This window comes from Eublepharis macularius, chromosome 17, assembly GCF_028583425.1.
Source record: "Eublepharis macularius isolate TG4126 chromosome 17, MPM_Emac_v1.0, whole genome shotgun sequence".
Classification (NCBI taxonomy): Eukaryota; Metazoa; Chordata; class Lepidosauria; order Squamata; family Eublepharidae; genus Eublepharis; species Eublepharis macularius.
In genome coordinates this window covers 3,330,588-3,617,299 of record NC_072806.1, presented here as the reverse complement: position 1 = coordinate 3,617,299, position 286,712 = coordinate 3,330,588, and the positions used below count along the sequence as shown (strand labels likewise).

Genomic DNA, 286,712 nt, shown 5'->3' with positions numbered 1-286,712 from the left:
TCTCCAGGGAAGCCTCCCACCCCACATCCTCCTACCTCCTTTCCAAACATTACTTTGCATCTCTTTCTCCCATCCTTCCAGCGTGAGGAAACAACACCATGGCAACGTCTCCATGGCCACTGTCTCCACGGCAACTGCCTCCATCACCGGATCCAGAGATCGCTTGTGCCATCCGCTCCGAGGGCTTGAAGTGGGCTCTGGGTTTCGTGCAGCCTTTCAAACATGGCGCTTGGCCAGCTGCGTTGGGCTTGGCAACTGTCAGGAAGAGGTGCAGGAAACCACGGCAATCGTCTTGGGAGAATCAAAAAGAGTCCAGTAGCACCTTTAAGACTAATCAATTTTATTGTAGCATAAGCTTGCTACAATAAAATTGGTTAGTCTTAAAGGTGCTACTGGACTCTTTTTGATTTTGCTACTACAGACTAACACGGCTAACTCCTCTGCGTCTTGGGAGAAGACAACGTTGCAAAGGGCTTCTGTGGCCAAGGAGGAAAGAGTTGGTTCATCTTGCTACAACCTCCACACTGAGCTAGTATTGCTTTTCATGGGGCCACGGAATTTTGGTCAGCAAAGGAACAAATCACACAGATCACTGGAGTTCTGTAACTGATGTTCTAGATGTATTAATTTGGCCCTTTAAAAACAGCCCCAGGGAAGTTGATGTAACAACAACAACAATTTTGTGCTTATATACCACCCTTCAGGACAATTTAACCCCCACTCAGAGCAGTTTACAAAATGTGTCATTATTATCCCCACAACAACAATCACCCTGTGAGGTGGGTGGGGCTGAGAGAGCTCTGAGAGCAGAACCACAAGTGACAAAAGGCACAGATTGGACACTTGTCAGCTTCCCTCAAGTTTTGATGGGAAATGTAGGCAGCCTGGCAGAATGTTGGGCAAGTGACAGTTGAAAAGTCCACTGGACAGCAGTCAGAGAGCGAAGCTGCAAGACCAGGACGCCTACATTTCCCATCAAAACTTGAGGGAAGCTGACAAGTGTCCAATCTGTGCCTTTTGTCACTTGTGGTTCTGCTCTGAGGGAGCTGTGACGGACCCAAGGTCACCCAGCTGGCTTCAAGCCGAGGAGGAATGGGGAATCAAACCCAGTTCTCCAGATTAGAGTCCTACTGTTCTTAACCACTATACCAATATGGACTGGGCCATGGCTCTGGGAAAGAGAGGTATGTTTAACTCTTCGCCACCCACCTTTGCTCCAATTTGTAATCCCTTCCAGTTGTATGAAAAACTTCCCACAAACATAAAATTTGTGCCACAAGCAAACAGAGAGGGTGCAGCATTTCTCTCTGTTGGAGTAGTTTTCTGCATGCAGGGACTTTGGGATGCAAACGAACATTCAACGTCAGAATCAACCCCTCCCCGCACATTGCTCTGGAGAGACGGTCCGTTCTATCATGCACAGTCAGTTGTCAGACAGTGGCTGGCACTCAGGAGAAAACTGGGGGGCAGGGACATGGGGGTACTGCCACATTGATGGTGTGAGGTCATTTCCAGGAGGAACTGAAAAGTGACATCACAATCTAGGATTTGCACCAACGGTGTGAAGCCACTTCCGGGTTTGCACAGAAATGACATCACGGCAATTTTTTGCCCCCCACCCCCACCCCATCCTCAAGCAATAGGAGAGGGTTTTCTAGGGCCATTCTGTCACCTCATTCTCTTGAAAGTACAGAACATGACTTAGACTGCAATACTTATTAACACAGTGGGACGTACTTCTGAGAAAAACATGCATGGGGCTGGAAAATGAACCGCAATATGCGATTTAACCGAATTTCATAACTTTTTCATGTTTGAAGCATGTTTTAGATTTCCCTCATTGACCGGGCAGATTTTGTCAGAACTGACCTATAAAGAACACTGAAACATCTGTCTGAGGAAAGAGAAAATGGTGCAAAAATTAAGATCCACAAGTTTGTTTCTTACAAAGAAGCAAAATTAAAATGGGGATATTCATACTGAACAAGCAAGCTGGCAAAATCTGATCTCATCTCAAACCCAGACACATGCAGGAAGCACGGAAGCAGTGTGTGAATGCTGCACTCTGCTTCTCAAAAATTCCTCTAGGAAACTAAAAATTTTCCAGTCACAAGAAAAGGTAGTCTGTACCCCATCACAGCCAACCCAGTCCTTCTGGGAGCTGAGAAGCTGGAGAGCCTTCGCATCTTGTCTTGTACTCCAAGATAAACTGCCTCTAAACAAGGAGATTCCATTGAGCTAGCACAACCAGTAGCCACTGATAGTATCACAGGGCATATCTAACTGTTGCATTTTTTTTAAAAAAATCCTGCCCTTCCTTTAAGATGCTCAGAGCAGCTTACTTGGTTTCCTCCTCCTCCAATTTGTCTTCACAACGACCTTCTGAGGTAGGTTGGGCAGAGCGACTGGCACATTGAATTTCATAGTAATGTGCAGATTTGAACATGAGTCGCCTCAGCCCTAATACAACCCTCTAACCACTATACAATACTGCCACTTGTGAGAACATTCCGTGCTATTTTCCCCTTTCCCAACATAAAATGCAGGAATCTCATGTCAGCTAATGCTGACCCAGTTTGCCCTCTGTTTCTCATGTTTAACATTCACAAATGTGCAGTGTTTCTAAGCAACAGGCTGTCTTTCATTGTTGCTTTGCATAGCACACACAGGCAAACCCAAATTTGCCCTCGAGCCTCCCGCAGCCTCCTCTGCTGGCTCAGCTCTTGCTCTTCCTCCCCTTCTGGTTCCGTGACCCACTTGCACAAGAATCTCGACCCACTGGTTGAGAACCAACAACCTACAAGGTAGGCCACCGTTCCTTTGCAGAGCGGGCTGCAGGATGACGGACTGTGGACTCAGCTAAGGCCGCTTAGTGAGTCCGTGGCAGAGACAGCAGACTCGAAACCAGGTGCTTCCTGATCCCTCGGCGACTCCTAAACTAAAGCAGCTTTGAGCTCCTTATCTGATCCTATTTTTAAAGACATTTAAAGCTGGCAGCCGTCTCTGCATCTTGCGGAAGCGAATTCCATACGCCCATGAGGCGTTGTGTGAAGAAGCACTTCCTTTTGTCTGTCTCGAAACGTCGGGGACATCTGGGTAACGTGTGGATCTTTTCTCCCACAAACGCCTCGGCACGGCGGGGCATCACAAACCTTGCCTTTCAGGCAGCCTGCCAGCTCTCTTGAACTTTTGCCTGTCTGGTCTCAGTTTCCTTCTGGGCTGCTCTCTCCAGGCCCATCTGTCCTCTGGGGGGGAGGCGTTGCTGACGGTGCAGTGGAATCAGTTCACAGAATGTTCTGTCTCTCCCTTCTTGTGGCTGATTCACACATGCATGAGGTGTGTAGAACCCCACAGTGGGAGAATGAATAGATTGCACCATTTCAGGCAAGCAGGTGCAGAATTCCAGCTCTGGACAGTCCAGTGCATCCAAGAAAAGCTCCTTGCAAACTGATACCTAGCACCACAGGGAGAAATGTCTATCACCTCTCTCTTCACTTGTTTTTCCAGTGGCAGGGAGTTTGTAACATAGAGAAGCGCTCCACAATGCAATCTTCCACCTCTAGTCTGAAGTGCCTTTTTTCAGCGAGAACGCTGAACGCCAGTCAGGGCCTTTTTTCAGCAGGAACGCGGTGGAATGGAGTTCTGGCACCTCTTAAAAATGGCCACATGGCCGGTGGCCCCACCCCCTGATCTCCAGACAGAGGGGAGTTTAGATTGCCCGAGCCGTGCAGAGGGCGATCTAAACTCCCCTTTGTCTGGAGATCAGGGGGGTGGGACCACCGGCCATGTGACCATTTTCGCCAAGGGCATTTAAACTTTAAAAAACTCCCCCCTTGTTCCAGCTGACCCAAAGTGACATCGTTGTGTGGTCTTGAGTTCCACCACTGAGTTCCACCACCTCTTTCCCCAGAAAAAAAGCCCTGGGCACGGTCCATTCTGCCACTCATTCATTACCAATGTGTTCTCTTGCATGGGGCTACTAGCCCACACCAATCTATTTTGGGATTGCATTGTGCTTTCTGAAAACTCAGCAATATGCTCAGGAAAAATCTTAAGAAGAGGTCTGCTGGGTCAGACCAAATAAATCAAGCGCGCCCAGCATCCTGTCTCCATCTGTGGTCAGCCTTCAGGAAGTCTATAAGCAGGGCCTGAAGACTACAGCTCTCTCCTCTTGCTTGAACTCCACCATCTGGTTTTCAGAGATATACTGCCTCTCTGCCTGGAGGTTCCACTGCTAACTAGGATGGATAGTAAGACTAGTCCAACATCCTATTTCTTGCATGGAGCATAAAGTTGCCAGCCTCCAGGTGATGGTTGGAGATCTCCAGAGTGACAACTGATCTCCAGGCAACAGAGATTTGTTCTCCTGGAGAAAATGGCTGCTTTGGAGAGCAGGTGATCTCTGTAGCATCATACTCTGCTGAGGTCCCTCCCTTCCCCAAACCCTGCCCTCTCTGGGCTGCATCCTCAAAATCTCCAGAAATTTCATCAGCTGTAGCTGGCTACCCTAAGCCACCCAGATGCTCCTCTGTGGGGGTTACGTGCCGTCAAGTCGCCTCTGACCTATGGCGACCCTATGAAGGAAAGACTTCCAAAACATCCTATCATTAACAGACTTGCTCAGATCCTGCAAACTGGAGGACGTGGCTTCTTGGATTGAGTCCAGCCATCTCATTTGAGGTCTTCCTCTTTTCCTGCTGCCTTCCACTTTTCCTAGTATTATTGACTTTTCCAGAGAATCTTGTCTTCTCATGATGTGACCAAAGTACGATAGTCTCCGTTTTGTCAATTTGGCTTCTAGGGAGAATTCAGGCTTGGTTTGATCTAGAACCCACTTATTTGTCTTTTTGGCCATCCGTGGTATCTGCAAAACTCTCCTCCAGCACCACATTTCAAATGAATCAGTTTTCTTCTTGTCAGCTTTCTTCACTGCCCAGCTTTCACACCCGTACATAGTAATGGGGAACACCCACATTTGGATTATCTTGATCTTGAAGCCCAAAAGCTAGGGTATGAATGCAAAAGCCCCTCACTGGCTATTCCCCCACCTTCGTTGCATGACCCCTTCCTGCCTCTCTTCGGTGAGGGAGGGGGAGGCTCTCTTTTGGGTCAGCATTGACAGAGGGTTGCATGCAAAGGAAACGGGGATGTTTATACAGAGCCTAGGCCACGGACGTGACGTCCTCTGAATACACACTCATCTCAGACTACACAAATGGAGTCCGGTTGTAAGAGGGAGGGGGTGAAGTCTGCTGCAGATGAGAGCTGCCACTCTTCAGCCACCCGATCGGGGCTGGAGGAGCAACCAAGGTCTGTTTTTAGCAGTCCTTTAACCAGTCATGACGTATCATGGAATCTTTGCCATCTGGTTGTGTTGTGTGTATGTGTGTGTTTTCACTACTGATTGTATTCTTGTGGGACCCCCTCAATTGTAGTGATATGTTTTTTAGCTTTAATATATAATATTAAAGAGTCCAGTAGTAGCACCTTTAAGACTAATCAGCTTTATTGTAGCATAAGCTTTCGAGAACCACAGCTCTCTTCATCAGATGCATCAGATGTGTCAGACAGCTGTAGTTCTTGAAAGCTTCTGCTACAATAAAGTTGGTTAGTCTTAAAGGTGCTACTGGACTCTACTATTTTGCAACTACGGACTAATATGGCTAACTCCTCTGGATATATAATATTGTTATTTTTAATGCTGTAAACTGCTTTGTGCTTCGTTCGAGGCAGTATAAAAGTCTAAAAAATAAATAAAAATGAAGGGTCTAGCAGCTCAGCCTCTGCAGGGTTTATTTCATTTCCCCCGCCCCCAGAAACTCCTGTGTATTTTTTTAAAAAACCCTTCCTGCAAGCTGAAAAAGTCGTGCAAGAGGCAAACAGCTGTGCTCTCATCTTTCTTTGCTATTTATTTTTTTAAAACAATGTCGGAACATCCAGGGGGGAAACAGATTTCAGGGCTAACCATGCTGTGCTTAATTATTTCTGGAAAAGTGAGAGCCAAGAATTCAAATGAGCCTTTTGTTTGAGAAGCATATATATATATATTGTCCCAGAGAGCTTAAGACAGCATACATGGTTCCCCGCTGCTTCATTTTTTCTCTAGAACAACCCAACGAGGCAGGTTAGGTGAAGAAAGAATGACTGCCCCAAAGTCACTCATGATATCCACGGGTGAGTAAGGATTTGAACCCAGGTTTTCCCATCCCCATCCCAATACTCTAAAAATACCGTATCACGTTTAACCCTGGTTCCCATCATGTGCAAATTGGTTGTGGAACATGCTGTCAACAGACGGAAGAATGTTTAATTGTGTAATTCCCTTTTAGCTAAATATTTGATGGATGACACATTTTTTAAAAACGTGCATACCACCGAAACCTTAATAGACATGACTTTGGGAGATAATTAAGAAAATGTTACGGCAATTTACAATTTAACATACCAAAGCTACTGTTCATTGCTGGCGAGACTTTATATATATAATGTTCTTCGTCAGTCTCTAGTACAGGAACAGAGCTCAACAAACTACCTCCAAAAATAATCTCAAATAATAAAGTTCCTGTGCCATAGGCTGGATTTTGTCCTCGCCCACTTAAAACGGCCACCACCTATTAAAACCATGGTGGGTGGCAGTGTCCAGTGGACTCCTTCTCTGCTGAAGGTCCCCCCCTCCCCACCACTAGAAGAGTGGAGTTCAATCCATGACGGGTTGGGAAGGAACAGAAAGGCGGGAGCGGAGCACGCAAGGGACTTGTGGAGGGTTGCTCCAGCTGGCCAGTGCCTTGAAACTGGAAAGTGGCCCCTGTGTGACTCAGCTTGCTTATGAGTAAAGGCCAGCTTGTGAGTAAGGATCCACTCATGAGCAGGACAAGAGCATGACAGTAGAGTCACACAGAAAGCCAAAACTGCAGGTGGAAGGGGATTGTAAAACAGAAATTCCGGCACAGCTAGCATTGCAAACAGCCTGCCTCTTTGCTTTTAATTCCTTTATTTGCACAGAGGCGATTAACACAGCTCTGTATATTCATTACATTTGCATCCCACTATTCTTCCAGTGTGGAGCTCTGAAGTAGAGATGGGCACGAACCGGGAAAACGACAGTTCGTTGCGGCTCGTGGTTCGTCATGTTTCATAAACCACAAACCGGCATGAAATCGCCCGGTTTGCGAACCAGTTCATTTGGTTCATGAATACACTTCCTGGGCAGCAGCAGGTCTGCAGAACCCCCACCCCATTGCCTAGGAAACCGATTGATCAGTGCCAGGCTATCTGCAGCAGTGCCGGATCTAGGGGCGCGGGCGCCCGGTGCAAACCTTGCCTGGGCACTCTGTGCGTGTGCCAGCACTACATGATGACATCACTTTCATGACATCATCACGCATGGCGGGAGGCATGCCCACGTGGAAAGCCGGCCATCCCAGTGGCTGGTGAGCCGTGGAGCTGGCAGCATCGTGGTGTGCGCTGGGGTGGCCGTCTGGCTTGCCACGTGCGCAGGAACTCCCAGCCCTGCACTCAGCCACCCACGCAGCAAGCCAGCTGCCCCAGCGCACGCCCTTGCCGCCGCCAGCTCTGCGGCTTACTGTGCACTGGGGTGGGCGGCTTGCCGCGTGGCCGGCTGTGCAGGGCTAGGAGGCCCTCCACGCCATTCACATGCCCTTCTGCCCTGTGCCGCCTGCGCGGCAAGCCAGCCACCCCAGTGCACAGTGAGCTGTGCAGCTGGCGGTGGCGGCGAGGGCGTGCGCTGGGGCAGCTGGCTTGCTGCGTGGGTGGCTGAGCGCAGGGCTGGGAGGTCCTGCGCACACGGCAATCCAGCCGCCCCATCGGCAGGGCTGGTGAGGGTCTCCTAACCCTGCACTCAGCGTCACGGCAAGCCGCGGCACACTCCTGGGCAGCTGGCAGCCGTGCCCAGCACCTTCTGTTTGGTGGTGCCGGGGGCAGGCTACCCCCCCTGCCCCCCTCGATCCGGCCCTCATCTGCAGTAAGGAACCGAAAAATGAAACAAACGAACCGGCCTAAAAATTGTTGGGTTCGTCAGAAATGCCCTCCGATGAACCGCCAGTTCATGAACCCAAAAAACCGACCCAGTTCATGACAAACTTGGTTTGTATTTCAGTTCATGCCCACCTCTACTCAGAAGTCATTTCCCAAGGATTCCCAAGACACCTCCCATCTGGTGACCAGACCCCATCCTTGCATAAGTTCCGCAAGGTGGCTGCTCTATGTGGCTACCTGTCCTTCTCAAGGACCTTCGTTTTTTGCACAAGCATGTTTAAAGTTGCCATTCTGTTTTTGGCATAGGCACGCTTAAAACTGGTTTCTGGTTTGCACCTGTGCAAGTGCATTTAAAATGGCCTTTTCCATTTTTTCTGCACACGCACATTTAAAACTGCTTTTTGGTGTCGAATTCATGTGCCCCAACAGTGGGAGAACAGTCAGAAAGCATTTATTTATTTAAGATATTTTGATACCATTTTCCCTAAGAGTTCCATGCAGTTTACAAATAAAATCAAGTGAACAGCGTACAATAACACTTTAAAACCTCGGCGATGATAAAGCAGACACATCAAAAGGAAATGCCCCTGGCTTCTAAAGGACCCTGTCTCGTTAAGCACATGTACAAATGTGGCCAGGTAAAAGGAACTCCATGTGTCCAAGAAGCTTTGAGAAGATACTAGTAACCCCTTTCCTGCCAGATGAGGTAAAAGTGGATTATGAGTGCAATTCTAAAGAGATCTGCTTAGATCTAAGTCCCATTTGATTTGAAGAGGCTTACACCCCAGAAAGGGTTCTGGGGCTTGCAACCCAATACTTACACCACCTCCTTCCCCCCAGCAAATTCATTTACCAATGACAGCTCAGAGTTTTGACTGTGGGGTGTATGGTTGCCAGCAGGGCTATTTTTCAGCTGGAATGCAGTGGAACGGAGTACCGGAACCGCTTGAAAATGGTCACATGGCTGGTGGCCCCGCCCCCTGATCTCCAGATAGAGGGGAGTTTAGATTGTCCTCCGTGCCGCTTGAAAATGCTTTCTGGCGGCACGGAGGGCAATCTCAACTCCCCTCTGTCTGGAGATCAGGGGCCACCAGCCATGTGACCGTTTTCTCCTAGGGCAACCCACTGAGTTCCACCACCTCTTTTCCCAGAAAAAAGGCCCTGGTTGCCAGCAACCTGGAGAGAAACATCCTTCTTCTTGAATAGAGTTTTAGTATGTGGAAACAGGCAGGTGAGGTGAAACACATAACCTGACAAATAACATCCTATTAAGTCTCTTTTAAAGGATAGGACATGTTTGCTCCAGGTTGCTGGCAACCTTAGCAGTGCAGAGAAGGGCTCTCTGCACATGCTCCGGGCATGAATCTTTATGATGTTGCATGCTCCAGGCCTAAAAACCATCAAAAAGCAAGCCTCACAAATCCCCCCCAAGTGAAATTCAAACTCATCCATTTCTCAAAGCAATCCAAACCGGCTAGTTGCTTTCCCCCCCACCCTGCCCTGCCACAGCCCCACCCCATCTTCATGCCTGTTATTAAATAAGTATTATTTTCCACCTTCTGCCTCTAAACCGAGCAAGCCCGGAGGGATTTCCAGATCCTTAAGGGTGTCTAATACAAAAGACAGGGAGAAGCAGACACAACAGACCAACAGAGAACTAATTATATGGGTTCCTTCGGCAAGCCAAAATACACAGAGTCACACAAGCCTCTCTCTCTCTCTCAGCAAATCTCACGCAAATAAATGGGACTAATGCCTGGAGCACAATGGAGGTGAAGGGAGGGGGGACGCTGGGGTGGGCGGGCGGTTGATTATGAAGCACATTCCAAGATTGCTTCCCAAAAAGTTGCATTGAGCAGGCAGGGGGAATAAAACAACACAGATTTAAATATTTAAAGAAAGGTCGAGACAAATATTTAAACTGGATGTCAGAAGCGGCGTGTTTGGCCAAGATGAAATATCAGATATTTCAGAGGGCTTTGCGTTTGACTGGAACAACAAAGAAAGTACAAACTGTATTTCGGCTTTAAGAAAAAGAGAAGAGTTGACTAGGGAGGGGGGCTTGGAAGCTCATGCTCTGTTGGGAGGCAACCCTCTAAGTACTTAGCATATAAGGCCTCAGCCATCATCGCAAGAACCCTGAATCCTAGAGCGGCATGCAGACAATGATGACATCACTTCCTAGTTCGCTCTGGAAGTGATGTCACAACGTTTCCGTAATGCCAATTTTTACACCATTTCCCTCCTCCTTCCCTAATGAGCAGCAGTGGGGGGGGGGGGTCAGCGGTTGCTGGTAGGGTTGCCAGGTCCCTGGGTAGGAGCAGGAGATCCCCCACCCCCAGCCTCTGCCCCCTGTCACCACTCACCTGGCTGGCAGGGGTGGGGGGGGAATGGCCTCAAGGAACAGGCCCGGGAGGTAAGAATCCTCCTGGGCCGGTGCATAATGGGCACACTCCATGGATGAAATGATGTCACTTCTGGAAGTGATGTCATGCTTCCTGGGAGCACGCATGCGAGACGACCACCAAGGTAAGTGCCACGGGTTCCCATGCCACCAGGGGGTCAACGGGAAATGGCACCCCTAGCTGCTGGTGGGAGGTTTCTTTACTATAGCAGAAGATTTAGCAGCCTTATTTCCAATTTCTTCACATCCATGGGGCCTATGAGGTAAGTTAGGCAGAACAAGAGCAACTGTCCCACGGCCACCTTTTTAAGCCTCACAGCTGAGGGCCTGCATTCTCATTACAAAGTACACTAGTCATGTTCAGATCTGCTTGAGAGGACTTTCAATCGGATGTTCGTTGTGAGTTCTCAGTTCCCAGGTATGAGGTGGCCCGATTCATATTGGGGTTGTATGGTGCATGGAAAAGGAGTCCTTGTTCCTTTCCTCAAGTCCAGTTTCCTCACCTGAAATAGTCCAGAGAGGTGCAATTTGCCACACTGAGGAAACCTATGCTTATATAGTTTGTATTATATAGGGATGCCAGCCCCAAGTTGGGAAATTCCTGGGGATTTGGGGGGTGGAGCCTGGGGAAAACAGGGTTTGGGGAGAGGAGGGACCTCAGTGGTATATAAAGCCATACTTTCCAAAACAGCCATTTTCTCCAGGGGAACTGATTGTTGTGACCCAGAGATCAGCTGTTATTCTGGGAGATCTCCAGCCACCACCTGGAGGTTGGCAACCATAAGCATATAGCATGCACATGCACACGCATGCACACACACGGTATCGTTTCAGATTAGGAAAACAGCACAGGGGGGACAGCTTCAGCTCCAACTCCCTGCACACCACAGTTGCAACCTAAGTGGGAATTAGAACTCAGGCCTCATTGGTCTTACACTGTCCCCTTGAAGAACGCTGGCTTATAATATTTACTTTATTCTGAACTGCCACGCTTTAAAGGATGTCATTAAATAACCCTGCTGGAGTTTAAACACAACCGACTCCTAAAATAATACCCTCTTTCCCTTCCTCCCTCCATCGCTGGCATGATGGTTATTTACACAGAAACGAGTGGCCTTCCGGAAGTTTCCTTTCCTCTCGAGAGCAGGGACCTTGCCCCCTGATGTGGTGACGCCAAGGGGAGCCGAAAAAGCTGGAGAAGAACGGGGAGTGCTGAAAAATGTCTCCCTCGAGGGAAGTGCGAGAAGACTTTCTGGAATGAACTTTCACCATCTTCATTTATCACAATCAGCTTCAAAAAATGGAGGGTTCTGTGAAAGAATTTAAAAGCTAAACCATATGGTGGTGATGCAACGAGCATCGAGGTTGCCAGATTCAAAGTGGACCGATGCTCTTGCGCCCTCTGGAGCGTTCAGTATCTGCTCTAGAGGCACATTTTTATACCTTGGACTACAGGACCCCTTTCCTGAACTTGTAAGAACGTACAAGCCCTGGTGGCTCAGAGCAACAGTCCATCTAGCCTAACATGCCGCTTCCCAAGGTAGCCAACCAGATGCCCTGAAAAGTCACGGCAGGGAAGTGGTAGTCTAAGTAGGGTTGCCAACTCCAGGCTGGGAAATTCCTGGAGATCTGGAAGAGGTGCGTGTGGCAGGGAGAATTTAGCAAGTGATCTCACCTAGAAACTATAGTATACCATAGAGTCTGCTCTCTGATGCCGCCATTTTTTCCAGGGGAACTGATATCTGAAGTCAGGAGATCGGCTGTAATTCCAGGAGAACTCCAGGGCCCACCTGGAGGCTGGCAACCCTAGGTCTAAGCCTTCCTGTGTTGCTGCCCTGTAAGTTGGTCTACCGAAATATATTGCCTCTGAAGACAGGACCCATTCAGCCATCATGGTTAGCTATTGACAGACATGTCCTCCAGGAATGTGTCCAATATCCTTTGGAAGCTAGTGGCCATCAGTTTGGCGCAGTGGTTAAGAGCGCGGGACTTTAATTTGGAGAACCGGGTTTGATTCCCCACTTCTCCACTGGGGTCAATCACAGCTCTCTGGAGCTCTCTCAGCCCCACCCACCTCACAGGGTGTATTGTTGTAGGGATAATAATGACATACTTTGTAAACCGCTCTGAGTGGGCCTTAAGTCATCCTGAAGGGTAGTATATAAATCGAATGTTATTATTATATATTATAATAGGAATTTCCCAACAGAGCTGGTGACCTGAACTGCAGGCCTGACTTTATGACTGCCTGTGGGTCCTATGGCTTCTTGTGCAGACAATAATAATAATAATAACAATAGCAAAAATAATAATAGTAATAATCTCACCACATCCTGTGGCAGTGAGTCCCACAAGGCAATTACGCACTGTGTGACCAAGGGCTTTCTTTTATGTATCTTGCCAAAAGTGCAACTTGGACACATGCAATGTATTTGACGGCTTAAATTATCTGAGCGTGTCTTTCCTTTAAAGGGGGATTTGACACATTCACAGAGGGCAGCCGTTAGCGATGTTAGCCACAATGGATATGCAGAACTTGCATGTTCAGAGGCAGTGTATCTCGGCTGGGGGGAACGGCAGGCAATTATGTTGACCTCCTCCTCTGCTTTTAGGTTTCCTGGAGGCAACTGTGAGAAACAGCGGGTGTGCTGCTGTTCTGATCCAGCAGGGATCTTCTTATATAGTCAGTCCAGAATCAATACACACGTCTTCAAGATGACAGAGGAAAGGTTAGATTGCAGCGCTGTCAAGACTAACTGGCCGTGGTAGAACGGCAGCTTCGCTCATCTGAACAGGGTCTCCTGCAGGTGCCAGGCTGCACACAGGTGAAGTCGGCAGCAGCCCGTACACGGGCTTTCTCTGTGGTGGCCCCTACCCTGTGGAATGACCTGCCTGAGGAAGTCAGAAGAGCCCCCACTCTCCTGGCTTTCCGTAAACAATGCAAAATTGAACTATTCAAAAAGGCTTTTTACTCAAATGGGAGGACTGTATTGTAGGGAAGATGCTTCGCTAATGAGTTAGGGACCACAGACTTCATCACTATTTTTGCCTTATATATTATCTGCTGCTTTAAATATGGACTCCTATGTACAACCAGCACTCCATGTTGTCTAATGTTAGTCCAAGAATTGATTATGTTTTGCTCCAGTATTTTTTCTACTCTGTCTTGGATCCTTGCTAATGCTATGTCTTTTTAAAACTTGTATCTGTTTACCTTATGGTATTGTATTGAAATGTACTTGATACCGATTGTATTACCCACATACTGTGTAATCTGCCTTGAGTCTCAGTGAGAAAGGCGGACTATAAATGACGTAAAATAAATAAATAGTTGTGGCTTTTAATTGGCCTTCAGCTTCCAACCTTACACTGGAAAGCACGTTAAGCTTTCAAAAGCTGGTGGAAGAAAGAAGGAGAAAACTGGAGATTGGTTACACTGGACAGCTGCTCCCAGGGTTTGTTGGGGATGTGCATGAAATTGTACAAATCCTCCTGAGCAGAAGCAGTCTATCTGAGGAGTGTGAACTTGGCATTTCAGCAGCAGTACCTTTAAAGGCCCAGGACTATACATAGCTCACCCTGGTGGCTGGTTTCCATAGAAATGGGTTCATGTTCCAAAGTGAGGGCCGATGCTGCCCTGCTGACGTATCACTTGATGACTGCAACCCGTTTCCAACTTTGTTTGTACAAAAGCACCATCACAGATCCGAAACCAGAGGTAAAGATTTCCGCTCGGACATCATAGGTTTTCAGTGGCGACACCTCACACATTCATTTTCAAGTCTTCTTCCAAAGCTCTTAGTTATATAAACAAGAGCTTCAGCAAAAAAACCTGCCGGATTGAATCCTGTATCTCAGTGTATCTCAAACATTATATCACTCAGAGCTCGATGCATCCTACCACACACATTTGAAGTCCTAGCAGTACAAGAAAGTTAAAACTAGTTCAGGGAGCAGGTATTGCAAACATTTTGGTTGACACTTCCCCTCTTTGGCAATTTTGGTATTTATCACAAAATGCTTCTTTACGGGCTTAAATTACCTTTATTTTCCTTCATTACCTGTGGGCCTCACTTGCCCTCAATGGCATCATCACGTTTCCCAATATGATTTGCCATATCAAGCGACATGTGGGCAACACCACCGCAACAGATACAGAACTGTGATATTTTCCCTTCCACTATGTGATCCCTGATTGGTTGGGATCTCCCTCAGGACTAATTCAGGAATGAGAAACAAGCAGCCGCCAAAGGAATTAACATCCTCAAACAGGACGGAAAAAGACAAATCTTCACACAATCTTTCCGGAAGAAAATTAATCTTCACCGAAATCATTCGTTTTAATCTGGAAACGGAAACTGTCTTGATACGAACAAGTCTGAACTAACGAGACAAAGGTCGGGATGAGAAAATTATTTCTATCTATCTAGAAATAATTTGCCCTTTCCTATCCCTTGTCCAAGCCCGTTTGCAGCTGGCATCTGCTTCAACAGCAACAACTTTTGCCAAACTCTCTCTGGATGCGTTCCCGCATCCTCCGAAAAAGGGAGCCAGCAAAGGGGGTAGGAGGAGCCCTGCCATTGATTTCGACAGCTGCAATGACAGGGCCTTTCATTTGGACTTCCTTCTCTTTTGCAACTTCTGACGACCCGCCCAGCCTCATTCATAAACCAAGCTGGCAGCTGGCACTGTCTGCCGGGCTCAGAAGCGTGAAATGCAGAGAGGCTGTGTCGGAAACATGTTAACTCTTCCCAGTCCAGTGCTTCTGGGCCAAAGCGCATGCCGCAGGTGTGCCCCCTTGGCAGTGCCGAGCGCCATCCATCTACATCATAAACCCAGGGCCATACACTTCTTTGCTTGTTTTCGCATCGAGTCTGTGACAATTGACTACATACACAACTCCATCAGTCTGTACCGAGCGCTCATTTTGCAGCTGATAGCTACTCAGCCGTCGTGATTTTCTGAGGGGATGCTAATGGACTTGGCTTTGTTTAGGATGAATACTGGCGTATTCTGAGGCCCAGTAAATGATAATCTTCCTCTCTTCTGGCCTCTGTGACAGGAACTCAATTGTGCGCTCTAAGAGTAACAGCTGTGTTCTCTGCACAACAAATCTCAGTGTGCGCTGTTTCCTCACAGACGTGCATCTCCCCAAGCTATGTGGCCCCAGAGTCCAGGGCCGAGCATTGGAGGGGAAACAAGTCCAGAGGGGCCAGTGTGGGGTTGCCAACTCTAGCCTGGAAAATTCCTGGAGATTTGGGGATGGTGCCTGTAGAGGGGGGAATTGGGGAGGGGTTTTGCCTAGGATTGATGGTGTACCCTAAAGTTTGCCCTCCGAAGCGGCCATTTTCTCCAGGCAAATGGATCTATGTAGCCTGATGGCCAAGCTACAAGTGACGAATGACACAGGTTGGACACTTGTCAGCTTCCCTCAAGTTTTGATGGGAAATGTAGGCATCCTGGTCTTGCAGCTTGGCTCTCCAACTACTGTGCAATGGACTTTTCAACTGTCACTTGTCCAACATTCTGCCAAGCTGCCTACATTTCTCATCAAAACTTGAGGGAAGCTGACAAGTGTCCAACCTGTGTCAGGCGTCACTTGTAGTTTGGCCCTGGGATCAATTGTAATTCCAGGAGAACTCCGGACCCCACCTGGAGGTTGACACTAGACCGCTAGTTTAGGATGAACTTGGCCAGGTTTGCAACCTATTACCATGATATAATCTATTTGTGTCCTTTTAGAAATAAAATAGAAATTTATCTTTTCTGACTTATCATCAAACCGACCCTACCCCCTTTTCTCCAAGGCAGCATGCAACATTCTCTCCCTGCCTCCGTTTTGATCTTCATGACACAACAACCCTGTGTAGTAGGTCAGGCTGAGCGAGTGACTGGCCTGAGGTCACCCAATGAACTTCTGGCTAATTGGAAGTGTGAGCCCAAGTTTCTACACGCCAACATTTCAAACAGCACATGCGCATTCTAACAATCTGCAGATTATATTTAGGATAGAGTGGGAGGGGGCGTCTTTGTGAAGCAGGCCCAGAGAAATGATGCACGGGTCTTGCTAACTCTGTGGCAAGGGTGGCCTGTGACCAATTTCAGCCTTACCCCCCCCCAGTTATCAAATCACGTGGGTTATATTAGAGATTATATAGATATTAGATTTTATAGTATTAAATATCATTAAAATCGACTGGACTAATACTGCATAATCTGCCTTGAGTCTCAGTGAGAAAGCTGGACTACAAATAACGTGGAAAGGAAGGAAGGAAGGAAGGAAGGAAGGAAGGAAGGAAGGAAGGAAGTTTGTTGAGACAGTGAACAAAAACAAATGTTTACCCTTCTTTAATAATCCTAGAACTGAGGGGCTATCCCGGTAGGGTCAGATTGTACAAGGGGAAATACTTCTTGCCACCAAGTTATGGAATTTGTCACCACAAGATGTTGGGGGGGGGGAATTAAATGGATTTCATAAAGGACAGGATAACTTCATGATGGAGAAGAGGCCCGTCTCCCAAGATACCTAATGGAACCTCCATGCATAGAAGCACTTTACCTTTAAACACCAAATTGGGGGGGGGGAGCAACAGGGAAGGGAGGCTGCCTTTTCGCCCTGTTTGTGGGCACCCTGAAGGCATCTGATTGGCCACTCCTAAAGACAGAATGCTGGATTGGGTAGAGTTTAGAACTGATCCAGCAAGCTAGTTCTTACGCTCCAAATTGTAATCAAGGCAAGGTAAGTTGCCTGCCATATTTGGAAAATTTAAAAAAGAAAGAAGAATCTCTGACACAGCAGTTCTGCGTTGGAAACAAGACTAGGCGATTAGGAACTCCACCTTCTGGAATGAGGAGAAATGAGAAGTCAATTTAGTCTGATTCATGAAATTCCAAATGGTTAAATCCGGTCCTAAGAGGCAGGGGAGCTCACCCGTTAGGATCCAATCTGGTGTTTGCCTTGAACTTCATCGCTTTGATGCCATTCACTGCCTTCAGCTTCCTCAGCAGGATAGCCATTGAATACCAGATTCCAGAACACAGTTGACATTTTTGGTCTCTCAAGAACATTCATTCCTTTCACAGATTCTTCAACAAATTCTTTCCAGAATCCCAGTTGTCTACCCCTCTCCCGTTGATGTCCCATTGTCAAAAGTAATATGATGGTCTATCATGCAGGCTGCTCTTCTAATAACCTCAAATAACCCTGATTTCCCGAAGTTTATACCGCAGCACGTTGGTTTGGAAAGATGCTCCAATACAAACAGCTAGAGGATGGGTCTGCCATATTTCCATCCTGTCTTATTTGAGTACTTTACAGCGTAACGAAAGCAGACAAATAAAAAGCAAAGATGTCCCCTAAGCAGTTTACAGCTGAAATGTTGACAGCGATGGAGAGAGAGAAGGAAGGAAGCCAGGAGATGAATATATGCAAATAAAATATGGACAACTCAAACATTTCTATTATTCGTGTGATTGTCTGAATGCAGGCTGCTCCGCTAACAGCGGTTACTGCCCATCTGAAGTTGGTTTATTAACTATGGTTTCACGTGATGTCTGAATTCAGACATCCAGATCCAATCCTGATTCAATCCTAGCCTGTTCTCTAGAAATGCCCTCCCAAGCTACAGAGAGAAGGCACTGAAATCAGTATTTGTCGCGGCAAATTAACCAAGATTTGAGGGATTATCTGTGAAGAGGTTAACTGAGGCACAGTGGATTGCCCAAGGGCCGCTTCTGAGTTCCCAGCTGAGGTGAAGTTTGAACGAGGAGCTTCTCCATTTGCGCTTATCACCACAACACCACAGCAGCTCTTTCATTATCTCTGTGCTGTTGGTAGGGTTGCTAGCTCCAAGTTGGGAATTTCCTAGAAATTTGTGAGATACACCCTGGGGACAGCCGGGTTTGGGGAGGGAAGAGACCTCAGCTGGGTATAATGCCATAGAGTCCACCTTCCAAGGCAGCCATTTTCTCCAGGGGAACTGATCTCTGCCGCCTGGAGATCCGCTGTCATTCCTGGATATCTCCAGCCACCTCCTGGAGGTTTGCAATCCTATCTGTTGGTCTGGTGTTCAAAATGGCCACCATGTTCATTTCCAGTCAGCAGCCATCTTGACTACATACACACACAAGCACAACTAGGCTGTTTTTCTGGACCGTTTTCCACATGCATTAGAACATGCAACAAGCACTTAAAAAAAAAGAAAGGTTGGGATGAAAAGACTCCAGAACCACATGTTCTGCCAGGGGTTTTTTTTTGTGATGTGGAATAGCAATGGGATGCCGTCTGAGAAGGATGCAGCCTTCTGCCAGGAAAAACAAGCCTCTTTCACTCAGAGCTCTCCGAGGGGGGATACAGTTAGCTCAAGGTCTAACTATCCTTTCTCTTTTTCCCTCTCCCGGCTTCCTCCACCCTCCTCTGATTCATAAGCAGAAACCACAAATGCAAATATGGGACTGTATTAGATTATGCCTGAGCAAGAGCACCAGTTTCCGTTTAAGTTCTGAACTCCTGACCCGGTAGGGCTCTTGAGGTGGCTCTGCATATTACAAGGTCATAGGCTCCAAAGGCCCCTATTTCTGCTTCGGCATAAATCAAAAAACGAGATGAGAGAGCAGGCAGAACTGGGTCTACTTCACAATTCTTACAAAGCATCAAGGCAGAGATGTTTGAAGTACAGCTAAACCCTTCCGTTCCACCCCCTTTTCCTTCTCGTTTTAGCTATTTTTCTGCCAGCAGATCAGCAAATGAGAGAACCGCAGCTGAGAGAAAAACAGCTTTTAAAAGCAGCTTGGGGTAGGAAAAGTGCGGATAAGTGTGAAAATGGTCATTATCTTGGAGTCTCTTTACACGATACAACTTACAAGGGGATGCTCAAGTGTAGGGAGATGCAGTGTTAGCCAGGAAGTAACCTCTTTACACGAGGGTAGTTTAAAAAGACAGCCCCTGAAGATCGCTCCTCGGGGGGGGGTTGTTAATTTCATCTTCCCCTCCCTGAAGATTCTGTCAAAAATCACTTCCAGTTCTGGGTGAAGATTAAATTAACAACCCTCCCGAGGAGGGATCTCCACAGCTCTGTCTTTTTAAAACGACCCTGGTGTGGAGAGGTGAACTTGACACTGAATTAAAACTAATGAATTAAAACTATGCTTCCCAGCTAACATTGTGTCTCCCGACACTTCACTGCCCCCATGTAACATGTCTCATGTAGAGAGATTCGAGGTTTCCCAGCTTTGTATCGGCAAATGCTGGGATATTCCAGAGGCGGTACATGGGGAGGAAGGCGTTTCAGGAGGATGCGATGTCACTTCTGAGTGACGCTCAAGGAATTAATAAATTAATTCTATTAGGACTCGAAACAATGGGTTTAAAACTACAGAAGAACTTCTGGATAGTTAGGAAGAACTTCTTCATGTTGGATATTAGGAAGAACTGGATATTAGGAAGAACTTCTTCATGTTGGATATTAGGAAGAACTTCTTCATGTTAAGAGAGCCAGTTTGGTGTAGTGGTTAAGAGCGCGGGACTCTAATCTGGAGAGCCGGGTTTGATTCCCCACTCCTCCACTTGAAGCCAGCTGGGTGACCTTGGGTCAGTCGCAGCTCTCTCAGAGCTCTCTCAGCCCCACCCACCTCACAGGGTGTTTTGTTATGGGGATAATAATGACATACTTTGTAAACCGCTCTGAGTGGGCATTAAGTTATCCTGAAGGGCAGTATATAAATCGAATGTTGTTATTATTATAATTCAGCAGCGGAATCGGCTGCCTAGAAATGTAGTGGGTTCCCCCTCATTGGCAGTCTTCAAAGAGAGGCCGGGCAGATACTTGTCGGGGACGCTTTAGGCTGTTCCTACATTGGGCAGGGGGTTGGACTAGATAGACCATAAGGTCCCTTCCAACTCTGTGATACTATGATTCTAATTTGATTCATTTGCTTCATTTATATCTCACTTTTCTCCCCCGTGGAGAACCAAAGCAACTTGCCTCATTCTCACCCCCTCCACAGCAACACATTGAGGTAGGTGAGGCTAACAGTTTGTGACTGGCCCAAGGTCACCCAACAAGCTTCCATGGCAGAGGGGGGATCTGAATCTGGGCCTCCCAGATCCTACTCCAGCACCTTAAGCACGGCACCACAGTGGCTTTAATCTCTATGACAAAAGACCATAGAGACTAAGGGAAATTCCTAGGGTGTCCTCCTTGATGCCATTTCCCCCTTTGGTTCTCCTACACCTCAAATGATTGAGGGCAGGAGATGGAGAGAAGGGGATTGCCTACTCGCAGGAAAATGGCAAGCCGAGAACACAAAAGCATTCCACTTTTCATCTCTGAAATTTGGGGGTGGATCAAGAAGATGTATTAGGTGAGTCATGTCCAGCACTGCCACCTGGGCCGATTCCAGACAGCCCTCCCCATCCCGAAACGTCACGCATCGTCACGCGGAAAACACGATATTTCACGTTTTCCACACAACGACGCGCGACGTTTCGGGATGGGGAGGGCCGTCTGTCACGGCTCCACCATCTTGCTTGTTGCCGTCACATATGAAAAGTTCTCTTGGGTGGCTTCCTAGACCACTCTTCTACAGAGAGCCGTACTTTTTGCTTCAGTGGCCAGTGGGAACAGACGTTCTTTTCTTGTAGGTAGCCATGTTGGTCTGCAGTAGAACAGCAGGATTTGAGTCCATTGGCACCTTAGAAACCAACCAGATTTTCAGAGTCTAAGCTCAAAGCTCCCTTCTTCGATACCAAAGAAGTATCCAGTACCAAAGTATCTGAAGAAAGGAGCTTTGACTCTCAAAGCCTTATACCTTGAAAATCTGGTTGGTCTCTAAGGTGCCAATGGACTCAAATTCTGCTGTTCCTTTTCTTCATATCACATCGGAAGCAAAGAGCCCTTCTAGGCCATCCTTGGCAAGCCTCCGAGGATGGGAGTCAGACAACAGGGTCCTTCATGGGCCTTTGAAAAGCTTTCTATATTACGATTATATAATTCCTCCTGTGGACATAACGATGAGAGGAACGGGAAGGAAAGGCCCTGGGAAAGACTATCCAGCTATTATCAGGTTAAAACAGGAGCTCTCTGGAAAAACATGGCAAAAGAAACTCCCCAGAGGAAGGGGGCAACTCTTCTCTTGACAGATGGGGCTCAGAACCAGTAAACCACCCCTCCCAGGAGACGTTCCTTCCTGCCTCCTGTAATCTAATCAGATTTATATCCTGAGAAATGTAGGAAATAGTCTCTGAGAAGGAGGAAAGGGTGGGAGAGGAGGGCACAGCCACGGAGGTGCAAGAAAGAGGTCAACTAAATATCAATACGCCTCAGCAAGGAGAGGCCCAATCCAGTTTGTTGTTAAACCTATCAATATGATAAGGACAAACAGAACTTTCACATAGCGGAGCAAGATTCGGGTCCAGGAGCACCTTAAAGACCAACTAGATTTCCAGAGTATGAAATTTTGAGAGCCAGTTTAGTGTAGTGGTTAAGAGCGTGGGACTCTAACCTGGAGAAGCTGGTTTGATTCCTCACACCTTGAAGCCAGCTGGGTGACCTTGGGTCAGTCACAGCTCTCTCAGAGCTCTCTCAGCCCCACCCACCTCACAGGGTGTTTTGTTGTGGGGATAATAATAACACACTTTGTAAACCGCTCTGAGAGGGTGTTAAGTCATCCTGAAGGACGATATATAAATTGAATGTTATTATTATTATTAGAGCACCCTTTCTCAGATACATGGAGCCTCTTCCCACATTTGACTCTCTAAAGCTCATGTCCCCAGGAAATCGAGTTGGTCTTTAAGATGCTACTGGACCCAAATCTTGCTCTTCTGCTACAGACCAACATGGCTACCCACCAGAAACTATCTTCACATAGGGGAGTGCTCAGTGCCAACAACATGAACAGAATATATCATATTGGTTATTGACTCAGTGTTGGCCTAAGATGAGCTAAGAAGCTGCTGAACAGTATAGTGGTTAGCGCTCCATCCCGAAGACTGTAAAGAAACTATTATTCTATCCCTGAGAGGGATCCTTTACCAGAAGACTGGAGGTGTTCTGTCTGTGAAAATAAGACAGTCATGCAGCATCTTATAAGATTAACAAATTAATCTGACAGACTTTTTGTAGGGAGGAATCTACTTTATCCGATGCAGGAAGTGTGTCTGTGTATATGTGGTTATAAAGGAAAAAAGAAATTAGATCAAAAACAGGGTTTATTTCGAATTGCTGATTTGAACCCAAACTTCCTGTTTCTATTTTGCTTCTCTCTTGTATGAATCAAACCTGCTGGTCTCTATTTTCTATTTCTTCGCTCCAAGCGAACACGTTTTGCCATCTTATTTATACATCGGCGTTATACATACAAACAGCATGTGTTGTACACATAAACACCGCATAAATGGCATCTCAAAATGGTCCGGGGTACATAGTACTAATTAATCTACAAAACCAATAGAGAAAAGCAGAACCCCCCCCAAAAAAGAATGGGCCGAAACAACAGACCCCAAAAAGAACAAATGGAAAAAGAAAAGAAATAGGGAACATTCACTCATTCCACCTCTAAAATTGCACATTCTACCTTGGCGTTTATCGGCATAACATGAGATTCATTAGTCTGAATTAGAGGTTCAAAGTCCAACCCAGAATTCAGTCGCATATGATCAGTACGAAGGGACTGCAAGATGGAAGCGTGGCAGCTCAGACCCTTCCCTGGAACCTTTTCTGAACTTCCTCTCCTGTGAGCACATCTTTCTTCAGGCCTTTCTGAGCTCGCCGTCAAAAGCTATCATTACAACCTCTGTAGCCAGCTTCCTGGCTTTGAACACAAAGGTCTGGATTATTAAACCTGATTCCAAGCCAGGCTTTGGAGAACAGATTCCTTTAAAGAACGGCCAAGAACTGTCAAGACTGGGAAACCCATGTTTCGCTTGCGCCACAGTGCCAAATTGTGTGGTCAGCTCTTCTAGAAAGGGGACGCTAAACAACTCCATTAGCCTCACACCATTTAGATGGGGGCCGGGGGGGTGCAGGGGCCAGCTACGAGGAGACCCTCTGCTAAAGGCTTTGGAAGGGGCATCTAAAACTATTGGGGGGGAGAGACGGTGAAGGAATCTCTCCCACCGAGGCTTTTTTCTCTGCTTGCTTTTGGAGTGACTGCCCTTACTGATGCGGCTTGAAACCCTCAAGCTGTGAATTCTATCCCAAAGAATGAAGAAGAGAGAAAGAAATTAACATTGGAGTAGATGGACTTGTATGTGGCTGTACAGGGACATAAGAAGGCCTGTATCAGACAACAGAGCTCTCTAGCTTAGTATCCTTTTCCCACAAAGAGGTAAACCTGGAAGCCAACAAGCAGGCCATGGAGAAGAGCCCTCTCCTGCTGTTGTTCTCCGGCAACTGGCACTCCAGGGTATACTGCCACTGAATTTGGAGGTTCCACTTAGCCGTCAACAGACCTTGACAAAGCTCATTCCCCTTGATGAATTGGTCCAGTCCCCTTTTAAAGCCATGAATTTAATGGCCTATTGCCACATCTAATGGCAGTGACGTCCACCCATTAATTCCATTTTGTGTGTAATTCCACGGGATTTCCCAAAATGAACCAGATGTGGTAGCGAGCTTCTGGGCTTCTGGGATTTCCATTTTTTAAAAAAAGTTTCTAGCCCCTATGAACGTAAAAAAAATGCTTGAAAGTTTATGGGTCAATGGCTGTTCAAATCTCAGGTGAGAGGTGACAAAGGAGATTACTGATGGTTAGATCAAGATGGGTAGCCATGTTAGTCTGTCTGTAGCAGTGGAAAAGAGCAAGAGTCCAGTAGCACCTATAAGACTAACAAAATTACTGGTAGGGTATGAGCTTTTGTGAGCCACAGTTCACTAAGAAAGTGAGCTGTGGCTCACAAAAGCTCATACCTTACCACTAATTTTGTTAGTCTTATAGGTGCTACTGGACTCTTGCTCTTTTCCACAGTTAGAAGTGAGGCTCCGATGCCCTGCACAGTCAACTGCTTCCATCACCACCACAACCACCCTCCACTACAATGTGCTGAGCCTCAATAATGCAAATGCATCAATAGCGCTTGCCATTCCACACGGGAGAGGCTTATGGTGCAATTGCATGCCAAGGGTTTTTTTTCTTTTAATTGCCCCAAACCAAGCCTTTATAAAGATGGGAGGACCACATGGGAAAACACTGGACTGCAACAGTTGCCATCTGGATTCTCTACAATGACAGTGGAAATAAATGAGAACATTTACAGGCCAAATAGTTCACTAGGGCTTGTTTTCAATTTCTTTGCAGAACTGCAGAATCAAGATTTTTCTTGTGCAGAATTTAAATTGACTTATCATTATTATTTCAGGCATGTCGGTCGGCAGAAGAACAGCAAGATACAAGTTCGGTAGCACCTTAGAGACCGACAAGATTTTCAAGGTATAAACTTTCGAGAGTCAAAGCTCCCTTCGTCAGATACAAGCAGGAATGGAGATCCCTGAGGCTTTATATCCCAGCCAAAGGTGGGAGGGGTGTTGTAAGGAAGATAATCAGCATAAAAAAGGTACAATGCAGCTTGATTAAGTGGGGCGGGTGTTGCAAAGAAGAGTCAGGGTGCAAATGTACAACGGTAGCTGGGATATAAAGGCTCAAGGATCTCTGTTCCACGTTATCTGATGAAGGAGCTTTGACTCTCAAAAGCTTATACCCTGGAAATCTCATTGGTCTTCAAGGTGCTACTGGACTAGAATCTCGCCATCATTATTATTATATACTACTATGAAGGTACACAGAACTTAAGAGAGTATAAGTTACTAGCCCTCATGATTGCAAGCACTGAATCTCCACCAACGGACTTCTACACCACCCTTCTGGTCTTTGAAGTTTCAGCAATCTTTTCCTCCAGCCTTTTGGGTATCTTGCAAACATAAGGGCTAGTAACTTGACTGGGTGCAGAATTTTAATTAATCGTTTTAGTTGTTTTTAGTGTGCATGCCGCTTGGAGTATGGAGTAGGTTTAGATCAACCGGCAGCTCTCTTAGCCTTACAAGAAGGAAAAACGAAAGAGAAGCTCCAGGAGAGAAGTGATGCTTATCAGCAGAAGTGTGTAGGAGTTCTAGGACTGGCTCAACCGGATGTGCTTCAGGTCAGAGCCGATCTGGCTTTGCCTAGCTGGATGTTCACAAGGAACTGGTTCTTTTCTCTACTTCGGATTCCTCACGCAAAACTACGAAGTGCTCTTGGTCATCTGCCTCTTTCGTTTCTTTCAACCGGGCAAAGAGCGTCTAAGGTGAGTGAAGAGTTCATTGCCGGGCCAGCCCTACCCCTAGACAGGTGAGTCAACGTACCGCAAGAAGACAATTTTGAAGAAACTGTGCAAAGCATCTTGGAGATCCTTTTCGGGAATCACCAGCATCAATTCAGAGAGATGCTTCCAAAATTCTTCTGGGCTGAATTTCTCCATGGGGTCCCAAATCAGGTGGATTTATTTCTAAAGCAGAACCACTACCTCCATTCCTGGGTTTTAATTTCCAGACTCTGTTCAGCATATTCAGGATGTGCCAGAGCTTTTAGTCTCTTCGCTTGGGTTGTATCTTCCTTCCTTCCTCTGCATCAGCGATCTACAAATGAGCACTGATAAACTGTCGCAAGCTCGACTGATACGGATGTATGAAGATTCTTTTGGAGCAATGTTTTTCCAGGTATGCACACGTGTACATTGGCAAAACACAGCAAGCTATCTCAAATATCACCTGAACCTATTAAGGTGGAACTCCAGCGCCCAGAATGTCTTGTGAGTATGTCTCCTTCCGTAATGGTGTGAGGCAATTGGGCCCACTTGTGGAAATGAATGTTTTCTCTTTCTTGCCACAAGGAAGGGCGTGTGCTTCTCGGATTAAATGTCTGGAGCAAGCCAGTTATCTATTTTTGCCATCTCGTGCTTCCTTTTTGGACAACTAAAAATGGCATTTTGAATTGCTTGTGGCAAAGGCTGAGAAGAAAAAATCTATTGACTATCATTGGAGTCCTCCTGGATTTCTCTCCACAGCACAAACAACACTTCGATCCTTGCACTGCAACGTTTGTGTAGCCCCTTACAAGGAATGAGGTTTGGATAAACTGCACCAATGACGATTACGTCTCAGTGAATTTTTTTCAAGCGCCACGAGTGTGCACCCATAAAAGTGGTGGAGCAAAGGAAGGAAGGATTCGCGATCACGAGTTGCAATTCACTTGGCCTTATATCAGCAGCCTGGGAATCTTTCACACTGCTTACCGGCTCCCAGAACGACAGGGTCTTTCTGGTGTGAATTCCCGTTACATTATAACTCCAATTCTCACGCAAAATCACACCTGGAAGATGCTGTTGTTCCGGGAGCTTTGCGTGATGTTCCGCAGCCAATAAGCAGTGTGAAAATGGCCCTAATTGGCTTTAGATAAGAACTGCTTCCTGGTCAGCTAAATATCCCAACCAAAGCATTTGCATACACATTAATCCTGCAGCAATGAATTCCAAAGGATAACAATATTTATGAATGGTGGGGGACATAGACAACAGAATGGAAACACGAATTGGTGCGCCTTGATGTCAGTGGAGTGGACTTGCATACGGCAGGCAGAGGAGTTCTGCTTTGATTACCAAGTATGAACAGAAGGGAAGGCCCTGGCTATTTATATGTGTCATTGTGAAAATCTCATAAGGCAGCGTGGTGTAGTGGTTTGAGTGTTAGAGTAAGAGTTGGGAGACCCAGGTTCAAATCCCAACACAGCCATGAAGCTTTGGGCCAATTGTTCTCTCTCAGCCCAGCCTAACTTATTGGGAGGATAAAACAGAGCGGGGAAAATACGTATGTCCCCTCTGAGTTTCTTGCAGTAAGGGAAGGATAAAAATGGGGAAAGCAGCAAATGTTGGAGGGAGAGGCATTCGAGATCAAGGCCGTTTCCAGATGGCTTACCTGAAGCCGCTCCATGCCACAATGTTGTGGATCGTGCCGGGGAAAACGCAAAATATCGTGTTTTCTCGCGCGAGTTTTACGCGACATCGTGCAAAACTCGAGCGAGAAAACACGATATTTCGTGTTTTCCCCGGCACGATCCACAACATTGCGGCATGGAGCGGCTTCAGGTAAGCCATCTGGAAACGGCCCAGGAAAAAATGTGGTGAACGAAAGAGTTAAAACTCCTTTCCTCCCACTTACTGGGACCCTGATCCAATTCAGAGGGGGTGTGACTGCTATTAACCAATAACAATCACTCCGGAAATCAATTCATGGATCTCCCAGCATCTTGTCTCAGTCAGGAAAACCAATCCTTCAGCCAACTCAACCTTCCACATCCTCAACCATGACCAAGGACTTCCAGGACTGCAGCGATATACATCTTGCAGAACAGCTGGTTTAGTGAAGCAGGTTGGCCAACTGGTTTGCCTTTCTCTTTTGTGTCAGGCTACTTGGCTGGGGAACAAAAAGAGTTTCCAGGCTGAAATCCCTGGAGATGCATCCATCCCTTCTAGGTCACAACGACCAGCAACAAGGAACTGGCCATCTCAGCCAGCAACATTACACGCAACAGGAAGAGAGTCTGCAGAGCATCTTAGAAGAACAGATGTTCTAGATCTAGAGCGGACCCGCATTCTGCATCTAGCTTGTAGCATTTCTGAAGTTGTTACAAAAGGATTCAGGTAAAGATGTGAGCCGCAACTGGATTTGTCTGGGGTGTGCATCTTGTATTTATTTAACTGATTTCGAGGCCACACTCTCGGCCCGAAGACTTCCAAAGAGTCTCCTCCACACACAAATAAAAAATCAGAAAAACATCCAACTTAAAAAAAAAAAGCATTAAACAAGAGTAGCTAAAAAAAAAATAACAGTACGATAGGAATATACTGGATGTTTCATGTTAATCATGAAAGCACCAAACCAGGTCACGTACAAATATGGTAGGGTACTCTGAGAGCCAGTTTGGTGTAGTGGTTAGGAGTGGCAGGACTCTAATCTGGAGAGCCAGGTTTGATTCCCCACTCCTCCACTTGGAGCCAGCTGGGTGACCTGAGGTCAGTCACAGCTTCAAGCTCTCTCAGCCCCATCCGCATCACAGGATAATTGTCATGAGGATAATAACAATACCGCTCTGAGTGGGCATTTTGTCCTGAAAGGCGGTATATAAATCTATTATCAATATCATTATTATTATCTGTCCACTCAGGGGACTCTCCAAAGTAAGATGGTTTTGTAATTTAGCTAAAAGACGGGGAAAATTGAGAGTGATGAAGGCCGAGCATATTCCAAGAGGCCAACAATATTGACAACAGTTCAGAGTGAGTTAAAGGGGAAAGAAAAGGAAAGGGAATTCAAACTCTTAAGGCCTCTTAAAACCCTGAAGAAGATGGAGAGATTTCTAATTTTTTCCCCTTCCTCAACTGCCTCCATCTTGTTCTTTATGGGACCCTCAGCTTTCAAAGATAAGAACAGCAGCGTCAAATCCCCACATTTAAAAGGGGAAGATATAAAAGAAAGCAAGACTTAGAAAATTAGAAGAACAAGTTATTAAAAGTGGACCCAGCTAATCATCTACTCAGAAAACAAGACGTTTAAATAAAGAGCAGCTGGCAAAACTAACAGGAAACAAAAACAGCAATTTAAAAATCACAACAGTTCAGAATGGTTGAACTTCAGTAAAATAAAGGAAAAAGTCTTATGCTGGAACCAAAAAATTAACAAGCTCAGTGCCATCCAAAGCACTGCAGGGTGAATATTAATCCCTCGACTGAGGCACCACCACAAAGAAGACCCTGTCACATGGCAGCGGCACATAGATTTGGTCTTAGAAAGATAAACACAACATCGGGCTGGGTTTGTAGGGAGGTATGTGTCACTTTGTAAAGTTTTCAGGGGCAGTCTACCTCTGAAAACCAAACACTGGGGCAGGGAAGAGACCCACTTGGTAGACATCCTACTAATGAAAATGTCCCAAACCATTTAATCCAACCCTTGCATCTCTCGACAAAATCACTGCTGTGCGGGTTTTCACGATTACCAAGCGCAACGGCACTTCTCTCCATTAGGACGCTGCCTCTACAGCCCATTTATAACCATCAGAGCAGCAAGCGCCTTCTATTCGTCTCCTTCCAATCTTGCTCTCATTCTGCCTTCAATTAGCATTAAATTGTCCTTCTGCTAGCTGGCCAAGAAGAGCTCTTACAATGATGAATTTTCAACCCCGCTGGCCCAGTGAACACACCAGTGCCCACAGATCCTGGTGGCTCTCGAAGAACATGACGAAGTCTGACAAGGGAGAATAACACAATAACCAGTGACCTTGGCAGCAAGTTAGGGAGAGAGATTATTTTTGTGGCAGATTGTTGCTTAAATTCAAAAACAGCAAGTTGCATCAGGCCGTTATGTCACAGGTTGGTAAGGGCAGAGCCCCACGCCGAAATTTTGGTTATGGCTTTTCTCTACACCCCCCCCCCTGCCCTCCCCACATTAAGTGGGACCAGAAGAACATATGTTCTTTGGCTGGTGGGCAGCGCGGATCCTTCTGCATGCCAAGCAGACATTTGATGACTGAGCCACAGTTTATCCCATATTCTCTGCAGTGGTCAAAGATCAAGGACGTCTGTCTTTCCTGGCCTCCAATCAGACTTCTCTTTCTGTCTTTCTTCTTCTCTTTAAAGGGAAACCCAGACCCCCCCCCCCCAAAAAAAGTCGTACTGCCGTCATGAACCAACTTTGGTCTCGTTGTGACCAACTCACTGAAACCCACTCTTCAAGACAGCTGAATGCAGAGGTAAAGGGCCACTACTAGAAACTCCCAGGTCATCTTCAAACGGCACAGCTCTTGTCTGGGGAGAGGCTGTGGCTCAGTGATAGATAATCTGCTTAGCATGCAGAAGGTCCCAAGTTCAATCCTTGGCATCTCCAGTTAAAAGGACCAGGCAGTAAGTGATATGAAAGATCTCTAGCTGAATGACTCCTCTCTGGATATAACTGAGAAAGATGGCTATATTTCTGGAACGTGCTATTAAGCTCCACTCTGATAAGATAGAGTATGAGCTTTCATGAGTCACGGATCACTTCTTCAAATACTGAAAGTTCAGGAAAGCTCCTACCCTACCACAAATTTTGTTAGTCTTATAGGTGCTACTGGACTTTTGCTCTTTTCCACTGCTACAGACAGACTAACATGGCTACCCATCTTGATCTATCTGATAAGATATAAAGAGATATTCTGATTGTGTGTTTATTTAATTGTAACCCTAATGCAGTCTGTGTATCATGCTACATTTTATGTATTCTTATGCCAATAAAGGATTGATTGATCTCTAGCTGAGGCCCTGAAGAGCTGCTGCCGATCTGAGTAGACAATACTGACTTCAAGGGACCAGTGACCTGATTCGATATAAGGCTGCTTCATGTGTCTAAGTCCTAAACTGACTGTACAACTGTGGTCTAATGTCACCACAGCTTCTCTGGCTTTTGAGGCCAGGAAAATATTTTCAAGGAGCCCTTGCCTGTCTGGCTCCCATGGTCCATGCTCCTTCCCCCATTGTCAGCTGCTGAGACAGCCCCCTCACACACATACATTGGTACCTTCAGTTGAGAGAATCTCAGGATGCAGGAAAAAACGTTTTCAGCCTGAGTTCTGAGACCAGCCTGTACCACTTGGAGACCTACCTCTACCACTTGGAGCAGCAATACAGAGAGAATCACGAAAGTCAACAACCCAGCAATATATCGTGACAGACTAACTAAAGATGATAAATAATTCCACAGCTCTAGTGTCTATTGCTTATTATTAAGTCTTTCTTGCATATGCAGATTGCCTTCAATATACTCTGTTACACGCAATCCCTCCTCAAGACCTGAACATAAAGTGCTAGCGCAACCATTAACAAGTGCCTATGAACAATCAGTAAACATCATTTAAAGTGCAATACAAAGCAAGATGCGGCATATTCAGCGACAAATAAAAAAACTAAGTTCATAGGATATAACTTTCAATTTCAGATCGAAGAGGGTGGGGTGGAAAAACCATCTGACGGGCAGACCAGTTCACTTTCTTGGTCCCGTTTCTGTTCTTTATCAAAGATGGTAGAAGAGCTGACGTCAATTTCACAATTATGCAGTCATCCTATTCACGTAATAATAACACAGATGTCAGGTAATGCTCCAAAGGAAGGCTGCAATGACTTCCCTGTATCTCTAAATTACAAGCCAACCCAACATGGTCTTCTGTGTGGTTTGAGAAACAGAACAGCCTGTCCCATTCACAGAGAACATGCCTCATCTCACGAGCTCCCTGGTCTGGCCAAATAATAACCAGCCTGCTAAGGGAATCACGGGATTAAAAAGAAGGAAGAGAGACAAAAAAAATTAAAGGAGAGAAAACATGGGATCGAGGCTGATTGGAGAGGAAATGAATGGGAGTGTTGAATGCCAGGCCTTGGTGGTTCGGACCCTTCCCAGGCAAGGAAGGAAACAAGGAACGCTTTATTAGTGGGTTAAGCCACAGTATGCGGAGAGAAACTTGAGGGGTCATCACAACAAAGCCGAACCCCCGGGGCATCACTGCTAGTCCTCCTCAAATGGTTTCCGTCTCCATTGAGGGTGTGTCTGGCCTGCTGCCCTTCCGAGGCATTTCTTAATATCATAATTCAGCCTTCCCCCTACTCCCTGTCTCGTGTTGTGAATTAACTCTTTCTCTACCTTTTCCTGGTTTTGGAATTAGGCTTCGAATCTTTAGTATGGGCTTGTGTGGTTTCAGCTGTGGTGGAAACCAATGGGAGCATTTCAGCAAGGCCTGGATGTGGTTGACTTGGAATATGGGTTGGCCACCCACAGAAAGAAAGTTGCGGCTGATGTTTTTCAGCACCAAGGAGAGCTCCCAGAATACACAGGCGTTGCTCCCCAAAGGTCCAAAGCTCAGCTCAACTCAATCAGCCCATCAATTTTATTTGTTAAGTACCAGTGGTCATCACAAATCCTGATCATTCACGAATCCAAGAGGATTACAGGAAAGGGCAAAAGTTGGGAGTTTATGGACAGCTGAAAATTGAGGATAACCAGATTTCCCCCATTCCATTCACTATATTACCTATATATTTGTATCCTATCATTCCTCCAAGAAAAGCAGGAACACAATTTTCAGTCCTTTCAATTCATTGGCGTTTTTTGTTCTCTACACTTCTAAAGTGCACAAGCAGACAGATAAAACACTGCAAAAAGACAATTCCGATGGGCTCATACTTACACATGCATTTTAAGTGGCATTGTATTCATGCCTGAATGTGCTCACGCAAAAAGAAGCTTGATAGAGTCACACATATAATCACATTCACATTGCCCATCTCTAGTGATTTATCAATGCGCATGTGCACACCAGTTGAGTGGAAGAAGCAAACGAACCCAAAGGACTGAGAGCTGTGAATAAGGCCCTACGTGGAGCTCACACAAAATCTGGAAATAAAAAAGATGGAAGGTTTCTAATGAAAATAAGTCCATGTAATACAGTTAGAGGCAGTGCCGTATAGTGGTTAGAGTGCTAGATTAGGGTTTAGGGGATGCGGATCGAAATCCCCATTCTGCCAAGCAGCTCAGTGAGCAACATTGGGCCACTCTCTCTCTATGTCAGCCTAACCTACCTCATAGGGTTCTTGTGAGGATAAGATAGAGGAAGAACGAACCACAAAGGCTGCCCTAACCCTTCAAAGGAAGAGCAGGAACAAAGGAGGCCCAGACAGAGGACTCCAAAGTCAGAAGAGAAATTTGGAGGAGGAGAATTTTGAAAGCACTTCTTTTCAAAGGACAGACCAAAGGGAATCCACCTGTGCTAGCTGTTTGATTTAAAGAATACATGTACTTAAAACTGATCTCTTTGAATGCAGACCGAAGAGTCCATACCATGCAAAGTAAGTCACTACGCTAAAAGAAATGGCTATCCTTCCTGAGCTATATATACACACCTCGATGATTTCCGGATGTTGGGAGCTGCTTTGTCTAAGAGCAAAGGAGAAACAGGGAAGCCAGACCCCAAGCAAGCCCCTCCCGGGGAGGAAAGGAAGGGCAGGCCTGGCCCTCTGCACTGTGTTTTCTCTGGGCCTATCTCTGGAAGGCCATGCAGAAGCTGACATCTCATCACGGTTTCCCCAGTTTATTTTCTTAGCCCAAGCTCTGCTTCCCATCCAATCTTCCCATCACCACAACCGTTTTTTCCTCTGCCTCGGTGAGCCCTTCCCTTCTACAGACAGCAAGAGGCTTTTTTTTGCACACGTACCCCCCCAAACTATAATAATAGCATTCTATTTATATACCACTTTTCAGGACAACTTAATGCCCACTCAGAGCGGTTTACAAAGTATGTCATTATTATCCTCACAACAAAACACCCTGTGAGGTGGGTGGGGCTGAGAGAGCTTTGAGGGAGTGTGACTGACCCAAGGTCACCCAGCTGGCTTCAAGTGGAGCAGTGGAGAATCAAACTTGGTTTTCCAGATTAGAGTCCCACACTCTTAACCACTACACCAAACTGGCTCATGTACAGCAGTTGTTTTGTTGCCGTTTCCAAGCCTACATTACGGAGAACTGCAGAAGTCATCTGCAGCACACTCCAAGCAGGGCAGCCCTTGAAGACTGTTCAAAAGCCACGGTTGGTCCAGAAGACAGTCGCCAGATTGAGTTCTGGTTTTCGCCACAGGGAGCATATCTCGTATATGAGCTGGTGTTTAAAGACACTGATGCTTACACCTTTCTGATCCGGGCAGGGTGTTAAGCCTCAGTGCCTGAGCTCCTGCAACTCCAGTCCCGTAGCTGGCAGCTTCTGTCCACCAGCAAAATTGGGAATGAACCTTTCTTAGCTGCTGAGCTGTTATCAGCTACAGAGGAGAATTTGGGACTAGATAAACCAATGGCCCATCAACGCAAGGCAGCTTTGTGGGGTTTTTCTCCCATTACAGGCACAGCTGGGGCCAGAGGTAGGGAAAAGAGGAGGTTTCTTCCTTGCAATGTGCCCCCCTTACAAAAGACCATTTCATATATCCTCGGGGCAGGTCAGGATGCAGGGGCAAGATCCGTCCTTCCTGCCAACTTGGCGTTTCTCAGGGAGGACAAAAGAGTACTATATTGTCAAGCGGATCCCAAGCAGTGAGAAAAATTCCTCAGGGATGGCTGGAACGAGGCAGGAAAGATCCCAGATCAAAAGTGGGAAGTCCCTTTGAAAGATATTCATCCGCTACGAAACCCATCCATGTGCCCAGGGGGCAAAATCAACAGGCAAATTCTCCACCAGAAGCACCATTGAAACGAGTCCTGTTTATTATTTCAGTGGGGGGCCAGCTTGATTCTTCCTGTCCCCCCCCCAAGTGAAGGGAGCATGACATGGGAGGAAGAATGCCCCCTCCCACTCATGCTACTGGGTGAAAGGGGCACAAGGGGAAGACCTTCTCCCAGGCTGCCCCACAGCCCCCAAGCAGGGTACTTCCCAAGCTCTTCCCATGGTGCTGCAAGGCAGATCCTGCAGCCTGCATTGGACCCAAAGTGGGAGGTGACAGCAGGCACAAGCTATGCCTGCCTGTCACCTCCTCCCAGACAGCATGCTCCCCAGAGGGTTTGTCAATTTCACCTCTCTATAGAGCCAGCACTGATAGCTCCTCAGAGGGTTTGTTAATTTCACCTCTCTACAGAGCCAGCAAAGATCTCTCCTCAGAAGGTTTGTCAATTTCACCTCTCTACAGAGCCAGCAAAGATCGCTCCTCAGAAGGTTTGTCAATTTCACCTCTCTACAGAGCCAGCAAAGATCACTTCTCAGAGGGTTTGTTAATTTCACCTCTCTACAGAGCCAGCAAAGATCTCTCCTCAGAAGGTTTGTCAATTTCACCTCTCTACAGAGCCAGCAAAGATCACTCCTTAGAGGGTTTGTTAATTTCACCTCTCTACAGAGCCAGCACAGATCGCTCCTCAGAGGATTTGTTAATTTCACCTCTCTACAGAGCCAGCAAAGATGTTCCTCAGAGGGCTTGTCAATTATTGACAGAACCTTCCTGAAGACAAAGAGGAAATTAACAAATCCTTTGTTGGCTAATTAGAGAGCTGAAATTAAACCCTCTGAGGAGCGATCTAGCCGGCTCTGTAGAGAGATGAAATTCAAACTACGCTTCCCAGCTAACATTGCATCTCCCTTCGCTTGAGCATCCTTGTGTAATTCATCTCGTGTCGTTTAGCTCTGATTTGCAGCCTCAAGCAACTGCCTTAATTTCAATGAATCCCATGCTGAACTGGCCTTCATTTCAATGAATCCCGGTGTACTGGTGGGGAAAACAAAACAGCATGGGCTGCTTTGGGTCTTTAACAACGGCTGCTAGTATGGGTACACTTGTTGAGGATCGAGATAAGCTGGATAACACTGCATGGGGGATAAGCAGTGGATCAACAGCAGTCACAGCCCGTGTCCGCATGGCAGGTTCCATGCTAGGCAAAAGAACATAGCTGGATTGTGCCCGGAGCATTTGATGATAAGCCCTGTCAGCCCTGAACCTGAATAAGGCTGCCTTCCATAGAGTCCAACCATCGGCCTCTTAAAGTCAGTCCTGTCTTCTACTCTGTCTTCTACTCTGACTGGCGGAAGCTCTCCAGGTGCCCAGGCAGAGGTCTTTGACATCATCTGCTTCCCGGTCCTTTAAACTAGAGATGCCGGCGGTTGAACCTGGAACCTCGTGCGTGCCAAGCAAATACTTTGCCAGTCTGACACTCAGCCACAGTCCTCCCTGGTATTAACAGCTCTGAGATATGGAAGAACTCGTGTTTCATGCAGCTTCATGGAGAAAAAGGTGGAAAGGTGGCTGTTGGGAAAAGAGAACATAATTCTTCCTCCCGTTCTCCATCTATGTTTCCTCTTGAAGGATTTCCCAGTTTAACATGGAGCCCCTGGAATTCTGCCACCAACTGCCCATTGAGCTGAGCCCAATCATGACATTTTGTCTCATGCCTCAAGCAAAATGTTACCAGGGAGCTCCACAAAGCAGAGTCAAATATCAGACATGCATAGGATTGCTTCCCCTCCACTGTTTCAGAAGAAAACAGGCAAATGCTCGTTAACTCCTCTGTTCTCGCATCAAAAGCGCTGCCTGAACTCTGCACGCACGGGGTTGGCTGTCGCTAAAAGCTCTTCTCCGCCTGCCGTATTTGAGTATCCTGCAAATCGCTACGTTTTCGTGGTTTCATAAGCCGAGAAGGGGATTGCTCATTAGAGTAAAGATATGCTAGGAAAAGACAGATTGTCCTTCCCTGCTGATCAACAGTTCAAAAATATCCCTCGGCAGTTGAAAAATTCCAAACTGCACTCTTCATGACATGGCTGTACTTATTTATTATTTCATTTCTTTTAAACCTACCTAGGCTGCCTTTCCACTCAAATGGGATCTCCCGAAGTGGTGAACATCCAAACGTTAAAAAAAATTAAAATAAAGTGTATATAAAATAATCCAATCAAAACATATAAAGACATAACACCAAAAGAAGGGAGGAAGGCCAATAACAGTTATTGGGGGGCTATGCCAACCAGTGGCGTAGCGTGGGTTTGGAGTGCCCAGGGCAATTCCCAGGCTCCACACGCACACCCGCACACCCGCGTAGGGCCAAGTCTGATAATGTCACTTCCGGAAATGATGTCATCACATGCTGGGCCAGGAGTGAACGCACCCATTTGCCCAGGCTGCCTGCTGGTGGCAGGTGATCATCACATGGCCTGCCTCCTTCCATCGCTCACCAGCAATCAGTGGTCAGACGGACAAGCCACTGGGAGTTTGCCCGCCACCGATGGGCACCTGGCAACTCTAGCCTCACTCCTCACTCTTTTCTAGAGACTTTGGGGAGAGGCTAAGCTCCCGATAAATGACAATACCAGTAACTAGGAAAGGAGAGTGTCATCAAGTCAAAGCTAATTTATGGCGACCCCTGGTAGGGTTTTTGTAGCAGGAGACTAACAGAGGTGGTTTGCTTTTCTGCCATTGCAACCATGGTCTTCATTGGTGGTCTCCCATCCAATTACTAACCAAGGCCAACTCTGCATAGCTTCCAAGATCTGACAAGATCTGGGATATCCAGGTCAGGGCACCAGTAACTTACACTTTCAGAAATTAACAAGGCATACTGCAAATGCAAAAATAAAGACAGTGAATTGCCAGAGAAAGGGCCCAGAAAATCAGGATTTCCTCTGGGTACCTAGGACAAGTTGGAGCGCACAGGATTGCAAACTTTCCGGCTACTCTCTACAGCTGTACCTTATCTGATCTTCAGCTCTTAGTAGGGGGTCATGTTTCTCATTATGTCCCCCCCCCCCCAACTTCACCTGCTGATTTCTGCACCCTATGCAGCCAGTTTGGTGTAGTGGTTAAGAGCGGCAGGACTCTAAGGTGGAGAGCCAGGTTTGATTCCCCACTTCTCCACTTGAAGCCAGCTGGGTGACCTTGGGCTAGTCACAGTTCTCTGGAGCTCTCTCAGCCCCACCCACCCCACAGGGTGTTTTGTTGTGGAGATAATAATGACATACTTTGTAAACCGCTCTGAGTGGGCATTAAGTTGTCCTGAAGGGTGTATATACTTTGAATGTTGTTGTTGTTGTTAAAGACTCAATAGCAATCCATCTGGCATCCTACACATCTCCCTTGCGTCTTAGCTGTATTTGTGGCATTTTCTTTTTAATGTCGCCCTCCGTATGACAACCAGGAATGCAATGTGTCAGCCACACACAAAGCAGGGATTACCACATTCCTACGCATCCTTAAAGTTGGAGGCGGGGGTTATTTCTCGTACTCCCACACCAACCGGGCCTCTCCCACTCATGCGCCGGCTTTTGCTAATAAATACGACGGCAATTATCAAGGCGCAGGGACTGTGATGGTACAGATTCTGTCTGGGGGGGGGGGGGGAGAAGAGGATTAACTTGCACGCCAAAATTACATAAGTCTGTTTAGACTGAGCTAACTTTGTGTTTATTTAGGGACTGCGTGAGCATTTCCGCTCCAGTCGCACTACCCTGAATCATGACATCATGCCTTAATCCTTTCTAATAAATATTTTCAGTTATCCCTGCTTGACTGTTTAGCTTTTTGCCTCCTTACAGTCAGGCTATTAAAATGTATTTATTCTGGGAAGCTGGTATGTGTTTCAGAGGGGATATATTTATATACATGCCCGCTCACAGACTTGGTGTGTATGGACCTTCCAGGTTTTAAGTCCATCCAGTTGCTTCCTAGACTTCCTTTTGGGGCTTAAAGTTTGAGCTGGGATTGACCCAGGCTTAGCACCAAGGAACTGTTGGCATCGCCAATGCTCTGAGTTTGAAGAGCAGAAGAAACAGAGAAGAAGAAACTCTGTGCATGGACAGAGGGCTTCTCTCTCATGGCTGAGCAGTTAGCGCATAAATGTTTCAAACCCATCAGCACTGAGTTTTTTCAAGATGTATACCTCACTTTTCTATATGAAATCTATCAAACAAAAAGTAAAATCTAAACATCAGGAAAGTAAAAGGATCAGTGAACGTTTTCATTTAGGGGGTTAAAAGGAATTTTTGCTAGTTTTGTCACTGAATCTTGACGGAGAAAAGGGGGCTACAAATATTGCAAGTCAATTATGCTAATAATTGTAGTCTCTACAGTTTGCTGCTGGTATTGAACGTTCCTTTTATCGCATTCAAAGTTTATGATGTTTTTATATGCAATGAATGCATTATTTATATGTATAATATGCAACTTCACAGAATGGGCTACCGGGAGAGGTGAAAAGGATTTTCTCTTTACAGATGTTTAGGAAAATATGCAAGTCTGCTTCGGCTCTGAAGTCTTTTTGTAATTATGTTTTCTCTTTGATTTATGTTACTGGGAGGATTATTACTTTGGAGTGTAGTTTTTAAAAAAAAATAGTATTTCAGGGTGCATATTTTTCAGAGGGAGTCACAGTGTTTGTTGTTGTTGTTGTTGTTGTTGTTGTTGTTGTTGTTGTTGTTTCTGATTGGAAGTCACCATTTTGGAGAGGAAAAGGCAGGAGAGAAACACTGAAATAAATAAATACTGTACCGGTGCCAACTGACCAATGCACAATTAAAGTTGGAAAAGGCATACATTTTTTCAGGAAAATTTTAGTGTGAAGAAACGGAAAATGGCATTAATCAAGGGTTCAGTTTTCACAAAGCAGACTGAACTGAAATGGGGTTATTCAAATCAAAACAGGATGAAAGAATTCCTAAAACTCAGCACCTTGAATTGTGCACAGAAATAAGCAGGTAGTTCTTTAACATACCATTAAAGGCACAAGATGTTCACATCAGGGTGTTCCAATCTAATCGCTATATTCTGAACAGACTTCAGGGGCAGACCCATAGATAACAGTAATCTAGGTTGGCTGTTATAATAGTTGCTAGGCTGCTTAGGAGGTCAGGTCTCTACCATCTTTCATTTCATGCACAAAAACAGGCACACTCTTGGGTTCACCCTTTTTTTCACTGCAAGGATCTGTACTGAGATCTTCCCCCCTCTGCCCCTCGTCGCCATTACACATTGCTGAAGTTTGTTCTCCTTCCTTCTCTACGCTGCATTGATTTGTTCTGCCATAGCCAGCACAGCACAGCTTTGAAAGCAAAAAGGGTGCGCTTGGCTAAAGATGTACTAGGGAGAAAGAATGCAATTATCCAAGAACATGTTATCAACTGTCCAAGAAGAAGCTTGCCAGCCATAACGGGCATGAAACGGCAAGATGTCTTCAGGCCGAGCTAGATGGGACAGTGGCAGTGATATGACTGCCTCATCCCAATACAAAAACAGGCACTTGAACTGTCTCTATTTAGCAGGGAGAGTATCTACTTTCTACTTCTTCAGGGCCAATCACTGTTCTATTATGGTGTGTGGTAAGGAACTGCTTCTCTAAAATGTTCTGACGGTAATTTTCCAATATTCCCATGATTCAGGAGTCAGCTCCCACCCCATGGTCTCCAGAAATGAAAGACTTCGGGCTTGGCCAGAAGACAGGGGATAAACACTTTGATGATCAATAAAGCCCTATGAGGATGCTTCTGGTCTCCAAGGCAAAGACACGACAGGTGAACGCTGAGAAAAGATTGCCGGACAAATTATTTCCTTCTCAAGTGAAGCTTTAAGCTAAAGAACAAACAACTTCTTGGGTTTTGAGATTAGATGGTGGTGGAGAATGCCCTCAAGTTATAGCTGACTTATGGTGACCCCTGGTGGGGTTTTCATAGCAAGACACTAACAGAGGTGGTTTGCCATTGGCTGTATCTGCAACCCTGGTCTTTGCTGGAGGTCTCCCAGCCAAGTACTAACCCAGGCTGACCCTGCTTAGCTTCTCAGATCTGACAAGACCAAGCTCTCCTGAGCTATCCAGGTCAGTATTGCACAATAAACTAACAGAAGAAGGTGTAGATGGAGCTGAGGTTTAACATGAGAAACTCAGTAAGTTATCCTTGATACAAGAATGGGTGTGTGTGTGTGTGCTAAAACACTTCCCTATTTTCATCTCTAAACGGTCACCAGGCTGTGGAAAAAGGACAGTCTGATTTTCATATTGTGAGTAATGTGCAAATGTGTGTTTGGGGGGGGGGAGCCGAACACATCCGGTGCCCAGCCGTCTTCTCTACTCACCGTTTAGCATCCCAAATTTTGTCTTTCTTCCTGCAGCCTGGCCACACCAATTGAAGTAAGCCAGGCTGGGAGAAAAAGGCCTGGGGCAACCTGCTTGGGGAAGTAACATAGGGAAAGATCAGCTCCCTGGTCTGATAGCAGCAGATGTGTGAAACCACCACTCTGGTGCTGATACCAGGTTCTGCTCTCAGGTTCTCTACAGTCCAAATGCATCCACCCCTCCCCTTTAGGCAGCGGTTCTCTGCCTCGTTTCCATGGATTAAGATGTCCCGAACTCTGCAGAGTACCAGGTTGCAAGAGATTTAACTTCTAGTAGCCTGGGGGAGAGATTCAGACCTGAACATCAGCAATTCTAAAAACTTGTGTTAAGAATATTTTGGAGATCTCCAAAAACCTCCCCCAAAGAAGGACGGTGATTTACCAGGGGCATTTGCCAGAAAATGAGTGCTGTTCCTGGTAAATATGGATTGCAGAACATGTAATTTGGTCTGGGGTGGAGGCTTTCTAACTCAGAGGGTGCAATTTGCTCCCAGAATTCAGCTTATACTTGTCAAGTCTCCCAAACCTCATATGATGATGTGCAGTGGGTGGAGCCTGGGAGCAAAGGGGCAGGGCCTGCCACATCAGAGGGCGGAGCCTCTGAACACAGCATTCTGCCTTCACAGCTAATCGCCATTCATCAACCTCTCCTCTGTGAATTTGCTTCATCCCCTTTTCCTGCTCAGGGCCGTTGCCCCATCATGTAGCAGTGAGTTCCATGAGCGAATGATGCATTATGAGAAATAGCACTCCCTTTTGTCTGCACTGCTCTGGGCAATTCTAAGCTCCAGCATGCCTCTCATTCTCTCCCCTCCATTCCTAATTTTGTGAACCTCTTTCATGTCTCCCCATCCGTTTTCACCATTTTCTTTTAAAAAATAACCCCTGCCGCGTCAGCCTTTTCTCATAGGGAAACTGCTCGTCACAGCCCCATGTGGGAACAGCGACAGAAGCATCTTGAGGGTCTCCAGGTGATCCACTGGGAACATAATTCAGCTGACACATAGACCTGCAGAGCGGTTTAACACTCTCCATTAGCGAAGGCTCCCGGGGTGCGCTTGTCACAATTAGTGCGCATCGCTTCGCATGAAGAAGCGAGCTGCCATGTGCACAGAGAAATGGCTTACTCCACAAAGCCCTGGATGATTTCTCTTCTAATGTCATTGTTGCATTAGCGCCCCAATCCACGGCTGCAAATGAGCATTCCAACATATCTGGTTCAGCCAGCCCTGCCTTTATGTACGAAACACAAGCATCTCTATACCTTTACCATAAGAACAGGCGCAGGGTGTGTGTGTGTGTGTCACGGCGCAGAGGTAGACTGCATGCTCTTCATTTAGGAAGTCCCAACTTTAACCTCTTAAGGCACAGGCAGGGCTTTCTTTCTGGGCAAAGAGGTGGTGGAACTCAGTGGTAAACTCAGGACCCCACAATGACGTCACTTGGGGTCAGCTGGAACAAGGAGGGAGTTTTTTAAAGTTTCAATTGCCCTGGGCGAAAATGGTCACATGGCTGGTGGCCCCGCCCCCTGCTCTCCAGACAGCTCCCCTCTGTCTGGAGAGCAGGGGGCGGGGCCACCGGCCATGTGACCATTTTCAAGAGGTGCTGGAACACCATTCCACCGTGTTCCAGCCGAAAAAAAGCCCTGAGCACAGGGGAAGATAACCCCTCAACTCAAGATCCAGAGAACCACCCACCCACCCGCTCAAGCAGGCAGCACCAAACCAGATGGACTGATGATTCAACCCAGCTTAAGGCAGCCTCGCATGATCCAGAAAGCAAAGCTCAAAAGGGGAATGGATGCACTTACCAGATTTCACATTTTCAACCTGAAAGGAGTCTTTGCATATAAGAAATTAGCATGTTGGGGAAATGAGGCTAAAACCACAACATGCCACTTTTTGACAATCTTGTGAGTCCTCTCCTGGAGTCCGAAGTGTTCAGACAGACCGCTGCAGGGAGAATCAGGTCCTAAGAAGAGGTCTGAAATGCGTCAAAAGGGACCCCAGAAACAGGGATGAAAAAGATTTTGAAAAGACACCTTTCTAAATGCAAAAGGTAAAATTTCCCAGGGACAGGAACTCACAAATGCAAACCATCCCTGTTCAATAGAGGCCTCGGAAAGGTATGTGGGGATTTTCACTCTCATAGTTCAGGTTTCCCGACGAGTCAGCAGTCCCTTTCAGAGACTGACAAGCGGCTGGATGGCAAAGGAGAGTCTGCGTGCCGATCGACTGAGAGCATCGCAGAGCCCGGGTGCAACATTCACTCCGAACAGGTCTTTCAAGGTAATTAGCTGGCTTTGTTTACCTGGGCACAAACGAGACAAGCCTTTGCAAGGTGTACGTCAGAGAAACAAGGCTGTTCCACCGAGGATCACAGTTTCCAGTCTTCAGATTTCTTCAGATTACTTTTGGAGTATCCAAGAGTAAGAATAACCCTTTTCGAAATACCCACTTTCTGATTCTGCATGCCTCTGATTTGAGCTTGTTTCCCTAGCTGAAGAGGACGAGACAAGAGCAGTGATTCATACAGAGACACAACAGGCTGCTTCCTCTGAGATCAGGTGATTCTGTCAGTCCTTTAGAAAATGTATCGTGGTGTGTGTGTTTGTGTGTCAGACACACTGCTAGATACATGCAAAGAGCTGGTGAGATGTAGTACAATCTCATATCAGGAGACCCGAGTTCAAATCCCTGCTCACTGGGTAACCTTGGGCCAGTCACTCCTTCTCAGATTGGAGGAGGGGTTGCCACTGAACTCAGGGGAAGGGGTAGGGTGAAGTTTAATTGTTATATACTATGTAATATACATAGGGGCCATTTTCACACGTCTCGGTATAGCACTAAACTCACGGAACGAGAGTGTCTTCGTGAAGCAATTTCTGATGTCACCACGCCACAAAAACGGAATCGTGATGCGATGATGTCAGAAATCGCGCCATGAAGATGCCTTTGTTCTGTGAGTTTAGCGCTAAACCAACAAGATTTTTCAACTGTATACACTTTCGAGAGTCAGAGCTCGAGAAGGTATCTGAAGAAGAGAGCTTTGATTCTCAAAAGCTTACATCCTTGAAAAATCTTGTTGATCTATAAGATGCCCCTGGACTCAAACACTGCTGATGTACATAGTCGTATTCAGGGCTTTTTTTCAGCTGGAACATGTTGGAACGGAGTTCCGGAACCTCTTGGAAATGGTCACATGGCTGGTGGCCCCGCCCCCTGATCTCCAGACAGAGGGGAGTTGAGATTGCCCTCTGCACCGTGGTGCGGAGGGCAATCTCAACTCCCCTCTGTCTGGAGATCAGGGGGCGGGGCCACCAGCCATGTGACCATTTTCTCCTAGGGCAACCCACTGAGTTCCACCACCTCTTTTCCCAGAAAAAAAGCCCTGGTCGTATTCTTTTTAAACATAAAGCAAGGCCAAAATCCAAGCAAAGTAAGAGGCTCGGTGCCTACATGACTGCGCAAAGCACAAAACGCAGATGAGACCCAGCCAGAAAAAAGTTTACGAGATCCAGTCCAAACTGGTAGAACCCACTCCGAAACTATGGTGAATCAACCGAGCAAGACGAATTCTGGACCCAGGTCCTTTAAAAGAGGGAAACAAATATTTTGCAGCAAGCAGGGCTGCACTCAGTCACTACTGAGCCCAGATCTCTTCCAGTCACATTTACAAAGGCAATGTCAGCTCAGTAGCATCGACCTGGAAATCCCAACCTGGAGAAAATATTCCGAGGGACACACCCCAGTGGCACTGCATAAACGAGGAAACAGCCTTCCTGCCCTGCCCTGCCCTGCCCTGGATACATGTAGATGGTAGATTGCACAGGGGGGCTGTCTCTACATTTCTGTCTTCGTTTGCTCATTAATTTTTCCAGCACATTTTGTTTTCTTTTGGCAGAAGTATGGAAATGTCTGTCAAAAGATGGAAACGAGGCTCCCCCTCTGGAATCCGCATGAGCAGGAATTGAATGAGCCAATCACACCCAATGCAGAGACAGAATTTAATTAACAAACCCCCACCAGGACCATCAGTAAACCAGAAAGAGGCCGGGATGAGAATACAGAAATTCATGCAGAGATGTGCAAGGCAGACTCCTTTGAGGGCAAGTAATTCTGTTGCACCTTTGCATTAGGCATGATTGAACAATCTGTTCATACCTGATGCAGCGGCAAGGTAGAAAAATACCCCCATCAGAGGCGTTTGGGGAAGGAGGCAGTAAATCATACAGAGTTGCAACGGGCAGCCTCCTCTAAGGGCTGGTAATTCTGCTGCGTTTTTGCATTTGACATGACTGAGTGATATGATTGCACCAGAAATAGAGCCACAGGACAGTTGCCTGCTCCTACTATCTATCTATCTATCTATCTATCTATCTATCTATCTATCTATCTATCTATCTATCTATCTATCTATCTATCTATCTATCTATCTATCTATCTATCTATCTATCTATCTATCTATCTATCATCTCAATTTATACCCCTCCCTCCCCACAAATGGGCTCAGGATGACTTACAATATAAAATATACATTAAAACATCATAAAAATAATAAAGCCATAAAACTACCATAAAGACTGTGGGCACAGCCATAATACAGGACTCAGGGCAGTCGCAGGTGAGGCATGGCAGTCAGGGAAGGGGACAATTCGCTGGCTTTCAGCAAAAAGCCCAGTGGAACATCTCTGTTTTGCCGGCCCTGCGGCTCTCCAATGGGAGTGCGTTTCACCATGCCAGAGAAAAGGCCCTGGCCCCGGTCAAGGCGAGGTAAATGTCCCTTTGGCCGGGGACTACCAAGAGCTGCTTTTCCGCACAACACAAGGCCCTGCAGGGGACATAATGGGAAAGGCGATCCCGCAGGTATGCAGGTCCCAGTCCGTAAAGGCCTTTAAACACTAAAACCAGCCCCTTGAACTGGATCCGGAAGTAGACTGGGAGCCAGTGCAGCTGGCCTAGCACAGGATGGATATGTGCACTTGAAGCTGTTTGGACAGGAGGCTCAGCCAGTGCATAGTTTTAGGTGGGTAGCAATAGAACAGCAGGATTTGAGTCCCCTGGCGCCTTAAGAGACCAGCAAGATTTTCAGGGTGTAGACTTTGAAGAGTCAGACTGACTCTCGAAAGCTTACACCCTGAAAATGTTGTTGGTCTCTTAAGGTGACACCGGACTCAAATACAACCAGAGCAGTAGATCATGGAGAGATGTGGCAGGCATCCTCCTCCAAAGGAAGGTAATGATTACATCAGCTAGGCACCCAGTGCAGAGAAACAGCAAAATTAACCATTCTAGCAGAACAAAGAGGAAGCAGGCCCTAGCGGTTAATCAAGCAGAGAAGCAGCGAGCACCCTCCTATGAAGATGAATGTTTGGAGCTCGCACAAGGCTTTTAATATAATTAATTACACTTGACATATATTTTGGGAATTACTAATGTGTATCATTACACATCTGAAAGGTAAAAAAAGGGGGGGGGGGAATCGCAGCTGTTTTGTTTCCACGGGCCAAACACAAGGCAGATCTACCAGGGCACAATCTTAGCCTAAACTGCTGATACAGCATGCGGCGATGAGTGTCTTTTTATTGCAAAAAGTTATTACAGGGTGTCTCACCCTTTGAAATATGTTGGGCATCCACAAAGCTGGGAGGCATTTACTTCCAGCCACAGTTCACCAAGGGACTCAAACCGGAACGCGTTTCCAAGGCCTTGGGCTCTATGACATAATCCTAAAGATCCAGAGGAGTTAGCCGTGTTAGTCTGTAGTAGCAAAATCAAAGAGTCCCGTAGCACCTTTAAGACTAACCAATTTTATTGTAGCATAAGCTTTCGAGAATCAAGTACTCGAACTTGATTCTCGAAAGCTTATGCTACAATAAAATTGGTTAGTCTTAAAGGTGCTACTGGACTCTTTTTGATAATCCTAAAGGAGACAGTGCCTCAGTGCAAACACAGAGCGCTTCTGCACTACCTCTGAGCAGCTATAAGGAGTCTAGTTTGATGATGGCTGAATGGAACCTCCATATTCAGAGGCAGTTCATCTCAGAATACCAGTTGCTGGCTTTGTCCTCTGTGCCCTTTTCAGGCATCTGGTTGGCCACTTTGGGAAACAGGATGCCAAAAAACAAGATGTTCTATCAAACCTGAGAGGTCTTGCCCACCACCAGAAAGCTCAAGAGGAATTTATTATCAAAAGCCCCATTGCACTTAGACGCTCCATGTTTTCATTTTTTTAAGGACCCAGGACATCTCTTGGCAAGCCAAGAGACTCGGTACCAAGTTCCCACCCACTCTGGACTTTTAAGTAAACAAATACACCTATACAAACCATCATGACATCACACTGTAAAGGTTCATGCCCCCAGGGAATGAGACATCTGGCCGGTGAACTCATTGTTCTAGACGATACATTTGCCAGAATAGTGCCAGGGGCAAACCATCATTAATAGCCTGCTAATATAGGCAGATCTGGAAGAATGGAAAAGGTGAGCAGAAGCTAGGCTTGCTGTCGTCCTTATCCAATTCCTTAGGTTTATGCATTGCTATAGAATTTTACCTCTCAAAACCATGGAGTTTTAAAGGGGTGTCAATCTGTGCCACGGAGGTACGCTGCTCAGAATGTTGACAGAGATCTACTGCCTCTGAACATGGAGGAACCCTTATTAGTTATCGGGGCTAATTCCTGCTGATGGACCTTTTAAAGAAGACATGTGGTTCGGTCCCAAGTTCGCTAAGAGCTATGTCTAACATGATTCTTGTGGCACTTTTAGAGACTAGCAACATCTTTTCTCTAGCATCAGCTTTGCAGGACCTGAGCCCATTTCTTCAGATGCTGCTCAGAGACTGGCACGTCGCATAGGCTCTGAGGCAGATCCCGGGAGTACATAGTCCTCACCGGCATGTTCTAACAACATGCCCCAAGAATGCACAAGGCTTGTTTTTCTTCCACTACAAACCAGAACTTATTCTGTCAATCCCAGCATCCCCATAGTCTACGTGAGGACAAAGCAAAATGATTAACGGACTCCTCTTTGCAATGTCCATTCCTCCGGAAAACCAAAATTTACACCCACAAACACCTTCTGTCTTTCCCCTTCCACTGTTTCTGCTCTGAAGCCAAAAGGACAGGTTACAAGGACAAGATATCGATGACGGAAACATGTTTTACTGTCTGGTTCTTAGAATTAAACCCCGCAGAGCTCAGTAGGGCCTACTCCCAAGTAAGTACACATCAGATTGCAACTTCAGCTGATTAACTATTTGCAACAAATCTAATTTAAATCACTTTGCGTGTTAGCAAAATGCTCGATTAAGCAACGGAATTCAGAGCCACGGGATGTGGCACCAGTCGCCGGCTTAGATGGCTTTAATAGACTAGACACAGTCAAGAAGGAGGTCCATTGATGGTAACTAACCATGCTAGCTAAATAGAACCTCCATGCACAGAAGCAGTGTACCACACTGGAGGGGGGTAACTAGCAGAAGTTTTGGCATCTTGCTTATGCAGGCATTGGGTTAGTTACTGTGGGACATGAGGTCCTGGACTAGATCGATGTTTGGCCTGATGCAGCTAGGCTCTTTTTACATTCTTCCCAAAACTTCATATAAATTTCTCTTTGAGATAGCAAAGACACCTTCCCCCTTTGATAACCAAAAGCTATCACTCGCCTTGGAAAAAAGATCCTCTTTTATAATGCTACAGTAATACCCCAGGACCTTGAAACAGGAACATTACTGGTTACTGCAGATGAAATCTGCCTTCACCAAATAACACCGGCACCCCGCAACAAATCCACTGGTTGACCGACTACAAATTGTCTGTTACAGCCCTCACGTTGCAGTTTTGAAAATGTGAAAACCGAATAGCCCTGGATCCCCCAGCATTAAACATTTGAACCCGGGACAGCAACTGCACCCACCATCAGATGGCGTGAGCCATCTTGTTCGCCCATTCACTCCACTTTTGTATCTCTTAACAATCAAGAGATCTTGTCTGCCATCCAGGTATTAGCTAGGTGACACCTGTGTGCTTTTAGACCGTTTTTTAATTTGGCAGGATTGTGGCACGCAGCTGATGTTAAACTAAGACAGAGTAGGGGAGAACGCCACTTGATGCTGGAATTGATCATGGCGGCAAATAAACAAATAGTGAACTGGGAAGTTTTCCATTCAAACCTGTCATGAGCTCACAGTAACTACGGCCTTACTAGAGGATACGGCCTTACTTTCAAGCCCATCTGCAGAAAGACTGGATCGAAGGCCTTTCCCTCTCACATGGAGTCAAGCAGGCAATTATACTGGGTGGGTAATAATACCGGCCTACCTTAGAGGGCTGTTGCAATGATTACAGAGTGAATGTATGCAACTCTTCAAAAAGGTAACATATTATTACTGAACCATCTTGCCCAAAACAACCTATAGTGTCTGGCAGCTGCTCACAGTTAGAAAAAAGTCTCTCCCAACAGTAGAGATTCTTTAACAGGTTTAATAGGAGAGTGACCCTGGGGTCTTTTGCATGCAAGGCAAGAGCTCTGCCACCGAGAAGGGCCCCTATCCTACCTTGTTTGGGGGTCTCTCTCTCTATATATGCCTTGTTTTGGCATATATATACACGCACCTTACTCAGACGCTATCATAAACAACACCTGTATGTGCAGTCTCTCTTTTTCCCCATTCCCCATCAGTGTCTTGATCTAATCTAAGTAATTGACAGGGGAGCAACTGCACACTTCCAGTAAATCAGGGGAGAAGCAGTTAAAGCTCTCCACTCTGCGTCATTTATAAATATCTGGACGGCAGCCATCGGTATACAGTTATAGCCATCAAATCCTGGGGCGGGGGGGGGGAGTACTGCTGTATATCCTGCCCCTCCCCAACATCCACATGCACACAGCTGCAGATGACCTTGGGGTGTCAAAAAAGGCCCCTGTTGATCTCACTCTGGGCTCTTCAGTCATTTGGCATTTCTTCTCGGGGAGGAACCTGCGCTCTGCTCTTGGGCACTCTCAGGGGGCTCCATTCTCATGACCGAAAGGGAGATTTAAGGGAGTCTTTCCGACACCACCCCTCTTTCCTGGCAGCCCTGAGTTCGCTGGACGGATTGACGGAGGGATGGACGGACGCGTGTGCGTGCACGCCCGTGCATGTGCGCCCCTTTGTACATCACCAGGCGGTCGGTCTGCGCGACCAGACGGCGAGACAAAAGCCCCTCCAAACCCAACCCAGGCCGGCCCGATGCAGCTGGAAGGGGCCGGCGTCGGGCCGTCTCTGCAGAGGGCCTGAAGCCCGGGCTGGCCCGGCAGAGCCTTTCCAAAGCGCGCCCTCCCAAGCCACCAGATCTCATGGGGCTCGGCGCCCACCCGGCTCCGGTGCCCGCCGCCTCTCCAGAGCTCCGTGCGTAATGCGCAGCGAGCGCGCTGCCTCCTTCCCGGATTCCTCCCTCCCTCGCTGGCTCTTTTCCCCACCTCCCTTCCTGCGCTTGGGAATAGAGGCTCCAGCCTTTGTAGAGAACGGGGGAGCCCTCTTTCCATCTCCCTCCTTCCTGCGGGCGGCCGGGTTGGGCTGCAGCAGAAGGGCCAGATTCGGGTCCGGGACCAGCTAGACTTCCAGGGGATGGACTGACTCTCGAAAGCTCCCGCCCGGGGAATCTCGTAGGTCTTGGAGGGGCTACTGGACCCGACTCTTGCTCTCCCTCCTCCCTGGGACTTGTTCCACATCCTTATCTGGCACGCGAGCGCACTCCTCTTCTCCCCCAAACCTGCCGAAGCCAAAGCAAGCCCTTTGTGAAGCTGCGAGGCGGCGGGCGTTGGAAATGGCTCGGCCGAGCCGGCCAGAGTCGGAACTCCCTGGAAGATTGCAAGCGTGCGAACGAGCCCCCGGATGCCAGAGAGGCGCGCCGTTCCCGCAAGGGGCCAGCAGCCAGCTTGGCCGGCTCCCTCCCTGGCAAAAATCCAGCCTGGCCATTCGTTTCGCCTGCAAAACCCCACCGGGGCCATTCGTTTCCCTTGCACAAATCCAGCCGGGCCACCCGCCCACCTTGCGAGGATCCACCGGGGCCGCCCGCCCCGGGGTCTCCTTGCCTTTCCAACGCCGAGCCCTTTGCAGGCAGCCCGGCCACCCCAGCCGCCTCCTTTCTCCCGGCCCTTCCGAGCGCAGCAGCCCCGGCCAAGCGCGCTCCCTCCCCGGCCCGGGCTGCCCTGCTGGGCTGCCCAGAGCCGAGGGGCGAGGTTCGGGCAGGGGCTGCCTTACCGGAACCGGGGCGAGTCCTTGATGCACTCCTCGAATTCCACCGTCATCTTGGCTGGCTCAGAAGGCTCCGGCGCGGAGGCGCATCTCCCGCGGCGCAGCCCCGCGCAGCTCCACGCCCCTGGTGCCGGCGGAGCGCAGCCCGGCGCGCAGCCTCGCCCGCATGCACAGCTCCCTCCTCCGGCTGTCAGCGCGCGGGGAACGCGCGGGGACGGCCCGGCTGTCAGCCTGTAGGGAGTGTCCGCCAATTACGCCGGCCGCCGCTGCACCGCCCCGCGCGCAAGCGGAGAGGAGGGCTGCTCTCGAACCCAGAGCCCTGGCGGGGCACCCTCCTTTCCGGGGCCTGGAATGGCTCTTTTTTTTTTTTTTTAAAGAAAAGGCTTTCTGTTTTCATGGGCACCTTTAAGACTAAGATGCATCTGACGAAGAGAGCTGTGGCTCTCGAAAGCTTACGCTACAGAAAAGTGGGTTAGTCTTAAAGGTGCTACTGGACTCTTTGTTGTTTGCAACTACAGACTAACACGGCTAACTCCTCTGGATCTGTTTTCGTGGGCTCTTCCACGTTATGGTCACCAAGCTCCAAGTGGGAGCTGGAGACGCCCAGGACGGGGTTGCCAACCTCCAGGTGGCGCCTGGAGCTCTCCAGGGAATGGGTTGCTAACGTCCGCTTGGTGGCTGGAGAGCTCCAGGCCATAGATATCAGCTTCCCTGGAGAAAAGGGCTGCTTTGGAGGGTGGACTGTATAGCATTATACCCTGCTGAGGTCCCTCCCCATCCTAATTCCCACCCTCCCCAATCTCCACCCCCAAATCTCCAGGGATTTCCCTACCCAGAGCTGGCAACCCAATTACAGCTGATCTCCATATTACAGAGATTTATTTGTTTGCTTTATTTTACCCCACCTTTCTCCCCAGTGCCTTATGTCATTCTCCTCTCTGTTTTATCCCCCACAACAACCCTGTGAAGTGGGTGCTTTCCCATCCTGTATGCAGTTCCCAGAAGAAAGTACTCTTGTTTTCTTTCTAAAGCTTAATCAAGGCTGCGAGTGTAAGTTTGTTTCTCTCTCCCACGTACACTCTGTAATCCATGTTTCTTTGTTTACTAGGCATCTTTGCTATCAGTAGATTAGGCTGAGAGTGTGTGTGGCTGGCCCAAGGCCACCCAGCAAGCTTCCATGGTCAAGTGGGGATTCGAACCTGGTTCTCTCAGATCCTAGTCCAGTACTCGAACTACTACATGAGTTCTCCTGAAGAAATTAGCTGGTTTGGAGGGTGGACTCTATCGCTGCACCCCGCTACTGCATTATTTCCCTCCCTGAACCCTACCTTCCCCAGCCTCCACCCTCAAATCTCCAGAAATTTCCCAACCTGGAGTTGGCAACCCTACAAATAATCCTGTGTGGTTAGGGCTGGTTGAATGATGGCCAAGTAGCAGGCATGTGCTTGCCTTGTTCTTGGGAGCAACCCACATTTCACAACATAGCAAGCTTTGGAGTGTCACAAAATTCGTCGTCAGCACAAAAAGCAGGGGGAGAGGTGTTTCAGGGATGTGTTGGAGAAGCCCCCGGTGGACTGAAGAGTCTGGAGATGTGTTGTAGACTGAACTGGAGCGGGTGAGATTGGGGGCAAAGCTGGTTTCCAAGTGTACCAAGGAGAAAGAAATGCAAAACAGGCAGTCTCCCCGGTGAATATAAAAGCCCGCCGTTCCATCAGTTCCCTTCTGCAGCCCTTGTTGGAATATGAAGGTCCCTTTGAAGGCAGATAGCAGGAGAAAAGCAGGGTCACCCTTATTGGGATAAATTAGGAGAAGAATGTTATGGGATGCACCAGATAAAAGAGTCGACAGATGTCACATCGGATAATAGTTTCAGGTGGGTGGCTGTGTTGGTCTGCAGCAGAACAGCAGGACTGGAGTCAAGTGGCACCTTAGAGACCAACAAGATTTTCAGGGTATACGCATTTGTGCGTCACAGCTCCCTTCTTAGAAAGCTTTGACTTTCAAAAGCTTACACCCCAATAATCTTGTTGGTCCTTAAGGTGCCACTGGACTCCAATCCTGCTGTTACATTGGATAATGTTACCTAGTGGTTGGAAGCTAAACCTCAAAAGGAAAGTGAAGAAAATGTTTGGAAGGGTGTTGGGCAGAGCCTAGATCTGATCTAGAAGGCACAATCAGTGGTTTGGCTGCTTGGCTGGGGTCTGGCCCACTTGTTTAGGGCTAGACACTGATTTAGCTACGTAGGCCTACTTTGTGTGTGTGTGTGTGTGTGTTGTCGCATGCTCCAATTTTAATTCAGGAAAAAAAGCACGTTGTCTGAAGTTTGGGAAACAGCAGCCTGTCCTGGCAGCGACAGTATAGTGGCCTAGAAGATACAATTGGGACACTTCCATCCCTGAACTCTGCAACTCTGTGAATGGTGTGGCTCATACACAGCATCAGATTAAATTAATCTGTTGTGGCCAAAGAGCAATAAACGGCGCACGGGTGCATGCGCACGCGCGTGTTTAATCCTGATCAGTCAGCAAAAGCTGTGGGAACATTTTCTCCCCGGCAGAAGCGACGCAAAAGAATACATTGCGTAAGTCCTCTGGCAGGTTACAGCAGACACATCTGTTTAAACGTTGAAGTGCTGGAACATTTGGGGGAAGTATAGATCTCAACAGATGCCTATATCACAGACCTTGGGGGGAAATCAGCCTCAAAGGCTGCCACGAAACAAGGTTGCTTGGACAGTCTTAACTGGAAAGGACTCCACCGCTGGCTGTTCAGGTTCAAGCTTATCAGGGTTACCACAGCAGGATCCATTCCATACCAAAGTTATATATTCTCTGCACCAAACAGTTTCATAAGAAGAGCTGTGCTGCGTCCAAATAGCCCAGCACCCTCTTCCTACCAAGACCAGAGAAGCCTACAAACCAGGCATGCAATCAATAGTCCCCCCTGCATGTTGTTTGTCCCCCAGATAGACTGCCTCTGGAAGTGGAGGTTCCTTTGAGCGATCAGCTCAAACTCCTTGTCAAGGGAAGCTCAACTCTGCAACTTGTATAAACTCCACCAATTTGCATTTTCTTTAGTTTTGCACAATCGATTCTCGATTTCGCTAGCAAGAATAAGAAGCTGGATTCGCACTCTAGGCTGACCAAATAGTTATCAAATCACTCGTCTGGTTCCGGAGATTTCAGCACGGCTTATCCGCACACTTGGAAATTTGGCTTTTAAAAATGAAGTTCTGCTTCCAGTCACTGCAACTTTTATTCAGCTTTGAATTATCAGTTCTTATTCACTTTCTAGAGTTGAAAATTTCAGTTAATATTGCCCCCTCATTTACAACCAAATTGTGGGCACTTCCCTTGCAGTCATAAAGGCGAGAAACTTTAAATGAAAGCGGGGATTTTGTAGGATGCTGATACCCCAGATTGTGAGTTTTCTCTGCCAGCATTGCCAGGGCCGGCGCCAGAGGTTTCAGCGCCTGCGGCGGCGGTCGCGCACGCGCCCCACGGGAGGCGTGATGACGTCATCGCAGACGTCATCACGCACCACAGGGGGGCTGGGCTGCGCGCGGACCGCCGAGCGCAGAAGCTGCGGGCTGCTGCTGGAGCAGCGCGTGGAGGCTGATCCGTGCGCTGCCCCAGCAGCAGCTCACAGCTTCTGCGTTCGCCGCATCGCCGCAATGCTGCATTGCAGCGGATACACAGCCCTGTCTATATATTCCAGCTTGCATTCTCCTTTTTAATTCCTCAAATGCATTAGTTGCATTCCCACTGCAATTTTAAGCTGTAAAAAACAACCCTATAAAAGCACCATAAAATATAACAAGAAGGATGTAGGAAGCAGAATTTTACAGGCCCGACCAGGAGTTTACTTGTCTGGCCTATTGCCAGAATGGAGGATGCAAAGGGGAAAAAAAAATTTCATCTGAGCCATTCTCAAGCACGCGAGCATTCGATAATGCAGGCATGCGCATCAAGGGGCCACTGGGCCGCATTTGGAGCGCACCACACTCTCATGTGCTCTCAGTGTTCATTCTGCTGCCATGTGGAAATCGTCATCTGAACTGGAGGCTTTTTAAAAAAAGGATTAAACAAACTCACGGAGGATGAAGGCTCTGTCAAACACCAGACAACGGGACCTCCAGGCAGTGAGGCAGTATCTTTCTAAATGATAGAAGCTGGGGACTCACACAGTGCCCGACAATCCACAAGACAAGTATGTGGCATTATTCTGCAGGACACAACATATCAAAACAAGACCCAAAACAAGTACGCAATCTTGCCAAGACCCCGCCCAAATATTTATGTATGTATGCATGTATGTCATTTATAGTTCACCTTTCTCACCGAGACTCAAGGTGGATTACACAGTGTGAGATTTGTACAGTCAATTTCAAGGACATTTCCATAAACGATGCCATAGGGTTAATAAACAAGTTTACAGAGACATAGCATTAGTAAGAATCCAATACAGAGTTGAAGAAATGCTGAAACAGAACATAAGCTATTGTAGGGCTGACATTAGACCACATGAAGCACAGGTAGATTGTAGGAGCACATATTTAAGACATCAGGTAGTACGTAAGGCAACATACTGGGGAAATCTATGGTCCTTAACTCATTAGCGAAGCATCTGAGAACCCCTACAGTACAAAAGCCTTTTTGAAAAATTCGGTTTTGCATCGTTTGTGGAAAGTGAATTCCAAGTAGCAACCTCATTGAAGGACAGCAGGGTTGCCAACTCTGGATTAAGACATTCCTGGAGATTTTGGAGTGGCGCTTGGGTACAGCATGATTTCGGGAGGGGGAGAGACCTCAGCAGGGTATAATGCTACACAGTCCACATTCCAAAATAGCCATTTTCTCAAGGGGAAATTATCTCTGCTGCCTGGAGATGATAATTTTGAGAGACCTCCAGACCTCACCTGGAGGTTGGCATTTAGCAATCCTAAACAGTGATTAGCTATAGGGCATTATCGATCCATAGTCTGTTGAGTCCAAGCTTGATAAGTGTCAAGTTTGCATCAGAGGGTGAACCACGCCCAATTCCCCGAAAAAGGAATTACTTTCCAACAGAAAAGGTGCAGAGGAGTTGGCCGTGTTAGTCTGTAGTAGCAAAATCAAAAAGAGTCCAGTAGCACCTTTAAGACTCACCAACTTTATTGTAGCCTAAGCTTTCGAGCATCACAGTTCTCTTCGTCAGATGCATGGAGGGCAAGAAGAAACTGGTCAGATATATAGGTGGAGAGGGGAGGGGGGAGTAGATGCAAACAGTAGCTTCTGATATGGAGATCAGTAAAAGGCACTCTGCACATGCTCAGTGATGTTTTAGTCATAGCCCCTTATACAATTAAAAAAACCCTTCCCTCCCCTTGAAAGAAAGGAACTGGCTATCCACACCAAGGCAGATCATTTTTTGAAACCCAAAAAGGGGCAATTCCAGACTTTTAAAAATTCCACCTTTATCATTTATTATTTTATTAACCATTTGAATTATTAATGGTTAATTCTTTTAATTATTAATTCTTTTAATTGTTATTGCTTTCATTACTTATTTTTTGCTCTTTCCTGCAGACACTAAACGTGGATTGCAACGTTTAGCACAAAGGAGAGTGGACGCTTTTGTTCCAGGTTGAGAGTTTGCTCCCGATCCCTACCAAGCATCGAGGTTGCACATGAGCCCCTCCTACCTCTTGCCTTCTCTCCATTTGCGGACGAAGAATGTCATCAGAATGCGACAGCAATCTTTTTAGGTCCCCGTGCAAGTGCTCTATTCCTTCCATTGCAGCAGTTTTGCTGGCTAAGAATTGCCTGAAAATAGGGAAAAAAAGAGGGAGAAAATAATTGCAAGCCAGGGAATTGGATTTTAATCGTCCAAAGCAGCGAGGAAATGATTCAAGAACAATATCGATGCAATGATGCAAAACAACACGAAGCAAAGCAATATTGTGAAAAACAGAGGCATTTAAATGTCTTTAATAAAAAAAAACAGTCACTTTAATTTGAAAGGCAAGAACAAGGCAGTCATGGGGGGCCTTTAGAAAAAAACGTTGGCTGGGAATTCGAACAGAGAGAGCAATGCTGGACCGTGCATGTGTGCATTGAATATGATCAAGGACGTGCAATTGTTTTTAGGTAGCAGTTTTAAAGGCAAGGTCGTTTTTTGCATGGCAATAAATGGTGATCACTTGCAGAGCCCAGGGAGACTTAGCAAGAGCCTACATATTCTGTAGCCTTAATGAAGCTGATCAACGTGAGATTTTCTTGGGATTGCAGCAGAAATTGCACCCGCAGGCTTTCTGGAAAAGCAACGATGGCATCCCCCAGGAGTCGTTATCTAATATTCTTTCAATACTTTGGGACTAAATATTGGTAGGTATTGTGTGTTCATGTGTTATGGTCCGGGATCTGGGAAAAACCCGGTCTGCTGGGTGACCTTGAGCCAGTCACACTCTCGCAGCCTAACCTACCTTACAGGGTTGTTGTGAGGATATAAAAGGAGGAGAGGGGAATGATATAAGCTGCTTTGGTTCCCCATTGGGGAGAATGGGTATACATTTATTTTATTTATGTCATTTATAGTCCACCTTTCTTACTGAGACTCAGGTCGGATTACACACAGTGTGAAATATCTTTCAAGGATATTTCTATAAACAATGCCATAGGGGAAATAAACACGTTTACAAAGACATAAATAAAGTAAATAAATAAAATAATGAGAATTGGCGGTGGGGGGAGAGTGATGGTCATGAAAGATACAATTAAATCTCCAAGATGTTTGGGAAATGTATAGAAGCAAGAAAACTCTAATGTTAGTTTTAAATTGACAAACTTTTGCTGGTTTGTCCCAGACATCGGAAAGATCATGTGTGGTTTAGCACAACCTGCCAGAACAATTGGTTAAAGACCAGTTTTTAGGATATGGCTGCCATAGATACCTATCAAGATAGGTAGCCGCGTTTGTCTGTAGCAGTAGAAAAGAGCAAGAGTCCAGTAACACCTAAAAGACTAACAAAATTTGTGGTAGGGTATGAGCTTTTGTGAGTCACAGTATCTGAACAAGTGAGCTGTGACTCACGAAGCTCATACCCTACCACAAATTTTGTTAGTCTTATAGGTGCTACTGGATTCTTGCTCTGCTCGGTACATTGGACAAACCAGCCAACCTCTACGCAAAAGAATAAATGGACACAAATCTGACATTAGAAATGGAAACGTCCAGAAACCAGTGGGAGAACACTTCAATCTACCAGGACATTCCATCAAAGACTTAAAGGTCACTGTAGTTCAACAGAAACCTTTCAAAAACAAAATCCAACGGGAAGCTGCTGAATTGGAATTCATATGTATATTTGACTCTGTCAAGCTGGGACTGAATAGGGACTATGAATGGTTATCTCATTATCAGAGGTAACTGATTTCCTCAACAGAAGCAAACTGATCTCCATATCAGAAGGAGCTGTTTGCATCTACTCCGCCCTCCCCTCTCCTCCTCTATATCTGCCCAGTTTCTTTTTGCCCTCCATGCATCTGACGAAGAGAACTGTGATTCTCGAAAGCTTATGCTACAATAAAATTGGTTAGTCTTAAAGGTGCTACTGGACTCTTTTCTATAGATATCTGTGTGTGCCACAGATATCACAGTTTCAGGTAGGTGACCATGTTGGTCTGCAATTTAAAAGGAAAATCCAGGTCTAATAGCACTTTAAAGACCAACCGTATTTCCAAAGCATGAGCTTTTTGAGAATCAAAGCTCCATCATATATGAGCAGCGGAAAAAGGAAAGAGTTTGACACTATAGTTTACAATACCTCTTCCACCCTCTGCATGGATTGTAAAGACTGCTTCCTTTTTCCACTCCTTGTATCTGACGAAGGGAGCTTTGACTCTTGAAAGCTTATACTTCAGGAATCTAGTTGGTCTTTAAGGTGCTATTGTACCCCGATCTTGCTCGTCAATATTACACTGATTTTCAGCGTTAAAATATTTCAAATGAAGTATACCTTATTCCAGCAATGGGCCCGGAAGTCAAAACAGTGGCTCGACTGAGTTTCTCTTCCTACCTCCTCTCCCCTCTAAGTTGGCAATCCTAGGAAAGCTGAGAGAGGCTTTTAAAACCTGTCATAGCTAGGCTTGCTGTAAAGCTGTGTCAAAATGACATTTGCGCATTGTACAGCTAGTAGCAAACCCCACAGACTGTGGTAGGTGCAGAGTTTGTGGCAGTGCTCTCTCTCCGCACATTATAGTAAGGTTGGGAACATTTTAAAAGGGCTTTGAGTTACCAGTTCCCCTCTCCTTTTGCACCTTGAGCTTGGCATGGGAAAACGGAGCCAATGTTGGGTAGATCTTGTGCGGAAATTCATTCCTCAAAAGGGCAGACAGTATGGGGAGGAGAGTTTGAATGCTGTTTTGTGCCACACAATCCAAGGCTGGGACATTTCCTTCTCTTCTACGTAGTTCCCCTTTTTTCTCTTGCAAAATGAGACTCTAGCCAGACACTGATGGAGGGGAGGCAAGAATGGAGATAATTGGAATTAAATATGCAAATGACATCTGTTGTTAATCTGCTAAGACGCTCCTTTCTGCACCTGCTGCTTAAATATTTTCTTTTGTGTTTAACCACATCACGTTCTTTTATTATTAATAGGGAGATTATTTCACCCGTAGCTTGCTGGTTCATTCCTAAATTTGTTTTTTCTTAAAGTGACTTTGAAACATTTTTTTTATCTGTTCTTGTTTGGCTGAAAAAAAATCCTAGTTCTTGGTCACATATGCATCTGGGACTTGACGAGATTCCGGTGCAGTATAGAGGCTGTGCTGGGAATTCCAAAGTTCCTGATGGAAATCTTATTCGGGTATTCGGTGGCTTTAAGCAAGTCACCCTCTCTGGGCCTCAGCTCTCCCAACTGAAATATAGGAATGATAATACTGGTCTGCCGTACAGGGTTATTGTGAGCCTGTGAACAAGACAATAGCTGACTATTGAGCATAAGAGTTGCATAAGAGTTTCTGGGGAAAGGGTATTCGAACCCCCCCCCCCAGCCCAATAGCCAGAGTAGCACTGGCAAGAACAAACTGGGAACTGGGCAAAAAACTCTGAAACCTTTGTCTACCAGCTCTATCTGTGTTGCAGATGTGTTGTAGTTTTGATTAATTTTATAAGCTAACTCAAGTGTCTTCATAGGGTGGCACGGTGGGATAATATCTAAATTTTTTATTAATTGGTGCACATGAAGTGCTTTGATTGGATGTTTGCACCAATCGTTAAGGATGCTTGATTTTTAAAAATTCTGTCTTAAAATGTTTGTTATGCATTGTTATACATTGGCCATCATTGATTTTGTGTATGTATACAAAAAACGGATCCTCCAGGGACAAAGGATGTGTACCTATGAATAGCATGCTGGGGAAAAGGAGGGGAAAGCGGCCTCCTTCATGCCCTCCTTAGCTCTCTGGCGGCAGTCAGCTGTCCTCTGCCGGAAACAGAATACAGGAGCAGAGGGCCTCTCGTCTGATGTCAAAGGAGTGCTGATCTCGCCTCCAGCGTATACGTCAACCAGAACGGCTGTCGTTTTCAAATGACCCTTTCTTTGTTTTGTTTGCAGTGGTGTGATGGCGGCGCCACCTCGCCAGGCTGTGCTTGGAGTGCAGAATTATCTAGAGGTATATGCTTTGAACTGTTGTTGTTGTTGTTGCTGTTGTTGTTGTTATTTTATAGTCCGCCTTTCCCACTGAGATCCAAGGCGGATTACATAGTGCAAGTGAAAATAAAATTTAATCGACAGCTAGGATATTCACTGAGCAAAGTCCAGTACTGGAGAACGGTTAGGACATTTGGTGGGAAGAGACACAATAGGGTGCGACAGCAGAAAAACTGAAAAACAAGCCACTCTCCTGGTTTTTGGCAAACAGTGCAAAACTGAATGATTCAAAGGGTTTTTTTTTCTCAGATAGGAGGGCTGTATTGTACGGGAAGGATCCCAAAGAGATGTTTCACCAATGAGCTAGGGACCATAGACTTCACCACTATGTTGCCTTATGTCCTCTCTGTTGCTTTAAGTCGGCCCTTCTATGTACTACCTGTTTTATGACCCTACTGGGTAGTTCTGTGTTATCTAATGTCAGTCCTAGAATTGCTTATGCTCTCTTTCAGCATTTCTTCAACATTTTTAATTGGATTTTTGCTAATGCTGTGACTTTGTAAACTTGCATTTATTTGCCCTATGCCATCGTTTATGGAAATGCCCTTGATATTGACTGTCCTGATCTCACACTGTGTAATTTGCCTGGAGTCTCAGTGAGAAAGGCGGACTAGAGATGAGATAAATAAAGATAAAATCTTTATGAAACGAAGCATAACTAATTTTCATGGCATGTTTAGCAACGTGGAAACTCCCTAGTAGGCGCATGGGTTTCAAAGTGTGGGGTGGGACCACAAGACGCGCAGAGGGAGTTTTCAAATGATGCAACTTGCTTGTGATTTAGAAGGCCAGCCACACTGGGAGAAGGGAGACATGTATGCTGTCTCTGTCTTAGAGATTGATGGACCAACCCCCAGAGGCCAGGCTCACACTTTCTGGTCTGCATCACTTTGGACTTGGGGGTGAAAGTTGCACAGCTGAATGCTTCTTCCAATGCTGCCCCACCATAGAGAAAAGAAGCATGTCCAGGAAGAAGAGTCGCAATCTCGGCTTTTCCATGACATGCTCATTTTCCCCACGCACAGAAGTTTTAGATCCTGCAAGCACTCGCCTGCAGCCTGAAGCTACATAGTGCAGACGGCTTCAGTGAGATCAGAGCCAAGTGTCAGCTGGAAGCAGTAGCATTCCTGCCCTCCAAGTATGTGCCTAGAGCAACCAGGCAGGACCCTAGAGCACAGCCAAATAGCAGGCATGAGAGCAATTATATTTTGGAGAGATGGGGACCCTGAGATGACAGTCTGGATTTCCCGGGGCATACGGTGCGGGGGCTTAGCCGGGGACTCAGTTTTTAGGAGACACACTGTTTGCTTTTGAGAGCATCCGTGGCAAAGTTCCCAACTCGAGCTTGCAAAGGCCGCTGGCCTGATGGAAGGCGGTATAATCCTTCTCTTTTCTAGAGGGGATGACTCACTTTGGCTACGCTTCCCTCCCTGGGAGCCAGGCACACGCAACATAAGGAAGAAGGCGGGTGCAGCACCCCCGAGTGACCCTCCCCATATGTTCGCTTATCGACTGTGTTTTGGACTGGCATGGGACAATTTTGGTACTTGAAGTGGAAAATCTAAATAGCGATTTTCTCCCGTTGTTTCAAAGTGGTTGCAGTTGATGTCCAGCCCTCTTTGACATTTCAGGAAGGACTGGACAAGGGGAAACTTGGCTGACTTGATTCCCCTAGGCTTCATACTGTCTTGTCAGTCACAGAGGTTGGTGTGGGACGTCTCTCCTTCCATCTGTCCCAATAGGGCTCTGAATTCTAAACATGACCAGTTCCTGGTAACTCAGGAGGCTGATCTCTGCCTCGGCTTGTATGATTCCTGGTTAATGCCAAACAACTAAAAACCAAATGGCCTGCTCTCATGGCTTTTGTGTGCATATGTATATTTGGGTCAGTTGCTAGAAGAGGCTGTTCCTTCCCTTCTGGTCAGCTATTTTTTTAAACAAAAATGTGTTCACTTAGGTTGGATTGGTAAAAACAAAAGGTTTGGTCAGTTTGACCGGTCAGGTGTTGGTTGAGTATATTTCCAGCATTTGTTTTATTATTCTAATAACCAGGTTTGGTACTTGAGCAAATTTGTAAAAACAAATCAGTCACCTGCTACTGTTCTGTGAAACAAGGCAATTATTATGTTTAATGTCATAATTCCTCATTACGATGTATGGCTGTGAAAGTTGGACAGTGAAGAAAGCTGAGAGGAAGAAAATCGATTCATTTGAAATGTGGTGGCTGGAGGAGAGTTTTGCCTGGACGGCCAAAAAGACAAATAAGTGGGTTCTAGATCAAATCAAGCCTGAATCCTCCCTAGAAGCCAAATTGACAAAACGGAGGTTATCGTACTTTGGTCACATCATGAGAAGACAAGATTCTCTGGAAAAGTCAATAATGGTAGGGAAAGTGGAAGGCGGTAGGAAAAGAGGAAGACCTAAAATGAGATGGCTGGACTCAATCAAAGAAGCCACGTCCTCCATTTTGCAGGATCTGAGCAAGTCTGTTAACGATAGGATGTTTGGGAGGTCCTTCATTCACAGGGTCGCCATAGGTCAGACATGACTTGATGGCACATAACACACACACACGATTTTTATTTTTTAGCAACGTTGGGTCAGATTTTGTGTATGTATAGACAGTGATGGTAGAATTGGTGTCCTTGAGTGCTCAAGACAAGGGGAGTGGACCCATGCTTGGAGGACAGGTCTGTCAACGGCTGTTGTGTTGAAAGGCTAATAGAACCTCCATGATCAGCAAGATTTGAGTCCAGTGTCACCTTAGAGGCCAACAAAATTTCCAGGGTATGAGCTTTCAAATGTCAAAGCTCCAGGCTCCCTTCTTCTGATACAAGTAAGCATGGACTCAGGTCTCTCCGCTCCTCCCTGTATCTGAGGAAGGGAGCTCTGACTCTCGGAAGCTTCTATCCTGAAAATCTTGTTGTTCTCTAAGGTTCCACTAGACTCAGATCCTCAGAGATCTCCATTCCTCCTTTCATCTGTAGAAGGAAGCTTTGAATCTCGAAAACTCATGCCCTGAAAATCTTGTTGGTCTGTGAGATGCCACTGGACTCAGATCTTGCTGTCCCCTCCTTTGGGGCTTCTTTGATGTTCCTGCGTGATTCGAATCTAGTTGCACCTGAGAGACCAACATGATTTTCAGGGTATGAGCTTTTGAGAGTCAAAGCTCCCTTCTTCAGATCCAACTGGGAATGAACTCAGGGATCTCCATTCCTACTTGCATCTGAAGAAGGGAGCGTTGACTCTCGAAAGCTCATACCCTGAAAATCTGGTTGGTCTCTCAGGTGCCACTGGACTCAAATCCTACTGTTTTACTGCAGACCAACACAGCTACCTACCTGAAACTATCTTCATTATCAGTTGCTGTGGGGCAGTAATGGGGTCTCTGTGCCCCTGCTTCTAGGCCTCGGGGGGGGGCATATCTTGTTGACCATTGTGGCAAACAAGATGGCCAACTGACTGAACCATTTGGCCATTCCCTAGGGCTCGTCTTAATAATAATAACAATAACAACAACAACATTCGATTTATATACTGCTCTTCAGGACTAGTTAACACACACACACACAGAGCAGTTTACAAAGTGTGTTATTATTATCCTCACAACGACAAACACCCTGTGAGGTGGGTGGGGCTGAGAGAGCTCCGAGAAGCTGTGACTGACCCAGGGTCACCCAGATGGCCTCAAGCAGAGGTGTGGGAAATCAAACCTGGTTCTCCAGATTAGAGTCTCGCCGCTCTTAACTAGAGATGGGCATGAACCAATTTACGAACCAAAGTTCATCACGAACCAGGCCAGTTCATGGTTTGCGAACCAGCGGTTCTTGGGCTCTCATTTCTCACAAACCGCAATGAATTTTAGCCCAGTTCGTTTGGTTTGTATTTCGGTTCGTTACTGCAGACAGCCTGGTGCTGATCAATCAGTTTCCTAGGCAACGGGGAGGGGGAAATGGACTCTCTGCAGTCCTTCTGCTGATCCAGAAGTGGCGTTTTTACGAACCAAACAAATCGGTTCGCAAACCGGGGCAAGTTTGTGAAAGTTCATCGTTCGTGATTCGTGAAACGCGATGAACCACACGGTTTGGAATTTTCCCAGTTCATGCCCATCTCTACTCTTAACCATTACACCAAACTGGCTCTCTTCCGGTCTTACGGAGTGTGGATCCTTGTGTATTTTGGAAAGAGGCATTTACAGGGCAGCTGTCTGGCGTACGTCAGCCCTGTGTGATGCCTCCCAGAGGCAGGGCGTGAGAATCTCCCCAGAGAAGGCAAGCAGAGTTCAGGGAGCATCGAGAGGAAGGCGTTTCATGCATTGCTGTATCAGTATTGGAGGCTTGAATACTTGCATCTGCAGGCTGCAGCCCAGTTCCTTGTGGCTGTGCCGATGTTGATGGGGCTGAATTGGGGCCCCTTGATTCAAACCAGCTGGATCGCCTTGGAGGAATGCAACTCGGGACTCGCCTGAAGTTTGCCAGGAACTGCTTAGCCCTTCAAGTGTCTCCCCACCGCTCCCTTCTTTTGGAGGTCTTCGCATTTCTATAATTGCAAAGCTCCTGGCGTGCGAAAGCAGGGAACGGAGGGAGACGGAGTTAGAATTGTAGATGCTGAATTTATTCTTTGCCTTGTTGCAGGAGTTTAGCCTTCGGTGGGAAGTTTCTCAGTCTTTTGATAACTGCTGCACAGGGAGGGGTTTTTTTTCCTTCTTGGATCAAACTTGGGCATACATCTCATTTTTAGACTCCAAAGGAGAGATGGGTGCCTGGTTCTCGGCCAGCCCTCAGATCAGCAAGCAGCAATTCCCCTTGCAAACTGTGGGACATCCCAATTAATCCTGCCAGCGTCACACCCACCCCTTTGCCTGGTCAGCCAAGACTCACGGACGGACCGGCGCTTTCTGAGCTCAGGGGATGTTGCTGAGTTTCCTCTGCAGCCATTGGCCGAGCTGCCTCAGGGGATCCCAGGGCGATTCTCCCTTTCTTGCGAAGATGCCGTTGCCCACATTTTGAAAGAAGTTGTCGGTGATTTCTCTTCCATCTAGTCCAGGCTTTGCTTTTGGGATCTTAGGGGGAATCTGGTGATGAAAGGGACAACTTGGGAGCTCCTGCCAGAGATTGGCCGTTGGATGGAAACGGGCTCTGAGTCTAGTGGAACCTTAGAGAACAACAAGATTTTCAGGATAGAAGCTTCCAAGAGTCAGAGCTCCCTTCTTCAGATACAGGGAGGAGTAGATGCAGAGGAGTTAGCCGTGTTAGTCTGTGGTCGCAAAATCAGACATAGCAAGGGGGGGGGGTCTTCTCCTGAAAATCATGGGGGGGGCAAGGAGCCAGAGGTGTAATGGGGAACATAGGGGGCTCCCCTTTCTTCATGCAGGTCACTTTGGGTGGAGCAGAGAAGAGACGGGGAAGGGGCTGTTCCATCCTTTCCTTGCCTGCCATTTCTTCACTCCGTTCAGTGGCCCAGCTGACTTTTCTCCCATTGGGGAAAAAGCTACAGAAACGCGACTTCCCTCATAGGTGGAACAGCCAGATGTCTTGGAAAGGCCCCCAAGAAGGGCGCCTTAGTCAAGGCCTCCCATCACTTTTGCCTCCTCTCTCTGCAACTGGTCTTCTGAGGTAGACTGCTTCTGAGCACGGAGGTTCAATTCAGCAAGGCTAACGGCCGTGGATAGAGTACTCCTTCGTAAATTTGACAGCTGTCTAAGTTTGCCATCTTCCCGCCATCTAGTGGCTGTGAGTTCCACATCTCGTGGCTGAAAATTTGAAGTGTGGCAATTCAAGCAGATCACGCTAACAGTTTTCAATAAGCATGACCTAGAATATTCACCAGGGAGATATCCCTGGAAACTGGTACTGTCCCAGAAGAATAGGGGACCGCTTTTACCTCCACTGAGTTTTGCTCCCGAGTCTGAGCGCTGTTGCTTTTGTTCAAAACTCTTCCCTTCACCATTTCTGTGTCCCATTATTTTTTATTGTTGTATTTCGCAATGGGTGTTTCCCAGAACAATTCTATACAAAAGTCTTTTTCCTTGGCTCCCAAATGTTTGTGTAAGTTCCAACAATTTTTTCCCATGCACGAATAAACAGCAACGGGAGTGAAATGGGACAAGAGCCTGGGAGGGCCTGTGTTTATTTCTCCAAAGTAAAAACAGTGGACACAGAGAGGAGCTTGACAACTTGGAAAGCATTCTTGGAAACGTACAAGGACAAGATCTCTTTCTTCCCTGTTCTAATGTAAGCATACCAAAGACACGCTTGACTGTACCTCTCTCCTTTTATTTATTTGCATTATGTTGTTTATAGTCCGCCTTTCTCACTGGGACTCAATTCAGTGAGTAAGTCAATACAGTCAACAGGTTTGGACATCCAATAAACAAAGCCACAGAGGTTTGGACTGCAGAAATCTGGAATCGGCCTGAAATCTGAAAACAGAAACTGAAGGAAACCATAAGCAGGGCTTTTTTTCAGCGGGAACACAGTGGAATGGAGTTCCGGAACCTCTTGAAAATGGTCACATGGCTGGTGGCCCCGCCCCCTGATCTCCAGACAGAGGGGAGTTTAGATTGCCCTCCACACCGCCGAGCGGTGCGGAGGGCAATCTCAACTCCCCTCTGTCTGGAGATCAGGGGGCAGGGCCACCGGCCATGTGACCATTTTCTCCGAGGGCAACCCACTGAGTTCCACCACCTCTTTCCCCAGAAAAAAAGCCCTGACCATAAGTATTAACATGACACTTTAAAACAATGAAAACATTCTTACATCAACAGGCAGTACAAGCAATTAGTGGTGTATCTGGGATATTTGGATCTGGGTTTAGGGATATCAAAAAAATCCAGGATTCCTGAAACCCGAGAAAGAGTCTCTCATCCATTTAAGACAGATCAGAGAATCTCATGTTTATTTGGCCCATTATTCCCTATGGGGAAACTACCAGGTTGCTATCCAGGGAGCTGGTGTGTGTGTGTGGGGGGGGGTCATTTTTCAAGCAAACCCTACCAAATGTGCAGGGAACCTACTTCTGACTGTCTTCGAAAGACCCCCCCCACACACACACACATTTCAGGAAGATTGGACCTTGGGATCTAATTCTATGCAACCCTGAAGAATGGGTCCCAAGCCACTCTCCATTGTTTCCTATGGGGGAAACATTTCCAAGCAGGCTTTCAGGATTTACCCAAATTTATCCAGGGGTCTGGATCCTGGTTACTGGATCAGATCCCAGATTCTCTGATTTGGTTTTCGGAAAGCCTGATTTAGCCAGAGCAGCTTTCGAAATCATTCCACGTAGTACAACCCAATTACCTGTGTAGAAAAACCCTCTGAAATAATTCAAGAATTCAAAGGGAATAATTCAAGAATTCAAAGACAGAGAGATCTCTGTCTTTTGGTGCTACACCTCTGAAGATGCCAGCCACAGCTGCTGGCGAAACGTCAGGAACTACAATGCCAAGACCACGGCAATACAGCCCGGAAAACCCCCAACAACCATCGTTCTCCGGCCGTGAAAGCCTTCGACAATACATGGAATTCCCTTCCCTTTGGCACAATGTGCCACCAATTGGAATTGTTGTTGTTTATTTATAGTCCACCTTTCTCACTGTGATCCAAGGCGGATTATGTAATGCAAGTGAATACAATATAATCCATAGCTAGGACATTCACAGAGCAAAAAAACAATATGATCAACAGTTAGGACGTTGAATGAAATATGCAATAGGGTACAGTAGCCACAAATTTGAAAAACTAGCAGAAAGCTAAGCACACAGATGAAACCTTTCTGAATTAAAGTGTATAATTAATGTCATAGATCCAGAGGAGTTAGCCCTGTTAGTCTTTAGTAGCAAAATAGTAGAGAGTTCAGTAGCACTTTTAAGACTATCCAACTTTATTGTAGCATAAGCTTTCAAGAGCCACAGGTCTCTTCGTCAGATGCATCGTCAAATGAAGAGAGCTGTGGTTCTCGAAAGCTTATGCTTCAATAAAGTTGGATAGTCTTAAAGGTGCTACTGGACTCTTTAGTAATTAATATGACATCTTTAGCAACGTCAAACTACCCAGTAGGAGTGTATCTGCATCAGTAAACAGTACCCAATAGACTAGTCTGTAGTCCCTGTTTTTTACCAAGGTATCCTTTAAGCTATTTCTTATGATGCAGCCCTATAATATGGGGGTGGGTGGGTTGCTGTCCTGAATACTGATGCACAAACAGTTACTGATGAATAAATAATGTAATCTTATCTCAGCACGAGCAATATTAGCAGATTACAGAGAGGGGCAGGGGAGAGCGGAGAGAGAAATAAAGGCAACAGATGTATCTGGGGGAGGGGATGTACTCCGAGGGCATCCGAAGGGCACCGGAGAGGACAAGAGAGGTCATGTGCGAACGTGCTTAGACATGGCATTCCCCTAGTATACAAGGTGCTTCCTGTCGTATTGCTGCTGGATAAACTTTGTACATGTCTCCTGTGATTCTGCAAAAGGACAGCAAAAAGTGCCGGTTGCAGAATTCAACTTCCTGAAATTGCGTTTTCATTTGAAAGTGCAGGGGGGAAGCAGGTTTCCAGTCCTTATGAAATGCTTTTCGGTTTGCAAGTCTGTGGGCAGAGCCTGTGAAATCTTAGAAGTCGGAGGAGCCACCAAAGTCGGGTTTCTATTTCTTTGCTCCTTGTTCGTCTAGCAACAATGAAAATAAAGGGCACAAAATAGCAAACGGATAATGCAGAACATATGGTGCGAGGCAGTCCCGCAGGTATGCTGGTCCCAGTACGCTAAGGGCTTTGAAGACCAGAACCTTGAACCTGATCCGGAATTCCAATGGGAGCCAGTGCAGCTGGCGCCAAACGGGTGTTGTGTGTGACCGGAATGAAATCCTGGTCAAGATACACGCTGCGGCATTCTGGATCAGTTGTAGCTTCCGGAGCAGATGCAAGGGTAGCCCAGCATAAAGCAAGTTGCAGTAGTCCAACCTGCAGGTGACTTTTGCATGGAGCACCGTAGCTAGGTCGTGGGTTGAGAGGTAGGCAACAAGTTGATGAAGATGAAAATACGCAGATTTGGCCACTGTCGTGATCTGGGCCTCCCTTGACAAGGAGACATCCAGGTAGACCAGTGTTCACTTCATATTGCAGATGGGGGTGAAGTGGGTGGAATCTGAAAGCAAGCGGCTTGCTTAAGGCTATCTTAGTTGGTTTGTGCCAGGGCAAGAGTTGACTAGGGGATTTTGCAATGCATAGCCTTAATAGGAAAAGTGGAAGGCAGGAAAAGAGGAAGACCTAAAACGAGATGGCTGAACTCAATAAAAGAAGCCACGTCCTCCAGTTTGCAAGATCTGAGCAAGTCTGTTAATGATGGGACGTTTTGGAGGTCTTTCATTCATAGGGTCGCCAGAGGTTGGAGGCGACTTGATGGCACATAACACACACACAAGCGTGGTCTCTTAGCTGCTCTGCCGCTGGTATTGCGTGTGATCTTGATGAAGAGGCTTTCGCAAGGAGGTGCTTGACTGTGGGAGCTGTGTGGTCGTCTGCTGCATGATGCAAATCCAGAATGCTTGCTTGGTCCACGCAGGCAAGTCCGGCATTGGGGTCACCATTGTAGGAGACTGCCCAGGCCCACACCCCATCAAGGGGTTGCCACTGACAACTCCCGGAGCCCTTTAGGTTTACAGTGGCCGGTTGCTGGCACTTTGAGCACGTGAAAAGGGACGGGAGCAAGAAGAAGAGGCAGCTCAGGATCGGACCCGAAGGGAGAGACCAAACGCGTAGGGTGCATATTACACCAATATTGCGCGAGCTGCATTGGTTGTCAGTGGAGTATCGGATCAGGTTCAAGGTTTTGTTATTGACCTATAAGGCCCTGTGCGGACTGGGGCCAGCGTACCTGAGGGACCGTCTCTCCCCGTATATTCCCCAGAGGACCCTCCGATCAGGAGAAAAGAAATTACTATCAGTCCCTGGCTCCAAGGAGGCCCGCCTGGCCTCGACTAGAGCAAGAGCTTTCTCAGTCCTGTCTCCTACCTGGTGGAACACTCTGTCTACTGAGACCAGGGCCCGGCAGGATTTACTATCTTTCCGCCAGGCCTGTAAGACAGAGTTGTTCCGCCAGGCTTATGGCTGAGGCTGGGCCTCCGCTGGCTGGAGGATACAACATCTACTCCCCTCCCTATGAGAGCTGAGTGCCCACCACTGATCTGAAGCTGCTGCCATGTTTCAGTTGCACTGCTGCACTTTCTGTAATCGCCACTAAAAAAAAAAAAAGAGTGCTGCTATTTTTAATATCTTTATACAATGCTTTTAATGTTTTATGATAATGTTTAATGAAATGTTTTTAATGTTTTTAATGCTGTTATCCTCCCTGAGCCTGCTTGCGGGGAGGGCGGAATATAAATATGATAAAATAAATAAAAATAAATAAATCTTGGTCCCCCCCCCAAAGTCTGCACTGAACACAGGCTGAGCAGAAGGGTGTCATTAGCCAAGCGGGCTAGAATTGGTGTCCTTGGCATCGGTCAAGCCCAGGTGGTCCTTGACGGACTTGACTTTCTCCAACTCTTCCAATCCTGTTTCTGCCGGAAACCTTCTGTCTATGCAATCGTCCATTTTAATTTGATTTTTAGGCCCTCACAATCACACACACACACACAACACAACACAACACACACACACACACACAGTGTCTTTCTGTTCTGAAAACCAGAGTCTTGGCCTTGTCTAGCGGAATTGGCCTGCCACAACCTGCTCTGAAATGGTTTTCTGTCCCCTTCTCTCTGCATAAGGATAATAAATACAGGGGGTTTTTTTGTTTGCTAAGTGGAACCATATGTGTACAGCTGTGGAGGATGCTTGCTGCGTTCATAGCGCTGGGCTAGAAGAGAGGGCCTTGCTCTGTCTGCTCTCATGCTCTGCTTCAGTCCCCTGTAGGGGCAGGGAAGATTGCATGGGAATGGGTGCCAACGCGGCTGCTGAGATTGTGGCCCATCTCCCAACATTTTCCATTCTCCTTCTTCAGTAGCTCTGCCAGGAGGAAGCAGCCCACAATTTACTAAGCCAAACAGAGGCAAAACTGGTGTCTAACCTGTCCCATTTCAGACCATGTGATTCACACGGGTAAAAGTTCTCCCATACAAGAGAATTCCCTGCATGTAGAAAACAAGTGTATCAAGGAGTAAAATAGGCCAGAACTGTTTTCCTTGACAAGCTAGTTTTCTCCATGAAGGGAACGTCTTTTTTTTTAAGGAGTATTTTGGTCATGTGAGCCCCCACGTGCAGGTTAAAATGGTACATCCAGGATCCAGAAGGAGCGCTTCTGTGAGATTTCAAAGCTAGGTTTGCAACTGTTTTGCTCCCTGTTTATACAGTTTGGTTTGTGCAACATCTGAATTTGCAAACCACAGTTTGATGAATAGTGTCGCCCTTTGTGGACACCTGACTGCAGGGGTGGCACGTAGAGAGAATTGTTCTCCTGGCTAGGCACCAAGGGAAAGAAGATATACAGAAAACAGGGATTTTGACACAAACAGGGCTCTGTTGCTTGCCCCAGAAGACCAACCAATGTTTCTGGCACAAACCACTGTTTAATGCCACCTTCCACTACCCTTCTAACTCCATTGACTCCAGGGGACATAGAATGCAATCCTAAGCAGAATGATGCCCGTCTGAGTTGCCACTCTCTTTGAAGGCCCTGCTTACTGCTGTGGGAAAAGGCAAGAGTCCAATAGCTCCTACCCTACCACTAATTTTGTTAGTCTCATAGGTGCTACTGGACTCTTGCTCTTTTCCACTGCTACAGACAGACTAACCCATCTTGATCGGTTTTCTGCAGGCGCTGAAATGGCAGGTGGTGAATTTATCCATCTGATTCCCCCCCTCCCCTTTTTTTTTCTGGTTTCCAGCTGCAAGACAGGAGCAGGGACATAAATAGCTTCTGCGGAGGGGAGTTTGCATCCCGAAAAGGGGACCGTTTGGCTGCTTACGTCAAGCGAGCCGACAGCCTCTCGTTGTTTATGATATTAATTTCTGTTTCTGGCATTATTTACCACCCACTTGAAGCTCTCCAAATGGCTTTTTTTGTTTGTTTACTTCGATCGGAAATTCTTTTAATAGTTTCATCAGTTTAAATGTTACTTTCTGTATTCTAAGAACGTAGGAATTTCCCTGCTAGGTCAGACCAAAGGCCTGGCTGTTCTAGCGTTCTGTTTCCAGCAGGGGCCTTGCACAAAGGCAATAGACCTCCCTTGTGAATAGGAAAAAAAATTGGTTCTGAGGTCCACACCTCTTTACCTACAGTGTTTTACCAGGTGGTTGCTAAGTCGGGGGTTTTTAGATCCTCAGTGACTTGCCTGTGTAGTACGTTCCCCCATTCATCCAACATTCGCGACTGCTATCAGGAGCAAGCAGGAGTATGAACATCACCCCCATTCTACAGTCTCCTTGGCTACCTATCAGCTACTGTGCTCACTTCAAGGTACTGGTTATCACATACAAAGCTTTTCACAGCCTTGGCACAACATACCTACAGGACTGCTCCCCTCCCTATGTTCCTCCACGGCAGCTTTGCTCATCTGAACAGGGTCTCCTGCAGGTGCCACCCTACACATGGGCGAAATCAACAGCAGCCCATACAGGGGCTTTCTCTGTGGTGGCCCCTACCCTGTGGAACGGCCTGCCTGAGAAGGTCAGGAGAGCCCCCAATCTCCTAGCTTTCCGCCAACGATGTAAAACCGAATTATTCAAAAAGGCTTTTGTATTGTAGGGAGGGGCTTCTCAGATGTTTCACTAATGAGTTAGGGACCATAGACTTCAACACTAGGTTGCCTTACATACTGCCTGTTGTCTTAAATATGTACTCCTTTGTACCACCTGTGCTCATGTGGTCTAATGTCAGCCCTAGAATTGCTTATGCTCTGTTTCAGCATTTCTTCAACTCTGTATTGGATTCTTGCTAATGCTGTGTCTTTATAAACTTGTGTTTATTTTACCCTATGGCATTATTTATGGAAATGTCCTTGAAATTGACTGTACTAATCTCACACTGTGTACTCCATCTTGAGTGTCAGTGAGAAAGGCGGACTATAAATGATATAAATAAACTGAACCCCCCCCCCCCGCCGCCTTACAGCAAACCCTTTAAGCATAGGTATTGAGACATTGCAGGGGAAAAAACCCAACCTTTTTAATTATTGGAGAATATATATGCTAGACAGTTCATAGCTTTGAGTGGAGGTTGTACCGTAGTGGTTTAGCAGTTCCTTTGTATGCAAAGGGCCTCAGGTTCAATCTTTGGTGTCTCTCACTAAAAGAGTCTTAGGGAGCCACATTGGGAAAGACCGTTCTCTGAGACCAAAGAAGATGGAGCTCGATGGACCTTTCAGATAAGGATTTTTATATGTTCGCAGTTTGGGGGAGAATGTTTTGCACTACCTCGCAGTCCTGGGAAAGATTTCGAAAAATTTTCAAGATACTGACTTCCATGTGCGGCGTCAAATTCCAGAAACTGCATCGCCTGTGGTGTGCGTGTAAAGCTTAGCCTGAGTCTTACTAACACTATTGCTTTTATTTGAGACACTGTGAGGTGAGTGATAGCGTCCTCTTCCCTGTATTTTGTATTTTGCCCCCTTTCCGACTCCTTTTGAATCCACCCACCATTTCCCCCTTTTTCTATAATAAACCTAAGCAGCTCTGTTCAGAATTAAGCCCCATTTTATCCAACGGGGCTTACTCCCAGGAAAGTGACAGGCAGCTGCCAACAATAGAAAGGCTCTCTTCATTGGCTCCCTGCAGTCCTTTAACTGGAGATGCCGGGAACGGAACCGGGGACGTTCTGCATGCAAACCAGATGCTCCCACTGAATTCCATATTGTGTGAAGCTGCTTTCTATCAGCTTAGGCCATTGGTTCATCTTGCACCGCATGCCTTCAAAGGAGGTGGTAACTCAGGCGGGTATAATTCTGTTTAGGGTTGCATTCTGTGCCCCCTGGAGTCACCTTGCACAATGTGATTACCAGCGGCTCCCTCTGGGGTCTCAGGCAGGGAAAGGTGTTTCCCAACATCTATTCCCTATATTAATTCTATTCTATTAATTCTATTCTATTAATTCATTCTATTCTCCTATATTAATTGGAGACACTGGAATTGATCTTGGGACCTCCCACGTAACAAACAGGGGCTCAGCGATTGAGCCACAGGGGAGGGGGGGAGCCCCCGGTTGTCTCTGTCCCTTTGAGAAGCTGATTGCTGCAGCTTCGAACCGAATGACCTCACTGCTCGGGGCACCGCTAGCCCGGCCCCTGCGGTTTTAATAATTGATGGGCTCTCGCTTCTCTTTTATAGCCCTTTTCCTGTCAGGAACGTCATAAACCGTGGCACCGTAATGGATTGTCTGTCGGTGACAAAGGCCAGTTTACTGCCCCTGAGCCGGTGGCCGTCGGGAGCGAAGTGCGTGCTTTGGCCCCGCTGAAGCTGAATCCGTCCCTGGGCTGGATTCTCCATGGGGATTTGACCTTTTGCGTCGTCTGCGGACTCCCGAGAATAGTCTGTGTAGATTGAGATTATAATCCTTTGTCTAACGATGTTCCTCGTTTTGGCAAATCTCTCTGTGTCTCCCTGCCTCCTCCTACACCGCTCCCCCAGTAGCTAACTTTGGTCTAGAGAGGGACAAGATAATATCTAGAGTGTCAGTACGGATGAGGAGAGCTGGCCTCAGATCCTTATTTTGTTGTAAAGCACTCTATTTATTTATTTATTTGCTTTCTTCATAGCCTGCCTTTCTCTCCAATGGAGACCCAAAGCAACTCACATCCTTCTCCTCTCCTCCTCACAACAACCCTGTGAGGTAGGTTAGGTTGCGCATGTGTGACTGGCCCAAGAAAACCCAGCAAGTTTCCATGACAGAGTGGGGATTCGAACCCGGGCCTCCCAGATCCTACTCTGACACTCGAACCGCTACACAATTCTGACTTACAGCCTTGGGGGTATAAAATGGAGGACAGGGGCAGCTTTGAACTCATTGGGTATGATTTTTTTAAAAATTCATATCATAGGCAATTTTAAAAGGAAACGACGACCTCTAGTCCCTTGACCTCCAGTCGCCTGACTTCCACTCAAGTATCCTGTCTCTTCTCAGGCCTATTTGCATGCCAAGCAACTAACTGATAGGAGGAAGGTAAAAGCCTGCCACGTTTAACAAGCCTGGAAGTGAGCAACGACTGGCTCAGCTTCTGTAAACACATGCCTGTCGTTTGATGGGCATTTTGCCAGAATGGATTAAAATTTCACAGTGTATGTTTGAAGGTGCAGCTTTGAAGAAATCAGTATTTTACATCTTTATGGGCTGGTTGTTGATACTGCTTGATGTGCCCGTTGTGGGGGCTTCCCCAGGGGTCGACGCCTTAACATTTTCAGCTTGGGCCTCGATCCTAAAAGACTCATTAGCAAACACACTATCGCTTCATTTGTACAACAGCTAGCAAATGAGAAAGAGGCAAAGAGCTGGAAAAGCAACTGAAGGATCTCGTAAACTGGCAACCATAGCCTGGCTTCTGAGATTTCAGCAGCCGTTTCCCTCATATTTCCAGTCATATCTTTGCAATCTTAATGGCTAGAAGCTTGGGTCCCTTTTTGTCTCAACTGCCTGTCCAAGTTACTGCCTCGTGTTGGTTTTTCAGAAAGCGGCAGAGAAACTCCGACCCTCCACGCCAATCAAATTCGTAATCTCCAGCCGGACAGACTCGGGGGTGCATGCCCTATGTAACGCTGCCCACATTGATGTAGAGAAGAAACCCGGGTGCCCTCCTTTCCTTGAAAGTGTCCTTGTCCAGTCTCTTAACTGCTACCTCAAGCCTGAGCTGATCCGGTGAGTTTCCAAAAAATATAAAGCCCTGCATTTAATGGGTGAGATAGGACAGGCTGAAGTCCCTGTGACTCTGCTCAGAACTGGCTTTATCATTCTGAGCTTTTTCTGCACGTTCTCTTCCACTTTGTCGAGCTAATGTGAGTGCACGGATGGTGCCGTGTGCATGCTTCTTGCCACAGAGGACCCTGGGAATTACAGTTCCCAGGACCAGAAGAGGGCTGCTTAGAAACCTAACTGCATATCAGTGAACAAGAGAGGGTTTCTGTTCTAGGTGGGAGACAGCAACTGCATAAAAGTACCAAGGATGCCTTGTTTGGTTGGCTGGCTTGGTCGCGGGGTCTGCAGCAATCGGTGCAAATAAGAATAAGATACTAGCAATAAAGGTCTTTTGTGCACAAGTCCATAAAGTAGCAGGGCCGCGGTGCTCAGAATTGCCCTTGATTCTGAGCCTGTGCAGAAATGCTGTAGCTGCCGTCGGGCCGCAGGGAAGGTGAATTGGGTTGCACCCCAACTGGTGGCCCAACATCTTGTCTAGCTCAGGCCTTAGAAGGGTGCAACTCTACTCAGTGCAGCTGCCTCCTGTTCTCTCCCTTACCCCTGGCTGCAAGTGCTGGCAAACGGCAGATCGCTTAGAATGGGGCTGAAATTCCAGCATGTCGCTGTGGTTTCTGGGAACTGGGTCCCTTTGCCCTGCTGAGGACGTCGGCCTCCTAGCCCCGAATGTGGTGCGATAGTTTGTGTGGAGCCGAGTCAGGTAACAGGAGGGGGGCATTGGACCCTCCAACACCCCACAGTTTTCCTCGCCTCTGGGCTAGAGTGATGGGTGGATCAGCCTGATGTTTCTTTTCCGTTACGATTTTGAGCCGTTGTCATGGAACCCGTTCCACCGTGGGCACAATCCAAGTCTCAACACCTACTCCCAAAAGACATTACTGCTGGGGAGGAGGGGGGGGAAGAGGATGGCTTTTATCACTCCTTGTTAAGATGTTACATAAGCCAACTTTTGCAGAAAGTTGGGGAAATGGTTCACCTTGCCAACAACTCTGGGAGGGAGTATTATCTCATTCTCCGCCTACTGCTGCCAGAGCTGCATGTATACTGCAGTCGCTCTTCACAAACTGTGTCTGCCACTCGTTGCTGACAGGGCCGTGATTTTAACATACAAAGCTACCTTCTTCCGAATCAAACAGTTGGTCTGTTGAGCCAGGTATCGCCTACTCTAAATTAACAGTGGCTCACCAGGGTCCTGCATCGAGAAAAGCCTTTCCCTTTAACTGCAGATTAACTGGGATCTTTTTCATGCAAAAGGAGTGTTTTGCTACAGTGGTGGCAGCATTGCTTCTTTTCAGACACTGGGATACAGGTAATGTCGCACCTCTGCGTTGAGCATGGTCGAATGCTCCAGTTGCACCTGCCGTGGAGATGGGGCAGCATTTCCTGCCCCTTTCCAAGAGTCTGCCTGTTAAATCTCTGCAGGAGTCACTGCTCTGGTCTTGCTTACTCCCTTCCAGTCAGGAGACACATTCAGAATAGTAGCACACATGAAAACATACAGGTATGTGCTCCTCTGGGGGCAGGTGATGCTCAGCATTTGCATTTTGGGAGGGTTTAAGACTGAAGTGTGCACCTCCGATTTTAATCTGGTAAGTAAAGATGGGATGCAAATTGTTTGGTAACGGCTGTCCTAGACATTCAGCAGGGAGGGGGAGAATCCAACCCAGGGTGCTTTTTAATTATACCTCGGGTGTGCTAATGTGGTACGGTCTGATTCTGCACCACACTCACCCACCAATAAAAGCTTCCAATTCGGGCTTGGAATAACAGGGGGGAGCCTGCTGCTGTGTTATACCGGATCAGGAAAAAGGGGAGGCACCAATAGAGGAGGCTACAAACCGTAAAAGGTAAAGGTAAGCCCTGTGCAAGCACTGAGTCATTACTGACCCATGGGGGGACGTTGCATCCCGACATTTTCTTGGCAATACCCCTCCAATAAATCTGTGATGTGTCCCAAGGCGTTTTCAGTACATGTAGACCTAACCAAAGATGACTCTCGAGGATATATGCTGCCAACCGAGTCTAAGAAAATGTGAAAGGAACTAACAACAATCTTTGCAGCTTGATTTTTTTTTAAAAAAAGATTATTTTTATTAAACTGGAGGATGTGTAGAAGGCTTTTTTCCTGAAAATATTATATATTCAAAACACTTTGGATTTAATTGTGCCGTGGTTTAGAGAGGAAGAAAGTGAGTGATCTTGAAAAGTGGTTATTAAACATTTATTGTCGGTGTTTCTGGCAATAAATGGCTTTTCTGGTCTCTGGCGCCCCTTCCCTCCGACCTTGAAAGGGTCTGGGGTCAAGCTGGTAATCTGTCTGGCTATTATATTTGTATCCTTCCCTCCCTCTAAGGAATCTAGGATATGGTTCTCTCTCCTCCGTTTTATCTTCACAACGACCCTGCGAGGTGGATCAGGCTGCGCCAGGGTGACTGGTCCAGAACCCAGTGCTGATACAATACTTTCTCCATTCCAGCGGCACGGGTACCGTTCATTTCCAGCTGGAGGTAGTCTCTTCTAGAAACCCGGGGTCACTGCCTGTGTATTCTAAGCATTTGGCACCATTTATTCATCTGCTGTCCTGCAGGATCAAGTTTTGAAACAAAAAACGGATCAGGGAGACTCCCCATCCCAGCATTCAGGGATGAAAACATTCTGGGATCAAAAGAGGCCCCCCTCTCATCCACACATGGGTCTGGATTTTGCTTTGCAAAGAGAATAGTAAAAGTTTATGTCTGTCAGCCTTGCTGGCTATTCACTGTATCCCCTAATCTCTGTTTTGTTTGGTGCATCCCAGCTCGGACGCCAACACAGCAAGTTTCTGATGGGCAGAGCTGACAGCAACTTTTGTTTTTGCGTCCTACTTTCAAGGTGTAGAAATTTCTCTCACGCAGCACCGGGGTCACGTCCACCCCACATCCGGGATCGTAGTCGTGGTTCAATTGGACTGTGCAGAAGTTGGGATCGCAACTCTTTCATGCTTCGCTGGGGTCAAATAGACTCCCCCACATTTACGCTCAGTCTGAAAGCTTTGACAGCAAGTCCAATTTAATTTTTTAAAAACATGTAATGGCATTGTGGATTATTACAGCCAGATAGGTATGGTACCTGGGGTTCCTCCTGTTGCATCCCCAACAACAGCCTTATGAGGTAGAATAAGCGACGAGATGGTGGCAGGCTCCAAAATCAGCCAGTGAGTTTGAAGTCTGATTCGAACCTGGGTCTTTCTGCTCTGAGTCTAGCTCTGTAGCTGCTGCCCACCCCTGCTGGCGCTGCATATTAACTGGTTATATGAAAACTCTCTCCACTGAAAGGGAACTCTACGGGAGCCTCGTGCTTTTAACTCGCAACTGGCTCCTTTCCCTTTAGGACTAGGGATTGCAAAAAGAACAACTTCTATCCAAATCCAAGCCCCTTTGCTCCTTGCTGCAGAAGTACTGGTTCCTCAGCCAGTGTTTCTTTAACTTATTGAACTCTGGCCCCCTTCCAAGCTTACTCTAACCCCCCACCCCACTCCAGCTCTCTGGCAGCCTTCTCTTTGGCACACGTGCACACAACCTCTTTGCCAATAGTTGCATGTACGCAACCCATTGCCATGTGAACAAGGTTTTGGAAATGGGGTACTGCCTCCAGACTTTAAATAAAAACCCTAAATTTGTCCCAGTCTAGCAGTGAAATTTGAGGTCTGGCTTGGGGGCCCCAACATGTTGCATTTTCTCCCTCTTCGTGTTCTCCTGACTTAGTGTGACTGTTGTTTTTTTAAAAAAAATCAAATTGAAGAAAGAAACCTTGGCAGCTTTGCATTTAAAGCAACTGATTGACATGTGGCCCGCCGAGAGTCACCCAGCGATGATATTGCAGCTCCAAGAACCCTCCCTTGACACTGAATTTAAAAATGTCAGTGCTTTCAAGTGGCTTGGCACGCAACATTTGGGAGACTTGGCGAGAGAGCTCTTATTGTCGACCGAGCCTGGAGAGGAAACGGGATTCCTGGCTTGGCTATTCCGTCTCCATTTCACCTGGGGAGGGGGAGGCTGTTCAGTAATTTAATATTTTCCTGCCCCGAAATTGGCTGCGGCGGCAGCCAGCGGAACCACGCCAAAGCCCCTTGCATTTTGGAAGCGTCGAGTCGCAAAGTTGTGTGCCGGGAATTGCTGAGCTGTCTGAAGCGGGGCTTGCAATCTGCTTTCTCTGAAATTAAGGCATTAAAGCATTCTGAGCTGTCAAATGAGAGGCCTCGGGGCTCTTGTCAGGCCCCAGTTTGCGTGGTGTGATCACAGGTACACACAGCCAAAAAAGACTCTCAAAGAATAAACTCTCAAAGAATAAGCAATAAGTCTTCGGCATTGCCGAATAGTTCTATCTTTTGAAGAAAAAAAAACTGCTTATGCAACATGTTTAAAAAGTGACAGTAATGTCTTTTGGGAGTAGGTGTTGAGCCTTGGATTGTGCCCACGTCGAACGGATTCCATGACAACAGCTCAAAGCCGAAACGGAAAATAAATGTCAGGCCGATCCACCCATCATTCTAGCTCAGGGGGGTGGACAGTGAAACGGCAGGACATTTCAGGACGGAACGGCAGCCCGCGGTACCCCACCGTGCTCTGCGGAAACGATTGCACCCTTTTCAGGGCTCAGATGCTGAGGCCTTTAGCGGGGCAGAAGGTCTAGCTTGCCAATGGCTGTTACTCGGTGTTCCTGGTGTAAAATTTGGGGCGTGGCCTCCAGGAAAGAAACTTGGACCCACAACCTGCTTGAAATCTACCCCGCCCTTGCCCTGGCTTATTTCTTGGTGTCCAACTTGCACGCATGAACCCGCCTTACACTGAAGTCAGACCCTTGAACTATCAAGGTCAGTATTATCTGCTCTGCTAAAAGGTCTTTCATATTACCAGTCCCTGATCCCTTTAACTGGAGGGGATTGAACTTAGGACTTTAGGCAAGCAAAGTAGGGGCTCTTCCACTGTACCATAGCCCCTTCCTAGATGCCAGTAATGGCCCAGGCTGGAGTTATTACAAGTTAGGCCACCGGAGTTACTGTCCTGCCAGGGCTTTTTAAAGGGTAGAGGTTGGGCAGGAAGCCTTAATATGCCACCCTGAACTCTGTGGAGTAAGGCTGGGATAAAAATGTTGTCCTCTGTAGCCAACTCGCCTCTATGGCTTTCTTTTAGTCATGTATCTTTTAGCTGTATATCAGACGAAGGGAGCTCTGACTCATCCAGGGTATGAGCTTTTCAGAATCAAAGCTCCCTTCGTCAGACACAAGGAGTGGGAAAAGATGGGAGTCTTTATAGTCCAGGTGAAGCCATCATACCCTTTCCCACTCATTGTATTTAACGAAGGGAGCTTTGATGCTCAAAACCTCATATCCTGGAAATCTAGTTGGTCTCTAAGGTGCTACTGGACCCAAATTGTCCTCTGCTTCTACAGACTAACATGGCTGCCCAGTGAAACTATCTTTTAGTCATGCGTGGTTGTGGGAACAGCCAGTTTGTAGCAAACGCCCCTGCCTGGTCACCCAGAGGAAACCCTTGGAGATCACAAGTGGCAGTCTCCAAGGCTATCCCTTTGACCTTCGCTTGCCGCCTCCCTTTCTTCACTGCTGGCATCTCTCTCGGTGTCCCTTGTGCGACAGATTGACGGTCTAGAGGCCATTATCTCACTGTCTCGATGGCTCTTCTTCCTCCAGGCAGCTTTAACTCACTGCTTTATCTGCTGTAAAAGGATTTTACACGGCCAGTGATCCTCTTATTCCCCAGAAGCTAATCTGGCTGCCGGGACTTAGCAACCACCTCATCTCCTTCAAATGTCCCGTCTCCCACTGCCTGGAGGGGCCGCAATGCAGATTTTTTCAAGGCCCGGGGCCTACATGGAGCCACGTTGTTGTCATGGCGATCGAAGGCAAGAGGGAACAGTAAAACTTCCCCACCTGTTTGGCCTTGACGGAGAGATTTGCTGGCACCTTTGGTAGGCTAGCCGCCTAAACAGCTGTTTGGATTCTTCTGTGTTGGAGACCGTCTTGTCTATTACTAGCCCTTCTGGATTAGAGCTGGGTCATAGACACGGGGTGGGATGGAAGACCTGGCCTGGCAGCTTCAGGAAAGCCCCTTCACTGAATTTTCTTCTTTCACCTATGGGGGGAGAAAAACTCCGGCACCTCTTCAGATATTCTAAGTACATACGGTCAGCGCTCACGGAGATCGCATTGGCAACTCTGCCCCGATTTGCTTTCGCTGTACACTCTTTAGAATGTCTGGAAAAGGGTCTTTGAAAAGATTATTTATTATTAGATATTTACATGACGTGGCTCTTAACTGGAATTGGTTCTGGAGGCAGGTTACAGGGCGGTTAAAGTAAAATATACAGAACATGTTTGGTTTATCTTGGAGAACATCTTCTCCACTGTAGATCTACAACTTCCCCCAGCTCCATGGCTTGAAATGAGTTGGAAGGTCCTGCTTTGCCTCCACTCATGGCAGGGCCTTGTTGGTAGCTGCCTCAGAGCTTGGAACTCTGTGGGGACTGGTTACAACATCCTTCGAAGGGTGAAAACTACTGCAGTTTGCTTGGGCTTTTTAATCAATTTCTGCCTCCTCTGCTCTCTGTTGCCATTTACCTGATTTTGAACGTTCATACTTATTTCAACATTTAAGGCTTAAGGCTCATGGCTGGGTGTTTTGATTTGGGGGTATTTGCTTTTATGCTCGGATGTCTGGTTTACCACATTGTGCACCACTTTGATTTTTTTTTAAAAGCAACTGATGCATTTTGCAAATGAAACTTCAAATTATCACTAACTAGCAACAAAACCTGTTGTGGGAAAAAATACAATGGGCTCTAGAAAGGGCAGGGCTGGGGGGCTGGGCATTGCCCCCTCTGCAGCATCCGGATTGGGCTGGGGGAGGACAGGGTGGAGGGCCAGGCATTGCCCCCTCCGCAGCGCCCCATCTGGGCAGGAGGAGGGCAGGGTGCCTGGGCCGGGCATGGTCCCTTCCCCCACGCCCTGGGCCGGTCCAGGCTTTCCTACCTCTGCTGCCATCTCGGCCCAATGGGGCTGGGAAGGGCCGTGCAGGCGCTCATGGCCTTCTTGCCATCTGCGCCTGCGCCAATGTAAAAGTTGAGTTGTTGGGAGCATGGCTCACCTTTTATACAGTAAGATAAAATAGCATCAAATAGTTTTTAAAAGCCATAAAGCATGACAGATAAACAGTAAAATCAGGCGCCATCAGTGATTGCTTACGAATGTTCAAAGAAGCCAGCAGATGGGGGGGGGGGGGTTAAAGAAAGCTGAAATCTGTAAACCTGCATCTAGATGGCTGAAGAATTCCATTTGGCTTTGCTGCCAATCTCAAAACAAGAGAAATGTATAGAAAGAAGGGGGTGATTGGGGCTGCCGGGGTTTGCTAGCTCGCACAGGCGTACCAAGGAAAGTGTAATCTGACCTGAGGCCTGTCCGATTTATGGTCTGTTTGTAGGCTTTCTCAGAAGCAAGCAGCTGACCATCATTGGAAACAGAATTCTGGGTTAGAGGGACCCTTGGATTGATCCAGCAGGGCTCTTCCGTTCTTATGGCAAGTGGAAATGCAGGGTCCAATTTCCACTAGGAGAACTTCTCTATGGTTCCGAGTGCAAAGTAAAAGCTTCTGTCCTGTTCAGAAACAGTTGGTTTTGCCTGGGGAGGCAAAACCAAAAGGCGGATTACTCAAAAAGGGAACGTGAGCCAATGGGGAACGAAACTTCTGCCGTTTGCAAAAGTTCGGTTCAAATGCACTCTTCGGTTTGATGGGGAATATAAAGACCCCCAGGCACGGCTGAGCCATCCCAACCACGGTTACACCTGGCAGCCGCCTCTGCTCAAAATCTCGTCTATGACGGATCTTTTCAAGCGGCTGGTAATCAGCTTGCTACGGCAGATGGATAGAGCAAGGAGGAAACTGGGTCATCTTTTCCAGCCCGGCCGTCTTTATGATGCGACTTCTCTGCCGCTGGCTGGGAGTGGGCCTTTCTGAGACTGAACCCATTCGGGGCTAGTCCGGTGAGGTTGGCATCTCCAGCTGCATTGGGAGGGGCTTTGAGGAGGCCACGGGCTTTGTTTTTCTTTCACTCAGGTGGCCTAGCCATGTCAGGGCTATACCACTTCAGATTGTGCTGGGTTCTAATGATTTGAACACCCCTCTAATTTTTTAAAAAAAGAATAGCATGTTGGGAGAAGAGTTCTACTGTGATAGTCTAGTTTTCTTTGTTTGGCTCCCCCTTCCATGCATTCCATCACAGGAGACTACCCCACATTCTAAAGTGGTACAGTCCTGGTATGGGTTGATGGCCCTGAACCAGGCTGCAGATCTTCCTGTATCCAGAGGAGAGCAGGAGCCAAGGTGTGACTGCATAACAGTTCAGGGGTTCTTTTATTTCACTGTTTGAGGTTCCCCGATGCCGTGCTTCATCTGAGCCAGTGTCAGATGTCAGGAAACCTCTGAGGGTACTTTCTTCCGTATTCTCTCCCCCGGGTGAGAAGTAGATGTTATCCCATAGCTTGATCTTCCCATAGTGCATGCTTGCACGTCTTAAGAAACTAAGGGAAGATTTCCCAGTCCATTTGGTATACAAAACACTTGCTCTTTTAGTGCTCTTCCAGTGATCCTCCATGGTGATGAGTCTCCCTGCTGTATCTCTGTGTCAGGCAAGTGATTGGATCTCTAGTCGCACAGCAGAAGTGCTTGCCCTCAGAGGGGGTCGCCAGTTGTTTGTCTGCATGAGCCACTGCTGTGAACTTCATTTCTTGCAGTCTTCTCCATGTAATGCATAATTAACTTGTGGAACTCACTGCCTCAGGATGACCTGACGGCCACTACCTTAGATAGCTTTGACAGCCAATTATTAGATCAAGCTGTGGATTGGTCGGTCGGTGGTAGTCAGTCATAAATGTAACTTCCATGCTCAGAAACAATTTACTTCTGAGTAGTGTTTCCTGGGTTCAGGGGAGGCTTTGACCTCGGTGCTCTGTGTTTCGGCATCTGGTTAGCAACTGTGTCAAACAAGATACAGGGCAAAGTAGACTTTTGGTCTGATCTGGCAGGGCTGCTTTTATGGCAATGTAGAAATCCATATGGCTGACCTTGGGGCAGTCATACTCTCTTACTGTAACCTCTCTCTCAGGATGGTTGTGCAAATAACATAGAAAGATGAAGCTTACGTGATGTCCCAAACTCCTGGGTAAGAACCCAACAGAGAGGTTGCTAACTCAGAGCCAAACACTTCTCATTTGAACCCTGAACGTCAAACATTGTTCATATAACATCAGCATTTTGTTCAAGGGGGAATCTTTCTTTTGTCTTTCTCAAAAGCATCCTAGGTGCCTGTCGCGTTCCCGACACCTTCCACGCCCGCTTCTCGGCCCTGTCGAGGACCTACGTCTATCGGGTGGCAACAGGCTGTTCCTACACATACAAGATGCCGGTCTTCGAACGGGACCTGTGTTGGGCAACATGTAAAGGGTGAGTTTTTGAAATGAAATGGATTTTTTTTTTAAAAAAAACCCACTCCCTGTTCTCTTATCTGCTAACTGAGGCCTACATAGGGTTATGGGCCACAGTGGCTAAATGGAACTGCCATATGCAGGGGTGGTGTACCTTTGAATGCCAGTTAGGAGAGGACAACAGGAGGCAGGGGCTTTGACCTCCGTGCCCTACTTGCAGACTTTCCAGGGGTCGACCCTGTGGAAAATGGGATTGGATCTGGATGGACCAGGGGTCATTTCGTAGAAAAAGAGAGGATCTCATTAGCATAACTCATTAGCATATGCCGCACCCTCTGGCATCACCTATCCTGGCTGTTTTGGACCCAATCCTGGCCATTCAGGGCCGAAATTGGGCCCAAAATGGCAAAAAGGGGCTGAAAATGGCCAAAAAGGGGCTCAAAATGGTCAGGATCAGGCCGCTGCTGAGTGGAAGAGTGATCCACCACCCGTCAGAGGCCCGATCCGGGCCATTTCGGCCCCAATCCAGGATGAAACGGGCCCAAAATGGCCGAGAGTCAGGTGGGTGGGGCCACCTGACATGTGACCTCTTTGGGGAACTGCCGGAACTGTGTTCTGGCGCGTTCCCCCTCGAAATGAGCCCTGTGATGGACCATAGGCTTATAACTGGGAAGAGGTCATTTGACTTACAAACTAGCACCACCAGTTAAAAGACCCCAAAGTGTTGGGGAAGATTCTGAATGAAAAGTTTTTGAGACAGTTTGCGTTGTTAAAACCCATACACAAGAAGTCGCCATCTTTTAAAAAAACAATTCAGTATAGAAGGAGTAATACCGTAAAACAGACAGAAAAACTAGCATTAAATAAGCAATTAAAGTATCGATTTAAATGAGTTAGCACTGTTTAAACGAAATCCAATAAAGCAGCAGCAGCCAGTTAAGGAATAGCAGCAAAACAACCATCAGAAGCCCGTGGGGCTGATTGTGAGATGTATAAAAATTGTTACTTAAAAAAAGCTTTTAAAAGTAACAGCAGCAGTAAAACAAATGCCAGTTTCGGCAACAAGAAAGGATCCAAATCTATGATTGGAAAATGTCTGAGTAAACACAGATGACTTGGTTCACACACGCAAGATAATGGGATGGGATCGCTGGGAGATACTCTTATCTCAGAGGGGTCCTGAGGTGGGAGAATGGACTGTACTACTTCAGACTGCTGGTGAGGGATACCAGCTTTGAATGCCCCTTTACATATAGAAAGCCCTGCAAGCAGAAAATTAGCTCATCAAGGAAAATGTGCTCTCCCCGCCCATGGCTTGCTGTATTGATTTTTTTGCAGCAAAGATAACCCTCCGTAATCCTCCGCTCTGCCATCCTTGAATTCCGTCACCTCTTTCTCCCACATGTGAGAATCAGGCCCACGTCCAGATCATGTGCTATGCCAAAGGGGGCTGTGGGGGGGGCATCTAATGCACACGAGGGGTGCCACAACCAGGAAGTCCCTGCCTTGAGGGGCCTTCCACCTCATCTTGGAAGGTGGGGCCACACAGGCTGGTTAATTTTAACACTGCTCTGGTAATGTTTACACAGGTAGGGTGAGTTAGGTCCTTCCTGGGAGAAATTGTTCAACAACCCACCTGGACCAGGGATTGGTGGATAGCAGGCACAGCCTACATTCAAACACTATTCTTTAAGAAATGGGAGGCAAATGACTGGAGCATTCATGTCATGGCAAGGGACAAAAATTCAGCAGTGGCAGAGTCTTCTAAGAATGAAAGAAACCCAGGGAGTTTATGTCATGTAACCACGGTCCAGAAAGACCTCTTCTTCCACAGAACTCAGAGTGGTGCGCTTGGAGGTGAATGCCTGCGTTGTTCATTGACTGACCCCCATCTCTATATGGGGTTATTCGAAATTTCCTTTTAAGTAATAAATACGTAACAATGAACATTTTCTATTTTCCCTTTGTTATGATTTGAGGGTTTCTTTTCTTTCCTTCATTATCCTCTTTGGTGATCTCAGATATAAACAGAAGTTCTTTTTTCCTAGTACTTGGCTATTAATAATTAATCTGACTTATATATTGGATATAGTGATTGTTAAGTTCCCCATCTCTTTTTTCTTTTTGAAATAATACTTTTGTCTATTACGTTTTTACTTTTGCGTAATATGTTTTTATTATCCCTTACTACCTTTGTGTTTTATGTTTATGTTCATAGATTTATCTTTCCAGGCTCTTTAGTAATAGGTGAAAAACATAATATCATTTTAGATTTTTAGTTTGGAATTGGGGGAGAGGGGTAATAGTATCTATTATATTCTAATCATATCTACGTACTCTATTTTATTACTATTATTCAATTTATTGTATTATGTATAATCTCTTAGATATACTTAATATTTCTTCATAAGGTTCTATGTATTCTTAATTGTTCTTCTCTGTTCTTTGTTCTTAAATAAATAAAATTTATTTTTTAAAAAGATTTTTCCTTTTATGCTATATATTTTGAGTCTCTTTTTCATTTTTTTTTTAAAAATCTTGGTTTCCTTCAGGCAGGATTTTTTTTTCAGCAGGAACCCGGTGGAACGGAGTTCCAGAACTTCTTGAAAATGGTCACATGGCTGGTGGCCCCGCCCCCTGATCTCCAGACAGAGGGGAGATTAGATTGCCCTCTGTGCCACTGAGCGGTGCAGAGGGCAATCTAAACTCCCCTCTGTCTGGAGATCAGGGGGCGGGGCCACCAGCCATGTAACCCTTTTCTCCTAGGGCAACCCACTGAGTTCCACCACCTCTTTCCCCAGAAAAAAAGCCCTGCCTTCAGGTGCTGCTTTGGAGGCTTTATTAGATGGGAAAACATCTCATGCAGTTTTGTGGATGAGACCAGTTTTCCGCCTTACTGTCCTCCTCACTTTCCTTCCCCCCCCCCCCGCTTTTCTTCCTCTTTTTCAAACATCTCATTATTTGCCATCACGTTTCAGCCACTTGAACCACTCGGCCATGCAGGATGCGGCAACGTTCCTGCTGGGCACCCATGACTTCAGTACCTTCCGCTCAGCCAACGCAGAAATGCCCGTGAAAAGCCCAGTCAAGACCCTGATCCGGGCAGAGGTGAGACCCTCTTCTGGCTTCCTGTTGCATCCCAGCCAGGACAGGTGAGAACTGTTTCGGCCTCGACAGTGTGCTTGGCATTCTGTGCACAAAGAGGCTATATTTGCAACTGGCATGTATTATGCAAAATATATGGTGTGCTTTTCCTTTGGTGTAGTTAGGTGTCATTTTGACTGTTTTGCCTAATTTTCCTAAATTGTAGGGAAGAGTGAGAGGCTTAGCTGATGCCCTCCCCTTTCTCAATTTTTACTATGATTGCAGACATTACCTTTCTTATGGGTCGGTGAAAACAAAATAGAGTAAAGTTGGATTTTATCCCATTACTTTGCTCATGGTTTTCCTCTCTTCTGCACTCCTCTTTACTTTTTTCTTTGCTGCTGCCTTGGGGCTGATCCATCGTAAAAGAATGTAGCTCCCCACTAGCGGCATATCCAGTCTGTGTTGTTATGATTCCTCTTAAGAGCCAGTTTGGTGTAGCGGTTAAGAGCGGCAGGACTCTAATCTAGAGAGGCAGGTTGGATTCCCCACTCCTCCGCTTGAAGCCAGCTTGGGTGACCGTGGGTCAGTCACAGCTCTCTCAGAGCTCTCTCAGCCCCAGGGGGATTGTCGTGAGGATAATAGTAAGATACTTTGTAAACCACTCTGAGTGGGCATTAAGTTGTCCTGAGGGGCAATATATAAATCGAATGTTTTTGTTGTTATTATTAATAATAATAATCTAATTGGGTTTATTAGGTGCTGCATCATAAATGTGGTATGCGTAAGTGTCCCCTTCCTAATGAAAAAATTGTCCGTCAAGCCATAGATGCTCTCATCAGGTGGGGGGGGGGTGGCACTTCAGTACCAAGGACAGTTCTTCTGTCCCTTGTGGCTCCTATTGCAAGCGTTGGGCTTCCGCTTTCATTGCCTCTCCCCTTTCATTCTATCGTCTTTGCCAAATAATGGACAAATATTCCTTGCCAGCCTCAGTCCTGAAGCGAACATTAAATACTGTCGAATATTTAGGGAGCTCTTCTTGTTTGCCCTCCTGTGCGTTATGAGTTAATTTTCGTTTCCTTTTTGACTGGCGTGCTTCCAAGAATCACAAGATAATTTCATTCTTGTTTAAATCAACCTCCTGTTTTCTTTCCGGCTTCCCCTCCCAGACCATAACCATGGCTTCTGAATTTGGCTTTCTGGCTTTCATTTTAAAGTCAAATCCAGCCTTTCTGTTGAGCTAAAGAGTTTTCAGCTCGGCCGAGCGGGCTCTTGGGTACTGGGTCTGTTGCGGAGTTCTGTTCGGCAGGGGCAGAATTGGCATCTGTTGCTTTGTGGAAGATTTTCTTTTCTCGCAAGCAGCGAAGGGGAACCTGGGAAATGAGAAGGAAAGGCAGATCTAAAGGCACGCAACACAATTCCCTTGCTCAAGATAAGCAGGGCTAGGGCTGGTCTATGTCAGCATGGGAGACCTCTTGGGAATCCGATGGATACAGCCATGACAGAAGAAAGCCAGGGCAGACTTGCAATAAATAAAGTTTTAGTTCGGGAAAGAAAACACCTAAGAAAGATGTAGTCGATGGCTTTCTTCTTCTTTTTTTTAATACAGTGGGGACAAATTCATGGAGGTTAGGTCTTTCAGTGGTAATTAGGCATGAAAACCGACCTCTGGTCCGCTCCAGGGTTTATATAAAGTTCAGTCTTTCCAAACCTGCAACCTGCTTTGAATCCCAGACAAAAGTGGGCAAGCGCTGAGCGGCAACCGCGTGACCATCGGTCATGTGACAGGAAGAGGAGGAGCCAAAGGCTCTTGACTGTCTCTTGTGAAAAAAAGACTCCTTTCCACCACGGAGTGACCTCACCTTGCCGTCCTGCTGTTCTCAATGGATGCTCCTTAGCAAGAGATCCCTCTGCAAAGCGCTCCCAAATGGTGGCGCTACATGGGCTTGCCGTCAGCTCCATGACGCACCTGTTGGTCGAAGACCACTGTTACAAAAGCCTTTAATAATTCCATGATGGAGTCTATTAGCAGTTGTTAACTGTGATAGCAAAGAATGGGGACTCCATACGGAGAAGCAATATACCTCTGAATATAGCCAGGAAGCTTGGAAGAAGTGGCTGACCCAAGGCCACCTGTGGAGCTCGTGGCAGTTATGGGATTCGAACCAACAGAGTGCTGATTTGCAGCCCAACCACTTGACCTCTATGCTATGGCAGCTGTATTCAGTGACTTCCGCCCCCACCTACGTTGTGAAGTGGTACAGCCCAGACGCAGGCTTACCATTGGACTGAGGACAAAGCCTTTTTCTTAAGGGGCTGCCTTGATACTTCCATCTGGCCAGCCAAATCCACCACTCCAAAGAAAAGAAGATGCTCTCTTCTTCAGAATGCCTGATGTTTTTTAAAAAATATGTATGTTGCATTTTCAGGATTTTGACCATCTGAAGCAGGGTCGGGTGGGGATCGAAGAGGAAGAATTTTCATTTTTCAAAACCCACTCAATTCCTATTGTTTCTTTCTCTCTTAACCGCTCGGGGTTGCCAGGCTGTGGGAGAAGCACCAACTGTTGGAGAGAGTGATGAGTTTCCATGTGATCAGAAAGGGGTTGGGGGGCTGACGTCATTCGGGGGGAACACGTGGGAGATTTTGGAGCTGGCCTGGTGGTGGTGGCGGAGAGATTGCTAAGTGGCTGACTCGAGTCATTTTAATTATATTAAAAGCCACTTTAGTGAGCAAGAAAACACTGACAACTGTTTCCTCATGTGTGTTGTTCAGCGTCCCCCAAAGAAGACTATGAGGAAGTGAAAGTCCCAAGTTCGAATTCTAGTTCGGAAGAGGCGGGCCAAGGCCAACAACTCTCCATCTCAGATCTCCCGTTCCGTACCAGCTTATGAGGATAATAATGACGACTTGGGAATGAGCGAGCGTAGGGTTGTCTTGGATACTCCGGACCTCAAGAGACTTAGAGCCTTGCTACAAGTGACATTTTACACATGAAGGATAAAGGATCATTTTCGCAAGTCTTTCTGGGAACTGAAGTTCCTCTCCCCCACCGCTTTTCCTTCTGTTCCTTCCCCTTGCTGCCTGAAGAGACAGAGAGAGCCTTCGGCAACATCAGCTTTTGCAAATCGTCTTGCTGGGGGGGGGAATGCTCCGGAGAAAGCTGAGAAAGTTGCAGCTGCCTGCCCCAAAGATCATTGAGAGCAGGCTTGTGACTGGAGGAACGATTTACAAAAGTTGCTGTTGCCGCAGGCTTTCTCTGTCTCTTCAGGCAGCGAGGGGAAGGAACAGAAGGAAAAGGGGTGGGGGAGAGGAACTTCAGTTCCCAGAAAGACTTGCGAAAATGATCCTTTATCCTTCACGTGTAAAATGTCACTTGTAGCAAGGCTCTGAGATTCCCGTTTCCGCTCTGCCACAAATAGGGAACAGCCTCAGCTCTGTGGCCTCACATCTGCTTTGCATGCAGAAGGGCCCTGGCTCTGTTCCAGGGATCGCTGGGTTAAAAGGAAGAGGCAGGGCCAGCAAGCACCTTTCTGTTCCTTCCTGCACCCTTGGAGAGCCGCTGCCTGTCCGAGTCAATGCCCTAGTCCAGTGTTCCGTCTCACCCAGTGGCTAAACAGTCTCTTTGGAGGGCCAGCAACAGGGCATAGAGATTCCATCAAATACTTAGATCAAGATGGGCAACCGTGTTTGTCTGTATCAGTAGAAAAGAGCAAGAGTCATGGAGCTGCCATGAGACAGTTGCAACTGGACAGCATGTTCATGGCATTCTTAGGCTTGAATGGGGCCAAAACAAGTCAGGAACTGGGTGCAGCTGTTGATGATATGCCCGCTGCCACAGACCTAGGGGCCTTCACCCTTAGAGGTATCCTGACACCCGTGCAGTCAGTCAGGGGATTCAGAATAACCGTGCCTGTGCTCTCGGAAGGCACGCTGCCAAACGCCGATCGAGGCCCACGCGATCTTCCTCCAGCCTTTAAGAAGCTTTTGGCAGAGCTGTGTGCACCGTAATCCCATCTCCCCTCAGGAGGGGGTGCTCTGCCGAGCGCTTTTTGTTCCAGCTTCACGTTTAACGTTAAATTGCTTATATTTTAGGTCATGGAGAGATTTAGGAAGGAGGGGTGGGAGCGTGGGCACTTTGCAAATCACAAAAAGCAGGCCTGCTCTGGGCAGCCCCTCCTTCTAATCTTGTCCCCCCCCCATGCCAACTCTCTCAGCACAGGGACCCCCCGGGGTGCTTCCAATCCAGCCGCGCCGCTCCCTCGCATGAACGACAGGAATGCCTGGACAAAATGGTGCTCTTTTTTGAAATAACTCAGGCTTCTGCACAAAGCAGATTCTCAGCGATGGAGAGAAAAGCCACGGTAGCCGCACACTTGCGTCTGTGGTCCAAGGAAGCCCCTGGGTTGTTCATAAGCTTGTTGTAAGAGTGCCAGAAGCCCTTCTGCATCAGGTTGCGGGTTTGTCTATAATTCAGCATCCTTTCCCCAAGAGAGACCAGCCAAATATCTGCAGAAAGCCCTCAAACTATCGCATGCAGGCTTTTCCTTTCCATTTCCCTGCAAAGTCTGGTCTTTAGAGGAAGACTGCCACTGTCCATGGAAGCTCCCCTTAGGCTGAATAGATAACAGGTTCATCCTATGCTCTAAGAATGTGCTTGTTCCTTTTTTGAAAATTTGCCTTTTAAAAAAAAAAAATGCAAACTGGTATATCAGTCTCTGTCCTCTTCTAAGCAAACTGCAAACTGTTTCCCCTTCTTGTCGATGAAAGCCGCGGTTTCTCTCCCTGCTCAAGGGATTCCTCTTGCTCACTCTGGATTTTCATTTCCCCTTTTTTTTTAACAATCTCCTAGGTCGCTTTGAGTCCAAACAGGCCTCCCAAGAAACTTGGGCAACAATCCTTCTCTTCCCCAGTGCTTTATAGGTCAAAAGCAGGGGGAGTCTTGGATACATCACCTCTCTTCTCACACCAAGATTCGGTACCTGGACCTCCCCCAGCTCCTGGCGGTGCACTGCTGAAGCATGTTTATTAGTTGTATTCCTTCCCTTTGCAAGGCAACCTGTGAAATTCCCTGCTAGATCAGACTGGGAGCCAGATTGGTGCAGTGGTTAAGAGCAGCAGGACTCTAATCTGGAGAGCCGGGCTTGATTCCCCACTCCTCTGCTTGAAGCCAGCTGGGTGACCTTGGGTCAGTCACAGCTTCTAGGAGCCTTCTCAGCCACACCCACCTCACAGGGTGATTATTGTTGTGGGGATAATAATGACACACTTTGTAGACTGCTCTGAGTGTTGCATTAAGTCCTCCGGAAGGGAGGTATATAAATCGAATGTTATTATTACATAAGGAGGAACGTGTCTTGAACAGTTGTGCAGAGGGTTAAGTTTCCCTTGTATAGACTGGGACAGAAGTCCTCAAAACACTTACGTGTTCATGGTTCATGGGAGGAAGGTGTGGGAGAGCCAGTTTGATGTAGTGGTTAAGAGCGGCAGGACTGTAATCTGGAGAGCCAGGTTTCATTCCCCATTCTTTTGCTTGAAGCCAGCTGGGTGACCTTGGGTCAGTCACAGCTCTCTCAGAGCTCTCTCAGCCCCACCAACCTCACAGGGGGATTGTTGTGAGGATGATAATAACACATTTTGTAAACCGCTCTGAGTGGGCATTAAGTTGTCCTGAAGGGCGGTATATAAATCGAATGTTATTATTATTATTCTAGTCCAGCGTATTAAGTGTGGCCAGAAGGATGTTTCTGGGAAGCCCGCCAGGAAGACATGAAGGCCTTCTCCCCGTTGCTTGTCCCTAGAGTCATCTGGTACATAGAGGTACACTGCCTCTGAATCTGTAGGTTCCATTTCTTAACCTTGATGGATCAGACCACAGGGACCAGGCTTTGCAGAAAGGACACAGCTTTCCTCCCTGCTGATGTCGAGCCCAGATGCACGCTGGGAAGCTCTTTACCGATCACACCTCGCTATGGTTTTAATGCCGCTCTTTTTCTTTCTCCTTCCAGTGACCTGAAGTTTTGGGAGATGGAGTTCCAGGGCCCGTCATTCCTCTACAAGCAGGTACCGTGAAAGAGAACATTTGTGAGATTTAATTTCTGGCTCCCCTTCCCCACCAATTACCAGGTTAGCTTGAACAACACAGAGATCCTCAACAGCTTCCTGTTCGGAAGAGACTTCCAGTCTCTTTGCAGTCCTCCTTTTATCAGGAAACGTACAGGTTGAGCAGGCATTGCAAGGATGCAGGAGCAAGCACACAGGCAGGGAAGGTGAGGTCCAGAACAACTGGTTCACCCTTCCATAATAAACCTAGCTCCTGAACCCAGTCTGTGTAAAGTCCAGAGAAGCCTATTTTAACACAAATCGTTAGAGAAGTCCACAGTCAGAGCATGTGCTTGAAATATTGGGATACCTCCACATTAAATCAAACCAGTTGGCAGGCAGAAAACAAGGAAACTAACCCATAATAATATGCCCCTTAGTAGTTTGTGGGGGCATCCTTGAAAGATGGTGAGGTGGGAGATGGACAGTTCTCTGCTACTGAGGGGCACAATCCCTCTCTCTCTCTCTCTCTCTCTCTCATACACACACACACACAGCTTCTGCAGAGCTCCTAATTATTTCAGTGATGCTCGCGTGGGAGAATTGGGGGAAGGTCATGATTATGAAGGTAAGAACGAAAGTGTGTGGGCAAACTCAGACACCAGCGTGGTGGTGGAATAAAGTTTCCAATAGTTGGAGGCTAAGGTTTCTGTGAGACAGAAAATATTATACAAATTTGCTGTATTCACAGAATGTATGGCATTTGTAGGATCTGGTTTGTGAAACTCCACTTTGCTTTACAATACACGGGGACAGAATTTTGTCAAGTAGCAAGTACACACAGGAGCAAGATTCAAGGCCAGCAGCACTTGGAAGATCGACAAGATTTCCAGGGTATAAGCTTTCGAGTGTCAAGTTCTCTTCCTCAGATACAAGAGCTTGATTTTTGAAAGCTTGTGTCCTGATAATCTTGTTGGTCTTTTAAGGTGCTACTAGACCTGAATCTGGCCTGTCTACTGAAGACCAACACAGCTGCCCACCTGAATAGATTCAGTGCTGTCTGCTGCTTCCCCCACTGACTTGGCAGGAAGAATTTTTTCTACTGCACTCCTGCACCAGGTTAGAAATCAGAGGAAACCAGAAGTGATATTCTCTGTACTATATTGGCAGACCCTGTGGAATCAGTGTGATGTTGCGGCTTAAATTAGGACCCGAATTCAAATCCCCACTGAGCCCATCAGCATCTCAAACTTACCTGCCTTGCAGGGCCAGAGAACAAAGCAGGTTGCCGTATGCTCCCCGAAGGACGAGATAAAAAAGTGAGAAAGCTGACCTTGGTGCATGGTCGTCTGTCTGCCCTCGATTGCCAGAGGGATAAAGAAGCAAGGTTGTGTCAAAGTATGGGACCTTCCCTCCCCCTGGGATTGGCAGCTTTACCAGGGGCACAGAAACACTTAGTCTCTTCAGCATGGCAAAAGAGGCAGTCCTTAGTCCAGTGTACAGTGCGGACATTCTCCTCCTTTGGTGAATGTTTTGACAACAAAAAAGGAGATGGAGACTTTGCAACACACACACAAACTCACATGGAAGCGTTGCTGTTTTGGAAAAAAATGCATAGCTACCCTGGAATGGCACTTTTCACTGCGGAAAAACGAACTTGTCCAAAAATTCGATCCTGGAGAGATTTAAATGGGAAAGCCCAAAACAGAATATCAAAGCTTAGGTGTGTAGTGCCCTCTGGTGGTGAATCCTGGAAGAGCTGTGTCAATTATCTTTATTAATGAATGTTTTAAATACTTCGTGCTGATCTGTTGATCAAGGCACTTTATACAAAAAAAAAAGAGGTAAAAGTCCCTAAGGGGGAAAAAATCATAAAACGGTAGCATAAAAACATCATATCAAAAAGGCATCACCTAAAATTTAACAAGTTACTCATACCAAAAAAATCTCTGCATTACAGGATTGCTGTTCGTTAATAATTTGTTGCAGCCATGAAGCGAGTGGGAAGCCAGTTCAGTTATAGACCAGAAGTGCTGATGAGGATTGTGTTGAGTTTAAAGACCTCGGTGGGGGATAAAACATAATCTCCTTTGTTTTGGGGTGGGGTGTGACCAGCCTGAATCCTGGTTCAAAGCTACACTGTTCTGCAATGGGACCCCTTTTCAATGTTTTCTTTTTCAGCTCTGCAGCAGGTAAAGGTTCTATCAGGTTGTTGGTGATATTAATGGAGGGAATTTGCACCAGTCACATTTCTCCTGTCGTAGGTCTTCGGGAGGGAACAGGTTATCGGTGCAATCCCACCACTGATTTGAGGAGCAGGTTAAGCACCTAGGACAACAGCAGGGAGAGGAAGGGACATCTGGAAGTAGCAGGAATGCATGAGTAGGAGGAAAGGACAAGTGGACAGAGCGGTCAGTGGCCTTGTGTTTTGTAGCAATGAAGGATTCTTGGCAGGGCTGATGTATGTGTCCACTGCCAGCCAACCAATACATGGTTGTTTTTAAAAGAGTATTTGGTGACTTGGTGGAGGGGAGAGCTATCAGCCCATGATGGCTAAATGGCTCGTCCTTGGTCAGAAGCAGAGGTGCACTTCTGGATACCATTGGCAGGAGGCAACAACAGAGAAGGGGCTGTTGCCTTCACGCCCTGCTTGTGGGCATCTCGATTTAACAGGATGCTGGACTAGATGACCGTCTGGTCTAATCCAGCAGGGTGCTGCTTGCGTTCTCGTGTTGCTGTCCGATCAGGGTCCAATCCTTGGTCCCCCCCTTGCTGTGATCATTAGCCACTGTCCAAGGGTCTCTTCAAGGCCTGCTGCTTGGCATCTGACAATGGTAGAGACGGAAGCTGGTCTCTTTGGCATGTCACAGAGCTGCCCCTCTGGTGAGCTGTGGACCCCCCCCCCCAAGGAACTGCCCGTTTATCCCTCTAGCTCACAATTGTCTCCTACATCTATCACCGGCTCACCAGGATCCCAAACGAAAAAAAGTCTTTCCCAGCATCTACAATCTGGGATCTTGACCGTGCCCGGGATTGAATCTCAGCCCTGCTCCGCACAAAGCAGGCGAGCAATAGGCCCTCTCCAGAGTTTAAAAGGATGGGGAGCTTTGTGGGTCTGCATTAACAGAGCAACACATTCGAAACTCTGAAATGCCACAACAGGTTTGTTGTGCTTCTCCGAGTATGGTTTGACTTGGGCGGGGGGGGGGGGCTCACTTCCTCCCCCACTTTGTTCCAAGTTGACATTTTGCCCTTTATAAGGGGATGTGGTTGGTAGATGTTTGTGGTTTGGGTTGTGTGTGTTTTTTAAGCGAGAAACACTTTCATTTGCACACCCTCCCCGTCTTTCTTGCCTTGCTCCCCCCTAGAAACAGCAACCAAGCTGTTGCATAACCGCTTTGAAACCCTCCCCCCCCCCTTGCCTCTGTGTATTCTTGCATGCAAAACCTCTCATTCGGAGAGTGATGTGGGTGGGTGGCAACACAGTTTCGGCTGCCGTTGCTTGACTTCAGGTCACGATCCGCCCACCAGAGCTTCACGCCTGCAGGAGCCGAGTTCCTCTGGCAGGTTGAGGCAACACATGCAGGTGGGGGGGGGCATCGTGACTCCAGGCAAAAGGAAAGACTGTGACAAGTTTCCTTCTATAAAACCGACAGGTGGTTGCTGTCTAGGTGGGCGGAAGGTGTCTGTGCTCACAAGCCGCCCTTAACGTATTTTTGTTGTGTTTTGAAGTTAATTTAATTGTCTTGCTGGGTCAGACCCAAAAATTTTACCTAGCTCAGCTTCCAGGGCCCAACTTGTCCCAAGATCACCTTGGAAGCATGCAAGCAAAGCCAGGGGGCTTTTCCTTATTTTCTGCGTGTGACCCTGGCATTCAGAAGAACTGCCTCTAACCCTGGAGGCTCCATTTAGTTACCATGAGTAACAGCGGCTGCTAGACCTCCCTCCCTTCCTTTTCATCCTGCTCCAAGAAAGCACTATGAAACTTTAAGGAATTTTGTTGCCTCCTTTCAAATCTTTCTTGGGGAGAAAATCCATTCGAATTTTCAGTTCCCCGTGGCTTTTCTGTATGGGTTGCTCTGATCAGCGTCCACTAGCGCTCCTCCGTTACATCCGATTTGGCCTCGGGACAAAACCACAAGATAATAAAATAGGATCACAGGTAGTCTAGAACAGAGATGGGTACGTGCAGAAATTTAGAACCCACGTTGGGTCCGAGGTGCTTGGGAGAAAGGCGAGGGATACAAATGTGTTAAATAAACAAATAACCAGCGCCTGTACTTTCAGATCTTAAGGACTGGAGATGGCAAATAGTTGTTTAGTGACATTTAGGCCTTGTGTGATAACTGAGCAGCTCAGGCGGTGGGGGGGGATTCTTAGCTGTGGAGGTGAGATTCTGCCTCCTGCAAACATCTCTCATTATGCCAATTCATCTGATATTTGCAAACGTTCACTCTCCACCCAAATTTTATTTACTTCATTTATACCCCACCCCTCCTCTCTTCCCAATGACAACCCAAAGCAACGTACATTATTCTCTCCTGTGTTTGAGCCTCACCTGTGAAGTTGTTTAGGCGGAGTGTATGTGATTGGCCCAAGGCCATCCAGAGAGCTTCAGTGGCAGAGTGGGGATTTGAACCCAGAACTTCCAGATTGTAGTCCAACACTCTAACCACTACACAACGCTGCCAGTCTGCAAGCTGGGGGGGGGGTCTCTGCTTACAGCTGATCAACTTTGAGCTGTCCCCATTCTCCCCCTGCCCCGTCTCATTCTAGGTGCGGCGAATGGTCGGCGTGCTGGTGGCCGTGGGCCAGAACCGGCTGCAGCCTCACCATGTGAAGAGTCTCCTAGAGTCCAGGGACCTGATGGCTTACCCCCAGAACACCATCGCGCCAGCACACGGGCTCTTTCTCAAGGAGGTGGAGTACTGCGAAGCAGGTGAGCAATTCCCCGCTCTCTTCTCATCAGCGCTTCGGGAGTTCTGTTTTGCCTATTCCTCTCCAAGCCGCAGACATCAGCTACCAGTTAAATCCCCAGGGCCTGCAGATCTCCCTGCTTTGCACCCATTCTCCCCTCTGCGCGTTTGGGCTCTGCATTTGAGGGACAAGAAAACAGAAGGGCTGTGCCAGGCAAAGGGCTCTGCTGGGCAAAGGGCTCTTTCACCCCTTCTTTCCCAGTGTGAACAGTAACCCATGGTTTCAGGGTGTTGTAGCCGCTCACAGTCATTTGTGGGTGGACGGGAGCAGCCGAAGGGTGTCCTAAGGGGCTCTGCCCAAGCCTCCGTCACTGCTCAGCTGCTGGTGTGGATTCAGAGCCCTTTGCCCTTGTCTCGGCTTGGGGGGAAAGCAGCTGGGGTTGCATCAGGATGAAATGTCCGAGATCCCCAGGCTCGGTCTGGGGGAGGACTGTGGCAGGCCTCCGGTTGCCTAGCCGTCGGTACCTGCTGAAGCAAGCAGCCAGCTGCCTGCAGCTTTTAAAATTTGTAAAGCTGCATTAGGGAGATGTAAAATATTTTACTGCTGAAGTTCTAACTGGAGTGAGCGGCTGCTTGCATGGAGAGAGAGCTTGCAGCGTGGACAGAGCAATAATAATGGTATGAAATGGCTATTAGCCGTGATAGCTAAATGGAACCTCAACATTCAAAGGGAGTGTATAGTCAGGGGTGAGAGGGGAAGATGGGGGAAGCTTTGGACCTTGCCTGTGGGAGCATCTGGTTGGCTATCATGGGAAGCAAGATGCAGAATTAGAGAAGAGGACTGGGCCACTCCAGCTGGGTGGGTCTTACATTCTTATGAAGTCCTCTTGACCAAGCATGCTCAAAAACCACCGTGAGCAGTTCCAGGCACTGAACTGCAAAGGCTCCCTCCGAGCGCCGGCTCTGTTAAACATTCTCAAGGGTGCAAAATTGTGAATGGTCTATTGACTAGCATCCCTTCTTCTGCACTCCAGAGTAAATAAATACCTCGTACCCTTAGCAGAGAAAAGCCCTCCAGAACATGTCCTATGGAATGGGACCGGGGAGTGCGTGTGCATCTTTGTGCAATGAGGGCTAGTGGGAGAACATGGCAGCATGCAGGATTCTACCATTTTGCTGTGCTGAGGGGGTAGTACAGGCCTTGGAATCGCAGGAACCCCGTGGCCAAATTCTGCGCTAAACTTGCAGCTTACAGAATCCCCCTCCGTGCATGAACTCCCCTCTGCCTCCCATCTCTCCAAACCACTCCAGAAAGGGCTTCCCCAAACGTTCGTTGCCAGACTGACACTCCTTGGATGGGGTTGGCTGAGATTAGAGAACACAACTTGAGGGGTTGGAAGGGAAAGGGGAGGTGGCGTTCCCAGGGACAGCCAGGCCCCTGGGCAGCCATCGGCCGTTGCACCTGAATGCAGGGTTGCCGTGGTGCCACCGGCCTCAGTGCTACTGCCCTGGCCGGCTTGGGGCTCACCAGCCCGCCGATGCAGCAAGAGGAAGCGGAGAGGGAAAATAGTTTCAGAACCCAGCAGCGAACCCCCCAAATCTACGGTCTTTCCCAGGGATTCCTACAGCAATGCCCGTAAATGACGTTACTTCCAGGTACTCCCCTGCCCCATTCTTTTGCTGTATTGGCAGGCGAGTTCCAGGCTGGCTGGTGGGAGGTGTTTGGGCCAGCCAGTCCTGAGTGGCCCAATACAGGACAGAATATGCAAGAACGGGAGCAGTGCAGAAACATTTACGGGGTCCAGATTGGGGTTAGAATCCCTGCTCTTTATTTTTTTAACATATTGCAATTTCCCTCTTTTTTTCCCATAGATTTGGAGATGGGAAGGACCGAGAGAGAAGAACCGTCTTCTTGGATGCATTGTGGAGCCCCAGAAGACTGACGGTGCAGTTGGGGGTGGGGGACAGTGTAGAAGTGCATTCGTCTTTTTTGCCGCGTGGGCACGTCACTCTCCCCCCATCACATCTACAGACCCTTGTCGATACAGATGTGAGCACCTCTGTGCGAAATGCAGAGCTGCTTGAAGGGAACGCAGCCCCCCCAAATGACTGCAGAATGAGATTTGGACTCCAGCCATAATACGCCTGGCCCGTCTACTTGGGGGCTGCCCGACAGAATTAGCGAGGTGGGGCGGACTGCATCATACCAAGGATTTGAGACCAAGTTTGTAAAAAGCCTGCTCCTCTTCCTCTTGGCTGCAGCAATGGGTTTGAAAACACGAGCAGGTCAGGGAAAGCTCGGCTCCTTGCTGCCTCTCGGGGACAGCTGGAGAGCGGGTGATGGACAGTGGCGAAGCGGGTAAGCCAAGGTCCCCAAATGGATTCTCGCCTCTGCCTTCAGTGCACTAGCTGGCCTCAGGCGATCCAATCCCATAGCCATTATCTGCATTAGCAAGATCGAAGTACTGATCCACCTTCTAAGGGTTTGGGGGCCGGGGGGACGATTATGGAGATTGTGTACGTCAAATGCTTTGAATACCCTGAAGCACCACCGGAATGCTAAAGGTTATTAAAAAAAATAGCTTGCATAAAACGTTGAGAGTGGTATTATCTTAAAGGAATCTGATTTTTGACTTTTGCTCGCTTTTTCAACTTGGACCATGCCTGCTCATATTTGTAAAAAAGAATTTCAATTCCGAACAGAGTGTCTCCAAATCGCTCTACAGCAGTCCTGTGTGTCTTGCACCTGGCTTGCCTACATGCAGGTGAGCCCTGTGGGATAGCAGCTAGCAGGGCCAGGACGAAGTCTGGCCTTCCCAGGGCTATAAAAGAGGGGGTGCTGCTCACTCCTTCACCTGGCCGCACCTAGCCTGGCAGGTCTGCAGTGAATCGAATGGGAGCCATCAGGTGCTCGGAGGTACTGTCAAGGTAGCCGCAGCTTGCCTGCACCGCCCTCCCACCTCCGTTTCGACTGTAAACCTCAGCGCTGGGGCTCCGCTCGTCACTTCCTGTGGCTTCTTGCAGTGGAACAACAGAAGGCTTTTTCCCCCTTGCCAAAGTGTACAGTGACAACTCACTCAAGAGAGGGGAGAAAGAGGCAGCGTGAAGTCCTGGCGACCCTGTCACGGAGCAGCTAGCCTGGCAGCAGAACACCAAAGATCACGGAAGCTGGCAAGTCCCTCCATGATCCAGTAGGGAAGGTCAGCGGTGAGTGGCCGTCTCTCTCTCCTTTGTAAAATGGGAAGGCTGTTCTGGCCAGAACCACACTTCCCACCAGAGCCAGCCAGCTGCCTCCAGGGAGCTCAGTCTGGGGCAGGAAGGCAAAGTGGCTGTCCTGCCCCATGGCTCTCTACGAGTCCATCCCAAGCTGTCATGCTGCATAGCTGAAAAAAGGGCCCCATTTGAGCCAAGACACCTGAGAAAGCTCAAGAGCAGGGCAGGAAAGCAACCGCGTCTCCCCACTACATACAGGCCTGTGGTGGAGAGTGCACACGAGTCCTAGCTGACTTATGGCGACCCCTGGTGGGGTTTTCATGGCAAGAGAGGTGGCTTGCCATTGCCTGCCTCTGCAACCCGGGTCTTCATTGGAGGTCTCCCATCCAAGTACTAACCAAGGCCGACCCTCCTTAGCTTCTGAGATCTGACGAGATCAGGCTCACCTGGGCTATCCAGGTCAGGGCACACCTGGTATTTGGAGGTAGCCTGCAAGAAAGATGGAAGCTCCATCGAAACACCTTACCAGACTTCTCCGTGCCTTTGTCAAGCTTTTCTCAGAAGTCCTCTAAGTGCGTGTTGCTGTGTCTTGTACCAATGACTTTGATTTCACATGGCACGCCAGTTGTTCTTTTGTCTTTCCTGGCCTTGCTTCTGATCAGCTCCCTTTGCTTCTGGAATCCCCCTTCCGAACACAGCCAGCTAGCCAGCTACCTCGCTCCAGGAAGCTCAAACAGGCCAGGAAGGCACCAGCCATTCCGTAGCACGAGGAAGAACAATCTCCCCACGCAAAAGGAGGATTTTGTAACCCTTTGCGAAGGTCTCCCCCCAGTCATCCTTCTTTCCTGAACACCCCGTGTGCCCCACTGAGAAGGGACTCCAGTGCTTGGAGTATTTCTGTCTCTCGGTTCACCTGCTTGGGTTTAAGCTGAGTAGAAACAACTTACAGTCTAAGGCAAAGGTCGTTCCCAACTTGGCCACCCCAGAGTCCTCACAAAGGAGACGTTATCAGGACCCCCAGCGTGTTTTTTCGAAGGTCAGGGCTGGGGTGTGGTTCCTTTTCTGCCCCTCCCCTTTTCCACAATCTAAACCTGCCAGTTTAACATTTTTCTCTTTGCTTTGCAGCTGCGTTTTGCACTAGAACTCCGGCTTGCCTGAATGTGAAAACGGGGCCTCTCTGGGAACCCAGAAGAACAAGATCAAAAGAAGGCCCGAACCCCTCCGCAGGGCGAAGCTTCGAGTTTGCCAGGATGGCCTATTAAATGCCTTGTGGATGCGAAAGAAAGCCTCTCCAGGCACGATGGAGGGGAGAGGCCCATCGAACGGGACGTCCGCCAACGAGAGTTCAGTGTGCCTCCTTCAAGCAGACTTCCAGTATTCCTTCTTCACTGCTGTCTACAGTACAGTCTTTGTTTTGGGCCTCTTGGAAAACACGGGGGCTTTGTACCTCCTGACCTGCAGGGCGGCCAGCATGCCCCGCTCCTTCGTCTACCTCGTCAACTTGGCCGTGGTGGACACCTTGTTTGTCTGCGTCCTGCCATTCAAGATCCACTATCACCTCAACGGCAACGACTGGATCTTCGGCGACGTGGCCTGCAGCCTCACCGGCAGCATGTACTTCGTCAACATCTACCTCAGCATCGCCTTCTTCACGTGCATTTGTGTCGACCGGTACGTGGCGGTCCTCCACCCTTTTGCGTACATCAGGATCAAGAGCGGCCACTACGGGATGGTGGCGGTTGTCCTCTGGGGGGTGGCAGCGAGCATCACGATTCCGCTCATCCTGGGAGGGCCTCTGACCTTCCGCGAGAGCAACAGGGTTGCCTGTTTCGAAAGCTTTGGAGCAGGAATTTGGAGAGGCCGGATGGTTCCTTACAACGTCTGTGCCCTGGTGTTTGGGTTCGCCATTCCCTTTGTGGTCATCTTGATCAGCTACCCTCTGATTGTTCGGCGCATCTCGCGCATCCCCCGCAGCGCCCGCAAGAAGAAAGCCCTGGGGACCATCTATCTCATCCTCCTCATCTGTACGACCTGCTTCCTTCCTTACCACCTCACCCACTTGTTCCACTTCCTGATGCGGGCCGGCCTCATCCGCAACTGCCGCTTTGCAGCGTTCATCTACAAAATGCGCCGGGTCACCTTGGCCCTGGTCAGCTTCAACTGCTGCTTGAACCCTGTTCTGTACTATTTCACTTCGGCCGGCCAGCGGTGGCGCTGGAGGTGGCGTTTCAAAACCCCGGCCACAAACATCTACACCATCAGTGGGAGACACAACTGCAAGCACCTGTGCGCTCGAGAAGTGCGGCTACGGGATGGTATGGAGGGGGCGACGTTGTCAAGAGCGCCCAAACAGCATGGCGGACTTTAAACAGATGATGCGCAGCGTGCACGTTCTCAATGCAGAGTAGAAGACGGCGCAGAATGTCACGCTTGATCGGGAGGGGGATCACGGCTGAGCGGCAGAGGAGATGCCTTCTCTGCAGAAGGGCCCGAGTATCTTCCTCCTAGGTACGATGAAAAACCTTTCGCTGCCAGACAGGGTAGACAGTTCTGAACCTGACTGACTGGCAGTTATGTCACGTACCCAGAATACAAAGGAGTCCCTATTCACAAAATATTGGGTGTGACATACAATTCCATGGCTTTTTTTAAAGCAAGTAAGAAAGTCATGGGCATTAATTGCCAATAGATTTGCAGACGGATCCAAGTTCCCGGGGAACCAACTGTGTTTGCGATTGGCGCTGTGCCTGCAACTGTAAAGGACTCTCCCCAGAATGGTACCTTTATCTCAGTCAGCCGCTCTGTATTTATCAGCAAAGCTACTTTCATTAAAATTTATTTTAAAAGATAAATCAAAACCTACAGTATTTACAATGTGTCTGCAGCACCTACTGCCTACGGGGGGAGGGGGCTTCCCAAAAATGCGGGGGGGGGGGGAGGGAGGGAGGGGTTCATGCTGTAATTTGAGGCAGGGCCTTCTTCAGCAAGGAAGTCACATAGCTTCCCATTTCTTCTTCCTGGATGCAGAAACCAAAAAGAAAAAAGCATTGTTTGAAAATACTTCAAGCGTTCTGTCTTAGTTGGCTTTCGAATTCAGTACTGCAAGACTGGCAGTAGCCTAAAAGCTCAGCTTGGGTCCCCCCCCCCACCTCCCAAAAAGCATCGTAACTTGAATGCCAAGAGATTTATTGTGGTGCAAAACTTAATAAATCAATTCCCCAAAAGTGCTGCAGGGTCTCTCTTTACTGTCATAGGCTTCACACAGCGAACCCTTAGAACTTTTTAAAAAAGGATTGTGCATCTTATGGGAGAGGAGAGCAGGTCTCATGAGTGCAGGAAGGTGCTGCCTCCTCCGCAGTCCAGAGGGCCCTTCGCACAGGAGGAGGAGGAGCTGCAACATGGACTGATATAAATGAGACCGTTCCAGCTCTGCCGCCGTATTCAGGTCCCTTTCCCTGCAGTCCTACTTGCAACCGTTTTTGAAGAAGTCAAACCTCATTTACACCTGAGCAACAGCTAGCCCAGAGCACAGAGGCACTGAGAAATCAAGAGGGGATTAGCTTTTCATGGTCACGCATTCACCCACTGATGGTTACACAAGCTCAGTATTGTGAATTGTAAAGTATATGTTCTAAAAAAACATAAAGCACTTTAGGGAATCCATGCAGAGAATTCGGTATTCAGTGCCTTGCTGTTTCTTTTTTTAATTAACCCAAGTTCCTAGCGCTTATGACTGCAAAGATACACTTTGAACCTGCTGTGGTTGGGGCAAACTCCAGAAAGATGGACAGGATTTGCAGGGGTGAAGGGATGGGGTGGCCATATTGTGCATAGCTTCTATCCAAAGGAAAGAGACTGGGTCAGGCACACAACAGCATTGTGCAAAATTGCTTGGCTGGTATTGCTTGCCGGTTTTTCTGTCTACATACAGCAGGCATAGGTTTGCCAGTCCCCTGCTGGGGGTGGGGGATCCCCTGCTCCCACCCTCCACCCCCATCCCTGCTTACCTGGCTGGGGGGTGGGGGACGTGCCTTGGACTGAGTCAGGCCCAATTTGGGTCACTGCGGCACGCAGGAGCGCTCCCATGCTCCGCAGCAGCCCAATTCAGTCAGATTCGGGCCAGATTGGGCTGCTGCAGAGCGCAACGGCATGGGAGCACTCCCAAGGTGGCACGTGGCTTGCGCGATGATGCCTCTTCCCAGGATTGACATTACTGCGCAGGCTGGGAGCACGTGCGCACCATGCATGTGAGTAGGGCCCCCCAAGGGTAGGTGCTGGGCCTCCAACCTCCCGCCCAGGGGTTGGGGGACCAGGCAACACTAAGCAGACAGCTTGGGCCAGAGACTACCAGCAGCCACCTCTGACGGAGACAGACATTGCACCAAACAATGGTTACGGAGGAGGCCTGAACTGAAAATCTCCGTTCTTGTCATCTCGCTGCCTTCCAAATCTGCCACAGGGAAGATGCAGCAGTGAATTTGCAAAGCTGAATGGCAGAGGTGGGGGAGAAGGGAAGCCAAAGTGCTGGAAGAGGCTCCCCTGCCAAGATTTGCCTGTGGCATGCTTGGGAACTCAAAACCATGCTTTGGTTTCTAGATTGTGGCTCATGCAGAGCTTGAGTTTGATGCATTGTCTGAATTCAGCCCCGAGTCTATCACAGCGGCCCAAATCCGGATCCAACAGCTCCTTAAAGACCAACTAGATCTCCACGGTACGAGCTTTTGAGAGTCAGAGCTCCTTTGACTCTCGAAAGCTCCTACCTTGGAAATTTAGGTGGTCTTTAAAGCGCTGCCGGACACAGCTCTTGCTCTTCGGCTGCACACCAAAACGGCTACCCACCTGAAATGATCAACGAAGAGCAAAGTTAACCTCACCTGGTACGTCCACGACACCAGCAGGAGTTTGGTACCAGGATCCTCTGACTGCACCGTGACCTGGATCAAGATGGACTCCACCATTATTGACGTGTCAGAGAGATGCTGAACAGAATACTCCTTCAGGGCGCTACAAAACACAAGCAGCGAGGAGGGAGGTACATTTTCAACCCTGCCAGATTCTGCTGCTCAGAAACCCGAAACTTATTTCTGTGAAATTTAATTTTCCAACAATTGGCTATCTCGTTTTTTAAAAATCTGAATATGCATATTTCTTTGGTGCAAAATAGGAAAGAGGGATAATGAGTTCAGGGATGGGCAGTGGAATAAAGCAATTGGAAAACTATTACGTATAGTTTCAGGCATAGGGCAGAGGTACTTAAAACTGTGGGTTGTTTTTGAAGAGACAGTGGGAGGTGGAGGTGTAAAGTCCTGCATCTTTCCCTCTCCACAATTAGCAAAACTGAGAAGGTAAAGCGATTTGTTTAATTTATACAACAGCATTCTGCTCTTCTGGGAGTAGAATGTTTCATTGTGGGGGGGACAGCATGCATACATTCCAGGCTATGGATCCTCCCCAACTACTGGCCTTTCTGGGGCCTCTCCACCCTGCAAGGCAAACATACACACAGTAGCTTTTAGTTATCAAGGCTGCAACCAAAACATCTCTCCCTGCCCCTGTCATTCACCACCAGATAAAGATGAGAAGGAGGGTGATAGTTAAACCATACCAACAACATCGTATATTGGAGCGAGATTTCCTAAGGTATCACAAAAATATATCAGCAATCAAAGCAGTTAACCTGGGAGGCCATCTGGGCAAGGCTGAAAAGTGTCTGTCTCCCCAAGTGGCAAAGGACAAACACAAAAGAGTGTAGACAAACACCTGTTCCTATCACCCATGTTAGAAGTGGGGCATCAAAATGCTGCTCCTCCACCTAGGGCAACAGCTAGGTGCCATTAGAAAAGGTCTCACAACCCATTCCCTTATTTTAGATAGGTTCCACATGGGATATTATGGAATACTGGAGATGCAGAGTCCCAGCACCGACGACTGTGGTTTTGTTTTCCTGTCTGCGCCCTGAAGCCCCCTCCAACGTGTGCCCTGGAGACGTCATCTAAAATCTCACAGGCTTCAGCCCACAAAGAACAACTTCCGTCTTGCTTTCCTTTCTCTCCAACGATGAATTCTCTCATAAGGCGGCTCCTTGCCCCAGAATCATTTGTTTAAAAACAAGCTGACCTTGGAGTACTGATACCCAAAGCCCAAGTACCCACCTCTTGAGGTGGTTGTAGACCCGAAGCCCCGTCTCGTGCTCCTTGCGGGGGTCCTGGAAGTGAATGCGGCAGGTGAACCGCAACTGGTGTTCCCCCAGCCCCAGTTCCTTCAGCGCTTGCTCAGGAGAGACCAGCCGGAAGCTCTGTCCAGAGAGAGCAGCAGGAAGACTTGCGTTAAATATTACACTGCACACACACACCACTGCAAAAAGAAACACTGCTCATAGTGTTGGGAGCCAGGGATTCAAGTTCTCTCTCATCATCAGGTGGCCTTGAGCCAACTGCAGTCTTGGCCTAACCTATCTCACAGTGGCCAATCAGCTCCCAAATCCAGGTGCTCTTTAAGATGAGACAAGGGGATCTAGATTTTTTTCCCCCAGTCCGGATTCAGACCTGGTTATGGCACAGAAACTGCCTCGGTTGCCCCGTTACGTGATCTTTATCAAGAGAAGATAAAGAGGGGTAGCTGTGTTTGTCTGTGGCAGCAGAAAAGAGCAAGAGTTCAGTAGCACCTATAAGACTAACAAAATTTGTGGTAGGGTATGAACTTTCGTGAGTCACAGCTTCTGCAGAAGTGAGCTGTGGCTCATGAAAGCTTACACCCTACCACAAATTTTGTTATTTCTTATAGGTACTACTACTCTCACGCTTTTATCAAGAGAAGAGCGAGTCCCAGGACTTCTCAGCAGCTTTCAGTACCATCAACCACAGCATCCTTCCGGTTCACGTGGCTAACCTGGGACTGGAAGATTCACTGTTGCCACATATGTCACCTCGAGCTACTTGGAGGAAGGGAGAGCAGCATATACAAAAGGGTCAGATATGGGGGATAAAATTTTACAACATACAAGCCCTCTAACTGCCCAGTCACACAAGTGAACTTTGAAAAGCAAGAGGAGACATGGTCCTTGACCTACTTCAACAAACGGGCCCGTTGAGAAAAAAAATTAATTTCTCATGCAGCTGTGTAGGCTCCGGTCTATAAAAACGCTTTCTCTCTGCACGCTGTTTTGGACAGATTAATAGGCCAGAGAGATTTCTAAGGCCCGAGGCAGAAAAAGATCCATTATACCACTGCACTCAAACTTTTATTGCATTTTTGATTGAATATACTGCAAATTGTTACACTGTGTAATTCACCTTGCGCCTCAGTGGGAAATGCAGACTATCAAAAGGAGAGAGTAAATATAATAAATAAATGGAAGCACCTTCCCTGCTACCTCACCGCCACCCTCAAATATTTTTTGGTTAGGCGCTATTTAGCTGTGCATTTTAAATCGCTGCAAACCACTTTGAGTGCTGAAAAGCTGTGGCTGAAAAGCTGGGTTAAAAAAAAATCAATAAAAAGGTCCTACACAGGAGGGGGGAATGAAATGTGGCAAATCTTGCTCTCTGAACAAGGAGTGGCGCCAGGGTTTCTGGTGCCCGCAGCCAGCCAGCCAGCCAGCCGGGCGCGCGAGCATGCACGCGCGTGCGCACACCAGCCTGCATGTGACATCACGGGCGTGCGCACGAGCCGGCCCAATTGCTGCAGCGGGCGGCTGGGACGGTGCGCAGGTGGCCTCCCAGCTCTCCCGCTCAGTTGCCCTATGCCGCCCCAAACGCCTGCCCGTGGCTGCTGTGCCCGGCTGGGGGCGTGTATTGGTGGCGGCGGCAGCGCGGGGCGGGAGGGCTGGGAGGCTGCAGCTCCATGGCGTGTGCTCCTGCCCCCAGCGCCTCCTCCGGTGCCCCCTTCCGCACCCTGAGGCAACCGCCTACCTGGCCTCAATGGGCGCAGCGGCCCTGTTCACAAGATACTTGCTAATGGGGGACAACTGGTTGTCTGAACGCCAGCCAAAGAAAGCGTGTTAGCGCAGAGTTAAAGAGAGGTCACTCTCTCCTCGCTCCTTTTGCTTACGTTGTCCTTTATGATCAGGGTGCCGTGCATGAGTTTGGGCTTCTTCAAATCCGGCAAGGGACCTGGAGGCAAAGGGAAGAAGGCCAAAGCAGTCAGACGACCACCTTGCAGGTACTCTGCCGCCAGACTTAAAAGACTTCAAAGTTCACATTCCACCTTCCAAGGCCTCTGCCAGTGGTGCTCAAGACACGCCACTGCAGTCTCTCCTTTCTGCGATGAGGTTTGCTATTCTCCAGCCCGGGTTCTTACATCAGCAGGGCTGGTAAGACTTCAGGATGAGTTCTCAGAGCAGTCGCTTGGATCGGCCAGGGATGGATGCCAATTCGGCTTAGACTGGAGAGGGTGCGCAGGTTCGTCCCGTAAGAGGCCTTTGGGGTTGGGCAGAAATCCACCCAGTCCAGCATCAACAGAAGGCCACAAGCAGGGGCATAAAAGGCGACAGTCGCCTCTGAACAGGGAGGTCTCGTCCAGACGTCATGCCTGACCCCCTCAGAGATCTGCCCTCCACATGCTCAGATTATGGGCTACCTGTACGGTTACTGGAGGATATTCTGAAAGATGCTAAGGTGTGTGTATATATATGGGAATGGAGCCAAAAAGAACCTGGGAGATTCCACCTAATGAGGCTGCACACGAAATGCAGCTGTTTATTGAAGATTCCTTTTCTTCTGCACCAATTGGCTCTTCGTCTTCGTTTTGCCTTGGGGCAGCCCTCGCTTTTTCTTCATACTAATGTGAGAGTAAATCTCACTGAAATCCGTGGGGCTTACTTCTGAGTACACCCATGGAGAACTGCACTCTAGGTGTGATTACTGTGCAATGCAAATCAAAACACCAATTTAACCTAGTTTGCTATCAGGACACTTTAAGCTTTAAGCTCCAAGCAAAGGCTGGGAGTATTTAGGACAGAATTTGCTCCTTGCTCAGCTAGAACTACATTTCCCAGGGTCCCTTGGATCACAGCATCGCAGCCGGTTTAGAACCAGAACTGGGCAGTAGTGCAAACACGCCCCGAGAACACAGAAAACTAGTGCCCCAACTAGTCTCACCCCCTCCAAGCGGCGCCCACCTACAGGCCATCTGACATATTACCAAGAGTGCATTCTCTTTTCAGCAGCCCGAGGGAAATGTCGACGGGGATGTTGGGGCTGGTGAAAACGGTCACCGTCTCTCCGTTTGCAGGCATATGGCAGCTGACATCTGCGTGCAAGAAAAACACAAGGCGTAAGAGATGGGGGATTGCAAGAGAGGGAGTGCTGAATCTTTGCAGCCCAAAGGGGTATTTTTATCAGCAATACCTTTTCTTTAAAAACCTGGGGAAATATAGTTTTGCAGATTACTTTTATGCAGCTGGCGTGTCAGACCAGGACCTGGGAGATCCTTGATTAAATCCCCTCTCGGCCACGAAGCTCACTGGGAGACCATGCGCCAACCGCTCTCTGCCTAACCTACCTCGCAGGGTTGTTGTGAGCATTAAAGGAAAGAAGGCAGAATCAAGTACAGAGCAGCACCTTGGAGGAAGGGCAAGACAAACTCAGCGTCAGCTTAGCGCTCAGTGCTGTGTGAGCCTCAAGGGCTCGGTCTCCCCCACCCCCAAACACTTCTATTCTGGCTACCGTTCACGTCGATCCCTCCCGTCTGACACCTTGGCCACTTTCTGCCACAAGCAAAGGCCTCTTTCATCCAACCGACATAACCAGCTCTAGAGGTTCGTGTCGTATTAGGAAACTCAGCTGTTGCTTCCCATGTCTGATCCCAGAAATAGGCAAACAGGAAGGGAGCCCCCTACACCATATTAAGACAGAGAACGCTGCCAGGGCCTAAGCTGCAGCTCAGATGGGCAGGAAGGGGGTCGGGAAGGGGCCTTTGACGGCACTTTCAGCCTCTGTCGACGAACACAGCCACCGTCGCTGGTCTTTCAGCCTTCACCTGATCAGAAACATGATCCCCATTAAGATTTTAGTTGCCACCGAGGACTGTTGGGAATTTGGTGGAGTGGCTGCCCACGTGATCTGGCTACAGGACAGGAAGCAAACTAATCCCTCAAAGATAACTCGAGAGAGCAGTTCAGCGATGCCCTGGGCGGTGGAGGAATCCACCAATGACAAGCCCTCTTGTGCCGCCGTGACGAAAGGCACTGCAGGGTCTGCTACTGACGTACGGAACTCCTGTTCGATTTTCTGCTTCAGGAACTCCATCTTCTTTGCCTCGCCGTGAACTAAGAGGACGTTGCGTGGCTCGGCCTGGCGGATGAGTTGCATGATCCCCTTGGCATCCGCGTGGGCGCTGAAGGACATGTACTCCACCTGCATCTTCACCTCTAGCTGGAAGGCATAAGACAGAGAGACCCACACAGCATCAACCACTCACGTCAGGTGCCATTAACATGGTTTGCCAACACCCATGCCAGGTAGTCAACTGCCAGGCCGTCTCAATTTGCAGCATACGGTCGGATCCTTGCTAGGCTTATTCTGGGTGTTTTCTGAGCAAGGATGGACTCAGATGATAAATCAAGGGGCTAAAACTCCTAGGGAAAGCTATATTTTGTCCTTATGTGGTGATACGTACCCTGTGGTGTAAAGGAATGCTAACCCAGTCCACCCAGGGGTCCAATTTTGGTGTAAGCCTGGATGGGAAACCTCCTAATGCCTCTAGATCCAGGAAGGAAAGTCTGGGTATAAATAAATTTTCCCAGCAAGTCAAAAAAGAAGACACCCTCCTCTCCACAGCTAGCAAATCACAACGGAATCTGGGAGGCCACAGTTCTACCACTGCAGCCGTGGGCAAGTTACCTGTGGCCTGAAAGCAAGCGAACACAGCCACCGAGCTACATTTTTACACTGTGCACCTAGTCAGTCCTTTCTGAAAAAAAGGCAATTCATAAATACAACAAAAATTAAAGGAATTCCCTCTTTGAAACGTTCAACTCACAATCTGCCTCCCCTCCATTTCCAGCTTCCGTTGTCCGCCTAGAATTTTGTGGCCCACGGTTCCTTGCACGCAGTACCCTGGCATGATCACCTGGGAAGAAAATCCAGAAGGAAGCTGCTTAACATTTTGACCCTCCACCAAAAAAGAAAAACATGAGAAAAGCACTTAGCTTAAAACAAAGGCTTCTGTACCATGTTCTTCTCGTTACTGGCCCATTTCTTGAAGATTTGTAGGGACTGCCCTGCATGAAGCATGCCCGGTGTGGCAAACACAACCTGGAAAAGCGCATGAAAAGAGTGTGCATCAGGGATAGCTGGTTTGCAAGGACCTCGGTTTTCATTTTAAAAATAAAGCAAGTTCTTTACGGGGTTAGAAGATAAGCTTCATAAACCCTTTTTTGACCTTAACGCTTTTTTATATGCAGGTTCGGCTACTGAAAAAACTGTGTTTTTACAAAACTCATAAACATTTAAGAGCTTATGTAGGAGGGGGAAGAGATATTTTAAAAAAATTATTCTATCCAGCATAACCATGTAATGGGTTTCATGGGAAAAATCTATAGGCACCCATACACAAGTAGATCCATGTTAGTCTGTAGTTGCAAAATAGTAAAGAGTCTAGTAGCACCTTTAAGACTAACCAACATTTTTGTAGAATAAAGCTTTCGAGAACTACGGCTCTCTATGGCATCTGATGAAGAGAGCTGTAGTTCTCGAAAGCTTATGCTGCGATAAAGTTGGTTAGTCTTTAAGGTGCTACTGGACTCTTTACTATCATACACAAGCATTCTCTGTGGTGGCCCCCACCTTATGGAACAGCCTGCCAGAAGTGGTCAGAAAAGCTCCCACTTTCCTGGCTTTCAATAAACTATGGAATTATTCAGGAGGGCTTTTCTACACAGGCAATATGGCTGTGATGTATGGAAATAGTTCAGAAAGATGCTTTGGTAAAAGAACAGGGGCTGTAGACTGTGTACTGTTGCTGAGAATATGTGACATTGCCTATGTCGTGTTAAATTGCTTCTGTTTTCTTTCAGCATTGTTTCAGCTCTCTATCAGATTTCTAATTGTTTTCAACTTTCTGCTATCCGTACCCTAATGCATTGTTTTATTGAACGTCCCAGCTGTTGATCATATTGGCCTACACTGTGCAACACGCCATGAGTCTCAACGAGAAAGGCAGACTATAAACAGGATCAATAAAATAAAATATTGAAAAATTGCCCAAACCAGAAATCTCTGACTCATTGTGGCCTCGCCTCCCACCCCTGCACAAATGAGTTTTAACCAGCCCCGACTGTGCACACCATCGGTCCTGGATTGTCGGCAAAGGCTCGGTCGAAGGCCTTGATGTGTTTGAACTCAAACATGTTTCTTTGGACAAAGGTCTTCCGGATCTTCTGGTTGGTCCACGTGATGAAGAGCTTGTAATAGTGGTTGGCCTTCTCCGTCAGCCCCGTTGAGAAGTAGATGGGTGCTTTTAAGTTCATGCGTTCCCTTGGGAGGAAGGAAGGAGGAAGAGACGAAGTCAAAGTGGTCCAGCCAAGTGAACAGCCGCTTTTTGATGTTCATCTTAGACTTCCACAAAAACAGTCACACAAACACAAAGTACCCTGTGGAGTAAAAATGCCAAGAGAGAGACTGTGGAAGAGACAGTCTTTCTCCAACAGGCAAGGAGTCACAGGACATGGAAGGACCAAGGCAGACAGCAAGAACAAAATTAAAGGGGAAAACAAACAAGCATGCCTCTTTACCAGAAGGTCTCCAATAAGATGCAGAGCTCCTGAGCCCGTCCTAGAGCAAACACCGGAATCAGCACCTGGAGAGGAGAAAGCAAAGGGGGGGGGGCTTAGATGACCCTGCCGTCAAAGCTCAGGATGTTCAAGAGCAAAATCTCCCAAACTGCCTCAGAGATCTGTTGCATCAGAAAGGCAGGAGGCCCTTTTTGCGAAATACACACTTTTCCTCCTCGCTCGACAGTTTCGTGGACCTTCTTCAAGAAGTCCCGCTCCCGGCAGCGCTTGGAATCTCTAATGGTTGTGGCGTAGGTGGACTCGGAAATGAGCAGGTCAGGACGGCATTTATCAATCCAGGCAGCTCTGAAGAGAAACGAAGAGCCCCCAAGAGACTCGGCGTGCTGATCAGCCACAGCAGGCCTCGAACAGATCTGTTCTCTTGCACAGACCTCCCTTTATAACCGAGGCGCAGAACACTCTCCAACCAAGCGGTGGTGAGGTCAGAATCCAAGATCCTGTTGTGCTCGATATCTAATTTCCACCTATCCTTTTTCCTCCCATCCTTCCATTTTTATCCTCATACATCCCATGAGGGTAGAGGGGCCGAGAAAAAGCACAACTAATGGGGTTTATGGCTAAATTTGAACCCAAGATTCCCTGATCCTTCTAACCACTATACAACACTGCATTTCAAGCTGGTTGCTTGTGTGAACAAATTAATACCGGCCTCTTTACTTAAATTTCTATGGTAAATGTACTGGCTAAGTGCTGTAATAAAGAATCTACCGGCCTCTTTATACATTCAGTCTAATTTGTGGGACCGATCATGTTATGGGTGCTTGTGTAAAACACATTTCCGCATGTGGCTTTCTAAACAAAAGATGAAATATGCACAGATCTCTGCTACAACCTTGGGGTACCCTTTCTGGGACAGCATATGCAAGAATGATGGATCCTCCCACATGATTTTAATATAGCCTACCAACCATGGGTTTTCTATTGAAATAGGAGGGCAAAAGAGTTCTAAAGACAGGCTGCCCTCCCTCTTTTCTCCGTCTTTAAAGCAGTACACACCATCTCAGATTGGAAAAGGGAAGGAAATATTGCACACGAATCAAGGAAAGGGTTAAAACCTGAGAACCACTGAACAAGGAAGTGGGAAATATGAGTGACTGACCGGAGAAGAGGAGGGGACAGAACAGGGCAAATGGAAGAATGCAGAAAAATATCTAAACGGCCACATCAAAAAGATCCACAAGCGATTGATTCATGTGGGGCACTCATTATAACGTAAGATGACTGTAAGATTCCACCTGCCCACGCACCCTGCACTGCCGTCACTGAAAGAACACATCTGTGACCATCAATCTTCCCACTTACCCCAAATGTCTGTCTGGAGTCATATTATAGTCACCCTAATGAAAAAAAACAAAACAAAATAAACCCGCTGAAACATCACAAATCATTTTCAATGGAATGAGTATTGCTAGAACAACTCAGCCAAGAACTTACGGTATAAACCACAGACTCGGCGCCCACTTTGATCTGGAACATGGCCGCCCCAAGAACGTGCCCCGCGTAGTATGCCTTAATCTCCAACTCATCATCCACCTGCAATGACAAGGCAAACCGAATCGAGTATTAAAGTAGTCCCAGCAAGTCCCCAAAGAAAGCAAGAGCTGGAGACCTGAATGACTCAGGAGCAAGGGGCTCAAAAGGCCAACTTCCAGGAATGAAGATCAGCTGATATTACCCTTAAGACTAACCAAAGCTCAGATGCATTTGACAAAGAGAGCTGTGGTTCTTGAAAGCTGCCGACGCATCTGACGAAGAGTGCTGTGCTTCTCGAAAGCTTGTGCTACAATAAAGTGGGTTAGTCTTAAAGGTGCTACTGGACTCTTTCCTATTTTGCAACTACAGACTCACACGGCTGACTCCCCTGGATCTATGATATTACCCTGGTTTGTTAGAAGTAAGACTAGTAGACTCATTCGTATCATATCAGTCAGAGTTTGGGTTCCCTTACCTGGACTGTCTGGTGAAGATGGACAGCCACCACTTTTTTCATACAATCTTTGATCATCTGAGATGTAAAGAAGTTAGTCTCTCCTTTCTTGTCCACGGTGATTTTCCTGTAGTCCTCTAAGAGAATGGGGCAAATAGCCTTGGTTGGGTGGGTCATGTAAATGGGTCCATCATAGCCAACCATCTCGCTGAAATACGGCAGGGCCCCACAATGATCCAGGTGGAAGTGACTAAAAAGAGACAAGTTGGACTTTTTAAAAAGCAGTAAGGCTCATGAAAGGTTAACTATATTAATTCCTGTTAGCCAAGATTCTACACAGAACCTCCACATTCAGAGGCAGTATACCTCAGAGAGCTTGCTGCTGGGAACAGCTAACAGGGACGGCTGTGGCTTTCATCCCTTGCTTGCTAGCTTTCTAGAGGAATTCAGCTGGCCAGTGTAAGAAAGTGAAGTCTGGCCCTTTGGCCCTTCTGAAGCCAAAACAGCAGAATCCTGAAAGCTCATTTAAATACCTCAAGGCAGTGACCCACTTATAACACATTAGAGATTCTGTGCAAGAGAAAGCGACCTTAACTGTAAGCTCTGCACACAACAATTTTTAAAAGTATCTCCATTCAAGAACCTGAAACCAAGTTCAATAATCATTCACCTTTCCTAAGAGCTGTGGGCTAGAATTCTCTGAAACATGTTACATATTAATAGAGATGAGAGCTGCTCTAGCACAGTGGTTAAGTGGTTCAGCTGCAAATGAGCACTCTGCTGGTTCGAATCCCACTACTGCCATGAGCTCAGCAGGTGGCCTTGGGCAAGCCACTCCTCCCAGCCCCAGTTCCCCAGCTGTATTGTGGGGATAATAATAACACCAACTTGTTCACCGCTCTGGGTGGGGCACGAATCTGTCTAGAAGAGCAGTATATAAGCACAGTTATTATTATTATTATTATGTGCTCACCTGATGATGACACAGTCCAGGAAGTCGGTCAACCTTCCATTCTGAGTGACGTACGAGAAGTCAGGAAATCGTCTCTGGAAGACACAAGCGGCCCCTTGCACTGATCCACTTTCCTCTTCTGCCAGAGACCGGCTGCACGAGCTCCCGCCCAACTGTATCTATTCCCCCTCTCACTTACATCATCATTATAACCCATGTGCATCCCACAGTCCAACATGACATTCTTCCCCGCAATGGACACGAGAATGCAGCTCCGGCCCACATCTTGGCCTGCACCTAATATATAAAAAAATGTCAACACACATGGCTGCTGTAATGCTCCCAAAATGTGCAAAATATACAGGTGCCTTAATATATAACCTGCACGCTGATAGGTATACTTCAAATCCAAACACAACACGCCCTCCCCGATAGTCCTCTTCTAGAAAGGGCAGTTCCGGTTTTCTGGCTGCTGACTCTGGTAAGTCACGGCTGTGATTTCTGCCTTTTGGGGATGCCTTGTCAGCATGGCTTACGTCACTCCCTAGAGCCACTCAACGAAGATCAACACCCTTCGTAGTTAAATCACCATGGTGGAGAATGAAAGCACCATTGTTACCACACAGGCACAACCACATGCCTGTGAAATGGTTTGGGAGAATGTCATGTGTGCTTCTACCAATTCTCACATGGCAGCTGCTGCTGCTTATCAGAACACTGATTCTGACAATGAAAGCACTCCCTCCTGCTTGACTGTTAAAAGCACAGGATGGGCTATTGGTGAGAAAATAAACAGAAGGGATCTCCAATCACCTTCAGCTGTGCTCAACAGTACAAAGGGCGGGGCCTAAGTAGGCCAGTAACTGAGACAGTGCAAGTACATCCCTATTTTCATCTGTGCAACATTGGAAGGTATGATATAAACCAAGGCCAGGGGCTTGGTAATTTGACCTCCTGAATAACCTAACCATATGAATTTGCACCACTAGATACTGCTGTCCTTATGTCTGCTTTTCATATGGAGGGAATCCTGTACATAGTAATTTCAGGTAGGTGGCTGTGTTAGTTTGCAAGAGAACAGCAGGACTGGAGGCCAGTGATACCTTAGAGACTTTTTCAAAGCCATAAGCTTTCAAGAGTCGAAGCTCCCTTCTTCAAATACAAACAGGAGTTTTTCAGGGATCGCTGCTCCTCCCTGTATCTGAAAAAGGGAGCTTCAACTCTCAAAAGCATATACCCTTGGAAAATGTTGCTGGTCTTTCAGATACTACTGGACTCAAATCCTGCTGTACAGAGCAGGGCATTCCGAAGGGTTAGCCATCTTTTAAGAGAACGCACCCCTTACATCATTTATTTATTTATGTACTTATGTCATTTATAGTCCACCTTTCTCACTGAGACTCAAGGCGTATTACATAGTGTGAGATTAGTACAATCAGTATCAAGGACATTTCCATAAACAATGACATAAGGTGAATAAATACAAGTTTACAAAGACACAGCATTAGCAAGGGTCCAATACAGAGTTGAAGAAATGCTGAAACAGAGCATAATCAATTCTAGGCTGACATTAGACTACATCAGGGGTGGGCAATTGTTTTGGCTCAGGGGCCACTTTGTGGGAGCGGAGGTTAGCGGAGGGCCGCCACACCTTTTAAAATGATTGCATTCATTAGTAAACTTTGCATTTCAGAAAAGGTATAAATTGTATCATAAAAATCAATAAATATAAATTAAATAAAATAGTGGTAGTTTAATTTATTTATTGTGCTAATTTCATATCATCTATGGCTGCAAATGAGACAAATGTACCCTACCACACTTTTCTACAATTTTTTTGAAATCAGGAGTGAGATTGCTTGTTGAGATTCTCATCACAGCTTGCAAGTTAATGTCTGTCGAAGAGCATCTACATTTACTCTTGTTGATCTTCATGCAAGAAAAACTTTGCTCACAAATATATGTAGACCCAAATATAGAGAACATTTTCCCAGCACTACATGAAGCACTGGTAGCTCATAAGAGCACATATTTAAGACAACAGATAGTACATAAGGCAACATATTGGTGAAGTCTAAGTAAGGTCCTTAACTCGAGGAACATAAAACAGTCACCAGCGTTGACACAGCTTACCCAAAGGAGTAACTTTTATTTCAGGCATAATTACTTCAGGCTGGGAACCTTCAGGACTTCTGGGCTGCAACGGAGGCTACGGCACAAATCCCATGGAGACATCCAGATATCAGCAACTCAAAATACCAAGATAAATCAAGATGTTCTGAAGAAAGACAAGTGGGGTGGTTGGGAGAATGAAGCGAAGAAGATTCTTTATTCGGCAGAGTTGGAAGAAAGGAGAAGGATGCAGTTTTTTAAAAGTTAGTGATCATTATTGATCAACAAATATTTCTGGGTGCTAGGCTGGAGTTGCCAGCTCCAGGGAGGGAGATTTGGAGGTTTAGCCTGGGGAGGACAGGATTTGGACAGGGGAGGGACCTCAGCAGGGTCCAATGCCACAGAGCCCACCCTCCAAAGCAGCCCTTTTCTCCAGGGGAGCTGATCTCTCCTGCCTGGAGACCAGCTGTAATTCTAGGAGGACCCCAGGCCCCTTCTGGAAGTTGACAACCACAAGGCTTTCGCTCCTGAGGCGCTCCCTCATACCCTCCTTCCGTTTCCATGGCAACGAGCCCCTCTTCTAAACTCCTCCCATCTCCCATGGGATGCTCCAAGGCTCGATCTTACTTGCACTGCGACGGACCACACCGAGCGCATGCGCATACACGCTTAAGCTGCGCTTCCGGCAACCGGCGCGCGCCCCACACGCATGCTAAATCACCTCATGCGGGCTGGCTTCCCACTCAGTTTGCGCGTGTGCAGTCCGCAACCCACCTCGTCTTCTGTGTCACACGCTCACGTCGTTCTTGTTTCTCGGTCTCTTCTTACCTCCATTTTCCCTTCCTTCGTTTTGGCCTTTCGCCCGGCGCGCAGTACACTATTCTAGTTCATTGTTATCTCCTATTGGTTAGCAGTACACAATACTACAGCATTCTTAGTTCCTATTGGCTGGTGGCCGCGAAACACCGCCTCTCTCCTTCTTAACATCCTATTGGCTCTAGCACCAGCGGGGCCCGCCCTCATCTCTTTTTCTACTGGCCATTTTTTTCGCTTTCCCTCTACCCTATTGGTTGGAGTCCTCGCGCCGCTCCTTAATTTCTATTGGCTTAGAGGGAGGTGGCGTCACTGTAAGGGCGGAACAAAGAAACGAAGCTGGTTCAATAACAAACACGGCGGAGTGAAGCGAGGTCGGTTTTCCCCGCCCTCTCCCACCCTCTGACTATGGGCAATTGCTTCTGCCCAATCGCCGCCCTGAAAGAGCTCAAGATGATTGGTGGGACGGAGGAGGGGGGCGGAGAGAAGCAGGGAGGAGGAGGGCTCTTATTCGTCGCCAAGCGGGAAGCAGAAAAGCGGGCAGAAGTTGAGAAAGAGGAAACGGCTGCCAAGGTGAGTGAGTGGCAGAGGGGGAAAGCGTGCCCAAGGAGGAGGGGCCCAGGGGTGGGCGAGGTAGTAGCCAAGCAGGGGTGGGGAGGGGAATCTTGGCTTGCCTCTCTCCAGGCAATATAAATACAATAGGAGAAGCATAATATTCCTATTTAATGTAACCAGGTATTAAGAGGGGTGGGGTTCATAATATTTCTATTTAGTATTACTATTTAATATCCTCATATGTGAATTATAATGTCTTTTTATATGTGCTTAATTATAAATTAAATTATTTAAATATTAATGATAATTTCACAATATTCCTATATAGTATTTCCATTTAACACATTTGTATGAAAATGATCATATACCTATAATTTAAATGAATTAGTTTAATTATGATTTAATTAAGGCAGATTACACAGTCAAAGTGAAATATGATATAGTCAACAGCTAGGATATTTGCTAAGCAAAACACAACAACGAAAAACAGAACATTGAGTGAGCAGATACAGTAAGGAATGGTAGCAGAAAATCTGAAAGCATAAAGCCAAGAACAGAGATGAAATCTTTCTGAAGCAAAACATAACTAGTTAAAAGGGCATGTTTAGCAACATGGAAACTCCCTAGTAGTCAGTACCCAATAGCATATAGTCCCCTTCCCTATCTCTCCGAGCTATTTCTTATGGCACAGTCCTGTTATCTGAACAGAAAGCCCTCCTGAATAATTCAGTTTTGCATATTTTGTCAAAAGTCAGGAGGGTGGGAGCTTTCCTGACCACTTCAGACAGGCCATTCCATAATTATAATTTCATCATAGTCCTGTTTAGTGTTGCCATTTAATATCTGTATATGTAAAGTATAATACAATTATAACTATTTAAATATAAATTATAATGAATATATGGCATGGGAGCCGTCAAAATGTAGGGGGTAAAAAAGGAGAGCATGCAGGTGATTCTTTTTACTTAAAATGTTTCTATTGTGCTTTTCCCACCTAAAAAAGTGCACAACCGCATACATAAATAGGCGTATAAAACTACTTAACAAAAAAACCCCAGCCTGCTGAAGGTCAACCACATGGCCATGCGCCCAAGCTTCAGGCAAATATGTTCCTAATTAAGAAGAGTGTAGTGGTTAAGAATGATGGACTAGCGACTAGTCTAAGATCAAAGAGATTTGGGTTCGAATCACCTATTTGCTGTGAAGCTTGGGTCACTTTTGTGCACTCTCAGCTTAACTCTCAGGGTTGTTGGCAGGATAATATGGAGGGGGAAAGAATAATAATACAAGGTGCTCATAAACAAGGTTATGTTGCAATGTCCTCTAATGATCAGGAATGTGATACTGAAAACGGCGTACGCATCTCAGTCTTTTCATTAGACTAGACGAGAAACACAAAAGAACATGAAGCTCCTTTCTGCTGAGTCAGACCATTGGTTTATTGACGTCAGCGTCATTTGCTCTAGCCGGCAGCACCTCTCCAGGGTCTCAGACGAAGGTCTTTCCCGCCTTCTCTCTAATCTTTTTAGCAGGAGGGGCTGGGGATTGAACCTGGGGCCTTCTGTACATAAACCGCAACCCCAGCCGGAAAGGGAGGAAGGTGGGAGGAAAAAAGATAAGGTTGTGATAGAGAAGTCTGCCTGCACTTTGTAACTTTAAGAGGGAGAACGGGAGGTGTTGCAGACCTGATCGGGTTGCATGCTGATGGCTGCAGTTTCAGATTTCTATCTGCTCTTGAGAAGAAGCAGCGAATATCAACAGCAATAGTTCATCTGAGCCCTCTCTAGTCCAACAGGGAAACATCGAAAGGTGCCCTCCTGAGTACGTTCCAAAGGATAATCTTTTACTGGGTGGCCTCACCTATGGTGTAGAGGGGGTAAAGTTAGAGGGGGTAGGAGTGTGGCCTTGATAGGGCTTTTATTTATTGGGAATCTTTAACAATGACTTCGTTTAGAGATTCCTCAGATCTGCTGCAAAAAGCTGTTGGATCTTGTTAAAGCCTTTTGCAGATTCTTGAAGATCTTATTACTGACCTCCTTCTGCAGTGGATGAGCACAGGAGTATGTTCTAAGGCACAACTGTTCTCTGTTAATGCGGGGCGCATGTGAGCGTCGGCTTTAGAACATGGTCTCATAATGCACTGTGATGCCCTGTGCTCCGTGGGAGATACTCAAGACCCCGTGACACGCTGGTCAATGTGGATACTTGAGGCTTCCCTAAAGGGTTGAAAGTCACTGCCGTATACAAACTAAGATTAAGTTCCTGCTCGTTTTTCTACTCATGATCCTCTTCCACCCCACCCAAAAAAACACTGATGTTTGCTTACACTGGTTGACCTGCTGTTGTCCGTTTCAGAGTTCCATCATGGCTAATGGAGATGACAGGTGTTGCCTTAAGGAAGTGCTGCATATATTCCAGTCCTGCCTCACCGACCAGAAGGAAATCTTAATGGATCCATACATAGCAGGCTGGAAAGGTCTAGTCAGGTATGGTCACCACCTCACTGCATGATCCTGTTCCTGTCTACTCAGAAGTAAACCCCACTGTGTTCATGGAGGCTTACTCAGCTATGTGTACATAGGACTGCAGCATTAGTTAGGAATCTAGCAGTGCAAACCACTACAGAGTTATTCTACTCTGAGCCCATAAGTTGGGTTTAGGCTGAAATAAATTCTGCATAAGATTGCACTGTGAATTATATAGCCTTGTTATCTCATACTCTGCTATCCAAAATCTGTTGTCTCTGTATTTTCTCCAAACATTCTCACATTTCTATCACGTCCCCGATGTCTTTTTTTTCCTAAAGTGAAAACCCCAGATTCTTTTGCTTTTGTCAATTAATTCTCCAATTATGCTCTGCATGAAAAAGTACTTTTTGACAGACTTGTGCCTGCCACTTACCAATTTTGTTGACGAACTCCAAATTTCAAGTGTGTGTGTGAGAGAGAGAGAGGTCTAATGTACCCTCATAGTTCTTCTATGCGCTAAGGGACAGAAGGAAACGCAAGCTTCCAAGGTGAATCTGTAAGCCCATTTCATTGAGCTCGTTTTTGGCACAAAACATACCATTTTCTGTCTTAAATTCTAGGTTTCTCAACACCTTGGGTGCTATCTTCTCCTTCATTTCCAAAGACGCGGTGGCCAAAATCCAAATTATGGAGAGCTTCCACAGCAGCGATCAAAAGGCCCAATATGTGACGCTTCAGTCCATGGTGAAGTACGAACTTGCCAGTAACCTTGTGGATTTGAAAAAGCCAGGGGACCAGTCCCCCTCGGGCTGCCGGACAATCCTGCGCCTCCACCGCGCTCTCCATTGGCTGCAGCTATTCCTGGAAGGGCTGAGGACCAGCACCGAAGACTCCAGCACGTCGGCCCTGTGTGCAGAAGCGTACAACGCCTCCTTGGCCAACCATCACCCGTGGATTATCCGCAAGACAGCTCTCTTGTCCTTCTACGTCCTCCCGAATCGGAACAGCTTCCTAGAGCTGATGAACGTGGGCACCCCAGCAGATGCAGTGGAAATGCTGGAAGAGGCTTTGCCCAGCATCTCCAAGATCTACGACATCACGCAAGCGTTGTACGCCCAGCACAACCTCCTTGACATCCCATAATAGAGCAGGCCCTTAATCCATGTTTTTCTAAGCATCAGAGATTGTGGCGGGCACAATCACTCATACCCATATCTGCATAGGTACAGGGGCCAAGCAGGCACCGAAATCCAAAGCTTTTCACACTCCGCTCTGTCATAAATCAGGTTTTCTATAGACATAAGATTTCTGGCACCCAAATGCCTGTTTTGTTTAATTTATTTCCAAAGAAATACGGCCTATCTCCTGATCTTTCTGCACTCCAGTTGAAAACAATCATCTTCCATTCATTTTTTTGAAGTGTGAATGGCAGAAATAGCGACTGAACTTCTCAGGGCACAGATGGCTTTGGGCCTGAAAGCAGCGTCTTGCTGCTCTTTGGTGTAAATTGTGCATGCTCTTGTCAATCAAACGTCGTGTAATCAAGGATCTACAGTAGTCAAATCAAGCTTTGCAAAGTCAGATCTTCACAAGAAATTGCTATATATTCCTTTTTTTAAAGTATGAAAATAGGGAGGATTATGCTTGAGGTGAAGGGGACTCCCATAAGGGTATGATCTACAGGCGCAAGAGGGGGAAGATCCCACAGAAATTCTGTTGGGTCCCTCGGCCGTACAAAGCTGCCTGACGCCATGGCGAGCCATGAGTCCATTCCTCCACCATTTGCAGCTCATACAGAGGTCGCACCACTTCCACTCCTTAGCGTTTGCTCTGCTTACTGGAGGGCCAAGCAAAATTCTTTCCCAGGCCTTTTAATGCAAGGTCCTTTTTAAATTGGCAATGCCGGGGATTGAATCGGAGACTCCCTGAAGGCAAAGCAGGCCCTCTGAACATTCAAGCTCTTGCTCCTTGTTTTCCCCCTGCTGCACAGTGGGGTGTGAAGTTGTGGCACCTAAGCTATTACCAGGAAGGCAGTGTTCTTTTGCAATTCACAGAAAGCTATCTAGACCTCTGGCCCGCAAGCTGCCGCCGCGAAGATTAGGAGCAGTTCTGCAATGCCTCCAGAGGAATAGCAATGCTGGATAATTGTCTGAACTGTGGATTGTCTTTCTTGATTGTGTAATTGCTGGATATATTATTGGCTGTGGGAAGGTAAGGATTAGGTTGGATTTGAATGAGGGCTATTTATTGCCCCCTTGGGCAAAGGTGACTTCATCTACTTGATCTTCAGTTCCGGACAGACCTGACAATCTTTTTTATTTTTTTTTTAGTAGAGCAAGATTTGGGTCCAGTCGCACCTTAAAGACCAGCTTGATTTCCAAGGTATGAGCTTTCAAGAGTCCGATCTCTCAAAAGCTCGTACCCTGGAAATCTAGTTGGTCTTCAAGGTGCTACTGGACCCGAATCTTGCTCTTTGACTACAGTCCAACACAACTACCCACCTGAGTGATGGGTTAGTGTGATGGGTGCTTAGAGGGTGTTCACGATACGAGCAGCTGTTACTTTAAATATGACTGTCCACAGAACTCGAGGCAGCTATTCAAAACAACAGATCTGTGCAAAAAGGCTGTGTCGGTAAGAAAAACTTTAGCCCATTTTTTAAAGATGGCCGGGAAGCAGAAAGAAAAATCAAGGGAACAACCTCGGCTGCCGGTTCAGCAATGGGCCCTGTAGCAAAGGCCTTCCGGGTTAAGGCAAAAGAACGCACACAACAAACTGCTGTGAACAACCTCCCCCCACCCATAAAACCCCCCACAACTGATTACCTGAGTCAGTCATCTGACATATGATAGACAGCTGTCAGTCTCTAACAGAAAGCACCATTCCCTGTTTCTGCTGCTTTATATCTAACACTTTCTGGTGCTCTTTTTAGGCTCCTGGCCCTTCTTCCCGTTTATCACCATCCGATTTCCCTCGACCTTTCCTCTTTCGAGGGCCCTTCCTGCATTTCATATCCTCCTAGGAGGTCATGCACTGGGCTAAAAATGTGCCATTTCCTGAATTAGAAGCTGCTTTTTAAAAAGTAATTATGAAAACCATCTGGCTTTTCCATTGCTCCAAGCAGCAAAGAAAGCAACTTTCAAAATAGTTCTTTCTATCGAAACCTTCAATCCAGAGCTGACGGTCTAGAAATCACTGGGCTTTAGTCCCATTGAAGTTCATTCAGTTTGACTCACAACGAACTTCTTCCCCTCTCATGGGAATGAAACACTGCAAGCCTGTATATATTTACACAGACGCAACTCCCGTTTTATGCAGTTGGGGTTTACTCCCATGCAGTGTGTTGCAGCTTTCAGCCTGTCCAACTATCCCTGGATTGGAGGTCAAGTAACTGCAGCTTGTTCTGCGCGGATACCTTCTTAACTGCTACTGAAATATTCTTCACTCTCGTAGCAAACCTTTTCCATTAGAAAAGCTTTCAATTTTTCAAAGTATGCTGTAAGTTTTCTACATGTTTGCATGCAAAGCTGCCAGCCAGTCTTTAGACACTCCAAGGTGTTCCGTGTAAGGGATATTTTTCACCATATGTCTGTTCCACTGGTTTTTCACTTTATTTACAAATCAAACTGTTTACCGTCATTGTTTTATGTCTGTCACACGTGCCTATTTCAGCTGCCTGTGCTCTTGGCGGCTGCTGGGCTTATTTGCACTGTAGTCCTGCGGGCTGGATTCTTGTGCTGTGATTGAAAATTATATATCTATCACTTGGGTTGCAATAAACGTCTCTGCACAAAGAGCAGCATCTTGGCTTTTCAGTACCAAAAAGCAGCAACGTTGGAAAGGGAATGTTGCCCGTTCCGCGATTGAGAAGGGCTCAGCAAATAGCTAGGATGTGATCTGGTCTTATTTGCATGTGTCAACAGAGGGACAACGTACAGCTACTCCAGATGTACATGCCATCTGCCTCCTGCCCCTAAAGCTTGAAGTCATGGTCCACCGAGCAATAGCATGGCAGTGGGAGATCCTCTGAGATCCAGTAGAAGGGCCAGGGCCAGCACGGGGGGTTACTGTATAAGATTTACGGGTCCCCTGAATTTACAAAACTAGGGGCCAAGCTACAAGTGACAAATGACACTTGAACGGCAAGTGGATTGAGTGGAGGGCAAGTGAACAGAGAGAAATACACTGGCCGTTCAAGTGTCATTCGTCACTTGTAGCTTGGCCCTAGGATTGGGGTAAGAGACAGGGAAAGACTACAGGCTCAACTAGAATTGGACCCTCAGGACTCCCTGAAGTTGTAATGGAGACGAAAGCACGTTGTTCAAACATTACTCAGCGGCGGCTGAATCAGAAGGCCAGTCCAGAGCAGCAACACATACAGAGATTCAACAGGGAAGTCTCCTAGACGTGAGAAAATCTATTGTGGCTTTCAGGGGATTTATTCAAAGATGCAGTGGAATCTCAATGGATTGGGAAGAGTCAGGGCAAAACCTGTAAATCATGCAGAGACGCAGTGGGCATTCCCTTTCTGGTTAGGAATTCAAATTAGTATGGAGTTTATTTTCCATGTTCCAAATTGTTCTGCGCAATAAACAATAGGCTTATGTTTAAGGACATTTCTAAGAAATCTACCTCAATCAATCAATCAATCAATCAATCAATCAATCAAAGGTTTATTACGGCCACAAGACCAGCCAAGTAAAGTACAGATAAAAAGAGCAGTTTTAAAATACTTAAAACAGGTAAATACACGATAAAATCATATATGTATATATAACAGTAAAACTCACTTCATTAATTCACTTCCCAGCAATTGACGTTTCCTTCATCAAATGATTCCGCTTTCTGAGTGCTATCACACAGAAGTTTGCAACTGCGTAAGATACAGCTTATGTTTGTGGACATTTCTAAGAAATCCACCTTACTTTATAAATCTAACATCACACATCTTCTTCCCCCTGCCTTTCACTGTGCAATGCAAAAGGCTGCATTGCTTGACCAAAAATTTCGGACTATTCGCCTGGACCACCTAGAGGCCCGTTTAGTTGCAAATAGACATGTTTTAATTATTATAGTGTCCATTTTAGAAACCCTGACCTGGATAGTCCAGGCAAGCCCAATCTTCTCAGATCTCGAAAGCAGTATCAGCTATGACTTGAGAGCACTTTTCCACCACCAAATTAGAAAACTGGATTTATGCAGGCCTTTAAAGGTGGATTTAAATCAGACCTCCCTTTCTGTGTTCACAGTGCCAGAGGCTGAGAAAAACTCAATCTACATGCATTGCACTGCACGTTGCTATTCACAAAGCAACACTCAAAGCTAAGCCAAAATAAAGCAAAAAAAATTAAAATCCATCTACATGACCCAGGGCTGGAGGCAGCAAAAGCCCTTCCCATTGCCAAGCAAATGTAAAACCTCTCAATGAGTAAACAGCAAAGATTTGGGCCAGTGGTTTGCAAAAGTCCTTGACTAGCCCTGAAGGGCATTTGCTTAGCATGGATGAATACGTCTTCCCTCCACAGCTGCACGACTGCCCGCAGAACGTACTTTGCTAAACAAATTCTTTTGGGACATTTCCTTTCCTTGCCACCTGCAATTCAAGATAATAAAAAGTGTTTTGAGGAGGTGACACCTGGCATTTCAGAAGACTTTCCTCGGTGCCAGAGGGTCCCTCTTCTCCAAAACTAGGAGGCCCACGCAAGTTGGAACCACTCGAGAGCCATGGCTGCTTTCCTTCTACTGGGCATTGGTTTGGGCTCCTCTTTGGCCCAGGAACAGCGTTGCATCTCTTCCCTGTTTAGAAAACCTGGAGACTATATCCTGGGCGGATTGTTCCCTTTACAAGTCCTCACCACCAACACAACGTACAGGACTTTGCCGGATGTTTACGTGTGCGAGAGGTAAGGAGGGAATCGAACACGAGCCATCAAAGGCACCACTACAGCAAAAAAGCCCAATATGTTTGGGTACAGATACTCAGCAGGACGTGGGAGGGGGGGGCAGATGCTTTCACACCCCAGCTTGTAGGCTTCTCAAGAGGGTTTGAGCAGAACCACAAGTGACAAAAGGCACAGATTGGACACTTGTCTGCTTCCCTCAAGTTTTGATGGGAAATGTAGGCAGCTTGGCGGAATGTTGGACAAGTGACAGTTGAAAAGTCCATTGGACAGCAGTCGGAGAGCGAAGCTGAGAGACCAGGATGCCTACATTTCCCATCAAAACTTGAGGGACGCTGACAAGTGTCCAATCTGTGCCTTTTGTCACTTGTGGTTCTGCTCTTTGTTAGGGCATGGGTTGGTACTGCCAGGCATATGCCGAGGCTCACAGCCCAACACACCTATGGCTGACACCTAACTCATCTTCTGATGGAGGGAATACCTGCAGCAGAGGAGAACATCAGATCAGATATCTTTATCACGGTCATAGACCACACAATAATAGCATACCACCTACAGTCAGGGTAAGTCATATTATTTACAAATCTATTCACTAAAATTTCAGGGTACAGGGTACAGATTCTTAAATATTTAAAACCTTAAAACCTGAGTGCCTAAGACCAAATTATTAAATATTTAAATCCTTAACATTATAAAATGTTTAAATATTTCCCCCTGTAAAATACTTCCTAATCCGTATGGCTTGCAGAGGAGAACATAGAAAGCTCCATGTTCTACTGAGTTACCCTCCCATCCAAAACTGGGCAAGGTGAAAAGAGGAGCCACAAAATGAGGGGAAGGGCTGTGTAGTTAGTCAACCTGTGCTCAAGGTCCCACAAACACTTGTGCCCATCACTTTATGTTAGAAAGAGGATGCCAGACTACAGCAGGATTTTAGGCCAGTGACCAACAAGGTGTTCAGAGTGCAAGCTTTCGTGAGTCACAGCTCCCTTCTTCAGACATCCTTCTTCAGATGCTGGGCTAGACAGACTTCAGTCTGGATCCAGCAAAGCAATGTTTACATCCTCATACAGGATGAGATCAGCATCCGCTCCAGGCATGTCTGTAGCATTTAGCCATCAGAGTGGAACCTCCACAGTCAGAGGCAGTATACCCTGGAACAGTAATTATCTGGAACATCCTCCTTTTCCCCCAGTGGGGACCCAAAGACACCAATTCTCCTCTCCTCCATTTTATCCTGTGAGAGATATCAAGATGGGTAGCTGTGTTAGTCTGTCTTTAGCAGTAGAAAAGAGCAAGAGTCCAGTAGCACCTATAAGACCAAGAAAATTTGTGGTAGGATATGAGCTTTCGTGAGCCACAGCTCACTTCTTCAGATACAGCTAGAATGTGAGTCCATCTGTCATTATATCTTGGAGAGAGAAGTGATTACAGAAGCCGAATGATAATAGCCGGAGAATGATAACGAAGCTCAAGACAATGCATCCACCTGGGCTGAATCGAGACAAAGGCTTCCTGTCTCATTACGAATGCTAATTCGTAGTGGAGAAAACGGGTATTTAGGACATAAAATTAGCTGACCTGGAGCAGAGGAAGATCTGTCTAGTCCAGTGGAAAAGAGCAAGAGTTCAGTAGCACCTATAAGACGAACAAAATTAGTAAGCTTTTGTGAGCCACAGCTCGCTTCTTCAGATACTGCTAGAATGCGAGTCCATCTGTCCTCATATCTCAGAGAGTGAAGTGATTACAGAAGCCGAATGATAATAGCCGGAGAATGACAATGGCAGAGGTGATTGAATAGGATCTGGTATGCAGAGGGGTAGTGGGTGTGGAGAAATTAGCATTCGTAACGAGACAGGAAGCCTTTGTCTCAATTCAGTCCAAGTTGATGCAGTTCTCCTGCAGAGGAATTTCAAAGGGAGATTAGAAAGGGAGACTGCTGAATTGCAACTGATAACGAAGCTCAAGACAATGCATCCACCTGGGCTGAATCGAGACAAAGGCTTCCTGTCTCATTATGAATGCTAATTTCTCCACACCCACTACCCCTCTGCTTATCCCACCCCATTCAATCATGCTTGCCTTTGTCATTCATCGGCTATTATCGTTCGGCTTCTGTAATCATTCCACTCTCTGAGATATGAGGACAGATGGACTCGCATTCTAGCAGTATCTGAAGAAGCGAGCTGTGGCTCACAAAAGCTCACTAATTTTGTTCGTCTTATAGGTGCTACTGAACTCTTGCTCTTTTCCACTGGACTAGACAGATCTTCCTCTGCTCCAGGTCAGCTAATTTTATGTCCTAAATACCCGTTTTCTCCACCCCTGCTCTTTTCTCTGCAGGCTCTACACCGCAGGCCTCATTTGGGCTCTGGGGATGAAGTTTGCTGTCGAGGAAATCAACAACTCCACCACGCTGCTGCCGGGGATCAAGCTCGGCTACGACATCTACGACAACTGCATGGAGCCCATAGTGGCCCTCCAGCCCAGCCTGTTCTTCCTGACCAAGACGGGCACCAGCAGCGTTGGGGTTCTTTGCAACTACACCAACTACCAGACCCGAGTGCTGGCTGTCATAGGACCGCAAAGCTCAGAGCTCTGCACTGTCACAGCGAAGCTCTTTAGCTTCTTTCTGATCCCGCAGGTAATATTTTTAAAAAGCCTTATTAGAGAGTTCTCAAGATGGAATGATGTCTCTAGATTAAAAGAAGAAAGACTTTTTGCCAGCAGGACAGATTTTTGCTCCAGGATTTGTTAAAAATTTCTTTGGGGCTTGTCCAAAGACAAATTGCAGTCCTTGTTTTTCAAGAATAACCACCTACAGAAATCTAGAGAAGTTAGCCATGTTAGTCTGTAGTTGCAAAATAGTAAAGAGTCCAGTAGCACCTTTAAGACTAACAAACTTTATTGTAGCATAAGCTTTCGAGAACCACAGCTCTCTTCGTGATGAGAAAGCTTATGATACAATAAAGTTTGTTAGTCTTAAAGGTGCTACTGGACTCTTTACTATTTTACACCTACAGAAAGGTAAGGGGTGTTTTTAAAAATCAGTCCAAGGCCTGAATAAACAAGTATGTTCTTACCTGGTGCCTAAAGCTCCCTAGGATTCAAGAGAAGGGCCCTTGCATACCACATGCTCTAAAAAGCCAACCAGAATCCTGGATAAATTACACAAATTAATCCATTTACACACATCCACATATCTTCAGGATGAGGTTTATGAGGGGCCTGCATATCTTTGTGACCTTCTCCTCTGGTATGTTCCCTGAAGAACGTTGTGATCTGCAGAGAACAATCTACTGGTGATCCCCAGCCCAAAAGAAGTCCAGTTGCCCTTGACCAGGGCCAGGGCCTTTTCTGCCTTGGCTCCCACCTGGTGGAACTCTTTGCCAAATGACATCCGTGCCCAGAGAGATCTCATGCCGTTCCGCAGGGCTTGCAAGGCAGAGATGTTCCGCCAGGCTTTTGTTTGAAGACTGTGACGGATACCATGTTACTGGCACCCCCCTCCTTTTCCTTCCTGCCCCCTCTCTGTTAGTTGTGGGGATTATTGAATAACTATGGATTATTTAAATTGTTTATTATATATGAATGTTTTTATCACTATGTTGTTCATCGCCCTGAGCCCTGCGTATTCAGGGGTAGAGCAACCCACAAATTGAAATTATAAAGAGAAATAAAATCAATCTTCTTTCGATTGCAAAATGGTCAAAAGCGTAGAATAGGCAACTTGTTTGAGACGATCGCTGTGCCAAATTCTGCACTCCTGCGGTGACATTGCAAACAGGCTTAGCTACGAGTTGGGAAGGCAGAAAGGGATCGCTGACATGACCGCTGCTTATGTCACTCTAGGTCAGCTACGGCGCCACAACAGAGAAGCTGAACAACGAGGAACTGTTCCCCTCTTTCTTCCGCACTGTGCCCAGTGACAAAATCCAGCTGGAAGCCATGGTAGAACTCCTGCTCTCCTTCAAGTGGAACTGGATTGCAGTCATAGGTAGTGATGATGAATACGGCCGGGAAGGCCTCAACCTCTTGTCCTCCATGGCGGTCAGCAAAAACATCTGCATTGCCTACGAGGGTCTGATCCCGTCAGACGTATCGAGCCCCAATCTCGAGGAAATGTTGGAGCCGACAATCCAGTCGATCAACAAAACCAACGTCAACGTCATCATTCTCTTTTCCAATGACCGCCCCGTTCGGGCTCTCCTCAAACAGTGTCTTAAGCTAGGGCTGAGCAAGAAAGTGTGGCTAGCTACCGAAGCGTGGGTGATGTCTGAGGTGGTCACCTCCCTCAAACAAGTTGACTCCATTGGGACAGTCATTGGTTTCATCATCAAGGGAGGGAATGTCGCCAGTTTCCAAGAGTATGTCAGCCAACTCTTAGAGTTGACCCAACAGAAGAGTTTCTGTGAGGCTTCCCAGAAGGAAGCAAACGAGGTGGGCTCCAACGTTCTGGGGCCGCAGTGCCCGCAATGTGACCACATTTCCCAAGAAAACATCAGCAGCGTGCTGGAACATCGTCAGACCTTTGCTGTGTACACCGCTGTATACAGTGTGGCCCACGCACTCCACAAGGTTCTGGGTTGTGAAAGCGGGCAGTGTAAGAAGAATAACATCAAACCTTGGCAGGTACGAGAACAAAGGTAAGGTAGCCCTCTTGAAAACCGGAGACCGATTGGAGGCGATCATGACTTGGGGCACAACCGCTGCTTCCTTCCACCACCCTCCTGTAGTCTGTCATTTGAGGCACCGGGAAAGGCAACCAGTATGACTGATGAATACACATAAGGCATGGGGGGAAAGACGAAAGGGCTTTGAAACCTCCCATCTTTTCTTAACTCTTAAACATTTCAGTCCTGCCCGACCGAAAAGGTAAGGCATAGAAGTGGGAAGTAAATAAATTTTAAAACATGCATAGTAGGGGTTGAAACAGCCAAATATCCAGCAGAGGTCTTAGTGCATTGAAAATGGATCCTGGTAACTGGAAGGGATCTATTTTTACCGGATATATGGCTGTTTCTATCTGTACTATCCTGATCTTGTCTGATCTCGGAAGCAAAGCAGGGTCAGCCTTGGTTAGTAATTGGATGGGAGACCTCCAATGAAGACCAGGGTTGCAGAGGCAGGCAATGACAAACCACCTCTGTTAGTCTTTTGACTTGAAAACCTCACTAGCGGTCGCCATAAGTCAGTCAGCTATGACTTGATGGCACAGGGATCAGAAAGCAGGTTTTTCTTCTTCCTTCGTAATCTAAGCTGCACAAAATATTTTTGTGCTGTTGTTTATGGCGTTACAATATCCGAGACAGCATTCAAATGCAATTCCAAATCTTTTCAAAACCAAGGTAGATACCAGAGAAAGGAGTAGTGGAGATCAGAGATCAAAGCTGGGATACTGGAAGATTCTAGGTTGCTTCATGAACTGGGAGGTAAATTTAGGGAGGTGGAATTACGGGATCTGCATATCACATCTCTCTCACTTTATTCAGCTTCTAGAAGAAATGAAAACTCTCCGTTTCAGCATCAAAAACCAGTCCTTCCATTTTGACCAATACCGCAGCATCAGCAGGGGCTACGAAATCATTGCCTGGAGCTGGCAGGAGGGCCGGATCCAGTACATCTCCCTTGGACATTTCAACGGGAACCTAAGCATCAATGAATCTCTGCTTCACTTTCATACCAAGAATCAAAAGGTAAAACAGAGGCGGACACAGTCTCGCAATAAAAAAAAAACACAGTGAAGAAGAAAGGGTGGTAATTTTCTCCTTCCACCCCCATGTCACCCCCAGATCAGTTCATTACTTTGCTGATTTGTTCATTGCATTTCTTTTTGATTTATATCCTGCAAGCCAGAATTAATACACTTGGTTAAAAACCAACATTGAGTATGTTCTGATTTGCTAGGGAATAATCTGTTATCTGGTATCGAATATCAAATATATATCGAGTATCGAATATATCTTTATCATTACCAGACCATCACAAAATCATAAATCGAATGTTGTTGTTGTTATACTTCTAGAAGCAGCATCAAAAGTGATACAGCACAAAACAGTTAAAAATCAACACTAAAAACAATCAATTGTATGTTCGGCTAAACATCTTCCAGACCATTTCAGCAGAAGCAAGAATGACTTTTTCTGAAATGTCCCTCTTTGATAGCCAACCATATTCATATTTTTAATCCCCTATTGATGTGATCAATGGCCCCATATTCCTGCAACAATGCACAGCGGAAAGGCAGGAAATAAATCTTTTAAATAAATACATCATACTGCTATGAAGGGGCCAATAGCGTGGCTGTCCTCTCTATCTACCTAGGAGCCAATGTCCCAGTGCCTCACTACGTGCAAACCTGGGCAGATCCGGCGGATGAAAGGATTTCACCTGTGCTGTTACGACTGCATTGACTGCGAGGAGGGGACATTCTGCAGCAGTACAGGTAAAAACATTTCAGGCTTTACAACTGCTGAATTGCAACTGATAACGAAGCTCAAGACAATGCATCCCCCTGGACTGAACTGAGACCTAGGCTTCCTGTCTCTTTACCAATGCTGATTTCTCCACACCCACTACTCCTCTGCATACCTCACCCTGTTCAATCATGCCTGCCTTTGTCATTCACTGGCTATTATCATTCAGCTTCTGTAATCACTCCTCTTTCCAAGAGATAAGGACAGATGGACTCAAATTCTAGTTGTATCTGAAGAAGCGAGCTGTGGCGCACGAAAACTCATACTCTACCACAAATTTTGTTAGTCTTATAGGTGCTACTGGATTCTTGTTCTTTTCTACAACTACCTCCCTGCCACTCCTCTTATGGAATCTATCGGTGTCTTCCCCTTGAGCCCCTAGCTAAAATTAATCCATTTAATTAAAACCAGGAACTGGGTATGTTCCTCTCACCCTTATTTGGTAAGAGACAATCCCAATTATCTGGAACATCCTCCTTTTCCCCCAATGGAGACCCAAAGACACTAATTCTCCTCTCCTCCATTTTATCCCGTGAGAGCAGTCAAGATGGGTAGCCGTGTTAGTCTGTATTTAGCAGCAGAATAGAGCAAGAGTCCTGTAGCACATATTAGACTAACAAAATTTGTATTAGGGTATGAGCTTTTGTCGGTTGTAGTTCACTTCTTCAGATAACAGCTAGAATATGAGTTCATCTGTCCTTATATCTTGGAAAGTGGAGTGATTTCAGATACCGAATGACAATAGCCGGTGAATATATAAGATATATATTCCTTGGTGAGTTTTTCTCTTATCAGTAGGTTTGTCCGTGTACCGAGGTAGCCTCTGGTTGTGTGAAATGTTGGGGAAAGGGTTAAAAATAGTTTAAATTCAGAGTTGCAATGGATCTTGAATCAACAGAGAGTCAGACGGTTTGTTTGATTTTAAGAAAAGTTTACTTCCAAAGGAAAAAAGGTGCATGCAGTTGCTACAAAACAAAGAAACCTATCAGCTGCATCTTGCCACTAGAAGTACAAACTTAGACTGAGACCACACCAGTTATGGCCGATCCTCTTCTTGACCCTAGAAAGGAAATCACCTGACCAATTGACCAATAGTAGTTTACAAACACATCTTAGTTTCCTGGGCTTTGAGTTAGATTAGGCTGTTGGCTCTCTGCCAGGTTTCCCTTCCAGGTCAATACAAACAATAGAACATGGGGTAAACACATTAACCCCATAATGGCTGGATGTCAGACCTTGCAGCCTATATTCCAACATGAAATGCCCAGGTGAGGCAGGCAGTATTTCTCACTTTTCTTCCACAGAGGACACGACCTGCACCCCCTGCCCCAAGTCCCAATGGTCTCCTGAGCGCAGCTCCCAGTGTTACGACCGCAGCGAGAAGTACTTCTTCTGGTCCGAACCCCTGGCCGTGATTTTGCTGGGCCTGTTGTTTTTGGCTTTGGTTCTCACCTGCCTAGCGGGGACGCTCTTCCTGAAGAACCTCCACACCCCTGTGGTGCAGGCCGCCGGGGGTGGCATGTGCCTCTTGGCCCTCTTCAGCCTCGCCCTGATGTGCGTTAGCACCACCCTGTACGTCGGGAAGCCCAGCGCCACCATCTGCAAGCTCAACCAGCCGTTCTTTGCCCTCTGCCTCAACCTTTGCTTCTCCACCATCTCGGTGAAAGCGTTCCAAATTGTGTTGGTGCACGACTTTGCCAACAGCCGACGGACTTTCCTGCACTGGCTCATTCAGAGGTGCCCCTGGGCCATCGTGGCCCTCTGCCTCCTGGTGGAAAGCTTGTTCTGCTTCTGGTACGTCTATGCCAGCCCTCCTATCGTGGTCCACAACTATACTCTCTTGCCAACTGAAGTTCTCATTCAGTGCAAGGTCCAGTCTTGGCCCGTCTTTGCCCTGGTCCATGGGCACAACGCCTCCTTGGCCTTCATCTCTTTCCTCTGCACTTTCATGGTGCAGATGCCCGCCAAGAAGTACAACGTCGCCCGGGGCATCACCTTCACCATGATCGCCTACTTTGTGGCCATGGTCTTCTTCATACCGACCTATACCTCTGTGAAGCAGGAGTACCAGCCGGCTGTACTGATGGCCGCCATTTTGCTGTGCACACTGGGACTGCTGGCCTGCTTCTACCTGCCAAAGTGCTACATCATCCGGTTTAAGCCAGAATGGAACACGATGGACTATTTCCAAGACTATACTCGAGAGAGGCTGGAGGAGAAAGATTCTCAGGATTAGTTTTCCAAGCGTTCTGCAGACTTCTCTGCTGCAGAAGGCTTGTGGGAGAGGCAGGGAAGGAGTTTGGCTGTACTTACTTCCTGCACCTGCACCTGGACAGTTTACAATGGGATCTGCAGCAGAAGTGAAGTAATGCATCATTGATATCAATAGAGACGTTCAAATATAGAGATATATCATGTTAAACAGAATAATAGAAAGTCTAGTTTTCTCTAAGCTAATCAACGGGACTAGATCATACCGCTTTTAGATTGCAGGTAGGGTCTTACATGACTGAACGTTCCTTATATGCAGAAGTCCCCGCACCTAGAAAGCTAGCACATCAGGGAGAAGGATCTCCACCTCACTATCCTCCTTATGTGTTAGTTTTTGATGTGCAGGATCTATATCTATATCTATATCTATATCTATATCTATATCTATATCTATATCTATATCTATATCTATATCTATATCTATATCTATATCTATATCTATATCTATGGTGGAGCATTTGCAATCAGTCATGCAAGCCCCCACTTCACCCCACCAGTATGAAGCGGTATAGTCTTGTCACATTTATCATTTCGTTAAGCCATTATACTCTGCATGCTTTTCTTCTACGCACAGAAAAGACTATTTTAATGCAGTTTTACTACTTGAGATGCCAGGTAGGGGTTAAGATGATTGAATGTCCCTCCAAAAATGTACTTTAAAAATTTCTTGCTCCTAGAAAACTAACATGTAAGGGGAAAGAGTTCTAGGTATAGCTTTTCCCATAGTGTTCTATTTGCAATAATAATATTTAAAAATGTATGAAGATGCATCCATCTATTTTGAGGCGTCTGTTTTAAAATGTCTCAGGCAGAAAATGCCACCCAGGTTCATGGAAGTGGAACGTGGTTTGTTTGGCATCATGCTATGCACTCCCTTCTTCACTAAGCATTGAAAAGGGTCTTTGTTCTTCACAGCAAATGAAAGTTTTATTTGTTCATTAAATTATGTGTTATTTTGCACTTCCCCCAATATCTCATATATAGACGTGTGAAGCTGTCTTATATATCTAGTCGCTGGGTTACTACTACCTCAGAATTGTCCACTGTTACTGCAGAGGCTCTCTCAAGACTCAGGCATGAGTCTGTCTATCTGACATGTTTTCATGTGGCCTTTCCTCTGAGGAACACCGGGCAGTGACACACACCGTTCCCTCCCCACAACCTCGTTGAAATGACAACTGGCCCAAAGTCACCCAATGAGATTAATGGCAGAGAGAGGATTCAAACCTGGATTTCCCAGATCCTAATCCAAGACTCTAACCACTATACAACACTGCCTCTCCATTTTTTGTTGTTGTTGAGAACTTTTAACTGAAAATGTCAGAAACCGAATCTTGCAGGTTCTCCTTACCATTGAGAGCCAAGCGACAAGTGACGAATTACACTTGCCTGGCAAGTGAACAGACTCGCGTGTATTCCTCCCTGTTCTAGCTTGGCTCTGAGTTATAGTCTCTCTCTAGAAGTTGCCTTAAATTTTTGTTCAGTTTATTTCTATTCTCTGCCACCCCCTACCTTTCAACTCTTTTCAAATACTCAAGGCAGCCCACACCATAAAAAATCACACCAATACAATAAATACATCGAATGTAATACATACAAAATCCGGATGATGGATTTATGGCTGCCATTTGAGCTGCTGCTTTTGAAGAACACCCTGGTGTGACTTGTGAAGATACCTTTGGTTGGGGTTTAGTTGGATAATACTTTTTATGCTCCTGAAAAAGTTCTGGATACAAAACGAGATAAATGGCTACCTTCTCGTTGGGTGAGAGGGGGTCTCTGCACACCCAATTTGCATTATCTGACCTGGGAATAGAAAATAAGAAAATTAACTTTATGTTAGAGATTTGTTTTGTTGCACTTACCTGTTTGTCTTCTACTTTTGTCACTTTAAGCCTCTCATCCCAGCATTTCTGCAGTAGAAAGAAGAATTTATCTACGGACAATTAACTTCCTATGGACTGATGACTTTGTGTAACGGTCATATATATTTACTTATGAGATTGCATTTGTATGTATTACATTTGATATATTTATTGTATTTATTGGACTCGTTGGAATGATATGTGTATGTACTGAATTTATTGAGGTCTATACATGTGGAATATCTGTTCACTGTATTCATTTGTCGCTTCATATTCTATAAACATGTTTATGAGTGGTTCATCTATATTTTGAGACCCTATACATGCTATATCTCTGGTTGGTGGGGTACTCCCCCTTTTTTGTGCTAACTTCCAGGTGGTGGCTGGAGATCTCCTGGAATTGCAACTGATCTCCAGGCCATAGAGATCAGTTTCCCTGGAGAAAATGGCTGCTTTGGAGGGTGGACTCTATAGCATTATACACCACTCAGGCCCCTCCTCTCCCCAAACCCCACCCTCTCCAGGCTTGACCCCCAAAATCTCCAGGAATTTTCCAACTGGGAGCTGGGAATCCTACAAACAAGCCAAAGGGGATAAAATAATACACTAGCCCATCAAAATGTTGGCCCATCTAGCACTGATGAGGTCACTTCCAGAGTAGCAGGAGAGGTCTTTCCCAGACCTATTGCCCAAAGTTCTTTAACCGGAAATGCCAGAGATTGAAATGGGGTGGGAGGAGTTCCGAATACATTGCTTCATGACTGACCAATGCCTCCTCTCAGAAAGGTATTTGTATGAAGATTTTGGGATCAGAGCAACAGCATTTAATTCAACTGACTACAGAATTATGCACTCGACAGCCCTAGTTTTCACACATGTCTTTCCTAGGGCTTTTTTTCTGGGAAAAGAGGTGGTGGAACTCAGTGGGTTGCCAGCACAGGGGGCAACTCTTGCCAGGAGGTAGTGCCTCTGGTACCACATGAGCATGCGCAAAGTGCACACACGTTCCCAGGACCACACACTGATGTCACTTTGGGTCAGCTGGAACAAGGGGGGAGTTTTTAAAAGTTTAAATCGCCCTCGGCAAAAATGGTCACATGGCTGGTGGCCCTGCCCCCTGATCTCCAGACAGAGGGGTTTAGATTGCCCTCCGCGCCATGGCATGGAAGGCAATCTAAACACCCCTCTGTCTGGAGATCAGGGGGTGGGGCCACCGGCCATGTGACCATTTTCAAGAGGTGCCGGAACTCCGTTCCACTGCGTTCCTGCTGAAAAAAAGCCCTACTCTTTTCCCATCTCTTTGTTGTGTTCTTTCTCTCAAAAAAGGCCCCCAAACAAAATGGCGGATCAAGATCCAAGATGGAAGCCTCACTTCTGTCATGTTATAGTAACACCAATTAATGCTGTCATCATCCTTTGGAAGAAGGAAGGGGTAACACAAAATATTGGTAGAGGAAATACAAATAGCAGTTAGCCTTTTAAGATAGGCAAAGGGGGAGAGCAAGGTAAATCTCTGTATTCTACTCATTCTGCTGTCTACAGAGTTAGGAGGAAACCAGATATACATTTATTGCCTAAGGAGAGTTCATGGGTGTGATACAAGAGGTATATTTTTCCACAGAGATTTGAATGCACAGGTTTCAAATTTTCATAGTCATCTTTGCAAAGAACATGAAAATCTGGAGTGCGCGCGGGGATGCAAATGAAACTCCAGCTCCTAATGCAAATAATATTTATTTCCCATTAAAACTGAAAGGTTCTTAAAGCCGCTATGAGGATGCAAAGGACCCACAAAGAGGATCAGAGATTGCGTGCGTGTCACCCATGTGTCACTCTAAAAACAGGGACGTCCTTGTGCCCTTTTAATCACCTATGCCGTACCCTCCAACATTTCACAGATGAACAGGAATATGAGTGGGACCACAAGTGACGCCTGACACAGGTTGGACACTTGCCAGCTTCCCTCAAGTTTTGGTGGGAAATGTAGGCAGCTTGGCGAAATGTTGGACAAGTTACAGTTGAAAAGTCCACTGGACAGCAGTCAGAGAGCGAAGCTGCGAGACCAGGATGCCTACATTTCCCATCAAAACTTGAGGGAAGCTGACTAGTGTCCAACCTGTGTCAGGCGTCACTTGTGGTCCCGCTCTGAGTCTCTGAAGATCGGGGTTTGTTCGTACCAAGGAGTACCACTTCTCCCCATGGACTGTCTAATTGGTACTGAAATGTACTGTGCTGTGGGGTTAGGATGTTATGCCCCACGGCTACAACAATAAATATTTTGTACTTGCACTTCTCCCCCTTACACAGTTTGGGTGGCTGTACTCTATCTGTGGCCTGCTGGGTTGACCAAAGCCCTTTGGTTTGCCGTTGGGTTTATTTAGTACATTTTTATCACACACCCTTCCTACATGGAGCTCAGAGTGGCATATATTATTCTCTCATCCTCTGTAGGAGACTCGCAAGAACCCTGAGATAGGTCCAGCAGACAGAGGCAGTTTCCACATGCCGTTATAGGGACGGCTCACTCACGGAACACTAGCGGGTTTCCCTCAGACGTCTCCATTTGCAAAATGGTTGTGGGCCATTTGGCTTCTGTTTTTTCGGTGCCTTTTCTGGGAATGCACTTTTCTGAGGTCACAGAAAAGGCGCCAGAAGAATGCAAGCCAAATGGCCTGCAAACGGAGACATCTGGATTCCTGAGGAAAAGTCGCCAGCGTTCCATGAGTGGGTCATCCCTTTAAGGGCATGCGGAAACAGCCGGAGAGAAGGTGTGATTGGCCCAAGGTCACTCGGCAAGTTTCAGGGCAGAATGGGGATTTGAACCCAGGTCTCCCAGATCCTAGTCTGACATTCTAACCCCTACACCACCTGGGAGTAACCAACAACAAAATGTACAACCCTTCCCTTTCTCTAACCATTTTAATTATGACTGAATCACATACAGGTTTTTCTTCTCCAAGCCTGGCAAAGTCAGCTTAGAAAGTATTTTCAGCAACTCTTGAACTCCAGTAAGTTCCAGGCACTGGCCAATACCTCTCCGTGGGATTGGTTTGCCATACAAAACCCCAAAAAGCAAAGTAACATTTACATAATCAAATTCATTCATTCTCACCCTCTTTTTGGAAACCGTTCTTTCTTCTGTGAGCAAAATTTTGTTTTTGCTAGGCTTTGATTAAAATCGGCTGAGGCCAACGCAGGGCGAGGGTCAGATAAAATAGTTCTGTGAACCTGGTTTGGTATAAGTGGCCATTCTTGGTCACTCAGTTTCAGGTGCACCATGTAAATCACATTTTTTTTGTTTATAATTCGGCTTAATCCTCTCCAGCTGCCTGCTCTAGGGCAGGGTCTCTGTGGCACCATTTATCACCTTGTCTCTGTTTCCACTGACTGCTATTCAAATTTTAAAAATCGGAGGCCAACTGGAACAAGGAAGAGATGGCTTTAAAGTCCTGGTTATCAGAGGTCCCTTCTAAACACCTGTACCTACCGCTGCTGAAGAGGCTACAAGAAAAGAAGGGCAGCCGGAGACAGAACGAAGGGGAGCAAACACAGCCACAGGAGAGAAAAGGCAGGGATCGTAGGTACAGATGGGAAGTAAGCGGGTACAGCTAAGTTGATGCCTCTTTTCTGATGAACTAATTTTTGCTAGGGAAAGATTAGGCAGGGCTCCCGCTGAATGCAAGTGCTCTTTGCACTGATGGCCAAGACAAATGAGAACCAGAAAAAACAGCCTAATTCTATGAAGTTCATAGGTAGAAATTGCCATCAAGTCATAGCCAACTTACTGGTGACTCCTGTTGTGATTTTCAAGGCAAGAGACTAACAGAAGTTGTTTGACATTGCCTGCCTCTGCATCACATCTCTGCTCTTCCTTGGAAGTCTCTCATCCAATTACTTACCGAGGCTGACCCTGCTTAGCTTCCAACAGCTGGACAAATCAGGCTTGTCGGGGATATCCAGGTTAGATACTTGGTAGTTTCAGAATCTGCTAACTGTCGAGTAGTAACTGGTTGCCTGGAAGGAAGGAGTGGAAAATTCAGACTACCAGGGCTTGTAGGATAGACTAGTGTTGGATTTGTTGCTGCTTTAAAGCCATATGCATATTAAACCAAGAGCTCAAAGTAGGAAGTTCTTTTGAATGCTTGCCTGTCCAGGACTTTAAAGCATGCTAATAAAGCAGCAAAGCTCGTATCAAGCAGCAAGATCGAGTGGAGGGTTAAACCCCCCTTTTCTTGCCCTGCACAGCCCCGAGGCAAATTGAGGCTGCACAAGCATGCAATTTATATTTTACAGGTAGAGGGAGAGGTGTGATCTATCGTGTCTTTCTTTGCTCTTGTCTGCTTTGAAAATGGTGTAGTATGGATCAAGGAGTCCCCAGTTTGCACCTTGTTCCTGCCACAAATTCATAAAGGAACTCCCCCCCAGACACACACACACACCCTTTCAAACTCCGTCTGCACTCTGGGGCTAACAATACTGAACTACCTTGCAGAATTTCTTTTTAAAGGTGACAAGATAATGCTTTGAGCACTGCATTAATGCGAGGTATTAAATGGGCACTCCCTCCCCCCACAGGCAAAATGGAGCCCCGCTCGCTGTTCAAGATCCTAGCTTTGGCCCTTTGCATAAGGCCCGACCAAGCGAAGACCAACTCCCTGGTCCTCCAGTTCAGTGCTCCAGGAGACTTTGTGATTGGCGGACTGTTTGCGTTTCACTCCAAGGTGCGGTATGAGGCCCAGCCACAGATTCCCACGTGTTACAGGTGAGCAGGGAAGAAGAAGCCTTCCAAAAGTCTGCCAGGTGGCACGGCCGACTTTGTGTGTCAAACCAGCAGGAAGCTGAAGAGAGGCTGAGAATGTGAGCTCTGTTCTCTATCCTAATCACGTTTCACACACAATTACTGATAAACTCATGTTCTTTGGATTATTTTTGCACTGTAGACTCTTTTTTTTCTTTTGTAGTTTGTGAAGAGCTGATTCCAAAGTCCTGCACTGAAATGGTACAGTCCTCACATGGTGGAGGGACTTTTGTGTCACTTAAGCACATTTGAAACAACTCTGTGTTTTGCTGGCATATTGACCTCCGATCTCTGACTCAGCCTCCGGTTCAGCTTTGGAAGAGCTAATCCCATGGTGCTTAGTGGAGAGACTATGCCACTTCAATTAAAACACTTTTGAATCAACCCCTAATCTCAATGGCATGTAAGCTTATGACCTATGACTCATTCTTCCTTTCAATTTATGGAGAGTTGCTTCCAAAGTGCTTAGTTGATGTTACGGTCTTCTCAGAAGAGGAGACTGTACCACTTCAATGAAGCATGTATGAATAGGCTGAGGTTTGCAAAGATAAACGGCTTGTGTTTTCTGGATTAACCTTTCCTTCACAGACAGCTGAATCTAAGGTGCTGTACTGAGATGGTACAGTCCCCCCATGGGAGGCTGTACCACCTCAACAACGCACATTGGAATCAACCCTCTACTGGCATTTTGACTTGTGATCCATGGGGCGAAGTTTCTTTATCCACCATCAATATTCCTCTGCCTAGCTTCTACACACGTGGCTACCAAAGGCACCTCGGCATGCACTTCGCCATTGATGAAATCAACAACTCCACCTCCCTGCTGCCTGGCATCAAACTTGGGTACGAAATCCACAACACCTGCAATAACGTGGTCGTCGCTACGAAGCCAACCATCACCTTCCTTTCCAAATACCCCAGCGACAGCGGCCTCGAAGCACAATGCAATTACACCAACTACAAGCCCCGTGTCATTGCCGTTGTGGGTCCTGACAGTTCAGAACTGAGCATGGTGTTGTCCCGACTCTTAAATTTTCTTTCCATCCCTGAGGTAGGAAGAAACGATTGTCACAGTGATCAAGAGGGGGGAAATGGGCTGCAGGCTGGCACTTCTGAAGTGTTGCCAATATTCCCAGTAGTTGCTGGCAAATGTCAAGAGCTAGCACAGCAAGACCCCTGGACCTTCAGGTATGTGCCCTGTTGCCCCTTTCTTGGCATTGTGATCCTCTCTGCCCTCCCGGGCCACAACTGATCTTCACTCGCCTGGTAAATAAAAAAGCTTCCAGGTTGGGGTTGGGTGTAGCCTGCCCCGCTGCTTTCTTATTCTCCTGCCAAGAGCCCCGTCAGCTCCAAAGCTGAGGGGACTCATATTTCCACCTTTCCATCTTGCTGGCTGCTTGTGGCCAAAAGCCTCAAGCTGAGAAAGAGAAGCTGGACATTTGGTGAACCAGATGGAGGCCAAAGAAAAAGGGCTTGGTTGATTCCTGTCTCCTTCCCAACCTTTTCTTAATGATAGCTGCCGTAACTGTGTGGCCTTCACTCTCCTGTTTGGTGTAGTGGTTAAGAGCGCAGGACTCTAAACTGGAGAGCCAGGTTTGATTCCCCACTTCTCCGCTTGAAGCCAGCTGGGTGACCTTGGGTCAGTCACAGCTCTCTCAGAGCTCTCTCAGCCCCACCCAACTCATAGGGTGGTTGTTGTGGGAATAATAACAACATACTTTGTAAACCGTTCTGAGTGGGCATTAAGTTGTCCTGAAGGGCAGTATAAAAATCAAATGTTGTTGTTGTTGTTATTATTATTGAATGGTGGGGAAAGGAGTTGACCAACCCAGTAACAGAATTACAGAGGAGTGAAATGCAGCACAGAGATCTAACAAAGGAATGGAAAGGGCCGAGGGTGGGGGATCTATCCACCGATTCCTATTCCATCCGTTCTCCTGTCAACCCCTCAATCAAAAGCATTTAGCGGAGAGAACTCACAGCCCTGCAACTTTTCTCTCTCCCTCCAGATCAGCCACGCAAGTACCAACGATAACCTGAGCGACAGAGAACTGTATCCGTCCTTTTTCCGCACCGTTCCCAGTGACAAGAACCAGGCTCAAGCCTTGGTCCAGCTCTTGAGAAAATTCCACTGGAACTGGGTGGCTGCCTTGGCAACCGATGACAAATACGGCCGCCAGGCTTTGGAGCTCTTTGTGCCATTGGCCCTCTCCAAGGATACGTGCATCGCGTACGAGGCCATCCTCCCAAGTGCCCAGGAGAAAAGCGAGAGGCGAGAGCAGCTGGTCAAGATAACCAGCCAACTGGTGGAATCCGGCATCAAAATCACCGTGGTCTTTGCGCAACCCAACCAAGCCGAGGAGCTGATGGCGGTCGTGGTTGAAAGAGGCATCACCGGCAAAGTGTGGATCGCCAGTGAGTGCTGGGCAACCTCGCCCACCATCGGGCTTATTCCAAAGTTGGCCAGTGTGGGTACTATTATCGGGATGGGTGTGTGGGAGAATGCCTGGCTTTCCGGAATACGTGCAACGCATCCTGGCAGGTCCTGGACAAAGCCAGAGTAACTCCATCATCAGCTGGGAAGATGAACAGTGCCCTGAATGTGGGAACCTGACCCTGGCCAATCTTACATCCCTCATCTATCAGGAAAGGTTCTATGCGACATTCAACACCTACAAAGCCATCTATGTCATTGCCCACGCGCTGCATCAGCTGCTCCAGTGCAACACGACAAGCCAGAAATGTAACGCAGACCAAGAGGTCTACCCTTGGCAGGTGAGTGAGCATTTGCGCATGCATGCGCACACACAAAGTATTGCAAAATAGTAAAGAGTCCAGTAGCACCTTTAAGACTAACCACCAACTTTATTGTAGCATAAGCTTTCCAGAACCAGGTTGCATCTGATGTAGAGCTGTGGTTCTCAAAAAACTTATGCTACAATAAAGTTGCATCTGATGAAGAGAGCTGTGGTTCTCGAAAACTTATGCTACAATAAAGTTGGTTAGTCTTAATAATAACAACAACATTCAATTTATATACTGCCCTTCAGGACAACTTAACGCCCACTCAGAGTGGTTTACAAAGTATGTTGTCTGAATTCTAGCTGCTGGGAGACAAACAAATAGGGAGAATGTGGGTGCCTTCTTGTGGGCTGGCGCCTGCTGGAAACAGGAAGCTGGGCTTGATGGGACCTTTGGGTCTCATCCAGCATGGCTTAAGTCCTTTTATAACAGTCATAGACCGGAGATGTGCATTTAACTCACTGAATGGCCCTAGGCCAGTCAAGCGCTAACCTACCTCATAGGGTTGTTGTGAATGTAAAATGGGGAGAATTGTTGGACCTGTGTCCTTCAGGGCAAGGCAGCGTCAACAGAGATACAGATATTGTGCCCAGAAACAAACTGGCAACCAGTTAGGCTCCTGAAATTCTGCCCCTTCATTTCCTACCAGCCAGCAATCCTTCTGCTAAATCCTGAACAAATGATACTTTCAAGCCTTCATGGGCAGCCCCAGGGAGAATGCATTACAGTAATCCAAGCTTTTCCAAGCAGGGCCGTTTTGGATATTTTAGTAGATACTCCCTTCCATTGACCCAGATCTCAACGTTTGGGGCTAGAACTTTGCTATTAAAAAACACAAAGGAATCCAGCATATGAAAATCACACGTTTATGAGGAAACCAGCATATTTTAAAACTAGGTTCTTTGCAGGTTTACCGAGAGCTAGTTTAGTGTAGTGGTTAAGAGCAGCAGGACTGTAATCTGGAGAGCTGGGTTTGATTGCCCACTCTTCCGCTTGAAGCCAGCTGGGTAACCTTGGGTCAGTCACAGCTCTTCCAGAGCTCTCTCAGCTCCACTCACCTCGCAGGGTGAATGTCATGAGGATAATAACAACACACTTTGTAAACCACTCTGAGTGTGGCATTAAGTTGTTCTGAAGGATGGTATTTTTTATTTATTTATTTATTGCCCGCCTTTCTCACTGATACTCAAGGCAGATTACAGAGTGTGAGATCAGTACAGTAATATCAAGGATGTTTCAATGTTGTTGTTATTGTTATTATTATTACTTCACGTTCTACATTTTACAAAACAGCTGATGCAAGACGCAAAAGAGAGGCTGTGTTTTCCGCCTTAACGGGAGAAAATAAATCATCTCCCCTTGCCCATTTGTGATTTTTCATTAACTGCAACTTTGGGATTCTTCGTGTCTCCACAGCTGCTGGAAGAAATAGCCAATGTTAACTTCACCGTTGAATCCCAGCCGGTCTATTTCAGCAAGACGGGCAATCCGCCAACAGGCTACGATCTGGTTCTCTGGAGCTGGAACGCAACCAGAGTCCCCGAGTTTATTTCCATCGGCAGCTATGATGCTTTGCAACGGGAGCTCACGGTGGATGAATCCAAGATTCAGTGGCATACAAGAGATAAAAAGGTTTGTACTTCCAAGAAAGCCCCCCAATTTCTGGGTGAGTGTTCAGGTGCTGCCCCAATTAAAATCAATCAAGGTCTCAGATTTGATCCTCCGCATCTCCAGACAAAGGAGCTCAAGGAGTAGGTGTTACACAATACCCTGGAGAAACACTACAAATAAGATCAAGATGGGTAGCTGTGTTAGTCTATCTGTAGCAGGGGAAAAGAGCAAGAGTCCAGTAGCACAGATAAGACTAACAAAATTAGTAATAGGGTATGAGCTTTCATGAGCCACAGCTCACTTCTTCAGAACCACAGCTCATTTCTTCAGCTCGCTTCTGAAAGATCCTTTTGAAAACTGAGGGAAGGGGTTACAAGAATGCCCTTCTTTTCATCTGGATTCATGGCTGGTAAAAGTTTCATACACCCCCTTTCTATTAAAGGTTCCCACGTCAAAATGCTCACAAGACTGCACGGCAGGCCAGAAGAGGCATCTCAGAGGCGAACACAACTGCTGCTATCAATGCGAGGACTGTCCTCCGGGTTACTTCCAGGACAAAAACGGTGAGCCGGACCTCCAAACCAAGAATAGCCTTAAGAGCCTTGCTGGATGGGACCAAAAGTCCACCTAGTTCGGAAGTTATTTTGTTTTTAATGCCGGATCAAAATTCATATGCTTATTTGGCCCTTCTTGGTTACTTCTGTAAGCATCTCGTAAGACATCAGACGCAAAATACAACCACTCAACATTGTCAAATTTGGAAATCAAACCATTTCTCTTGCCTAGAAATGGATAAGGTTTCCAGAGAAGGGTCCCTCTCCCCATATGTGCTCTAGAGGACACTTCGATCAGGAGATAAACTACTGGTGGTCCCTGGCCCCAGGGAGGCCCGCCTGACCTCAACCAGAGCCAGGGATTTTTTGGTCCTGGCTCCAACCTGGTGGAATTCTCTGTTGAGACCGGGGCCCGGCAGGATTTACTCTCACTCTCCCGGGCCTGTAAGACAGAGATGTTCCACCAGGCTTATGGTGGAGGTTGGGCTAGGCCTCTGCTGGCCTGGAAAGAGGAGAAGATCTGAGCCCTCCCAATTAGAGTCGTCCACCACCTGGCTTTCAATTAGTGAATATTGACTGCTGCTGTCCGGCATATTAGCCATCATATTTATTAGGATGTTTTTGTCTGAAATGTTTAAACTGTCTTATTGCTTTTACGATATGTAAATTGTATGAAATGTTTTTATCTGATGTAATCCACCCTGAGCCTGCTTGCAGGGAGGGTGGAATTAAAGTATCAAACAAACAAACAAACAAACAAACAAACAACATAAAAAGAACCCTCTCTGTGGGAGGTGGGGGATCCGAGACTTACCTTTGGGGGCATGAAGTGATGTCATCGGAGACTGGGAAGTGATGTCATTGCACTGGCCGTGGGCATTCTCTCTCGCTTTGCACGGGGCTAATTCTGGCCCATTTGTGGCCAAAATTGGCCCCAGTGAAATACGGGAGCACGCCCGTGGCCAGCGCGATGATGTCACTTCCGGAAGTGATGTCGTTGTCCCCCCTGGGAGAGATTGTGCCACATGTGTTCCCGAGGTGCCTACCAGTTGCACCAGGCAGCCCAAACCAGTGGGCAAGCCAGGAGATTGCCCGCCACCGGCGAGCCCCTGGGATCCCTAGCGATAGAGTAGCAATGCTTTTAAAATGAGTACTCAGGTTCTTCCAGTAGCTCTGCCCCTAGCACTCCACAAATAGATCTCAGGAACCCTGGGTTGAAAATCGCCCACAAGAGGGCCAGATTTCGGCCCACAGCTCTGGCCCAGCCTGGTCCAATGCCCCTTCTTGTATCCCTTTCACAAGCTCCCCTTCCTGCTGAACCAACCGTTTTTCCGTCTAGATCCAAATGAATGCGCCAAGTGCTTCGAACACCAATGGTTTCTCGAGGAGAACCGCACATGCCAGGAAAGGACGATCGAGTACCTGGAGGTGACCGATTTGCTTCCTATTGTCATGGTGGCGCTGACCATATTGGCCTTGGTTCAGATGGCCGTCGTCACAGGCATCTTCGTCAAATATTGGAGCACCCCAGCGATGCGCTATGTCGGCAGCTTCCCCACTCTCCTGATCATTCTCTCTTCGACTTGCCTCTGCAGCAGCTGCTTCTTCTTCGTCATCAAGCCCACCGTATGGGTCTGCAAATTCCGGCAGCCTTTCTTCTTCATCAGCTTCACCATCAGCTTGGCGACGTTGCTCGGGAAGGTCGTGCAAAGCTTCGGACTCGACCAGGCCTTGAAGAGACCTCTGTTGAGGAGACATTCGCTAGCCCTGTGTGTTCTTCTCAACACGGCCATTCAAAGTCTTCTGTGCGTCTTCTGGTATCTCTGGGACCCTCCATCCTTGGAGGAGAAGACCAACATGGAGAAAACCATTCTGTTGCAATGCCAAGACGTTTCCTTCCCGGGCTTTGGCCTGCTTCTCGCTTACAACTATGGCCTGTCGGTCGTTTGCTGCATCTGCTCCTTCTGGGGGAACAACTCGCAGCAGGCGCAGCTCAAAACCTTCAAGGCCATCAGCTTTGCCATGGTGCTGATCATCATAATCTGGACTCTCTTTGTGCCCACCTATGCCACCTCCCAAGGAAAATTTGTCTCCTTGTTCCAGGTGTTTGCTGGCCTGGCAAGCGTCTTTGCCATTTTTGGCTCCTGCTATTATCGGGTGTGCTACATTGCGCTGTTTGTGCCGCACATGAATACCGACAGCCATTTCTGCAGCCAGCCTCAGGATGCTCCTATGGAGGAGGACGCCGATACTGCAGAAATCAAGTGATCGATACCAGCCCACAAGACTCCATGAGACCTGGGAACAGCTCTCATCACAGCTGCAGAGGAGTTAGCCGTGTTAGTCTGTGGTAGCAAAATCAAAAAGCTTATGCTACAATAAAATTGGTTAGTCTAAAAGGTGCTACTGGACTCTTTTTGATTTTGCTCTCATCACAGAAAGTCCAGGGCTAGGACCTCCCACCCATGTCCTGTAAACAATAGATGAGTTTAGCAGACAACTGGTAGAAGTCGCATTGATGTGTAGTCTCTTTGGACTGTGTGTTCCTTTTTTTGTATTGTTTTTTCCCCCTCTGACAAAGCCAATGCCAAAATTCCAAGTGATTTAATTCCAAGTGCTTAGTTCTTGGGGCTCCTTCTTACTTGCCCAGGATAATGCCAAATGCCACCTTGGGGTCAGGCAGCAATTTTCTCCAGGCAAGTTCAGCTAGGGATCCTGACGGGGTTTTGCCATCTTCTGGGCATGGGGCAGTGGTCAATGGATGTGTGTGGGGGAAGGGGAGGTCGTTGTGAATTTCCTGCATTGTGCAGGGGGTTGGACTAGATGAGCCTGGAGGTCCCTTCTAACCCTACGATTCTATGAAAGTCCAGAACCAATCTGTTTTATTTACAGATCAATTCCAAAATCAGCAAGACCCAATTCGAGTACGTGATTAGATCTAGGGGTCCCAGGTGCCGGCCAGTGCTGAGCAAACTCCCAGGGGTTTGCCCCCTCGCCTGCCCATCTGCCAGCCATCGGCAGGAGGTGCAAGCCCCCAGAGGTCACCCACTACCAGCAGGCACCCCAGGAACTACATGCTGCCAGGAGGTGTGACAGCGTCACTCCTGAAAGCGATGTCACTCTGGCTGCGGGAGCGCTCCCACGCTTTGTTTGGGGCTAATTTTGGCCCCAAATGGACCAAATCGGCCCCACATGGAGCACGGGAGTGCTCCCATGGCTGGTGTGATAACATCACTTCGAGGAGTGAAATCATCACACAAGTGCCAGAGTGCATGTGAGGAGACAGCACGCCACCGGCAGGAGGTAGGCGTCAGTTCCTCCCCCTTCCTGCCAGAAGGGTATAGGGACTTGGCCTAACTCGATGTAGGCCTAAAGAGTTCCTTATATCCAGTGCCCAGAGTGGTACAATTGTGGCAGTGGGTAGTGGTAGGGTTACCAACTCTGTTTTGGGACATTTCTGGAGATTTGGGGACAGTGTCTGGGCAGGTGGGGGGGGGGGTTGGAGGGAACTCAGTGGGGACGTGGTGCCATAGCATTCACTTTCTGCAGTAGCCATTTTCTCCCGGGGAAGTGATCTTTGTAGTCTGGAGTAATTCCAATACTTCAGGCCCCATCTGGAGGTTGTCAACCCTAGGCAATGAGGAAGTTCCCATTCAAGCCAGGAGAACTGGGTGTAGAGAGGACATTTCGATCTTGTTTCCGAGTCTAAGGCTTTCGTGCCGAGTCCAAAATGGGGCCAATTTCCCCCACCCCAGAATTCCCAAACCCAATAGCTGGATCCAGGCCAGACTAGACACCTTCTTCTTTGTGTCTAGGATAAATTTATCACCAGCGGCTGCAGTTTGGGATAGGTTCCCAGTCCATTTTGTGGGTTAAATCTAGACAGCTTTTACTGTTCAATGCAGCCCATTTTTCCTTCTTACAACAGCTTCTGTCCCACATGCGGACCTTTTCTCCATGCAGGTCCCATAATTCTCAACATAGCCTTTTGGGTGATCAAAAGGAATACCCTCCTCCCTTCTCCTCAAGAAGGAAAGCTGGTTAGATTCAGCCCGCCGTTTTGAATGCATTTGTACTGTGCAGAGAAATGAGACATACCCAGTGGTTTCGCTTGGCTTTTTGGCATGCCCCCTCTGTACCCATGTATAGATATCTTCTACCACCCTGGCAGTCCACTTTGCATTTACTAGAAATCCAAATAAAATAATCACCACCAATGAAGAAAAGACATGAAGTGCTTTGGTCACATAAAATTAAAAGTTTTTTTTAGTGTTTAAAATAGCATTTACACATAAACAGCTATATATTAACTATACAGACACTTGAGTTTTTAATACAGTATCTACAAAAAAAATTCAATTATGGAATAGACATTTAAAATGGGGAACAGTGCGGTTCACGCCACTAAGAAGTCCAATCCTGGAGTCGAACAAGTTCTAGGCTTGTTGCCCAATAGAGGGAAAGGGGGGCAAAGATATTCCCCTCCCATTAATTAAAATCTTTTGACTCTTCCTCTTCTCTACTGTACATAAATTCTTTACACATCTTTCTAATCACTGATTAGAATTAATCATTCTTTTGAAGTCATTCGTTACAATCCAGTTAAATGCAATTGATAAGACAGAAAACAGCTCAGCGTTTTGTCAGTGGCAATATGGGACCTGTTGTTTAAACAAAGCAACCAGAAGAATCCCAACAAGTCAAAAAGGTCAACTGCTAATCCATTGGTGTGGGCTGTTCGAATCATATACAGTGATTAATCATATAAAGGAACAGGTCGCTTTGAAAGAAAATGGTGAACAGAGAGAGCCTTTTATCAGAGAAGGCAGAAATAATGTTTCAAAGAGGAAGACAGACATAATATTTTAAATGTGATGAAAGAAGTTGGAATGCATAATTGCTACATTCCTCTGAGATATCTGTCTCAATAAGCATTGGTTTAAATCCATTTGCCACACACTAAAATAGTTACATCTGTCTTCACCCTTAAAATGTTACATCTGTCTTCAGTCCTAAGCACACTTACCAGGGAATACATCCGATTGAATTCACATACGTACATTCTTAAGACTGCATTGCTCAGGTGATAAAATAACTGCAACCACAATGCAATACCTTCATTTTGCATGAATTTGAGAAAGTACAGAAAATCCATTCTATAAGCAATTACAGGTGTATTTCTCAGGTATCAAGGAAGTGCCATGCCAACTTTTTAGTTTTCAGCATTCAGCCACGGGTCTACTTCGCACAAGACTGTTTTCCTTCACCGGTGCGGGAAAACAAGCTATGTACACACATAATTGTATGAGCAGAATGGTTCAGTGGCAGATCACGTGTGTTGCATGCAGACGGTTCCAGGTGCAATCCCTAGATCGCAGATAGGTATTGGGGAAAGCCTTGGAGAGCTATTCCTACTCATGAGTAAAGGGATCAACAGCCAGGCTGCTGCTCTATTCAAAGGCAAAGACGGTCGCATGTTCTCTGACATTTTGCATCTGATAACATGGTAACGGCACGGCTGACAGTTCTGTGATGTTACACCTGATCCAGATGGCAGATTACGCACTACGGCACCTTAGTGTTCAGGCCATATCACATCTCTGGCCATTTACTCAGAGGTTTAACCTCTGTAATAATACACAAGTGGTCACACACAGCAATTTTTAAAAAACAAGTTGTGCTTTTCGTGCTTAGGAAGAGGAGCTTCAATGTTCCGATAGTTCCTCGCCCCCATTTTCCCGGTCTGCCGAAACCAAAATAAGCCATGCACAATATGAAAACCCCATCACAAAAATCCAGCTTTGCTTGACACCAATCCTGACTTCTGCAACACACAAGAACTCGCAATCTTTGCTTATGCTCATGGCTTGCTCGAGGAAAAACATAGAGTAGAGCTTGCCAAGGGGCCAGTCCAATCTTCCACTAGCTGGAAGGGTGGGTTTGATGGAACTTCTAGGTGCAGCAGGACTGCAAAGGCTCTGGTGCTTGTGGTAAAACTGAACCCTTCAGCGTGCGGCATGTGATATCCTGGCATGGCGTATACAAAGCTCTCAAAAGAGCCCAGCGAGCCCCTCACTAATGGCACAGGAATACACTGGGAATCCTGCAGCTCAGGGCATAAAAGGACGTGTGTCATCAGCTCGCTCTTGTGGTTTGTCGTCTGGGGGAACAGAGAAGGCAATTAGGGAATAATTTACACCTTTCCCCCTCCTGCGTGTCGTTTTCTCAACTTCCATACTTCTCTTTGGAGCTGTTATTGGCTTTATGGAGCAGGAAGCCACCAAGTGCTTATGTCCCCTCCCCCAAGGGTCAAATGCAGCTCTTGGACTGGAAGGTGACTATGGTCAGGCAAATAGGCATAGGTAGAAAGAATTTTTAAAATCCTCCCTCTGAAGCCAGACACTGCCCCCCCCCCAATTGCTATTAAGCTCAGAAAAACTTGTGGGAGAACCTGGTTTGGGTAACGTGCAAACTCACATCTAGCGTGGTGCATGAATGTCTAACTGATGGGCAGTTCGGTGGTTAAGAGTGGCAGGATTCTAATCTGGAGAACCAGGTTTGATTCCCCACTCCTTCGCTTGAAGCCAGCTGGGTGACCTTGGGTCAGTCACAGCTCTCTCAGAGCTCTCTCAGCCCCACCCACCTCACAGGGTGTTTTGTTGTGGGGATAATAATGGCATACTTTGTAAACTGCTGAGTGGGCATTAAGTTGTCCTGAAGGGCAGTATATAAATCGAATGAAAAATTGCACGGGGCTTTTGATGGAAGGATTCATCAGTTCAGAAGCGTTCATGCCAAGACATAACATTCTGGACAGAGAGTTCTTTACCTGTGGCACAAGCCAAGCTTCCTTTAGCTTACACATGTACATATCCTGCAAATCAAATGCAGAACCAAGCTTTCCATTTCGGACCCTCCCTTGTTCTTTCGATGGCCTGTCCTTTTTTTTAAGCAGCCCCCATGCGTGCATTTGTGTGTGTGCCCATCTTTCCTCTAACTAAAAAAAGAATCACAAAACTGTTTGCGCAAACCATTACAGACATTTCTCCAGGGGCCTTATGCAATAACCACTTGCCCAGCCTTGGCTCCACTCTCCAGAAATTTATGGATTTCTTCCCCCTCTTCCACCGCTCACTTCATGGCTGAAGGTGGTTTGTGTTTTCATGGCACCAAAAGTGCGTTAAAAGTCAGCCAATGTTTTGCACATTCACAACGTATTTGTACCCACTGCAGGGTGCAAGAGACGCCACTCCAAAATTCAACTGGAAACCACCCAGTTGGAGGTACTTGGACATTCTCTTTAATAAGTCACATGGTCGCCTGCAAAGTAATTGTGCATTTCTGTGCACCCCTAGCCTCATCTGCTGTTTGGCTACTACAATTTCCTATTAATCTCATGAAAATAGTTGGTCTGCAATGAGTGGTGAACTATTCAGAATATTTGCCCTTCTTCAGATACAGATATTGTAGTTCTTCATTCTGGCTGTTCCCACTGGCAGTGTCTAAAAAGCCAAGCAATGCCAGGGAAAGGAAGAAAGAGGGTCAGGTATTTCTTTGCTTCTATGGCAAACGTGTTGAGAGTAACAGCAGTTTTCTCCTTGTCTGTATCAAGGAAAGTTGGACAGGAGACCTCTCTCTATGGCTGCCAGTAGCAGCTTTTGGAAACTGGTGGACACTACAGCTGCTGTGAGGCTTCTTTCCATGCAGAATGGATAGGGCCACAGTAACCCTATGCAAAGATGATGTTTGGCCACAAGTACAGAACCAAAAATCCATTATGAAGTGCGGGGTGGTGAGCTATGATCACATATCCTGGAAGACAACACCCACTATCAAGTCACTTTTTTCCTTCTTAGAGCAGTTGTCTTAGTAATTTAAGCAAAAGGAAACATCCTTGGTACAGAATGACTCACCTCTGGATAGAGCCTCCAAGAACGCACTCGCACCTCTGTTTGGGCACACCCTAGATTTCACAGCTGCTAGCGAGCATTGTCCTTATAGCAAAAAACAAAACCAGAAGCAGCCAACACATTGGCTGGAAAAGAAAAAAATCATTTTTTTAAAAGGTGCAAATATGCATGACAGGAAAGTGTAATACAAAATATTATTCCTTGATTCAGCCAAGAAGGACACAGTATAATTGCACTGGGAAGAGTTGCCACTAAGAACAAAGCTTATATGTGAAGAGAACACCAACCAACCACAGTCAGAAAAACAAAGATAAGGGGAAGGGGGATATGGGAGATCCCAAGGATTTGTTGATATTTAACAACCTAGAATTTCTCTTCCTCGTTTGTTTGCAACACACAATCAAGATTCAGGAAGGTGTGACATGCAAGCACAGTCAAAATGTTTATTTTCTCCCCCGCCCCCCGCCCCCAATTTGTTCTAAGTGTCCAACGTTGATTCGCAAACGAAAACACAACCCCAGTGGGAAAACAAATCAACCCTTGTTGCAAAGTCTTTGAAGGCACTTCTGATCACATAATATCAACGAAGAATTCGCAAGGGTTGCCCATGGCCTTCTGGAACGACTGACGGCTCCCCGTCAGCTCAGGAGGAACAGAGCCGAGTTCTCGTATGGGAGGCCCTCCGGGAGGCCCGCTTGTCCCGTAGAGTTTGGAGCCCAGCTTCGGAAGGGTGTAAAGCGGAGGGACTCCTGGGGGCCCGTACGAATGTTGACTTTGGGGGCTACGCTCGCTGGGGGTAGCAGAGACATAGCTGCGGTGGCTGAGCTGACTGGAGGGCCGCTCGTGCCGCATGATGCTACCCCCACCCCTGCTCCGAGTTGTGTGATCCGACTCGCTGCCGCTGCCAGCTGACTTGCGATCCTTCTCTCGGTTGAGCGCCCTCCGGCTAGTCTCGCTGTTGCTTCGATTAGAGCCGCTGCTTTTGCTTCCTGGGGGTGGGGAGGGTCAATGAAAGAAAAAGGGGAATGCGAGTTAGCCAGACCACACTTCCTTCCTTTGCCATGCCTGTTCGCCCTTGAAACGGTATGGAACAGCAGTGCTAAAATCCTGTATGCCGCAGAGGTATGCATGCTATGGATGGTGACAGGATTTGGGTAATCACGGTCAGTAAGACAAAAGCGGATGAGAGTCTGTCATGCAATGGATGCCTGATAACCTTGCAGAAGCAACCGAGAAAACAGGATGGCTTTGGAGATGAACAAAGTAAGGGAAACAAAGGAGCGACCAGAAATGCCGTAAGACACTCTGGAAGCCCAGTGTTTCACGTTCCACAAAGCGCTGAGATTCCAAGCCATTTCATTAATTTTTTTACATTTATGTTACCTTATCATGCAACATGCTGGGAAAGCAGTTCCAGTGCAGCTGGGGCAATCTGGGAGAGATGGCAATGTTTGGAAGTGATCAATGCAGCTCTGCGGGAGTGGCCGTGAGGCTGAGCCTGACAGATGCCACGGGGGACGAGATGCTGCACAGGTGTGAACCTGGGACCCACATAAGGAGGCAAGTGCTGGCAAGGTAAGCCATTTAAACAGTTGCTTTTCTTGCAAATGACAGCACTTCGTATCAGGAACTGTCACTTCCTGGTTCCCAGGCACCTTGGGGAGTGACTCAAAGGAAGAGAAATGGAAGCCTCGATAGATGCAGGTCAGCAGGAACTGCCTCGAGGATCCACTGACCCCAAGACAGCCTGTGTTTTAGTCCAAGCAAAAGTACTCTTCATGCAAAAGAAGAGGACCTGAGGCCAGGGAGGGTGGAAGTGGTCAGACTCCCTTGCAAGCTTCCAGCAGACAAAATGACAGCACCTTTGGAGGCGACTTAGTGACCAAGGAGTACAAAATTCCAAGCCATTCCTAACAGCTGTCAGCAAAGGGGCACAGCCTGGATCACTCAATTTGTCTGATTTGCAATCTAGTTGCTCAACTGTGTTTTTTAAAAAAGGAAACTCTACCAGAGCAACGTTTAGCTCACTTAAGAACTCTCCAAGGTCCTGAAGAACTCAACTTTCCCCCGCTACTTCCATCTTCCTCCTTGTAACTGATCTCTGTTAACTGAAACCTGCTGATCAGCTCTGGACAGCTCTGGTTCCTGCTAGCTCTTGGTTTGAGACACACCTGGCACCCTGCTCTCAGCCCAAGCAGTACAGAGACTTAGCAGGGCCCTGGAAACAATTCAAATGAAAATAAGCAGATGGGGAGAAGGGAGAAAGAAGCTGAACATTTGGAGGGAGGGGGTACAAGACTCTAGATGATCATGCTATGGACTGAGAGTACTTTTTACAGAGGTGCGAGAAGCTTACCAATCCCAGCCATTCCTTTATGAATCCTTCAGTCTAAGGCTTGCTCAGGACAAAACAAGGGAATAACAGTTACAAAAAGGCCCCCCCAAGAAAACGACACAGCAGCCACAGTAGAAATTTTTACCAGTGAAGAGAAAATAAGAGCCAGCGCCCCTTTAGGCTCCTGTACTGGGGTTTTTCTGGGGGTATGCTCATGCAACAGACTGGTAACCCTTGTGATTTACACTTGCCGGGGAACTGTGTGTGATGGCCCCAGCATCGCTTACATGAACGATGCAGCCACTCTGCAGCCGCTGCGGGCTGCTGAATCTGCATATAGCCCACGGTCAGTTCTCCAGATGGAACATAGATCCAGAGGAGCTAGCTGTGTTAGTCTGTAGTAGCAAAATAGGAAAGAGTCCAGTAGCACCTTTAAGACTAACCAACTTTATTGTAGCATAAGCTTTCGAGAATCACAATTCTCTTTGTCGGACGAGAACTGTTTTCCAGATGGAAAAGTCTGCCTCCAGGGACAGATTCGGAGGCACCATTAAAGAGCTGTCAGCTACAGAGTCTGTTTTTCCCACCATGGGAGATGCTATTCAGGTTTCTGCTCCGAGCCTCAAAACCTTGCAGCTTATCTATTGGGATGGGGGTGAGGGAGAGGGCATCTTTCCGATCCAGAGACACACAATTCTCTTCTAGCTGTTCAGCCAATCGGCAAGCTGATTATTGTCATTAGCAGTGCAATCCTATGGAGAGTTACTCCAGTCTAAGCTTATTGAAGTCAATGGGATTAGACTGGAGTAACTCTCCATAGGATTGCACTGTTAATGTACTTTTATCTGTTATGTTTCTTACACAGGGGTGCTCCGGGGCCTCCCGTTCAAGGGACCAATCCGATTTACCCCTTAGCCTCTGCAAAGCTGCAGCCTCAAATTCTCCCAGCTTGCTCATCTAAGACTCCAAACCTAACACTATAGCGTTAAGACTATCCTTATTTATTTTATTTTTTAACGTCATTTATTGTCCTCCTTTCTCACTGAGACTCAAGGCAGATTACATAATGTGAGATTAGTACAATCAGTATCAAGGACATTTCCATAAACAATGCCATAGGATAAAACGTTTGCACAGGGTAGGAGCCACCACAGAAAAAGCCCCTGTACGGGCTGCTGTTGATTTTGTCAATGTGCAGGCTGGCACCTGCAAAAGACCCTATTCAAATGAGTGAAGCTGCCATGGAGGGACATAGGGAGGGAGGTGGTCCCATAGGTATGCTGGGCTAAGGTCGTGAAAAGCTTCGTATGTAATAGCTAATACCTTGAATTGAGCGCGGTAACTGATAGGCAGCCAATGGAGTCACTGTAAGATGGGAGTGATGTTTATGCTCCTGTTCACTCCTGCTAACAGTCAAGCTGCAGCATTTTGCACCCATTGGAGCCTCCTAGTTAACTTAGATGGGAGACCAATGTATAGTGTATTACAATAGTCAAGCCTTGATGTTGCTATAGCATGGATCCAGACGGCCAGGTTGGCTGTGTCAAGGTAAGAAGCCATCTTCCAGGCAAGAGTGAGGTTGTAAAAAGCATTTTTTGTGGCTGCCTTAACTAATTTTTCTAGTAGTAGCGCTGGATCCATTATAACCCCTAGGCTCTTAACCGAGTCTGCAAGGGTCAGACGAACTCCATCAAAAGTGGGGAGTACAATGTCCTTCAAGATATCTACCTTCCCAACAAGCATCACTTCAGTCTCGTCTGGGTTCCATTTCAATTTGTGATTTTTCAGCCATTTCACCACGGCTGTCAGGCAGCGATCTAAGATTTCCACTGCATCCTGTGTGGACCTGGATAGCGAGATATAGAGTTGGGTGTCATCTGCATACGGATGGCAGCCAACTCCATAGCTGCGAATGAGTTCTCCTAAAGGTTTTACATAGAGGTTGAATAACAGTTGAATAACTGTTGCTAGTCAAGTGCGAATCCTGCACCAACAGGGATAGATGTGGCAACAGCTTGTCAGTAGGGACTGTGGCAGAGCTGGGATTTCAACACAAGTCTTCTCAAACGCTGGATACAAGTGGATCTAGCAAACTGTTGAGTCAATCAGGCAAAGTAATACGATAACTCAAGGATAACTCAACAAAGTGATAACTCAAGGAGGCCAAAACTGCCTCTTCCAAGGTGAGCCAAGACATCATGAAACCATGCAGGAAGCTTGATTAAAATAACCATTAACCGGCCAATTTGCTACAGCAGAAAGAAATCCACTCCATGCATGAGGCACACAAGAAACCAAGGAGAAAAGAAAGGACAAAGCAAAGCGGGGGCAGGAGAAGAAAGACAAATTAAGCGAACGGCCAGGAGGAATGGAAAGGATCAAAGGACTTGACTGCGCATGAAGACATACCTTCACTTTGCTGGCTTCCGGCGCTGCCGCTCCCATAGCTGAAGCCTGGGTCTTGGTAGGCTGGTGGGAAACATGGAGGGGCAAGGGGGTACTGGTAAGGATAGCCCTGGCCCAACGGCCAAGACGTGGCCGGGTGAGGGAGCGGGCCGAGGGTGTCTTGATCCGAAGCCCCGCTGGAACCATTGTTAAGATTCAACGCAGCCAAATCTGGGTGGGGGGAAAGAACTGTGAGAATGATTCTGGGAAAACCAAGAACTGACTCTTTACTTGTCTCACATGCACACAGCCTGCAGTTCTAAGGCATGACCCCCCACTCCCCAAAGCTGCTCGTAACAAATTATTTAAATGGATATTGTGGGCAACAATATTGTTCTTATTGCCAACAGCAGCATATTTATGTAGTGCTCTTCTGAAGCATAAAAGCATGGGAGGGGTGGTGGCTCAGTGGAAGAGCCTCTGCTTTGCGTGCAGGTCACAGGTTCAATTCCCTGCATCTCCAGTTAAAAGGGCAAGGCAGCTGGTGATATAAGTCCCTAGACAGCTGCTGCTAGTCTGAGTAGACAATATTTACTTTGATGGACAAAGGGGCTGATTCAGTATAAACCAGCTTATTGTATGTACGTGCAAAAAAGAGAAGAGTATCATTTTGGAGCCTACTTTTACATTTTTATGCCACCTCTCTCACCACGGAGCTCAGAATGATATATACAGCACTATGGTGGTGGGAAGTGCTGTCAAGTTATAGCTGACTTACGGCGACCCCTGCTGGGGTTTTCAAGGTAAGAGACCAATAGAGGTGGTTTGCCATTGCCTGCCTCTGCAACCCTGGTCTTCTTTGGAAGTCTCCCATCCCTTTGCTAACCAAGGCCAACCCTGCTTAGCTTCTGAGATCTGATGAAATTAAGCTTGCCTGAGCTATCTAGCTCAGGGAATACGGCACTATCTTCCCCAAATTTTTCCTTTCAACAACCCCATGTGATAGATCAAGTGGAGAGAAAAAGTGTCTGGCCCGACATCAGCTTCATAGCTGAGCAAACTCAGCTCAATACACTAACTGCTCTACTTCACTGACTCACGGAAGATAATTTTTTAAAATGTTATTTATGTCATTTATAGCTTGCCTTCCTCATAGAGACTCAAGGTGGATTGCGGAACTACAAAAAATGCAGTCAAACTTGTTTAGCTGGTACAGGCACCAAAGGCTTGGTACACGTTGCTCTGAGACCAGTTTCAGCTTGCAGGTGACCCAACGGACATTCCTGATTTTCCAGACTGGGGAATACCTCTTATGTTAAGGTAGGGAGTAATGGGTGGGGAAGCCTTTAAAAGTCTTTATAAATTATTTCTGAAGATGTTTTAAAGGCTAAGCAAGGATGAACAATACACACAATATACTGAAGAGACAGAAAACAGTTTAGTGTAGTGGTTAAGAGCAGTAGGACTCTAATCTGGAGAGCCGGGTTTGATTCCCCACTCCTCCGCTTGAAGCCAGCTGGGTGACCTTGGGTCAGTCACAGCTCTCTCAGCACTCTCTCAGCCCCACTCACCTCACAGGGGGATTGTCATGAGGATAATAATAACATACTTTGTAAACCACTCTGAGTGGGCATTAAGTTGTCCTGAAGGGCGGTATATAAACCGAATGTTATTATAAAGTAGCACGGAGTTGGCAGGGTGTGATTATGGGTGACTGACGGACTACTCACTGCCACAGAGATCTCCGAAGACATAGTAACACTGCTCGGAAAAGGTGATTTTGTTCACAGTGTGCCTGAGGTAGCCATGTTTTAACATGCTGCTGGCATACTTTCGGGCCTCCCTTCGGTCTTTAAAGCCCTCCACATGCGTGTACAGCCAATCGACTACATCTGCTCCTATGAAATGGAAAACAGATAATAAGAAACAGATGCAACCTCCTTCTGAGGAATCCTTACAACAACCCTGAAGGGTAGGGAAGTATTATTATCCGAGTAAAGCTGAATGTAGTCTCAGCATTTCATGAACACTGAGGAACCACCTCTTCTTTTTCAGCAATTGTTTTGCAAAAACAAACTTATTCATTCAGATTGCTCTCCTTTACCCTCATTCTCCATTACTCTTGCTCACCTGCCAGGATGTGATCTGATTCTTACGTAGCATTGTAGTGACATATCAAATCATGATTCCTGATTGGTTGGGATGATGCATGATCCCTGATTGGTTTGAATCACCCATGAGTCCACAGGAAAAAAACAGTGGCAAAACATCATCAACCAGGCGCCAAACAACAAAGGGAAATATTCACACTATCTGAATTTTTTTGGAGGGGGGGATGTCTCTATCATGGACACTGCTAGTTTCCCCCCAAAAACTAAAACATGAATGTTTGGTACAGCTCTGATTATTGTCTCGTTATTATCCATAGAGTATAGGGAAGCAAATCCAACTTGCCCAAAGTTACCAAATTAGTCTATCACCAGGAACCTCTTCTAGGCAGAGCCAGGCAAAAAGAGGGCAGCCCCTACTTCCGACTCAGGAGTGGCAAAGAGGAAACATCTCATAACCACAGCCAAAGGATCAGGGGGACATGGTAGGGTTGCATACTCCCTCCCCTATACAACAATTCCAGCCACGTCCACTGGTCTAAATTATGATTAAAGGTTACTGTCATTACCAAACTTAACCACAGATAATATCAACCGTGTTTGAAAACCAGAGTTTGAAATTGGTTAAGAAACCTTGGTTAAGAGAATTGCATTGGTTAAGGCAAAAAGGGAAAAAACAGAAGGAATCAGAGTTCAGGAGAGAAGAATAGTAAAGAGTCCAGTAGCACCTTTAAGACTAACCAACTTTACTGTAGCATAAGCTTTTGAGAACCACAGCTCTCTTTGTCAGATGCAACTTTATTGTAGCATAAGCTTTCGAGAACTACAGCTCTCTTTGTCATGACGATGCATCTGATGAAGAGAGCTGTGGTTCTTGAAAGCTTATGCTACAGTAAAGTCGGTTAGTCTTAAAGGTGCTACTGGACTCTTTATTATTTTGCTACTACAGACTAACACGGCTAACTCCTCAGGAGAGAAGAGATAGTGGGAGCTATCAGTGCATGAGATATATACAATGCAATCCTATGAACAGTTACACTGTAGGATCGCACTATACGTCTATAGTGGTTCCTGTTCTTACATGCTAGTTATTCGGCACTGGTTGTCTCTTGGGTCAGCACTGAACACTAAATTTCAGTCATGGGTGACCTACAACCAGGGCTCATTTTGAGGGGGAACGCACAGGAACGCAGTTCCGGCAGTTCCCCAAAGAGGTCACATGTCAGGTGGCCCCGCCCACCTGACTCAGCCATTTTGGGCCATTTCGGCTTGGATTGGGGCCGAAATGGCCCAGATCGGGCCTCTGACAGGGGTGGGGGGATCACTCTCCCGCTCAGCAGCGGCCTGATCCTGACCATTTTGGGCCCCTTTTCGGCCATTTTCAGCCCCTCTTTGCCATTTTGGGCCCAATTTCAGCCCTGGACGGCCAGGATTGGATCCAAAACAGCCAGGATAGGTGACGCCAGGGGCTGTGGCTTATGCAAATCAGTTATGCTAATGACACACTTCCAGTGATGGCAAGAGGCATGGCATATGCTAATGAGTTCTGCTAATACGTTCCTCCAGCTCTTTTTCTATGAAATGACCCCTGCCTGCAACCTACTGGGAACAGGGCACTGGGAAGAACAGGGATTTAACCTCTCTCCTCTTGCTGTTTCTCTCTTCAGAACTGCCCACCTCCCGCCATTGTGTTAAGTTGCTTTAACCTTGGTAGGTAAGGGCAAACACAATACTGATCGCTGCCTTTCTCCCAGCCCCACTGCTGGACTTAAAGCAGCTAAGGAGGGCCCTATTTTTAGTTGAGGAGGCGATGGAAAGGGGGAAGAGTTAAACCCTCTCTTCCCCAGCATCATGGCCCCAATCCTAAATTTTTGAGGGCTCAAAGATACGTTCTTACACGGGCACTCAAGAGTCATTGCATACTGATATTCCTTTAAACAAAACAGAACTGTGTGAGCCAACTGCAATTGCACATCCAAAACAGCAGGAGGCAGTCTTGCCTTAGAGGAAACTGCAGATAGTGCTCGCCCCCCCCCCCGCCCCCCAAATGAGAAACGGAACATTTTGCCCATAGTGGTTAAGACTGACATCACTGTGTGCAGAAAATCTGATGTCCTTGCCAGATTCCTGACTCACCAAATTCTTGGGCAAAGAAAGATACGAGTGCAAACATCGTTGCTTCATTTTTTGATATGCAAACATGCCTCCCAAGAACCACCTTTCTTGAAACTAGAAGACGTGTGTAAGGTGGCATTAAGTCATAGCCAACTTCTGGTGACCTCACAAGGTTTGCAAGGCAAGAGAGAAACGAGGTGGGTTTGCCATTGCATGCCTCTGTATAGCGACCCTGGACTTTTTTTGGTGGCTTCTCATTCAAGTATTAACCACGGTTGGCCTTGCTTAGCTTCTGAAATCCGACAAGATCAGGCGAGCTTAAGCCATCCAGGTGAAGGGAAAGTAGGAGATACTCACCTATCACTGCATTTGAGATGGTGATTTTTAGCCACATCCTGTCCCGAATTTCAAGGCCTGAATCCGGCAATTGCATCACCTTGACAATGGTGGCCATGTCGCTCTTAGCGGTCAAAGGGGACTCGTCTAGTTCTGAAAGCAAGAAAAGGGGGAGATTGTGCTGTCAACCAAGCAAGGGATGAAGGGTAGTGGAGAGAAAAGAGAGAAAGCGGTTCCACATAGAGGGGAGAAGCGGAGGCTTTGGAAGGCAGCCTGCTGAAGCAAGAGATGGATGGAGCTGTCCCGTGAGGGCCAAGCCGTGGGAAAGCTCTCCTGAAGAAATGAACAGGAGCTAGGCTGGAGGAAAGGAGCCTTGGCATCTATATTCCGCCTCCCGTCCCAGTGGAAACAGCTTGAGGGTTTTTAGTTAAGTGCTTTATAATATGCAAAAGAGGACCTCTGAGACCTGATATGATAACCATCTTCAAGTACTTGAAGGGCTGTTACAGAGAGGATGGCACGCAGTTGTTGTCTTTTGAAATTAAATCAAAAGAGTTTTCAGCTAAACACGAGGAAGAACTTCCTGACAGTGAGAGCGGTCCCTCAGTGGAACAGGCTTCCTCGGGAGGTGGCGGGCTCTGCTTCTTTGGAGGTTTTTAAGCAGAGGCCAGATGGCCATCTGACAGCAATGCTGATTCTGCGAACCTGGGCAGATTGTGAGAGGGAGGGCAGGAAGGGTGCTTAGTTCTCGTGGCCCCTTCTTACATGCCCAGGGTAATGCCCCTCACCGCTCTGGGGTCAGGAAGCAATTTTCCCCCAGGCCATCCCCCAGGGATCTTGGCCATCTTCTGGGCACAGAGCAGAGGTCACTGGGTCTGTAGGGGGCGGGAAGAGGTAGTTGTGAATTTCCTGCACTGTGCAGGGGGTTGGACAAGTTGACACTGAAGGTCCCTTCCAACCCTATGATTCTAAGATCTCACCTGTTAAAAGGATCTCGTATTTGGGGAGGGGACTGAGACCTATGAGAGCATATACCAGTCAGTAAAGAGCACATGTGGATGAATGGTCTAATTCCGCGTGAGGCAGCTTCAGGTATCCAGGGCTTGGATTCAAGAAGCAAGGTGGTTCCCTACCACAGCCCCCATTCATGTGTCAGGACCTTCCAGAGGATTGAGCATGGAGAGAGTGCGGGTGTCACATGAAGTTTCCTGCCACCAAAGTCTTCAGCCAGTCCATTGTGAAGGGGCCCAGCTGATCTAAAATGGAGGCAAGAGTCACCCCCAAAGAATGTGGAAACTTCCATGCCTGGGCGGCTGACGCTCTGTGCTGAAAAGGAATCCAGATTTGATGCCAAGGAAAGGTTGGATTCTGCAGCCTAGTTATATCAAGCACGTTGCGATCAGTTCTGGTGCTGTTGGCAGAGCTCACAGCTACAAAGGCGCCAGGTACAGGAAAAGCTACTGTGCTTTTACCTGAGTTTCAGACAGGGCAGAATGTATTCAGTTTTGTAAAAAAACAGCTTGGTGTAGTGGTTAGAGTGTCAGAGTAGGATTGGGGAGACCCAGGTTCGAATCCACGCTCTGCCATGGAAGCTTGCTGGGTGACTTTAGGTCAGTCACGTGCTCTCGGCTTAACCTACCTCGCGGGGTTGTGGTGAGAATAAAATGGAGGAGAATGAGGTAGGCTGCTTTGGGTCTCCGTTGGGGAGGAAGGGAGGATATAAATGAAGTAAATAAATAAATAAATACCCTGTATTCTGCAATCAGGAAATGCTCATTTTTTTTAAACCAAGAATTCTACAACTTGCATTATGGCAAGGCAACAAACAGCAGGGTGGGTTACAATTTTTACCGTCCGCCAGCTGTGATTCCGCCTGCAGTTCCTTCTGTCTCCGCCCCCCCCCCCACACCAACTGGTAAGAATTGCAGTTCAATTGCACTGTTGCACTTTCTGAAATCAACGATATTGCTGCCACCAAGAAAAGAGTGCTGCTATTTTTAATATCTTTATACAATGTTTGTAATGTTTTATGTTTAATGTTTAATGAAATGTTTTAAATGTTTTAATGTTGTTATCCGCCCTGAGCCTGCTTGCGGGGAGGGCGGAATATTAAATACAATAAAATAAAAATAAATAAAATAAAATAAAATTGCGTGGAACATCATCAACTGCCAGGGGGCAGAAAAAACAGCCAGGTATACACTCCAACACATCCATGCGCTGCTATAAGATAGTGGCATATGCTCTTCCAAGGTCATCATTTCCCTACGGCAGGAAACAAACGGTGCCTCTCTTGAGAGTAGCTAAGTGTTTGGGGTGCTGAGCTGTAAGCTACCCGGAGAGCTGGCGAAGCGGACAGCAATGGAGAACAGGTCCTTGAGATCCAGGCAAAAGGAGAACCTAGCAGGCAGGTGAATAAGACCCAGGGATTGTAGCGGGACAAACCAGACCAAGCTGATTATTGGCCCAGGCTAAACCCAAGTGTGACCCAGCAATTTTTATACCCCTACCAGGCAGAGAAGACGCTAATGTGCTGCCTGGCTGGGTGGATTCATTCTGGAGCCTAGAAGTGCCTGGCATAACTCAGCCTGCAACATTTTATCTCGCCACAAGGGCAGCACAGGGCAGACCCAAAGGCTCCCTACAGTCCCAGCAGCAGGGCTTGAATTAAGACCCCCCCACCCCACCCCCAGCAGAGTTCCCAGGACCAAACTCTGCTTCATTTCCGTGCCTGTAAAAACAGAAACCAGCGTGTGCCGGAAGACAGACTGGGAAGCATTCATCTTCTTGCCATCCACCTCCAAACACACACAACACATCCCTGACAGCATGCCATTTGCCCACAAGGCCCCCGGGACCCTCGTGCAATCAACTGTCGGCGCTTTGCAGCAATGGTTTGCCTTTGCCTGGAAGTTAGTTCGGTTAGTAGCAAGAAAAAGCAACGTGTGGTTTCGCTTGACAACGTTCCAATTGGAGCATGTGGGGAGCAATAAAACTGGAGAGCTTGTCCCGTTTCGGAGAGAGCAACAAGATACAAATGGGCCAGAGGGGGTGGAAAGTTGGCTGGATCCAGGCTTTGGAGCTGCCCGGCTTGATTCCTATGGAGTCATGTTTTTGAAAACGGATCTTTTCTAAAAGTGGGCATTATTGTTTGAAACCCAGGCTTCTTTTTTAAAGAAAGCAATTCCCAGGCTGTGTGCGCCAAAAAAGCCACCTGTTGGACACGTCCTTTACTTTCCCCATCTGAGGCATATGATCAACAAGGCCTTTATGAGCGAGGGCAAAATGGTTGTGGACGTCTCTCCCCTGAGAGTCTTGTTGGGGGTCAAATCTTTCAGAATTTATGGATGGAGGAAGACTCCAAAGTCTTTTGTTTCTCAAAAGTCTGAGAAACAATGACATAAAATATAACAAGGAATGCAGAGGTGCCGAGAAACGCATGTTCCTTCCTTGATCTAGCCATTTCCCCTCTTCTTGATATGTGCCTGCTTGCCTGATGATTCTGCTGCGCATATTTTTTTAAACAACTTTCTCATACAGCCCCTTCTTTCAGCAGTCCAATTACGAGGGGACCTTTTGTCTCGCGTTCCCAAGCTCACATTGCTGCATATCAAGGCACCCGATAGGTTTTTCCGTTTCCAAAGGAATGCAAACAATGTCACAGCCACCCGTTGACAACAATCAACGGGCACCCAAGACTCCAGTAATCTCAAATACGCATGGAACAGCGGAGTTCTGAGTTGGAGGGGCGGGGGGGATAAAATTATATTAAATGCTTTTCTTGCTGATAATTTTTCTTACCTCAAACAAAGAACCTTCATCAGCTCATATTAAAGAAGGTGAAGGAACCATTCGGGTCAGCAAAAAGAGAAGCCAAGGCGAGGCCGTTAGATTAGCTTTCGCCTTCTTAGGCAGCCAAAAAGAGACTGGATCAAATCTTTGCAGGACTTCTTTTTAAAAGGAATTACCAAGGCTTGAACCACGAACCTCACGGGCACAGGTTGCAGCCCATGAGCTACATGGATTGTTTATGCAGAGGCTTCGGAAAGCATCTTTAGGCACAAAAGGGGGAAAGCGGGTATGAAACACTGGGAAATGTGCCTGTGATTGGCAGGCAGTACGCGGACTCTGGACTGGTTAAAGCTTGGTTTAAGAACCAACGTCAAACCAAGTAGTTAGGATCTCATAGGGCCTTCTTATATGCCCGGGGTAATGCAGATAGCTGCTGGGGTCAAGAAGGAGTCTTCCTCCAGGCTAAATTGGATGAGGATCCTGGAGGTTTTTCGTTTTCCTCAGGGCACAGAGCAGGGGGGTCACTGGGGGAGTTGGGGGGGGGTAGCTGTGAATTTCCTGCATTGTGCAGGGGGTCAGACTAGATGACCCTTCCAGCTCTATGTTTCTGTTTAGTTATAATAATAATAATAACATTCGATTTATATACCGCCCTTCAGGACAACTTAATGCCTACTCAGAGCGGTTTACAAAGTGTTATTATTACCCCACAACAATCACCCTGTGAGGTGGGTGGGGCTGAGAGAGCTCTGAGAGAGCTGTGACTGACCCAAGGTCACCCAGCTGGCTTCGAGCAGAGGAGTGGGGAAGCAACCCTGGCTCTCCAGATCAGAGTCCTGCCGCTCCTAACCATGACACCAAACTGGCTCTCTCGATGGTTTACAAAGTATGTTATTATTACCCCCACAACAATCACCTTGTGAAGTGGGTGGGGTAGAGCGAAAGATTTATGCAATCTGAAGAGAAACCAGAGTTGGGTGGGGCTGAGAGAGCTCCAGAGAACTGTGACTCGCCCAAGGTCACCCAGCTGGCTTCGTGGAGGAGTGGGGAATCAAACCCGGTTCTCCAGATTAGAGTCCCGTGCTCTTAACTACTACACCAAACTGGCTCTTCTACGGACTGCATGTTCCAGGTTTGGCTCAAGCCCTAGCCTGGTTCTGTACTTGCAAGTCTACCAACTGGCCTTAGGAACCCGGGGTTGGAAGAATCCACCCTCCAGATCTGGTTTCACTCAGGCTACCCAAACACCAGCCTAACTTCTGACTGCCGCTTCACACTCTGACATAAGGCAAATTCATTTCCAGCAGGTTTGTGCTGTGCATGCAATAATGTTCTTGGAGTGGAAAATGAGAACCTCAAAAAAAAAAAAGTGGAAGATGCTGGCTCAGGAACAGTGATCAAATTGGACACATGCCCCTAAGGCCGCGGGCACCCTGCCATGAGATTTGTTCTTTCAAATGTCCTGAGATATAGAGAAGATATGCTAGAAACACATCCATTGCACAAAACATAAAATTGTGCTTTGATGCTTGGGGATGGTTGGTTTTCAGGATACTTGGCTGGAGGAGCCAGTGATCTAAAGCGGCTATTCTCTCCATGAGTGATTCCGCACACGTTGGATAATGCACTTCCAATCCTCTTTATAGATCATTTGGAACAGATTTTTTTGTGTGCGGAACAAAAAATCCACCTCAAACGATTGATAAAGTGCATTGAAAGTGCATTGTCCAACGTGTGCGGAATCAGCATGTCAGAAAAGATAAAATCAGTGCTGGCCCCTTTAAGGAAACCATGAGAATTTAATAAGGCCATCACTCATAACACACTGATTGGACAATAGTTGCTCTCTCTCTTAAAGGTCCAGATTTCCTGCCAGGGAAAACGGGAAGGAAGTTTTATGCTCCCCACAAAGTGAGAATTAAAAATCTCTTTTTATTTTGTTGATGCTGCTGTTCGTTTTGTGTAGTTTTTTTGTTTCATTTTTGTACAGCTCTACACTGCCGGCCCTGCACAGGAGGAAAAACTTCCCGGTTCTGGCGGCAGTGCGACTTACTTTCCGAATCGGGAATTGAGCTTGTTAGTGAGGAGCTGGTAGAGGTGATGGTGCTCATGGAAGGGCTCATACCGTAACGGGGGTACGCTCCCGTCAGGGCCGTGGTATGAGAGATCCAGGCCGCAGGGTCAATCGGCCGCACTGGTTCAGCTGGAACGCGCAAAAGAGAAAGGAAGAACACCGTTAGTGAAACCTTCTTTGGATGTAATCCCCTGGTTCGGGGGTCCTCAACTTGGTGCCCGTGGGCGCCATGGTGCCCGCTAACACCTTTCCTAGCACCCGCCAAGTTCTTTTAGAAAATGGGTGGGACCAGATGGGGCTTTTGCCCAGCCAGGTGATCGACTGGCCACTAGAGATCTGATTGGCTGTGTAGATTTGTTAAGAAATGTTGCCTTCTTGATTTTTAAAAACACATCAAATGTTCTTTTTTTATATAAATGTTTGCCACCACAGTACAAGAAAGCTGCGCATATGCTAGAAAATATTTTTAAACAATACGTTCATTTTGAAAAGCATCCTTCTGCCTGCAATGTTGATGAGTCATTATTCGAGTTATGTATACCTCACTCCTTGACATTTTGTCATTGGCTCCACCTTCTGCAGCAGCCATTTTGTGGTTGCGCCCACCATATCTGGATTCTAAAGATGCCCACAGGCTCAAAAGGGTGAGGACTAGAGATAGGCACAAAGTGGGAAAATGGCGGATCGTTGCAATTCGTGGTTCGTCACATTTCACGAACCATGAACCACGAACTGGCATGAAATTGCCTGATTCACAAACTGGTTTGTTTGGTTTGTGAATATGTCACTTCCAGGGCAGACGAAGGTCTGCAGAAAGCCCACCCTCCCTGTTGCCTAGGAAACTGATTGATCAGCGCCAGGTTGTCTGCAGTGATGAACCGAAAAATGAACCGGCCTAAAAATGATAGTGGTTCATCGCAGATTGTCAGAAATGTCCTCCAATGAACCGCCAGTTCGCGAACCCAAAAAAATGGCCTGGTTCATGATGAACTTTTGGTTTGTATTTCGGTTCGTGCCCATCCCTAGTGGGGACCCCTGCTCTATTCAATTCAGTCTTTATAGGACAACATCCTATATATGGTGTCTCCCCAAACAAGTTCTCCCTATAGTAAGTTGGTGGAAAGAACTTTGTGAATGTATGCCTTCTTGTCCCAGTAAGCGTCACGGACTTCTGGGGGCTGAACTTGGAACCTAATACCTTGTGGTCAGTGTCAGACCTTGCGAGTTACCAGGGACTACGTGCTTGGAGGATTTAGTAACTATTCTAGGTGAAGAATCCTTGCTCACATGTATTCCAAAGAATCTTTGTGACTCATAAGATCTAGCCACATGCTTTTCATAAAAAGCAGAGAAGGAAAGCTGGAACTTAAATAAGAATTGATGGGAGAACAACACAGAAACTGCAGGTTATCCATGGCTATATGGCAACCTCGTAAGAACAGCTTCGCAGGACCAGACTGAGTTGCATCTAGTTCAACATCTTGGTCCCAACAGCAGCCAACCTGATACTTCTGGAAGCTCACAAGCTCTGTTGTCTGTCCCCAGCATCTCACAGAAACATACTACCTATAAATATGGCAGGTCTACCTGCCAACAGGCATTTGTCAAGCACAGATCTCTCTAACACTGCCACATCATGAGGCAAGGAGTTCCATAAGCTAAGTATGCACTTCATATAGAAGCACTGGTTCTCTTGGTAACAATTTTTACTGGGTGACCCTGGCCAAGTACAAAAAGAGAGGGCAAGAGGCTACCAATCTTGTTTACTCATCATTTTTAGAAACCCAGTAATCTCCCGAGCTGTCAGTTTTGCCACAGGGGCTGCTCACTCACCCCTGGGGATTGTGAAATAACTCCTTGGAGTGGGATCCCAGCATTTGGCTACTGTTAGGCTGATGGGCCTGGAAACCAAATAGAACAAGAGTCAAATCAAGGAAATGACCGCCTTCCTTAAGCTGCGTCATGCTTTTTATCAACCACCAGTTCCAGGTCTTGTTTCAACTCTCCAGATCTCCTTTCTGAGCTGAGTTTCAGGTAGTTATCCCTGTTCATCTGCAGTCAACGAGCAAGATCCAGGTCCAATAGCACCTTAAAGATCAACTAGATTTTCCAGGTATGAGCTTTCTGACTCTCGAAAACTCGCACCTTGGAAATCTAGTTGGTCTTTAAGATCCTATTATACCCAGATCTTGTTCTTTCTGAGCTGAGCTACAGGTTCAGCAAAATCACACTGTAACATCTACCCTCCTGGCATATACTACAAAGAGTAGAGGATTTGAGTTCTCAGTTTCTTACTCTTTGCTTCTGCTACCTTAGGACTGAACACTTGTGGACATACATAGTAGTCTTAGACTATTGGTTTGTCTAACTAATCGCTTAAACTTGGAGGAATCTAGCAACTCAATTACTCTGGCGTCTACCAGGTTCAAACCGTCAGAGTCACAACTTCACATATGCAGTTTGTCAGCTCATGCACTAAGGCTGGGCATGGAGCTTGATCTTAGAACTAGCATGTTAACTCCAGGAGCTGGCCTGCTGCAGCATCACTTACCCTGGCTTGGAGACAATTTCCCGTAACACTCGCACCGCATCATCGTTGCTCATGTTCTCAAAATTGACCTCGTTCACCTGGAATGTACCATGAGAAGGTAGTTTCTTAGAGATCTGTTCTTCAGATCGTCAGTTGGAACCCTGATGAAAAGCCTCCACTTTCAGCGGCAGATTAGCTTTTCCCCAGGAAAAAAAAATTCCCTGCCACTAGAAAACGAGTTCAAACCCAGGCTTCTTCCTGAGGTGCTAGCCTTTCTTTTTAATGAACAACAAATTATTTGGTAGGAAAGTGCATCCAATTATGTGAATCTAAAGTAGTACAACCTGGACACAGACTGACCACCTTGGTTTGATTTAGATCCAAAACGAGACCCTTCTAACGATATTGCCTTGGCACAATAATTATTATAGTGAATGGTAAAGCGGATGGGGAGAAAAGATGGGGAATGGTTGTGAGCAAAGGCAGGTTTGTGTATTGTTCCATTCAGGACGAAGGGAAAGGCTTGATGGAATTGTGAGGAGGGATTTGAAGGGGAAAAGACGGAGAGAGACAAGGGGACTGTGTGAACATTCCGGGAAGGAATTCTAGGCAAAAAGGGGATCGATGTCCTTTGGGGGACAACTCAAACTGGAGAAACGAACAGCAAGGGCTGGGATATATCGGGATGCAGGAATATTGGAGCTGGGTCATCCAGAACACACACAAAGGCATTTTTCAGCGGCTGCTCCCATATCCGCTGAACTCCTTTGCCCTTGGATGGACTGAGAAGTGACCCTCGCTTGCACCCACCTGTAACAGCATGTCCCCTGGTTCGATCCGTCCATCAGCTGCCACCGCTCCACCTTTCATGATGGAGCCGATGTAGATCCCCCCGTCTCCCCTGTCGTTGCTTTGCCCTACGATGCTGATACCAAGGAAGTTGTATTTTTCTGAAATGGGGGGGGGAGAGAATGCATAATAGAGAACAAGTAGGAGGGTACTGGTCATGGCATGCTAAAGTGCCCAACTAAAGGTGGGTGAACATGACTATCATCATTACGGCACACCAAATACCAGTGCACGCTCACAAGAGGTCTGGAGCCAGAATGGTTTAGTTATTTCAACCACTTCTCCTATTTCCTGGGTGAGGTTCCCACTCAATCTCCTTCCCTCCCTCGCATTATTTATCTGCATCATTGATCTTGTAACCAAACCCTTCCCTCTCAGGAGTTTGAATATTTGTGAACATTATGTGACTCAGAGGCAGCTCAGCCAATAAGCTTACCCATGTTGAGAGTGACGGTGATGATGTTCAGAGACATGGTGGAATCCGTGATGCTGCTAAAGGAAGACGACTGGAAAACATCGAGAGAGGCTTGTAAGAACCCACAGAATGTGGCTATTAGAAGGGCAAGCTCGTTGAGAAAAAACGATTCAGAAAAGCTAAGGACATAACTAAAGGGGTTGTGGACATGTGGTTGTTTAACTGCCCTCGAGCATGGCAGCAGAGCCGGGGAGGAAGCAGCCAAGCACCCTTCCGCTGAGCCCGAAACAAGTTCCATTCATTTTTTAAAAAAATGTTATTTCTGAATTTTTTAACAATATGCAATAGTAAAAAAACAAATATATAACCATATAACTATATAAACAGTATGAATATAAGCATGTGCTCGAGACAGCGTATCAATCAGTGTCATAGAAGCATTTAGAAGTATGTGGAGTACGGGTCAAATTGGTTGACCCATATTGACGAGAATAGGGCGATTAAGTAAGAGAATAGTAAATGGATAAAATGTTATATTACTAAAGAATATATGCTAGGAATGTAATAGCTAGTCTTATAAGGTAAAAGGGGAAGGGAATAAAGGTAGCATTGTGTTATAAGATAATATATAAGCTTAGAAGAGAATGAAAGTGTAGGTTTAATAGTATAAAGTAAGTTTGTTGTGAGTAAGAAAAAAGATGGATAAGGGGTTGGAAAACTGTTGGAAGTCAATAAAAGGGGGGGAAAGGGAGGGGGTTAGAATTGAAAGTATTTAAAGGGAAATGACTGTATTGAATATTTACATAATTTCTAATCCAATTAAAAAAAAATTTAAAAAAAAGTGACAGCATATCAATTGCCTTGGCCGTATTTACAATATATGTTGCAAGGAAAACGAAAGAACATAAAATTTAATAAATTGCTATAACTTTGAGATTGTCAGGTATTGACTGCAAGGATTTGTTTTTCTCTTCCATATAGTCCAGAAAAGGCCACTGTTTCTCATAGAAATTGGATCGGAAGTTCTGGTTCTCAGCGGCTGAGATGCGGTCTGTGATTTTCTCCATTGAGAGAAATTCCCATAATTTATTAATCCAAGGCTGTATTGTGAGTGGGACTTTGGATTTCCATGATTTTGTGATTATGGCTTTGGCCGCACTGATCATAATTGAAATCAGATCTTTTCGGATTATGGGGATGTCCTCATTTCCCCACAAATTAAGAAAAACAACTTCAGGACGTGGTTGAATGACGTAACCAGTTATTTCCCCAATCACATTGAAGATCAGCAGGGCCGGTGCCAGAGGTTTTGGCGCCTGCGGCGGCATGCACATGCTCTGCGCGCGCGCGCCACAGACTGTGTGATGACGTCATCGCAGACGTCATCACGCGCCGCAGGGGGGCTGGGCGGCACGCGGAGGACTGCCGAGCGCAGAAGCTGCGAGCCGGGGCTGGGGCGGCGCGTGGAGGCTGCTCCGTGCGCCACCCCAGCAGCAGCTCACGGCTTCTGTGCCCGGCTGGGGCGGAGGAGCGCGCAGTGGAGCTGGTGTGGCTGGCTGCAGCTGCTGCTGCAGCCAGCCAGCCCCGTGCTTCCGCCGCCACCGCCACGCGCCCCAGCCGGGAGAAGAAGCTGCGAGCCACTGCAGGGGCGGTGCGCGGAGGCTGCGCCCGGCTGGGGCGTGTGACGGCGGCAGCGGGGCTCGAGCGGCGCACAGAGGCTGTGCCCGGGTGGCGGCGGCAGCAAGGGGCTGGCTGGTAGCTGCAGCCCAGTCATGCCAGCTTCGCTGCGCATGCCTCCACCCCCAACACCCCCTCCAGCGCCCCTCCAGCGCCCGCGCGCCCGAGGCCACCACCTAACTGGCCTCCATGGGCGCGCCGGCCCTGAAGATCAGGCTCCAGTAATGTGAAAACAAACTCCATTCATGATGGACGCTTGTATACATGGCAAACGTTTATGTTTGAACTGATTTGTAAATGCAATCTCCTTAGAGAACAATGGTGTTCAAAACCAGTATGTAAACACAGGAAAGAAGGGAAAAAACATTTTGAACAGTTTCAATCATTTATAAACCCGGTGCATTCACTGCGTGGCAAGTTCAGAACAGAAAGTCCTCTTTGCACCCTGTTTCTCTCAAGTTAACCCAAATGGTTCAGTCAAGAACAGTGACTTCCAAAGTCCTTTAAATGGGGGCCGCCACTCAGTTAAAGAAATCTTAGTTAATTAGCTGTATGAGCTGATTGATTAAATCTGCAGATGAGTGGATTGATTGATTGATTGGTTACATTTCCCCCGTGAGCGGGCTCAGGGCGGGTTACAGCAATGGATAGATTACAGAGTTAAACAGATAAAACAGTAAAACAATAAAATCATATCTTAATATAGCAGCGTACATTTCAGTATCCCAGAAGGGGCGCCATTCCTCTTCCCCTGCACACCATACACATGGGGAAAGAGGGCAGAGGTGCGGCTAGTAAAGTAAACCTAAAGTAAAGCTATGATTGTGAAGAAAGACAGGTTTTTCCCCAGATGTTGCATGTATATGTTTCAGCAGGCACCATCTTAGAAGAGGCATCCCCCCATTTAGAAGAGGCATTCCCTCTGGTATGAGAACAAAGGGAGAATGCCTCTTCTAAGCTGGTGGCTGTTCATGCTTCTTCTAAGTACCTGTATTAATGAATGAACAATCTTTTAAAAAATGGACTGCCTACTTAACATTAAGGAAAAGCTATTTAAATCATCGAAATATTTTAATTTAATGAACTGGCTATCAACTGTAGCCCACCACTGACCTCTCCCCCCGCCCCACCCCCCAGCCCTTCAAGCAGGCTTACTCTGTCAATCTGTCGCATCTTCTGTTTCCTCCGCCGGCGTTTGTGCTTCCGGATGAGGCGAGAGGAAGTGCTTTGCTCCGTAGAGCTACTCAACCTGGAGGACAGGAGGAGAAATTCAGAGCACACTGAGATGGCAACAAACTCTTCCTTTTAGCCATCCAACCAGGTCATGTGAAGATTGCAGAACCCCTTTGTAAGATCAGTGGCCCACATTCTGTGGCTCATGGAGAGTCACATTTGCAATGACCATTAACCAAAAAGCCACTTATTATTATTATTATTATTATTATTATTATTATTATTATTATTGATGATGATGATGATGATGATGATGATGATGATGATGATGATGATGATGATGATGATGATGATGATAACATTTCTAACCTGCCCTTCCCGCAAGTGGGCTCAGGGCAAGGCACAACATTTATAAAAATTCAATACAATATAAAACAATAGTTCATATAATAAAATCAACAATTAAACAGATATTAACCGTCCCAAGATGAGGTAGATTCCTTGTTCCTGCCCATTAACATACAGGAGGAGGGAAGCAGACAGATAACATACTGCAACCCATACGTGGGTCAGCTAATGAATGGGCACTACATAGCCCCATGCTGTACCCATACGTCGGGCAGCGGCCAGTGGATGCTGTATATCCTCACACTTGACTAAGGGATGCCTTAATATTAAATATATAGCTGAATGAAATCCTACCCTCAAGTCATAGCTGACTTATGGCGACCCCTGGTGGGATTTTTATGGCAAGAGACTAACAGAGGTGGTTTGCCATTGCCTACCTCTGCAACCCTGCTCTTCGTTGAAGGTCTCCCGTCCAATTACCAACCAAGGCTGACCCTGCTGAGCTTGAGATCTGACAAGATCTGGCTCACCTGGGTTATCCAAGTCAGGGAAAATATGTAACTAAAATCTTTTAAGTTAGTTACTGGAGGACCTCTAAGCATACTCTCCTCACCACTGTTAGCCTACCCACACACAGTGCTTTTTTTCTTAGAAAAGAGGCCAATACGCATGATGCTCTCTTCTCTCAGCCCAAGTCCCAAATGCCCAAGGGCTGCCAGAACTCCATAAAGAGGTGCCAGAACTTTGTTTCGGAGTGTTCCCTCTGAAAAAAAATCCCTACCCTTGTGTATCTGGAAGGTAAGAACTTGCAAGACTCATGACACAAAAGAGTGCACAAGCTTTCGAGTTCCCTGGAACTCTTTATCAGTCTGGAAGTTAAAAAATGCACGCTTCCCTCTGTTGAAGCACCTGGGTGCTACAGTGAGAGCACAGAGGCTGCGGAGGAGGGGTGGGATGCAGGAGAGGGCAGGCCCTTAATTTTCATCCTTGGAGTGAAGCCCACAGCCCAGGGAGGCTTATGGCTTATCCATCCTTCAATCTCCCCACCTCTCATCCACACAATGGCCTCGTCCATTTTCCTGAAAGATACGACAGATCCCGCATGGAAACAGTGCTGAGAAGAACCACAGGGAGCACATCACAGAGTCACATGTAGCTCCCAAGCTCCTGCGTGAGCATCACTGGCTAGGTAAAGTAATAAGCCACAGGAGAGAGGCAAGGAGAAGAGGAATTGCGGTCCTGAAAATGACACGGGCACCAGCCAGTAGGCGTTTGCACAACTTGGGTAATTGCATTTCACACAGCTGGTCCCTACTGGATAGCACAGGGCTCTGGGAACACTGGTTCCATATCTTGAGGGTTTGATTATAGGACGACTCAGTTGCAAAACGATGCATGCTTATATCACTGCCAGACAGCCGTTTCAAGCCAGAGAGCCACCTTTAAACCCAACCTGCAATATGAGACCCTTTTTTAATTATCAAGAGAACACAGCTTTCTTTCTCCCCCTTTCTCTAGAGGGAATTACTGGCATAGATCAATGGCGACTGCCGGTCTTAACAACCAAAAATTACTGTTCAGTTTAAGGAGAACCATTCACTGCCTTGCCTCCTGTCAAACCAAGAGTATCTCATTCTTCTCCTGGGCCAGACATAAATCAACCTAGATTTAAACACAAGGAGGTCCCAATTGTTACCCTGAGTCATAATTCTGACTGGTGGTAAATCTGCGTCTTGCTTGCACCAAGACAGATGGCAGTTGAGGGTTTACAGGACTGAATCCTTCTTCATGCATGGTGGGAAAAAGAGCTGGCAGAAGGGGACTGTGCCACATCACGGTGGGCAGGCGGTGGAATCCTGCTTTGAACGCTTCTTTGAACAAGAAAGACTATGCAAGTGGAAAGCTAGCACAAGAAAGTTCTTCCCCTTTCTCTCTGCTTGCTTGGTTTTCTGCTGTCAGGGAGTTTCACACACACAAGCCCAGAAGTGTCTTTTACATCTTTATCTTGCCTTCCTTCCCCCACAAAGCTTAAAGAGGCCTGCCTGGCTCTCTTCTCCTCCATTTTATCCCCCCAACTACCCTGTTAAGGAAGCAGGCTGAGCAAGAGCGACCAGCCCCTATCTTTTAGTGGAGATTTGAACTCGGGCCTTCCCGTTCTCACCAGCTGCATTAGGCCAAGGATTCCAAAGTCCATCCTACCACCTCCTACCAACCAGGCCTCAGAGGTGCATCACGCTCTACGGCAGTTGTACCCTAGCTCTATTTCGCACAGCAAAGGAAGATGAACACAAATGGCATCTGGAACACCTCTGTGCATGCGCAGGGGGTCTGCAGCCAACTAAGCCTCCTGCATATACAACAGAAGACGAGCCCTGTGCAATCACTTCAAGGGACCCATCTAGTCTAGCATCCTGACTGTCACACTGGCCAACTAACCTACAAGCCAAAACAGCCCCTGAGGTTGCCCACCAGGCAGGAAGAAAAACCCAACCCTGACCCCAAAGGGTTTATAGCCCTAGTAGATAGAGGGAGAACCTGGGTAGGTGGAGTCATTGTGGAATGACATCACAGCCCTGGTAACTCTTCCACTTGCAGCTCTTCAGCTCACCACAGAGGGCAGCAGAGAACAGATTCAAAGGATCACCGGTTCTAGTACCGCCAGCTCCTGACATAAAGTGCAAGACACAGTCCATTTTCAAATGCAAATGGCCAGAACAAATCCACTTTCCGGAAAGGAAGGAAGGAAAACATAAGGGGAACAATATCCTCTTTAAATTATGTTACGGACAAACAATGATCTCACTCAAAACATTCACAGTGCAGCTACCGGAAACAGGAGTCATTAGCGATAGTCCTGGTTAGCCATTACTAACTAAGCAGCCAAAAGAGGAGGGGGTGTTATACTTATTATGTGCCAGAATCCCTGCGAACGGGGCCAGTGGAAACACTGTCCCATTTGGATGGCTGATATGCCTCTCTTTTTAAAAAAATCACTCATGGTCACTTCCGTTTAAATAATTATTTTTAAAGGATATTTTCTCGTTTATAAAAAGCCCAAACTGATGGTTTCTAAATCCCTTCTGGATGACTATTCCCCTTAGTAAGATTACATGATCAGGGGTGGGAACCCTTCCTTTAGCTTTTATGGCTAGCTATCGCTTTAAATGTAACTGCTTAATAATAATGATAATGATAATGATGATGATGATGATGATGATAATGATAATGATAATAATAGATTTATATACCACCCTTCAGGACAACTTAATGCCCACTCAGAGCGGTTTACAAAGAATGTTGTTATTATCCCCACAACAAACACCCTGTGAGGTGGGTGGGGCTGAGAGAGCTCTGAGAGAGCTGTGACTGACCCAAGGTCACCCAGCTGGCTTCAAGTGGAGGAGTGGGGAATCAAACCCGGCTCTCCAGATCCGAGTCCCCCGCTCTTAACCACTACACCAAACTGGTGGGGAAAGTATGGCAGATATCCAAGGATGGCAATTCAGTATAAGCAACTAAAAGCTTCTAAACTTGGCAAATTAGTGATAAGCGATGCTGGGATTTCCAACATTTTATTTGGCCTTTAAAAAGCAGCTATGGGGTGGGGGAAGGAGGTGGTTATTAACTCTTTCCCACTGCACTCTTTTCCCGATTCAAAATCTGCCATGGGATTTTTTTTCACAACTGAATGAAACATTGAAGGAATATCATACATATAGTTTGGCCCCAACGCTAACCATTTAAAGACACTAAAATAAGCATAAAATTTGCGTTTCGCAATTGGGTTCTGGAAATTTCTGTTGGTTAGTTCTTCTCCATTCAGTGCTCTGAAGCCCCCTCCAGTGAGCACGACTGGCTACAGCGATCTGCCCAGGATCCCAGTATAATCTGCTTGTTTCCAGCAATACCATGTGCCATGTTCACATGTTACATTTCTAGGTGTGCAAGTAAAAAAATCGAGAATTAGGAGAACTGGCCCTCAGATCAACTGTCCCGTTCTCGGTTTTTCGTTCCCCGAAAGCTACTTCTAAAGCATTTTAGAGCTCTTCCCTGATCAGACTTCAGGCTTGAAATGCATCCCTCATTAAAAATAGAGCTGCATATATATGCTAGCTCTCATTTCCCCCTGTGTGTAAGCTCGCTTCGTTTCCTTTTGAAATCCCTTCTCAGGAGCAAATTGGATCTGAATTTCCAAGTCCCGCCTTGCAACTGAGAACTGTGGAATTTCGAGCTGGAAAAGCCAACACAATATGCTTCTCCTTTGCATCGAATACTTTTGGACTCCTCCTGGCACCTCACACGCACGGTCATCTTGTAATCATTTAGGGCTGCAAAATCTAGGTTAGGGAATTCCTGGAGATTTAGGGGTGGGGCCTAGGGTATAGACGGGAGAGGGGCCTCCCGGGGTATAATGCCATAGATTTCACCCTCCAAAGCAGCCATTTTCTCCAGGGGAACTAACCTCTTTCATCTGGAGGTTGGTTGGCAATCCTATTTTAAACCTTGCAACCACCCCTGTAACTTGGGCCAATCTTACTAGCCCCTTATTGCAGATAAGCAGACTTAGTGCTTAAGGGGCAAGAGGGGCTTGCTTAAAACCACCTAGTGAGTTAAGAGAAGAAGTGAGCTTTCAACCAAGGAATTCTTAACTCACAGCTCAGGTTTAGTCCAGATGCCATATCAACTCCAGTCCATACAGTTGTCTTTGGACCCAAGGAGGCCTGAGTTCGAATCCTCTTGTGGCACTTGCATAATCCTGAACATATGAAACAGCTTTACGCTGTCAAGCCACTAATCCATCTTCTTCCGTATTATCTACTCTGACCAACAGTGACTCTCTAGGCAGAGAAACCACTGCTATCTAAGATGCTTTAACGGGAGCTGCCAGAGACTGAACCTGGAATTTTCTGCATTCAAACTGCCACCCGGTCTGCAAGTGTAACTTTCCTATTGAAATTACACATGAAAATGCTTCCACCAAGTCAAACCATGAATCCGTCGAGCTCAGAACGGTCTTCTTGGACGGGCAGCGGCTTTCCAGGATCCCATCTCTTTCCCAAGCCCTGCTACCTAATATCAGGAGAAGTCAGCTCAGGACCTTTCGCACATCAAGTGGTTCCTCTGCCACTGAGCCACGGTTCCTCTCCAAAGGGCACGGCCACGTATCCTACATAACTCAAGCACCTTAAAGCCACCGTCATCCCTTAGGCTAAAATAAGATCATTCTAACACAGACCATCTGAAATTCAGTGGAAGAAAAGCGAGATACGAACCTTGAAAAATTAACCAAAAAATGCAATCCAGTCCAAAAAGATTTAGGTCTTACTCAAAATTCCAGGTTCGTGCAGTAGCATAAACTGCCCTGCCTGACCAGAAATCCCTTCCCACCATCCCCAGCTGGCCGCAAGGAGAAAGATCACACTGCATGTGCCCAGAAACACAAACATTTGGCCACCTGTGAATTTTATGAAGTTTCTCCTTTTTCCCGGCAGCGAAGCAGCAGCTCTGAGCCAACTGTTCCCTGGATTTAAACATTTTTTACCAAGAACGACAACGCTCAAATATAGAATACTCACAAACCGGTGGGTCGCGAGGAATTCTACCTCTTTTAAAAGACAACATGGCTGTTTCCAGCAGGTTCCTTTCTTTCCTAACCAGGTGGACACAATGCCAGACCTTTAAAAACGAGCTCTCCGACGCTTTCACTTGTGGCACCAGACAAAAGCTTTGTTATTTCCCTCTCGGACAAGTGCTCTCTGTTGGTAAAGAAATCCAGCCCCTTCCATTCCCCCCCTCCCCCTTTTCCCTTGCCGATGGAATGTCTCATCCGCTTATGAACATCATCTTTGTGATATTAAACAACATACCTTGGCACTTTCCACTCAGCTCCTTTCCCTGGCTAGCCAGTTCCTCGTGCATGCCAAGATGGGCTGCCCCAGCCCAGAAAGCTAAAGGGCCCCATCAGCAGCCTCTGGGGGCTTGTATTTTTCTAAAGGAGGGGGGAGATCAGGCATAGAGGGGCCCTGCGTTATTAAAACATAGGCTGGGATTTAAGTCTAGAATGCTCCAGTGGTTACCCTGCCTGCTCTTAATCCTGTTCCACTGCATATCTTGCTGCTATGGAAATATTCCATTTATTTAGCAAAATGGAAAAGGACGAGGAAAGAAAGATATCGCATTCCCTTGGGAGGCCTAAAAGAGACTGGGTAGATTTCAAATGCAGAGAGGAAAGTGTCTTAAAGCACTGCGAATGCAGCAAAGGGTTGGGGAAAGTCTACAGGCTAGCAGGCTTGGCCACCGAATGGTCCCAGATGACGTCTTGGATGTCTCCGAGGTGAAGCACTGATTGGGGTTTTTTGTTTCAAAACTACACTCTACCCCAAGGACTGGGGCAAGGAGGCCCAGCCGGAGCACTCAAAGCCAGGGAAGAACCTCGTATGTCAGAGACAGACCCAAAATGGCACCTGCAAGACTGTGGCTGCATCACAATGCAATACAGACTTTGCTGTCTCTTCAGCCCCCGGTACCAACTATTTGAGAAAACACGATTTTATAGGTCAGGCCATTATGATGCTGCAGAGACCTGTGCTCCTCATATTCCGTATTCTGATATTCTGCGGCATGATGCTGGAGTGCCTCTGAGCGTATGAAGACTGCTTTTCCACCACCATCCAGCTCCCCTTACAAAAAGCATCAATGGGAGGATTTGAATAGCTTCCCCAACAAAGGCTCCGCCTCTGACACAGAGGTGGGCCAATCGGCTAAGAGCAGTCTTCTTAAATTTTAAAAAATGTACTTTAATTTTACAAAGGATATGTTTCAGGAGTGAGCGCTGATGACATTTTTCTCTCTCTTGCCCCTCTAAAATATTACATTTATCTGCACTCTCGAAAGATCGTGGGGTGACCTGTACTTAGGCAACATTTCAGTCTCAAGATCAGTTATCTCAGATTAGTTAGGCTTCCCTTGTTAAGTGATACTGACTATGCACTCTTGCCTAAGCACATTTGGTGTCAAGGTGGTCACTGTCCAAAACAGAATTCTAGACAAGACAGGTCTCGTCTTGCAGGGGTGTTCTTACATACTTGGCAAAGGGGGACAACCTGGGCCAATGGGCGACTCTTCCGTGTGTGTGTGTGTGTGTGTGTGCGCGCGCACGCGCGCACGCGCACCGTCAAGTCACCTCCAACCCGTGGCGACCCTATGAATGAAAGACCTCCAAGACATCCTATCATTAACAGACTTGCTCAGATCCTGCAAACTGGAGGACGTGGCTTCTTTTATTGAGTCCAGCTGTCTCATTTGAGGTCTTCCTCTTTTCCTACCGCCTTCCACTTTTCCTAGCATTATTGACTTTTCCAGAGAATCTTGTCTTCTCGTGATGTGACCAAAGTACGATAGCCTCAGTTTTGTCATTTTAGCTTCTAGGGAGAATTCAGGCTTGACTTGATCTAGAACCCACTTATTTGTCTTTTTGGCCATCCATGGTATCTGCAAAACTCTCCTCCAGCACCGCATTTCAAATGAGAATCTTCCACGAATGCGAGATATCTGTAAATTAACTCCTAGAACAGTTTCCAGTAGCGGTGGCCTTTTTTTTTCTTGGGGATGCTGCTCAGAACTTGCAAATAAGGCAGCATGATGTAGTGGTTAGCTTATCAGACTAGGATCTGGGAAATCCAGGTTCAAATCTCCACTTTGCCTAGGAAACTCTCTGGACGACTTTGTGCCACTTACTCTCTGTCAGCCTAACCTACTTTGCATGGAAATGAGATAGAGATAGAGAACCATACCGGGTCTCCACTGTATAAACATGGAAATTACTAAATGCAAGTGGAATGTGTGACCTGGTTTAAAATCTCAAAAACCGACTGGGCAACCTTAGACCAAACCTACTTCATGGGGCAAAAACAGAGGAAGGGGAACACCATATAAGCTGCCCTGAGCAACATGAAAATCATCTAATGCGATTGTCTGTACCTGCTTGTGTTTTCGTCATCGTCCGAGTCTATGAAGCTGCTGGACTCCAATTCGCTGCTCATCATCGTAGATGAACTGTCGTACCCCGGCGGGTGCTCACGATGTCTGTCAAGCTTCGGGTGCCCATTGATACGGGAAACTGAGGGGAAGAAGATAACGTTAGCTGGGGTTGTGCTGAAATGAGGCTGTAGGCAAAGATTAACACTCCTCAAAATAATATTTCAAGAAGGGGGGTGGGTGAGGGGCAAAACATGTTTGAAGGATTGGGTCCACCTTGACATTTATCCAGAGTGAAGAAAATGATCCTGCCCTTATTCGGAATTGGCTTCATAATGTCACCTCATAGCCAGACTTGATTGGCTATGTGGTACTTCGACATCATTATGAATTTTATGAGATCCCTGATTGTTTGGGACTATTCAAGGAAGAGCATAGCCAGAAAGGGATACTGTAGAGATAGCAGCCAAGAACAGAAATAACTACTACAAACAGGGGGGAAAGCAGATGAGGTATGAAGCCCTGCCACCCCACACTGAACTCCATTTCATCCTGAATTTTTTATGGGCTAATATTTGCCGTAACCCGAGAGGGCATTGTGGTCATGCCAACCAAAAGCAGGCAGGATACTGCATTATCAGCATTCCCAATGAATAATCGGTCAAACGCAGAGCTAGCAAATTTAGTGTAGCATATTATTGACAACCATCACTTGCTGTGCCAGGGAGGGAAAGGAAGCAGGAGGTCTAGAATGCATCTTGAACGCTCCCATTAGCCCCCTCAACGAAGCTGAAGATATGGCGACTCAATTCATTAAGGCTACAGGGCAGCAACTGGAAGCCTCAGGCCAAAACTCCGCCCCCCTTGAACCCGGCTCATGATTTTCTCCATCAATTGCTGGACCCCAGGTCCCCTCCACCCTCCACCACCACTCACATGGCTTGTGGGAGGGAAAGGTGCCCGAATGAGCCTGCTGGTCGCACTTCTGGGGCAGCGCAACATCATTTCCTGGAAGTGACATCATCGCATCACTCCGAGAGCGCTCCTGCACTTCACAGCAGGCCAATTCAGGCCCCAAATGGGCTGATTCAGGCCCATTTGGGACCCGAATTGCACTGTGAAGCACAAGCACGCGTGCCCCTGCACCTGTGTGATGACGTCACTTCCTGGAGCACTCTCAGGGTGGTGCAAAAGTGAGTGCCGGGTCTTCCCCCCTCTCGCCAGGAGGGTAAGGGGACCTGGCAACCCTAAGGCCAGCTCTGAAGTAACACAGATATTTGGAAGGCGGGATAGGAGTTACCACATTGGGGATACGCAGGGATTGGGCCACCACTCTTTTCCAAAGAAGCCCTTGGGGGAAAAAACAGTTGCTGACCGTAGGCATTGGATCTGCACCACAAAAAGAGAATGAGAACAGCTAGTCTCCTGGTATCAGCAATATCTTTACAGGCTCTGAACGAGGATCGACTCCATCATTGATGAGATTTCTGACGGGCCCAACACCACACGGCTTTCTCCTCCTGCCCCAGCAGTCTTAAACCACGTGCGGCTGCAAATCTAATGAGGTTTATCAAATCTAATGAGGATTATCGACCTGGCAGGAGCAAATTCTTCTTGGCGATTAGTGGCGTCTTTAAGAAGTCAACATGTTTGGGCATCTCTGCATATCTTCTATTTCCTCAGGCCCTTTCTAAGATACCGATAGCCCAGGACTGTGAACTTGGGGGGGGGGGGATTCTTCAACTGGATGGCTAGTCCCAGGTGTCTGACTCAGAGAGGAGCCCAGATTCCACATTCATTCCCAGGTCAATAATTGATCTCAGATGAAAAAAAGCAACCCGGCTCCATCTATTACAGAGAATTAATGACCCACATCAGTTGTTTATGTGGTTTCAGTTCTCAAAGGAGGAGAGGCGGGAGGAGGGATGTGTTGGAATTCACAGGGGGGGCAGGGCTTTGAATTTTAACCCTTTGTGAGCCCCCTCTCAAATACAGAGGGATGTATCCAATGTATCAGCTTGAAGATAGCCCCAAATCGGTTATCGAGTCTGTACAGGGCAACAGAGTGCATATTGGGTTGTGCTCAGGGCTTTTTTTTCTGGGAAAAGAGGTGGTGGAACTCAGTGGGTTGCCTTCGGAGAAAATGGTCACATGGCTGGTGGCCCCACCCCCTGATCTCCAGACAGAGGGGAGTTGAGATTGCCCTCCACGCCGCCAAGCAGCGCGGAGGGCAATCTCAACTCCCTTCTGTCTGGAGATCAGGGGGCGGGGCCACCGGCCATGTGACCATTTTCAAGATTTTACGGAACTCCGTTCCACCACGTTCCTGCTGAAAAAAAGCCCTGGTTGTGCAGAACTTGCAGTTGGACTTTCTGAAAATCCGAGAAAAATCTTCGATACAAACAGCCACATGCTCCTAGGCTCTGTGGCTGTACAGGCTACAAGAAACTGCAGCCGCATTAATGCAACGAATTCACCAAAGGTTGACGGGATGAGCCATCAGCTGAGACCCCCGGCCCCAAAGCAGAATAACCATTAACCAGAGATGCTTAGTGCATGCACTGCCCCTTGGAACGGGAGACTACTCCCCAGTTTCCCCGAGACGCTACAGCACCCTTGGAGGTGAGGAATGTCTCCCCATTTCATGGTGGGAAAGGCACGACGTCTTCCACGCCCCTTTTCTTTTGCTGGAGCCAAAGGGGTTATTTTTCCAGTCATGCTCAACGCCCGCCTCCCAGATGATGTGCACTGGTGCAAAAACACACACACAGATAATGATGGCAATAAACGTGGGAGGGAGGATAGCACTAGAAGGCATTTTACCCACGGCCCCAGGAAATCCATTTCTGACAGCTCCCTTCCCCAGCGGTCCCTTAAAGTCCCCCCCTACATCTCCACTTAAAAGGATCCAGGAAGCGGTGACGCTGACCTCCCCTGGAAGCCCCGAAAAGCGGCCACCAGCCAGAGAAGACGAGATTGACCTTGACAGACTCAGTATGAGGCAGCAATCAGGAGTACATGTGTGAACCGGCCATTTGCAGGGAGGAGGGAACTGAGATGTGAACCAGGAACGTATTCAATCCGTGCCTCGGGCAGGGAGTCCCCCTAGGCATGTTCTTTCATTCTCAGCTCTGCATGGAGAACACAGTCCACCTCCCCATACCAGTTGCTAACTTCCAGACGGGGCCTGGATATCTCCTAGAATTACAACCACTCTCCAGACTAAAGAGATCAGTTCCATTGGAGAAAATGGCTACTTTGGAGGGCGGACTCTTACGGCATTATATCCCTCTGTGGTCTCTTTCCTCCCCAATTCCCCACTCCCCCGTCTCTACCCCCCAAATCTCCCAGAATTTCCCAACCCAGAGTTGGCAACCCTATCACCAACAGATAGCCAAGCAATGAAACTCCCAACCACCCTATCCTTTCCCCAATTAAAGGCCTACCTTACAGGGATGTTGTAATAACGACTGATCTATCGTCTGTGAAATGCTTTGAACATTCAGTTTCCCAGATCTCCTCCAATTTTCTCATTAACTGAAAATGCCAAGTACATTTTTGTTTCTTTTTTGCAATCCCAATGCAAGATGGCAGGCCTAATATCAACCCTAAATCAGTAGAAGAGCAGCAGTAACATAGTGGTTAAGTGGTTGGACTGCGAATCAGCACTCTGCTGGTTCAAATCCCATGACTGCCCTGAGCTCAGCAGGTGGCCTTGGGTCAGCCCCTCCTCTCAGCCCAAGCTCCCTGGCTATACTGTGGGGATAATAACACACTATGAGAGCTGCTATAACATAGTGGTTAAGTGGTTGGACTGCGAATCAGCACTCTGCTGGTTTGAATCCCACAACTGCCCTGAGCTCAGCAGGTGGCCTTGGGTCAGCCCCTCCTCTCAGCCCAAGCTCCCTGGCTATACTGTGGGGATAATAACACACTATGAGAGCTGTACTGAGGAGATAATAACAACACTGAATTTGTTCACTGCTCTGAGTGGGGCACTATCTAGAAGAGAGGTATATAAGCAAAGTTATTTATTATTATTATTATTACAAACTCCTTTTCTAAAACAGACCATACACACACAACCAGCACCCCCCTGAGAAAGTGACTGGGCTGTCCTTAAAGTTGATACCTACAGTGATGTACAGGAGGCGGAGCTTCTGGGAAGCATCTGATTGGTTCCAGTGGCCGTAAAAAACGACGACCCCACGTGGCACCGCGTTTGTCGTTGTTGGGTCTCTGAGAGGAACGTGGCTGCCCACGTTGCCCAACTTGCTGGGCCTGGCCTCGGCCGAAACATTCCAAAAACCCTGCAGTGACCATTTTGTGGCCTGCCCTGCCCAGGGCCGAGCCGACGGCACTGCAGCAAGAAGTTCCCAAGGAGTCCGTGTCTCGTTTCACTCTTGTGAGTTGTAAAAAGGACCCAAGCACCTTACAAGGCTATTTTGGAAGGATTTGATGGGAGGAAAACAAATCAATAATAACGTATAACTTCAGCTTTCCAGCTGGGGTATTAAGCAAACGCCATTCCTGATACCTCAGCAATTACAGAAAATGAAAGACATGTACACAGATCGGTATGTCATATTGTCCATGACAGATTCCCCAAGAAGGTCTTTGCCTGAGGGAAAAATCTACCGCCATGCACCAGGTCTTGCAAAAGTCTGGGAAAACAGAACAGAAATAATTTGTATCATCTTTAAAATTAACTAACACTGCCAAACCCCACCCCACCCCAATAAATTTTGCACCTATAGCTGCATAAGGAGTTGTAAAAGTCACTTTTCTTTCATGGATTATCTTTGGCAGGCTCAAATCCTTTTAGAGGTCTTTTTTTAAAAAACAAGACGGGATCCCGGAAACGTACAGGATAAACCCTTTCTATCCGTAAGTCTTTTGAATTTGCACAACTGCATTCGACCAGGCGGGGCAGATTAGCCAGGAGGCTAAAGGAGACTTTACTGAAATGTGGGTTATTTTCAGTATTCAGGGTTGCAAACGTGTAATTAAAGTATCGACTCACTGTTCAATTTTCCTATCTTGCAAAAGTGGGCCTTTTCTATGGCACAGTAAGAAAAAAAAACCCTTAAAGAGAGAAAATATTTATTGGAGGTAAATGTGAGAAAAGAGGATTTAGAGCTCCCTCAACTGTGCCTTTGCCTTCTTAACATTTTGGGATTTCTGTCCTGCCCCCCTGCCCCATCCATTATGGATCTGCTGTTCACATTTAACCCAAGGGTGAATCCCAGCCTGCAAATCCAAAGCTCAGGTTTCTAGGGAAAGATTTTAACAGCAGGGGAAGCAAAATCCTCAGTAAGGTATAAAGTCCTGCATCTAGATTTATTCAAGGTTGCTTTTTTAAAAGAGCAGTGCATTTCAATTTGTTATCTAACTATTAATGACGCACAGTAAGCCTAGCCTGAGGAGGGCTCAGCAGTTAAGCACTTGCTTTGAATAGAGGCAGTTCTGGGTTCTATTCCGGGCATCTTTAGTTAAAAGAATCTCCTGTTGGGAAATACCCTTCGTCACCTCAGATCCCAGAGAGCAGCTATCAGTCAGAGTAGCTTATGCCAAGCGGGACAGACCAGCAGTCCGACTCAGTACGAGGTGGCTCCATGTGCTTCGGGGAGCAACCGTGGCGCAGCGGTCCAGCCTCAATGTGCAGGTGGACGGCCTTTGCCAGAATCTCTAGCATCTCCAGTTTAACAGTGCAGGCGATGGGGCCAGGAAAGAGCTGAAGAACCATCGCTACCCATCTCATTAGGTGGCACCAGGCGAAGTGGAACAAGAGTCCAATTCTGAACGGGGCGACTTCATGGGCGAACAACACAGGTAGAAACAGTCGCTTCTTTCTAAGCATTTGTGCCTTTGACATAAACACGTATCATAAAAGCCCATTTATATGCTTACAGCAGTTCCTCAGTGGGTAGAGCCAGTCAGCTGGCCAGAGACAGAGTTGCTTCTAAGGAAGGGTTATATACAGTTTGAAATTCAGAGGGAAACAGGGGAAGGCTTCCCTTTATATGGGAAGCTATTCCATAGCTATTTGTACCTCCCCTTTTGAACAGCTGGTGGCTAAAGCAAGTTATTGAAGGTGTTATTCCCATTTAACAGATGGGCAAACTGAGCCTCTTGTGGGGACAATTGGGCAGAGAAGTAAGTGACCTTCTTGGATCCACAGGGACACACTAATAGTTCCTAGGTTCACAGCAGGCACATTTTCCCGCAGAATTCTGCCTTTGTATGGTGCTACCTCTACAGCTGGAAAGCACACCTGCACACCACTTAAATTACACTACAGGCTTTTCTTAGAGGTCCTTTTTGTCTGTGGGGCACCAAACTGAGCAAAGCCACACACCCAATTAACCAGCAAAAGAGAGGGGCACCTTGGGAGATGAACAGATTTGAAAAGAAAAAAAAACCCTATAAAGTGAGTGACAGGACTGCTTATTCTACAATTCCAGGTTGGCGACAACTCTAGCAAAATGTCCTTTAAACTTCTATGGAATTAGACTGAGTTAAATCAGAGTTATTCAGCTTTAGAGAGCTGTAGATCAAGCTTGCCTGTTTACTTCCATACCTTCTCAGAATATCTGGGGTTTCTCATCCCTCTCAAGTAGCCCCTTTCCAGACATAAATCCAAACAACTTCTCACTGATTCATCCATCACACAATAGTAAAGAGTCCAGTAGCCCCTTTAAAACTAACCAACTTTATTGTAACATAAGCTTTCGAGAACCACAGCTCTCTTCGTCAGATGCATCAATATTGCATCTGACGAAGAGAGCTGTGGTTCTTGAAAGCTTATGCTACAATAAAGTTGGTTAGTTTTAAAGGGGCTACTGGACTCTTTTTGCATCTACAGTCGAACACAGCTAACCCCTCTGGATCTAGATCCATCACATATTTACACTGACCTGTCCACACAGAAATACCCTCCTCTCCAACCTGCCAAAAACATACCTGCTCTCTCTCAGCTGCAAGGCATCTGATCTTCTTGGCTTCCTCTAAGACCCCTTTAAACAAGACTTCTGGCACAATCACGCTGTGCCTAAAAGGTACCCTCAACATCCCATCAATGGATTTGCCTCTAGCCTGCCTCCTTGGAGTTTAGCCAATAAAAGGGTAGCTATGCAAATGGACTCCCGGTGGCCACGTTCCCTTCGATTTCCTGGCCTGCTGTCTGGAACACACGGTCCTTCAGCTGCCGGAATGAATAGCTCCCTTCAGTGTGGAGATGCCACAAGCCAAGGCAGGTAGATTGTGCTCCAAACATTCAGCCGGACCACGCAGTAGACATTAAAAGGGTCTAGAGAATGGGGCCATCCCACCCCCTTTTCGGTCCGTGTGGGTTAGCAGCTTACATACCACTGGGGGGCAGGCAGGGAAAAGTCAGCTGTCATTTCGATTTGGACAGAGCCTGCCAAACACCAAACGCTACAAGTGCATTTTAATGGCATCAGCATGTTGTTTAGTGGTGGAGCAAGATTTGGGTCCAGCAGCGCCTTAAAGACCAACAATTTCAGAAGAAGAAGGCGGGAGCGTTGCCACTTGAAAGCTCATATTCTGGAATTCTAGTTGGTCTTTAAGGTTGGTCTGGTCCCGAATCTTGCTTTTCTGCTGCAGGCCAATACGGCTATCCACCTGAAACTTATTTAATGGCTTTGTTTTGTTATCTGAGTTGTAAATCTCCCTGAGCAGGTTTCTGGAGAGGTGGTCTATACATTTTCTAAATAAAGAAAGAAAGCATTCTGTAGCCAACCAACTTAATCAGGCAACAGAAAGCCCAAAGCTAAGTAAGATTACAGGGTTTTTAAAAAAAAGTTTTGCAGTACATAAATGATTGGCTGTGGTCAAAGATTACAGCCTACTTCATTCAATGCATGACGTAACCTTAACCATCAGATACACCACACATATACTCAGTGCTCATATCTGATAGATATTCCGCACAGTCATATAAACCTAGAGAAAAGTTAACTGTAAAGACTGGAGGGAAATAGTCAAGTGATAGTCCCCGGGTAGCCCCTTAAAAGTAATTATTTTTCTCCTATGTGCACATATGCAACACACACAGCCTGCTAAATGGGGAAAGACTGCACGTGTCTGAACAACTAGGCACTGGTCAATAGAAATGTTAGCCACAATAAATGTCTTGACCTTTAAGATGCTGCAATACTCTTGGCTTTTTCTAACATAACTAGCTCTCTTTTTAGGTCAAAGCCTTGGGGGGGGGGATTGCAAACGCACACTTTAAAAAAAAGGAAACAGAACATGTGAATGAGAGACCACGTCTGGGAAAGGCCCCTGATCCCACAAACACTCTGACAGCTGTCAAGTTACCCTCCATTGCAAGCTGGGATTTGCGGCCATGGAATGTGCAGACAGCCCTTCGGAGGTTGCCTGCAGAATCCCACGTCTGGTATCTAGGAACGACAGGAAAACATGACCACCCATGCCGAGGGCTTAAGAGGACAGCAGCATAAGGGGGTCTAGCAGGACAGATTATGAGGAGATGAAAAGAACTAAGCCCACTGAGATTGGCTAGGGAGAAACCATAGCAACAGCGTATAAGTATCTGGAGGACAGACGGGCAGGCCCAGACACAGTGACCTTTCAAAGTGAAAGGGGGCACGAAAACTCCCTTTCTGCTAGGGATGATAATTCCAAGTTAGAAAATACCTGGAGGTTTTGGGGGTGAAGCCTAGAGAAGGAGGGGTTTGGGGAGGAGAGCAGGGTTGGTAGGTCCCTATACCCTCCCACCAGTGGGAACCTGGCACTTACCTCGTGCCGGCAGCAAGTTCCTCTTCGCATGCGCTCCGGCACCTGCGCAGTGATGTCACCACCAGAACTGATGTTGTCGCGCCAGCCACGGGGACATTCCCACGCTCCCTGAGGGGCTGATTCAGCTCATTCGGGGGCCAAATCAGCCCCAAACAAAGCACAGGAACGCCGTCATGTCAGCCGTGGGAAGTTGGAGGGCAAGGTGGCAAACCCCTGGGAGTCTGCCCACCACCAGCGGGCACCTGGGAACCCTAGAGCAGAGGTACCTCAGCAAGCTCTGATGCCATAGAGTCCACCCTCCAACCCAGCCATGTTCTCTGGTGGAACTGATCTCTGTTCCTTGGGGAAGCAGTTGTAATTCCTGGAGATCTCCAGGCCTCATCTGGAAGCTGGCAATCCAATTTCCTACAATCATGACTGCAGTGTGTGCGTGAGTGCGTGGGTACATGTGTGCACACTGCTTGCACGGTGGACGCACACTTCAGAAAATGGCATTTGTTAGCGTGGCACAACGGGAAACTCATTTTCACTGCTGCAACTATCGAATGGCTGCTGTGCATGCAGACATCAGCTGTGTAGATCAGATATACCCACAGCTTGACTCTATAGCACGGATCTCCTATATGGCACCCGTGGGCGCACCAACACCTTTCCTGGTGCTGGCCAAGTGTTTTTAAAAGTGGGCGGGGCTCGTGGGATTTCTGCCCAGTAGGGCTTCCGATTGGTCATTAGAGATCTGACTGCCTGTGCAGATTTTTAAAACGTTGTTTCGACAGCAGCTGCCACCACATCACGAGTATCTTTATAGTGTGACTGAAGGCAAGCTTTGCATATGCAAGAAAATATTTTTAAATGTGTTCATCTTAAAAAGTATCCTATTACACAGAGCTTCTGCCTGAAATGCCGAAGAGTTATTGTGAGATTTATGCATGACCTCTCTTCTTGACATTTTGTGATTGGGGCCATCTCCTCCAGCAGCCATTTTATAGTTGTGCCCTCCACAGGGTTGCCAACCTCCAGATGGGGACTGGAGATCTCCAGGCCATAGAGATCAGCTTCCCTGGAGAAATGGCTGCTTTGAAGGGTGGACTCTATGGACTTATAGGTCACTGAGGTCCTTCACCAAACTCCCTCCTCTCCAGGCTCCACCCCCAAATCTCCAGGAATTTCCCAACCCAGAGGTGGTAACCCTAGCCCTCTACCCTGAGTCAGAATTCCAAAGGTGCTCTTAGTTTCAAAACAGTTGAATACTCCTGCTCAGTGGCATATCCCTGAACACGGCGTCCTTCGGTTGGAACAGGCAGGCTGTACTTTATAGATATGTCTCTGAGTTAAGTCAGAGCAGGATGTACACCACAACGTGGCGGCCACTAAAGAATTCAGTTTCTTGCCACTTTGGCTGCTTCTTATTCATTTAAAAGAGACCGGCTTCAGTTCTATCCCTTATGGTTGCAAAGATACGTTTGAAATCTCATCAGACAGCCCTACCGAATGACCTTCCGATGTTGGAGGCGGGACTTGAAGTGCTCCCGATGTGCAAACCCAGAATAAATTATGCAAATTGGCAAAAAGTGCAGAATGAATTGTGCTAAAAGCCCTCTCGCTCTCAGAATGCAGACCAGATGCAAAATTCTACTTTTCTTTGAGCAAAGTTTGGATCATAAGGAAGGAAAGAGTTAGCACAGCCATTTCTCAGAATGGCACGGAACTCACAGATCAGTCCAGAAAACCTGGCCAATTAATGATTGCATTTAAGAGCAAGACGGCAGAACTAGACAGCTCTTATAAGCTGAACGCAGCTCCGCCAGCCATTTTCAAGATGCCAAATATTCTGTTTTGTGGCGGTGAGATTGTGCTGGGGGGTGGGGGGAGGGAATGCTTTGCCTGCTGGGTTTACTTAAGCTTTTTAACTGCTTCTTATAAAAACAAGCAATACTGATAATTAGGTCTATTTTTATCCTGCTGTTTTATCATTTAACTGCTGGGTCTAATTTAATTTTTAGATGACTGATTATTTCTCTTTAGTGTTCCTATAGTTTATTGTCGGAAATATCCTTGGGGGAAATGTTTTTTTATATGGAGTGTACCGTATCAATAAAACTAATAAAATAAATCCATATTTGGGGGTTGCAGACCACAAGAATTATTGCATGTGCAGGAGCCATCTCTTGCCCCTTTACTTTCCTCCGTTCTTTTTGTGAAAACATCTAACATCTCAATACATTTCCAGTCCCAGCAGTTCTCTAAAGCAACGGTGATTCTTTAGTCCTTAAGGGACTTCAGAGGTGGTTCCTACTAATGACTCAGGTTGCTTGACCTCTGGCCCTTGGCTCTTCTTCTCCGAAGATCGGAAAGGCAGCAGAGACTTCCAGGCAAGAGCCTTTCCATCTTTCAGGAGAATTAGGACGAAGCCTCTCTCTGGAGGTCAAAGCACATCCCTCCTTGACTTTCAACAGGAGCTGAAAAGGCCTCATCCTGCAGGGGCATAGAAACGCGACTGGCCTTTGAAGGAGGGATGGAGGACCAAATGGGCTTTTAGGATTCACGAGGCTGAAACAGAGCAGCCCTTTCTCTTGGGTACAAAGTGCTAGGAAACAGGTTCGCAAAACAAGAGTCTTGCAAGCAGGGCTTTTTTTCTGGGAAAAGAGGTGGTGGAACTCAGTGGGTTGCCCTCAGAGAAAATGGTCACATGGCTGGTGGCCCCGCCCCCTGATCTCCAGACAGAGGGGTGTTGAGATTGCCCTCCGTGCCGCTGAGTGGCGCGGAGGGCAATCTCAACTCCCCTCTGTCTGGAGATCAGGGGGCGGGGCCACCAGCCATGTGACCATTTTCAAGAGGTTCCGGAACTCCGATCCCCCGCGTTCCCCCTGAAAAAAAGCCCTGCTTGCAAGAAATCCAAGGACCTGTACTGATCCAACTGAGCAGTTCTGCTCTTGTGACTGCGGGCAGAGGCCTCGGATATTCCACACCTACCCCGAATAGAAGGCGCACTGATCCACCCATTCAAAAATGCAAATCTGCACCCAGTATCCGCTACCCAGGATCTACCTTCCTTTCTCCAGCCAGCCATCTGCCAGGCCCGATGAGAGGTGTCAAATCCTAACCCATTTTTCCACTCCCCCACTCACACGCCATCCCGGCAACTGAATGGCCCCTTATTAACAACTGCTGGGGGAGGGGGGGCAGACTCTGGCCAAGTCTCTAAAACATTCTGAACACAAACAAAACCTCCTCTCTTAATTATCTGCCTAATTAGACTCTCCAGGGCCTCCCCTTTTTTCTCGCTGGTCTCCAGGAAGCAGGAGGAGGCGTTGATAGAAATCTTTGTCCCAACCAGCAAGGGGTCCCAAGAACTTGCACGGGCAGACCTCCCAGACGCCTACTTAAGTGCTGAGGTCCGCTTTCCCTTTTAACAGGACCCGGTCAACTTTTCCAATCATCAGATGCACTTGTTGTCTCAAGAGGAGACGGGAGATCCTCTCTAGGGCCCCCTTCTTATTCAGTTAGTGATTTTAAAAACAGCCAGATGCACAGACGAGCATATCGGCTAATTAGACGAACGGAGAGGGGGAGAAGGGCAGGTTTCGTAATGCATCGAAAACACCACGCACCGAAAACACCACACGCCCCAATTCCCACAAAAGGTCTGTTGCTTCCATCCCCTTCCCTCCTCCCTATGGGTAATTATACCTCTGTTCTCCAAGCCTTGGCCCTCAGCTACTCTGTTTTGAAAATCACTTGGAGGACATCATTCTTTTCAAGATGGTGGCGTTACAAAATAAACCACGGTTGGCTCCTTGGCTGTTCCTTGGCCTCACTCTGCAAAGGAAGCGAAAACACTACCACAAACACAGCTGACCCTGAGCGCAAGCAAGAGAGTTTAAGAAAACAACAGACTATGGCTGGGCATCCTGTTGATGCAATCCAACCAAACCTTTGTGTTTCCCCAAATGCTTTGTTTCCCAAGGACAGACTGTTGCATTCAAAGATACCAGTGGGAGGAACTGCGAAAATTACAGTCCCCCATCCCAATATTGTCTCCTTGCACCTGTTCTTACCCCCCTTTACTGATTACCACTCCACGCCCTGCTCTCGCCTCACAGGGCAAGCAACTTCTTTCCTCCATCCCTCCCCTCCCTATCTCCTGACTGAGACCTAAGCTACAAGAGACGAATTACACGAGGAGGAGCACATGAAGGAAGTCACGTTGTTAGCATTTGTTAATTTCCTCTTTGCCTCCCAAAGGCTCGGTCAGTTTCACCTCCACTTCTAAGAGGCAAAGAAGAAATTAACAAACCCTCTGAGCAGCCATCTTTGCTGGCTCTGAAGAGAGGGGAAATTGACAAAGCCTTCCGATCTCTTTTAAAACTCAGCTTCCCAGCTAACATTGCGATTCCCTTCACGTGCTCCTCCTCGTGTAATTTGTCCCTTGTAGCTTGGCTCTGAGGCTGTGGAACTCTGTGCACTGTTTTGGATGGGGTTTGCTGTATGTAGGTTTGCCCGATCCCCTTACCCCCTTGATGGGAGGGGAGGAACACCCCCCCCCCCCGTTTCCTGATTGAGCCCATAGAACTCGGGGCACCATTTTGGTTTTTTCCAATAATTCACAGAAATTGCTCCCCCCCCCTATTCTGGGGTTTTAATCCCACGCACCCCAACCCCCATGACACTTAGCAACTAAATAAATTATAACATTAACAAGAAGCAGGATCAAAAGAGCGTATTACGCATATTCAAGTCCCCGACCTGGATAGCCCAGGTAAACCCAATCTCATCAGATCTTGGAAGCTAAGCAGGGTCGGCCTTGGTTAGCAATTCAATAGGAAACCTCCAACGAAGACCAGAGTTGCAGAGGCAGGCAACGGCAAACCACCCCTGTAAGTCTCCTGCCATGAAAACCCCACCAGGGGTCGCCGTAAGTCAGCTATGACTTGGCAGCACTCTCCACTACCACCTCGCATATTCAAAACACTCTGCACACACCATCGCCACAATTCTTATGACACCCCTGTAAGGTAGGCCTGTGCGGTTACTCCAATATTACAGATGGCTGTGAAGGAACTGAGTGAACAGTGGCTTAAAAATAATAGGAAGCTTGTGGCTAACATAAAACTCAGAGAGGCGGGTCTCAAGCTCCAATTACTAGTCATTATTAGGGATTATCCCCACATAAAAGGCTGCAGAACGTATCTAAAGACCCCTGAGGTTCAAACCAATCTTAAGACATCATGAGCTGCCAATTTGCTTCGAAGTTCAATTCATGGCGCTCCTTGTGACTTTCAAAACCTAAAGACCAAGTCCTCCCATATTTGCCCATTTCCCAGCTAGAGTTCTCAAGCTGCCAGCAACTGGAACTCACAGTCCTTCAACTGGCTGGTCCCCTCACTGAAGACAGCCCACCTGGTATCAAACACAGCCTGAGCCTTCTCCATTGCAGTTCTCACTTTGTGACATGGAGGGGGCACCATCTTGGGAAACATGTAGGAAACTCGGCAAGGCCATTTTCTTTGCCAGGGCTTTTAAGGGCATATAAACTACAGGTATCTTTTGGAGGAGGAGGAGGAATTGTGCCAGTTTGGGGTAGTGGTTAAGAGCAGCAGGACTCTAATCTGGAGAGCTGGGTTTGATTCCCCACTCCTCTGCTTGAAACCAGCTGGGTGACCTTGGGTCAGTCACAGCTCTCTCAGAGCTCTCTCAGCCCCACCCACCTCACAGGGTGATTGTTGTGAGGATAATAACAATACACTTTGTAAATGGCTCTGAGTGGGTGTTAAGTTGTCCTGAAGGACAGTATACAAATTGAATGTTATTGTTGTTGTTGGCAGTAAAATTCTTCCTCGAGTAAAGTCCAGAAATAAATCTATTTTAATTAATAAAGAAACCAGGAACCCGTTTCTGCACTTCGAACTCTATGATGGTTAACCACTCCAAGCAATAGAACAGATGAGGAAAGTGACCACATGTAGAGGAGCTGAAGAGGACTAATTCCCCTACTTCCTAGGTAGTCAACACGTAGCTTATAAATAGTGGCTGCTGGGCTCCCTGATAGGCCATGCGTGCATTGGAAACCATTTCCTCTTATTCAGCACTAACCTGCTTTAGTGGCTTCTACAGACAATATCTGAAGTGGAACTTCTGTGTCAGAGTAAGCCACACCCATGACAACAATTTGTGGAGAGAGGTGGAGACAGTTATCAGCAGGGGAAGAATGTGTTTACATTCTGTTTAATTGTACGTATGCTTACGTTTTAGTAGGGAAGGAGGTTTGTGCAAAAGACTTTTATGTAAAAGATGGGTTTTGATTTAAAGAAAGATTTGAAATATTGGCATGTAGGCAAAAGAAGTTATTGTTTACATGAATTTGCACTGCAACATAGTATCTGTAGTCTTTAGCCTTTGTGTAGATGCTCTTCACCATTATTTGCTGTTAATCTGAATTCAGTAGAATACAGAATTCTTCAAATAAACATCCCCAGATTTACAAGCTAAAACAAGATTACTGAATATACAATGAGGGATGCTGCCAGAAATCCAGACTACTCACCTGCACTGGCAAACCTTTATATATAATCCAGGTTCCGCTATTTGGAGCAACAACACAAATACACTGGTTCAATCCACCAGCACAAAACGAGAGGAAGCCGCTTACCATCCTCATGGCCTTCTCGGTTCCTCCGCCGATGTCGCTCTCGCCGGTGACTGACAACCGACTCCGTTCCCGTTTCGTTGTCCAGGCCATCCCTGCTGCTGGCGGCATTTGGGCTGCAGGGAAAGGAGAAGGTGTAAGATGTGGATGCATTTCCAAATGAGCTCATACAGTTTAGGTAGGAACCCTAAAGGCTGTCCCACCTGGCTACTGTAAGCACATTAAAAGCCATGTCAAAACGTTCAGCAAAACACGTAGTACCATCACGGCAGGACATCGGCACAGAGAGCACCTGTCCATCAGATGCTAAATTTAAGTACCCAGCAAAAGCCATCTCAAACATACATGACAGACAACCAGTTTGAAACCACTCAAGTGCCAAATACATATGGTTATCTTAGCCCTTTAATTGCCTGAATTGTATTTATATTTGCATATGAATTACAAAGTCTTTCACAGTAGAAAAGAGCAAGAGTCCAGCAGCACTCTTGCTACTGGGGTATACCCTACCATAAGTTTTGTTCATCTTACAGGTGCTACTGGACTCTTGCTCTTTTCTACTACTACAGGCAGACCAACACGGCTACTCATCTTGATCTTGGGAAATGGACACGGACCTTGGGAAATGGACACGGACAGGTAGGATCAGACACGATTCCTGGCACTCGCTTAGACTCATGTAATTCGTCACGTCTAGTTCTGCTCTAAGTCATCCTAAAGATGGAGGAAAGGGGTTTTTTCCCCTTTGGAAGATGAACAAGCTATCGACATCTCAAAAACAACATCTAGCTCTTATCCTGCGGTCAGCATTTGAAAACAAACAGCCCCAATTTTCCCTTTTCAGAACCTCCATATCCAGAGGCAGTATACCTCTGAATGCCAGGTTCTGGGTGCAGGGAGGGCAACAGCTGAAGAGGGCTGTTACTTTCATGCTCTTCTTGTGGGCTTCCTGGGAGAGAGAGGGCTGGTCACAATGGGAAATAGAATGCAGGATGGGATGGACACAATGGGAAACAGGTTGTAGCCCTAAGCCTGCTCCGTCAAGGCGGCCCTCTGGTTCTTAGGAACACTGAAATATAAGCTTGCACCAATATTTGACTTGCACTTCCTTTTATCTCTAAAAAAACACACTTGCTAGGCTGACACATCAACGAGGCAGCACTATGCCCAAAACACAAGATGCAAACAAGATGCCCAAATCCTGCAAACGACGGGCACCAGTTGTTGCGCTATGCCAACAACGGCCCTCCTTCAGTCTGTCTTAGCAGCGCCATCTAGCGACTGCAAGCAGTTTCAGGCTGGGACTGGACACTCAACAGAGTAACAGTCTGAACGTTTTCTCCACGCCCTACTAACAAGGCGCTTGTCATGATTCTTCTCTCTTATATATTTTTACCCTAAAAAGCACCTTGTTAGGTAGGTTAAGCTGAGAAGAGAAAGCTGAAAACATTAGACTTGAACTCACATCTTCACAGCCTTAGTCTGACACACACACCGTATCTGCTCTCTAATGTTAGTTTATTCCTCTTCAATGGACATAACTTCCTCCAACAATTTTTGGGGATTGTAGTTTGCCAGGGTGATGAAAACTCTGTTAGGGTGTCCTAGCCCCATTCGGCCAGAAGTAAGCCCAATTCACATGTTACTGTGAATGCACGTACAATCCATGCACAGTATGTCCTTTTTTAAAAAAATATGCGTTCAGTAATTCTCAATGTATGTACAGCTGAACTTGTAATTTAAAAAAATCACATTTATCCAGGTACTGGCCCCTGGTTTCCATTGTAAAGTGAATGTGCAATGTTTCTTTCTTACAAACAGATGTGCCTGAATTTACTGGAACATGTGAACAGGGCTAGAGATTAACCCACTCACTGGGAGGTCTGGGGCTGGTTGCTTCCTCTGTTTCGCCTACCCTACTGGGTGGTTGTGAGGATAAACGATGGGAGGTTCTGAGGTCCTTGGAGGAAAGGCAGGATAAAGCACGCTTTAAAAACCCACAGATCAACAGAACAAAACCTTTCCCCACAGAAATTTGGGGGAGAGATCAACACACTGCGAGACAGCAAAGGAAGAGAGAAAAGAGAATCACGACACAGCTGCCTCATCCCGATCGCCCCACTGGAAAAGGCCAAATTCTGCAAGGGTCCAAAGCTTTCTTTTCCTCTCCCTCCTCACTGGGAGACCCTGACCCTGAAAGGTGCTGAAGGGACCCTCTCTGCCTGGATGGGAACACTCCGCACAGAGAACACAACGCATATGTGATGCCCGCCTGGTACCGTTCTCGGTTGGGGATGTGTCAGGAAGACAAAGAGAGAGTGAGATTGGCAGGTCATGTGACAGAAAAACCGCACAAGGGGGGTGAAAGAGCCACAAGAGGGCGGCAGAACCTCAGAGAGACGCAAACCAACAGGGCAAGACTCCCCCCTTCTCCTTTGGGGTGGAAAACACACACGGAAGTGGCTGTGAAAAAAGCAGGAGAGCGAGTGATGGTCTAGGAAGCTCTGGGGTTGGTGGCGGCGGAAAGAAATCAGCTGAGCTCTTAAACAGTCGAATGCTGCCACTTAGGGCCAAGCTACAAGTGACGAATGACACCTGAACAGCAAGTGGATTGAGTGGAGGGCAAGTGAACAGGGAGAAATACACTTGCTGTTCAAGTGTCATTCGTCACTTGTAGCTTGGCCCTGAGATTCCTCATCTTGAGAGTGGCTACTGGGGCCAGAATTTCATCCTTCGGGCCACATGGCAGGGCAAGATGGTACATTTTTTACAAAGAAGAGAGCCTGGCGTGCCTACCTGGACATATCCGGTCCCTGTGTATTTTAAAGAAGCAGCTACCAATCAGAAAAGAAAGGCGTTCTGCACATGGACAGTTTTAGGTGGGTAGCCATGTTGGTCTGCAGTAGAACAGCAAGATTTGAGTCCAGGGGCACCTTAGAGACTAGTAAGATTTTCAGAGTGTGAGCTTTCAAGAGTCAGAGCTCCCTCCTTCAGACAAAAAGCACTCACTCTAGGGTTCGTTCTCCGTTCTCCATCGTTCTCCGGCCGTGAAAGCCTTCGACAATACATCACTCACTCTAGGCTCTCTCATTACATTTTTTTATCCCTTCCTTCCTCTAAAGAGCTCAGGGGGACACGTGCAGTCCGTCCTTCTCCATTTTAGCCTCACAACAAACCTGTGGGTCCCTCACCTTCTCCACCTGAGGCCCCGGAGAACCGGTGCTAATCAGAGCAGGAAATACTAAACTGGGTGGATTAATCGTCCAACACGGGAGAAGGTCATTTCGTATGTGCACTGGGATCTCTAGAACGGCAAGGGACTGCGGATCGACAACAGAGCACCTGCTTTGCATTCGGAAGACCCCATGTTCAACTCCTGGCATCTCCCAGTATATGGTCTCAGGTGGTGGGATAGGAAAAGACCTCCCCAGAGCTGATGCTGCTCAGAACAGGTGCAGTCAAACTAAATGCGCTGATTATTTGATTCTGTATCAGGCAGCCTCATATGTTCCTCTCTTTCATGACCAATCGTGTCGTCCTTCTCTGGCAGTCAGACCCACTGGACACAGCCCAGTTCCACCCACTTTGCCTGTTGCCACTGATGCTGTATGTCTGCCTAGAGCAAAGGGCCTTTGCTAAATTGCACCTCTTCCAAATAACACCTGGCTGTCGCGATGCACTAGCGAATACAGCGCAGTAATACATGTCTGTATTCCATGTGTATCCCGCTCAAGAGCTTTCCCAGGAGTGGTTTCCCAGCAGACAGTAAGTATCAGGTGCAAATATCACCTGGATGATCAGGGTGTTTTTTTGGTGGTGCGGGGGAGGGCTGCCCTCCTTACAAGCCAAAGCATCGTTTTCGTTTCCAAGAAACATTTTTGATTCCAATAAACCATTCCATCGTTTTCGATTCCAAGAAACACTCGTAGCCCAAAAGCACTGCAAAGCACCACAGCCACGGAACAGAAAACAGTTTCAAGCATGTGAAGAAGTCACACACATACCTCGCCACCTGTGCAGCATGAGACAACCCTTAGCACTATGCAAGAGATGAATGAATCAGGATCAAATTATTTAAAAGTCCTGGAAGCCCAAAGTATGCATTTGCAAAGGAGGCTGCCCACAGCACCTGTACAATTTACTTCTCTTGACCTCTTTTTATTTAGCCTGTGCTGGGGGTGGATAACAGTATTAAATAACTCTCAAGTAGAACTGTTTACTTTCAGAGGAGGTTTCCGCATCACCCTTTGTATGAGTCGCTGTTCTGAATATGCCCCTCCTTCCCATCTGCCTCTCCTATTCCATCTTTCTAATCTGAAGCACTCAATTCCTTGCAATGCTCAGTAGAATTCTCATCCTACAGAGGAGGCTGCCCGTTGCATCTCTGCAAGAGAAACTGATCTAGGTTTGCTCCTTTCATTTGGCCTCCACTGAGACACTGTAATTCTGCTTTCACACTGCTTTGGGTATATGGTGTGTTCACCTCCCAGGACCGTCAGAGGAGGCTGACTGTTGTGTTTTCGTGTGAATCGATTCATGAAACAACAACTCCTTCAGATACACAGGGAGTGGGACTCCTCTGACAGTGGGCAACTCTTAAGCCTTCACACTCTTACAGAGCAGACCTTGGACCTTCTCTCTCAAACTGATTTAACCAGCAGCCATCCCCCCAGCTGCATAGTGAGTGGGGAGACAGCAAGACCCCCATTTCTATCTGCCTGGGTCTGACTGCTTCTTAACCTCTGATCATCTCAGAACTGCCTCCTGCAGCATCCAACTTATCCAAGAGTTAGTGCCTGAATTTGCTTATTGGCTTCTTCAACATTCGGAGCTCTTTTGGGCCCTGTGCACCATTCTGCAGGCATTATTTTTTGAACGGTAAACCCACCCTATACACAATGGCAGAAAAACAGCCACTAAAATGTCTAGAATGAATAAGTATCAGCAACATTCAACAACAAAACGCAGCCTCTTTTTGCACATTCCCTATATGCAGAGAAAAGCAACTAATGAAAGAGTACGGAAACTTATCGTACTGAAAGGAAGGGGGTCGGGAGTCTCCGATGCCTCCTGTTCTCTCGAGGGGAGGAGGAAGATCCGTGTGGCTCTCGGTGCATTGTGAACCCGCATCCGAATGGGAGCTTTCGGCCAAGACCAGCTGCAAAAGTCAGAGAAAAGAGAGAATTAGACCAACGGAAAGAGAGGGACTCCACGAACCTTCGAAAACAACCACGAATCTTTGGAAACAACCATTTGTCAAAGCAAAAATTCTGCCTAAGCACCATGGAATAAATACAGAAACATGCCATCCACTCACATTTTCCAGCACAACTTGTTAAAGAGCGCATGAATGGTGTAGTGTTTAGAGTGTTAAGCTAGAATCTGGTACAAATCCCTGCTCTGCTATGGAAGCTAACTGGGTGACCTTGGGCCAGTCACACACTCTCAGCCTAACCTACCTCACAAGGTTGTGATGAGGATAAATTGGAGGAAAAGAGAATGTAAGATTCTCTGGGTCCAAATCAAATTTGTTAATTAATAAATAATATTATCTGCAGCGGACACCAATGGCTGGCCCCATCCTGTGAGTTGTGGTTGCATTCAGAGCAGAAAAATGTTGTGATTCCACGAGAGTAGGATGAAATATGGGTGCAGACTCTAGGACCCCACAAACGTCAGCTCTTGTTTTTTTAAAAACAGGGCAAGATTCTCGCCCTAACAGGTGTGAAGATTTACTTGAAAAATAAGACATATTTTTAAAAAGCTGCTTCCTGATTAATTGGGGGCACTTTTCTAATCAATTTGAAATAAGTGATCAGCTAATCAATTACAAAGTGATTAAAAACGGGGCATCTCCTACTGTTCCACTACTGCACTTGCAAAACTAGCAGGAATAACGTGCCTTTTTGAGTGACCACTAGTATATATTGACTAATGGAATCAATCTAAATCCAGCCCCCCCTCCCAACTCCCATCAAAGGCCACTGAACACTTGTAAAGTCCTTCCTTTGACCTCAAGACCTCAAGAGGAGTCCACGGGCCTTTATCAATCCCATAAACCCCCTCTGACTCGTCCCCTTCAAGAATGATTTTAGACAATACTGGTAAAAGCTTTTTTTACGGTTAAGTAAAGCAAGGTGGAAAGTTCAATGCAATCATCGTTGACCACCCAAAAGCAACAGGGTGGGGTTTCTCGTTTTCTCAACAGGCATGTGGGGGCTCGCAAGCCTTCACCAATGTAACAAGTTCATTTGTCAACCAGCTAAATTTCCTAATCAAGTTGCAGATGGACTAGCCCAGAGGGAGAAAAAAGCTAAGGGATGAGGCAGGAAAGAATATTTATATCGTGAGAGACGTATACCGAAAAGGCCCTAAACGTTAAGAAAAGCGTTTTTTCTAAAACAGCAACATATTTCTCATCAGAGTCAATCTATCACCCTACACAGCAACAATGGGAGAGATGCTGGAAGAAGAGACAGCGGCAACGTTTGGCCCGACAGCAGGCTGACCAAAATTGACGTTCTTCTAACCAATGCACTGGGGGAAACGTTAATAGGAAAGGTATGTAAGAAAGACGGGTTTGTGGCGTGAAGGAAGAGACGGAGAGGCTGTCTGTCCCCCAAGGCACCGCTCCACTGATGAAAATTTATACACAGTTTTGAAGAAAAAAAAGTGGAGGGGGTGGAGGAAAGATATAGGAGACGTACGCTTCTTCCATCTCCACTGGGATCCTGAGTGAAAGTTGCCCCACTGCATTAAGTTCCCTTCGCTTCAAAGGGCCCCTTTCTGCTGACAGCAGCACCCGGTTTCATTAAGAGCAGGCCCATGAGACAGGCAGAGTGGAGCAGAAGGAGAAAAAGGGAAGAGAGGGAAGAAAAAAGCTCCGTGTGTGAAAGGTGCTTCTGTCCTTCAGAGGGTTATGGACAAATTGTCTTTGAAAACCTAGATCGGGCGGTTTCTAGGCCGTGGACTGTAGAATTCAGTTGAAATTCTCCGTTTCCTAAAAGGCAAGTTTCAAATTCCAATTTATTATACGGTCAAGGACCAGCACAGAGAGAATACTACAAAATTAAGAAGTTAAAATTAGTAGTAAAAATAGCACAAAATTAAAATAGTCGATTAAAACAGTACTATAAAAGGGTGGTATTTACATAAACCCCGATAATGAAAGCATCTGACAGATTTTATAGGCTATTGCACAGAATTTTGCTACTGAGGCTGTAGTTATCGGATTTCCATCTTCTAGAAGTAGCCTAACGTATTCCAAGCTCATTCTTCCAGGTATCCTGTTGATCAAAGGGGCGATGAGCTTGATGTGAGCACCTTGATAGAATGGACAATGTAGAAGGACGTGACCTACAGTCTCAATTTCTCCTTCATTGCAGGGGCAAAACCTTTTCTCGTAGGGAATTCTGTTAAACCGCCCATCTAAAACAGCAGAGGGGAATGCAGCACACCTTGCAAGTGTAAAGGTCCTCCTGTGTCTATGCACCTCCAAGAGCGACAGATAGGCAGCTGGCTTGACTATATATCTGGTGTTCATAGGGGACAAAAAAGTAGGAGCCCTCCCTAAATCAAGCTGGCGTTCAGTGTCCAATATCCTTTGTTTTGTAGTCTGTTTGAAGGCAAGTTTCTAGACCTTATAGCCATTACACCCTTAAAAAATGGGGAAAGCATAAGGAAAACCTCAAAAATCAGGCTGGCGGCTCAACATTCCTGTCCGACTTTCCTTCGGTAGCCTGAAAGGTTTTCTGGCCGTCCTACCCCAAATCTGGCTGCCAGAGCTGTACCTTGTACAAACCCCGGAGATCAGTTTTTAATCTTCTCAATGGATGACTTGTCAATTTCCACTTGGTGATGGGCTACTAAGCAAATCTAGCTGGTCTCTACCTCCCCGTGGTGCCTCGCAGTCCAGTATAAGGTTGAATGATTTTATCAATAGGTAGCAGATACATACACTGAGCCTGGAAAACGTATAGTATTGCAGCGACATCCCCTCGCATATCGAGCACACACATCACAGCTGGAGAAAAGCAGCATGACATCACCACAAACCAATTGGGAACTTCGCCAATTCCGAGGAAGCGAATGGGAGAAGAACATTCCGCTGTCGTGACGCTTCCCTTGAAAATGGCCTACAATGGCCGACCCACTGTGCACAACACATCGGCAGCCGGTGCTTGGCAGAATCGGCAAATGAAACAGAAAGCCTATTCTCTTTGCAAAAAAAAAAAAGGCCCAAACCTCAGCAGGGCGGCTGTGTTGGGATTGTCAGAGCACAAGAGGAAAGCTTTTCAGAAATGTGGAATGTGGCAAGAAATCCAGAGCATCTCCTGCTTTGCCAATGGAAGCACGTTTAACTGTTTGCAAGGCAGTTTGGACAGTTCCGGTCTTGCAAGGTCAACTTGAAGGTTAAAGGAAGAGGCAGCGGCATTGAAGGAAAGACACTGGGCAAAAAGCAACTGAGCACCATCAGGATTACAGCATGCCACGTTTGCCTTCCCCTTTGTCGTAAGCAGTTGCATCTTCTAGGGTTGCCATCTTTGGGTTGAGAAATTCCTAGACATTTTGGAGGTGGTGCCTGGGCAGAGACCTCAGAATGGGGATAATATCCACCCTTCAAAGCTGCCATTTCCTCCAGGGGAATTGATCTCTGTAGGTGGAGTTGTAATTCCAGGAGATCTCCAGATGCCACCTGGAGGCTGGCAACCCTATCGCCAGCAGCTTGGCCAACCAATTTCAAGTGTACTCAAAAGTAGCTTTGCAAGCAGAGTTGGAACTCAGAGATCAGCAAAAAAACAAACAAACCCCCCCAGAAATGCTAATCACAGCTAGGTCTGAAAGTGAAACGAGAGAGCCCTGCTGGATTGGACCAGTGGTCCATCTAGTCTCGTATCCGGTCTTATACGGCAGCCAACCAACCAGTTACTCTGGAGGGTCAGTAACAGGGCACAGGGGCCAAAGCCTTCTCCCAATGTTGGCTCCTGGCACTGGCATTCAAAGATCTACTATCTCTGTATATGGAGGCTTCCTTCTGTCACCGTGGCTACTTGCCACTGATAGACCACTCCTCCATGAATGTGTCTAACTCCCTTTTGGCAGCAGCCTTTTGAATTTGCAAGAGCTGTTCATTAAGTTTTGCAAGTACGGGTTGAATATAATGAAAAAATACTCTCCATTCAGAATATTAGCAGATCGACAGCACTTCGAGCAAATCGTTTTGTCACAACAACCCTGTAAGGTTGGCCAGTACTGTTATCCCCCTGTTGCAGAGGGAGGTGCTAAGAGAATGCTTACCTAAAGTAATCTAATGAGCTTGGGACAGGAGTCAGCTTGAACCCAAGATGTGCAGGTCAGCCTCTCGGACTCTAGCAAGGGTATTGCAAGGTCGCCCCTATTTTCATCTGTGAGGTTTAGGAAAGTTGGGGAGGGACGGACCTGATAAGGTGGAGACATTTCCTGGCCATGTCAAGATCTGCCTCAGTTTCCCCACCTTCAACAAAAATAGGAAGAGGATGCCACTCAGCTCACCTGTCGGCAAGTGCTTGGAGAAACAGGGATGGCCAAATGCCAACTCGACTCTGGCGGAGAAACCAAGGGAAGAGAGTTTAAATTGCACAAGGGTTTGGCGTGCACAGCCCACAGCTCCTGACACAAGGCAGAGATCCAAAGGCAACAAGATCCGCCGTTCTAGAATCATCTTGTTGTGAGTCATGGAAATGCTCTGACCTTTCAGTACAAGAGTGATTCCGGCTTCTTCTAAAGGGCTGGGCAGTAGAGGAGGGAAACGTACTCCCCTATCACCAGCAAGAATGCTGTGTGAACCAAAAGCCTGACAGAGGCATGGATTAAATAACTAAGTACTCCAGAGAAGAGCCAAATTATTATTATTAATTAGGGATGTGTCAGAAGAAATAGCTCAGAGAGAAGTCTTGGTAGGGGCAGGAACTACAGACTACGCCACTGGGTACTGTCTGCTGATGCAGATATGCTCCTGTTAGGGAGCTTCTATGTAGCTAAACATGCCTCATTAACTAATTCCATTTTGTTTCAGAAAGATTTCCTCTCTGTCCTCGGCTTTATGCTTGTTTCCAATTTTCTGCTACTATTCCCTATTGTATCTGCTCACTTAATGTCCAAACTGTTTTTCATTACTGTATTTTGCTCAGTGAATGTCCTAGCTGTTTGATTATGTTGTATTTCAATTGCACTCTGTAATCTGCTTTGGGTGTCAGTGAGAAAGGCAGACTATAAATTTGCAGCAGCAGCAGCAGAAGAAGAACAATAAGAATAAGAACAACAAAAACAACAAAAACAAAAAGTCGTTCTCATTGGGGTCTAATTATCCAGGTGGAATTCACTGCACTGAAGAGCAAAGTTATCATTCTCACTAGCCTTAGTCATGAAAATCCCCCGTCATAGGAGTCCTTTATTACAGGACAGAGAGATGGCTTCCAGGAGTAAGAAAAATTTAAAGGACTCCACTTCTGCCACAGATGTGGGGGCTGAAGCACAGCCAATGCATATGATACCCTGCCTTTCCTCCGGCCTAGCCAGCATGCCAGATCCCCCAGCAACCCCAGATCCCGACAGCAAAATGCCTGCATTTACGATGAGCAAGGCGGAGGCGGGATGAGAGACACCGCACACACTCCCTGTGCTGTGCGCATGTCCTCTTTTGCACTAAGCACCCTTCAGCGGAGGAATGAATCACTCCATGCACCCAGCCCTCGACAGTACCCTAGCCAGCACATTTTGCACCAACCAGAGTTTCCAAGCAAGTCTTCAAGGGCAGTCCCATCCAAAGGGCATTGCAGCGATCTAGCACGGTGGCTAAGGAATGGCTGCGGTGGAGTGTACCAGTTAAAGATAGTCAAACTGTGAGGACTTGAGCAGGGCTGGCAGTTTGCACAGATGCACACCGACTGAGGCACACAGACCGTCAGACATGGGGACAGCCTCCTGTTTTCCAGTGAGAGAAGACCCAAAGGCTGCAAAGTGCAGGAGTGCAAGAGAATCGGGGGCCACGTGGCCTTCAGGCCCTAACAAATTTGCAGCCACTCTGCCTTGCTCCATGTAGACCCATCTGCACTCAGGGGGCTTAAAGGATATGAGAATGGCGTCCTCTCTCCCCTCTGGCGTAACTGGAATTTGGAGGGAGGGAAACTGTGAAAGCCCTGCACCCGAAGGCCCATAAAAACCTAGAGTAGACCTACCTTCTAGCAGAAGACCTCCTTTTCCTAATGCCTGAGGCTTGCCAAGGAAGGAGTAAAGACCTCTTTCCTAGGGAGGGGCATTTTGCAGTCTTGGTGCCACTGTTGCAAAGTCCCTTCCCTGTACACCTGGCCCACCACATTTCAGATGGGGATGTTATCTGGATCAGGGCTTACAAAACTGGAAAACACCGAGAGCGCATCTGAATAAATGCTAGGTGCAGGGATCCAAAAGAGCCCTCACCCAAAGCTGAAATGCTCGTAAAATCCGCCCCCGCTTGGCTTCGAGGAGCTCGCTGGGTGAGTCACCCACAAGCGCCATAAAACCGTGTGTTGAATCCCAGCAACCTGCTCATAAACATGCCAGCACAGAATATGACGGTGAACACTCCGCAGATCTACTGAACGGAGCGCCTGCAGGTTGCTCATGCAGTCCAATCATGGCAGAAAACGTTTCCAGACCTTCGAGCAGGCAGAAATGCATTGATAGGGTTGCCAACTTTGGGTCGAGAAATTCCTGGAGATTTGGGGGTGGAGCCTGCGAAAGGCAAGGGCTGGAGGAGGGAGGGTCCGCAGTGGGGGATATGGCCATACAGTCCACCCTCCAGGGCTGCCATTTCCTCCAGGGGAAATGATCTCTCTATCCTAGGGATAAGCAGTCACTCCAGGAGTTTCCAGGCCCTGTCTGGAGGTTGGCAACCCTTTATTATTGAGAAAAGCAGCTGCTGGAAGAAAAGGAGACCAACCGGCTCCTCTCTCTCACTCTGCCTAGCAGCTGAGACCAGACGGAGATGGGCCTGCTCTGCTCCAAGCGAGAGGGGTGGACCAACAGATGAGAGTTGCCATTCCCCCAGTGGGAATGACATCCTGGGAGTGATGCCATCGTGACACCCCCTGGAGCGCTCCTGTGCTTTACACAGGCTGAAATCAGCCTGGTGCGAAGCACATGCATGCTCCCAGGCTTGTGCAATGACATCTCTTCCTGGAAGTGATCTCATTGTGCAGTCTTGGGAGTGTGCACATGAAGAAAAAACAAAAAGGCAAATGCCCCCCTAGCAGAATCAGGTCCTTCTCTGTGGTAGCTCCCCAACTCGTGCTAAGCTGGTCAAGCGTTAAAAAAAAAAAAGAAGGTTCCATTCTCTTAAGATTTTTGTGCCCCTCCCCCTGCCTTGTCTAAATACTGCACCTTTCACTTTGCTGTTTTTAACCGGCGATCTGAATGATATTTGTATTGTTGATTTTATCACTGGCAAGAGCAGCTAATTATTTTTTTTCATGTTCTGTAAATAGATTTATTTTAACATAGTAGGGTTGGGAACAAAAATGGGAGCAAAAATACGAAGAATGTAGGACAGAAATACTTTAAACCAAATAAACACTTTTTAAAAGCATTCTGAAAATTGCAAAGCATACAGGCGTACGGACTCCATAGGAAAGTGATGTGTCCAAGGTAATAGACGGTTTCCCACCGTTCTGCCCAGCTAATTTTGGAGCCTTCCTCCGTCCCAAAGATCCTTCCTCCATTGGAAAAGGCTTTTCCTCCAGAGGCAGGCTACATACTTCGCTGAGTGGAGTGATAGGATACCGCACCCTATTTATTAAAATCATTTAGCACCTGTACTTCCATCGAGGAGAAAAGGACCCTCAGGCCCAGTTACAACTATTTAAACACGCCACACGTCGCAGTATTGCCAAAAATAAAAGCCCCAATCTCTACAGCCAATAGCATAGTTTACAGTTTGTTCTTTTTTAATGAAAACCAGCATCATTAAGAAAATTAGAGCCAACCCATAATTTAAAAAAAAACTTCTTAGCTAGGGTTACCCACTCTGGCTTGAGAAATTCCTGGAGATTTAAGGATTTAAGCCTTGGAGGGTGCTTAGATGTCATAATGTCTGCCCTCCAAAGCTATCATTTCATCCAAAGGAACTGATTCTTGTTGTTTGGAGATCAGCTGTAATTCCAGGAGAACTCCAGGGTGGTTGGCAGCTCTATTCTTAGCATATGGTGGAATGCAAACAGAGATGGGGCATGGCAGACCTCTCTTTGGAGGCAATTCTGGAACCCGGAAGTTCTGTCCGGGAACAACAGCTTATTCATACATGCAAGTCTAAACGATTGATTTATTGCATTCGGCATTTTTTTTCTTTATCATTCTACAAAACAAAATCAGCAAGTCATTCAGCATAAGATCGTCGCCTCTACATCCCAACATCTCTTTCTTAATTAATTGGAATTGCACCGGAGTGGGACTGCAAATGACACAACTTTTGCTGGCTGCAGGTTTGTATGAATCAGATGACAGATAAATAATTTTAAGCTGTAGTGGCCGACCAGTCATATCGCTGAGTGCTGTGCAGACAGGTGTGAATCAGTCCCAAACTAGGGCAGTGTGTAAAAACAAGACTTTCAACAGGATCCCAACTGCGATAATTTCTTGCAAAAGTTCTTTTGGCCAGATTAGCATATGTCTCAGCAGTGATGACTTGAGAACTATCTCGTAAGCGTTTGAAACGGGAGGGAGAATGTTAGCAGACTAGGTGAGGCCTTCCCATTGAGTCACAGAAGTGGCAAATGCTGCCTTGCCAAGAATTCTCCTCCCTTCTCTGATGGTGTTAAAAGCAGACAAGCCCTTGCCCAATAATGGATCTAAGGAATTCCTCCCTCAGTGCCCCAGAAGTCTTTTACAGTGCAATCCCATGCAGAGTTACTCCAGTCTAAGGCAACTGATCTCAATGGACTTAGACTGGAGTAACTCTACATAGGACTGCAATGTTACTTGTGCATGACCCACAACAAACAGCTAGTTCAACATACCCAGGACACAACACGTCCATTGAAGCATGGTAGCTTTGCATTGTCATCAGAAATCTCTTCCTTCACCACCCTGGAGGGAAAAAGAAGAAAAGGAAAACGTTAAAGGTTTATGTCAGATAGCGGAGCTACATTGAGAATGGCTATCACAAAGGTTCTCAACAATTTGTATCTTACGTCCCACCAATCAGATTCCACCATGACAGAAACAAAAACCCTCTTGTTCGAAGAAGGACATTTAACATATTTACATGCATCTTGTTATTTACAGTAAATGATAAGGACATTATAAAATTGCAGAAGACAATGGATAATCTCCGGCACATAAGGTTGGCGGGAGGCGGTATATCAAAGAAACTTGCTGGTAGGCAGGGGAATGGGGGATTAGGAGACGCAGGGAGAACCCAAGGTTACTACAAGCATGCCAAAAGGTCACGGATGGACAATGTGCGGCAAGCAGGGTCAGCAGAAGGTGGCATGTCACAGTTGCAGGTGGACAAAGAGACTGAGGGACACCAAACCCTGCGTGATTGTTGTAAAAAATCCTGCGTCTCAACTAGAATACTTACTTATTTATGTCATTTATAGTCTGCCTTTCTCACTGAGACTCAAGGCGGATTACACAATGTGAGAGTAGAACAGTCAATATCAAGGACATTTCAATAGACAATGCCATAGGGTAAATAAATGCAAGTTTACAAAGACGTAACATTAGCAAAAATCTGATACTGAGTTGAAGAAATGCTGAAAGAGAGCATAAGCAATTCTAGGACTGAGATTAGGCAACACAGAACTACCCAGTAGGGTCATACTTAAAGCAACAGGTAGTACCTAGGAGCACATACTTAAAGCAACAGTGCATAAGGCAACACAGTGGTGAAATCTATGGTCCCTAACTCGTTAGTGAAGCAACTCTTTGAGATATCATCTCTCTATAATACAGCCATTGGTTGGAAACCACTGGAACAGAAGATATCGGGGCAGAATCCTTCATGTAATTAGCTCCTCTGAGCATTCACCAGTTGAACATATGCAACCGCTTTATACCAAAGTCAGACTATTGGTCCACCAAGTTCAGCAATGTCTGCTTTGACTGGCAGTGACTCCACAGGAGATTAACGTCTTTCCAAACACCTGCTTCTTGTTGTGTTCCTTTAACAGAAGATGCCAGGGTCTGAACCTCGGGTCTTCTGCAGGCTGAACACTTGCTTGACCAATGAGACATGGTCCCTGCCCAGCCACACAGTCCATACTCTAGCGTGCCACAAGCCAAGAATGGAAGGCTACTTCTTACAATCATCCCAAACCCCTTAACAGCAGATAGCTCAAGTAAGCAAGCCAAGCCACAGGTTAAGAGAAAAAAGATACCCACAGTCACAAAAGAGAGAAGGCGGCAGCGCAAGTGTTGGGAAATTTCCGTTCTGCCCTCCAGTATGGCAATTACATAGCATGCAGTAAAACTCTTCCCCAACCCTCCCCAAAAGGTTATGGGATGTAATACACTTCACTCCGGCCAATATAATGTATGCCACAATAAGAGATTTGCATCTCCTTAGCAAGGTCTGTTTTTGTTTCCTGGTATCTGTCTCTGATTAATAATTTCAGGTGCGTGATATGAAGACAGACGGCAAAGACAGAATAGAAATATTGAAGCAGAAGTGAAAAATCAAGAATATATAAGGCAAGCACTATACAGATTTGTGAACTATATGATTTGAATGTCTTTATGTTAAAATGTATATGTCTAGATAAATGTAGTAATAGATGATAGCAGATGTATGATTTAGGTGACTGCATGATTATATTTTTGAGTTTATTAACTGAAATAAAAATGTATTATTAAAAAAAAATAATTTCAGTTGGGTGAGATGGTCTGGCGAAGGAAGCTCTGACTCTCAAAAGCTCCTATCCTGGAAAGCTAGTTGGTCTTTAAGGTGCTACTGGGCCCAAATTTTACTCTATTTAATAATTGTGTTTGATTTGTCATTTTAAAAATCTTCATTAGCAAAGCAGATTCAGTAGTCTGTGAGGAGCTCAGCCTATACAGGGCGAGAAGACAGATCTGGCCTGCAAACTGCAATACCACTTTCTGGCCATCAGCAGCGTTGGCGCTGAAGAGCAGGAAAGATCAGGCCAATGTTTGTGAGCGGCCCACAAAATGGGATGTGCGCATACCAATTTGAGCCCCTCTGTGCCTTACAGTTCATAGGAAGTACCATTCCTCATGGCACAGTGGGGGCTTGAACCCAGGTCTTGCCAATCTTAGCTCAACCCTCAAGCTACTATACCCCTCTGGATCTTCAAAGAGAACAACAAAGGCGGCAGTAAATTTCATACCCCTTTCAACGTAAAATCCGTGCCTGTTTAAGAAGTGGCAACTCCCTGCAGCCTACAGCAAATAGTTGCTAAAAACACCACATTTGAAAAGGCTTTCGCTGAAAGATGACATCTGTAACTCTCACACATCCAGAGGCTGTCTCGCTGGGGACTTGCCCCAACACAAAAGCTTCAAGGCAACTGCTAATTGCTCTCTGTAGCAGCACGGAGTCAACTGAAGCTACATGGGGCTCATCAAGATGCGACACCAAGCTAATTTTTCTTCAGCTTTTTTTTTTTTGAAACTTATTGCAAAAGGTTGCTCCAGCCATCGCTGCAAAAGCCCACGCCTACGTTTCAGGGCACGGGATTCAAATAAATATTACAATAGAGGTTGAGAGAGTTGAAGGAGCAGGAAAAAATGAAAGAGATGTTTGCTTTAGTGAGAGAGAGAGAGCATGGAAGGGGAGGAAAGATGCCCACTTGAAATAAAACCCAGAAGATTAGATCACAGCTGTGGCTCTGGGAGAGGGGAGCTTATCCCCACCCTATAGAGATACTATATGCCCCACAAGGGAAAATATATGGGCACCAGGTAGAAACCTCCCCTCCCCCATAAGTAGCACTTCTGGGGCATATGCATTAAGAAAAAGGCACAGGGGAAAAGTTCAATGCCTCTTCCCAGAGCACCGCACTGCAGCCCAAATCAGGAATCCTACAACGGAGTTAAGACCTTAAAAAAAAAAATTCAAAGGATTCTAACTGCAGATCTCTTAAGTCCTGAACAGCCAGAGAACAGACGATCCTGTCCAGGTTTGCATACTAATAAATTAATCTGTCTTTAAGGCAGTATTCCCACCTACACCCAGTTTCCGATATTCAAGACACACTGCTTTTCTTAATTAATAAAGAAAGCATGCTTAACTGCTGACGGAACAAATAAGAAAGGTATGAGTGAGAATTACCCACCATCAAGAGGAGCGGATCCCTGTGTTTCTTCATGAGTCGCTGATATGGCAGTGCTTCCCAATTGCAAGGAAACAAAACCAGAGCAGAGACTCATGGAGACGTAACAGGCAGCCTCCTCTAGCTGGCCAGTAACTCTGATGCACCTCTGTCTCAGGTGTGACTGAATTATCCAGAGGCAGAACAAAGTTACCTGCCTCCAGTGTAGGCTGAATGGAAATTAAACAAGTCCAAAGCTGTAAATCATGCAGAGGCACAGTAGGCAGCCTCCTTTGTGAAATGGAACTTCAGGGTCTTGATAGGTTTTAATGAATCAAACAACTTCTCATGAAACACGAGCAATTCTCTTGCAATCTACTAAGGTGTCCGCAGATTGAAAATTGCTGTATTTCCCCACCCACCGCCGAAAACAAACATATTTTTATTCCCCCTTCAAAATCAATTTTGGTCTCCAAGGGACGCCATCAATTTGAAACCTAATAAAAGCCCTGTATGTGGTTTCTCGGTTTTGAAATCACTCTCTCTGTGTTTACGATTTCCTCAACCCTTCCGCTGGGTGAAAAAACCACACAAACCACAAGAGAAGAAGTGAATTTTCCAAAACGTAGTCAAAATATGAACATGTTTGCAAAGAGAGGGCTGCGTTTCCATTCGAGTTGTACATCGTTAGTTCTTAGAGTTACCAGGTCCCTATACCCTCCTGGCAGGAGGGGGGAACCTGGCACTTACCTCGTGCCTTTTGCATGGTTGTTTTTGCTTGCACATTGACGTCACTTCTGGGCTGGCTATGGGTGTGTTCCTGCACTTTGCGCAGGGCAAACTCAGCTCGTTTGGGGCCAAAACTGGCCCCAGCAAAGCGCAAGAGCACCCCTGGGGCCAGCGCATTGTTGCACCCCACTGGGACCGCACCTGGTGCCCACTTTCCCAGGTTGCCTGCTGATGGCGGGTGATTTCCAGGGAACTTGCCACCTCCCACCATAGGCGAGCAAGCCTATTGGTTCTAACTGCTGGGGCCTCCATGGCTTGGAGCACCCACCTCAGGGCCTGCGGGCCGGTCTACTGAGCCACCAGGCACCGTGAATTCTCTGGCCTCAGCAGCCTGCAGGCAGAGAAGGCAGTCTTTTTGGAAGGCAGATATCTTCGTATTTCCCCTTCCCAACTGGTTTGCCCTTCTCAGATGGGAACGGTAGAGACCGTTGACCGTGTATTTATTACCATGTCCTTATTATAATGACATATGCAATCAATATATTACTGCGATTTTAGTAAACTTCCCAGGAAGACTGGAACAATTCCACACTTCTTTTCTCTTTTCAGATACTTGTAAGGAAACCATCTATAACGTAGAAAAAATTCTATGTAACCGCATGTGCAATATGAAAGCAGGTGGCTAAGTCATCAAATAACTAACATCTTTGCTGTGATATAGGCACTCTAACCTCAGAATGCTTGAATATATGATGGCAGAAATAAGTCCTTTATAGCATGGGGCAGTCATATTGTTTCTTTTAACATCGTTCCTTTAAGCTGATCTTGTATTGAAATAAACAAACTTAACTCAGGCAGAGAAGGGGGAAAAAGTGGGCACAACATCAGCCTTCTGCCGTAGCCAGACAACATGAAGCTTATTGAGAACCAGTGTGGTTAAAGTGTTGGACTAGGATATGAGGGAACCAGGTTCGAATCCCCATTCTCCAATGGAAGCTAGGCTAGGTGACCTTGGGCCAGTCACAACTCTTGGCCTAACCTACCTCTCAGAGTTGTTGAGAGGATCAAATGGAGAAGAGAATGATGTAAACCACGTTGTGTCTACATAGGGGAGTAAGGTAGGGTATAAACAAATAAACAGAATATGGGTTGGAAAACTCCGTATCCCAGATCTGGCTTCAGCTCCCAACACAACAGGTGTCTGATTGGGTCAGACCAAAGTTTCATCAAGTCTAGAATCCTTACAGAGGCTAACCAGATGCCCTTGGAAAGTCGAAAAGAAGGAACACAGAGCCAAACCCTCCCCACAATGCTGTACCCCCAGAAACTGGCATTCAGAGGTACACTGCTTCTGACCACGGAGGCTCCACTTACCCACCCATAGACAGCATGCCCTAGATTTTTGCCTGATCTACTTCAAAGCCATGTAATCTAGCATCAACCCATTTCCTAGTAACTCCTAATATAGAATTTACCTTTTTCATTGCAGCCATGCACTGAGGGATTGTTTTCACGGAGCCATTTACAACCCCAGATGGTTGAAGTCCTACTGAATTACTGTCTATTCAGTCCTCAGCTCGCATATGGCCTTCTTTGAAGAAATGTGTTCTACCAACAGCAGAATTGTTCCCCTGCTCCACGTGGGATAAAATACCTCCATACACAGCAGGCTAGAGTGTCAGGGAGAAAGATGCTGCCTCCTATCTACCTTGATGTGCTAACTTTCCAGGGATAGGGAATGCTTCGATATGGGACAGCCTTCCAACACACACCCCTCCCCTCATATTCCAGAGTGGTAGAGTCTGCGGCAGGACAGGATCGGTGCCCAAAAGGCATCTCTTCCAAGGAGGTCACCATGAGCCACCGCCTGCCGAAGGGAGCCAGCTGCTGGAGCCAGACAGTGTTGGTCAGCTCAGCTGGTGCTTCCATGCAGCCAGCAGCAATTCAGCTCTGTTGTAATCTGAAATACCAACTTCAGCCCCCAGGCTACCAGGCAAGGCGAACGACAGCCAGGCAGCTACTCCCAGCTGGGCTTTGAGACGCGGCAAAATCACGCTAGAACACAGAGTACCGCAGCTGCCGCTATTTTTCAACATGTCACTGTTTGAAAAAATCATTATTTTTCACCAGTACCTCGGGTGGCTTATACCCAGCCGCAGGAGGAAAATTTAATTGGGTAGTTTTCGGGATGAATGGCTTTACCCCATTCTGTTACTGCTCCGTGGGTTTGCCCCGGCCTGCTTCCGATTTCCCCTGCCCAAACTCCCAGGTTCTCTTGATTGAGTGAAATTGATTTCGGAACTGATGCCGATGAAGTTTAAAACAGTTTCCCATAGGTGCCCTCCCCCTTATTTTTTTTGGCAGGTTATCAGCATGTCGCACCACATGAGTATATCCAATCAGACGCAAAAAGCGACTGTAGCACAACCAATGCGCTTATGTGCTAGTGTGCCACAGTAACTGAGAATACATAGATCAGAATGGCAGAACAATTTAATCAATGTGCTTATGCGCTAGTGCGCCACAGTAACCCAAAAGAAAGATGCACATCAGAACTAGGCAGAAAGGGGGGATGGGGGACCCACCAAAGCAGGTCCATAAATTAAATAACAAGCAATTCAGAACCTCAAATCTCATCAAGAAGCTCGCATAAGCATGAGGAATTCTCAGGACAAGAGGCAGCCAGCGCGCAAACTAGAACACTGCATGATAGACTTCGGCTGTTGCAAAAAATCCCCATGGCCCTGCCTGAACAGAGCTGTAGAGTTCGACAGCCTGAAATTCTATTTCACTGAAGCCAAAGTTTTAGTTCTTATGTCAGCAAAAGTATGCTGATGTATCAGAGAAGCCAGAGAGCAAAATTACACTCTTTGGCTCCATCAAAAGCAAAAGTGTAGAGGTGAATGGATTGGGGCTAGGAGGTCCCAAATTCAAATCCCTGCTTGGGCCAGGAAGTTCACTAGGTGGGTGATCTTGGACGGGACATTTCTTCTCAGCCTAACCCACCTTAAAGGACTGTGGGAGAAAAAAACGGAGACTATCCCACCCCAAGACCCTTAGTGGAAAGGTGGCTTATTAATGGGAGAACTGAATGAGAAACGTATTGACTAGAGCTCAAGGGCTAGGCACTCGCTTTCCATGAAGGGGGATCCTGGTTTGAAAGGAGCAAGTGCTGCCAGGGTTAGCTGAACCAGAGACTGGATGCAATACAAGACAGAGCACCGCATTCATGCCTTCAGCTGCATATATATTAGGTGCATTAAGGAAACTGCATTAAAAGTTAAGGAGGACCTCTTATTCATACATGCTCCAGGCGGTTGGTTATTAAACACTGCTTTTGATAGCGCTCTGTACACGCCACCATTTTTTATTGCACCACGTATTCCCGGGAGCAATTTCATCAGCAGAATGAGTCAAAGTGGGTTCGTTGCTTTTTTGCATTGCTGTTCTTGGAGGTCTTTTAAGTCTGTTCTTGGAAAAAATCAAGTTAACTTGGAGAGAGATGGGGAAGATGGCAAGCCCATTTCTCGATTACTACAGCACCTGGTGTATTGTTTGACTGTCCCTGTTTTCTTATGGGTTGGCAGCAGGCAGCGCTTTTGTAGAGGCTCACACGTAAAGAGCCACTGGTCACCTGTGACGAGTGAGAATTTCTGCCAGGCGACCATGAGTGCGCTTTGTGTGAAGAAGGCTCCATTTCCCAATGTCTCCACTAGACAAAATCTCTGGTTACTGGGCTGCAAAATACCTTTATCCTCTACCTTGGAAAGTGGCTGAACCTCTGAGTGGATGCTACTGGGCTACATAGAGCCACGTTCCGACTTGGTATTAAGGCATATGTCCATATGGAGGCTTGCCAAGTTTTTGACTTACTTTTTTTTTTTTTTTTTTTTTGAAAAATTTTTATTGGGTTAGAACATTTTTATTTTTACATTACAATCAATTTTCCCCTAATTTTTCGTTTCTAACCCCCTCCCTTTCCCCCCCTTTTGTTGACTTCCAACAGCTTTCCCACCCTCTGTCCCTTTTCCCTTACTTCTATTAAATTCCTCTGTCTAAAACAGATATACATTCTCCATTATATTAAGCAATACATCATTAACTCCTTTAATTATTATACACCCAAACTATACGTCTTTAGATAAACAATTTATCCCATTTTCCAGTTTTGAATAATTCTATATAAACCTATATATCATTAACCATAAAAATTTCCCACATTTAAATCAAACAATTTGATTTATTCTCTATATATTACTCATTTCAACTTTTTATGGTAATTCTATATAACTCCTCAGATACTCAATCAATTTAACTCTTCTATACATTCAGTTTGGTGCATATAAATCTTGTCAAAGAAAGAAAATATTGTTAGTTAGTCAATCCTCATGTTTAAACCTTATCATTAATTATTCTCTATCAGTTGACCTATACATATCTATATATATCTCAATCAATTAATCTAACTACTTATAAATTCACATTTCTCTTCCTCCCCCGGTAAAGTCACCCCTCTCTTTTATACTTTTATTATATTTCAGTAGTTCTCAAACTGCCACAGTTTTCCTCCCACCTCCCATTTCTTCTCCAGGTATTGTTTCAGCTTCTCCCAGTCTGTGTTGAACTGCCCTGAGTCCAGATCTCTCAGTTTTCTTGTCATCTTGTCCATTTCAGCCATATACAGCAATTTGTAGATCCAATCTTCAATAGTTGGTACTTCTTGTACTTTCCATTTCTGCGCATACAAAAGTCTAGCTGCTGCAGTCATATAAAAAATCAACGTCCTATGATGGGCTGAAATTCCCTCCATTCCCAAGTTTAGCAGCAGGAGTTCTGGGTTCTTATTTATTTGAAACTGTAAAATTTCACTCATTTCTCTTATTATTTCCCCCCAGAACTGCCTAGCTACCTCACACGACCACCACATATGATAGAGGGAGCCCTCATGTTTCTTACATTTCCAGCATTTATTAGAAGTATTCAAATTCCCTAGCGCAATCTTCTTTGGTGTCATGTACCAACGATAGATCATTTTGAAAATGTTCTCTTTAATATTGATACATGTCGTTGTCTTCATTGTAGTTTTCCACAAGTATTCCCATGCCTCCATTGTTATTTCTTTATTGAAATTTATAGCCCATTTCACCATCTGTGTTTTAACTATCTCATCCTCAGTATACCATTTCAGCAATACTTGGTATACCTTGGATATTCTTTTCTTGTCTTCTTTAAGAAGGGTCTGCTCTAGTTCCGAGTTCTCTGTTCGTATGCCCCCTTTTGCAAAGTCTGAGTTGTATAAGTCTCTAATCTGTCTATACTGAAACCAATCATAGTTAGGTGATAGTTCCTCTTGCGTCTTTATTGTAAGTTTAGATACTTCAATCTTAGTTATTTCTTTGTACGTTAAACATTGTTGTTCATTATCCACAGCTCTCGGATCTATCACCTCATATGGAACCACCCACAAGGGGGTTCCTTCTTGTAGGTAAGTTCTATACTTCTTCCAGATTGTAAATAGACTTCTCCTTACAAAATGATGCAGGAACATCGAGTTGACCTTTACTTTGTCATGCCATAGGTATGCGTGCCATCCAAAAATTTTTTTATATCCCTCTAGGGCTAATAGTTTCTTATTCTTTAATGTCATCCACTCTTTTAGCCAAACTAGGCAGATTGCATCATGGTAAAGTCTCAGATTGGGCAGTTGCATTCCGCCTCTCTCCTTTGCATCTTGTAAAACTTTAACTTTCACTCGAGGCTTCTTGCCTGCCCAAACAAAATCTGATATTTTCCTCTGCCATTTTTCAAATTGTTTAGAGTCTCTGATGATTGGTATTGTCTGTAACAAAAACATTACTCTTGGTAACACATTCATCTTAACTGCTGCAATCCTGCCCAACCATGACAGGTTCAATCTATTCCATTTGATCAAGTCTCTCTCTATCTGAGTCCATAATTTTTCATAATTATTCTTGAACAAATCTATATTTTTTGCAGTCAGCTCAACTCCCAAGTATTTCACCTTACTAGTTACTTCACAATCCGTTGTTTCCATTAACAATTGTTGTTTCTTCTTAGTCATGTTTTTGCATAATATCTTTGACTTCTTTTTGTTAATGAAGAAACCTGCCAAATCTCCAAACTCCTTGATCTTATCTATCACTTTTGGCATGTTCTCCAGTGGGTCTTCTACAATTAACATTATGTCGTCTGCAAATGCTCTGACCTTATATAAATAGTCCTTTATTTTTATTCCTCGTATTTCCTCATCTTGTCGAATTTGTATCATCAGAATCTCCAATACTAAAATGAACAACAATGGAGATAACGGGCAACCTTGTCTTGTTCCTTTACTAATCGTCAATTTTTTGGTCAATTCATCATTCACTACAATTGCTGCAGTCTGGTCTCTATAGATTTCCTTGATTACTCTGACGAATCTTTCTCCCAGTTGTAGCTTTTCCATAGTGGCAAACATAAAGTCCCAGTTTAAATTGTCAAACGCTTTTTCAGCGTCTACAAAGAAGAAACCAACCTCTTTGTCACAACGCTTGTCGTAGTATTCAATAGCATTGATCACTGTCCTTAAGTTGTCTCTTATTTGTCTGTCTGGCAAAAAGCCTGCTTGTTCCTCCTCTATGACTTCCGAGAGCCACCCCTTCAATCTCTCCGCCAATATCTTCGCAAAAATTTTATAGTCATTATTGAGTAGTGATATAGGCCTATAATTTTTCACGCTAGTCAGATCTTGGCCCTCTTTTGGGATCAATGATATATTCGCTTCGCTCCAAGTGTCTGGAATTCTTTGATCCCTAAAAACTCCGTTCATCACCTCTTTTAGGAGTGGTGCCAGTTCATTGGCCATTGTCTTATAAAATTTAGCCGTAAGTCCATCTGGCCCTGGCGCCTTTCCTAGATTTGCGGATTGTATTGCCATATTTATTTCCTCATCAGTTACTTCACTGTTCAACTTATTTCTCCAAGCTTCCGAGATCTCTGGAAGTTTGGTTTTCTCCAAATATGATGCTATTGTTTCTTTGTTTACTTCTTTTTTATTATACAGCTTAGCGTAAAATTTATAAAAGGCTCTGCTAATGGTAGTCTGCTCCAAATACGTTTTGTTTTCTTCGCAAATTTTATTTATTATTTTCTTTTCCCTTTTCTTCTTTAATTGCCATGCCAAATATTTCCCAGGTTTATTAGCACCCTCAAAAGCTTTTTGATTCAGTCTTTTAAGGTTCCACTCCAATTCTTTGTTACTCATTGCTGTTAACTGTTCTTGAAGAATTTTGATTTCCTGATGTATTTTCTTTTTCCCTGGTCTCTTTTTTAACTGTACTTCTTTGGCCTTTATTTTCTCCTCAATCTCTTGTCTTTTCTCCTCTTTCTTTTTCCTTGCTCTACCATTTAAGTCCATTAATATACCCCTTACAACCGCCTTGTACGCGTCCCAAACTTTACTGGTTGGTACTTCTTTATTCACGTTGTATTGTATAAAAAACTTAGTCTCTCTTCTCAGTATTTCCATATTCTCACTTTCCTGTAACAAGTCCTCATTTATTCTCCAGGCTTTCCTTTTTCTCCTTTTTCCAAATTTCCACATAATTGGGTTGTGATCTGAGCCTACCATCGGCATTATTTCTACCTCCTTAGTCCATAGCGCTAAGTCCTTTGAGGCCCAGATCATATCAATTCTTGATAATGTAAGATGCCTTGCAGAATAAAAAGTAAACTGTTTGGTTTTAGGATATTCTCTCCTCCATACGTCTTCGAGAGTTTCTTGTTGAATCAACTCAAAAAAAAGCTTTGGCAATAGTCCTCTTTTCTTTTGTGCTTTTGTAGTCTTTTTGTCTAATTCCAAATCTGTCACTCCATTGAAATCTCCAGCAAGAATTATCTGGTCATATACAAGATCGTCTAGGTGCTTCCTTAAGTCCTCAAAGAAGCTTTCCTTTGCACCGTTAGGTGCATAAAGTCCGACTACCAACACTCTCTTTAAGTTCCAATTACATTCCACTGCTACAAATCTAGCTTCCACATCTCTCATAACAAATTTTGGCTGCAGCTCCTCTTTTATGTACAACACCACTCCTCTTTTTTTCTTGTTGGAAGCCGCTACAAATTCTTTGCCCAATTTTCCAGATTTTAAATATTTTACATCCTGTTTTCTAATGTGGGTCTCCTGCAAACAAACAATATCACATTTTTGTTTTAGTAGCCAATGAAAAATATTTTTTCTCTTATTCGGTGAGTTTAGTCCATTTACATTCCAAGATAATACTTTACACTCCATATTCATGGTTTTGTTGGTAAGTCTTTTTCATTGTCCTTGATAAATCTCTCCATCTCCCGCTCAGATCTGATGCGTTTTTTTGCCCCTCCAAACTCAAAGGACACTCCTTCCGGTAACTCCCATCTGTATCTGATATTCATGTCCTTCAAAGTCTGAATTAGCACTCTATATTTTTTCCTGTCCAATAACACTGATCTGGGCAGTTCCTTCATTATAATAATCGTCTTGCCATCAATCTCCAATGGATCTTGAAATTGTTTGGTCACAATCCTCTCTTTCATATTTCTAGTTGTAAACTGCACAATCACATCCCTTGGTAGTTTCCTCTGGGTTGCAATTCTCGAGTTCACACGATACGCCACATCTAGGATAGCCACAATTTCCTCCTCCTCCTTCCCCAGGTAATCAGCCAACACCTCAGTCATCTGTTCTTGCGCTGACTTCCCTTCCACTTCTGGCAGACCACGAAAACGAAGCTGCTTCTCCATGTGTTTAGTTTCTGCAACTGACATCCTCCCCTTCACCAGCCTCATCTCTGTTTGTTGCGTGTCTATTAAATTCTCCATCGCGTCTTCTACTGTTTTAACTCTCTGCTGCGTTCCTTGTAATTCACTGCTAATCGTTTCCACACCTTTTTTCACTTCTGACAGCTCCGACTTTACTGTCTGTGTAACTTCCTTGACCTCTTTAATAAGCTCCAATTTCGTGTCCTTAAGTTCTTTCATCATGTCTATAAGTTTTTTGTCCAAGTTTTCTATTGCCGATTGCCACTCTTTTTTCGACATCGTGGGGCTTGCTTTAGCTCGCTCCCACGAATCTGCTCTCTTCCTCAGCTCCGTGGCGTATAATTAAACGTTTTCCTTTTTTTTTTTAAATGTCCCAATCTTTGCCAAAATTAATTTTTTATATCCAAAATGTCGGGCGTCTTTTCTCTATGGTTTCTCTATGTTATTATAATCCAAGATGGCCTACTTCCTCTTCCGCTGAAGCCACGACCCTTCCACTTTCAAAGATGGCGATTCCCCACTTCCTGTCCTTTGGCAAGGGCCGCTTCCCTCCAGCCACTCTATTGTTGTTACGCACTTCCTGTCTCCCGTCTTCCCACAGCAGGTCTCGCGATGGTGTCTTTTTCCCACAGCTCCAAAACCACAGGTATTCAAAACAATAGTCCGCTTTTTGTAATAACTTCTTTAAACTTAGTCTCTTTTAAAATACAACTCCTGCCGAATCTTCACCTCCTTTTCGCTAGTCTGTTGCAGTTTAAAAGTCTACTTTCTTTCCTCTCTGTTTTTGTCAATCTGTCCCGTTTCAAGAGATAGCGATCTTTACCTTCTCTCCAGCTTTCTCGGGTTGTAATCGCTGTTTTGATCTTAAATTCTCCTCTCGACTTCCCTCCCCGATCGAAGCTTGGGTATGTAGGTCTTATGCCAGCCGAATTGGCCCCAGAATTGCCGCAGAGATTATAGCCGACCCGTCGCAAGGTGGGACCTCAAGGATCGGGGGGGAGACTCCTTGTGTAGAGCCCCCCCTCGTCCGAGATCTAACTCACCCTAGGGTCTTGAGCGTTCTTTGCCTGCTCCCCGCCTGAGAGCAGTCGGCCGCGGGTTATTTTCACCCCTCCGGCCGGTTAAAACGGCAATCCGGTCAGCTCCACAAATGGAGCTGCGTTAGACCTCCATGAATCCCAAACCGGAAGTCCCCAAGTTTTTGACTTACTGTTAGCTCTCAAGAGTGCGCCCAGCAGGTTAGGAACCCAGGCAAAGATACTTCTGGCTCTAGCCCCATTAGTAAAGCCACAGTTCCGAGTGAGAATTCAGACTCAAAACTTCTACTTCAAATTCCATTATGGAGCCAACGAAGACCAGGCTGCTCAAACTACTTATACCACAATTAATTTCTCAGGCTCTGCTACAGCACCAGTTGGAAACGAGGTTTGTCGGTGGTCCACTTTGGTAAAGGAGACTGGGTTGGTGGGATACCGGGGCAAATTTCCACCTCCTAAGTAAAGCTCCATTGATGCCCCCTCTGGTTGGACCGTTGGGAGTAGGGCTTTTTTTTTAGCTGGAACGTGGTGGAAGGGAGTTCCGGAACCTCTTGAAAATGGTCACATGGCTGGTGGCCCCGCCCCCTGATCTCCAGACAGAGGGGAGCTTAGATTGCCCTCCATGTGACCATTTTTGCCAAGGGCGATTTAAACTTTTAAAAACTCCCCCCTTGTTCCAGCTGACCCAAAGTGACATCAGTGTGTGGTCCTGGGAACGTGTGTGCACTTTGCGCATGCGCACGTGGTACCAGAGGCACAAACCTCCCGCCAAGAGTTGCCCCCTGTGCTGGCAACCCACTGAGTTCCACCACCTCTTTTCCCAGAAAAAAAAGCCCTGGCTGGGAGGATCAGTTTTTCTTCAAGGGGCAGCTGGGTTTGTGCCAGCAGCCTGCAGCGGCCAACCTCAACTCTGAAGGAAGGGGTTTGAGGAATGCTGACCAAAGTAAGTTACGTGGTGGTGGTGGTGGTGTGTGTATGTATAGGGGTGTTATGTGTATTTTAATTGACTTGCACGTTGCGTATTCAACCCCAGAAATGTTAATCAGTTCCGAGGAAGTCTCTATTTTTAGAGCACTTCTACCTCAGGCAGGCTTTCAAGAAAATCATGTGATCGACAGAGTGGGAAAGACTGAGCTCAACAACTTGCTACCAGCTTGGCTGGCAAGTCCCATACTTAAAGCGTGCAGTATTTTGCACTCCACTGGGGGGGCATTTTGGGTAACCCTTTCTGATCGCCAACGCTGAAGTTAAGAATGAGGGACAGGGAGAAAAGAGTTGCAGAGAGAGAGAAAACATAAGGCATTACACCCTCCGACATGCTTTTGTTATTGTCAGGAGAAGAACCAATTCCAACTGTTTACTGATTATATTTTTTATCCTGCACTGCCTGGAAGTTGAGATGGTACACAGGGCTTGCCTCGTCTCCATTTGATCTTCACAACAACCCTGTAAGGTATGCTAGGGCTGAGAGTGAATGACTGGCTCTGGGACAATTCCAATATAGGCTATCACTTTCCCAGGGTGGTAAAAAGTCCAGTAGCACCTTTAAGACTAACCAACTTTAGTTTGGCATAAGCTTTCGAGAACCACAGCACTCTTCGTCAGATGTATCTGACGAAGAGAGCTGCGGTTCTCAAAAGCTTATGCTACAGTAAAGTTGGTTAGTCTTAAAGGTGCTACTGGACTTTTTACTATTTTGCAACTACAGACTAACACGGCTAACTCCTCTGGATCTTTCCCAAGATGGAAAATCAACAACACAGAGAGAGGCTGCCCTTGAAAACGTAGATCCACCTTGATACTTCCCCCCACATAAAACTCAGGACGTTTAACCATTACATTATAAATTTTTCCATCACTATTTTGTATCATTGGTTGATGGGGAAACATTTAGCAAAACAACTTTGGGACATGAGGGTAAGGAATGGCTGCAACCAGGTAACAGCACTCCAAGAGATAGCATGGGGTATTTTATTTATTTATTTACTTTATTTATATCCACCTTCCTCCCCAATGGAGACCCAAAGCAACTTACGTAATTCTCTACTTCTCCGTTTTATCCCCACAACCCCCCTGTGAGGTAGCAAAATAGTAAAGAGTCCAGTAGCACCTTTAAGACTAACCAACTTTATTGTAGCATAAGCTTTTGAGAACCACAGCTCTCTTTGTCAGATGCATCTGTCAAAGAGAGCTGTGGTTCCCGAAAGCTTATGCTACAATAAAGTTGGTTAGTCTTAAAGGTGCTACTGGACCCTTTACTATTTTGTGATTACAGACTAACATGGCTAACTCCTCTGGACCTGTGGGGTAGGTTAGGCTGACTGGCCCAAGGTCACCAGAAGAGATTCCATGCCAGAGCAGGGATTCGAAACTGGGTCTCCCGAAACCTAGTCCGACACTACACCATACTGCCTTGTAGTGGTCAGAGTGTCAGACTAGGATCTGGGGGACCCAGGTTCGAATTCCTACTTTATCACAGAAATTCACTTGGTGAGCTGGGGCCAATTTGCCTCTCCCGGGCTAACCTACCTCACAGTGGAGGTATGAGGATAAAGTGGGATGGAGAACTGTGGATCCTGCCCTGAGAAATCTTGGCAAAAGGGTGGGATAAAAATGAGTGTGCACACGGGACAGATAAACACACATCACAGGAGGGAACTCAAAACAGAGCTGTGCTATTTGGCAGTCGTCCCATGTTCCTTGAAACATTCTGTTCTACTCCGCGAGCATCTGACTCGCTTGATGAACAAAAATCTCACCAATATGATATGCAAAGCTAGGGGGTGAGGAGGCGGCCTTGGAAAATCCAGATCTCTCAAAAGGAATTCAGGAGAACCTCTGAAAATCAAGCATGAATCACTGAAGCAACTTTCTTCCACATCCGTCACAAAGCGTGGATTTTATTGTACACAAAACATTTTCTTAAACACCCTCTGCCGATTTGCAATTGCGACCAGTATAAATATAAAATTTAAAAATGGATGCCCGTAGCTAAAGAGAGGTCTTGCACTAAGGTGCTCTCAAATACATTAAAAAATAAAAATCAATAAAATTGAGTTTTCCCAAAAGGGATGCAATTAAAAAGGGAGGGAAGAGAAGAGCCTCATTTCTTCAAGTCAAATGTTTTGGCACATCATAAATAAAAGAAGATTTGCTGTGACAAACTCATCAAAAACGCGTCTGCATAATTTATCTCGCGCTTCTCCTTCCCACCCTGAAAGGATGATCTTGAATGCAGCCGATAAAACAGAACAGAGACGATACGGACAGCTGCCGTGCTCTCCGCTGAGCTCAGTCAAGATTCAAAGAGAGAGAGGCGGGGAGTGGGCTCGCACCTTCCCCTTCTGCAAAGGCGGCCACATTTAAAGGACACCTTGAAAACTTCCAGTAGGACATCAGAGCTCCTAGAAAACAGAGACCGAAGCCAGAATCCCTCAAATTCAGATCTGGCCTCTCCTACAAACTGCCTTAAACAAACCACGATCTCTGGACCCTCCCAGCTGCAATGGTGGGATAAGACTGCAGGCCTACCTTACAGGGGTGTTTGTAAGAACATAATGTATGTGAAAGTGCTTTTAACACTTTATTAAAATGTTATCCATGGACAAGACCAGAATTCCCATCCCCACTTAGCCAAAGGTTGTGGAGTGTGTGTGTGTGTGTGTGTGTCTTGGGGCCAGTAACTCCATCAGCCTAACTTACCTTGCTGTGGAAAGTAAAAGTTATCTAGGCCATTCTCTGTCAAAGTGTGGGACTTTAAAAAGTGACAGATATGATTCAGCATTGTCATTCAGAGAGGACTGTGCCCAAGTCCTGTATTAACAACAACAATAATAATAAAAATCGAGAGGAAGTGTGGTACAGTGGTGAGGGTATCAGAGTGAGATCTGGAAGACCCAGGTTTGAATCCCTACTCTGCCGCTGGAAGCTGGCTGGGCCAGTCACACACTCTCAGCATAACCTACCTCACCGGATTGTTGTGAGGATAAAACGGAAGAGAGGAAAACAATGTAAACTGTTCTGGGTGTCATCTATATCTGTCTACATATTTGCCATGAGTATTTTCTGTATTCTGTTCTCTGTACTGATCCTCTGAGAGTACACGAAGTTGCATATCAGCGGCCTGTTTGGTTGGGAGTTGCTTCTCTTACAGGTGCCTGCTGTGGTGTCTACTTTCGTTTTCGCAGCTGCTTGAGAATGTGTCCTGGAGGGCCAGCTTGAGCCTGGGAACTGAAAATGACTTCATTTTTTGCTTCTCTCCTCCAGTTCTTCTTTGCTCCTATCTCAAAAACTGTCCCCCCGTCCTGGCTCTTTTGCACCAGAATCCTAACCGTCTCTAATAAAGTAACTTTAACTCATACACTGGAGCGTGTGCAGTGGAGTACTATGGGGACCGAACTGCCAGGACCTGGCACTGGGTTCCCATTGGGGGAGAAAGGCCGGGTATAAATGAAGTAAAAAACGATACAGAGAAATAAAAATACTCTTTATTTCATTCCACAAGACCAGCTTGGCACGAAAGGGTGGGGGGAAATATCTGTGCTGGCTCCTTCCCAGCCTGCTATATTCTCAGCAGGGATTGAACCCAAGACCTCTGATATGCAAAGAAAGGTCGTAGAGTTGCCTGCTCCAGATTGGGAAATCCCTGGAAGGTGTGGGGGTAGAGCCTGGAGAGGGTGGGGGAGGGGGGAGGGGAGAGTCCTCAGCAGGGTATAATGCCATAGAGCCCACCCTCCAAAGCCGCCATTTTCTCCAGGGGAACTGATCTCTGTGGCCTGGAGATCAGCTGTAATCCAGGGAGATGTCCAGCCACCACCTGGAGGTGGCAACCCTCTGCTGCCAAGCCCTCCAAATTCCAAACTCAAATTCTCCCTTTTACACAACTATTTGTAAAGGTTTAGCTGTTCTGTCATCCTTTGCACCCCACTGCCCGCTAACCTCCCTCCCCTTTCAAAAAAACCCCTCCTTTCAATGAAGAAAATGGCAGCGGTGCTTTTGTGCAGTTCACTTGTGGGTCCAGAACCCATCAGATCCACAGTCTACTAATCTCCCGTAGCATTTGGTCTCCCAGGCAATAGGAGTATTTCAGAAAGCTTCAAGAGGTTGTGTGAGCTGGGCAGGGTACCGGCATGGTCACCAACGCCCGTCTTGTAGTTTGTGACGAGCTCCAAGGACTGCAGACAATTATCCGAAGATTGCCCTTTTAGCCAGTCAGCTGCTGGGAGTGCCACAGTAGCCGAGGCCTTATCGAAACTGGCCGGCTCTGCTTTCACCCTCTCCAGGGAACAATTATGTGTGAGCGGTCAGAGCCACCAACTCTTAAAATAGCTCTTTGGGGCAAGGGCGGAGGGTCACCGCAACAAAGAGAAAGCAGTTCAGTCCCAGTGTCCATCTTAGCTGAGCTTCGGTCGTGACCTTCCGAATATGGAAAACCCCAACTGTGATTTAAGGTGGCTCCATTTCCAAGGGCAGAAGATCTGTCCCAGAATCTCAGCTGGGAAGAAGCCTAACTTTTTAGCTTTCCTTTACAACATGGAATTGGCAAACTCACTGGCCTCAGAACACGCTGCGTGAGCCCAAAAGGTTTTCCTTCCCGCTTCTTCTGCACCACATACACAACACCAGAGTGGTTCATATGGAGCAGCAAACCAAAGTTTGTCAGTATGCAAGCTGGTCTGGATGAACTTGGGGCTGCCACACCTCTCACTTCGGGGCTTCGCCATTCCCACTAACTGGTTGTGTGCCAATAATTCCCCTCTAAGTATCTTAGAGGATTCACAGCGCTTGGAGAACAGCTATTACTGTGCGTGCCATGAATACACAAACCTGCTTTATACCCACTTCTCTGTCCAGCTGTGCATTCTCTAGGTGGTGGCTCTCCAGGGCCTCAGGCAGAGAAGTCTTTCCAAACACTTAAACGCCTTTCAACAGGAGAAGTTAAGAGAATGAACCTGCCATGCAAAGTGTGCGTTTTCTACTACGGAGTCCCAGACCCGCTTTGAGAAGCCAGTGCGTGGCCAGACCACGGGTCTATCCAGCTCAACCACACATTTCCTTGCCTCCTCTTACCCAGTTATCAAACAAGCTCCCTGAGAGCCATTCTGACTGCCCCTATTTAGCACTGCCCTTCCAAAGAGCAAGATTCAAGTCCAGTAGCACCTTAGAGACCCACCAGATTTCCAGAGTACGAGCTTTCGAGAGTCAAAGCTCCCTTCATCAGACACAAGGAGTGGGAAAAGGTAGGGAGTCTTTATAGTCCAGCTGAAGCCATCATACCCTTTCCCACTCCTTGTATCTGATGAAGGGAGATTGGACTCTTGAAAGCTCATACCCTGGGAATCTAGTTGGTCTCGAATAGTAACATAATAATATTCGATTTGTATACTGCCCTTCAGGACAACTTAACATCCACTGAGAGCGGTTTACAAAGTATGCTATTATTATCCCCACAACAATCACCCTGTGAAGTAGGTGGGACTGAGAGAGCTCTAGAGAGCTGGGACTAACCCAAGATCACCCAGCTGGCTTCAAGCGCAGGAGGGGGGCACGAACCAGGAAAATGGCGGTTCGTTGTGGTTCATGATTTGTCACGTTTCACGAACCGGCATGAAATTGCCCGGTTCGCGAACTGGTTCTTTTGGTTCGTGAATATATTACTTCTGGGGCAGCAGCAGGTCTGCAGAAAGCCCATCCCCCTGTTGCCTAGGAAACTGATTGATCAGCGCCAGGCTGCCTGCAGTGATGAACCGAAAAACAAACCAGACGAACTGGCCTAAAAATCATCGCAGTTTGTCAGAAATGCCCTCCAATGCCCCACTGGTTCACGAACCCCCCAAAAAACCGCCCAGTTCTTGACGAACTTTAGTTCGTATTTTGGTTCATGCCCATCTCTAGTGGGGAATCAAACCTGGTTCTCCAGATTAGATCCTGCCACTCTTAACCACTACACCAAGCTGGCTCTAAGGTGCCAGTGGACTCAAATCTTGCTCTTCTACTGCAGACCAACACAGCTACCCACCTGAAACGGCCCCTTCAAAGACATCCCTCCCAGCTCCTTATTCAACTTGCAGGCCCCAGTAGTTCATAAGCAAAAGGGGCAGAGGCCCATTATTATTCAAATGCAGCAAGCAGCACTAGGAAACACGCTTGGCTGGCAGTCAGCGGCGCATTTGCATGCATATCTATAAATCTCTATATAAAGCAGCTACAGCAATTTCTGAAAATTGGGGAGGGGAAAGAAGGGGAGCGCAGGATCATTATTCCCCATTTGTACGGACAGATGAATACGGAGGGGGGAAAGCGCACTGTAGACCCCCTTGGGAGAGAATGTTTTTGAGCAGCAAAGACTGGCGTTTGCATGAATTTAGCTATAGATACTGGGGAGGGGGAGGGGGAATGCAAAGGAATGCAATATTAGCTGAGGCGGCATAAACACCCTCCCAACTGACCCTATTTTAATAATAATTGCTTCTCCCTGGTAAATTCCCAAACAACCACCGCACACAAGTCCAGTCCTGGGAGGATACTAACAGCAGTGAAAATGTCATCAAAGGGTGCCTTCTTCCACTTTAGTCTATCCCCCTGCTCAGATTTCCATGGAGGCTTTTTCTCTGGCTGCTTTTACAAGGACAGGAAGAGGAATGCTGCAAGCAAGGCCTTTTGGGGTGGTTGCTCCCCCTTCCAGAACTCTTTCCCTGCACATGCTCACCTGCTGCCACCTTTGTTACCCTGCACTCACAGCTAGTTCACCAGCCAAGCAACCGAAAAAGCTTCTCGGGGTGACACACTTCAGAGAGGACACCGAGAGTGGTGCCACCAGCAACAGACAGGAGAATGGCATGCGGCAGAGACGTCAGTGAGCTGCCGTAGTATAGCAGTTAAAAGGTTGGGCTGCGAATCAACACTCTGATGGTTCGACACCCACGACTGCCATGAGCTCAGTTGGTGGCCTTGGGTCAGCCCCTCCTCTCGGCCCCAGCTCCCAGTTGTATTGTGGGGATAATAACAACATTGGCTTTGTTCACTGCTCTGAGCGGGGCACTAACCTGTCTAGAAGAGCTGCTGTAGCATAGTGGTTAAGTGGTTGGGTTGTGAATCAGCACTCTGCTGGTTCGACTCCCACTATGCCATGAGTTCAGCAGGTGGCCTTGTGTGAGCCACTCCTCTCAGCCCCAACTCCCCAGCTGTATTGTAGGGATAATAATAACACTGACTTTGTTCATTATTCTGAAAGAGGCACTAATCTATCTAGAAGAGAGGTTTATAAGCACAGTTATCATAATCAACAACAACATTTCTCCCTGATGTCAGCCATGCAGGAAGAGGCAACAGGTAGCGCCTCCACTTGTCTTCTCCTCCCAGAGCCACGCTGTCTGTCCAGGCCCACGGCACGCCCCTGTGGCAGTGCTAGCACTACAGGAGTTGAGCTTCAACCGGGGATGGGTAGCGTACAGAATCTGCTTGGGGCAGCCAAACACCTCACTCACAGGTAACACGCCAAGTCCATCCCATTGACCAAACTTTTGGTAGCTCATAACTTTAGGTTTAGTATGAACTGTTTTCTGCTTTACTACCACCATGCCAGCATCTGGAAAAGCAACCGTGACTGTCTAATTTCTGTATCAGGCCATATTTCTTTGAATAAGTTCTTTAATATCTTAACTGTTCTTCTTTTTGCTGACTGGTATTACTGTTGGTTTCCAAACATGGCTGTCCATGGGTACTATGAGTTGATGGCCACAACTGGTGGCAGAGCAGAAGGGAATCTTCTAAAGCCAATAAATGAACTGTGAGCTCAAAGCACTCACTCAACCAGAAGAGGATGCCCATTGCGTCTCTGTGTGATTTACTGGTCTGGCCCACTAACTTCTGCGGGGAAGAAATGGTAAATTCTAATACACTCCCGCTCTGAGCTCCCAGTTCAGCATTAATGCACTCCAAATGCCCCTCAGGAGGCTGTCTGTTGCATCTCTGTTTACAGCGCTCTGCACACACCTGCTTCCAATTAAGAAACAAGCCAGGCCAGTGACTCACTCTGGAACGGGCTGGGCTGGGCTCGACTGAGAGTGCATAATTCTTGCAGATGCATAAAACGCAAGAGTGAAGACAGCTGCCAGTTTGAATGGGGAACCGAAGCCTGCCTCAGCCCGGAGACATCGGGGAAACAATGCTCTAGACCACACCCTGTGGGGCTGGTAGAAGGCCAGCCTTCCTGCTGGATTAGTAAATCCAACAACTCTGCTGATAGCATTCTGAAAAGCTGTGAGCGAGAACCGCGAGACGCACGGTGAGCCAATGCGTATTTCTGGCATTGTAAAGGCACAGAGAATAGCAAAAAAGAAAACAAGCCCTCCCGAATCAGACCAACGGTGCTCCCTGCCTTGGCACCCCATTTTCAGGAAAATGCTTCCAGGGAACCCACAAGCAAGCTTTCAATCCTCTCTATTCCTGAGAAAGGCATGTTTTGAAGTTTCCAAAGGACTTGAAGGGTTTCTCCCTCCACCTCCCAACACAGCAGACTCTGTGGAAGCGGCTTGTCTTTGCTGATTTTCTACAGCGCTGTGAGGCTCTGACATAGAGCATTTTAAAAAAACCCCAAATGTACCAATCCAACATATCCTGCAGTTTATGAGACAATTCTGTCTCAGCAGAAAGGATGTTTTGCAAGATACACGATGCACAAAAAATGCAGATCAGAGCCCATGCATGGTGCTCGGTAACACTTTATGCAGACGATCCATGACTAGGTCTCCCAATGTATTTTTGAATCCCCAACAGTTACAGTGGGAAAGGAGTTGGATTCGAGTCACGGTGCTGGGAAGACGGGTTAGTTTCTAAACAAATTCTGCAGAGGGGGGGAACAGGCTTGAATGTGTTGTATCTGTCCACAACATCTTTATTTATTATTTTAATTTATGTCATTTATAGTCTACCTTTCTCACTAAAACTCAAGGCAGATTACATAGTGTGAGATTAGCAGAGCCAATATCAAGGATGTCGGAATACAGGATCACGAACCCATGTTTAAGAGGTCAAGTTTCATCCTGGCTACTAATTGTCTTCAGAGCTGAACAGGAGCGAATCTCTGTGCATTTGCACTATAAAATCCCAAAGCCAAGACTAATACTCAGAAAGAGTAACAAAGGGCACCTCGTGTTTGCAGATGTTGTAAAGAATTCTAAAGCCCTGCACCGCTCTGGTGCAAAAAGGGCCCTTGAAAAGCGAGTGCTTCAGGAGGCGGTGCTACCGATAACCATAGACAAAAATTTCAAAACCTCCATTCATCATCTTGATTTCATGTGGGAACCACTCCTGTGCCTCTGGGCTGTGATGTCAGCCATGGAGAACAAGAAATCCAACAGGCATCTGATCACTGTGTCAAGAAAAACCATAGACGCTTTTATGTGCCATGTTAGCATTGCGACGACCAGGTAATTTCCCTCAATAAAAACAACGAGACATATACAACCTGTTGCCAGCGAGCGGTCTCAAACATCTTCATTTCCAGAGAAGCTACAAACACGTGCACACACCCCTTACATGCCCTTTTTCCTCTCTTCCCCCTTCAGGGGGAGCAACTGGTAACCAAGGGGGGGCGGCAAATCTGGCCCCCTAAACAATACCAAATATTACCCCAATTGTCAGTCTAGAAACAAGAAAGTTGTGAGAACATTGGCCAGGATACTGCAACTGTCACAGCTCATGTCTTTAGATACTTCACTTCTTCAGATATCTGAAAATATCTGAAGAAGTGATCTGTGACACACGAAAGCTCATACCCTGCCACAAATTTTGTTAGTCTTATAGGTACTACTGGAGTCTTGCTTTTTTCTACTGCCACAAACAGACTAATATGGCTACCCATCTTGATTTAGTATTAGTATTAGTATTACTATTAGTATTATTTATTTATGTATTTATGTCATTTATAGTCTGCCTGAGACTCAAGGCGGATTACATAGCATGAGATTAGTACAATCAGTATCAAGGACATTTCCACAACAATGTCATAGGATTTTACAAAGACGCCCTGGCCTGGTGGAACGCTCTCCCGCTGGAGATCCAGGCCCTGTGGGACCTATTACAGTTCTGCAGGGCCTATAAAACGGAGATGTTCCACCGGGCCTTTGGCTGAGTGCCAGCATGTGTCCCCCTTCTTCCATCAAAGGCCACCCCACTTTTTCTGGGGCTGCCCTCGGCCATCTGCTATGCCCATATACAGACTCCCAAATATTTATTTAAATAGCCTGCATCTGGACTCTTTTAATGACTTTTAAAGATTGTTATTGATTTTATGATTTTGATTGGTTCACTGTGTTTTATGAAGGTTGTCAGCCGCCCTGAGCCCATTTGTGGGGAGGGCAGGGTATAAATAAAATAAATAAATAAATAAATTAGCAAGGATCCAATATAGAGTTGAAGAATTGCTGAAACAGAACATAATCAGTTCTAGGACTGACATTAGATAAACACATTATTAGAGGAACACAAAAGACATTAGTATTCGTATTATTTATTTGTTTATTTATTTATTTATTTGTCATTTATAGTCCGCCTTTCTCACTAAGACTCAAGGCGGATTACATAGTGTGAGATTAGTACGATCAGTATCGGGAACATTGCCATACAGTATCAAGGACATTTCCACAACAATGTCATAGGATTTTACAAAGACATATTAGTATTAGTATAGCTCCATCTTTTTCACTATCAAAAAGAGTCCAGTAGCACCTTTAAGACTAACCAATTTTATTGTAGCATTAGCTTTCGAGAACCACAGGGACTGAATAGGTGGGGTCAGGGAGAGTCCAGTGGCACCTGACGTGGGCTTTCGAGGACCACAGTTCTCTTTGTCATGCATCTGGCGGGGAGGGCTGTGGTTCTCGAAGGCTTGTGCTGCAGTGGAATTGGTTGGTCTTGGAGGTGCTGCTGGACTCTTTTTGATTTTGCTACTACAGACTAACACGGCAAACTCCTTTGAACCTTTACACAAGCAAACTGATCCCCACATCAAAAGGAGCTGTTTGCATCTCCATATCAAAGGAGTTTTGACCAGTTGACCAGTTTCTTTCTGCCCTCCATGCATCTGACGAAGAGAACTGTGGTTCTCGAAAGCTTATGCTACAATAAAATTGGTTAGTCTTAAAGGTGCTACTGGACTCTTTTTGATTTTGCTACTACAGACTAACACGGCTAACTCCTCTGGATCTTTTTCACTGGAACTCAAAGCAGATTACAAATATGATAAAAACTGTCAGTCGATCAATAAATGGATTACAAAATATGGTAGCCTTAAGCAATCAGTGAGTGGATTACAAGATGTAGCATTTGAATGGGGGCGGGGGCGGGGGGGGGTTGAGAATGTATGCAAACCTCTCTGTTTAAGGCAACAACACAACCCGTGTAGGAAAAACTGTATCCCCAATAAAAGTCACACCCTGAGCGGACCCACTACATTGCTGCTCTGCTCTCACTACAAGAATGCCCACCTGAAAAAAAAAATCTGTTTTGCTCGTTTTGTGAAATGACAGAAGCGTCATTTCCTTCCTAACAGCCTCCAGTAGACCGCTCAACAATGTATATTTGGGGGGGAAATAGCGCCATAATGATTCCATATAAAGACTCTGTCCACACAATGAAGGAGAAACTAGTTCAATTTGGCGAGCAGCAGGGCCCACGTATTCCGAGCAGGTGCAGCACAATAGCTGTTAAAGCCGTTAACTGGAAACGAGAGATTCAAATCTCCAAGTCAGCCATGGGGCATGAGATTTTGAACGAAAAATTAAGCTGCCTTATACTGAACCAGATCATTGGTTTATCAAAGTCAGTACCATCTACTTTGACAGGCAGTGTCTCTTCAGGGTCTGAGGCAAAGGTCTTTCAAATCACCCACTACCTAATCTTTTAAACTGGAGATGCCGGGTGGATTGCATGTCAAGGAGATGTTCTACTGCTGAGCCACAGCTCCTACCTGGATCTGTTTTGCTGGATCTATGCATTGCATGTCATAGGACCATTTAGTCACCCCCCAAGACAGAGATACAGCAGATGTGCTCTTTCTCAGAAGAGGCTGCCTGTTGTGTCCTGCATGAGTTACTGTTCTAGACTTGCCTCTCTCTTATCAAGAAGCTTGTGCTCTAACACTGAATAATGGTTGGAGGCTGGCGCCAAAGAGGGTGAGGGGAAAAAATCCGACAGGGTTATGGGATGTGCCATCGTATCACATTGCTTGCTTGCAATACTACACCTGCCTTGCAGAATGCAACCGTCACCCTTCAGAGTGTGCAGGGACTTCCGTTTGGCTTGGCAATCCCAAACCAATCCTGCTGAGTCAACGGCTGCAATAATTAGCACCAGCTGTTTCAGCATTCCATACAGGTGCACAGCCCTGGCATTTTTTCATCCACGTCATTTTAACCCACGTTTCAACAGTATGGTGTGCACAGGATAGAGGAGAAACTGGGTTTGGAGGGAGTGTTCACTCTCAAAAGCTCATACCTTGGGGATCTAGTCGGTCTTTAAGGTGCTTTTGGACCCAGATGTTGCTCTTCGACTACGGACCAACATGGCTACCCACCTGAAACTATTCCCCCCACCCGCAAGATCTCTTCTGCAGCAACTGCAAACCACACCTTGATCTTTCTCCAACTGAAAGTGTATTCCTTGGCAGTAGGAGGGCTCCAACCACCCCCTCTTGGGTGATAAAACAGATAATTCCAACTCCATTTGTTCTACCCTCTCTCCCCCATCCATTTTTGATCCAGCAGTGGACAAAGTGAGGGGACAGATACATGTTACCAGGACCCTAAGATCCAAGCATTCTACAAGCCCATAATCATATTGTCTGTTTACATCATTGCAGAAATATTTCCCCCCTCTCGACCCATTAGATGGTATGCATGGGAAAGTATCAGTGCTGAGCAAATGTGCACACGTGCATTTGTACACGTGGGCCAGCGTACATGTTTCTATGCAGCCCTGGGAAACAATGTGGAGCCCCTGACCCATCTGCCCTTTCGTGATAACATGAAGCACTTCGAAGGTGGCCCCCTCAAGAGGCTTCATGTAGATCATCTCAGTAACCCTTACAACAATCCTGTGAGGTAGTCCAGTCACCATTCCAGAGACTGGAAGGGCTGACGGGAAGATGTAATTAGAATGGATATCTTCTCAGTTCACAGGGCAGTCTTGCAGCTACTACACAGATCTTGCAGCTACTACACAGAGAATTTAAAAACTGGAGATGCGGGGGGGGGAGGGAAGGGAGATAAATCCATCTTGTGTATAACACCTGCCAACTGCATAACTTCAAGGTTTTTCATTGCACTGTGCAAAATCAAAATCAATTTGTCGGTGGCATGTATTTGGCGATGCCATGAAGGCTGTAGGCGGGGTGCTTAATAGCAAGCTGGCAGGACGCTTTCTCGCTTGCCTAGTTCTGTAAGGCTGTTTGGTGCACCTCCCCAAAAGAGTCATTTGAGGTCTTTTGATGGCTGTCTCGAGAAACCAGTTGCAAGGAGAGGAGAAAGCTCTGACGGGCCTTTCCTCCCGGGCAGACTTAGAGTTGTGGATGCCGATTCAGATTACCCAAACCTTAGAAAACACAAGGCCAGGAAGGAGACTGCTTTCCTGGGGGGCGGGGGGTGGCAAGAGGCCACGGCCTCATTAACACAGTTCCAACGGCAGCCACGAACTTTCACTTTGGACACACCCCAAAAACGGGTTCCAACACCGGAATAAACTTCTCACCTCTGTTTCTGTGCTATCAAGAAAACAGACACATTCTACTACGACAGCTGCTCAAGAACAGAAATATGCCATCTCTAGTGGCAACTGTATATTTCTCGGCAATTAAGAAAAACACGCTTCATTTCGTTGTCAAGTCTTGCGGTGTACCTTCCTCCCTCTCTCTGCTCGGAATCTGTCCGATTTTTCCCCATTTCAACTTCAACCAAGAATTTTTTCTTTGGCCCCAAATAAAAAAGTAGCACTCTCCGAAACTGCTGCCCAAACAGCACTCTTCAAGATTCTTAAATGGCAAGCTGGAAAAACAGAACTTGGTTGAGTCTTACGTGGCGTTCGGTGGCAGTTGATGCCACACCTAGAACCAGAGAGAGGCAGCGGCTCCACGGAAATCTAACATCGTCAAATCTTTCCCGGATGCTCCAGCATTTACCGGTACATACACCCCAAGCCCCTTATCAGATCAGCCACCGTTCCTGCTAGAATTGGTCCAAGAGCGGAAAGTGGAAATAGCAGAAAACTTCCCTGTTTCTACTATTCTAATTAGATCTATCATTATTCATAGCCAGTATATGCACAGTTTAAAGAGGACAAGGCCTCCCCCCCTCCCCGGCCTAGGTGATTCTGGACATTGATAAGTCACCTGGCAGATGCCAAAAAGAGTCACAAAGGAACATTGCTAATCAGGCATCCATTCTCTGTTGCCTGGGCCTTCTGGTCAAGGAAAAAAGGAGCTACTAAATACCAGAGGTCAGAAGGAAAATGCTGTAATGCAAATTAGCACAATGATTTATTTACAAATTTATAAAGACAGACAACAACAAAATTACTGCAACAGAACATATCTGTTGTCATATTTCACATCTTTGTAGCTTGTTAATTCTTCGTTGTACATATCTTAGCATAGTATGATGTTTTTATAAATTTGCAAATCTATCATTGTGCCGTTTTGCATTACAAGCATTTTCCTTCTGGTATTTAGTATCTCCTATATTCTGCCCATTAGAGGTTCTTTCAAGAGACAGAATTGCTGGCTGGAGTCCTTCTGAGGTGCAAAGAGGAATGTGGTGCACCAGTGAGATATAGTCGTTAGGGTCTACGACCAGGAAGACCCAGGTTCGAATCCCCACTCCACCATGGAAGCTTGATGAGAGACTGGGGGCCACACACACCCTCAGACTAACCCATCTCACAAGGTTATGAAGAAAAAATGGAGGTGAGGCAAACAACGTAAGCCCCTTTGGTCCCCACAATTGGGGAGAAAGGTGGGGTATAAATGAAGGAAATAAATAAGAATTCGTCTCTCGGACTGGCAGGCAATATCAAGCCTCTGGAATGGGCTGATGGATTATAAGTATTCGGAGTCTGGCCTTTGACCCTTTGCCTGGTCCACAGAGTAGGCCTTTCAGATTGCTACACTTTGGGCTCCAAATTCTAGCTTTCCCCACACAAGTCCAGGCTCCAAGTCCTAATACCCATCCTCCAGCTAGGGTTGCCAGCCTCCTGGTGGTGGCTGGAGAACTCCTGGAATTACAACTGATCTCCAGATAACAGACACTTCCCCTAAAGAAAATGGCTGCTTTGTATGGTGGCTTCTATGACATTATACTCCACTGAGGTCCCCTCCCCACCATAAACCCCATTCTGTCCAGGCTCCACCCTCAAAATATCCAGGAATTTCCAAGGTAGAGCTGGCAGCCTCCTGCCGAATTTTGGGTCTGTCTATCTGCTTCTCTGGGCAGGCTGTGACACCCATAAGCCCTCACAATATAACAGCCCCACACCAATGCCCTCCAGTAATAAGTGCTGCTAGCCCCGATTGGTCTGCAAGACAAACGATTCATTTGACTCGACAAGCTTGCATTTTGCCACAGGCACAACAGCATGCTTGGCATTTTCCCCACAGGCAAACATCAGCTCTAGATTCTGAAGGTGCAGAGGGGAAGTCTCCGGACAGCATCTCCTGAAACAACCCAGCTTGTTTCCTAATTTGGGCTGGATCAAGATACACGCATCTACGCACCCTCCTTGTTGCTCAATTGAGCCAAACCCTGAACGGCTTTGCAATCTGTCTCTCTTCTTAACTCCGTCGGACTCCAGAGAGAAAACACACACCAAAGCCATTAATCGGGACTGCCGGTCCTTATCCCGCCAAGCAGGGGCTGATTTCTTAATTAGTGATTTCCGAATCTGAAGAGAAGGGAGAAGATTTAAAAAAAAAAAACAGGGGAAGAAGGCATGCACCCCCTCCCAGAGCTGATGCCAGGATATACTGAGGAAGGAAGGCCTATGTGTGCTACCATTCGTCGTCCTGGGACTGGAAGGGTGCCTTTGTGAATTTTAGGTAAAAGATAAAATTGTGGCACTCTCTCCTCTGATGTCCGGAAGTAATCATATGTGGATTTAACTACACATATGATTACCTCCAGACATCAGAGGAGAGAGTGCCACAATTTTATCTTTTACCTAAAATTCACAAAGGCACCCTTCCAGTCCCAGGACGACCAAGAGTTTCAGGCTGTGGCTCTGTGTTGGAACCTTTGGCCCAATATTTAGGTATCTTTCTTAAACCCCATGTGTGCCACCATCAGCTCCTTGGAGAAAAGGGGCGGATTTTTAAAAATGCACCAGGCAGGTAAAGAGGACAGCTGTCTCTCCTCCATGGTTCCCTTCGTCATGGCAGCCAAAAAGGTATTCGGATGTGGGGCAGAAGTTTTGCCACTCTGGCCTCTCCTCGACCGTCCGGGTCATGGTAACATTTATGGCGCTCTCCACCCAGCCAAGATCCTTCTATGTAGCTGCTACGAATCAGGATCAGATTCTCCAGTCACGGAAACTGCCAGTGCCCTCCCGGAACCAAAACACGGAGTCATCATACAAGGGGAACCTTGTTCCAAAGGCTTCCTCAACAGGTTACAAAAGGGAAACAAGCAGGGGGTTTTTTTCAGCAGGAACGCAGTGGAACGGAGTTCCGGAACCTCTTGAAAATGGTCACGTGGCTGGTGGCCCCGCCCCCTGATCTCCAGGCAGAGGGGAGCTTAGATCGCCCTCCGCGCCACTCAGTGTTTTTGTTGTTATTGTTGTTGTTACCATCTTTTGGAATTGCTTACCAGAGTGGGTGCAAAAGGTGCCTATAATTTCAGCATTCAGGAAGGCGAACAAAAGAGGTTATTTCATAGGACATTCAGTGGAGGGCAGGGCTTTTTTTCAGCAGGAACGCAGTGGAACAGAGTTCCAGAACCTCTTGGAAATGGTCACGTGGCTGGTGGCCCCGCCCCCTGATCTCCAGACAGAGGAGAGCTTAGATCGCCCTCCGCGCCACTGGCGCGGAGGGCGATCTAAACTCCCCTCTGTCTGGAGATCAGGGAGCGGGGCCACCAGCCATGTGACCATTTTCTCCGAGGGCAACCCACTGAGTCCCACCACCTCTTTCCCCAGGAAAAAAAGCCCTGGAAACAGGATTTTCCAAAAGAGAGCATGACTGCTCACTACCCATCTTCCCTTATACTGCACCACCACGGCGCAACATTTACTTACTTACTTCATTTACACCCCACCTTCTCCCCAACGAGGACTCAAAGTGGCTTACAGTGGTCTCCTCTCCTGACATTTTGCTTAACTCAGTACTGCCCTACTAGCTGGCGTTTCTGCGTCAAGGTCACTCCTGCCACAGCAAAACCACCATCCTCCAGAGGCAGCAGAGGGAAAGGAGCCATGCCCTGGGCACGGACTCGTGCAGATACACAACTGGCAGCCTCTTTTAAGGGCAGATACACCTGACTGTAGCTCTGCCTTGGAAGCGGTTAAGGATCCCATTGTACCTGATACAAAGAGACACCAAGCAACGCTGCCAACCCAGGGAAAGGCCAGTTTGAAGGAGAGAGGCCCAAGCGGTAAAAAGCATGCAGGCACACGGCAAGGCGGCTTCCTCTGTGGGGTAGCCACAGGTCTCACAGAAGCCTTTAATTTGTTCATTGATCACAGCACACAGCCAGCGCATTAGAGACCTCGATGCAGAGCGTGGGAGATCCTGCTCAGCAGGCGCTTTCGCATTCAGAGAGAGTTTACGCCTCTGACAAGCAGATGGTCCAGATAAACAGCAAGGGGGCCCGGAGATCGCCAGCCGTGCCCTCCTTGTGAACTTCGCTGCAGCATCTGTTTCGAGAAACACGGCCCTATATGTCGTCTGTTGGCTTGATCCACCACGGCTACGCAGACATTTGGACCTTCTCTGGGCTTGTGAGGCAGGAATGACCTGCAAGTCTTTTAAAAAGACCAGATTTCTGCTTGAAATGTGGAGGACCAAACAATTCCTTGTCCCAAAAGGGCAAGATTTGGATCCAACAGCACCTGAAAGTCCAGCTTCCGAAAGACAAAGCTCCCTTCATCAGATATGAGGAGCAGGAAAAGGAAGGAGACTTTACAGTCCAGGCAAAGCCATCATACCCTTTTCCACTCCTCATATCTGATGAAGGGAGCTCTGACTTCGAGAGCTGATACCCTGGAAACTTAGGGCCGAGCTACAAGTGACGAATGACACTTGAACAGCAAGTGGATTGAGTGGAGAGCAAGTGAACAGGGAGAAATACACTTGCCGTTCAAGTGTCATTCGTCACTTGTAGCTTGGCCCTCTGTCGGTCTTTAAGGAGCTACTGGACCTGAATCTTGCTCTTCTACTACAACAAACCAATACGGCTACCGGCCTGAAACTTGCCCTAAAAGGAGTATTCTTCTTCCCCTCCCCGAGTTTTCAACCAGCATATCGAAGCAAAAATATAAAAGAGAGACTTTTTTGAGGGACAACAGCAAAAACAACTTGTGGCTAACTAATGGTTTGCCTTAAAGTTGACCGAAGACTCTTTGCTGCTCCGTCTGCAACAGGTTAACTCTGCTATCCCCCCCCCAATTGGGCCTGCGTTTGCCATTCTCACCTGTACCCGCTCTGCCCTGTCACCACAGCTGAGCCCCTACCCATCCCCGCCACCCCCCACCCCCCGCATGCACTTCAGTCCCTAGGAATGCCAGAGTTCAAGACTCTCTTTAAACATCTCCACTTGTTTACATAGCATCGCCAGTGCTTTATTTGTATCTCGCCTGCTTGAAAGCCTCCTTGGCATTCCCAAGTTCAAGAGCATGCAGCTGGGCTGCCTCTCCCAGCTTGTCGGGGCACGTTAAAGAGAACGTCTCCGTCTGCCGGCAGCTGATAGAAAACATTAAGAGCTGTTCCCCATGGCAGGATTCTCAAGCCACCACAGAAAGAAAGAAAGAAAGAAAGAAAGAAAGAAAGAAAGAAAGAAAGAAAGAAAGAAAGAAAGAAAGAAAGAAAGAAAGAAAGAAAGAAAGAAAGAAAGAAAGAAAGAAAGAAAGAAAGAACGAACGAACGAACGAACGAACGAACGAACGAACGAACGAACGAAAGACAGAACGAACGAAAGACAGAACGAACGAACGAAAGACAGAACGAAAGACAGAACGAAAGAAAGACAGACAGAAAGAAAGACAGACAGAAAGAAAGACAGACAGAAAGACATACTTGAGCAGCCAGTAAATATTTTTAAAAAATCAATTCCCCATGCTCCTACTTCTAAACCTTTTTCTCACAGCGTAGTCTTGCATGACAGCCTTGCTGTCAAGATGTATACCCAAAGTGGAACCTCCAGAGCCAGAGGCAGTGTAACTGCGAACATATTAAAAACTGGAGATTAACAACAAAGCAGACTGTCTTGTCCTGCTCAGGGGCTTCCCAGAAGCATCGCTGTTGGAAGCAAGATACTGGGCTTTGCGGAACCGTTCGTTCTGACCCAACAGGGTGCTTCTTATGTCCTTAGGTGCCATTAAAGGCAGCAGGGAAGACATACTTGGGTTGCCAGCTTGGGTTGGAAAATTCCTGGAGATCTGGAGGCAGAGCCTGGGGAGGGCAGGAGTCTCAGGGCCAAGCTACACATGACGAATGACACTTGAACGGCAAGTGGATTGAGTGGAGGGCAAGTGAACAGGGAGAAATACACTTGCCATTCAAGTGTCATTCGTCATGTGTAGCTTGGCCCTCAGCAAAGTATAATGGTATAGAGTCCAACCTCCAAAGCAGCCAATTTCTCCATGGAAACAGATCCCTGTAGTCTGGAGATCTGCTGTCATTCCAAGAGATCTCTTGGCTCCACCTGGAGATCTCCCAGAATTAAAACTGATCTCCAGGCCACAGAGATCAGTTCCCCTGGAGAAAAGGGCTCCTTTGGAGGGTGAACTCTATGGCATTATACCCTGCTGAGGTCTCTCCCCTCCCCAAGCCCTGCTCTCTCCAGGCTTCCTCCCCTAAATCTCCAGGAATTTCCCAACCTGGAGCTGGCAACCCTATCTACCCACTGAGCAACACTCAAGAGCACCCTACAACAAAGACGCTCTCCTGCTATAGCAAGTAATGTCAAAGACTGGATGACAATTCAAGGAAATGGCCTGGAACACCTGGGGGGTGGGGGCAGGCCCCTGTACGGCTACAGCCCAGTGAACCCAAACTACGATATCTATACAGTGCGGTTGCCAGCCTCCAGGAGGTGGCTGGAGATCTCCCAGAATTGCAACTGATCTCCAGGCAACACAGAGGTTAGTTCTCCTGGAGAAAATGGCTGCTTTGAAAGGTGAACTCTACGGCATTATAACCCACTGAGGCCCCTCCCTTCCCCGACCTCTGCCCTCTCCGGCCCCCACCCCCCCAAATCTCCAGGAATTTCCCAACCTGGATCTGGCAACCCTACTACAGTCAATCTCAAGAGCACCATCTTTGGCCGATAAATCGGGATGGCCTTTTACGGAGGCCAAAATCACAAGCCCAGAAGTCACAAAGATGTGGACGGGAACAAAAGGGGCGAATACGAAGAGCGAGTCTTCTAAAGCAAAGGGTAGGGCGGGGGAGTCAAGAGACCAGTTGCACCGAATCCGTTGCGTCTCCTCTGAGGCAGCTGCGACAGATTCCAGGTTGTCAAAACTAATCGAATCCAAAAAGCCGTGGCCAAGAGTGGCTTTTTGTCATCTTGTCAGAGTTGGCAAGATCAATTATGTCACACGCTCGCTCGCTTGCTTCACCAACACCAATTTGGATTGCAGTGGCAGACACAACAGTACCTCCCTTCCTTGGATTAAGATCTTTGTTCGTTCATAACTCACACCCCCTAGATTTCTTCCTACTTAAAAATCAAGGAAGTAAAGCTCCCTCCTTGCAGGAGAGCAGCACCCTGGCTCTTTAACACGTTTTTCTCTCGGCATCTCTGAAATCCTTCACACTCCAAAAATAAAATCTTGACTCAATCCAACATGTCAGGACTCGGCCGGACAAAAAAGGCACTTTCCGGGGACACAGAAAACAACAGCAAGGATTTTGCATTTAGTTTTGACATGGTACTAAAAGGTCCCTTGGTTCCCCCTTTTTCCTTTCTGCTCTCTCCCCGCCCCCGCCACCCACTCCCCCATGGAGTACGCCTTGCAGGGTATTAACTGGGACACAAAAGAACCTTTCTTGGCCAGCTGGGGGAAAAGCACGACAGGAGAGGTTCCCTCTGGGTTAGTGCCGGTTTCTTACGACATCTGGGCCATCACGGTAATCACCACCAAATGAAAGGAGCATTTAGATTAAAAAGGAACAAATTAATGGTGGGAAACAGGGAATGCATTCTCCGCAACACTCCCCTCGTCCTGAATATAACCCACGCACAAGAGGGTAACCAGCCTATTGGGGGGCCGCATCTGACCTAACCTCTTGGCATCACCCCTTCGCTGGTTTCTCAACATAACGGCATGTTGAAACAGTGCAATCCTAAGAAGAGTTACTCCAGCCTAAGCCCATTGATTTCAATAGGCTTAGACTGGAGTAACTCTTTTTAGGACAATCAAAAAGTGTCCAGTAGCACCTTTAAGACTAACCAATTTTATTGTAGCATAAGCTTTCGAGAATCAAGTTCTCTTCGTCAGATGCATGGTACAGAAACATGGTACAGAAAAGTTTCTGTACCATGCATCTGACAAAGAGAACTTGATTCTCGAAAGCTTATGCTTCGGTTAGTCTTAAAGGTGCTACTGGACTCTTTTTGATTTTGCTACCACAGACTAACACAGCTAACTCCTCTGCATCTTTTTAGGACTGCGCTGAAAAAGTCACCCCGACATAACGATATCCAGACCTTCATGAAGAACTCCTGGTTCACTATCGCTTCTTCGTCTTACTCGTGTTCTCTGCAAGACGTCCCAAGGCTCTGCTACCGCTTTAGAGGCTTCCTTCAGCCCATCCCCCAAAAGCCAGTTTATTTATTAACATCATACCTCGGCATTTCTATCTGCTGGCTTAAGGAAGCTGCCCCAAAAGCATGCATAAAAGCGACTGTTCCAGATTGACAGGACACAGCCGTAATAAAAAGAGGAGAGGGCTGTAACATGGTAGTAAAACTCTGCGTGCGGAAGGTCGCGCCGAAGATCCTCTGGATGAGATTTTTCTCTGCCAGAGACCTTGGAGAGCTACTGCTAGGCAGCGTAAACAGGTGGTTTGGTGGTCTAACTCTCCACCAGGTGCTTCAGGTGCTCAAGATAAGGATCTATTGATTTTGAAGGATCTCCTGCTTCCAGATAAACATGCCCGATTCTTATGACATTTGGAGGAGGCCTGTCTACAGCAAGGCCTTCTCAGTGGTGGTGTCTTATTTACAAAACTTCCCCTTGTGTCAATTTCATCACCCCCCCTAAGCAACTTGAAGGAAGGAATAAAAACATACATGAAAACTCCAGCTATGTCTTCAGCTGCTGTAGCATAATGGTTGGGCTGTGAATCTGGAATCTGCTGGTTCAAATCCCACTCCTGCCATGAGCTCAGTGGGTGGCTTGGGTAAGCCACTCCTCTCAGCCCAGCTCCCCAGATGCACTGTGGGGATAATAATAGCACTGACTTCATTCACTGCTCTGAGTGGGCACTAATTTGTATAGAAGAGCGGTTCATAAGCGCAGTTGTTGTTGTTATTATATACAACCTGTTTGCATTAGGTTAAGCACAATATGTTCATCAATAAAAATGTCTTGCAATCATGAATAATTTATTTTTAACCACATACATAGACACAATCAAGCCAGGAAAAACAAATGCTGGGTATTTTAAGATTGGCAAGCCCTCGTGTCAACACTCTGCTGTCATTTGAACCAGGATTTCAAACCTAAAGAAAAGATCTTTGTGAAGATTTTTTATCCAGCTGTGGCATGGAGTGCTTTTTCCTTTCACATATATCAGTAATTTGAATCTTTACAACAACCCAGCGATGTAGGCCAGTGTTATTTCCCACGTTGCAGGCAGGGAACAGGACTGCTTCATACAGAGTGAACAGAACATGTGAGATTCGAACCAGGATCTCTCCAGCTCATACTCTGTTTGCTATAATACTATGAGACCATGACTTTCCTCTTCTCCCCTGCCTGCCAGTCAAGGCAATTAAGGTTGAAAAGCAGCAATTTGCTCAAGCCAAGACTAGAATTTGAACTCAGGTCTCAGTGGGTAATTCCTAGTGCTATTCAAATGCACATTTGTTCCAAAAGAAAATGAGACTCTAAACTGAATTAGCACCCAGTTCCGAAACAAAGAGTCAGAAATTCCCACAACTGACCTAAACACGCACGCTTGGAGGCCCTCTCTTATTCTGAATATTTGTCATTTTTAAAAAAGGTAGTCCCAATCTCTGGAAAAAATTTTGGGAAGATGAAACCCAAGCCATTTTCAAGTGTACCATTACAACTTCATCCATCCGAATTTTAAAAAAAATAAAACTGAACAGAAAAGCAGAAACCTGCAGCCAAATTGACATTCTGCAGCTTTTCTTGCACTTTGACGGGATCCGAGGCCTGCATGCACAACCGTTATCACGACTGTTATACTGGCCCCATTCAGGTCCCATGTCTCCAAATCCTGGACCAGAGAACCTGAAGAGAGCCAAAGGATCATGCACGCCTCTTCCCCTTGCGTGCACCAAATCCTACCCTCTCCATTTCAGGAGTTTATAGTGCCGATTAGAGAGTTCACATCTTGTAAAGTAGCGTATCCCCAAAAAAGGCAGGGGCTGAATTCAAACAATTCTCCAAACCATGACTGGGAAATCTGGAGCTGTGCCAAGGAGTCACGTGTTCCCTTTTTTGTTTCCCTTTGCCCATTTCCACTCTTGCAGTCCACCATTTCTGGGGTTCCTCTACAGAACCACTATAGAACGTACTCTGCCTCTTCTCATCCTAAGAAGAGGCAGAGTGGCAGGCCATAGTATTTTCCTCCGACTTATAGTTTGTTGGAAGCCCGAAGACTTGAGCCCGAAGACTTCCTGGCTCGTCCTCACCACGACCGAATTACAGTTTATTAGTAAAGCCTGAATGCGGACAGGGTTCCTTGCAAGGTCAGCCTCTCCGATCACCACTGTGTGAACATGCGAATAAACAGTATTTTTTTGTCTACGGGATTACTAAGGCCAATTCGAAATGAGTCTTCTTCTGAAAAGCCCAGTCCACGTAGTTGGGGATGAGGGGTTTTTTTTTTGACATGGGTTGAATTGGGGGCAAGCGTTTTAGGCCGCCTTCTCCACACACTACCACCATCTGTACTTGCTCACCAAGCATGTCCTTTTCAATTAAGCATGAGGACCAGATGAGCGGTGAGGTGCCGTTCCCGAGAACAGGAACTCTTGTGTGGGAAGGAAATGTCTGGAACAGTCAGAGCCGAGCTAAAGCCACGTCCTCCGGCCCGACTGTCCTCGCACACTAATTAACGCACAAGCTGCTACTGACAACTTGGCAGTAACCTGGCCAAACTTCCTTTTGTCCGGTGCTATGAGGATGCAAACCTCCCCCAGCCCCACAGAGACTCTTCCGAGAATGACAGACCATTGGCAGAAGGGGTCCTTTAATAATAACAGTAACAACATATGATTTATATATTGCCCTTCAGGACAACTTAACAACAACATCATTCGATTTATATACTGCCCTTCAGGACAACTTAATGCCCACTCAGAGCGGTTTGCAGAGTGTGTTATTACTATCCCGACAACAAACACCCTGTGAGGTGGGTGGGGCTGAGAGAGCTCCGAGAAGCTGTGACTGACCCAGGGTCACCCAGCTGGCTTCAAGCGGAGGAGCGGGGAATCAAACCTGCCTCTCCAGATTAGAACTGCTCTTAACCACTACACCACACTGGCTCTCCCCCAAACTGGCTCTCCCGAAGAGAACATCTGATTTTCCCAGGGTGCTACCTCCAAAGTCTTGATCTTGTTACCTATAAAATGATGACCGATAATACTGCGCAGTAAGGTATATGAACACATACATGAAGCTACCTTACACTGAATGAGAACCATCGGGGTCTGAACTGCATGTTCTAACTGTTGTTCATTATTGTACTTGCTCCATCAATGTGGTATTTCACTTGCATGCGATTACACACTTGTGCTGTGTGATCTGCCTTGGATCTTAATGAGAAACGCGGACTATAAATGAATGAATTAGCAAAGTGGCAGAATTTTTAAAATTACATTATTGGTAATTTGAGCTATGGCAAATTGCTACGGTGGAAAAATTGACATATCGATTTTAAGAGTAATTAAAGGTAAAGCTAAAATGTCAGATTTCTATGAAACGTGGCATGATTTTATTTCATATACAAATCAAAAAGGTATTCAACATCTATCTAGGCCCTTTCTCAATTTATGAAAAAGGTATTAGACATAAAGTGTATAAAGAAATACTTTTTTAAAAATGCCATTAAGGACTTCCTCTCTTAGTTATATCTTGTAAGATATAACTACAGCCCTGGTCTTCTTAGGAGGTTTCTCATCCAGTTACCAACTTAGGCCAACCCTACTTAGCTTCTGAGATCAGGCTTACCTGGACTATCCAGGTCAGGGCCCTGGGATAACACACACGTATTTTTTGAGGAAACAAACAGAATGTTTTCAGAAGTTCCCCGCAGCGCACACTGAATTTTCTCCCCTTAATACCCATGGTGCAATCCCACCCACCCACTTCTTTGCAAGACTGGAAAGTTCCCTGTGCACCTAAGACACTCCCTGTCACAGTCAGAAAGTTTGAGAAGTTTTCCATATATATAAAAGGACAGACTGATTAAATCAAATTCTCTCTGCTTCTCCAAGGAGCCTTCGTCCAGAACTAAAGAAGAGGGGAGTTTCTTCTCGATCATTTCCACCATGACAGATCTCGATAGAAGGGGATCCAAGGTGGCAGAAAGACAAGTTCATTAAGCCCAGAGGAAGGCACCAACAGAAGGGGGGAAAGAGCATCTCTGAGAGGAGGGAGGAACAAGACAGACAGCCGCCGTAACATTTCAATCACTGCTTGGCACAGATGAATGACCAAAAAAACCATCCGCTTCCAGGAGCAACATGGTGCTTCTCTCCACTCGCCCCCGTCATGGAGATGGAGAGCGAAACACGCCTCCACACACTTCGAGCCCTCATCCATCAGGGGCCTGCCTGCTCAAGCAAACTGCGCAAATTAAATCAATATCCATTCTCTCGCAAGCCACAATCTGAAAGGTTTTCAAACTGCCAAGTTTGAGTGACAGCCAGCGGCATAAAAATCCATCATTTCCAGACTTCTCGCCTGGATTTGAGGGGAGGAATCGTTTCGGACCACCCACAACAGCCCAAGATGCCCAAATGGTCTCAGGTCTTCCCCAAGGTGACTGGCCTGGTTTAAGAACATAAGCAGAGCCTCTTATTGCATGCACGCAACAAGAAAGTCCTGCTCAATGAAGCCAAAGACCCACTTTCTTCAGTGTTACTATACCAAACCGTGGCCAGTCTTTGCAAAGCTCACGAGGAGGGCAAAACATACATGGCTTTCTCCCATTTTGTCCCTCTGCACCTGGCCTCCAGAGGTTTACCTTGCAACATATAGGCTCCGTTCTTGGCCGTCCCCGTCAAGAGATGCCAATAAACCTGTCCGTTCTTCATTTCTCTCATCTCTGCAAGCGCGTAATAAGTATAACGCGGGATCAGCTTGATCCACTATAGCACCAGTTGGCCAGATACCTCCAAGATGTTTAAGCAAAGCACAGAGGCAACAATTCTCCTGGCTGAACATGGAAGTAGCCGCCAAATAGGACACAGGCCTAGTTATGACCACCGGAGATCCACCTGAATTCATCGGTGTGGTTTCTGGCCCATATCCTCTTATGTCCATCCCCTCTTCTCACATATTCATACAATTCAAGCGCACTGTTCATGCACAGCTTTCTCGTACACAGCACATGAAAACTCTGTCTAAAAACTGGCGGGTGCTTTGATAGCGCTGCCCATTCCCTGTTCTCCAGAGCCCCTGGTTTCCAACAACAGAGACCCATCCACAGACCTCGCACGTACAGACATGCATTCCCTCGCCACTCTTGAGCGGTTAGGAATGCCCATCAACATTCCATTGGATCTTTGCACTTGAAATAATGGGTAGGAATGCTTTGTCTTAAAAAAAAATCCAGCCAAGCCAGAGGTTCTCAAAGTTAATGAGGTTTCAAAAACTATATTCTGTATCTTCCGAGTTCTCTTCCCCCCACACTTCAAAATCTGAAAATCTACATGTTCTGTTCTTGATACTGGCAGTCAGAGAGAGGTCAGCTCCCTTGAAGTGGTCAAACAGTGCCAGGCTGTCCCATTTCAGATTACAAAGGGAGGGGTACTCAACTGACTGAACGCACCTCCATGCAAAATAAATAAATAAATCCCTCCACACAAAGAAGCAACATGGCAAGGGAGAACAGTTCCAACTTGGCCTTCTCCCTGAGAGGTTAGCTTTCTAGGCGAGGGGTGTTTCTTTTATGCAAAGGAGCATTCCAATGCACAAGCCCCCAGGCCACAGCCTGAAGCAGTTCTGCCCAGAACAAGGCCTAAAATATAGTCTAAGGTGGGCTTTGGGTTTGCAACTACGTAACAGGCAGAACCACTTCAAGGCATTTCACCATCTCAAGCAAGGATCCCTTGTCACCTCCTGAGGCCGTCAGCCCCAAGCCAACACCCTGTGGCACTGCCCGGCATGGGCTCAGAAGGTGGTACCAATGTCACCGAGGCAATTCAAGCCCTTGTGGGACATTGGCACACTCTGTGATGCAGCATCCTGAGAAAATGTTGGGGTGGCTTGGCCGGAGAACCAGCCCAGATAATAGGGCAGAACAGGGAAGCCCCGTACTACGTCAAAGACTGACAAAACCACAAAGATGCCCCCCTCTGGACGAGGCCAGGCATGCTTTCTCTACTCTACACCAACAGCTTCTGCTCTGGCTCTCAGACCACAAGGGACGGGCCGAGCAGTAGGAGAGAAGAATGCATTCTTTTAAGCAAGAGGGGAAAGATACGTAATTCTTGGAGGGAGTACTGATCAACCCTCCCACCCGTGAAAAACATTCTGTACAACAGACACTCCCGGGTCTTGATCAGCTCCCACTTTTGAACAAGAAAGACTAGGTGGTCTGGACACTCCCTCAATGGAGAGGCCAAGAAGCGACAAGGAATTCCTACCCAGGCCCTCCCATTTCCAAACTCCTCTGTGGCGTTCTCTTCCTTTCTCTCCATCAACCTGCTAGCTCGGCTCCCAGCTTCGGACATTTCCTGGCAACGGGTTGCGGGGAGGGCAGGCAAAAATCTAATAAATTAAATTAACTCTGGGTTGGAAAATTCCTGGAGATCTGGGGGGGGGGGGGTGGAGCCCAGGGAGGGCCTCAGCGGGGCAGAAGGCCATCAAGTCCACCCTCCAAAGAAGCAATTTTCTCCAGAGAACTGATCTCTGTAGCCTGGAGATCAACTGTAATTCCAGAAGATCACTAGACTCCACTCAGAGGTTGGCAATCCATTCTCACCCATCACCTATGGCCAGAGAATGAACTGCGGGAAGAGTGGGCTTCAGTAGCAACCTTTTCCCGGGTTTCTCAACTGTGGAAAAAGATGTACCCATTTGCACCTGCACATGGTTGGACATGATGTCCAATGTACGAACACTGGGAAAGAAGATTCCTGCATGCTTCTTCTCTGAGGTTAGAATGTCAGGACTAGAGACCCTTTTCAATGGGACTGGCTAAGCAGCTCCATTTGATGCAGAGGGGACCAAATATGTCCATCACCCCCAAAATATCAGGAAGTGGGGGGGGGGTTGTGTCCAAAGGACGGGACCAGAGTTTTTTAAATTAAAACCTTTGGACCCACATCGCATATTTGCTAAGCGCGCAGTTAATACAGAAATGCAATCAACAGAAGAAAATAAGACTCATAGTAAACTCATCCATAAAGCCAATGAATAAAACCAGCAGAATCTTTATCACAACGCCTATTGTAATAAAATCAACAAGAATCACCAGAGCGGGAAAATACAAAGACACGCATACGCCAGAAAACTAAAAATCAGATTAATAATTTTTTTAATGAACGCCTTCTTGGCAAAATGAAGTGCAATGTTATACTATGTCCTACTATTGTAATTTTCATTTCTGTGTTTGAATAAGATTTATTGTTATTTGTAAAAGACTTAAAAATACAATTAAAAAAACAATTTTTTTAAGAGCCCGAGGAAAAAACTGTTGTTGCTTCTAATGTTTTAGCCGCCACCCTCAATTTTCTTTCCCCCTTAAATAAAGGACCGACACCCTTCCAAAGTTCAAGCTTCATATCTGATTGGGCATCTCCCTGGTCAATAACCACCCCTCTACCTACCACACCATCCCACCTCTCAGAACAAAGATCCTCTATCCTCCCCTTTTCTCTGCAAGTTCGAGGCTGTGTGGATTCTCTAGTTTCCAACTGCTATCAGTGAGATCATAAGCAGGAGACAACTGAATATCCCTCCCTTTTTCCTCAGTCCAGTTCCAGGTAGGCTTCTCAGGAACATGGAGGTTCCATTAATAATCATAACGAATTATCGCTAACGAATGCTGTGTATTTCAAGGCAGCATTTAAACGGTAAATGAGGAAGCAGCCAGGCATCCCTCTGTTTTTCTGGGGTCCAGTTCCAGGTAAACTGCCCTGGAACACGGAGGTTCCATCCTTAATTTTCACAGCCAATGGGAGCATTAGAACGGCTTTGCACCAGAGTGGTGCAAAGTTCAGCATCCAGTTTCCCCCCAGTGACTAACCAGATGCCTCTGGAAAGCCCACGAACAAGCGACAAAAGCAAAGCATTGCAACCTCCCAGCAACTGGCTTTCAGATAATACTGCCTCTGCACATGGAGGTTCCACGTAGCCCTCATAGCTTCTAGCCATTAATAGACCACAGGCCTGCTCTTGTACGCTCGGAATAGGATCACAGAGAGTTTGCATCTGTTCTGCAGGGAATGGCCGAGTGCCGTGCTTCGGGCTTTGTGTCTGCGGGCAGATGTGTCAAACAGCATCCATCTGGAGGAAAGGGATTATTCAAAGTGGATTGGGAGAGCTTTAACAATTTTCCAAACAAGATCTGAAGGGGGAAGGCGGAGCGCATCTCTCTAGCAAGAAGGAAAAAATGCGCCATCTCGACAAAAGGGCAGAGGATTTTTGTTCTCCGGAAGGGCACAGAGAACGCTGATCGGAGCATGGAAGCCATTTAAAGCCGCACTCCACTTTCCAGCAACAGCCAGACAGCGAGCTCTGTGGCAAAGCCCTGACTCCCCAAATCTACCCCGCAACTGTGCGAGCTTTGCAATGAAACAAGCATTCTTGATTCCAGGAGAAATGAAGGCTAAAAGAATTCGCCCCAATAGTGTAACCCTTGGTCTATACATACATGTATAGACAATATTCATGCGCAGAGGTGGAGTGGAGGCTGTACCACTCCAGATCCCAGGAGGGGAAACCACATTTTGTAAAAGAGCAAGATGGGTTCCGTAGCACTTTAAAAACCAAGTTTCCAGGGTAGGAGCTTTCTAGAGAAGCTCCCTTCATCAGATACTCAAAAGCTTATCCCCTGGAAATCTAGTCGGTCTTAAGGTGCTACTGGACCCAAGTCTTACTCTTCTTCAGACCAACATGGCTACCCATCTGAAACACATTTTGTAACCTCCCCCAAGCAAGCAGAGCTCTAGCTCAGCAAGGTACAGGCTTCAAGGGATGGGTGTTATTTTGCGTAGGGTTTTTTTTCTGGGAAAAGAGGTGGAGGAACTCTCAAGAGGGAAATGAGGAAGGAACACACGGGCTTCTTTGAAATAATATTATTTTCATGCACTATTACTGAATATTTTCAAGAGGTGCCAGAACTCCGTTCCACCGCGTTCCTGCTGAAAAAAGCCCCGATTTTGCACATTAAAAATAAACCTAGCACACTCATACTCCCCCTGCAGGCTGGGACTAGCGTAAGCCACACCGACACCTCTGGACTCCGCCACCTAATTCTGCCACATGTGTCAGCCAAGCCTACGGAAAGCTCTGCCACTTGATTTTGCTGGTGGTGATACAGAGCAGCGCTCAGTTCATCCTCCTCCTCTATCCTTCTTCAGGTGGTAAGCGGACAATCCTCAACCCCTCCAAAGTGCCGGAGATGAAAAAGAGGGACACAGCAGCAGGGAATCGGGGTCAGTGGTCAGTTTGCTTTCCTGGCTTCTCCTCCCTTCGAGAAGGGAGTCACAGGAAGAACTGCAGCCTGCATCCCCTTGCTGTGTTTTCTTAGCGCTCGCATGTAATAAAGAACGTGTTCCACCCAGAGTACGGAGGCTGTTAGGGCTGCAGATAAGAAGCTCCCACATTTCACTCAATTCTCTCTCCATTTCTTTTATCCATTCCTCACTGGAAAGTTGCAAAAGTCTTGGTACCTTGATGCCAAAGCAGGCATTGCACGAACCACTAAATGGCTGAGTTTTCATGCTAATGATGGACTGTTATTTTTTTTATTTGCAGCTTGCTTTGTTAACTACTTGCAATCTAAGGAGATAAGATGGAATATAAATATTTCAAAAAATGCTGAACTGGACCTACTGGCCAGAGCTGGCACCAGGTTTTGGGACACCTGTGTTGGGTTTGGTACGACCACAACACAGATGGGGCGGGTAAGGGAAAGGTGGCTACTGCTCCTGGTCGCCAGTGCTGCTTGAGTACCCGGCTGGATCAACAAGCAGCTGCTAGAATCAGTCACCACTTGCTCACTGGCCCTTGCCCAAGTACGTAAGCAAGCGGGCACCATAGCCATGCTGTAGAGGAGGAGGAGAAGAGCAGCACCTGTCTTCTCCTGTAGTGCTCTGGCATGCACATGGCGGAAGAGAGGAGGAGTTGGCAAGATCAGTCCTTCTAGGGGATCAGTGCCACTACTGCTGCTTCCCAAAGAAAGGCAGGAAGGCTGCCATTGCTACCGCTGTGCAGAACCAGCCCACACCCCACCCCTCTCCTGTGTCCTTCGGAGCCACACAGCAACACCACCCCATGATGAGGAACACATGAGCTAGACTGAACTGCTGGTGGGCTGCTCGACCCAACTGCAGGCTGCGTGTGGGTGGGGGGGCAACTCACAAGCAGCCAAGACCTGCCTTAAAGGAAGAAACAGTGCAAAATACAAGCGGAAATTATGTCAAAGGACCCCAGCACCAGGCCCCCTGCACAGGGCTTGGCCAAGCTTAGTGGCGTAACTCGACAGGAAGGGGCAGCCACGCTTGTTGCTCATGGGTCTACCCCATTCACATACAAATCTAGGGGCTACAGTGATTCAAATTTAACATCAACAGCCCCCCCCCATATGTAGAAAAGGAAGCTGAACACTCCCCCCCTCCCCCGTGCATCGCTTCACTGGCTCAGAGGACCAAAACCCAGCCCAGCCAGAGAAAAGTGCCACAGGGAGATAAGGGTTTCCATTCCCCTCCCTTTGGATATTAAAGTTCGACACCTCCCAAAAGTTCAACCCTCATGAGCCAAAAGAAAGACGCACAATCCAATGGACACAGCGGCCCCATCGTGCCTGTTTTTTCCCCTAACAGCCATGTGGCCATAAAATGTAAAGAAGGCCACTGGGTATTCCAAAAATAAAAACCAGAGGGCAGCTGTACTAATGGCTACTAATGGTAGCTAAATGGAACCTCCATCTAAAGAGGCAGCCTACCTCCGATCGCTAAAGAGAAATCAGAACGGCCACCAACTTTGTTCCCTATTGGGAAATGCCCAAGGGCACAGGACTGGCTGCTCTCCAGAACGCAGTGCTTGATCAGACAGAGCCTTGGTCATATCTAGCTAGGCTATTATTCTGTTACTGGCAACAAAGCCTGTTGTGGCAAAAAATACAGCGGGCTCCAGAAAGGGCAGGGGGGCTGGGCTGGCCACTGCCCCCTCCCCAGCACCCTGATCTGGGGCAGGGGGAGGAGGGCAGGGTGGCATACTCGCTGCCACGCACCCCCCATTCCCGCCCCCCCGATCATGGATTTGGGGGTAGGGCAGGTGAGCGAGGCATGCATGGCTTGCCTGCGCTGCCAGGGCTTCTCGGGCCTCTGGAAGCCCCGAGGCGGTGAGAAGGCAAACCGTGCCAACTAAGTTCTTATCCCTGTACTGTGCCTGTGCAGGGATAAGAGGTGAGTCATCAGCAACACGGTTTGCCTTTTATGTTTAAAGATTATAAGCCATGACGGTTAGCACTGGGACCTTTATGCTCAGAGGTAGTCTCTCCCTAAAGATCACATGAACCACGGAAGGGGGCCACCATCTTTATCCTGTGCTCACAGGCTTCCCCAAAACATTTGCACAGTCCCTATTGACAACTCAGCAGTGTGGCGTGAGCAGTTACAAGTGTCAGACTAAGATCTGTGAGAACCAGGTTCGAATCCCCACGCTGCCATGGAAGCTGGCTGGGCAAGCTTGGGCCAATGACACACTCTCAGCCTAACCTACCTCCCAAGGTTGTTGTAAGGTCAGAGAAGAATGATGTAAGCTGGTTAGGATCCCCGCTGGGGAGAAAGGAGGGACTTAAACGAAGGAAATAAATCATAAACAGACACAGTGCTAGACTCAACAGACCCTTGATCGGATCAACCAAGGCAGGTTTTAAAAACTATAAGCATAATCATTCTTTAAGGATAATTTTTTTTAAAAAAATGTGCATTGGAAACAATGCTTCACCTCCCTCTCGCACTGCAATGTGCTAGCCAAGAATCTGACGAAAAGGTATAGGAAACTGACATTGGGTAATCAGCGAACTTCCCCCAGATACTGGCCGTGCTCCAGCTCTTCGGACTACGCCCTTCTGCCCCCTCATTCGTGGCCGGGAAGAGACTCAACCCTGCACATTTATTTTCAAGCCACAGGATTATTTATTACAGACTTTGGGTTATTGTTTCAGGAGGATCCAGGAAAAAGCCACAACCCGATGACAACACGCACATTACTGCAAAGTCAGATCCGGGCAGCCGCCTCTCTGGAAGGCTCCACTTCCAAGAAGGACAGAAAGAAAACAAAAATCACATTTGCTTTCCTGACCCAAGAGCCGCTTTTTTTCGCTCGGTGGCAGAAACAGCGTTGCCAAGCTGGAAACCGCTCACCAAATTACAGTGCTGCACAGCCACCGCGTAGAAGCGCCAGGGACCGAAATCCGAAGCAACCCTACACTTAGATTTCAAGAGGCAACGTTAATTTAATTATTACTTGCAAGACAGGGGATGGGATGGTGGGGGGAAATCTGAACAAAATATTTTTTCCAGGACAATCACCATTCTTGTTAGCAGAAAACTGCGTGCCACTTCCAACGTCCTTGGTTTGCAAATCTTGCTGCAGGGACCTTGCCAGGGGGTCCCGCAGAAAGCAGAAGGGTATGGTCACAAGTTTTTTAAAAAAAGATTAGAGAGTTGCATACCATTACAGTCCTCAGTGATGCTAAAATGGACTTGGCTTCCCACTCTTTCACTCAGTGTTTTTAACCACAGAGACACCAAAGCCTAGAGCAATGCTACTCTCCCCCCCCCCATAAGCTTTCTTTTGCTATTGGTTCGGCCCAGGGCTTTTTTTCTAGGAAAAGAGGTGGTGGAACTCAGTAATGGGACTCAGGTGGACCGCACAATGACGTCACTTTGGGTCAGCTGGAACAAGGGGGTAGTTTTTCAAAGTTTAAATTGCCCTCAGCGAAAATGGTCACATGGCCGGTGGCCCCGCCCCCTGATCTCCAGACAGAGGGGAGTTTAGATTGCCCTCCGCGCCGCATGGCGCGGAGGGCAATCTAAACTCCCCTCTGTCTGGAGATCAGGGGGCGGGGCCACCGGCCATGTGACCATTTTCAAGAGCTGCCGGAACTCCATTCCACCGCGTTCCTGCTGAAACAGAGCCCTGGTTCGGCCAAGGGTCCCATTAAATCCAGCATCCTTCTTCCTAGAGTGGCTCAGCATACACTTCTAGGACTCCACAAGCATGGAAGGAAGGAAAACACCTTTCCTCTGTTGGCCCCCACAACTGGTATTCACGGGCACACTGCCCCTGAACCAGGTGGTCCCATTTGGCTATCTCAAATAATAAGATCTAACTGCAGAGACCCAGCCAAAAAGGCCTATCTATTTCAGCTTCCTGGGAACATTTAGAGGTCTTCATGAAGTGGGCACGCAGGCAACACCACTCTTCTGTCATTTCCCTGACACACACCTGCTATTCGGATAGTTTCAGGTGGGTGGCTGTGTTGGTCTGCAGTACAAGAGCAGGATCCGGGTCCAATAGCACCTTAAAGACCAACTAGATTTCCAAGGGATGAGCTTTCAAGAGTCAAAGCTCTCCTTGTCAGATACAAGGAGTGGGGAAAAGTAGGTGTCTCTATAATCCAGGCAAAGGGTAGGAGGGATTAGATGTCAATTAGAGTGTCAATTAGCTATAATACTTATTGTAATTAGCTTGATAGACAGGGTGTGAAGTGCAGAACAATAGCCCTCCAGCCTTAAACATCTCCTCACACACAAATAGTGATGCCCGGTCCTCACCATCTTCCCAGTGCAAGGGTGGGGGACCCACTGCTTACCTTTTTGGTGTTCCTGGATGGTCCTCACATGTGTGCTCCCGCATCTATGTGATGACGTCACTTCCAGGAAGTGACATCATCATGCAGGCATGGGAGCATGCAGGCGCTTCTTAGTGGGTCCATTTGGGCTCCAAATGGGCCGTTCAGAGCCAAAATCGGCCTGCTGTGAAACACAGGAGCACTCTCAGGGGCGGCGTGATGACGTCACTTCTGGAGGTGACATCGTCGCACCGTCCCAGGAGCATGCCTGGGGCAGCATTGTCCCACCTTTTTTCCCCCGCCGGCCTACTCACAATAATGCCCTTCCCAGCATGGACACAAACTTGGGACCTGCAATAAACCAAGATGCCAATTCTGCCCCCATATTCATTCCAACAAATCCGTCACTGGACTTAACATCTCCCGCTATTCCGTCTCAGGCTCGTTCACCTTGTTCCTCTTCCAATGTTATATATGCCATGAAATGTCAGCAATGCCCTTCAACTTTCTTTACTGAACAAACAGGTCAGTCCCTTTGCAAAAGAGTGAATGGATATAAATCTTATATCAAAAACTACAGGATTCAAAAACGAGTGGGAGAACGTTTCAATCTGCCAGGGCATTCCATTGCTGACCTAAAAGTAGCAGTTCTCAAGCAGAGGAACTTCAAAGGATAATTAAAACATGAGATTGCTGAAACTGTGTTTATTTACATATTTGGAACAACGGATCCCCCAGGGTAGAATCGGGACACAGGATTTTTCTCACATTACAGATGCTAATTTTCTGCATTTTACACCCCTGCTCTATCAAGCTAATTACAGCATATATTACAGGTAGCTTCTTTAATAGAAAAGAGTCCAGTAGCACCTCTAAGACTAACCAACTTTACTGTAGCATAAGCTTTCAAGAATCACAGTTCTCTTCTTCAGATGCATGTGAATCTGAAGAAGAGAACTGTGATTCTCAAAAGCTTATGCTACAGTAAAGTTGGTTAGTCTTAAAGGTGCTACTGGACTCTTTTCTATTTTTGCTACTACAGACTAACACGGCTAACTCAGCTAGCTTGTTGACACTCTGATTTGCAATACCCTTCCCTCCCTCTGCCTGGATTATAAAGACTCCTACTTTTTTCTACTCCTTGTATCTGACGAAGGGAGCTCTGACTCTCGAATGCTCATACCTTGGAAATCTAGTTGGGTTTTAAGGTGCTACTGCTCTGCTATTCTGCTACTGCTACTGCTCTGCTATTCTGAGGCATACTTCCGAATATGGAGGGTCAATTTAACTAAGTACACAAGAAGTGTTTTGCTGGCTGAATTCCAGGTTCCAGTGAGCCCAGCCAGCGTCCTGTTTCCCCCCCAGTGACCAATGAGATGCCTCCAGGAAGCTCACAAAAAGAGAACAATGTCCGCTGCTGCCAGTCCCCCAATTCTGGCTATAGGTCACTCTTCTCTCCCCCCGCCCCCCCCCCCCCAGTTAATAGTGGAAAAATTTCCCTGGAAAAACTGGTTTTCCCACACTCACGGCTCTTGAACTGAAAGAGAGCGCTTGGTGCGTTCCATGATGCGTTCCGTGATGCGTTCCGTGTGCATATGACCCAATTCAAGGGTCGGTTCTTCCTCCACGAACCTACCAGAACCTCCACGAACCTCATCCTTGGAGGCCTCTTATTTGGGGTGTCTGATAACCACGTCTTAAAATATAAACTGCTAAAGCTTTGCCACTGCCAAGAAACGCAGCACGCTCTACATAACTATAAAATACACAAATGGAGCAATTTTGCTTATATTTGCTTTCTCTTTTCCTCTCCAGGCGTTCTGCATATTTCATATGTTGTACGGAGTGTTTACGTTATTGAACGCTCAGCCTTGAGTTTGCTTCTGCGATAGATACTATTCTCCAAATCAGAAAAATAGGCGTTTTCCCATTGGTAAAAATGAGATTTTAAAAGAGACAGATCAGTGATTGCCTAGTCGCAAATGGCAGCTACCAGCAATGTTTTGCCCCCAAATCTTTCCTATGTGGCTCTGAATCCCAAACAAGATGCACATGGCCTACCGGGGGTGGGGGGGACTAAGCTCACACAAACACAACAGGCACACCTCTTGCTCTTTGTCATTATGAAAGGAAAGTCTTTGAGCCCTGATAGCCCAAACACCGGCTGCTTCCCTTTGCAATTGGGGGGCGGGGGCGGTTAACCATGTGCAAATTGCATATTAAAAGGAGGCAATAAAGATTTAGCAGCAGTGAATCTGAGACGGGTGATTGACAGCCCACTGCCTAAAGTCAGAGAGAAACGTTGGCCCAAAGGTCCATGACTTTCTAGTCTAACTCGCCTGCAACTTCTCCCTCCCACGAAGTTACACAAGACTGTTCTGTGGATCCCCTTTTGTGCAGGTGACACCCTGAATGCTTTTACTAGAGGAAACCGGACAGGACTTGAAGGCACCTCAAAGTAGAGAAAAAGATTTTTTTTATAAAAGCAGGAACCGACTTCCACTTCTGCCGATTGCCAAGGCAGCTTTGGACAGCCCAAATGACAGCCAAAGTCTCACAAGAGGAAGAATCTCACGGAGTTCGGGAAGCACAGATAGCTTGCCATACCATTTTTAAAGAGGACTGGATGGTAGCTGGGGAGTGAGGAAGAATAGCTGCTCCGGCTCCCAAGCGGAGGCAGCCGGTGGGCAGGATTGGAGGTTGCCAACTGCTCCAAATCCACTACCAGAAATGAATGCCTCAATGGGCCTCATGGGAGAACCTACGCCCCAGTCAAGTAGCAACCTTAGAAGGCTTCCAAGAATCCTTTGCAATATGCAGCAGCTCCAAGGCAGATCCACAAGAGTCTCTTGCAAAGATACATAAAAAGTAGGGTTTCCAACCACCAGGTGAGGTCTGGCGATCTCCTGGAATTACAATGGATCTCCGGATTACAGACAGCAGTTCCGCTGGAGAAAACAGCTGCTCTGGAGGGTGGGCTCTATGGCATTATCGTCCTGAGGTCCCTCCCCTCCCCAAACCCCGCCCTACCGGGGCTCCATCTCGAAACCTCCAGGAATTCCCCAACCTAGAGTTGGCAACCCTAACAAAAGCGGTTCTTTGAAATGAAGACTGATCTCTAAGGGTAATCCTTGCTTGCTATGCCATTTGCAGACACAGAAGCAGTACCCAGGTCTGGTTTACCGATTCTCCCGGTCACCGCACGTCTTCTGCCGAGACTGAACGCAGAGCAGCTTTCCCAACGGATGGGAAGGGGAAACAAACAAACAAAAGATTCCACTTGGGGTGGGGAGGCAGAAGAGAGGCCGACAGGAGTCCTGTTACAGAAAGATAATGATGCTTTGCTTGGTCATCCAGTTGTGGGTCACCAGCAAGCCAGTGCTGACTGCGGCTGTTCCGCAGTAAATCCAATTTTTATGGCCGTTCCCAAGCCGGTAGTAAAAAGGTCTATAATCTGGAAGCTAATTAGAAATTTAACAGTATCTGTCTTTTCAAGCTTTCCCTTGCAGATAAGGGTCTTCCCCCCCCACCCCCGCACACCTTGAAATTTTGCATGGCTGCTGCTCTGAGAGACGCCATATGGTAGCCAAGCCCCAGGCTACCAGTCTTCACATAATTCAGGTTTTTGCTGTTTCTCAAAAGATGCTGGCACTTACAATTATGGAGAAACGCATCACAAAAATATCAGCAAAGGACTAGTTTCCGTGATCGAGATTCAAAGGTCGGGCTTATCTTACAGTTGCTCTCCCACGGAGGGGAGCACTTATTACAAGAATGCGTGAGCAAATCTGGCATTTTTTCCCCCCACCACCAGCATCACAACGGGCAAACAGACCAAAGAGAGATATAATGTTTTAAGAGCAGCAGTACAGTTTCACGGAATCATCGCTAGGCTGAACAGAGAAGTCGCATTTTTTGGCCTCGGGAGAGTTTCGAAAGTAGAGTTTTGCCAGCTGCCAGTGTGACTTAACTTGAACAGAGCAAAAAAAAAAATGGCAGCAGAAAGCACGTATTGGCTAGTACTCGTGACCTCACACAAATCTTCTCCCACCCACACTCATTACTGTTGACTGCCTGCAACAGTTTTGCGAGAGTTTTTGCAAAGCATTTGCGTCTGAAGTTATTGAACACGTTTTCTTTTTCTATTTATAAATAAATGGCGCAGAGCCCATTTGGACCACGAGAGGAGGCAAAAAGCCTGGTGGCTGAATCAGCATTTGGCTGGGGCCCAAGCACGCTCGTCAGGCAAGTGGCGATGCCAGGATCATCGCGCGCATGAAGGACCCGCCGCGAATGTGTTAAGTCTTTGCCCATATGTTCTGCAAAATGAACGGCGGAAAGCAGACTAAAACAGGATCCAATCTGACAAATCTCCATAATTCACTCCATTTGCAAAACTGGTGGAGGAAAGCAGTGTGTGTGTGGGGGGGGGAGTTGGGGCAGAGATCCCAGTCCCTGCCACGACTTCCCAACTTTTCATTTCCCTTTCTTAAAAATCAGAGGGCTGCATCAATCCAAGTCCAACCTGCACGTTAAACCGGCCCCAACAAACAGCCCAACAACAAAGGACTCACGCAAATGACACGCCCAGCACAGCAACTGGCTCCTCCATGCAGGTATGAGCTCTCCCCATTCTGACCCCCCCACCCCACCCCACCCCTGCAGGGTCCTGGATATTAACAAAAATAATCGAAGGCTCTCCTGGCATAAGACCCAAAATCGGAATGGATAAACCACACCCAACAGACGGACACTAAATGCAATCTTATGAATAATAATCAAATCTGCTTTATAAACCAACTATTAAAGTGACTAAGGGCATATGTGCATATAAAAAGTTCTCAGTATAGATTCCTCTTTCCAACATTCAGCTTACTAATAATCATTAACAGGGCTTTTTTTCTGGGAAAAGAGGTGGTGGAACTCAGCGGGTTGCCCACACAGGGGGCAACTCTTGGCGGGAGGTGGTGCCCCCGGCACCACACGTGCATGCTCAAAGTGCACACATGCTCCCAGGGCCAATGACGTCACTTTGGGTAAGCTGGAGCAAGGGGGAGGAGTTTTTAAAAGTTTAAATCACCCTTGGCGAAAATGGTCACATGGCTGGAAGCCCCGCCCCCTGATCTCCAGACAGAGGGGAGTTTAGATTGCCCTCTGCGTCTGGCGGCACGGAGGGCGATCTAAACTCCCCTCTGTCTGGAGATTAGGGGGCGGGGCCACCAGCCATGTGACCATTTTCAAGAGGTTCTGGAACTTTAAAAAACTCCCCCCTTGTTCCAGCTGACCCAAAGTGACGTCATTGTGCAGTCCTGAGTTCCACCACTGAGTTCCACCACTTCTTTTCCCAGAAAAAAAGCCCTGCTTAGAAGATGAATAGCATGGCATCATACCCAGCTGAGGTCCCTCCCCTCCCAAATCCTGCCCTCCCGATGCTCCACCCATCCCCAAATCTCCAGGGATTTCCCAACCACGAACTGGCAACCCTAGCTGAGGCGTTGGGGGAGACAGACAGACCAGTGCAGATTTTCCCCAAAAAGATACTCTCCAGCCAAATTCTGCCACAGCCAAGTCAAAACCTGCACCTGCGTATACTGCACAAGCAAAGCAAAAGGTAACTTATTTGCTTGTTAAACGTGCTCTATTTGGCTCCTCCTAGTCACAGAGAGAGTCAACGCACCGTGCCAAAGTGTGGCCTTCTGAGCTCAGGAAATTCCTGCCTCACTAAACACCGGGAGACCTCTGCCAGGTCGAGGGGCTAGAAACTTATTCTTTTAAACATAAAGAAAGCCGAGGTTGCTGGAAGCTGAACTCTCCTCTAATACGGAGCTACACACTGTAAACAGGGAATACCCCCAATGCCGGCCGTAAACCGTGAGCTACGAGAAAGATACAGCTTACTTGTCTGTTTTCTCTGCCTGAAACTAGCCTGACCTTTCTTTCGTAAGTGATATGCAACACCGAGATACCATGCCCTGAAATAGAGACAGGTACAGGCAATCTACACAGAGGAAAGGGGTGATTTATTACCGAGGGATTATTAAATTTCAAAAGCTGATTCACTGCCACATCAAAAGGTCGGCGATTGTGTTGGGGTTTGTTCTTTTTTAATATATCCATGCAAATCAGTTGCCGAATGCAAAAGCTAATGAGAAAAAAAAAGAGAGAGTCCTTTGAGATGAGGAGGCCAGGAAAAGCCGCAACGGTTACAAGGCCCAAATTTAGTCTCCTGTTTGCATGTTCTCTAAAATATAATCTTAATCCTAAAAAGAGGCTGCTGTGTTTAGCAAGAGCCAGCCAGATGCATCTCGGAAAGGCCTTCCCCCTGTTGCATGTCCCCATCATCTGGCTGTGAAACTCTGATCAGACTTGGTTCTTGGCATTAGCGCGCATGTGTGGGCTACCGCAGGATGTGCTCACTAAAGTAGAAGAAGAAAGGAAGCGTCCTGAAAGATCAGGCCAAAAATTCATCTAGTCCAGTACCCTGTCTCAAACAGGAGCTGTCCAGGAGCACAAAGGCAATTATCGTTCCTTGTTTGTCTCCAGCAACTGATACATTAAGGTACACTGCCTCTGAATACGGACGTTCCACGTAGCTGTCATGGTTAACCATCCACAAATGGACTTATTCTGCACAAATTTATCCCCTGTTCCTTTAAGACTATCTAAACTAGCTCACAAATTCCGTAACTGTGCATTAAAGACTCCAGATTCTATTCATGGAATTTTACAATTTCTGAGCACATATTATGCAAATACTAAAGTTCAGATTCAGACTTTAACTGACACACAAGGCACATCAGTCGGGGGTGGGGGCGGTTAATGGTAATCCAAGGCTATGTACCGGCCAAGAAAGGAAAACTTACCACTTATGGCAATAGAAAGAGGGGGGCAGGAAAAAAGTCCATTTCTCCCCACAATATCTGCCCCAATGATCTGTTCTTACCCTGTGCACAGTGGGTGCGGGAGAAGATCCCAAAGCAAAGATAAAATAAAAATATGACGCAAGGGAGAAAATCTCTCCCCTCCCCAACAAAAGAATACACAACAAGCCCTTGTTTTCTCCAAGCTGGCTAGCCTATGTCTGGGATTGTACCACTTCAGACTGCAGGGGGGAACTCATACAACTGCATGCTGTTCCATTAAAAAAAGAAGAAAGATGACCTGCATGAAGAAAACTAGCATCTCAAGGAGAGGGCTGGAGCTTAGCTGTCTCCTTCACATGCTAGCTTTTTGCTTGAAGGGATCTTTTAAGGAAGTGCAGTCGATCAGGGATAGACGCTCCTTTCTCACTCTCTATACTCTCTTGATTTTGGATAGTAAAGAGTCCAGTAGCACCTTTAAGACTAACCAACTTTATTGTAGCATAAGCTTTCGAGAACCACAGCTCTCTTCATCAGATGCATCTGACGAAGAGAGCTGTGGTTCTCGAAAACTTATGCTACAATAAAGTTGGTTAGTCTTAAAGGTGCTACCGGACTCTTTACTATTTTGCAACTACACACTAACACAGCTAATTCCTCTTGATTTTGGATATGTGTGTGTGGGGGGGGGTGGTACTACTTATTTATATATTACATAAAAGAACAAGGAGCATTTACCCTATGGCAAGATTCAAAGGAGGCAGGGGAAGAAGAGGGTCTCAGAACTGCATCGGGGATACAGCATTTGTGCAGGTCTCAGACAGAAGTCCACCTGCTGTATACGTTTTATTCTCCCCCCTTCCGCCAAAGGACCACAGAGCTATATTTACGATCCTCTCTTCCTTCATTTGATCCTCACAGCCACCCTGTGAGGTAGGTAAGCTGAGAAAAAGTGAGTGGCCCAAGGTCACCCAGGGCGGCATAGTGATTTGAACCCGTAACTTCTAGATCTTAGCCTGATACTCCAACTACTACTACTACATATGCCATCTGGCACAGCCAGGGAGGTAAGCAAAGGGCCTATGGCGTATCTTATTACCCCCCCCCATCATTTACTTAAAATACCAGTTTTCACCACCCACCCACACACACCTTGTAGGGAAACAAAAAGCTTTCTGGCCCTATGAAATGAATTTCCTTTTTTCTTGACTGATAACATTTAACTATTCTGTCCCTAGCCAGCGTGACCCCCACTCACCCAAGGCACGACAGCCCGGCATCCCAGCCCTTCAGGAAGACTTCTCACCCCCAAGGCCTTCGCTTCCCAACCTGGCACAGGAAGAAGTGCCCAAGCAGCTCTCAGTTCTCCAACCCCAGAGAGGGTGAGTACTGCACCCCCCCTCCCTGTTCTTCTTAGCCTTCAAGAGAGATACCACCCCACCCCAGGGAATTCTCTTATCTTTGCTTATGTGGCACAGCCCAGGCAAAGAAAAACAGCACCCCCCCACCCCATTTCCAGCACTTACAGAAATGTGCCATTCCAGCCCCTCCTTGAAAAAAATAATAACCTTGACCTCAGGTGACGACCCCGGTTCTATGCCCCTTATTCTGCTATCACATCAGAGACTCCAACATCCTCTCTGATCTCCTCTTTGGCAAACACCCAGGAGGGAGGCCTACCACACCAGGTGGGCAATCCTGACAGCAGACCCCTCTCGGCACCAGGCACCCCGAACTCCAACAACCTGAACCCCATCTTAGCATCCACCTTTAGGATCTCATGGAGCCCAAGAGAAGGGAGGGTGACTCCTGGCACGTTTCTTTGCCACAATGTAATGACCAAGCTCCTATAAGAGAATCGCAGGCACACACCCTCGATTCTCGCCAGAGCCGTCTGTGCCAGGGAAGACTGACTGCCCCCTCCCAGCTTTGCCCTTGTCTGGGCAATCTGGCAGTCTTGACCACCACCACCACCACCCCGCTGGGGGGGGACACCTCTTGTTTCTTTGACCTGATCAAAACAATCAAGCTTCATTTCAGTGTCTTTCTTTAGTTACCCTTCTCCAGAACAAAAAGAAAAGCCCTTTTAAGAAGAAATTACATGGCACGCCTGTCATTTGGAGGGGGAAATCAGCCCAATAAATGAACGTTGAAATTTGCAAGTGTGCAATGCCGGTGCACACATTAGAAACCGCGCACCAATCTCCCCCCCCCGCCCCCGCTGGGCAAAAGACAGATGCCGGGGGTACAACCTGACCCCCATTTGTTTCAAATGGAAAAGCACCATGGTCTATTTGAGCCCCCCCCCTTTTTTTTTTTGCAAAACCATAGCCAGCCAACCTCTCCGAGGGCCAACTTACCCAAAATCCTGGTCCATCGATTTGAAGAAAAATTTGTAGCTCTGCACCGGCCGGTTGCTGAGGACATTTTTAAAATCGGCCAAAGTGACTTTTTCCGGAGAGACGGGCAGCTTCACCAGGTAAGGGGTCTCCTCTTCGTCGATATGATAAATGATTTTTGTTTCCGCCATAGGAGAAGCAAGGAAGAGAGGGGGGGGAGGTTGGGAGGGAGGGGGGAAGGGGGAAGGAAAAGAAAAGGACAGAGGTGCCCAAGGGAGGAGGAGAAAGAAAGGGGGGTGGGAAAGAGAGAAAAGGGGGAAGGGGGGAGATCCAGGCCGAGTTCAAGGCGCCAGTCCCTCCAGGTGCCTCTTTTGGCAATGCAAGCTGCGCCTGCTGCAAACAGGAACGGAAATTTCGGTGCGTGCTCAAGGCACCCCGAGCAAAGCCATGGCACAGCGGGCGATCTGGTGCCCCACACTGCTCTCTAGCGGCGGACTGGGAGGAAAACACCGTGGCAGGGGCTGGCCGGAACGCATCCCTCCTCTCCTTCGGGGAGGGGGAAGAGGGGGGTCTTAGGGCTCCATCCTCACCCCCCTCCAAGCACCGGCCTGCGCCCCAAATCCGAAGGCGCGCGGTAGAAAAACCTCTCCAAATTGCGCACGGCTTGGGTGGATTTTTTCTCCCACCAGCGCCGTCTTGTGCAATGGCTCCCAACGCTGCAAGCTCTTTGCCTGGGCGCAGGACTCCTATTGCAAGCTTTTAGGGGTGCAGGGTTAGCTGGGGGGCGCCGCAAGAAAATCAAGCGTCCGCGCGCAACTGCGCTCGTCGGCTGGGGAGAGGAGCCGCCAAACGCGTTTTGGGGGTCTCTCTCTCTTGGCCTCCTGCGGTCTCTTCCCCACTCGCGCAGTTTAAAGTGACCTCGAGCTGGGTTTGGCAAGCCAAAGCAACCCGCCCCCCCCGGTCCCCAGGCACCCGCCCCCTCTTGCCAAACGCCCCCCCCCCCGTATCAAATTAAAAAACCCCAAACCCTTGCGCCTTTGCAAACGGAGCAAAACACCGGCAACTTCCACCGCCCCCTTACAAACACACAGTCATTGTGTGTTTTGTTTGAAAAGGGATGTTTTTAAAAACCACAAAACATACAAATAAGCCTCAGAGAACACCCCCCTCCTTCCAGGCAGCCAATGGCGTGGCTTATCTGCAGTCACCTGATTTCCCCGCCTCTTCCTGCTTTCCTGCTAGGGTAGAAATTCTCCAGCAAGCTGGCCTGGTGCTTAGCCAGGAGACTATGGCTTAAGGTAATGTAATGTAATGTAATGTAATGTAATGTAATGTAATGTAATATTATATTATATTATATTATATTATATTATATTATATTATATTATATTATATTATATTATATTATATTATATTATATAGTCTTGTCAGCCTTTTTACCCTCTAGTGCTGCTTTCAGACAAGGAGACATTTGAATAAAACATAATTTGTATATATAAAAGCATCACCTGCTGAATTTTCGGCGTTCCTGAATTTTTAATTTATACCTTTAAAAAAATCCCAGATTATGTACAGGAAGAAGGCCAATAAAAAGGTGGCAATCGGTTATCTCATCCCCCAAACTCTGCACTGATACTTTTACAGTGAAAGGACTTAACCTTGTAACATTGAATCGACACTCTTGGTTTTAAAAATCCTGGCCTCTCATGCCGAGTGCTTCGGAGCATGCATGGAGGGGGACTTTTCCGTAGCCAAACCTGAAAAACAAAGCGGCAGCCAGCTCTTCCTGCTCAGATAACAGGCTGAAGAACTCGGTTATTGTTATTAGAATTCCAGGGCTCATTTCGAGGGGGAACGCACAGGAACGCAGTTCTGGCAGTTCCCCAAAGAGGTCACATGACAGGTGGCCCCGCCCACCTGACTCGGCCATTTTGGGCCTGTTGCTGCCTAGATTGGGTCCGAAATGGCCCAGATCGGGCCTCTGATGGGTGGTGGATCACTCTCCCACTCATCAGTGGCCCGATCCTGACCATTTTGGGCCCCTTTTCAGCCATTTTCAGCCCCTTTTTGCCAATTTGGGCCCAATTTCAGCCCTGAATGGCCAGGATTGGGTCCAAAACAGCCAGAATAGGTGATGTCAGGGGGTGTAGCATATGCAAATCAGTTAAACCAACGACACACGTCCAGTGATGGCAAGAGGCATGGCATATGCTAATGAGTTATGCTAATGAGTTCCCCCAGCTCTTTTTCTATGAACTGACCCCTGCAGAATTCAATGTGTTTGGAAATTCTGGGATATTTGGCGTGGAGCCTGGGGAGGGCAGAGTTTGGGGAGGAAGCTCAGAATGGATGTTATGCAATACAGCCCATGATTGGAAGCTGCCATTTTCTCCAGGGGGAATGGATCTCTGGAGATCAGGCATCATTCCTGGAGAACCCCAGGCCTCAGCTGGAAATTGGCAACCCATAAACTTTACAAGCGCTTCCCGGAGGAACAGAACCTGGCTTCCAGTTTGGCATCACAACGGACGGCATCAGCTTCTGGGCTCCAAAGTAGAATCATAGAATCATAAAGAGTTGGAATGTGCCTCCTGGGCCATCTAGTCCAACCCCTGCACAATGCAGGAAATTCACAACGACCTCCCCCGATACCCCCCGTGACCCCTGCTCTGTGCCCAGGATTCCTGGCCAAACTGGCCTGGAGAAAGTACTGGTATTAATAAAACTCTTAACGGCTTTTGGCCCCAAGCTGGATACTCCAGGCAAGCCTGATCTCACTAGATCTAGAGCAGAATCTCTAGTATACGGTGCTTTTTAAACACAAAAACATCCAGCCTGATAAAGACAACCCCCTCCCCCAAGACAGTGAACAGGGCAGGACGCTCAAAGGGGAAAAGAAGGGAGAGAGTCGCTTAATCAGCATGGGCAACTTTTATCAGCTTAGGGGCTGAATTCATCTTGGCCAAGCTTTTTGCAAACCAGAACCTCCCGGCCTGGTCAAGCGCTCTCTTCTTCCCCACAAACCACCTGGGGAGGCTCTGCTCCTCCCCCTTGGAAATGTTGCAGCCCCACCTAGTGAGGGAGGCCTGCTACTACCGCCCACCAAGGCTCTCGTATCTGAAATTTACCACCGACATAAAAATGTATTGCTCCCTCGTGAAAGAACTGCCTGCTTGTTTCCAGGGCTGCGTGACCCTTTTCTGGTACAGATAAAAGGAAATATATAAAACCCAATTGCAGCAAAAGAAAGACGTCCGGTCGTTAACTGACTCTTGAGATCACACGTGCATGATTTGGGGTCAAGCCAATAAAAGCGGCTGGCAGTAGATTCAGGATGGACAGCACAGAACGCTCCCCCAACACACACACCAGTGTGCATAATTCACTTACTGCATTTGTTGCAACCAAGATGTGCCACCGGCTGAAGACGGCTTTTAAAATGGCATTAGACAGGTCCCGGCTGAGTAGGTTTCTCAGCGGAACGAAAGTGTCCTAGATTTTTGGAACCTCCAGTTACAGAGGCAACATACCTTGAAACTGCTAACTGTTGGGGACAAAAAAAAACCCCCAGGGACAGCCACTGCCTTTGCGCCTTCCTTGTGCGTTTCCTGGAGGGATCTGGTTGCCCACTCTAGGGGGGCTTTTGACCCTACCTCGCTGAGCTCATCTTACATTCTTATGGCTTACCAGGCAAGCCTGATCTCACTAGATCTAGATCTCTTCTGAAAATGGAATTGGAAGAACAAATATTTATTCCTATTCTTCTGTTAAAGTAATGCCTTTTTTGTTTGCAGCTCAGAAATCCCATATACTCCAACGGACCCTATTTGCTAGGGACCATCTCTGTTTTCTGGTCCCTGGTTAAGCATCAACTTCATTTTAACATTTCGGAGCCCTGTTGAAATGCTGTCTGTTCTGGTTGCCAGGCAGGGCTGAATGCTCTCCCCCAGGGCCTCTCGAAGTTACATTTCTAAGGCAAGGATGCATTTGGTCTCTGATGCCTGCACACTTAAGTTCACATTCACAAAGGCACATTTTACAGGATGCGAGGTACATTTGGGGCTGTTGATGACAAATTTGAACCTAGCTCACCCCAGCAATAGCGTAAACACTGCACGACACTGGCTTTCTCCTCCTGCTAGGAAGAGGGGGATCCACAAAATGGGTCCAGGTTTGTCTGGCATTTCCTATCAGACTGCCAAGTATGATTCAGGAAAGCAGTTCTTCTGGAATGCCCTCAGCACATGTTCAAAAGCACTGTACTCTTATTACTTTGCAGGTCCCAAGGCTGCAACAGGTGCTGGTGTTGAGTCCAGATGCACATCAAGCCCCCACTTCCTTTATACGTCAACCTGCAATTTCAATGGCTGAATCCGGCGCTCAGTTCAGATGTCATGAAAGAATTGGCCACATGGGGGCAGCAAAGTCATGGCAGCTAATCAGCCCTTGACTTCGGATGCAGGATTCGATCTAGGAAGATGGTGACAGGATTATGGCCTATTTCCCAGCTTCCCTGGACAGGTTATGTTGCTAATTTAATCACAACGGTGTTGAAACCAAAAAGGTCATTGGAGCAACTCCTTTCATGCAAGGACGGGTGCAAGCTTTTGCAGTTACACAGAACTCTTTGTCAGACTGGAAAGTTAGCCCGTTTCTAGAGCAAATGAGAGGAGAAAGCAGACGGGATTGTTTCAGATAGTCAGACCCTCTTCAGGGAATGAGGAGACCTCGCAAAGGCTGGTTCAAAACAGATAGAGGTGGGTGCTTACAATACAGTCTCAAAGCATCCTTTCTGCAGAGATTTATCAAGCTACAAAACATGCAGGCATTGTTGCAAACAATTGCGGGAAGAGTTGCAGAGTGCACACACTGTGCCTGTTGGACCTCACACATCTTGCATGAACAGGAACTGTAATCTGAAACAATACTCAGCTGGGGCTGCTCATTGGCGGGGACACCTCTCCTACAGCTCCACCCCTCCTACCTTTCTGCTTTCATTTCCCATTGAATACCTGCCTGTGACTTTAGACAGCTTTCTCTGCCTCCTAAAAATCTCCTGTTCCCTTAAATGTCTTTGTCTTTCTTGCCTTATTGAATTCTCTCCTTGAATTCCTCGGTGGTTCCTCTTCCCCAGGGCAGGGAAAGGCCAATTATTTTTAATACCATAAGAGAATTAATGTTAATTAACAAGAATTGATCAGGATACTATTTTCTTGTTGACATCAGCCACGTGTTGATTTCCTTCCTTTTAGTATCTACCCAGTACATTTTTATCCCACCTTTTCTTCCAAGGAGCTCTGAGCTGTGTACATGCATCTTCCTCCCTCCAGTTTATCCTCACAACTACCCTGTGAGGTAGGCTAGGCCAAGACAATGAGACTGGCCCAGGATCACCCATGAAGTTTATGGCGGTGTCAGAATTTGAACTCGGATATCCCAGATCCGGCCTCTACCTGATTCACTATACTGCTTCCACTGTCAATCATATCTATGCCTTAGAAATTGAAGAGGGGAGTTTTGACTCTTGAAAGTTTATACCCTAAGAATCTTGTTGGTCTCTAAGGTGCCACTGGTCTCAAATCCTGCTGTTCTACTGCAGATCAACATGGCTGCCCACCTATGCCACTAACGGAGATTGAAAGGCCCTCAAATTGCAATCTCAGGCTTTCAGGAGATACCGCTCCTTGCTAATCTGCTTCTACGCACCTCTCCAAAAGTGTGGGCAGTGGTTCTCTCGTCGAGTTATTTGCACGCCTGGAATTCTAGGCAGTTGTGTAGTCTGCCTGTATGGTTCGACCAACCCTGTGCTTCTCTTTCTTCCTTCAGAGCCCTTTGTTTGATGTATCCCCCGCTATCAACATTTAGATTCCTCGCAGCTAGAGACCAATGTTGCTTATATGACACTTTAAAGCCGCACAAACAATGAGGTTGTCGTACTTGTTATTTATTGTTTATGTTGAGGATGATGGTGGCAGTGATGTAGTTGCATAGTAGAGTTTTGCAGTGCCAGGTTGTGGGCTAGTGTGATTTTTGGACCTGGGGGGAGGGAACTCACCGCATTTCTCCTACAGTCTGCTGCAATATTTCATTCCTTGCTTCTTTCCTCATCTATCTCTTGTTCCCGTTTCTCTCCCTGCCCCCCTTCTCGGCTTAAAAGGCAATTAACACATTTGTAATGGTGTGCCAGGAATTAGCATTTCCTGCTGATGCTACACCTGCACCATGCGGGGGTGAAGATTTTGACATGGGTCAGAGGAGCAAGACAACCTTGGTTATTTCTGCACCTGCATAGATCCCCTCCCCCTCAACCCCGTACTCCACAGCTGCCTCCAATTAAACCATCTTGCAAATTAATCCTTTTAAAGATCTCACCGGCCCATTGCAAGGATGTGCTCGCTTGCTCTCCCATCGTTCAACCTCGCTCGCTCAAAACACAATCTCATCACTGATGTCTACGGCAGTTCTTGCGGTCGAGGCGCAAAAATAAATGTGTAAAGCTGAGAAGACAAGTGAACCCTTAGGGTTGACAACCTCCAGAAGAGGCTTGGAGACCTCCCGAAATTACACCTCGTTCCCGGAGCGACACCAATCAGTTCCCCTGGAGAAAATAGCTGCTTTGGAGGGTGGCCTTTATAGCATCATGCACTGCTGTGGTCCCCCCCCCCCCCTCCACCAAGCTCCTCACCCAAATCTTCAGGTATTTCCAACCTGGAGTTGGCAACCCTATTTGCAAAGTGCCATACTAACCCTAGAGGAGAAGGTATCTAGGGCAGTCTTCCGGGAGGAAGGGAGCAGAACCTGGGTGCTAAGGGGTGGGGTTTGGTGAAATGGGGTGGAGCCGAAAGGTGTCTGGTGAGAACTGGGATGGCACCAGATGTGGGGCAGAGGATGACATGGGTCAGGCGAACAGCCTGGCTCTGTCTGCTTCCTCTGAGCCGGAGCCATTAGCAGAAGCTCTCAAGTTGAGCCAAAAAAGGGCCTTACCCATAAGTTCTTGCTCCTTCCTCCAGAGATTCTGAGAAGGAGGCTAAAACCTTGAAACTTCCAAGCAGACTGTGCAATCTGGCAGCGTTCAGGCAGGATGTGGTTAGGTCTTAAGAGCTAGCTCCCTCGACTGAATCACCCGGTGCTGAACGGTGTAGCATGTTTTACCACACATCTGGTGCAGCTGGGTAGCAGAAAGTGCTCTAAAAATGGTAATCTGTATCCTCATCTGCACATTGACTTGCCTGAAACCACCCAATAGTGGAACTACATCTACCTCCTCCGTGGAGTTATCCTACGGCAACCGTGGATGGTAGGTTAACCTGAGAGGAAGCAAAACTGTACCAAGGTCACCCAGTTAACGACATAGCTGAGCAAGGATTTGAACCCAGGGCTCCCTGATCTTAGGCCAACTCAGGGTTTCCACCTCCAGATTGGGAAAGTCCTGGAGATTGGGGGGGTGGAGCCTGGAGAGGGCGGGGTTTGAGGAGGGGAAGGGACCTCAGAGGGTCATAATGCCATAGAGTCCATCCGCCAAAGCAGCCATTTTCTCCAGGGGAACTGATCTCCATCACCCGGGGAGTAGTTATAATTCCAGAAGATCTCCAGGCTGCACCTGGAGGTTGGCAACTGTACTGCACTCTAACCCTTATGCCACACTGGAACGGGAAAGTCTCCTAATCATCTCTGCCTTTCTTCTATGTCTTCTACCATCTTTGACTGCCCCACCTGCTAGGGTTGCCAGCCTCCGTGGTACAATCAATAGTAGAAATCCACAATCCGGGGTAAAAATTGTACTTCAATAAGCAAATTCAATTTTTAGATTTTTTTTTTGAAAATTTCTATAAGCTATAAAGTGTACAAGTGCTCAGAAATTTACAATCCAATAAGTACAATAAATAGTATGTTACATAATAATCATAAGCTATATCCTCATACAAAAATGTATCTCTATACATTCAAATATGGGCAGCAGCCGGACCATCTATATAAAGAAGTCCAAACACACCTAATATAATATTTTC

The 286,712-nt window shown here is 46.8% G+C and overlaps 8 protein-coding genes across 11 annotated transcripts in view; 5 read left to right on the top strand and 3 right to left on the bottom strand.

The window, feature by feature from the left end:
* ACAP3 (ArfGAP with coiled-coil, ankyrin repeat and PH domains 3) overlaps positions 1–51,430 on the bottom strand; it is a 159,771-nt gene extending 108,341 nt beyond the window's left edge. Inside the window, exon 1 of the mRNA XM_055001930.1 lies at positions 51,323–51,430. Coding sequence (XP_054857905.1) covers positions 51,323–51,369 — 47 coding nt within the window. The 5' untranslated portion in view covers positions 51,370–51,430. The remainder of the gene's footprint in view (positions 1–51,322) is intronic.
* A 5,941-nt stretch (positions 51,431–57,371) lies between these two features.
* On the top strand, positions 57,372–102,577 carry PUSL1 (pseudouridine synthase like 1). The gene is made up of 8 exons (XM_055001589.1): positions 57,372–57,681; positions 60,915–60,972; positions 76,671–76,858; positions 86,257–86,406; positions 89,366–89,539; positions 95,480–95,534; positions 100,290–100,452; positions 102,302–102,577. The coding sequence occupies exons 1-8, from the start codon at positions 57,548–57,550 to the stop codon at positions 102,370–102,372; spliced, it is 993 nt and encodes a 330-aa protein (XP_054857564.1). The 5' UTR covers positions 57,372–57,547; the 3' UTR covers positions 102,373–102,577.
* Positions 102,578–103,582: 1,005 nt separating this feature from the next.
* Positions 103,583–106,010, top strand: LOC129344855 (lysophosphatidic acid receptor 6-like). The gene is made up of 2 exons (XM_055001762.1): positions 103,583–103,636; positions 104,768–106,010. Exon 2 carries the CDS (start codon positions 104,916–104,918, stop codon positions 106,008–106,010), a length of 1,095 nt encoding a protein of 364 aa, XP_054857737.1. The 5' UTR covers positions 103,583–103,636; positions 104,768–104,915.
* A 444-nt stretch (positions 106,011–106,454) lies between these two features.
* Positions 106,455–122,284, bottom strand: INTS11 (integrator complex subunit 11). Of its 3 annotated transcripts, none has more exons than XM_055001585.1 (18): positions 122,201–122,284; positions 121,448–121,592; positions 119,514–119,611; positions 119,336–119,409; positions 118,384–118,612; positions 117,870–117,968; positions 117,738–117,772; positions 116,582–116,720; positions 116,376–116,440; positions 115,929–116,118; positions 114,814–114,897; positions 114,623–114,712; positions 113,853–114,015; positions 112,784–112,891; positions 111,692–111,753; positions 109,795–109,937; positions 108,517–108,646; positions 106,455–106,659 (listed from the first exon to the last, which is right to left on the bottom strand). In XM_055001585.1, exons 2-18 carry the CDS (start codon positions 121,473–121,475, stop codon positions 106,594–106,596), a joined length of 1,803 nt encoding a protein of 600 aa, XP_054857560.1. In that variant the 5' UTR covers positions 121,476–121,592; positions 122,201–122,284; the 3' UTR covers positions 106,455–106,593. The 3 variants fall into 3 exon arrangements, with proteins under 3 accessions (XP_054857560.1, XP_054857563.1, XP_054857561.1); XM_055001588.1 differs by having other exon boundaries at positions 122,255–122,275; XM_055001586.1 differs by lacking the exon at positions 122,201–122,284 and adding an exon at positions 121,973–122,057.
* Positions 122,285–122,751: 467 nt separating this feature from the next.
* Positions 122,752–129,044, top strand: CPTP (ceramide-1-phosphate transfer protein). The gene is made up of 3 exons (XM_055001476.1): positions 122,752–122,812; positions 125,150–125,280; positions 125,883–129,044. The coding sequence occupies exons 2-3, from the start codon at positions 125,159–125,161 to the stop codon at positions 126,403–126,405; spliced, it is 645 nt and encodes a 214-aa protein (XP_054857451.1). The 5' UTR covers positions 122,752–122,812; positions 125,150–125,158; the 3' UTR covers positions 126,406–129,044.
* A 1,942-nt stretch (positions 129,045–130,986) lies between these two features.
* On the top strand, positions 130,987–140,051 carry TAS1R3 (taste 1 receptor member 3). Its single transcript, XM_055001870.1, has 6 exons — positions 130,987–131,165; positions 133,506–133,806; positions 135,015–135,794; positions 136,655–136,858; positions 137,487–137,607; positions 138,943–140,051. Exons 1-6 carry the CDS (start codon positions 130,987–130,989, stop codon positions 139,872–139,874), a joined length of 2,517 nt encoding a protein of 838 aa, XP_054857845.1. The 3' UTR covers positions 139,875–140,051.
* Positions 140,052–146,354: 6,303 nt separating this feature from the next.
* LOC129344854 (G-protein coupled receptor family C group 6 member A-like) lies at positions 146,355–153,807 on the top strand. Its single transcript, XM_055001761.1, has 7 exons — positions 146,355–146,536; positions 147,320–147,623; positions 148,582–148,987; positions 149,115–149,347; positions 150,791–151,006; positions 151,428–151,548; positions 152,879–153,807. Exons 1-7 carry the CDS (start codon positions 146,355–146,357, stop codon positions 153,805–153,807), a joined length of 2,391 nt encoding a protein of 796 aa, XP_054857736.1.
* A 1,980-nt stretch (positions 153,808–155,787) lies between these two features.
* Positions 155,788–279,155, bottom strand: DVL1 (dishevelled segment polarity protein 1). Of its 2 annotated transcripts, none has more exons than XM_055001123.1 (15): positions 278,725–279,155; positions 219,024–219,093; positions 210,030–210,151; positions 204,997–205,109; positions 189,567–189,705; positions 181,221–181,314; positions 178,410–178,479; positions 177,935–178,074; positions 177,146–177,222; positions 176,428–176,495; positions 174,574–174,723; positions 168,750–168,881; positions 165,900–166,067; positions 164,194–164,400; positions 155,788–160,438 (listed from the first exon to the last, which is right to left on the bottom strand). In XM_055001123.1, exons 1-15 carry the CDS (start codon positions 278,892–278,894, stop codon positions 160,020–160,022), a joined length of 2,139 nt encoding a protein of 712 aa, XP_054857098.1. In that variant the 5' UTR covers positions 278,895–279,155; the 3' UTR covers positions 155,788–160,019. The 2 variants fall into 2 exon arrangements, with proteins under 2 accessions (XP_054857098.1, XP_054857099.1); XM_055001124.1 differs by having other exon boundaries at positions 174,646–174,723; positions 278,725–279,153.
* Between the last annotated feature and the right edge of the window lie 7,557 nt (positions 279,156–286,712).

Excerpts from the sequence above, each read along its gene's own strand:
- LOC129344855 (XM_055001762.1), top strand. The coding sequence starts at position 104,916 with ATGCGAAAGAAAGCCTCTCCAGGCACGATGGAGGGGAGAGGCCCATCG.
- TAS1R3 (XM_055001870.1), top strand. The coding sequence starts at position 130,987 with ATGGCTGCTTTCCTTCTACTGGGCATTGGTTTGGGCTCCTCTTTGGCC. Across the intron at positions 135,795-136,654 it reads ATAACATCAAACCTTGGCAG|CTTCTAGAAGAAATGAAAAC; the intron begins GTACGAGAACAA and ends CACTTTATTCAG. Across the intron at positions 137,608-138,942 it reads GACATTCTGCAGCAGTACAG|AGGACACGACCTGCACCCCC; the intron begins GTAAAAACATTT and ends TTTCTTCCACAG.
- LOC129344854 (XM_055001761.1), top strand. The coding sequence starts at position 146,355 with ATGGAGCCCCGCTCGCTGTTCAAGATCCTAGCTTTGGCCCTTTGCATA. Across the intron at positions 149,348-150,790 it reads AAGAGGTCTACCCTTGGCAG|CTGCTGGAAGAAATAGCCAA; the intron begins GTGAGTGAGCAT and ends GTGTCTCCACAG. Across the intron at positions 151,549-152,878 it reads TTACTTCCAGGACAAAAACG|ATCCAAATGAATGCGCCAAG; the intron begins GTGAGCCGGACC and ends TTTTCCGTCTAG.
- DVL1 (XM_055001123.1), bottom strand. The coding sequence starts at position 278,894 with ATGGCGGAAACAAAAATCATTTATCATATCGACGAAGAGGAGACCCCT. Across the intron at positions 178,075-178,409 it reads CACCGTCACTCTCAACATGG|AAAAATACAACTTCCTTGGT; the intron begins GTAAGCTTATTG and ends CCCCCATTTCAG. Across the intron at positions 166,068-168,749 it reads CATCTCAAATGCAGTGATAG|GAGCAGATGTAGTCGATTGG; the intron begins GTGAGTATCTCC and ends TCCATTTCATAG.
- INTS11 (XM_055001585.1), bottom strand. The coding sequence starts at position 121,475 with ATGCCTGAAATAAAAGTTACTCCTTTGG. Across the intron at positions 117,969-118,383 it reads ATCTTCACCAGACAGTCCAG|GTGGATGATGAGTTGGAGAT; the intron begins GTAAGGGAACCC and ends TTGTCATTGCAG. Across the intron at positions 106,660-108,516 it reads TGGTGTCGTGGACGTACCAG|GAAGAAGAAATGGGAAGCTA; the intron begins GTGAGGTTAACT and ends TTCTGCATCCAG.
- PUSL1 (XM_055001589.1), top strand. The coding sequence starts at position 57,548 with ATGAAGCTGATCAACGTGAGATTTTCTTGGGATTGCAGCAGAAATTGC. Across the intron at positions 60,973-76,670 it reads GAGTGCAGAATTATCTAGAG|AAAGCGGCAGAGAAACTCCG; the intron begins GTATATGCTTTG and ends TTGGTTTTTCAG. Across the intron at positions 95,535-100,289 it reads CGTCATTCCTCTACAAGCAG|GTGCGGCGAATGGTCGGCGT; the intron begins GTACCGTGAAAG and ends GTCTCATTCTAG.
- CPTP (XM_055001476.1), top strand. The coding sequence starts at position 125,159 with ATGGCTAATGGAGATGACAGGTGTTGCCTTAAGGAAGTGCTGCATATA. Across the intron at positions 125,281-125,882 it reads GGCTGGAAAGGTCTAGTCAG|GTTTCTCAACACCTTGGGTG; the intron begins GTATGGTCACCA and ends CTTAAATTCTAG.